The sequence below is a fragment of the Xiphophorus maculatus genome, chromosome 19, assembly GCF_002775205.1.
Source record: "Xiphophorus maculatus strain JP 163 A chromosome 19, X_maculatus-5.0-male, whole genome shotgun sequence".
Taxonomy (NCBI): domain Eukaryota; kingdom Metazoa; phylum Chordata; class Actinopteri; order Cyprinodontiformes; family Poeciliidae; genus Xiphophorus; species Xiphophorus maculatus.
The window spans coordinates 13,663,070-13,933,374 of record NC_036461.1 but is presented as its reverse complement, the minus strand read 5'-3'; the positions used below and the strand labels follow the sequence as shown (position 1 = coordinate 13,933,374).

General features: G+C 37.7%; 8 protein-coding genes across 18 annotated transcripts; 6 read left to right on the top strand and 2 right to left on the bottom strand.

The window, feature by feature from the left end:
* Window positions 1-4,676: 4,676 nt before the first annotated feature.
* On the bottom strand, window positions 4,677-20,910 carry nol10 (nucleolar protein 10). 2 transcript variants are annotated; one of them, XM_023352206.1, is made up of 21 exons: window positions 20,793-20,910; window positions 20,269-20,314; window positions 20,074-20,172; window positions 19,907-19,984; window positions 19,784-19,821; window positions 19,029-19,165; window positions 18,878-18,943; window positions 18,729-18,789; window positions 16,972-17,057; window positions 16,632-16,710; window positions 15,748-15,897; window positions 15,540-15,606; window positions 14,584-14,636; window positions 10,923-11,049; window positions 9,751-9,830; window positions 9,521-9,619; window positions 9,113-9,205; window positions 7,784-7,960; window positions 6,032-6,333; window positions 5,845-5,947; window positions 4,677-5,245 (listed from the first exon to the last, which is right to left on the bottom strand). In XM_023352206.1, exons 1-21 carry the CDS (start codon window positions 20,856-20,858, stop codon window positions 5,102-5,104), a joined length of 2,151 nt encoding a protein of 716 aa, XP_023207974.1. In that variant the 5' UTR covers window positions 20,859-20,910; the 3' UTR covers window positions 4,677-5,101. The 2 variants fall into 2 exon arrangements, with proteins under 2 accessions (XP_023207974.1, XP_023207973.1); XM_023352205.1 differs by having other exon boundaries at window positions 19,784-19,984; window positions 20,793-20,901.
* A 1,445-nt stretch (window positions 20,911-22,355) lies between these two features.
* On the top strand, window positions 22,356-30,086 carry LOC102232436 (V-type proton ATPase subunit C 1-B). Its single transcript, XM_014468809.2, has 13 exons — window positions 22,356-22,484; window positions 24,336-24,403; window positions 25,095-25,180; window positions 25,327-25,392; window positions 25,523-25,617; window positions 27,223-27,314; window positions 27,386-27,481; window positions 27,571-27,639; window positions 28,319-28,411; window positions 28,506-28,593; window positions 28,674-28,771; window positions 28,861-28,984; window positions 29,728-30,086. Exons 1-13 carry the CDS (start codon window positions 22,356-22,358, stop codon window positions 29,830-29,832), a joined length of 1,209 nt encoding a protein of 402 aa, XP_014324295.1. The 3' UTR covers window positions 29,833-30,086.
* A 1,146-nt stretch (window positions 30,087-31,232) lies between these two features.
* kcnf1 (potassium voltage-gated channel modifier subfamily F member 1) lies at window positions 31,233-32,974 on the top strand. The gene has a single exon (XM_005799119.3). It carries the CDS (start codon window positions 31,408-31,410, stop codon window positions 32,725-32,727), a length of 1,320 nt encoding a protein of 439 aa, XP_005799176.1. The 5' UTR covers window positions 31,233-31,407; the 3' UTR covers window positions 32,728-32,974.
* A 22,568-nt stretch (window positions 32,975-55,542) lies between these two features.
* mocs1 (molybdenum cofactor synthesis 1) lies at window positions 55,543-65,360 on the top strand. Of its 3 annotated transcripts, none has more exons than XM_023353059.1 (11): window positions 55,543-55,808; window positions 56,654-56,765; window positions 57,736-57,903; window positions 59,606-59,770; window positions 60,907-60,968; window positions 61,679-61,790; window positions 61,890-62,002; window positions 62,504-62,614; window positions 62,754-62,874; window positions 62,958-63,005; window positions 63,117-65,360. In XM_023353059.1, the coding sequence occupies exons 1-11, from the start codon at window positions 55,635-55,637 to the stop codon at window positions 64,106-64,108; spliced, it is 2,178 nt and encodes a 725-aa protein (XP_023208827.1). In that variant the 5' UTR covers window positions 55,543-55,634; the 3' UTR covers window positions 64,109-65,360. The 3 variants fall into 3 exon arrangements, with proteins under 3 accessions (XP_023208827.1, XP_023208829.1, XP_023208828.1); XM_023353061.1 differs by having other exon boundaries at window positions 62,958-63,020; window positions 63,117-63,208; XM_023353060.1 differs by lacking the exons at window positions 55,543-55,808; window positions 56,654-56,765 and adding an exon at window positions 58,705-58,732 and having other exon boundaries at window positions 57,788-57,903.
* Window positions 65,361-70,759: 5,399 nt separating this feature from the next.
* On the bottom strand, window positions 70,760-175,521 carry daam2 (dishevelled associated activator of morphogenesis 2). 8 transcript variants are annotated; one of them, XM_023352580.1, is made up of 27 exons: window positions 175,349-175,520; window positions 138,038-138,323; window positions 127,042-127,131; window positions 116,573-116,647; window positions 110,256-110,350; window positions 97,422-97,755; window positions 96,029-96,139; window positions 95,644-95,747; window positions 95,491-95,557; window positions 95,286-95,403; window positions 95,038-95,176; window positions 92,882-92,905; window positions 92,383-92,441; window positions 92,111-92,295; window positions 91,171-91,476; window positions 90,431-90,538; window positions 89,066-89,095; window positions 86,996-87,102; window positions 85,556-85,640; window positions 84,802-84,908; window positions 84,311-84,399; window positions 82,032-82,200; window positions 78,807-78,914; window positions 78,627-78,687; window positions 78,259-78,390; window positions 74,714-74,884; window positions 70,760-74,631 (listed from the first exon to the last, which is right to left on the bottom strand). In XM_023352580.1, the coding sequence occupies exons 2-27, from the start codon at window positions 138,203-138,205 to the stop codon at window positions 74,419-74,421; spliced, it is 3,255 nt and encodes a 1,084-aa protein (XP_023208348.1). In that variant the 5' UTR covers window positions 138,206-138,323; window positions 175,349-175,520; the 3' UTR covers window positions 70,760-74,418. The 8 variants fall into 8 exon arrangements, with proteins under 8 accessions (XP_023208348.1, XP_023208350.1, XP_023208349.1 ...); XM_023352582.1 differs by having other exon boundaries at window positions 91,171-91,473; XM_023352581.1 differs by lacking the exon at window positions 175,349-175,520 and adding an exon at window positions 151,083-151,322.
* Window positions 175,522-193,475: 17,954 nt separating this feature from the next.
* kif6 (kinesin family member 6) lies at window positions 193,476-248,719 on the top strand. Its single transcript, XM_023352259.1, has 23 exons — window positions 193,476-193,541; window positions 195,591-195,700; window positions 197,452-197,526; window positions 201,967-202,114; window positions 203,033-203,142; window positions 204,705-204,834; window positions 208,306-208,512; window positions 208,970-209,113; window positions 209,629-209,715; window positions 214,159-214,262; window positions 215,832-215,937; window positions 218,481-218,637; window positions 225,005-225,649; window positions 233,092-233,194; window positions 233,415-233,470; window positions 240,074-240,124; window positions 241,776-241,863; window positions 242,000-242,135; window positions 243,681-243,769; window positions 246,270-246,359; window positions 246,487-246,573; window positions 247,282-247,397; window positions 248,642-248,719. The coding sequence occupies exons 1-23, from the start codon at window positions 193,482-193,484 to the stop codon at window positions 248,665-248,667; spliced, it is 2,925 nt and encodes a 974-aa protein (XP_023208027.1). The 5' UTR covers window positions 193,476-193,481; the 3' UTR covers window positions 248,668-248,719.
* A 4,423-nt stretch (window positions 248,720-253,142) lies between these two features.
* Window positions 253,143-256,067, top strand: LOC102232964 (potassium channel subfamily K member 16-like). Its single transcript, XM_005799168.2, has 5 exons — window positions 253,143-253,355; window positions 254,311-254,425; window positions 254,506-254,672; window positions 254,765-254,933; window positions 255,114-256,067. The coding sequence occupies exons 1-5, from the start codon at window positions 253,143-253,145 to the stop codon at window positions 255,323-255,325; spliced, it is 876 nt and encodes a 291-aa protein (XP_005799225.1). The 3' UTR covers window positions 255,326-256,067.
* A 555-nt stretch (window positions 256,068-256,622) lies between these two features.
* LOC102233227 (potassium channel subfamily K member 17-like) lies at window positions 256,623-264,092 on the top strand. The gene is made up of 5 exons (XM_005799169.2): window positions 256,623-256,864; window positions 259,807-259,921; window positions 261,523-261,689; window positions 261,792-261,960; window positions 262,055-264,092. The coding sequence occupies exons 1-5, from the start codon at window positions 256,649-256,651 to the stop codon at window positions 262,303-262,305; spliced, it is 918 nt and encodes a 305-aa protein (XP_005799226.1). The 5' UTR covers window positions 256,623-256,648; the 3' UTR covers window positions 262,306-264,092.
* The last annotated feature ends 6,213 nt before the right edge of the window (window positions 264,093-270,305 follow it).

Below are 270,305 nucleotides of genomic sequence, written 5' to 3'. Positions count from 1 at the left end.
ATAATTTCATGCAGAGCTTTGCACAAAGGTTTTTACTTGCTTCCAGATTTCTTCTCCGTGTTTTTTTTTTTTGACACATTTACATGTTTCACAAAAAAAAAAATCACTTCACAAGAAACTGAGAACAACCACACATCGTATAAGATCAATCAATCAAATCAAGAACAGATTAAATAGCCACTGACTTCATTATTACAGTCATATCTAATTGACTGTGAGAACCCACAGTTGAAATACACATAGAACAGTGTTGAAGGTTCCCAGGAAGGACCACCAAAATTACTCCAAGATCTCATTAAGGACTCAGTCAAGAGGCTGCAAAATAGTCCAGAACAACATCTGAAACTCAGTAGGCCTCATTCAGTTAAGATTAGTGTTTATTATTCAATTGTAAGAAAGACACTGGACAAAAATGCATCTATAGGAGTGAAAACCATAGCCGAACAAAAAGAAAACAAGTCCCTGAATCACATTTCCAAAATATATTCACAAGAAAATATGTGAAGAATATTTTGTTTGTGGAACTTTTTTGAAGTCAACATGCTATTATCTAGCCTAAAATTAACATAGCGGTGGTAATGTCCGGTGCTGTTTAACTGCTTAACAACCTCAAGGACTTACTGTAATTGATGAAAGTGTGAGTTCCGCTCTCTACTGTAGGAGAAAGTAATCAATTCTTAAACTCAAATCTACTATTAATTAAGCTCAGATCAAGCTTGCTTGAGTCAAGCAGCAGGACAGTGATCTAAAGCAAGTCTACTCCTGAATGTCTTTGGAGTGGCACACTCAATATCTGGACTTAAATCTGATAAACATGCTATGGCATGATCGCATTTAGTCAGATTGTTACGTCTGACGAAAGAAACAAAAAAAGTTATACAAGGCGTAAACACTCTTTCACAACATTGTACCTAAATTCACATATTAGAATATATTGTTGCTGTTCTTCTCTTCTTGCTTCAAGAAAAAAAAAAGAAAAAAAAGTGAGCTGTAACAATGAGATATTCCAGGGAAACACAATGTTCCACATTTTCACTGAATCTGAAGACAGTCACTTGCAATTTAGGTTTGGCTGTGAAGTCAGGCATGTTACCACAATACCCTTATTAAAAAGACTCAGTTAAAAGGTTCGTTTTTGTAGTTGACTCATCCAAGGCTGGTTTCTTCACCAGGCTGATGCCGTCAGACTGTTACTAATTACTTATGTAATTTTCCGTCCTCACAAGTTGCAGAACAAACTCATGTTTGTCCTGCAGATATATATGTTATATATGTTATAACTTAACATTTGCAATTTTTCACCCGTGAAATGTTGAAGGTACAACAAAAACTATTTAGTTTTTTAAATTCATTTTTAAGGAACACAACAAAAGCTTGTGAAATTTCAACAAATTATATTGTGATTTTCTGTGACAGACAAACACAAATTTGTGCAGGAATACAAAGTAGGAAGTATTCCAAACACCAAAATGTTATGATGATAAAGAAGTTCTGTATCATGTGTCTAATAAAAATATTACCAATAATCAGTCAGAAGGTTAAATGTAGCCCGAGGTTCATTCCTGCAACTTTCAGCTCATTTCTGCCCCCATTGTTTAATCTGACTCTGCTGACTCATCATATCCTTCTTTCAGCACAGATTCCAACACATTACGCTCCGGGCTGTGTGGAGATGAGGACAAAAGTGACCACATTTTCACTGGAATATCTTTTGTGAGTCTGGGTGTTGGCCTGAAGCTCAGTGAAAAGGCTGCATCAGCATATTTTACTCCTTTGATCCCCATGCAGGAAAAAGACACAGACAGAAGGACAAACTCACAGGTTTACGCGTTCAAGTGTCGGAGGTCTGCTATCCACATACAAAGTTGCAGCAGGTCGACGTGTAAAACACTGAAATATTTGAGAACACAATGTGAGCCCTGCCAAGCAAACAGACACTTTATGCTTGTTTCAAGGCTGCGTTGGTTTCCAAGTTGACATTGCTGCCAGCTAATATTATTAGTGTTCACACTGAACCAAAAGTGTGATGTATTGTCTATGCTTTAAAACCTGAAAATAGCTTTAAAATTTTGGTTCTTAAGTTTTGCCATAAAAGTGAGCACATTTTACATGCTAGGGCTGTTTTTATTTATTTATTCTTTTCAAAATGTCACCAGCCTTTTCAACTTCTATAGAAAATGTTGGTGTCCCCTGATTATAACAGTTCTGGCTGTATGTTTAGGATCGTTATTGGGAGGTGAAACTCTGTGCCAGACTTAAGACTTTTTCACCTGTTAACTGGTTTTCTTAAAGTATTGCACTCTATATAGGTCAATCCATCTTCCACTAAATTCTGACCAGCTTCAGTCTAACTTCTGTAGAGAAGAACCCTGTGACATGAAGCTGCGACCGTCGTGCTTCGCCACGAGAATGACCTTCAGAGTGAGTTTTCCTCCAAACATAGCATTTTGTATGCTGGGCTTAGTTTTTGTCTCTGACCAGACCACCTTCTTCCATACGTTTTTAGTGTCAAATACATGGGTAGTAGCCACCTCTATACAGGACATCTTTCTCAATGACTATATATACAGTTCAGACCAAAGGTTTGGACACACCTTCTCATTGAATTCAATGAGAAAGTGTGTCCAAACCTTTGGTCTGTACTGTATATATTTTTTTCTGACCACTCCTCCAAACAGGTCAGATTTGTGGAGGGTGATTGCAAGTGGGGGAATCTGTTGACAATTGTCCTGTAAGTTTTAGTGCACATTTCATTTGCATGCAAACATTTTTAGAAATAAAAAACCTGTCTCTCAGTCACAATAAGCAGGTACAGACATCATCTATAACGTTATCTGGAAGCTATGTTTATAAGAAATAGGAAAAAGAGCCAGCAATGACCTGAAACAAGACCTATGATGCATCATCCTTAGGTTGATGTGATATTTTTGAAAGAGATGCAGCCTCAGTGGCCCTAAATGGTACATTGTGTTATTTTGTTCAGATCCTGTTTTATTTTAGCTTTTAAGTGACCTACTTCTTCTCTCCTATTTGTTGGTTGCCATGGTGAAGCCGTAACTTTGAGAAAGAAAAAGGAGACAAGATGCTTGCAAGGACAATGATGTTGATGTGTTACACAGGGAAACAACGTGACTGATGTGCCAACACAAAGGAGGAAACGAGGCTGCAGGTTAGTCATCAAGCCCCATTTACACTCTGTGCCGATGACAAAAACACGATTTATACTCAACCTCTCTCTTTCTCTATTTACAAAGCAGGTGATTGAATGGCTGTGTCCTTAAACTAGAGGGAAGGGAAGGATTAAAGGTAGGAAATGTCACATTTAGAAAAAATACCCCCCATCAACATGGTCATCAAATTACAATAAATTAAAAATACTTTGATATTCAAAGATTTGCTAAAATGTTACATTGCTGAAAGTCTAGGTTTAATTAAAAATAAATAATAGGCAAATAAAAACATTTTTACACACAAAATCTGACAAATGAATCACACACTAGAATCAAATGCATTTTAATGAGTCCAAAGGCCTTTAGCTTCCTAATATTTGAAATGTGTCAAGCTTTTACTTCTAATTGAAATAAATTATGTATTTGTTATTTATATAAAAAGAAAGATCATCTTTCTCTGTGAATCCTAATCTGGTGGAAATAAAACCCCAGAACAGAGCTGGGACTGAACGTTTTGGTAGGAGAAAATATATTGCTCACATTGGTGTCAATTGTGGATTTATGTTTAGTTTGGAGAGGATTGGCAATTTTTTTTTTAAAGTTTGTTTGTGAATGCATCAAAATTAAAAGTTAAGTCTTTAGCTTCCTCTAGCATATTTGAATTTATGTTAATGTTGCTTATACGTTTGGCAGATGCTTTTATCCAAACTGACAAGTTGATAATATTGTACCACTTCAGAAGGAAAATTAGATGTAGAACTCAAACTATCAGAGTTTATTCAGAGTTGTAGGACATTGTTACAGCTGTGGGGAGGAGGGATTTCCTGTAGGAGTCAGGAGATCTGAAAAAGCATCTGGCTGAAGACACTTTTGTTGTGATCAATACGTTTTCCATTTTCTGAAAAGTATCTCTTCTGCAGTTTGTCACAGAATAAGTTAGGCTGGACTGTGTTAAATGCACAGGAAAAGCAGATGCATGATGTCGTCCGTAGCTTCAACTCTACAATGATCAGCAAACATTACCTTAATCTGAAAAGAGGACTTCGGATGACAGTCCAGGCTTTTATTTCCCTTTCCCAGTGGTTCTAGAACACAACAGCTGAAGTTTGTGTTCTGGGTACATCTCTATGTGTTGGCTTTCAAAAACAACATTTTTCCTTCCACTAAACCTTTCATTAATATCCTTAGATACAAGTTTCACACTTTTTTTTGGGATGTTTCCATTGTGCACAAAATGCAATGACTGCAAGCACATTCAGCCCTCTCACCTAGGAGCTTTTTCATAGCTTCAGCCATGCTTATAATACAACTATGAGGGTAGATGACAAGTTTGTTAAGAAATATAGAAAAGATACATTTTTGTTATAAGGTAATAAAGCTTTCGTGAAGAACTAAAATGTATCCGATAATTCTGCAAAATAATCTAACAACAATGTGAATGGACACCACAAAAACCATGGTCAAAAGATTTCTAAAATCATTAAATTTAGATGATGAATGAAGGAAGAGCTTTCTACAAATATATTGCAAAATTTAATTTATACATTAACAAAATTATGGGTCAGCAATAGAAAATATCAAAACATTGTTAAAATAACACATTTGTTCCTCTCCCGGTTTGAAACTAGCCTTTTGAGGAGTTTCCTGAAATCTCAACCAGCCAGCGATCTATTCGCAGACAGGACTCTGACATGTCATCTTGTTTTACCATTAACACAGACACTGACAGCGGCAGTCTGTTTTTAATATCCATGGAGTTCACAGACAGGGGGCTCAGACCACCCAGGAGTTGAACAAACTTCCCACTAAATCGGATTGACACTTATTTTCTGGTCTTGCAGTCTGATTTAATCTCTCCGACCACAGGCAGGAGGAGACTAGGTGGAAAAAAAAGTCAAAGACACATTTGATCTCAGTTGTGCTGTCTTTCTTCAGAAGCGGCCTCTTCCTCTTCCTCTTCCTCTCCCCCGTCCTCTCCCACGAGCGCTGCTCAGGTGCCCGGCAGAGCGTCTCAGCTTTTTCCTCTCCTCGTGGTGTTCTCTCTCCGCCTGCTGCTGCTTCCTCTGCTGCTCCGACTGCACACAGGACATCAATAAGGATGTTCAACTTTTTCCATATGTGGATGTAAGGTCACAGCCTGGCTGTCACTATTTTCCATATTCTGTATTACAACAGTATATCTTTGACTGGGAAATAGCTATTATGAAAGACGATTTAGCAGAAAAACTTCCTGGAGGCATGCCAGAGAGACGCCTTTTCTGTCCTTCCCTCATAAATGTGAAGCATTTGCTAAACATGAATAGGATTTTCAGTGACAGTGTTTGGTCTCTTCAGATGAGATTGAGCTTTACAGCAACAATCTGGACAGAAACAAAGGTTGAAAAAGTGGGAAAGCAGCTCATGCCAATTGCTGTACACAGTAGAAGATCTGTGATGCTCTGGGCCTGTTTGTTTTTACTACGGTGAAAAATTGTAAGCATTTCTTTCTCTCACTGCACTTATTATCTTTCTGTAGATGAACACAAAGACCTTCCCAGCTCGCTCCCCTTCACCTTAAGCTGCTTCATTTACAGCTAACACCATGTTTTATTGTTGCGTGCCGTTCTCCTGAAGCGAAACGATGTGAAACATTTACAGGAGCAACAGTAACTCTGGATTATTTGCACCCGTGTACCTTTTTGAGAGTGAAGGTCAGCTGTTTGCTGCCCACCGCCGTGTCCGCTGTGCTGCTGATTCCTGAGCTTTCCTCCAACTTTAGCCTCTCCTCCAGAGAAGCCCTGAAAACAAACAAACATTTAGCAAACAGAGCGATGAGGACGGGACGGATCAGAACAGAACTATTCTCTGTAAACCCGACGTACTTCTGCAGTTTCTGCTTGTGGGCCATGTCGCCAAAACTCCTGAACTCCTCTCCGGCTTTGAGCTGATAAAACTGCAGCTGACTTGTCTTCTTGCTCTCGGTCTCGTCTCCTCTGCCCTGTTTCCGCTCCAGCAGGACGGTGTTGCGGTCAGCATCCCTCCTCTCCTGCCGCCGTCGGTCTCTGTCCTCCTGCCACAGTAGCCGCCGCTGCTCCCTCACCTCCTCCACCCAGCTCTTGTCGTCGTCAGAGCTCTCTTCCTCAGAGCTGGCTCGCCCTTCTGGCTCCTCTTCTTCATCTGCCGCCTAACCAGAGAAAATTGTTCTTGTGATTATGACATAAAGATGGTGTTTAAATGTCCCTTTTTAAACACAGTCTTCCTCCTCATAAACACCTAACTACTGTAGTCATGTAGCAACGGTAAAGCCCAACATACTAAACACAAAGATTTCAGATTATGTTTAAGGTTCCAAAATAACCTAATGAAACGTTTGTCTTAAATTCCAACTTTCCAATTTTAACTGAGAAACTTTATGTATACTTTTAGCTTTCCTTGACTCATAAACATTCTTATACAAAGTCTGGCTGGAACCTTCTGGACCAAATTGTATGGAAAAGATAAATAACAATGAAAGCACCTTACTATTACATAATTATGAAAAAAACTTCATTTTTCACAAGCATCAGCATTATTGGTAGAAATGTGCAAAAAGTTCTTGATGATCAGCAAGCCTAGATTCAACAATGAAGAGCTATTTACACAGTTTTTGTGACATCTTCACAAAAATAAATACTGTCCATTTCAAAATCTAACTCATGAACTTGTACAGAATAAAGCAGTTGTAAGTGTGGAATCTTGAGTTCCTCCTGAGAATATCACCTAAATACCACAAATAGCAAGCAAGTGCATTTCGTCAACAGAATACATAAACATAAATGTATGTTTTTCAAAATTTATCTTGATTTGGGAAATGATAAAAGCAAACTCCATGCTATTCTAGAGTTTTCAAGACTGCGTAAGAATCTTGTAAGTGGGACGGAAAGGCCCATTTCTATTAACCACTCTTCAAAAATTATAAAACATACCATCCAAATAAGGAAAATGTGTGTTAATCTTCCCAAGTCAGGTATTGATGCATATTGTCATATTTTTTCCACATACACCAGGAAAAAGCTTTCTATTTCTCATTCTGCCACTGTGTGATTTTTGTCAGAAGTGACTAAGAGTGAGATTTTGTCAGGAAACCCTCTGGGGCAGATACATGTAAAACAGATGATGAATATGTAAATAAAAAAAACAACAACATTTGATTCCCGCTGTAAAGTACGGAGGGGGATGTGTAATAGTGTGGGCCTGGTTTTATTTTTGAAGGACCCTGGAACCTTGTTTGAGTTTTAAACATTACAAACACAAATACGAGGACACTTTAGCTCAATAAAACTGCCAAAAATTGAAAATGGGCCACGATTTGTTCTTTCAGACAGGATAACAATCCAAAACATATAACCCTATAAACACCAGATGCCTTCTGGATATCTGATTGCACGTTCAACACTTAAATCTCAGAGAAAAATAATCGGATCTGAATTTTTTTTGTGTGGACTTTTGCACGTCTTTACCAGGGAAAATAGCTATTTCTCCAAATTATGTTCTTTTCATACTTATTTTCCCCACCATATATCAAAATCAACAAACTCTAACCTCCTGGTAGAAGTAATAAAAAGTCAACATCATACCACACAATTAAATGTTACCTGCTGGACGTTGGCCTCCTGCTGAGCCAGCAGCCGCAGCTTCTTCTTCCTCTTCTGTCCCACCTTGGAGACGATGGGGTTGAGCAGCCGGAACTCCTCGCTCTGCTCGTCCACCTGGTAGTCCGGGTTCTCGAACATCACCTTGAAGCGGTCGTCTCCCAGGATGGTGGGGAGAGCCTGCAGATGTCGCGTGCAAAGGTTAAACGGTCAATAAGTCATAAGTATTTCATCACTTGATCTCTTAACTGAGCCGTTGTCTGTTGGAGTAGACTGTAAAATGTGTTGGGATACAATGACAAAGTTAGTTTGGAACATTTTCTTAGTTTCAATAATGAAACAAAAATTATGTTGCAAGTTTATCATGAACCAAAACCTACGGTGGCCCTGAGGTGCAAACCACTTCAGCAAATTGAAAGCACAATTACAAATTACAAAAGCACTACAACATTAACGAAAGCACTACAACATTAACAAAACAGAAAGGGTATGTCCCAGTTGGAGATCTGAGAGATCGCTGATTGTGACAGTGCTTTTGAACCGGAAGTTATCGCTTGAGCGGGTCGGTCAGTTGTTGCGATACGTTATAGCGTCCGCAATATTGAAAGTGGCTTATCTACCATCAAGCTAATACAAGTAAATGGACCGAACTTCGTAAAGTGCCGTTCTGCAAAGTATTTCAAGTTAATGAATGCCACTGACACAACCTCTCACACATTATTATATATAGGAATGAAAAAAACAAAAAAAACAAAACAAAGGACAACGTTTTGAACTTTTTGATGTGATTATTTAATTGTTTTGGGGCACAATAATTGCATTTGATACAGCTGATTCTGATAAATCGTTTTTATTGATGAACACACACACATACCTTTACAGTGATGTATTCATGAACATATTAACACAATTCCATAATTCAATGTGCATTTGCTATTTCAAGATATGAATTAAAAAATGTAAAGTAAAGGCAGTGGGTCCACTTTGTGCAGTAAAACCGTTGAAACTAGTCCACGCAGCATGTTTTCTCCACTGCCACTGTCAAGATGGCGGTGACGTAATAGGACTCTGCGTATACATATTCATGCCTATTGCCCAATCAGCGATTTCTTAGGTCTCCAACTGGGACAAACCCTTTCCGTTTTGTTAATGTTGTAGTGCTTTCGTTAATGTAGTGTTTTCGTTAATGTTGTAGTGCTTTCGTAATTTGTAATTGTGCTTTCAATTTGCTGAAGTGGTTTGCACCTCAGGGCCACCATAAAAACCAGTTATTATTTCTGAGAAGTGACAAGGTGTGACCGCTCCAACTGGTGTGCCGTCATATTTTCCTACCTTGCCCTTCTTCTTCCTGGAAGCCAGCTCTGCCTCTTCATCTCCCTCCTCCATCAGCTTGAGAGCCAGCTCCTTGTTCACCTTCGGCAGCTTCTGTCTCATCACAACAAAATGTACTTTCGATACAAACAAACACAAAGTCTGATGACACAGACTGCTGTTCACATCCTCAAATTACACTTCCAAGTCTAGCGTTCTTAGAGCTCATAATGTTTTTTCCACATTTGGAGCCAGTTCGGACAGGATGAGAGGACACAAATATTTTGATGTGTTGCAACAGCTCAGCTGGTTGAAACCTGGGGAATCTTGTCTGCAATGAGCAGCTATTGAATAAGACTAATGTAAGAAAAGGTTGCACCACAAAACAGTACTTATGGGAAAGTTTGTCATCTTTCCAGCACTCCTCACCTGAACCTGGACTCTCTGCGTTCTGGATTCATCGATCTTCTGCCGGATCTTGTCCTTGCGGTATTCCTCATACGCAAAAGGATTTGCCATGGTTTTCACCTGAAGCCGAGTCAAATGTTACAATTGTGATATTTGACCTTTTGGCAACATTCGGATGCCACATGATCTCCGTAATGGTTCCAATAAATATTTCAGAGTGAAACAACCCGACACAGTAGCAGACATCCCACCTTGTGATACAGCCTTATGTCCATGAAAAAGCCGTGCATGTAGGCTCTCAGGAGAGACGACCCAATCAGGTGAGACAAACCTGGAGAAAAAACATCAAAACTGAATTCACACGAAAGAAATACATTCATGGTTCCTTAAAAGATGAATCCGGCTGATTTTATCTTTGATTTTTTGGGGGGCCAAACTATGATCCTATTTGAACAGCTTCTACACATTTGTCCTGTTAAGATAAAAAAAAAAAAAACGGTCACTAACCACTACAAATACTGGGCTTCCACTGTATTATTAAAATATTACAACCATTAAACAGAAGATTTGGGTGAGAACTGTGAGTTGATCTTTTCACCATTTTCTCTGCCACTGTATTTGGTGCATACGTTAAACTGACAATGAGTCACTGAATATTTTTCTGCCATTACAATAATTAGTGGGATCTGCTTTTGCAGGTCGAGGAACACGTACTTTGGAACTGGAATTTACACCTTTATATGTTCCTATATCACCTCACCTGTGGCTAAAATTATTGGGAGCATTTATAAATGTGAGATTGGCCAGAAACACACAAAAGTCAGATAATAAAGATGGAAAAATATTAAACTCAAAAATATATTTTCATGTATATTGAGAAAGTTACTAAACGTGAGCAATTTCTTCTATATTGGTTACTTATGCTTTTTTTATGCAGAAGAAAAAAAAGTGTATAAAACTCATCATCAGAACCTGATGAAGCATCTCTTCAGTTCATTAGTGGGTGAGGTGTGAGTGGTAGCAGATGTACGCTGGACGAGTTCAAGCCTGCAACAGCAGGAACTCCCAGAAAGTGGAGCAACCTGCTTTTCCTGGGAATGTCAATCCGTAAACTCGGTAGACCCCTGCATGGTTATGTAAGAGCCACGGATCCTGTAAATCAACACCGCTGTCCCTCAGGACCAACCCCCCAGCCCATCTCCCTTTATTCCACACCAACCAACCCGCTTCCTCCTCTGCTGTAATCTGATCTCGCTACTGCTGAGGCTGCATTCCAGTGTTCATTCAACCCCTCCAGGGTTCTCTGCCTGCATACCTAGAGTCTCTCAATCAATCCCCCAGGCCTCTGCTCAGCACAGAGGCTCTCAGTTCCTGGGAACTGAGAGTCTCATCATTAGAGCATTTCACTGCGGCGATGTCTCACCCAGATTCTCCAGGTCCTTGCGAGTGACAAACTTGTAGTCGTCGTAGACCGTGCTCTCCGGGCTCTCCTCCAGCTCCTCCGTCAGGCTGTCCAGGAACGAGCACCAGCGAGGAGCCGGGCCCAAAGCCTGAAACACAGGAGCGGCACGCTTCAAACACGACTCATATTTAGACTCTCAGAGAAATCTGGCGTGTATTTGTTGAAGCAAAAATAGCCTGGCTGCTCCCAAACATTTCCATTACAGTCAGAAGTGAACGGTGCGTCTTTGTAGGACACAAGGCGAAGTTTTCACTTAAAACGTTGTGATGGACTGAAATGATCTTACATATAAAAAGCAAGTTTGCAAACATTTACAACTCCTGTGAGTGTGATATTTTCACACTCCTGTTTGGAATCGTTTTCAGTGACAGAGTTTCTGCTCAGATGTAAACAGCTGACTGGAAACCAACTAAAACAAGATTTTATCTGCTTATTGCTTTTCTCAAACTGATCTTTTATTAAAAATTCTCCACAGGAGGTTTTCTAAGAATTTCTGACAAAATTTTGCACGTATCTTGGGCTTTAAATATTAAAAATGCAAAAGCAGAATGTAAGAAGGAACGAGAGTGGAATGGATGGATGAACAGACAGATGATTAAATGAATGGATAATGGAGCAGATGGATAATGTACAATCTAACATAAAACCTGTAAATATACTCAAATTAAAATTCCACACTTTTAAAAATCATGAAAGTTGGGCGTGCCGTGGTGGCGTAGGGGTTAGGGCGACCCATATTTGGAGGCCTTGAGTCCTCGATGCGGCCGTCGCGGGTTCGACTCCCGGACCCGGCGACATTTGCCGCATGTCTTCCCTCCTCTCCTACCCCATTCCTGTCAGCCTACTTTCGTAAAAGGGACACTAGAGCCCACAAAAAGACCCCCTGGAGGGGTAAAAAAAAAAAAAAAAAAAAAAAAAAAAAAAAAAAAAAAATCATGAAAGTTAATATTTTTCCTTGTTTTCTCTATTTCCTTACCAGCAAGTTTATTTCCAGTGTTTAAAACTCAAGGTTTTCCCCAAAAAACTTGCTAAGCCTGGTGGTTTGGTGCTTGGACACTCATTCATCCAGCAGCCCACCGTGTTTTTGAGTAAAAAATGTTTAAAGCTGAAAGGAAATTTTAAAATATCACTTGATATGTGTTATTGAAAGATTGGAAGATTAATACCTGAACACCAACTATAAAATTGTAAAAAATGCAAACATTTTAAAAAGACTTAAATAAAAAAGTAATGCTTAGAAAAGCCTGGTGGCCCGCCAGGCTTACAATACACCAGAGGAATACACACTGAAAACCTTTAAATGAATTAAAGGACAAAAATGAGAGATGCTTCTAAATATTTGTGATTACCCAATTTGGGATTTATTCTTTAATCTTGTGGGTTATTTCTATGCCATGTAAGCTGTGTTGGAAATAAATATGCAATATTTTAATCACAATGGAAGCTTACGGTTTTAATGTAAAAGTTAATGTAATTTGCTTTAGAACTAAATAGTATGGGCAAAAAAAAGTAAGTAAATGTTTAACAGTCAAAAAAACTGTTACTTAAAGTTTAAACTCTTACTGAACTGGATCATGGGTTGTGGTTAGATGGGGAAGAATCAAGTACAAATTGTTATTTATTGAAAATTGCATCAGCTCAGAACTTTGCTCCCTCTTTAATAATGGTGGCATGTTGATGTCTTCGTTTGCTGATATGAGCAGCGATGGCTTTCAGTGTAATCTTTGCTTAAGGGTTATGCAATCATGGTGGGAAATGTTATGCATTTTCGCTTGATATCTAACCCGCTCAGCCAACATGAAAAAGACTATTTTACTGTAGGTTGACTCTGGACAAAATGTCATGTCGCCAATTTAAACCCAATCCAGCGTCCAATCGTTCTTCAGTTCCATCACAGCACATGAAGCTGATCAAGTCTCTTCTGAAGGAAACATCTCAAAAACATCAACGGGCTGCATTTACAAGTCCCAGCGTATTTTAGGCACTTCATTGACTCTGACTCAGTAAAGACTCAGGACTAGAAGCGATAAAAACAAGTCAAGACTGATCTCAGATCAGAACTGCACTTCTCAGAAAAATGCATCACTCTTTGAATTAACGTTGAGAAAGAACACCAGGTGCGCAAGTGGCTCAACAGGTTCTAACCCAGAGACCCATTAAGTTGAAGCAATCAATTTATCACAGCTGAAATACAACAAGTGTGCCTCCAATGTAAATAAGATTCTTCCATCTTCTTTCGTCAAGTATTTCACTGAAATACTGGCCTGTTTTTTTAGATGTTGAACAACTTTAAAGCATATTCTGTTTGGGAGACTGATGAAATTTGTTTTCTTTATGAATTGTAAAGAGTTTTCTGTGTTTTCATGTTTAACACTGCTATAAACACACTTTAGCTAAAACCATTTATCTTTAATCCAGCTCCAACAGCACAACCACAAACCTACGTGTAGTTGTGCTGAATAAATTTTGTGGACAAAATAATTTGTTTTTATTTTCATAGTAAAAAGTCCCTTTTTATGGTCCAATTTAGAGTTTTACGAGTTAATCAAAGATGGTCCTAGTCTGGTTTACTAAGTGGCATTTTTTGAATGCACAGAGTGTGACTATGCTGCATTGTTCAGCCGTCTGAGTGTATCTGACTGGATTAAAACCTGAATTTGACTCCACTGTTCTGAGATATACAAGAATCAGTACACAACTAAATACTACATGTTTAGTAAACTTCAAAAAGTTGTTATAAAAATGTCATGAAATAAGTTTTCTGGGAATCTGGCAAAGATTACTTTGTCACCTTGTCATTGTATCTAGGATGAAAGGTTTATCCAACCAGGAATGTCCTCATTTACACAAAGCAGAGCAGAGTTTACAGTACACACGCACACACACACACGCTATTCTGATCTGTTCTCTTTCTAAACAAACTGACTTCTCTTCTTTTGTTGTCTGCTTCTACAGAGTTACTCAGAAGTTTAAATAGAGTCACCTTATGCATAAGGTTGAGGTTGGGCCATTCCAACCTCAACCTTTGCTTAATGTGGTGTGGAGTATTTTATTCACTCCACAACCAGCAAGCATCATCTTTACTACTTCATACCACTCATCTCTGTGACCAAACAGCTCAATCTCTGTCCCGTCTTTCCTCCAGGAGTCATATGGTTCTACCATGTGGACAGCTGCCAATTCTGAGCGTCAATTCACAACAACAGTCCCTGTTGATGTGAACTGGCTTCTACCATCCTTGATTTTACAGCATTTTCTAGCTTATGATGGGCTTCTTAGTTCTGAAGAAGCCTTGGTTTTATTGGGGAGAGGAAAATTTGGGCAAATGAGTGAAACGTTCACAAAACTGGGTTTTCTAGCAGAAAACTCATTTTCAAAAGGACAAAGCTTACAATAAGGGTCCTGAATGACCTTGGAGTGCTTCCTGTTAGGAATGGTGGACCATATTTAAAAGTCAAGAAACCAACCACTTTAAAAAGGATGAGTGGATGTAAAATCCTGAATGGCACTGTTAACATCTCATTAATTCATGACTGGGTCCATGTCTGTCTGTCTGCTTCTATCACACAGTGAGGCAGTGTTGCACATGAACATGTAGTGATCATGGCGTCTCCGTACTCACCGGGATGTAGAACGTGTTCATTTTGGGGTCTTCATTGGCCGTGAAAAGCATTCCTGTTCATGACATACAACACAGTGAGGAACGTAAGACAAAGACAGTAAACAATAACTCTGATCAGAAAGCTCTGCTGTAGAATGAAGGTAAGTTTAATTTAAAAAAATAATATTAGTAATAATAATATTATTAGTATGAATAATAAGTTCAGAAATATTTTTTTCTCATTTCAATGGCAAACTGACAATTGAAGAGAGCTTGTAAAGAAATGGGCCGCTGGAAAATTTTACAAAATGGCGCCCCCTAGAGGTCAATCATTTACAAAAACAAAACAAAAAACCTGGCTCCCTGGATGAGCCTTATTCTAATTCAGAAAAAAATTATATTGAGATTATTAAAACTACAATATATATTAACCTTGAAAATCATTTAGTAGGAAGATTATTTCATTTATTAATTTCTATAATTTAATTTCTATCATTTTCTATTTTTCTAGACAACTCTTATTCTACTTATAACAGCAAAGTGAGCACAAGTATTTTTTCTTGAATATATTTTTTATTGCTTACAAGATTTGGTATTCATGGTGGTTCTGGTGTTAATTAAAGAGGTAAAACAGGGAAAAAAAATTCTGTTATTTCTGATGTTGACATTTGATTTGACGTTTGAAATATGTAAAATTACAGGCATCTTCCTAATCATGACATGTTCAACAGCTAGAGTAACAACAAAATAAATCCATGAATTCAACTGTTTTTGTTGACTTAAATAAAACAGTTAAACTAAATCTTGAGCTTTGAACAACACAAAATTTCTCCTTCGACATAATACTTCCACCTAAAATACTGGTTCTTATTGCCAAGATACCATTAATGTTTCAGTCACAACAAAAAGAAGTGACGACTGTCTACTTTCTCACAGTTTCAAGAATGTGCAGCAATCATAAAAAGTAATGTTCGTACCTGAATTGGGGTACATGCAGACATCATTGAGGTCGCTCTGTGGCTGTATGGAGGAGAACAGCTTCCCCTGCAGAGCAGAGTAGAAAAGACAAATGCAATTTATAGACATCACAACACATCTTCAACTGTATATTGTTTTTTTTTTCTCTCTGACTCATTTAATAAATACTGGCAGACAGCAGAATATTGACTCGCTGTTCTTCCTTACCGAGTCTTTGTTCCAGATCTTTATGATCTTGGAATCAGCCGACACAATGAGGTCCAGCTGGTCGTGGAAGTTCAAAGATTTGATTGGCAAGTTGTAGAAGTGATCTTTGACCAGCAGCGGTTGGCTGGAACGCAGGTCATACAGCAGCACCTGGGAGAAAAAGACAAAGTGGAGAGAGGGAATCAGTAACAATCACAAGAGAACACATAAAATACCTATTTTCTTTACTTTTTTTCCTGTTCTGATATAAAATGTAGCTTTCACAGGTAGGGTATGTCCATTTTTCCATTTAAAATGTCCCACTGCGTCACAGATCCCCTGCTTTCCTTAATAGTGGGCATAAAGTGCTTTTTCACCTTATTGCTCTGTGTTTTGCACCAAATCCTTTTGGAGTTTTTGTAGCTGGAAAGCTCAATTTTAGTCTCATCAGATACAGACCGCTTTATGTTTTTGATGGTAGGACAGATGGGTTTCTATAGGCATGCCAGCCAAGCAACCAGTTGGCAATTAGAAAGCATCTAATGGTTGCTAAGGGAACGGGGTTTTATTACTGCAAATAGTAGGCGCCACAATAATTGTGGTTTGTGATTTTGAAAAAAAAAATAAAAAACATAAAATAATAAAGTGCAATTTTAAAAAAATCCTAAAATGTCCTAATCCCAACTAATACTGACAGGCTTTTTCAGTATGATATTATGTTTCTGCAATAAAACATCTTGCTTGCTAATAGATATGAAAGGGGTTTATTTTCATAAATATATGGTGCAGTATAATAGCCAAAATTTACACTAAAAGGAGATTTTGTGTAAATAAAACTCTATGTTGTAGTTTTTTTTAATTTAAATAGTCACAAAATGAAGTTGAGGCTTTTCTGTTGAACTCACCTGTCCAGTGCTGGTGCCTACTGCCATGGTGAGGGAACCATTAAACTTCAGCGCACTGATGGACGGTAAACCCTGAACCCTGTCAGCAATCAGAAAGTCACAGCAATCACCACAAAGAGCAAACGTAAAACTCAAAGACAGATATGATGTCTGACACAGACTGGAGCTGGAAACTTGCTCTGACTCAAAGAAAAGTCTGATATTTCAACATGCAGCCTTCATTTTCACAGCTTGCTGCCTGTTTTTCAGGGAGAAAAGCACCATGTGGCTACATATGCATCGGCACGCTGAGATCATCCGAGAGGACGCGACAATCTGAGCGTGGCAACTCGGTGCTTACTCTGTTCCTTCAGTCAGGCTGCTCAGGGCGCAGTCCAGAACGCCCACTCGGTTCCGGATGCGAGGGTCCCAACATTCGACCCTTCCCTGGTGAACAGACAGAGCAGATCACAGCCAGTCAGAAAATCACAGTTTAGAGTTTTAACAGAGAAGTAGCATGCATTTTCAGTGATTAAATTACTCTTCGAATAGATGCTGCAGCATAAAGACTAGAGTGTTTTCTTCACACTGCTGGCCTAAAGTGTTTGGCTCCATCATGTTGGCTCGGGGAGCGGCTTCCTAATTCAAATGTTAAGATTCCTTCAACTTAAAACTCAACTTTAATCAACAGCTTCTCAGAAATCACCAAAAAATAAAATAACAGATTATATCACACCTTTAAAAAGTAGCCGAAAAATGTTAAGTGTTGATTTAGTGTTGACTCATGAACAACAGTTCTGCTTTTACTGAATGAAAATGATTAAAAAGATATATTATTCAGCTCTTGGGTAAACCACAAAAACAATTAATCCAACAATTTGTGGTCCTAAAATCCTCCAATGCAAAAAAATTATTAAAAGACTTCTTCAACCACATTAAACATCCAAACTAAAATAAAGGGTAAAAATAAAGCCTACCTTCTTTTAACTCGATTGTCTAATTGTAAGGATAAAAATGATCTAGTTTATAAACAGGTTTTTAAATTGTTAAAATTCGAACTTAAGTGAATAAAGAGAAATTGTGACTTATTCTTCTTTAAGCTGTGTTGGTTTATTGATGATTTAATTTGATATGGTTCTGGTGTAATGTTTCTTGACTGGATGTGTGTTACATTCCAAAAAATGGAATGAATGTTTTAATTCGTCTAAGCATAATTTTTATGTTTTTTTTATGATAAGAGTATTTCCTGTGCAATGAACAACCATGTTTGTTTATCAAATGTAGGCTTGGAACGCTCAAGTTTAACAACTGAGCTCTGTTCCATCTGAGAGCTTTTCATTAAAACTAAACGTCTGTTGCTGAAACAACAAAAGAAGTGTTCGTTTCGGGAGCACTAATGCTTGAACAGCATAGGACATTGTTGTGAGGTGTTGAGAGGTGTCACTGAGCGTGGGATTTGGTGTTGTAAGCGTGGGAGGTCACAACAGAAAACAGCAGACACACCTCATTTGAGTTTCTTATGCACATGCAAATGAGGTAAGTTGTATGTTTACAGCAAGCAGGACAGCTTTTCTTAAAGATTTTACTTTCATTTCAGCAAACAAGATAGCTCAGAATGAAAGCAGCAAAAATTATAATCTCAGTTTGTGTGTCCTGTGGAAGTAGCCAACATTGGAAATGCACAAGATAGCTGCTACCTATATTGGAGTGTGTGCTTTCTTGCTTATATTTACACTGCTTGCAAAGTGTTTGCAATAATACGTCAACTAACTGCCTGGAGGACCCGCAGACCAGAGTGACAACTAGACGCTGCAAGAGTAAATTTAGTTTCTGAGTTGTTGCAAACTGTGGCAACCAGAGACAAGGAGACGAGCATTTTTAAGTCAGTTTAGAAACTGATGTGTAAACAGCGTATGTATACAGACTGTCATCAAAACCCCACATGCTGCAGACAAGACAATATAACATGTTGAATATGACTGATTTAGATCAGATTAAAATGGTCTTCAAACAATATTATCATTTATTGCAATAATTTTTTTTAAAACAATTAATCGCTCAGCAAAATTTGTTATCGTGACAGGCCACAACATGGGCATCAAAAAACGCAGCGCTCACCTCAGAGGTTCCAGTTGCGAATAAATGATGAACAGGGTTGATGTCACAAACATTGTTCTCCCTGGGTGATGACAAAACAAAAATCCATCATGAACAAAGACGACAAATCATGCAAGCCTCGAGATAAGCAAGCATCTCTCAGTACGTACACGCCGTCTGTCTGAAGGGAGTTGAGGAAGCGCCCCTGCTCCAGGTTCAGTCTGTACACCTCGGAACTGTGAGTGAAAACAAGCATTAGGGAAACTTTTGTGAGGGAAACAAAAGTTGCCCTCACCAGCTAACACTGCTTTCCAGTCTCACCTCATCCCCACAAAGTAGAGGTCGCAGGAGGGATAGTGGTAGGAAAAGTCCCGTCCGAACTTTGGGATCCGAGTCTTGTAGTAGTGGCCTTGTTGGGCGTGGAACTCCACATGGCGGTCGCACTGCAAAAGAACCAGCTGCAAGAGAACACAGAGATTATCGGCACGCTGAAACCTAAGAGCAGTTAAAAATGTTTGGGTGAGCTCAAGTTCCAATCTTGTTACTGCAGCAACAATTTTAGCAGTTATTAGAAAATAGGACAATGAGCTGAAAACACCACATGTTCTGCTTCATCACCACAGTGAATATACTTTGATAACAAGAAGATATTTTTTTATCATTTATGGCAACTTTTGACCACACAGAAAACCTTGTTTTGCCAAAGATCTTCCATGCAGCAACATTTTACTAGATTCATGGAAGCAAATAGGTGAAGAGGGCAGATTTCTTCTAACTTTAACCTCTGTTTCAACTCACAGAGCTTTTGTTTTATGGAGAGAAACAGTTCAATCCAATTCAGATCATGGCAAAGCATGACGTTTGTCAGGTAAGAAAGTTTGATGTGTTACCTGGGTTTTTCTCTATGTCTGCAGTTAAAGCAAAACCCTGTTAGGATCAATAGACCTGTTTATCAAAAAATAAATAAATAAATAAAACAATTATGGCTCTGAACAATATTCCATCTGCCATTGACGGACGTGACTGTGTAGCGAAAAACAAACTGGAAATCAATAATTAAGAACAAAATCTCTCACCTTTGAGTAATCATCTGACAGGATGTCAAAAGCCACAACTGTAAGAAGAAGAAGAAGAAAAAAGAAAACAGTAAAACCCAATGTTCCAGAAGGGGCTAGAAAAGATACACGAGAAAAACCTACCATCTGAATCCAAACATCGTTCAAATTTAAGGGACAGCTGATATGTGTCATAGCAGCGAACTCTGGGTTTGTATGTTCCTGAGGGGAAAATACAGTCAATGAGCGTTTTCATCTTTCTGCAGTGATAAATTACAGAAGGGTTTTCTGAAGCCAAAAGATGGTCTTACCTGCTGCCAGGATGAACTGACCGTCTCGGGACGCTTTGATAGAGGTGCACACTGTGGGCATCTCGAAGTCCTGAATGAGTTCAATCCGCCGCTGGATGTCTGAAAAACAAAAATAAAAAGGAAGGGGAAAGCAATGCTTAAAACTTTGAACAAATTAACTTGTCTGCAGTGCTGACAATGAAGCGACCCACTCACCAACATCTTTTTTCTGAAGCTGTCTTTTCTTTCGATCTGACAACCACTGCAACAAGTAGAAAGAAGTGAGGATATTTCAACAGATAAAAAAAACAGGAGAATTTTGAATTCTATAATCCCCACACTTATTTAAGCCAGCACAGTCGTGTTATAGAAAACAGTAAAGGACTGATTACACACCGTTGAGGTGCTCTTGTGCTACTTTTGAATCACCGGTGTGTTTTGTCTTTCAGCATTATTATACAGAAAAATAAAAAGGGCAATACAACACCTCGGAATTAATCAATCAATGCAATAAATTAAAGCCGAATGTTGCTACCTTACATAATCAATTGGCTAATAAGGAAAAGGCACACGACACACGAGAATATTATGGTTCATCAATGCATTTCTATTTATGCTGCTTTTTGGCGAGTAGCATGTAAAGTCTACTTTGGTGGTAATAGCCACTGTAGTAAATAGCATCTGAGATAGCAATATCAATTAAACCGCTACAGTAACTTTGATCGCATGGAGTATTATACCTCAGGGAGGGACTTTCCATAACTTAGATTGTAAATCTTCACATCGTTCACGTTTGAAATCTGCATTTCTAGGGGTTCGTCGATTCCTCATACACGTTGTTGTACCCCGGCAACCTGTGAGTCTCTATAAAGTGTCCGGCTAGAAACAACATCCGCTTAGCATTCTGGTCATTTTAAAAACTTAGAAATTTTTGTATAATTTTATTTTATTTTATTTTTTACTTTTCAAACTTAGAAATGTACGAGTTTTTTCAAGAATATTTCTGAGATTAATTTCAAATTTTCGGGGTTTTTCTTTTGCTGCGGAAATGTATTCCTTATTTTAGAGTACGGAGTCCCCTAGGGGACATGAAGATTTTTTTTCTCTTGGATTTCCTCTCAATAAGTAATAGAGTACGTACTGACTCCTCTAGGGGACACTGAGGTTTTTTTTTCTTTTGCGTTACCTCACAAAAGTATTGCATTCCTTTGCAATAGATTTTGCGTTCTAGAAGACTCATTAACAGCGGCAAAAAAAAGTCGCGAATACCTTGAAGAAGAATTTTCGGCTGCTCTTCATCACTTTTCTGCATATACATGCATCTGTACATCCACCCATCCATCTATTAACCCATCCATTAATTCATACAGTTTTTTTCCCACAGTTCAAAAACATGAGGTTAGATCGATAGACTACACTGGGATTAAAATTGAGACTGTTGAGCGCCCAGCGATGAGCATGTCTATCGAACCTGCGTAGGTTCGTAGGTGTGCATCACCTACGAACCTCAATGATGCACACAGTTTTTTTCGAAGCTCTGTATCAATAATCATTGAAATTTTTTTAATCTCATGATTGTATTAGGAGTTAGGTTTTTAGAAGTTACTCTGGATTAAAAAGGCAATTGAAAGAAATGGTGACTTTAAATTAATTTGAAAAAAGCAATCATGAACTGGACAGTGATACAAAATATTGTTTAAATATTATTTACCTGAGTTAGGCTACCTCACACTTTGGTTGTCTTTCCAGTTTTACTTCACTTCTTTGTACACATTGTTCAGTCATGGATAATGCATTATTTTGCTTAGAGTTTTGTATTTGTAAAAATAAGCCTTTAAAAAAACAAGATTTAATATTTCATGGTGTTTATTAATAACAGTGACCTTTATTTTCGGTTAATGTTTATTTGCTCAGGTCACCTGAGAGATGAGAGCTTCCTGTAACAGGACAGAGTCGGATGGCTGTCAGACGGCGCTCCTCAGACATCAGTCCGTCTCAGGTGAAGCTGCTGTTCAGACTCAAACACTCACAGAGGTATCATCACTGGAGAATCATGAAGGTAACCTGGAGGTATTTGGCTGCTTTAAAAGCTAATTCTGGGCTTTTTTCTAATTTTATTAAGGAATATATTGAGAATATATACATGCATAGTGATTATAGTGACTAAAACAGACACTATCAGTTTGAGATATCTAATATGTGTATGTGTTTCCAGGAAAAAATCTGATCTGTTTTATGTCAAACTGGTTCTGGTGTGCTGGATTTATGACTGATGGCCTCTATGTGAAGCACGAGGAGTCATCATGACAGACTTTTGGTTGATTTCTGTCCCACTGGACAAGACCAGCTTAACCAGCGTGGAGAAACTGAAGCGCACCATTACTAAAACCCACCTGGGCTCATGCTGGAGGTTCTCCATCCCAGATCTGAAGGTGAGGGTGAGAGTAAGACATGCACAACAGAGGAGGCAAAGTTTCACTGAACACAAGACAAAGAGGCTTGTTGTTTTTATTTTTTTTTTGTTTGAAGTGGTACAGTAGAGTATGAGCGAGGACACTGATGGTGTTTGGTGTCCTTCTCTGGTGAAGGGTTTGAGGCTCAGGTTGCTCTCTACAGTTTGAGGCAACATTTCCATCTGACCCGTTTCACTCAGCATGATCAGTGTCCTGCTTGCTATCGAGGAAGGTGCTCTTTCACCACATATATTGTTTTTAACCTTCCAAAGCTTTAAACTCTCATACAGAACCAGATATTACACTAGAATCTAAAAGTCAGGTCTTTTTTATGCATTATGAGCTTTTATACATAGCAATTGATCTAAAACATGAGTACTCAAAGTAAACCACAAAAGGCCGAGTTTCTCTCTCAGATCCCTGATAGATCAGTTGGTCTTCAACAGAAAGTATTATGTATTCTCATACAGAGATTACCCAAAATAGCATTGGGTGTAGAAATTGATACTCAAGAATTAAAAATAGATTTAAGCGTGAATAAATGTGCAGATTAAAAGAAAACAGACATTTTGTATCATCTGTGTTGAACAGAGTAAAAAGCTTTCCATTGAAAGTCATTTCAAAATCCAATAAACAAAAGGAAGGCATATAGGAAGCTATAATTTTTTATATTTTAATTAACAAAAAACACTCATTGTTGATTCAAAGACCGAAATCCTGGACACAAGTGGCTGAAATAAGTGTCCTTCATTGTGTGACTGGATTCAGCATTAGAGCTGAATTGGGCTCAGAGTAGAGCTGCTACTCATCCGGAAAAGGAGCCAGCTGAGGTGGTTCTGGTGTCACATCACAATACTTCCAGGATGTTTTCCTTTAGATGTTTTCTGAGATCCTGGAGCTGACTCAACACATATCCTGGACAGACCGGGGAACCCCTTAGAATCTTCTAGATCAAGTTGTGTCTCTAGAGAAAGCATTGCCTGGTTTTCCTGAATGGACATGAATACCTCGGTTTCCCAATCTGGGATAGGTGGAAGACGCTGATTTAAATTATTGTTCACTTTTCAAGTTGGAAATGGTCTGACCCTATCTTATTAATGAGATTTCCTAATTGTCCATTTCTTTTCTGTTTCTTTATTTTAGTCGGCTTTTTAGAACTTTACAACGCAACACAACTCAGACAACAACAAAACAGCTCAAACCCAGTGTGCCACACAAAACACAGGAGAATGAAGGGGAAATAATTTTTGCCTGAAATTGCAGAGTACACAAACAAATGAGTGATATAAATAATACAACTGATAAAAGTACACTACAAGTTGATTGTTTTCTTAAGGTGTTGCAAATGACTATTAAACCACTCAAATTCAACTTGAACAACATAGAAATGGCAGAAAACAAAGATGTGATCAGATGCTAATAACATTTTATGAGCACATGTAACTTTAGCTAGGTCATGATTTAAAGATAGACTATTGCCATGGCATGTTGCCATAATCTGGCAACTTGATGATGTTGATGAAGCATAACAGTAATAATAGAGACCTTTTTGTTGTTTATCATAGGTTGTTGGTGTGTTTTGACCTCATAGTGTATTTATTATCTGACCAGTGATCATGTTTACATGAATGTAACTCGCTCTGGGAGGTGATTGCACATGCAAGAGCCACTTTGGGCATTGACTCACTTTAAGGCCTTATCAGTCCCATTATAAATAAACCAACAAACAAATAAAAACAAGAAAAAAGATGCTTATTGTGACATGGGATGAAAACTATAAAAGTTACAAGGTTCTAAACTTTATCACTTGTGTTTCTGCTGAGGCTGCAGGTGGGAATTCTGGACAGTCTGGTCAGAGTGTCAGATGATCTGTCAAAACTCGACACGCTGACTGAAAGGTAAAACAAACATACAAATCAACAAGAGATGAATGCATTCTGTTGATATAGCCTACCATGTAGCTTTGTCTCCCCTTGAAACCAGGAGCTCTGAACATGTGCTTAGTCTGCATCATGAATGATTAATGGTCAGGGACAGGTGACGTTTAGTTTTCCCTCCTGATTTTAAATTCATTGTTGGTCTATCTGAGCTGGTGCTGCGTAACAGATGAAGTCAGCAGCTACACACAGTTCCAGGAAGAAGAAGACACTCAGCATGAAGATAATGTTTACTCCAACATTATCATCTTAGAACAAATGTCTTAATAGGACAGAGAGAGGTTGGGTTGTGGTATGCCTTGCGGAAGCATGATCTTTGAACTTTTTCACATTTTTGGTACATACTGTCACAAACTATGATATGATAGCATCATGCCGCAAGGATGCTTTTCTTCAGCAAAGACAAAGATGCAAGTTCTACATAAAAGGCAAAAATTAGAGTCTCTAGATGCAGGGAAGAGCTGTAATTGCTCAGTTGAATGCAGGGGAAGGCCACAGTTTTTTATGGATTTATTTGTAAAAACTGTTGGATAGTGTTGAAATATCAGATATACTGTACATCTTTAACAGAAATGTAAAAAGAAAAAAAAAACAGATGTGAAATCAGTGAGTTAAATATGCTTATTCAATATTATTCTTATTGCCTAATTAGTTTGATCAAAAAAACCTGCCAGTGCTTGAAGGAGGTGATGGAGCCAACAGGGGACAAAGTTCAGGAACACGACTTAACCAACGGAGGTAATTCACACACCAAAACAATCTGAGGGTGTTGGATCCAGCTAATAAAACATTAAATATGCTTGTGTGTAAAAGCTACATCCACACTACATCTCACCCTGCTATCTTTCAAAACAAACCAGACTAACCTGAATCTGCTTTGTTAGACCACAGGATGAATCAAAAGAGTGCAGCTCTGTCACCACTAAAAACTTACCTCGCATCTCTGAGAGGTATCACATTACATCTGCTGAGAAATTTCTCTTTGATTTTTCATCTCAGTTTATGATGTTGCTGTTTGCAGAGCTGTTGTCCTATTTTCAGTCTGATGCTTGTTTTTTTTATTATTTTCTTTTTTTTCAGTGGACCTGATGAACCGGGTCACCAAATTTCAGTGGGACAAAGCCAAGTATCCCACAGCTCTGCCGCTCTCCACCCTGACAGATATCATCAACAAGGTACAAAGTTTTGAAGATGCAAGTTGTGTTCTTCTGAGAATCTGAACATTCTTGTAATTTTTAAAGTGGTCTTAATCAGGAGTATTGAAGTTTCTGATTAGACTGCTTTTTGTTCATTTTCACCCATTTCTTTAGTTTAAACTGCTTGATTCTGAATTATGAATTATCAGTGTGATTCAAAGTGGGTATACAATTGATGAGTTACGGAGTACGTAGCAGAGAAGGACCAAGATTAAATGGGCCCTGAGTGGAAGATTTGGGAATCTAATTTCACATTTTTTTATTAAATACAAAAAGACAAAACAGTACAAATTTCTTGCTTTTGCTATAAAATACTTAAATCTTTTAGATCAGGGGTCAGTCATCAAGGGCTGGCATCCTGCAAGTTTTAGTTCTTTCCCTGGTGGTAGTAACAACCTTTTCAGCATGTCAATGTTCTTCTTAGGCCTTCTAATGAGGCATCATTTGATCCAGGTGGTTCTTCTTCTTCTTCTTTTTTTATGGCGGTTGGCAAGCAACTTACTGATGTACATTACCACCATCTACTGGAATGAAGTGTGTATTGGGACTCTACATATACATGTACTGTATATTCTCCCACCCAAAAAAAAAATAAATAAATAAATAAATAAATAAAAAAAACGTATATCCTTTCTATCAATTTCGATCCAGGTGGATTAAACCAGGGAGAGAACTAAAACATGCAGGACGCCGGCCCTCGAGGACCGACTTGGGCACCTCTGTTTTAGATAATCTAACAAGTAACATTTTAGACATTTAGTCAATGATGACTTCATTTACTGAGGAAAATAGGTATAAACCAAACATTATGAATAAAACACTGTTAGTGGCAACAACTGCCATAAAATGTTAGCAATAGCAAAAACTTGTTGACATTATTGTGAATGAATTTTGACCAACCCTCACCAAACCAATGCTTTTGTTTAGACATGTTTAGAAAATATGAGATTTTTTGTCACATGTAAACCATCAGTGTTTAGCAGATTTTCCTGCAGCTTCCTTTGTGTTACATTTAGCCTGCGGGCACCCACTAAAAGTAGTTTCTGCCATCATTGCTGTCTCATATTTTTTCAAATTATTGGAGTCAGCCTGTATAATAGCATGTACTTTTTGGGTTTTTTTCCCTCCTGATTTTTACCTTTGTGCAATGAGGTCCTATTGATCATTTGCAAACTATGAGTTTGACTAAAGGATGTAAAGAAGGTTAGATGAGTCCTTCTTGGATAGTGGAACTGCATTTCTTGTTAATTTGTGTGTTCTCCTTGACATCATAAAAACAAAGGATCTTCATAGAGGCGTGCATGATGCATTTTAAAGCATCATGCACGCCACAGACAGACTAACCACTGTCTGTGGTTAGTTATTTGTTTTTTAATCTAAAGTTTCTATGATCCCGAAATGTGGAGGTTTTATTACCTTCAAGCATCAATTAAAGGAGTTGAATCAAAATTTGAGCAGTAAGGGCAGTTTTTACCTTCATTGCTTGTGTTAGGCCCTTTGTCTCTCTAACTCAGACGAAGAAATCACAAGTTGCTTTGCCTCTAATGTTGATAGTTACATGAACAATTACTGAATATTCTGCAGGAAATATCACAGGTGGAGACTGAGCTCAGATCCCGAGCGACAGCCTACAACAGCCTAAAAGCCTCCTTGCAAAGCCTTGAACTCAATCTAAAGTGAGTGGGATGCATATTATGTACCTAAATGAGCAGTATAAGGTGCTGAAGTAAATTTTGGGTGTTTTCAGTGGAAATTTACAAACTCGCAGTCTGAATGATGTTTTGAGGAAAGACGACCTGGTTGTCTCTGAGTATCTAACAACTCTGTTGGTGGTGGTGAGCAGGTTGGTATGCTAACAACTTTTTCTGTTTGTATTCATCCTGGGATTTTCTGCAAATGTTGAACAGTTTCTTCCTGTTTCATCCATCTCAGAGAAAAATATCTGCAGTGGGAGAAAAGCTATGAATCCCTGTCAGAGTTTGTGGTTCCGCGGTCGAGCAGGTGAGTTTCAGTGCAAGTGCAACAACAAGCTTTAAAACTCCTGCTGTCAGCCTCCAGGAGGTCAAAATGGGATCAGTTGTTAAAGTACCTGCAGAAAGTCTGCTTGGATCAGCAGCAGGGAGGGAATATCTGTATTCCAAGCACTGAATGGCGCCAGATGAAGGTCTTGATAATTAAAAACGTTCTATCAATTCAAAACACAAAGCATCAGCAGAGTCTCCAGTTCAAACAAATTGAACAAGAAGTATCTAGAATCTCATTATCTCATTTTAATCGGTCAGTGGTGTCAGAAAGAGGTGCTTTCCCAACATGGCATTCATGCAAGAACCGCTGCTGCTCCCAGAGCTCCTCTCATAAAAAGTTTTATCATTAATTTTGTAAGTTGGCCTTACATTTCTCCAACAGTTTGCTAATATTTAACCAGCTACACTACTTTGCAAAAGTTTACAGTTTTTAAAAACAGGTCTGGACTTTGACTAAGCCAATCTAATTCTTAGCCTCAAGTCTTTTGAAGTCTATGTCCTGGAAAATGTTTCTGGGATATAAATCCTTTTGCAATGCATAACAGGATAGTTTAAAGCTTTTCATCAACAATAATATAAGCAAATATCTTAAGATACAGTTCCCCCCATGTTGTCCTTTACTACTGCATTTCTGCATGTTTCCTTCTGACACTCAGGAAGATTTTTGAGGACGGAGACGGGGGAATCTTTACGGTGACGCTTTTCAAGCGAGCTGTGTGTAAATTCAAAGCCAAAGCTCAGGAGAGCAAGTAAGCAGGAGTAATTTCCAGAGAACTCCCCCATTGGGAGACTCATCCATGATAGCTGTGTCGATTACCATAATGTAGTCTGTGATTCATGCAGGTTCATTGTGCGGGACTACAGCTTTGATGTGGAGGAGAGGAAGCAACAGGAGATCATGAAGCTCACTGTTCATAAAAAGGATCAGTATGTGAGTCAGGTGTGGGGCTTTACCTCAAGATTTCTGAGATGATGTTGTGTGTTTCAACACACTCCCCACTTTCTCCACAGGGGATCTTTGTGCGTTGGCTGAAGGTGAATTTCACTCAGGTGTTCATTGCCTGGATTCACTTAAAAGCATTGAGAGTTTTTGTGGAATCAGTACTCAGGTGAGTCTGAATACTGGCAACCCTTTTCTCTCTTTACTAATGAACAGCTGATGTATTTTAATGGGCTTTCTGGTGATGTCTTTGGACAGGTATGGACTACCTGTGAACTATCAGGCTTTACTCCTGGAAACGGACAGGAAGCGTTCAAAGAAGCTGAAGGAGGAACTTTCCTCACTGTTTGTACATTTGGACCCCACTGCCAGCATGAAGGAGGTCAGAAAGCTGACTCTTACGTTAAATATTTCATCTTTCTTTTTTATCATAAATACAGTTTACTATATTTTATTTTAAAAATGAGATGTCAAAAATTATTTATATTATTCTCAATAATCAATGGACAATTTTTATTAGCTTGGCAGAAATCAAATGGTTAAATGGGTGACCTACTTTTTGTTATTTTGATGAGTTATCTTTGATGATTAGCTCTATGTCTTGGAGTCTGATAGAAAGTTTTTGTTAGCATCAAGTCAAAAATATGTTGGTAAAACTGCTAAAAAGACAATTTTATTCCTTAATTTGATAGATGGATGAAAAATGTGATGGACTTAGATTCAGCACTGTAATTATTATAATTGTATGTTTATTATTATAATTGCAAATTAATTCAAGCTAATTTTTAGTCATTTGTAAAGATAGAGTTGAGGCCCAGGATATAAAATAACATGTAACAAGATACACATCACAAGCTAGAATTGGAAAAAGGTTGATTTTGTTGTCAGAAACTCAAGTTGATAAACTCCAGATAAATACTCCAAACGAAAATTCCAGTTCAGGTGAAGAAGCAGCAGAAACTGTTTGAAGTTGCCCTCTTTATGGCTCATTGCATCCAATTATTAAATCATAATTTCAACAGTAAATTCAAATTTGCATGTTGTATAAGCTCTCTGGTGGTGCAAAGATCAATTTCATGCTTGAGCCTTTGACTCTGTGATAGTTTTCTGTTATCTCCCAAACAGGTGAGCTGTGACATCCCAGGGCTCTGCCAGCAGGAGTACTCCTCCTACATCTGCTTCCACATCGGCACCAACATGCTGGAGATTAGCAAGCCGTCAACAACATGACCCGACAGACAAGCAGCACTTTATCAACCTCAGGCAGTCAGGGCCTGAAAGGCAGCATTATTATTAAAAGCTACCTGTCTCAGAACAACATCTTGCACATAATAATGAGCTGTGTACATAAAAACCTCATCTTTTTTGGAGGAAAGAAGTGTAAATATTATCTTCAGGGAATGGATGTCACATTCTTGTCACAAGAATTCTTAACTTTGTAAATAACTGAATGTTTTCTAGGAATCTGAAGCTTCCAATTGGCACCTCGGGCAAAGTTGTTTAAAAAGTCTTGAAATGAAATTAAGCTTTTTATTGCAGTTGCATATACTTACACTGAAAAATAAAAATAAAAAATACTTCACACTTTAATTTGAGTATAATTTTGTTCACTGGGTTCAAAAAGTTCCTTGTTAAATCTTGTTTTTTATACACCATTGGTTCCACTATTACTGTCACCCTGCTCCTCATGCTTTGAACAACCCCATTTTACCAATAGCACAGCCCTTAGGATTGGCCCTCAGTATCACAACCCTCCACTGTACTTAACAGTGAACATGAGATTCTTTCCCACACATTCAACTTTTGTTTTAAGCCACATCCTAGTGTCATTTTTGTTCTCACTCAGCCTTAGTCTCATCTGGCCAAAGCTTGTTGTTCCATCTAGACCTCTTATGGGTGCATCAAACTGCCCTCCATTATGTTTGTGATGGTAGAGAAAAGCCTTGTTACTATAGCATCAAAACCTAACAACTGGCTGACATTGTAGCTGTGAAAGACACTGATCATTACATTCAATTCAGTATGTTACTTTTAGATTTAAATTATCAAAGAGATTTGAAAATCACGTGTCACTTTCCTTCCTCTTCACTATTATGCACAGCTTTGGGTTTATCAATCACATAAAACCCAAGTGAGGAGGTTGTGATATAACATGTTGATACGGTCCAAGGGATTTTAACATTTTTGCAAGACGCAATAAAGTTATAGACCTAAAATGTATTAAAATAAATTTGTTTAGAAATGATTGCTGTACAGTTCCCAGTCACCAGAGAGCAGTCTCTCTGTTGTAAAGCAACCAGTTTCTCTAATATCTGGTCCATCTCTGTGTTAAAACGCAAACTATAATCCCTGATAAAAAAAAAAAAACTAACAAAAAAACCGTTTTGACTTATTCTTCCTTCCTGTTGAGGAGAATATGGCATATTTTTTCCTGAGAGACTTAAAGATGCACAGCATGGCTCCGATCACAACATGGCTCTGATGACCCAGTGCATAAAATATGCAACAGTTTAATGCGTTTTAAAATGTGGCTGGAAGTGGATATTGTGATTGTTACCTTCTGGTATCAGCGTGCGCGTGCTTGTGCACGTGGGTCTGTTTAATATGAGACAGTGTGAGAGAGAGAGGAAGGGAGAGACAGAGAGAGAGTGCTAAGAAGACCTCGCCACTAAAGCTGTGCCATTCAGGCAACAGTCTGAAAGACATCAACTTTACGCGTCGAGCGTCTAGAATATGGGCATCAGTTGTAGTTAGTCTGCTGTTCCTGTGCATTTTGTATTTTCAACACTTAATCTCTTCATTAAAATGTGGACAGTTCCGAAACCAAAATATAGAAATGCTTTGAGCGAGGAAGGGGACATCACAGTGAACATCGGTGGAGTGAGAGTGGTGCTGTTCGGGGACGATCTGAAGCGCTACCCGGAGAGCAGGCTGGCGGAGCTGTCCAACTGCTCAGCCCACAACCCAGAACTTATCTCCACCCTCTGTGATGACTTCGATCCGGGCAGAAACGAGTTTTACTTTGATCGGGATCCCGATTCCTTCAAGTGCATCATAGATGTGTATTACTTCGACGAAATCCACATAAAAAACGGGATTTGCCCCATATGCTTTATCAAGGAGATGGAGTTCTGGAAAATAGACCAGAGTGTTTTGGATGAGTGTTGCAAAAGTTACCTGAGTGAGAAGGAGGAAGAGCTGAAAGAAATTGCAAACAAAGTGAAAGTGATTTTAGAGGATCTGGATGTGGATCAGTGCATCACCCGCACGCAGAGGTGCCAGAGGTATCTGTGGAGACTGATGGAGAAGCCGGATTCCTCCCTGGCGGCGCGCATCATCGCCATCGCTTCATTTCTCTCCATCCTAGTGTCAGCCGTGGTGATGTGTGTGAGCACCATCCCGGAGCTGCAGGTGACAAATGCGGAGGGGAAGCTGGTGGAACACCCGACCATGGAGGCGATCGAGACTGTATGCATGCTGTGGTTCACGACTGAGTTCGTGCTGCGCCTCTCCTCGTCTCCGAACAAAGTGCACTTTGCGCTCTCCATCATGAACATCATAGACTTCATGGCTATCATGCCTTTCTACGTGGTCCTGTCCCTCACTTTGCTCGGTACCACGTCCATGATGGAGCTGGTGAACGTCCAGCAGGCTGTCCAGGCGCTGCGCATCATGCGCATCGCGCGTATTTTCAAGCTGGCGCGCCACTCCTCCGGCCTGCAGACCCTGACCTACGCGCTGAAGCGGAGCCTCAAGGAACTGGGGCTGCTCCTTATGTACATGGGCGTGGGGATCTTCGTGTTCTCCGCGCTGGCCTACACTATGGAGCAAAGCCACCCGGAGACGCTCTTCAGGAGCATCCCGCAGTCTTTCTGGTGGGCCATCATCACCATGACCACGGTGGGCTACGGCGACATCTACCCCAAAACTACCCTGGGCAAGTGCAACGCGGCGGTCAGCTTTCTGTGCGGGGTGATCGCCATCGCTCTGCCCATCCACCCGATCATCAATAACTTTGTTGTGTTCTACAACAAGCAGAAAGTGCTGGAGACCGCGGCGAAGCACGAAGTGGAGCTGATGGAGCTAAAGTCCGGCGGCCAGGCGCGCAAAAAAAGTCAAGAATGAAAACAATCAGAACCAGCTGGAAAAAATGTGTCAACTGACATCAGAGGGGTAAACTGACTATGGAAAGGGTTTAAAAAATAAAAGACTTTTAAGTACCTGATGACTTTGGGAAACCTGTACATAGAGCTGTCATTGTGGCCTTTCCCCCGCATGTGTTGTTTCTATGGGCGACATGTGATGTGTTGCTTTTGTAGAGTGTGAAGGCATAAATAAAAAGATTTCATAATTGCATTTAAATGCAAAATAAAGACACAAATCTCTCCAGTTCATGTTTTGAGAGTTTCTAATGAATGAGTAAATATATATATATATTTACATTTTATGGACCCAAACACTATCAAAACCATACAAAGAGGTGAGTTTAATCACCTTTTCCTACCCATTCAATATGTCTCAATTAATAGTTTTTCAAACAGATCGCTCCAATTACAGATACATATTTGGTTCAGACAAAGTTACGGAAAGTTGAGTCATTGATCCCATAGCGTGGTGATGTTTTTGTCTATGATGAGTTGATTTCACAGGGTCGCAAAGTGAAAGTGCAAGCCATTGTTCAACAATGTTCTGTAGTAACTAAGTCATCAAACTGTCACAGAATATATTTAGTTAACTTATTATACAATTACTACTGTTATAAATTGGGTAGTTTAAAATTACTTCAGTATACAAAGTGCAACACGAGCGTAAATAATCACCTTGATTCTACACAACAAATATGTAAAAATGATTGTTAAAGCAAGAGAGATTTGCTTTACATAACTTAAGACAAAGCAGAATAAAATAAAAGATTTTACAGTAGTTGGAGCTCAATATTTGGGGTTAAAGCAGAGAAAATACAGCATTTTGTAACATTTTCTCTCCTTTTGAACTGTTAATTTAAATTTACATCAGGGACAACTAATTGGGCATCATCATCTGTAGAGCAATAATATTTTTCACTTAAATATAAATAAATAAATAAATAAATAAATAAATAAATAAATAAATAAATAAATAAATAAATAAGCACAGGGGCACTATAATTTCTTGCAGAAAGAGATCCTCTAGTTTAATTGGTGACTTTAAATTACCCTGAACATACAGTATATGTGTGTGGGTGCATGTGTGTGTGCTCATGGTTGTTTTTGTGTCTCTGTGCTGCCCTGTGATGTGCTAGTGACACTTCCTTGATGGTTTCTAAGTAAATAAATGAAATCAGAATGGCGGAAAAAATAACAGTAGCAGAGAGACTGCAGGGGGGGAAAAGCTTTTAATAAAATTGTGCTAATGTGTAAAAAAAAAAAGAAAAAAGAAAATGACTGCAGCATTCAAATTAAATACAGGTTATTTTCATGCACTCAAACTAACAGGGATTCTGTTAGTTTTTTAATCTGCAACATGGGATTCCTACTCATTTACCTTGTCAATTCTATGCTTTTCGTTTTTTGATTTTTCAGAGCTCTCTGCTCTTTACAGCTCCTTTCAAAAGAATTAACATAAAAGTTCATATGTGATTTTGTCAGGATCTGTGCTTTCTGTGTTCATTTAGAGTTTTTTGTGTCCTTGAGTCTCTTCGTTGTCCTGTCCTCCCCTTGATTGTTCCCAGGTGTGTCTCGTTCTGTCATTACCCTCCCATGTATTTAACTCCACCTGTGTTCCTTGTTCCTTGTTGGGTCCTCCTCAATGTCTAGTCTATTCGTCGTCGGTGTGTCCATGTGCCTGCTGCTTGTTGTTTGGACTGTGCTTCCGTCATTAAAATCATCATTTTCATTTCTACCTGGGTCTCAAGCGTCTGCCTCCTCACCGTACCACTTCATGACAGATTTTTGGATGGAGGGTTGGATTTCATTTATTTTTTATTTTTTACACTTGACCAGACCCAGTAAAAATAGCATCAAAATAACAACTCAAACCACACACACTCAGAAGAGGAAAGAATTTTGGCATCTTTGTATTTCAATTTTTTGTGTGAAACTTATTAATATTATTCAGATTAATTTGACCATATAAACATGCCAATTACAGATTTGGCTGCAAATAATTAATTTGGAGAAACGTTTCCTTCCTTCCATGAAGGATATTCAAAGAGAAACGATGATACCAAAACAAATTTTTATAATAATTTACATAAATACCAGGGAATGATGTTCCCACTGTTAAACTTTATGGACTACAGATTATAAGCAACAATCACACATCAATAAGTTGAGATTAAAGGCTATTCAGTTAAAACAGTCCAGAGGAGGTTCAGTGCAGGAAGTGGTTTGAAAGTTTTCATGGACTCAGCTAGAGAGATTGCTGCTGGAAACATGGTTCTTACACCGACCATGGAGAAAGAAGGATGCAGAAAATGAAAGAATAAAATAAGAAATAAAGAACCGACTGGATCAGGATGAAGGAGGGAAATGTCAAAAAGAGGGTGTGAACTTGGCACAAATGTTGGAGCTGTTGGGTGCTTGAGAAGTAAACCCAATAAATTGATACAGTTACACAATAAGAAACCACAGTCAAGATGTGAATGCGCAACAGTGCTTCTCTATCCACCAAGCACCCTGGACAGATATAATGACTTGCAAACATATTTATACTTTTGGTCTTTTCCACATAGAGTCACAACCATAAACTACAATATTTTAATTCATTGGGATTGTATGAGTTAGACCAGCAAAAGTAGTACGTAGAGTATTGTGAGATGGAAGGAAAAATATATATGTTTTTTAATTGTTTCATAAATAAATATCTGAAAAGTGTTTATTCAAACATACTGAATCGACACTACTACTAGCACGACAATTACATCTGCAAATTTTTTTGAGGTATGCACATACCAGCTTCTATCAACCTACTGGATGAGAAAAAAAGACAGCTTTAGCTCAGTCAGATTGGAAAAAGAGGATCTGTGAACTATTGTTTACATATCGGAATTGGACATGGGTCTTGATTTTGATTGGGCCTTTCTTACCATCCGACTGTGGCTCTGGTTGCATGTTTGGAGTCTTTGTGCTGCTTTGTGAATTGTTTTGTGTGTTTTAAAGTTTCTAACAAGTTTTCCTCCAGGATCGATATTTACCTCCATCCATATTCTGATTTACTCGTCTTGTTACTACTCTTTTTCACAAAAAACATCCCAATATCATATTACCAAAACCATGTGGCACTGAGGGGGTGTTTTGTTCAGGGGTGTGTGAAGATTTAGTTTCTTGCCATAGTGGTTTGTATGAACACAACAGTTATGTTCTCATAGGTTTATTCTTATATTTTATATTCTAACACTGTCATTATAATATCAAAACCTACCTTTGAAATACATACATCTACAAAGGATGTATGTATTTCTCTTACATGCATCCTTTGTAGTGGCACTGTGTACTTTTTGAAGCTGTTGTGAAGTTCAGGTAAAAATTATTTTTATCTGCTGTCTAGTTTAACACATTTCTCACACTCACCTTGCGAGTGGGACACAAACAGAGAACAATAAGGCTCAACGTTCTAAAGGAGTTAAATAATCACGCTGTTTCGTAATGTGAAGTAAAGGTTAAACACACAATTTTGAAAACATTCTTCCTTTTTTCCGACATTTATTTATTAAACGTATCAACAACTTCTCAAGCTGTGTGCATATTCAACAGTGGGTCATTATTTTTACTCTGTGGATATGTTTTTAGCTCAGGAGGGCTGGTAATGAAAACCTGATTGGTCAGATGGTGAGTCATGCACAGACAAGGGTCAGCTTTTCCTTGATGAATGGTAGGTTGTTTGATGCATCCATATCTTTTCTCTCACCGTCTCTGTTTTTCTGTGTGTTTCTCTGCTTTTCTCTGAATCTATCTCGATTCTAGGCAGGGGTCTGTGAGAAACTGCCGTCCCCAGCAGGAAAACACTTCAAAGTAAGGCTACGTACGCCCACGCACACTCTGAAGCCTGGAAAACACACCACTCCACCCACTGCTTCTCTCCTTATCACTCCTTCGTCCAGCCTCCACCTCCTCATCCTCCGTCTCAGATGATGATCTGTCAGCCCTGCTGGCTGAGAGAGACAGATCAGACGCTGCGATATGTAAAGTGTTCGTGCTGTCATATTTTCAGGGAGCCCAGCTTCAGCTCCAAAAATCAGAAAAATGTGTTTTGCGCTCTGAAGGTCAAAATAGAAGGAGTGAATGGTTGGCTGCCTATCGACATCCGGGTGTGAAACATTTGGTGAAGTTTGAAGGGAAACTGAGACAATTTGGATGATGCTGACTTCAGCCAAATATAGCAGTTCATATGTTATGCATCAGTAATCAATCCAGGTATGACTCAGCGTTTGTGCAGCTAGATGATCACGCAGGTGGAGATTAGAAATGGCTTATCAGACTCCATAATGATCCTTGAGAATGATCCTTCTCAATAATGAGAATCCATAATGATTATAATGAACAGATCTCAACAGCTGGTGGGAAACTCGGATCGAAGTAAACCTGTAAGAAAACAAAACAAAGGCACACAAAGTCCATTGTGTCTACTGGCAGGGTTTACACGAGCAAGAACATAGAAACATAAGGTTAGGAATTGAGATAAGGAGGCTACTCAGTTAGATTTAAGTCCAGACTTTGAGTAGGCCACTCTGCAACTTTTGCATTTGTTTCGTTTTTTTGACAGGTGGACTTGCTGCTGAACTTTGAATATGTCTTGCTAAGTAACTGAAGTGTGCTCCTTGAGCATAAGATTAAAATATAATGGGTGGACATTTAGCTCCAGGGTTTTCTGTTGAGAGCATATTTTATATTTTCATCAATCATAGCATGTCAACAATGTCCTGAAATGGCAAAACAACCCCGGATCATAATGCTGCCATATTTAATTAGGTATAATGTATTTATTCTTCAGTAAAAAAAAACAAGATTGTTACCTTTTTGTTACCATAGAAATGCTTCTGTTTTTAGGTTTTGAATGAAGAGAAAATTAAGTCTACCTTGTCTGGAAAACCAACTAACCAGCTAACAAAAATTATTTAGTAAAACAAAAAGTACAGTGAGATTTGAGACACCAGTGTGTTCTTTAATGCAAGATACAAAGCAAGCAGGCGGTAAACAAAGTAAAAGTGAGAAAATGCGTCTTAAGTTAATTAATCATTTGTAAGGATATTTGGATTCTGCTTTAGGTAGCTGTACTCACTGAGGTGATAATTGGTTAGTTGTGGTTGTCAGGGAAACCGCCTTCTCAGATTAGATTTAAAAAGTTTATTGTTTCTTCAGAAACATTTTATTCCCTAACCACAAACCAGTTCACAATGTTTCCTTGAACATTCCAGAGGAAAGAAAATGCAGTTGAAAATTAGTTAGTATTTAACAAATTTATTTGATGACAGAAAATTTAAAAATATTGCAATGTAACTTAAGCAATAAAACAACTTTTAGTAATTACTCTACACTTCACCAGGACAAACAAACAGATTCTAATCATGAAAAAAATGTAAGAATTATGTAAGTTCTGCAGCCCTTAATTAAACAGCTTATTTATTGAAGCAGTATGTTGTAACTTTCTTTCTTTTTTTTTTTTTTTTTTGCTTGTTGTAGCAGACACGAAACAAATTTTAGAAGAGGAAAAATGCCACTGAACAGAGAGAATCCACACCTGACAGATGGAGAAGTAGAGCAGAATAAGCAACTCAGGAATTCAAAGATCAGCAATGTGGTGAAAGTTTTGTGCTGAAACTCATTTAATAATTCACAACATGCAGGATATTGAAACATCTTTGCATAGTGCACAAAGACCCAACATATATTAGATACTTAACAAGTTGTTTCTGTCTGAACATAACAAAGTGTTTTGTTTCCTGGGTATTAATGTTTCTTCCCATAAAACAGTCTTGTTTCTACTTTATTCTCTGCCTTTATGGTTTTTATGATTTGCAGTTCTGTTAGTTGATAATGTAGATTGTAACTCTTTTTTCTTTCATACTTTTAGTGTGATCCTTGATTTGTTTTAGTCTTATTTTCTGCCCCCCATCACTTCTAACCCTGGGTTCTGGTCATCCCGCCTGAATTTTGTCAGTTATCGTTCTCTGTTTTTATGCTATATTCTCCCTGTTACAGCCTTTTGTATTGTTTTCTCACTAGTCTTTCCCTGATTCTTACTTGTTATAACAATATGAGTCTTGCATGGTAAGAACAAGTGTGGCTAGAGATAAATACCTGTGATCAGATCTAGTGGGTGCCTGTTATTGTCAAATATGAAAATGCACATTATCTCACATTACAAACACAAACCTCAATGCAGTCAACTGTGTTTTTATGTGATAGAGCAATACAAAGTAGAGTATAATAATGAGGAGGAAACAAATGATACTTTTTTTGACCACAAAAACCAAAAATATGCTGTGAAATTGTTTTAAACCTCTTTACACTGACACTCATAAATAAATTCAACCGATTACCTGTTAGACATTAGAGAACATTAGTGGGCAAATCCCTTCATGAAGACCAAGTACGACAGCAGACAGGTCAGGGATAAAGTTGGTGAGAAGTTTAAAGCAGGGTTAGATTGTAAAACAACAACCCAATTTTTTTTTTTTTTACATTTTATAGAGTTTTGGTCAATCCATCACCTGAAAATTCAAATACATTTGTAGCTTCATAATGTTGATGATCTGATAAATGGAAAAAAAAAAAATAGCTTTCCATCACTGAGCTTGTAAATATGCCTTCCACCAGGCTTCTCAGTTGATCTTTAATAACACATTCCTGCAATGCAGCAACCTTTGCAGTTGTGCAAATAAGGTAGATTTATACATAAATTATGAAAAAATATCAGCCTGTATTTCCTCCAAATCTTCACCAGTCAGGTTCGCAGTATTTGTTCTGATCACAGCAAGACCCTTGAGTGGCTGTCATATGAAACATTATAACTACAGATCCGTTCCCCCCTGCAAAAAGCACACCTAATTTCCTTCTCCGGTGGTGGTCTTCTGTTGTCATGGCTTCCTTGTAGGCTCTAAATAACAGTCTGGCACTCATTATTCTGCCTGAACGAAGCCCCTCCGCTTTTAGTCTGGACTCCTACATTGAAAACACTCTGCAGCTCATTGTAACTGATTTATTAGAACAACACGGTGGTGTTTTTTTCAGGAGAGTGAGTCATTATAGATATTTTGAGGGTTTGCTAAGTTAGACATGAAAATAAGTAGGGGCTTGGATCGCTTGAGACATGAAATATAAGCTCACTTGTATCTCAGATGGGAACAGTGTGCTTATTTACATTTTAATTCCCTTATTTTAGTTTGGTGGATGATTTTATTGCCTGTTTGATTCATAAGATAAGTATAAGAAAATGCAATGTAGTCGGTTGGCAGATTTGTTTTCTTCTGATTTACAGCATATTAACTTGTATGCATTTGAAAGGTTGACAGATTTATATGTCTGGTAAAAGACTACTTCATTCAAATAAAGACATTACACAGATATTGATGAAGCCAGATATTTCAATATCCTGTATAAAACACTCAGAACCATTTATTCTCAATATTTGACAATAAATCAGGGTTAGCTTTTCAAAATTTAGGCCAGTTATGTTACATCTGTTTGATAAACGGGAAAATGTAATCAATTTATTTAAAAATGAAGTAATACGATTCCCTTTCGGCAATCTGTTTTTCACTACTTATAAGTGTAATGGAGGCACTAATTTGAATATATCTTATATATCAATATTTCAACCACATGACTTCCTTTTGTAAGATTATACAAAAATAGCTGACTGAGGGTTGAAAGCTATAAACTCAAAATTGTTCCTTCCTTTCTTTACAATTCTTGCTACTGATTGTACTGACTCATGCCGGGTCTTGTGGCTCTTGTTCACCTTCACTCCTCTCAGCTCTGTCAGCTTGTGTTGGGTGAAAGGCTCTTCCAGGGTGACCTTCAATGCTGTTGAAAAACACTCGTTCTTAATAGAGGAGAACTTAAAGGCAGACTGAAGAACTTTGAGATTTTTCCAGCAGCTGCATCACTGATGTTTAAAATTAGTCTGTAGAAGCAGCGGGATGATAACCTTATCCAATTTTTCAGGTGTATGAGCTTTCAAGCCTTGCCCACTCAATAAATGCTTTGTGAGTCTGGTCGCCCCCCATCCATTCTCACAGCTGGTCATCCACTTTTTAGGGCAGCTCTGCTCTTTCACAGAATCCATCTACAAGTCTGGACCCCGGAGACCCTTTTATGCCTCTCATTTTTAGTTTTTGCAAAGAGTTTCTCAGTCAATAGCAGCAGCTCTCTGTGAAAGGCTACCACTGACGGGGGGTGGAGAGGTTTAATGTTTAAATGTGTTAGAGTGAGCTGACCTATGCAGGACGATTCTAGTCTGGGAGCCACCAAAGGTGCTTTTTAAAACAAAGCTTTGGTCTGCTCTCTTAGTGTTGTGGAGGTAAAATGCAACACAAATGGATGTAACTTTAACTGATTATAATTTAATTGAATAGACTAAAATCATCTTTGTTATACTTTTAAATGCAGATGTGCACCTTTTGTGAATGCTGCCTAATGACCAATACACTGGGTAATGATGAAATATTTTGTCTGAGGTTTTTCCATGCACTCACTAAAAATGTTCACACCCTTAACTTTTTCACCATTACTTTAAAATATATCTAAGTATTCTTTTCTCACAGATCCCCCACACGTGGCATCTTATGACGCTATAGGTTTTTAGAAACTTGTGGAAATTTTTATAACACCTAAAGCCTGCTTATTAAATGTTTTTTAAACTCATGGCACAATATTTGGTTGAGGCGCTATTGGCAGCACGGTTTCAGTACTCTTGGCTATATCTGTACACCACATTTTTTTATATTTTCTTCCGTTATTCTCTGCTGACTCTCTCAAGCCTAGTCTGGTTGGATGAGAATTGATACAGCTTTTCCTCTCAAGACTGATTTAGAGGCCACATTATAAGGTCTTGTCGTTATCTCTGTAAAAACATTCTGAAATCATCTACATGAAACATGAAATCAAAATGAAACCAAAACAAATGCCGTGGAGTATTTAACAAATGATTAGAAAGGTTTCCACTGAGCAATACTCTCACTATAGTTTGTATTGCAAATTATGTTTTAGTAGTTTTCTGTTTTAAAAAACACACGAGAACAATGATCTGTTTTTATTCTTCCCACACAGCAGCTCTAACTTAATGTTTCCCCACTTTTGTTTCTTTTCTTATGAATATTTCTGTGATTGATAATCCTCAGGTAAATAAAGCTGCTGAGAGGCCCTGGATCTCTCATCACGTTTTGGTAATATAAAATTAGCATTCCCTCCGCCATGACAAACACCACTTCTTAAGCTTACCCCACAGAAGCTTAAGACGTTTTATAGCTCAACTGTTATTGGGTGTGCTCTTTGTGAAATATCATCAAGGACATGAGGGAAACTCAATCACATGGTTGAGCTGGCATCTTACGCCCATCCATTTCTGACATATTGCTCCCTAAAATGTCACAGCAGCAGATCCGCTCCGAGAATGTAAAAATCTTTCCTTCGGGGAGAAATGGGAATATTTTAGTCCGTGGTGTGCTTTCAGGTAAATGTACAAAGCTGCATTTCCAGCACTCAGAATGCCTGGGGGACGCACAAAAGTAAAACTGGTTCAGAGGAAACTTGGTCTTTACCTCGAGGTAGAGGGAGTTTTCATTTTTTATATGAGAAATAACAGCTCTTTGGGCACATTCTATATTTTCTTATACCAATGTGCATTATGGAGAATTATCTGAAACAGAATGAGAATAGGGAGTGCCTTTCTGATATGTTCTTTGAATCATGTACTGTAATTCTCTTCTTGTTATGTTGGGTTGAGAGGATGTTTTGTTTCTGGAGGCTCAAAGCCTGAGCTAGAATTTTCTTCATTTAAGCAGGAACATTTTATTTACTGAGGAAAACAACTTACTCAAGAAAAAATGTTTCTAGTTCAATGGTCTATGTTAATACTTAATATAAATGTGCAGCTGATATAACAGATGTGTCAACACTGATATAATTTTTCCATAGTTTTACTGCATTATTATAAAAGCATTCAAACATTGATTTTTGTCAGAAATGCAGTGTGTACTTGTAGATGGTGGTCAGTTTTCTTTTCACATGCATTAAAAACACTTGATAACTCACTACGGCAAAGCTCTGATATAATATGTGACAGCATGCCCACAGGACAAAAGTGACTACTGATAAAAAATAAAAAATAAAAACGAAGCTGTCCAGATGTACGTATGTATTTGAGACTTTGCAGTGTAACTCAAATGTCAGTGTAGATGAGCTGAGGGCATTTTGAACCCAGTACTCCCACTTATTGTGATAAAAAAAATCATTTATTTTATTCACATTTACATTTAAGCTATAAACCACCAGTCATAATACACAAACCACAAAATGAATAAATAAATAAACATTTGTAATTAAGCTCAGACAAAACTATGATTTTCTCGAGGAGGTGTACCCTTGTTGTTTACTACCTTTTACACAACTCTTAAAGATCAAAGTACAATAGCAATTTCAAACAGAACTATCAAAGTACAGGGCAGTTCTATTCTCTAAATTTGCTGCAGATGATCAACTAAAAATCTCATAATTCTTTCTGTGCAGATGCCAGACGTTCACTTTAAAGAAGTGGAGCAGATTTTTTTCCTGCATCTCCAACAAGGTGTTTTGATTTGAAATGCAGCGGCTTTATATGAAGAAGTATATGTGGAAGAATACAGCCCAGGGCGTGATGCATAATCTTCATATAAGAAGAACTCACCCCAGCAGAACAAGAAGCTTTATGTGTCCAAAAAAAAAATTACCTCATCATCACAAAGACCAGGACAGGCTAGCAGTACAAAATCTATTTTAGAAAATTCATCCTAGAGATGATGAATTCAGAGGACTTCAAAGATACAAACATGGTTGGTAAAGCTTGAAAAGAGTTCAAGAGCCAGAAGAGAATGAATCAAATGTGGGACTCTATTGAAAGCTATTGTCAGGGCTTTACAGGTCAGTAGATGGCTTTCACAACTACTTTTTCACATTCTGCTGCAAGTATTGTCTCTCAAGAAGAAACATTGCACAGCCTAGTTGAAATACTACATGAAATAATAATAGTTATATTTTAGTAAAGGGCTGGTGTTGCCCTGTGGTAGATTGGGACTGTTGGTTCCCTGCCTCTCACCTATTGACAGCTAGAAATACATGAAATAAAAATAAGTGCCAGCTATATAGAATGATTCAAAAAACAAACAGAACTCTGGTTATGTCTGTTTATGTTTCACTGTTTGTTTGTAGATGTTGTCAACATTATGTTGTGCTATTTTAAATGATTATCACTTCAATTTTTAGAGGTACTTTTTAAAAGCCCATCTAGGGACAAGTGCTGCGAATTAGCTGTTACTATTGCACTATGACGCAAACATGGGACTGCTGTTTTGTTCAGTTTGTCTATGTCGATGTGTGTCTGTCCCTACCAAATAAACTTCTTAAACTTCTTACTTCTTAATAAATAAATAAATAAATTGCATTCTATATTGACATTCAATGTGACATTCAAATTATAAATGAGAAAATCTTACTTTCTGATGAATGACTGATTGTTTCGTAATGCAAAAATAAATTTGGCATCTAATAAAATGACTTTTCTCTCAGATTTTGATTGTCTTCTAATAATGCAGGGAATGACTTGAAGTTTCTTTCTCAGTGCAGCTTGGGCTGCAATGCCTTGTTTTGGTCTTGTAAAGACACCTTTTAAAATCTCCTTCAGACACACAACCAGGCAAACTCCAAAACTGTAAACTTTTGGGTCAAACAATAATCAGCTCCTTCAGCCTAGCCAGGTAATAATTAACTAGGCAGGCTGGATTGAAATGACAACTTAGTGACTTATATTCTTGTGAGTGCATTTATTCTTATGATTTATTCCTAACCAAACAGTCAGAAAATGAAGGAAATGAAGCCTTGTTAAAGGCTGAACACAAACTATGACTTACTAAGTGGAGTAGAAGTGTTCATGTGTTCATTATTTGAAGATAACCTCTACAGGAAAATCTGAAAAACAAAGTAATTAAAAAAACAAATAACTATATATATATACATATAGTTTCCATGGTAAAAAAAAATACTGATGTCTTGTGATTCTAAGATCAGTAGTGTTTTATAACAGTTGGTGACGGTCAAAATCTTGCCAAGACACGAATTTGTTCAGATGGTTTAACTATGTGATTTTCATACATCTTTCTTTGATATAAATAACTGTTAAGTTTTTAGGATTACCTCCTGATGAAATAATGAAGACACATGCAGGCTCACGTTACTAAAATGTTGCAGCTTGAAACCCAAAACACAGCTGACTTTCAAATTTCTTTGATCATAACTTTTATTGCAGAGCAGCATATTTTAGATAAAGATATCTATTTAAAGACTACTGACATAAATGCAGTCAAAGCAGTTCTGAAGTTATTTCAACTTAGTGTTCAAAGCACAACTTCAGGAAACCAACATTAAAAGGTGCTTCTCTCATCAACCACAAGCAGAAGCTGGACTGCAAGTTTTGCACTCTTCTGTGTGATTTACATTTAAGAAATTTAAGAAATTATTTCTTCCCTCATTCGACATTTAGAAAAGGTAAACATCGGTAGATTCACAATGAAATAAAAACATGTTTTTATTTAATCTAGGAGAGACGGGCACTGCAGGACAAGTGGGTTTGTGTCCAAAGGGAGATGAATAAGGAGGACAAACCTAAATTATTCACATGCTGACTACCTTTTCATTAATCCTGGAGAACCAGAAAGTGGTTCTGCCTCTGCAGAAGTTAATAATAGCTCCAGCAAAAAACAGATTAAATATGGGAGATGGTTCAAACTGCTCTGTGACAGACTGGCAACCTGTCCAGGATGTACCCAGCCTCTCACCCGGAACGTTAGCTGAAGATAGGCACCAGCACCTCTCCCAACCCCTTTAAGGGACAAGGGTGTTACAAAATGGATGGATGGATGGATGGATGGATGGATGGATGGATGGATGGATGGATGGGTTCAAACTGCTGAGGCACAAAGGACACTCTAATCTTAGAATATAGACTATGGACTCTGTGTTTCTACAAACTATTGCTGTGTGGATCAGATGTATTAAACAGTGGAGATTAGTAAACATACTAGTTGACTACAATATCAACTAGTATGTTGATATTTTAGGCTTATGAATTATTTTCTATATTTGCAGCATATCTGAGTGAAATCAGTATTATCTTTATGAATTTAGTTTGAACTTGTTTTCTATGTATTAGTTTTGATGTTTGAAAAATATTAGTCACATAATAAATTGTCTTTACATTCATTTCCATTGGAGGTCATTTGCTTAAAGCCATAAGGTATGATCCTTACAACTATTATTGTTTTTATTAGATGGCCTTTTTAAATAAAAATAAATCCAAGAAAATAATGTTAGCAGCTCATGTTCTGCTCTTGCATTTTTAAGGCTGCACACCAACAAAAACTAAATAAAAAGGCTAAATCATAAAATTGTAAAAAGTGCTGGAGGAACTTTGGGAGGAAAAAATGAAATCCAACTTTAATGACCATGAAACTTAGATGTATAATGGCATTTGTTCTGTGCTGCATGGGAAAGTTGGGGCTTTGATTATAAAATCAATGGATGCAATCAATTTGCATAATTAGGAAAATCCGGTTTCCCGAACCACTCTTATCTTGGAGTTGTTTTGCTGTTCTCTTCCTCTCGTTTCTGAACATTTTTATGTCCCAGTTTCTCTTGTGGCTAACACCCACTCTAGGAGAGAACTGATAAAATGCCTCGAGGATTAACTACAGAGAAACACTCACTGTGCTGAGAATCTGTGTCTGCGTCTGGAAGTTAAAGAGTGAAGTCAACAAAGAATTGCAAGTTAAAATTGAAGAAAACCAGCAGTGTAAGGTATTGATTATCATTAGTTTATCACTCATTGGATTTACACTTGGTGAACTATGAAGCTGTTAATCCTCTTGAAAAACTGATTTATGAAATCTCACCATGTCGTGTTTGGTGGGTGTTTTTGTTCTCACATTTTTATGTATTGATTTTTGTCATTGATGGTGTTCCATACAGGTTAATTCCTTGCTATTGAAATTCTTTGTTTTTTCACACATTCTGTTCTTTGTGTTTTGCTTTAAATTCCCATTTTATTATTAGCCTTTATTTTTAATAACCAAGATCATACATCCCTCCCAAGTTTGCTTGTTCTCTGCTGTATGTATCCTCCATGTTTAAAAGCATGACTCCTAGAAACAAACCTGTCATTGCAACAAAAATACCTTAACCTTTGTCTTGTCTGACTAAAAGTTTATTTCAGAAGTTTACTTTGGTTTGTCCAATTGGGCAGCTAAAAATTTCTGTTGAGTTGTTAGGTGATGTTTTAATTAAGGAACATGCACCTCTTGTTTGGCCAGTACCTTTTTAATACATATTAATGTTAATCTATCTTCAGTGTCTTCACTGTTGACAATGACACTGTTATTTCTTTAGCCTTCAGATTATTAAAGACTTGAGACTTGGTTGGTTTTTGAGTTTGGTTATTGTAATTTTTTAACAATCTTTAGTAAAGATTGTTAAAATTATATAACAGCTGGGTCCAAAACACACATCAAAACTGGTTTTGGAGTGGATAAATCAGGCTAACATTAAATATTTTTAACATCGCCTTCCACAGAATACCAAAAGTCAGAGACATTAGTTAGTGTGAAATTTATTTAAGGAATAGTTGAAAATCAAATGTAACTCTCATAAGTTAATATGATGCTCATTCCTATGATGATTATATTTTCGGACTAAAACTGTAACATTCAATCCCTAAAGCTAGTTGATAAAGTATTCCAACAAATATGACTAATCTTCAGGTCAACTTATTACAATGAGAGTTCAAACTTTGCAATAACTCACATCCTGATTCATATATTTAGTATTGGTTTTATTCACACAAAATTATGCTTTTGTAATAATTACAGTACATTATTTTCACAATCAGTGCTGTTAACGATCTATTAGCTTGACTGTGACAGTCAACTGTTTCCGTCATAAGATCAATTTGTTTTCTATACCTCTGATTTTTTTTTACCACATCAGAAACAATGTCAAATATCACTTGACTCCATACAAAAACAACTTGTAACACATGATTTTTTACTCTTAAGCCCACACACAAACACTGTAATATTTCTACTCTTTTAAATTATGCACACGTAGACTAAACTTAACTTTCTCCTTATTTATGGTAAGAGTTCAAAAACAACCATTTCAATAATTTAGGAAACTCAGTGGGCATGTAAAGGGTGTTGATTTGACAGTGACATGGTGCTATTAGTCAGCCAAGCAGATGCAATGTCAAAAACATCAGATTGTCTTATTCATCATCCATCTTGACATCTTGGTTGTCATGTTTTTGTCCCTTGTTCTCTGCGTATGACAGTCAAAAAGGCTAAAACTTTGACGGTTCAACAATTGGCTTCCAAAGAATAATTTTCCTCATTAAAACGATCGAGATCATCTCATAGGGTGCCAGTGTGTTCTTTCTGTAGTCCTTGGACAAAGTTCATCAAGTTTGATTGTAAAGAGAGATATGAATAGGTCTCATTGCTCTCATGTATTTTTGAACTGCACAGAAAGGAATATGAAAATATAAGCTTGCCAGGAGAGTCTAAAAGCACATTTAATTGCTGTGCTGCTCTTTACACCCGACTGGATGGAGCTGGTTGGACCTGACTCAGTAAAAGAGCTTTTTACCTCCTTTAAAAGGCCAGAAACAAAGCTGTTTTCAGAGCCATTATGCTTCTTGATTATGATTGAAAGAACAAGCATATTCCCCTCGTTTTTCATCAAGTTTCTCCTTCTGAATGGGTTAAATAACTCCTTCTCCACCGATTCAGAGTGATGCATGCATTAATCTTGCAGTGCTGCCAAGACCTGATTGGTGGCAAACAGAACAGGAGGCACTGAACTTTATCCACTGTAAAGGCAGAAAATGTGGAGGCTCCTTGCATCCCAAATGGCTCAACAAATGCTGATGACTAACGGCTGATCAGCCTCATAGACCTGCACCACCTGCTTACTGGGCCAGGCGCACTGAAGCCTTGACGAGTGCCTTGCTTGAGGGTGGAAATGATTTAACTGGCTCCCTGAGGCTAATCAGGAGAGTTCCACCTCATATGCAGATAAAGAGCATCATCTGTGGATTTCAGCTCATTAAAAAGAAACAGCTTCATCAGCAACAAAAATAACGAAACGTGTATATAGAGCATTCTCTCTCACATATGTTGTGTTTGACTTTTTGTACAGAAGAACAGTTTTTGGGTGTTTCCCTTGAAAATGTCCTCTTTTCCCCTCAGGTAGTTATCTGGTTACCTAGTTTCCAAAACATAATTGGTTTTATGACCTCAACAGCTGTTCTGGTCAGACACAGTTGTTTTTAAGTCCCTGTGAGGTGTTTTTATCTTAAATTTAGTGTCATGTGATTTAGCTAATTTAGAAATCCTCCTTCGCTATGAGGAGCAGTTTTTGATATAGATTAAAAGACTGATCTGCTCTTGAAGGTTGTAAGGCTGATTAGTTTGCAAATATAAATTACAAATAGGACATTTTACCCTCAGTGGTTTCAATGGTAATTACTTTTTTAATTTGAATCTTGTACATTTTAAAGATTTCAGGCTGCATGTGGTATTAAACATTTTTAGCAGCAAAGGGAACTTGTTACTAGCAAAAGAACTGTAAAGACATTTTGTTTTCTTTTCAACAAAATTTAATATTTAAAACTGGATTTGATTGTTGTTAGGGGCTACAGAGAACTAATAATTGTGTTTGTTGTGTAATTAGAGAAACAGACGTAAACAGGATTTAAAAGCAAAAGGCAAGATATTTCCCACAGGGGTTAGTGGAGAGGAAATATCACACATTTAGTTACTTCAGAATGTATTCAGTGCTTTATGCTTCATGCTTTTTGCACATTACATTCCAGTCAGAGCACGATCAATACTAAGAAAGTAAAAATGACTCATTCACTATTTGTTTACTGCCAACAGTGATCTCGTGTCTTGTGCAATTTCAGACAAAAACTGTGTTCGTCTTGTCCTTTTAGCTATCCTTGTTATATTTTGAGTGCAGAGGTCTACATTTTCATTTATTATTCACTGGGAAGGGAATAAAACAGTACCAATATACAGAAGTACCAATAAAATTAAAGAGTCTAAACTATTTATTTAAGAAAATGATTTTAGCAGAATTAATTCATACACAGAGTAGATGTAGAGTAGGCACCCCGTATTCACAGGATATAAGGTAGTCCTCAACATGGTCTTTCTGGTGCCTTCTATTCCCAACCATGACCATGAACATATACACGCTTTGCAGAGCCATGGAGCCATTTCTGATCACCCTGATAGGCTCAAAACACATCGGATCTGTTTGCATCTGATCCGATGGACAGTTAGGTGATGCATGCAACAGTTTGAACACGCCAAACTGAGAGGCATTGTTCTCATTGACTGCAGTGAGGGTGTATTTACTGAAGAGTCCGCTCCATGGCGGGGTAGAGACACAAGCTATGGGTGACCTTTGCTGCATGTCTTCCACCCCCTTTTTTCTTTGCCCATTTCATGTTTAACTGTCAATAAAGGTCAGTTGAGCCAAAAAACAGACTGATTTCATTTTATCTTTATTAGCAGCTTCCAGCTCTAACAGGATGTGGTTGTTTCTATGGACCACTTTTTCCATCATTCCTTTACGTTCACATCTGCAATTCACTCCTAATTCACCTCACTAGTTTATCTCATCAGTTCATGTGTTCAACTGTCTTTGAATTATCTCCATGGAGACAAAAACATAAAGATATGAAGCAGTCTGACTGACTGGGTAACAATCTTCTTTAGCCCTGCGTCAGACTGATGCCAGTTGAATTATTAATGTAGCATTTGGATGGGATGTTTTGGACATTTGATGAACAGGACATTTAGGCTAAATTTAATATATCTAAAGCAATAAAGTTCCAGTCCATGGAGATAGAAGCTTCAAAGTTTAAATCCATCAATACTTGGTACTCTGTCTCTAAAGGGAGACTCTTAGATAAACATTAATGATGCAGTAGCATTGCTCTCCTGAAGATTATTCCCTTGGTTGATATAGAGAAAGGTGTTTCCATATACATGTATAAATTCATTTTTTGGTAAGCAATATGCCAATATTGATTATGTGAATATTACAAAAAGTGTCTGAGCTCAAGGATGCAACTCTCATTTTTATCTTACAGCTGAAGGCATAATGGACATTAAAATAATAGAGTTATAACAAAATCTGGTAATACAAGTAAGGTTCCATATTCTTAGTCTTTCTGGCATTTTTATTGTACAAGTTTAACATGTGTTTAAAGACACATTAAATTACAAGGTTTTAAATCCCTCTGTTGTCTTCTGTCTTTACGCAACTGAATGTAGACATTAATGTTTTTAATCCTTCGGTTACACCGCCCTGAACATAACAGCCCTTAGAAATTAGCTGCAAGAGTGTGACACCACATGGTGCTGGCCATATGCAAATTTATGTTCCCTCTTTTGCAATAGTAAATGACTCCCACACAGAGCAGGAGAGAGTGTGCTGCAGGGACGAGAGTAGGAAGCAAGCCTGTGATTTAAGGAATCACTTCTACGAGCTGCGCTAGTTTTAAATACCCCTGCTTAATTGCTGTGTCATGACAGGATAATTACCACCGCTGGTACAACCACAGAGGGTGGTACCAGCAGGCGGGCATGCAGAAATCCACCAGGAGCTGGGGAGTGGAGCGAAAAGTGGAGACGTGGAGGTCTTTCATTGAGGCTTTGATTGGCACCTGCTCTCCTGGATTCAACAAGATCTGCGTGCTTCATATTCAGGCTGGATTTGGGTGCATTCAGACTGCAACACTCCTGTAGATGTGAAAATGAGACATTTGGTATTAAAAACTGACTGCATGATTGTTAAAGAATTATAATTATTGATATTATTTAGATTTATGCTGTCTCTAATACATGCACTGATGTAGTTGTCACAAGGCTTTGTGTCCAACCTCCACCGCATTAATTAATGCACTGTGTTAAACCTGCATCTTAAAAATGAACGCAGAGATTTTGCATTAGAAGCTGTAAGCATCTCGTTTCTGTTCACATGAAGCTGGCAGTTCTCATCTAAATCTTTAATCCTTCAGTTTAGAAGGATTAAAAGAATAAATCTGGAAAAAAAAACACAATAAACATAAAGAATGAAGAATCAGTTTTACACACTGAAGGAGCCCACAAAGCTGGATACAGAAAGGAGGAGTGATGAAAGTGAAGAAAAGCAAAAAAAAGAAAAGCATGATTGAAAACACGAAGAGTCAAAATGTTTGGGAAGTATGTATTTAGTAACATTTATCTCACCAAGACACGAGTTAAAGACAGATCAAATTAAAGTAATTGAATCCCAATGGGGCAAAGGTCAAAAGAAGAGCAAACAATAAAAGAAAAAGAAAAACTTGGTGATTTGTAGTTTTGTGGAACAAAAAAGTCAAATTCCCACAACTTAATATTAGACCTAAATGTAATTAGCTGCTTTTAACCACCAGGGACTATTCCAGCCTAAGTCATAACTTAATTATAAAGAGCAACACAGATTAGAAGAATTGTGGATTTATTTAATTAAAGGTTACCAAAGTTAAAATGAACAACTTTCACAAGAGAGAAAGAAAGAATGAACATGGCAGCTGGAGCAGAGAAAGTCATGTGTGAACCTCGGCAGACACCCACCTCAGGCAAATGACAAAGCAATCAAACTAAACCAGCAACAATTTCTGGACTTCCACAGCTAGACTGTATAAATGAAATATTTTTAACACAAAAATCCTTGAGTCAAACACACAAAACAAGGTACATGAACTTAATCCAATAAGAAACTCCAAGCCTGTCCAACAAATTTTGTGAATAGCAGCAGATGTTGCAAATAAATCTCCGGAGCATATTACAGCAAATAAAACAGTGATGAACAGTAAAACACAAAATTAAATATTTTGTGCTTGCTAGAAAACGCATGAGTGGAAACATTTCTCAAAGAACAGATGAAAATCTTTGGTTATCAATGCTGAGGGAGTTAGACGAGTGACCAGAAGGCAGGTAGCTGGAGTCTGCCAGGCTAAAGGAAACAAACCGAAGACAAAAACATAAATGACCCTAACTATGCTTAATTTACACCAGCTGGTGGTGAAGCAGATCATCCTGCATCATCCCACACAAAAACTGTTTCAGCCCATACCAGCTTCAGACAGGAGGAGGAGCAGTAAAGCCAGAACAAGCCAGACTTTACCAATAAATGGATGTAGTTATGGATCTTGCTGAGTACTTTACTTAAACTTAAACTTCAGCTTTGGGGACTGGATTGTATAATGAAATGCAATGAAGGATTTCAATCTGTGAGCTCTGGGGAGCTCACAAAGCTCAAATCTTTGAACAAACTCCTAAAAGAAAAAAAAAATCAGGGAAAGTATCTATGTAGTGCTGAGGATTGACCTGCAAATTCCAGGAAAGTATCCTCTGTTATAAGCATTGTTGTTGACTTTTTCCATCTCTGCAACCTGCAGTTCCTCTCTGTCTTATTGCCACCAAATTTGTACTGAACAAGCAAGTCCTGTGACCATCTTTTAAATGTTTCCTTTCACTCCTCTATGTCTCCTTCTTTCACAAATCCCCCCTAACTCTCACCCATTGCACCACCCTGTTGACATCTCGTCTTCACCTCTTCTGTGTTCTGCCTATTGCTTTTAGATGGTTGAGACCAGGACCTCAAACTCATTCAAATTCAGTTTCTCTTCTCTTAGATATAGTTTCTCCATATATAAGTGTTTTATAAGTTGTCTTTATTTCACAGGCTTATGCTACATATGGGCTACTCAACCAAAGTACAAAGTTTTTTATTAAATGATTGGCTCTACCTTTAACATCTTTCAAGTCATATTTTGACCTTTCCTTCAGTGTAATTTTCCCAATCTGCAGGAGTCAAAAGAACAATAAAATTAAACTTCAAATGATCAAACAGTAAAGCTGTATCTATCTTTGCTTCAAAAAACGCAGAGGATCTTTCTCACATTATGTTTTTTCTGCATATAAAATCACAGTTCAACTTCAGTTATATTATTTGCAGGACTTAATGCAGAATGGAACAAGTTTTAAATGGGACTCATTAAATCTGCTTTTTTCCATGTTCAACATATTTCATGAATTCATAATAAAGAGGGTGTTGCAAAATGGCTTTAAGCAAAATGCATGAAAAAAATCCAAGATCATATTTTGGTTTAGTGTGCTACAACCTGTGAAGCTAAATCACAATCATAGCGACAGATTGCTGAAACAGGATGAATAATGACATTCAATTCATATTAAAATGACAGGAATTTATCTTTTAAATAAACTCTGACTCAGATTCTGATCATCTGTTCAAGGTTGTTTATTCTGTAGATTTTCTTTCACCCAGACCACAGCATATTTCAGACTTTTTGCAGATTTTTGACTGTGTGAGAAGAGCAGATGTCTGAAATACACAATATTTTCTCTTCTTGGTGGGGTTTGCTTATGTAAATAGTTCTCATTAACAACACAAATATTATAGAGACAGGTAACCAATGAGCTTGCAGGTTTGACATTAGCAGTTATTCAGAGAGATATATACTAAAAACGAACATTGCTCATTACAAAAAAGGGGTCTTGAATACAATACACCTAATCAGAAACCACCAGAAGTCTGCAGTTGTTTTTTTGATTATAGCCTTTGGAGGTGGTCATTATTTGTTATGTCGAGAATTGTGTGTGTGTGTGTGTGTGTGCGTGTGTGTGTGTGTGTGTAGGTGTGTGTGTGTGTGTGTGTGTGTGTTTTCAGGATAAAAGCTGATAAAAATAACATTTCTGCAATTACATTTGCAAATGAGATTCTGTTTTTGTTATTTTGTAGCCCGTAAATGTACCGTCCTTCTTATTTCCACTGTTTTTCATCTGTATTTTTTTCCTTTAATCTTATTTATAAAGGTGTCTTGGCCAAGATGGCATATATTTCAAGACAATGCTAAAACATAATATCCACAACGAAAGAACAAAACAAATGTAGCCTACTCATAAAAAAAATCAAAGAATATCAAAATACAAGCAAAACTACAACAGATCCCATAAATGTAAACATCTGTGAATGCATTTTAAGTTTAATTTCATTTACTTGATGTAATTGAATTTGAAAATGTGAAGTCCAATATAGAGAGGAACAAATATTTTAAATTGCACTACCCTCTAGTGGCTAAAAGACGAATTGGTCCACAAAGTTTTTATGGATTTTTATGCGACTTTTACATCATGGTGTAAAAGTCATCAAAAGGTACAGTTCTGGTTAGAGGTTTACTTGGTTATCAATGTTTTATTCATTTTAATTTAATGCAACAATTTAAGTGATTTGAATAAAACAAACTGAATTTATTGCTGATTTTCTTTTATACTAACACTGGACGAAGAAAAAAAAAACACAAATACTTTTTGTCCAATAGACACAATTCTAATGCATTTTTAATAAGATCCCACACCGTTTATAACAAGCACAATAATACACTTTTTACCAATAACTCATTTTTTTTCTTTTAATTACTTTTTTGCTTCGTTCACATGGTTCAAATATGCGGTCTGTTTTTAAGTAAAGCTACTAATGTGCCTACATACAAATACCACCACCATCTGATCGCCGTAATCCAATCTAACTGAGCGTTTTAAACTACATTACCCAGCATGTAGCGGGAATGACGTCTGTTCACATGATTGGTTGATGAGTTTCCGCCCCTGACAGTCCCCCGGTATTCTTAGGGTGAACTGATATGTTTGTAAAAAAGCTCACTACCGCTGGGTGTCAGAAACCAAGGCTAACATGGCTGCTGGAACACGTATCTGCTACAGTTTGAGAAATGCCAGAATATTCTTCGCTCGGTGCCACAACAGAAGCGACCAGCGGCTGTTTTCCAGCGCTACGCACCAGGAGAATGAGCTTGAACTCCGAGATACCTCAGTGACTGCTGCAAACTTCCAGACCAGACCCAGATTGGTAAGACTGGTGCTGGAATACGGGCTGCAGGTTAAAACTGGGGATCTGGGTTCAGGGTTTCAGGGTTCCTGGAGTTTTTCCGGTTCGGATAATGAGGTGTGGTGGCAAAGTTGTTGTTAAGGAACTGCAGTCTGAGTTCACGTTGAGGCCTGAATCAGACCATCTTTCCGGGTTGATTATTAACCAACACCATGCTGACTAGCAATACATGTGATTTAATATTACAAATAACCAAGATCTGCATTCTAAATGACCAAGATGTGCAAAAATAAACATGATTTTGTTTGTTTTACTTTTCATGACTTGGATTCCCTTTTTGTGAAAAGTTCTCTATTTCTGCAGCAAAATCCATGTTATGACATAATCAATGACTCTGAATTTAATACATTAGCTTAAACAAAGTCTATCTTAGAGTAACATGAACATGCTAACCTGACAGCTTAATACTGTTTCTTCCACCCTCTAATGCTAGTGAAAACATTGTACTAAAATATAGGACTGGATTATTTTGATAATCATTTCAGTTTAGGAAATCAAAAGATTATTTTTAGTGGGATTTTTGTTAAGCTTTGCATTTAACACTGCTTCTCTGCTGCAACGCCACACGAGTACAGATTCAGATGAGATCTGTGTTCCATCTGATGGGGTTACACATTCCTGCCTTTGGCCTGTAACTTTCTGGCATCTATAGGTCACAGATCATTTTGAAAAAAAATGTTTCCTCTAGCTTTTTAGAAGCAAATAATATTGTTTATTTCTATTAATTGAACAAGTGTGTCTGACAACACTGTTTCAAAGACACATTTTTTTTTATTAGTATTTATTTTTCTGGTTTTCTCTTCCAGGAGAGATTAACAGATGAGAAGGTCCTACCGTTTTCAGCTTTCTTGACTGACAGCTTTGGCCGCAGACATAACTACCTACGCATCTCTCTGACTGAGAAATGCAACCTCCGCTGTGAGTAAACTAGGGCTGGGATGAGACCCGCTGTACAATAAACCTGAGTAAATGTACCACAACACACAAGGTAATGTGTGTAAAACATATAGATTGCATTTGTTGTGTTATTTATAACTCTAAATTATAATGTCTTATTGTGGTGAGTCTGATGAACTTTTCTCCTAGCTGCAGAAGCAACAAAGCTCAGAAGAACTTTCACAACCATCGTTGTTAAAAGTTTTTTCCATTTCACTTATCATTGCTTGCAAAAATTTAAGCCTACATGTTGGCATTCTTTAAGTTTCATTGTAGCTTTCAGATGTTTGTTGCACAGAATATAATAAACCTTTCACTAATTTTTCATAATCAAAGGATGTAACTTTCATGGTTTCTGTTTTGTTCCTTCTAAGACCTCCAAGTATTAAATGGATCTTAGTGTTTTTTTTTTCATTAAGTATTTAGGTCCACTGTGCTTGGAACAAAATATGTCAATAATGTTTTGGTTCTATCTTAAAAGAAATATATTCCTAACTATTGCTTTAAATGAAAGCAACAAACTGAAATAGTCAGTTTGCTAAACAAACCTATTTAGATAAAATCTGTTTTACTCAACAAAAAGCGTGTATTAGATGGATGAATAAGCAAATCTTTGTAGTACAAGAATGGGTTATCAGAAAAGTCGTGAGCAAGTTATATTTTTTTGTAGGACTACATTTAAAGGGTTAAAATTTTTCTCACACTGTTTGCTTTCAAATAGTGAAATTATTTTGATTATGGAGTTTGCGCAAATTTAGATTTTTGACTAATCTTAGCATTAAAATGGTCTGTCTAATAAATGATGTTCATTTTACAAAACTTTGACTTTTAAGCTCATCCTAGTACTTCACGACACCCATTACTGTATTGTTTTTTTTATCCTCCTTCATGTTTTGTGTCTATAATGACGTGTTTTTATTTAGCTTGCATGTTGGATGTTCCTGTCGCTCAGGTCAGTATTGCATGCCAGAGGAGGGAGTGAAGCTCACGCCGCGGGGCCAGCTGCTCTCCACCTCAGAGGTGCTAACCCTCGCTCAGCTCTTTGTCCGAGAGGGAGTGGATAAAATCCGACTCACTGGCGGGGAGCCTCTCATCAGACCCGATGTTCTGGATATCATTGGTAAGAAACACTTATGGACCTTGAACATGTTCACACTTTGTTGTCGTTACAGTCACAAATGTAATAGTGTTTTATTTAGATTTTTATGTGCTAAACTAACAACTTACTGCATAATTGTGAAGTGAAAAAAACTGATAGGATAAAAATACACACCACATTTTAAGTAGATGAATGTAACATTTTCCTACCTACTTAACATTAAAGCACTAAGTTTGGTTGGTTTGTCAGATAAAATCCCAATGAAATTCAATGAAACATTTGAATGTAATATGTCAAAATGAGCACAATACAAAGATGGGGCCTTAGGATGCCAGACGCTATAAGCAAGAATGAACAGAAGACTTCTCTTTGTGACTCCTTTGTGCTCATATTTATTAATTATAAACAATATTTATGAAACCATGATCGTTGTCAGATCAAAAGAATGAACAATAGACAACACACTCATAAATGTTCCTCCTACCGAGATAACAAGCTCAAGGCTTAGCAGCAGGAAGATTAAAGTACAAGATGCCCTTCTTCTCCAAAATGCCCCGAAACTATGCTTAGATTTGTTTTTACAGTTAAACTTATTTTAGTGATCTGAATGAATTATTTCTCAAGTAGTACACTCATTCCTTTGAAGAGACCTTTTTTGTTTCTCTCACTGATAACTCTGAAAGCTTCTGCTGAACACAGGCTTGTTTATATAGCTTCCTGAATGATCAGATGGATGTTGTAACCGTCCTCTCAGACGGTGGCTCATGTGCCAGCACAGCTGACTGCACCAGAACTAAACAGATTTTTGCTGCATTCCTTCAGGTTGAAGCAAAAGTTTGTGGAAGTGAAGGTAATTGTCACATTGCAACTGTTGGTTCAGTTTAATGACCGATTATCTTTGCTTTAATTTTACAGCCTCATTTGGAAATGAACCTTTTCAACCTCTGCTCTGTGAGCCGCCTTTATACTGTTAACAACACAATCACATAAAGAGGACTAAGGGCTGCAGCATAAAGATAAACTTACTGCAGTGTCATGGGTCACATGACCAGTGGAATGTCAGGTGACTCTTTTTAAGCTCTAATCCAGTGGAAAATTAAAATTAACCTTTTAGTCCACTGTTTTTCTGTAGAACATTATATTTTTGCCTTTAATTGTGTTTTTTTTAACAGATACTTAGTTAAAAATTATAAGCACAGATTATAAAATATGAAAGAAAGAGCCAGGAGTCTCAAAAACAATCAGTTTGAGACTCTTCAGAGAGACTTATATCATCAATCTATGCAAGGTTTTTGCTGCTTTTGAATTAAATTTAATGGTTGATGTATTTAAGTTAGAACCACAGGCCATTCTACTGTCAGTGTCATCCAAAGCTGTCTTGTCGCAAAGCAGAAACCTAAGTGTAAAACAAGTAGATGTCATTACTTTATTACAATTTCTCAAAATCATTATTTCAATTGCAACAGTAATAAGTTATGAATATTTTGTGAGCTCTGTAGTGTTTTGTAGAATGAAGTCCTACAAAATGCTGAGTAATGCTGAGTAATGTGTTTTGGAGAGCAGTTTAAATTTAAATCCTATGCTTTTTTTCAAGAGGCATTAAAGATATGACAATTATTTGTGGTTTGAGATTAAACCACAAAGATTTGTTTTTTTGGTTTGGTTTATAGAATACATTTTTCTTCACTCTTTCATCTTTCTCTTTTGCTTTTTTATTCTGCAGCTGAACTGAAAAAGCTAGTGGGTCTGAAAACTGTTGCAGTTACAACCAATGGCATTAACTTATCCCGACTTTTGCCAAAGCTGAAAGATGCTGGACTGGACCTGATAAACATCAGCCTCGACTCTTTGGTTCCAGCAAAATTTGAGTTCGTAGTCAGGCGAAAAGGTGAGGATAAAGATTTAACCTGTAATGACTGTTGAAGTGCACCCAGAGACCCTTAGCAAACACATGGTAAAATAAACTGTTGTTTATTTGCAGAATTTTCTTTTCCATTATTATTGGCATCAGTGCTATTAATACTTCGTTCATCTCTCTTTTACTCATAGAACAGCTCTTACTTCTCTCCTGTGAAACTTAACACGGTTGGTGTAAACAGAGAAAGGGATATTTTAAATAAAACCTGAGGTAGAGAATCAGGCCCACAGCATCACAGATCCTCCACCATACTTGGCATTTGGGATGAGGAACTTTTCCACAGATTCATATTCATCCTACATGCCAGATCCACATGCCAGAAACCTTCAATCTTGGTCTCATCTAATAAAAGAGATTTTTGGGAGTGATATTGACTAGAGACAACTGGTTGTTATGGAGACTGATGCCGCTCTTTGTTTTTATGTCCTTAACCAGCCGACTCTCTGTGTCTGATGACAAAGTACATTTGGGGATTCATTCAGGCAGATCCTTTTCTATCCTGAGTTACAAAACTGCTAAAAGACAGAATCAGTGTGTTTTGTTGATAAACCCCAGCAGGTTCCAGGACGAGTCCGTAAGCCCCAGGCAGTCAGCCTAGAGGTAGCAGCAGGCCAGAGCTTTGACTGGTTGGCTTCAGAAAGGCAGGGACAGATGGACCGAATGAGATTAGGAAATGAAACGGGAGAAAAAAAACAGAACATGGAGACAGTGTTGTTTGTTTATTTTGAGATTAGTTGCTGAAAATTGCAAACTGAAAATAATCTTAAAGTTTGAGATTAGTAGAACAATAAATGTGATATTTAATTTCCATTGTTGTAGATCAATTAATCCACCTCCCACAGAGAAGATTACCTGCAGCTCCCTGGATTTGTCTTATTTTCATAGAAACAAATGATCCTATTCTCTATAGTTGACTGTCACAAAGCTCTGACTACTGCAGAGGGATTGGATGCTGATGTCTTTACAGTTTAAGTTATGAACAAAGAAAGCCTTTAAAGCTGAAGTAGAATACATTGTAGGAAGTATTACTTATTATTTATTTTTGTGTTGATTTCAGTAACGTCTTTATTCACAATGCCCTTAACTGGCTTCTTCTTTTTCCTCAGGTTTTCATAAAGTCATGGAGAGCATTGACAAAGCGGTTGAATTAGGCTACAATCCAGTCAAGGTATGTCTCAAACTTAAGGAATAATCATACATGTCACACTTCTTGTAAATATGTATAAAAAGCTTCAGAAAATTCCACTTTTACCAAAGAAACATATAATAATACTGAAAAGTGGGTTTTTTTTTAGTTAAGTTATCTCGCAGTTAGAAATAATTGTGAGAACATAACTGGTGCCATAATTATTTGTACTGATGACAATTTATATAAAATAAAACTGAAGCATTTTTATCATTTTTACTTCATCGGGGGATCTAGGAACATTCAGCTTCCTACGACTTTGTTTCACTGGATTATAAATATTGCGTGACACAGTGACCCACTTCTTATAGCCATTCATTAAAGTGTGAAAAGCAAGTGAATTTTGAATTTTGCACTTGGCAGATGTGTATTGATCATCATATATCAGTTACTGGCCTAAACGTAACTAGTCTACAGACAGATGAGTAATTAAAATGCTTAAACCAAACTGGGTAGCTTTCAAGACTTTAGTCATCTTAAAAACTTAATTAGAGTGACATCTACTGCCTGATCAGAGAACTGCAGTTAGACTAAATCCTCCCAATCTATTGTCAACATGTCAAACAGTTGATTACAGACCTTTCATCCTCTTTTTACCGTGCTGAAAAAATGTCCTCCCACTTTGAGGCCTTGTATTTAACATTTTTATGGTTATATAACCTTGGTCTATTGTTATGTGCTGCCATCTACAGATCAACTGTGTGGTGATGAGAGGCCTGAATGAGGATGAGCTCTTAGATTTTGTGCAACTCACAGAGAAGAAGCCTCTGGAGGTTCGCTTCATTGAGTACATGCCATTCGATGGTGAGTATTTTCTTCTCACAAAATGACTTTTGTTGTAGATATTTTTTTAAGCACAAACCCATTGAACAAATTCAGCATGACTTCCTCTGGTCTCTGCAGGAAACAAGTGGAACTTTAAGAAGATGGTGAGTTACCAGGAGATGCTGGACCAGATCAGACAGCAGTGGCCCAATCTGGAAAGGCTTCAGTCTGGACCTGCTGACACTGCCAAGGTCAGGTTCTCCACTTCTGATGGAACATAATTTTTATATACTACAAAGGTTTTCACACTTCTTAAACGTTTTTAAATTGTGTGATGATACAACAACAAACTTTAATGTATATTATTGAGATTTTATATATAGTTCCATTTAACAATTATACACAAAATAGTCTATAAGGGAAATGATACAAAAATTTAATACTAATGATAGCCTATAGATTGGGACTATAGGCTATCAACTCTCTTTCCAACCCAACTGAAAGAAAACTGCTGTTTTCATTTTGTTTTGCTTGTGTAAATTAAACCTAAGGGGTTTACAATTTATGCTACTGATCAGTCTTACAGACTTAAGAGTCCTTTGAGTACTCTCATTGGATTCTTAAGTCTGTAATGTTCAGGAGCAGAGCTGAGGAAAAAGTACACAAACTGTCCATTTGAACTATGACAGTTTTATTACATAATCACTAAATTTTTTCCCTAAATTCTTTTCAACACTTCTTTCTGCTTTCAGACTTTTAAAGTTCCTGGTTTCAAAGGTCAACTGGGCTTCATTACTTCCATGTCAGACAATTTCTGTGGCTCCTGTAACCGTTTGCGCATCACTGCAGATGGAAACCTCAAGGTAAAAGTTGACTTCATCAAATTTTCTCAGACATTATAACATGTCTTTCATAAAATGCATAAACTAAAAGCCAGAAGTCATGGCTAAGATTAAGACTATATGTTCTTGTTTTTGATTTGCTCTCCTGTTTGATTCTCAGGTGTGTTTGTTCGGTAACTCTGAAGTTTCCCTCAGAGATATTCTCCGTTCTGGAGCGTCTGATGAGGAGCTGCTGCGAATTATCGGGGCTGCTGTGGGCAGGAAGAAAAAGCAACATGCAGGTCAACACCCAGTCAGCGTTGTGTGGTAGTTACCAGTTAATACATTTATCTAGGAAGTAATAGATTTGTTTTTTTTTCTTCAGGCATGTTCACTATCTCTCAGATGAAGAACAGACCTATGGTCCTCATTGGTGGGTGACTCAGCTGTACGTAATCAGTTTTTGTGTTCTTTCGCTTTTTTGCTCATGAATTATTCTGTTTAAAACTTGTCTTTCATATGTTTTCTGTTTTTGGTGTGACAGATTTCTCTGAGATGTTTCTCACAAGGCCAGAAAACCGACAAAGGGCTTCATTCATCTTTATTGAGCTAAAACTTGGCCCGTTCTTTTATTTGACTGCGTCTTCTGATGAGTCTTGTAAGGAGTTTCTGTGCCTTCCTGGATGCACTGCTTCAACACAGACAGCCTTTAGTTGCTGCTTTAAGACCTCAGTGAGTGGCGGTTCACTCATTAAGACCCATATTAGCAAAGAGAAGTGCCACGATGTGACGCCGCTTCACTCCTCAGACTATGATTACGATCTCATTTTCACCAGCCGTCACACTAAGAAACGCACAAATGTGAGCTTCATTAATGAAGACCCCCTCAGGTACGCACAATCCAGTGTTCCTAACAACCCAAGGAGTCAGTCCCTTTCTGCTTTTTGCACACTGAACGCCAAAATGAATCAGAAAAATCTAAGCTTCAGGTTGTTTCATAGTCAAAGTTCTGGTGAAGACCACACGCATAAGACCCCATCAGCCTTAGACAGTCCCAGTAGCGCTAAACCCCAGCTGACGCACACAGACGCCCAGGGCCGAGCAACAATGGTGGACGTTGGGGGGAAGCTTGCCACGCATCGAACAGCCACAGCCGGTGCCACCGTCATCCTGGGCGCCGTCGCTTTCCGCCTCCTCCGGGATAACCAGCTGGCCAAAGGTGATGCTTTAACTGTGGCTCAGCTGGCCGGCATCATGGCATCAAAACAGACCTCTACCCTCATCCCTCTTTGCCACCCGCTCCCACTGGATCACGCCTCCATTTCATTTCAACTGGATGAGCTGCACTGCTCTGTTATTATCACTGCAACCTGTCACACCACGGGCAGGACGGGGGTGGAGATGGAGGCGCTGACGGCTGCCTCTGTGGCAGCGCTTACGGTCTACGATATGTGTAAGGCTGTGAGCCACGACATTGTCATCATGGATGTGAAACTGCTCAGCAAGACGGGCGGGAAGAGAGACTTTCACCATTAATGGACACAGGAAAACTGAACTGCAAGATGAAGAAAGTCCTTCTCTGCAAACCCAAATGTGTACCAATAACTCAGGCTCCTATACAATCACAAAATTCCATATTTATCCAAAAACAATTAGTGTTTTTTCTGGACATTTGAGAACAATTTTTTAACTCTGAACCTGCCTGAGAAGTAGTCAGGTCTTAAAATCTGTAGGATCTAACAGAGAAAATAGCTTTCTGGCATTTGTACTTAGATCAATTCCATTTCAAAATCAGTAGCTCTTTTCGTAACCCTCCTGTGGTCTTGGCAGGATGCTCAGGAGGAGTGCAGCAGATGTCACAGTTTGACAGCAGGGAAGTGTGAGTGGAACGGGGGGCTTGGAGGAGTATTCAGTTAATACGCCAGTTCCCGAAACCATGTGTTGTGAATCTTGGCATTTTTGTTAAATTTCTAAAAGAAAAAAAAAGTTCTGCATTTTAGATCAAGCTTAAAAACCACAAGTACAATTTAACCTGAACTTAGAACCTTTTTGCTATTTGGATCAAGAACGTTTTTTTAATTCTATTCATGAGTGGAAAAACCAAGAGGTGTTGTGACAAGTGGAGGCAGCAGCTTTTACTATCTGATACAGATTAACATAAAATCACATCACTTTATAATCATTATTAGGCTTATGTCCTTGGAATATATCAAAAGGACATTCCACTGTTTTCCAGACTTTTTCAAACAGTCTCTCTTTAAAAGCTGCTTCAATTACATAATAAAATCTGATTTGTCATTTCAACTGACGTTTACATTACTTGGAAGATTAATTTGTCTTTACCTCTAATTATTTTAGCAAAACAGTGTTTATTCTTTGTCTAATTTCTGTTTAGTAAAAACTATCAGTGTCATACATGAGCTTATTTTTTCCTCTTTCGGTCTACAGACGCTACAAACCTAAATGTGTGTTTCTCAATTAACTAACTGAACATTAATGATGTTTACATTCTGAATGTCTTTAATTATCTGTAGTTATATTTCACACCATATCTGATTTGCGTTATTGCAGCTAACAATACCATGAATGTTTTTTTAACAGTTTATTATGTTTGTTTAACGCAGCCTAACGTTTCATTATCTTACTTTATAAAATTTATTGTTGCATTTTTGTACTTAACATGAGTTCTTTAGTCCACTTTGTAGATTATATGGGTTTCACAGTGGTGATCCTTACTATGGTCTGAGCATTAGTTTCTTTTGTCATAATAAAAAGTTGTATTCACTGACCTCAAATGTCCTTATAGTTTTTAAAGTTTTTACAAAAATATGCAGACAATTTTCCCATAGTTTCCAGAAACTATGGGAAACTACATGGTTACAGTTTGAATCTAGAACATGACTTAATATGAAGTAACAAGTAAACAAACTGGACACCCATTGAGTTTTATTTCAGTTAAAATATAAGCAGTTTTTTTAATCCAAAAACTTGACAGATATTGTATGAAACAATCATGACCTGGACTAATGATGGTGCTAACATGTTGAACTAATTTAATAAAACATGATTCTGATTCATAAATATTTGTGTCATACTGGATGATATCAAACAAAGTTGCTTGTGTAGCACTATTTGATGTTTATAATGTAGCAGTACTTAATGCACTGAAGGACTAGATAGCTTCTGACATCAGAAAACTAAATTCGTCTGCTGGAGCTGTCGTCAGAAATCAATAAAACAATACAAGAGAGTAACTGTTTTCAATACTATGTATTTTTTTTAAAGAAGAAAATTAAATAAACAATACAAAACACAAAACATACATGGAAACCAAAATACAATAAATATATACACAATACTGCAGTTGATGTTCTAATGTGCACAGAGTCCTTCACTTTTCCCCGCTTGGTCAACACAGTGTCTGACCGACACACATTTAAAAGTCCATAGTTTGTTTATCCAGAAACTTTAAGGGAAAATGTCCAAGCGCAATTCAGCTCTGATGGAAAGGGTGAATAATGGGTAGTGTGTCTGTGTAATGAGAAGGAGGGGAAAGTTCATGGACCATCAAACCAGACCAGTATGGAGTGAAATTCGGTTCTCCTGGCTCCAGCCAGATCTTAGAAGCTCGCCATCCTTTAACCCCAAAAAGGGGAAATCACCTGGCCAATTCCTTTTAAAGATCAGTGCATGGCAGCTTCATGGATATTCAGATCTTTGTCTCCAGCTCTCCCTCTCACAGCTGATTGGGAAAGCTGGAGCAGGCCTGAAAAACCTACTTCAGGTGCAGTGATTGGCTGATTGCACTGTGTGACTGACTGTCACTCTAACCAATGAGGTAGCAAAGGTGGGACTAAGGCAGTTTTTACCCTGGGTTACACTTGCCAATTTTCTGTCAGCTGTTTTTCTTTTTATATTAAAGCCTTAAAATGAATCCTATCATTCTACACATCTCTACAGGCATGTCCTTTACTCTTGATTTAATGTAATTGTAGAAATAAGCCACTCAGCCATTCATTCAAGCCAAACCAAATTAAGATTGAGCTTATTTTAAATGACTTTTTTTTTCAATTTTTGCATGCTGACATAAATTCCAGGCATAAAATAGAAAAATGAAAATGAGACCCATTTCTATTTAGTCAAAAAGAGAAGTGAATTCCCTAAAACAAAGTCTGGTTCTCAGCAGTTGGTGTCCCACCTGTTGCAGATATTTCCCTGTGTTCTTGAACACTATATTATTTCTAACCATCCCTAAGTTTTGTTTATGTTAACCTTTGATTGAAACAAAAAGAAAACCTGGGTATCCCATTATTTTATCGTACTAATAAATACGATATAGTAAAGAACGATGTAGTAAAGAACAGGCTACATGGAACATAAAAAGAAACTGATTTGATCACAAATGCTTGCATAATGTGTCCATAACATTTTAAGAATTTGTTGATGTCATTCTGCTTCATGACTAATCATTTCCAAAGCAAAACACATGCGTCACTAGATGTCATCTTGATTTTTAGCTTCTCCTCAGCTGACCATTTTGGTTTAATTCAAGAATAAAATGTCTCTTTAATGGCTAACTTGACTTATTTTTATGTTAAAGCCTGAGATTACCGACTGGCATTTAAATAATTCCCTTTTAAATTAAGCTGAATAATTGGTCAGAGAGATATCATTCATAAAACAGAAATTGTTTTGCATAAAAAAAGCCTTGTTCAAAAATCTTTTCTATATAAGAAGACCAAGCTTTTTATATAAGCCACATTGGTTCTTTGAAGAAACAAAGAACAGAAATACCTGACATCGCTGCAGCTATTAGTCACCAGACAGTTTGTGTTGACAAACCACATTCAGCTGTGATTTAAAAGATAAAAACAGACAGATTACAGTTGTCCATGTTTTATATTTTTAGTCTCAAGTCAGACTAAACGTTGCTACTTACAGGATGGAGGTGGCTGCTGGTCAACAAACAGTGTGAATCTAAACAGGAAAAAAAGAGACAATCGGCGCCGTTGATCACTGTTTTGAAACACCTTTTGCATCTTTAATCAGGTATGTAAATATAATTTTAATAAATGTTTCATTGTTATTGGGATTCCGCAACTGATTGATTGTACACATCATTCTATAAGAAATGTGATTTTATTTTGTCACTCATTTCAGAAAGTGAAAGTAATATATAGATCAATTACACAAAGAGTGAAGTATTTGTAGCCTCTTGAAAATTTTATGATTATGGCTTCCAGCTAATGAAATTTGATGTCTGCTAATTAGAATATTAAAGGAAAGAGGAATTGACTGTAGAATTCAGAAAATGCAGTGACCTAACTCCATCAGATGAAATGGCACTTCAAAATATTCTCTAATTGTGAAAACTTCACACCGGTCTTTAATCAACATTGATTTTGTGACTCTCTACTCTCCCTCTGGACTCTTGGACATTGATTTCCAAATGAAATGCAATAGATGCTTCTGACTTGTTCAGCTCTCCCAAATTCTTTAATGGATTTTTATTGTCTCAAGGCTAGTCAATCCCTGTCACAACGGAGAAATGAGTTTCATTTTCTGAAGTGAGGAAAAATACAGAATTTTTTCACAATATTCAAATTGCTGACCTGTACTGTAGTTTGCCTGAAGTGAGACCCATATTTAACTCCAAACACCATTATTACCCTTATTTTCTCAGACAACCTTTGTTCTAATGTTTATCTTGTTTTCGATAAAAAGGGATTCATTCATATGTTTTCAAGAAATATTAAACTGCTTTGCACAAGGTATGGACAAAAGAACAAAATCTGCAGAACAATTTAAAGAGCAAAGATACCTAAGGCAGATAAACAGCCTGATGTGCATCAAACATATCTTCTGATATTTTCTTCATATCATGTTTAGGGCTGATTGGATACCAGGAACAATCCTGCTACTCCAAATGAGAAGAAACTGAGGCAGTTTTGGTGAGTCCATTACAGAACTGACAAAAGACACACAAAACTATTAACCTTCACACATATTTATCCCTCAAGTAAATTTAAAATGTTAGCAGCTTCTTAATTGACATTCTACAGTGCCACCTATGGCATAAAAATATACAGTGAAGGGAAAAATGTAGTTAATGCCATATTTCAATACATTGAAGTACCCATTTTAGAAGCAATAACTTAAATTTGTAAATTTTTTAAGGGAATGTGCCTCATATTACTGCATTTATTCACCTTAATGAGATGTTTAGATATTTATGCACATCTGTACTTGGGTAACCACAATTATTTATATCAGCCATTCTGTTGCAGGTCATTGTTCTATTGATAGTTATCAATAGAACTATTAGTTATCAATAGAACTATTGATAACTATCAATAGTTATCAATAGTTAACTATCAATAGATTGTTATTGATAACTATCAATAACTACCTATTGATAGTTATCAATAGAACAATTGATGACTAAACATCAATTGCTTAGTCATCCAACATATATATTTGGGTTATATATTTTGGTAACTTACCTTAGTCTGGAAAAAAATAGATTTAGTGAAAAATAAATAATTTTCTCCATATTAAACATTCTCATAGATAAAGTCTAGCAATTACTATGTTTTTTCTCTCAACATCAGGTCTTAGAAACTCTCCAAAAGCTTTCTTGTTGTCCACCTTCAGCCACCTCCTGCATGATTTGTTTACCTTGCTCCAGATTCCAGAGGAAAATTCTGCAGGACACAAACAGAAAACCTTACATCTGACATCAACATAAAAATGCCATTTGAGGTCCACATTACTTGTGCAGTTTTATCTTCAACGCTAACTCTCATACTAGGTTCATGGATTTCTTTTCTGGTTGATCTAGTTTTGATATCTTTAGTTAGTTTTCTCCTCAATACCATGTCTTCCAGCAGCACAAGTTTGGTCTTCAGTCCACTGTTTGGAGCACTCATCCTTAGGGTGGCGGGCCAACTTGCAGTAATGTTTGCATTATTGGCTGCAGAAGTTGTGTTTAATTTTATTCCAATACTTGAAATAGTAAAAATCCCTGCAGAAGTCTTCTTTTCTTTTACAACCACCTTTGTCACTCTGAGTGTATCTGATTACCTTGCTTAAGGTGAATGGAAGGTTTTGAAGAAATTGGAAAATCACAGAAGTACTGATCCTGGAGGACTTTCTATGTTAAAGAAAATTCTGAAACATGTTAAACATGATGTTTAATATAATAGCAAAACTACTAAATCAAATGATTTTTTTTTTATTGTGAAAAGGTCTTTTTCTTTTTATATAAATTCAATAGACACATTTGAAAAGATCTAATTAATTGAGATGGAAGTGGGGTTTTTTTGTCATCTCTTTATGTAAAAAAATAAAAATAAATAAAAAACTGGATAATCAAGATCTGGTTACTGTCTTCAGCAAAATAAGATTTTGTTTAAATGTAGAAATGTTTGATGTTTTTTCTTTCATATACATTTCAATTAAACCATAAATGTTCAAGAATTCGTTCTCTATTTATGTTATTTGTTTATCTATGTAAATGGCTTTGCATACCATCACTCCACAAACAACAGAGATGGAAGAGAAGCAGCTTAAGAGTGAGGCAACTCTAGGTCAACGTGCGTAAAGTTTTAGAGATCTAGAAATGTTTTTTTTATGAAAAAATAAATAAATTTAAAAAAAATCAATGATTACAGCTTGTTGACCTATGAAAATGTGTGCATATTGCCCTCTTGTGGCATTTATGAAGAATTATATCACAGATTAAATTATTTGATGTCATTGCATTTTAGTAAAAAATATGCAAAAGTACCACTGTGTGTGATTACTTGTCCATCCATTGTGTTCCACTTATCAAAGATTGTGATAAGTAGAACATCACAAATGAGATGTGTTCCACTGTCTCATTTGCAAAAGGACAACTCATCCAAACACATCTGGAGACCTACTTGAAGATTAAAGAGTTTGTTATTGTGAAAGATTAGTTAATAAGTCCACACAAGTGCAGAAAAATAGTTCTGAAAATTTGTGAATCATCACAACATACCAATTGACACAGGGCTTTTGACAATCCTGTGGAATCATAACTGGGAACAGTATGGTTTTGAATAACTTGGCACCCAAACGATTCCCATTAAATGCGTTTCAAACGTTGCTCACCACATTACCTCAAAATTTGTTTCAAGACCAAATGCAGTTGCAGAGACAATCAGTTTTTAGGGACATCAGTTTATTTTAACCCTACAAAAGACATGGGGTGAGAAAATAAAATACAAAAATGAAGTTATAGAAACCAAAACAAAATGGGTTCATTCTTGTACAAGTCTCAGAATTATCCAAACATGGACCACAGTTCAATTATTCATATTTTTAATATAACATTTTGCTGTAATGCTGTGTGTACATACAAAATATACCAAACTAAATAAGGCAAATAAATAGAGGTACAATGTACAGGAACAATGGAACATTCCTCAATGATTTCATCTTTTTTTTTTTTTTATCTTACCTCAAACATCAACAAAGGTGTACAAAATGCTTTTCTGTTTTCCAACTGTACATCATTCAGTGGAGCATGTTTTTTTTAAATGTCCAACTGTAAAAAATACTGACTTCTCACAATTATACAAACTCAAAGAATGGGTGCGACTTTTCTCAGGCAGTACAAACTGTGGTGTAACAGGTGGGTTGCATTCTACAAGCAATGCTCTTTTAAATGATCAATAAATCATACATTGTGCAACCTTCTGTAGGCATGCAGATCAACTTCATGTGCATGTAACAACAAATACGGTGGAGACAGAACCCACCCAAAACCCCTAGAAGTTTTCTTTTTTTTTTTTAAATGATTTTCCACATCCCATCCCTGCCACTCACACTGACTGTCAACTTGTTTGACGGCGGTCCAGCCAGCATCCTTGTCCTCACTTTCCATTCTTCTCCCTACGCGCCTTACTTTTAGCAACACTAATTTGCTGCACAACTATCGTCTTCAGAAGGAGCCAAGTCCCTGAAACTGGTGCTGCAAATGGAAATGTCCCATCATCATTATAAAAAGTGCATTGAACAAGCTACGAATTTCTTTCCTCTGATTTCCATCTTTACACTTCAAAACAGCCAGTCAATGGCCAAATAAGCATCCAAACATGTAACAACACAAACATGTATTAATACTGACAACTTTTCAAATATCCCTCAGTGAATACTCTGCACTAAATGGGTTAAAGCTCTAAATGAGGAATTTAAAAATGGTCTGCTGAAGTCTGGTATAGTGACTGATTAGCTGCAAGAGGAAGGAGAGCAGAGGTTAAAAAGAAGAGCTCAAAAATAGATTAAAATGCTGGTTTAAGAAGAGATGTTTCCTCTTTTTAATTTAAAGTGTCTAAATAATTTGGTGTAAGGGCTAATCTCTAGAGACTGCAGCTCTCTGCGCCATCTCAACTTCACATCTGGGTCTTTTTAGTCTGATGAAAACGTAAATCATATGAGGCGTCACAGTGAAAAAAAAAAGAAGGATAAATTAAAGCTACGGGGGATTATCTGCACACTACACAATCAATCACAGCCCCCCAAAAAAGAAGTTGTTTTGAGGCGATTTCTGTAGTACCTGGAGCTTAGATTGACTTGAAAATCAATTATACCATCTTTGACCACAAGATGGCGCCAGTTACTGCAAACCAACTATAATTTAATGACCATATAAAACAGATTTCTGCAAAGCCACAAGCACTAAAACAAAGGAATGATTTGTGTGAAAAAAAAAACAGGATCTGAGGCACTTAACGGTGAATATTTACAAACATTTAGCAGATAAGATGTAGAAATATGGGTCAAATGGAGAGGCCTTTGTTTAGTCCTTTTTGTAGTTGAGCACATGGATGTATACGGTTTTCCTTATATATAAAGTCGGGATATTTCTTACCTAATATAAATAACATTGTAAACAAGTGGGTTTGGTTTATTTTAACTGTTGCTATGGAAACAACTACTTCTGTTTTCCAGCAAACTGAATAAGCGTCTGTTTTGCAACGTCTTTAGCCTGTCTGAACAAAGTCAAGGAGTTCAAACATCTTATTCCCACAGACTGATTGCAGTCTTGGACGCCTCACAAACTGGTCCTTGCTAGTTATTCAAACCTAGAATGAATGAAACTAGGAAATGTTATGGTCTTTGAACTGGTTTAGATCTCATGACTTAGATCTGGTTACTCTCTCCTTTAGAAATGGATCTACATATTGCAAACAATTCAACCCATTGTTGCAACTTGCATCATTCCTGCTGCTGAAGTTTTGGAAAAGCATGTGCAAATAATAATAACCCCCTCCACCTCCCAACTAAAACTGAAAAATCTTATGAAAACAAATAAAACTGGCTTCTATGTTTTTTTTGGCAACCAGTAGCCCAAAATAAGTAAGCATGGAGGCTTTGTGTCCGGTTGGTATCCAGTCAGTTTAGTCTAATTTTAAGTGCCTTGTTATACCCCAGCGTTACAAGAAAAAAAAAAAAACTGCCTCCTTACAAGGTGAGGTCTGAGACAAATGGGGGATTCAATAATGAAACTGATGAAGTATACTACAGGCAGATTTGAGAATAAGTAGCTACAAATAGCGACAATATTGTAAACTGATTAAAGAGGAATTCTCCATTAATTTTGTTTATGGCATTCCCTTCATCCGTTTTTTGTTGGCTAGAGTTTAAATTTGAATGCTTGTCAAAAAAAACAAAACGAAACAAAAAAACTACAGTGCAAACAAGACATGAAGGAGTGAAAAAGGATGAGCAGTTACCTCTCATTTGTCAAGCACAAAATATTTAGTAAGTGAACTTCAACAGCAATGTGAACCTGCAACACCATAAAAGAATGCATTGTGCACAAAATCCCAAAATGCTGAAACATAAAAAAACCCAAACTTCTACATCTTTTGCAATTAGCTTGTCTGCATCTAAATATAAATATATATCAACGCCTAATTGCAGAATATTTAGTGTAAATACATTTACATTGGTTTTTCTTATCTGCTTTGGCACTACTTGATGCCAGAAAGACTTTCAAACCATTTACACATGTTGAGGCTTAATTCTTGTGGCACAATCATTGTTTTAGTTTTGTATGTGAGGAGTTGTTTTTTTGTTGTTGTTTTTTTTCCCTAGAAAATTTGTGGTTGGTATCTTCTTGGGGATGCAGTGTGCCATCAGAAGCCACTGGTAAGGATTCACTATTGTGAAGCAACAGGAGATTTCTGGACTCTATACCCGTTGTTTTAGTGTCAGACGTTTGCGATCGTAGATCCATTAACCGGCAAAATCTTCTTTTTCTCAGGGAAAAAGCACCATAACTGTGGACGTAATGGCTTAGATACCCCCTCATCTATCTTTTGTGTTTATATTTAACCTGCCAAGCTTCACAAGATACCATACTTTCCATTTGGTGTCTATATACAACGTGACTGACTAATCCCAGAGTTCTGATCCCGATAACCAAACTTCAGCACCAAAGAGCTCTCAGAAGAACAGAGAAGGTTTCTGAGGAAGAGCAGGAGTGATCAACAAGGAGAACCTGAAGAACAGTGTTCAATAGATACAGTCAGATGACGTGGGACAATGTGTCACAGTGGTCTCTCCATCCTTCCATCCCATCTATGGAGATAAACAGGTCGGAAACAGCTTTAGAAGACCAATCCAAGGGGAGTGTTGCATCTTTTGAGGCAGCGTAGCTGTCCATGGATATCTCTACACGTCCAGTCCAGCTGTTGCTAACATCTGCTCCAAAGGAAGTCGTGACTGATCAAAAGCTCTGGGATACAGTTGATCTACGCCACGGCAAATTTTAGATCTCTAAAGTTTTGCTTTTCTACTTCCTCTTTCCAACTTTAGTAGTTCACCTTGGTGACGGCTCTCTCTCGGCCGCCACCTTCCACTAGCTGGTTGACGGAGCGCTTCCGGTTTCGCTTGAATTTGTTAAGGTCCTTGTCGAAGACCTCGCCAGAGCGTAGTGCAGAGACGAGGTCGTCAAACTCCCCGCCGACCTCCTCTGTGGCCCCGCCCTTCTTAGCCCGCCGCTCACGCTCCCTCTGCTCCTTCAGCTGAATAAGGATTAAAGAAACTGTTATTATGAAGAAGATGAGAGTACATTTAGTCAGACGTAGCCTCTCAGGAGTGTCTCACCATGGCCTCCATCCGTGCCCTCCGCTCTTCCTCCTCCTTGCGCCGCTGCATGTTTTCCAGGTCCTGCCGAGCTTCGCTGAACGACTGCAAGAAGGTGTCGAAGATGCCGAAGAAGTCGTCAGGCTGCATCCTCCCTTCTTCTTCTCCAAAGTGCTTCAGAGATTTGGCAAACTACAAAGAGAGATGTTAGATTTTAAGATAAAAATGAATGCACAAACTGAATCTTGCGAAATTATCCATATTACCAAGAATAAACCAAATGGTCATACAATGCCCATGCCCTACAAAATAAACTCTGGTATGTGAAATTCATTTTCTTAAATGCTGCAGGAACACACACATCGTAGCAAGGCTGCTTGATTTGACCACCGTATGTCCACACAGTCCTGTTCAAGCTGTTCAGTGCTTGGCGCCAGAACGCTGCCTGGAGCCAAACGTTCCGACACAGTCGGCTCTGTTCTGCAGTACAGATACATCTTCAAATAGAAATAACTTCAGTCCACTTTTCTTCAGTCGAGTTTTTAAGTCTTAATATGTTAACAAAAATGAAAAATAATATTTTTTTTCATTGGTTACTAGTTTGTTGGCTAATACAGAAACTAGTGAGTGTCCATGCAGACTATTTTACCTCAGAAATAAAGATGCGTGCAACTATAATTTCATAAAGTTTTTTTTTATGTTTTAAAATTACTTTTACTTCTTTCCTTTGTTTTATTTCCCCCCATCTTACAATTGAAAGTATGTGAATACCAACAGTTTTACCAGTTGGTGGAGAGTTGTGTGTTTGATTAGCTTTTAAAGGTAACAGAACAGGAGTGGATCCCACAGCGGACAATGGCCCCAGTAATGAGCTTAATAGCTAAGCACTGGTAAGTATTGGTTAATTTAATTTAATTGCCATGTATGAGTTTTCACCTACTCTGTGGTGAGACTTAGATCATTTTCAATGCCACTCACTCATTTTACAACTTGGGACTTATTCAAAAGGTATTAACAAATGAAAGAAATACAGATGTTAAATATAAATCTATACTAATCAGAAGAAAGACTTCCTTCATCCAAAATGTTAGAGGAAATTGAGTGACTACAGCTAAGCAGTAAAACAATCAAGTAGAAAGCAAAGAAATGCAGCATGCCTTTTCCACTTCTATGTGGGTGTCGAGTGACAGAACATCTTAAAATCCCTCTTGTTTATAACCGTCTAGTTTTCTGTATGTGGTCTCAGCGCTGTGATGAAAAACACAGTTGCTCTTTTCTGAGGAAGCAAAACCATCCTGTCATTATGGGCCCAGTGTCCATGACAACAACCCCACCATCATCCCTCCCCTCTGCTTGTAATTATGTATCTGGTCAGAAGTGTTTCCTCTGGTCTCCCTCGGGATCTGAGCTAAATGGGTAAACAAAAACACTCAATGAACGAAGGAATATGATTTTCATTGTGTCAGGCAAAACAAAGCAAAGCAAAGGAGTGTCCTCCTCTGAAAGCACTTAGCATTTCTCCACTTAGTTTAGCTAGTTTAGTGACTAGTCACTAGCTTAGCTAGTTTAGTGACTAGCTAATGTGCTCACTAAACATTTGAGAAAATTTAAGCTTGAAAATACAAATACACTTGGTATAATAAATAACAAAAGTGCATAAAAATTCCAGGCAATGTTAAATGCAACATGAAAAATGCTTGAACTGTACGAACTTATAAAATTTCACCCGAACTTTCAAAAAGTATTTAATTCTGGTGAAAGTTCAGAATTAAACATTCTGAACTTTAGAAGTTTAAGGTGCGTGAAATGAACATTGTAGGAAACGCAATAAGTCAAATTTGTCTTCAACATGCATGTATATTTAATTAATACTGTGTTTGCATGTAATTTTCAAAAAAGAACTTTGTGAAAATAATTTTTGTTGTATTTTTTTTTTTTAACCAAATGGCATCACACTCATTTTAGCTGGTAGTCATTGAAATATGAGCATGATTCATTTTTGCCTCCATTCACCTTTTTTAGTAAATAAAACAAACCTGAATAAGCAGACGGAGGATATGCTTTGGTGACTGCTCACAGATCTATAAATTATTTGAAGAAATTATTGTTAGCATGTTCTTACAAGATTACTTAAAGCTTACCAAAGATCTACAAGTGCCAGTTTTAAAAGTTCAGTCCTTGCAGTACAAAATACTGGATTAAACTTGCATTGGTGCCAAAACATGGATATTTACAGCCCACTAGAGCTCATAATTTTTGTTTTTAATCTAATTTTGTGTATCCTTCTTGGTCAGAAATAGAGACATGGAAGGTTTTATAGTTTAATGAAATACTTTGCTTTTTTTTTTTTAAACCTCTAAGTGATTCCATGACCTTTGCAACAGTAACCCTTTGTACTGTGCATAACAATGCCCTGTTTCTGTAGCAGCCACACACATCTGTAGCCATGGAGCATTATTAGTCTTTGTGGGCTGACCTGTTTGGTCATCCTTCACCTTCTTAAAGAAGAAACACAGATCCCAACTTCCATATTTGTATTACACTGAAAGCCCACCAGGCCATCAGAGGACCTTGACAAACACCCACTTACCAACCACACAGACATACACAGCTGTGTGTTTGGAGTCTGGGCCGGAGAACACAGGTTCTTTTGTTTTACTGCACTGACTGTAGTGCAGTCAGTGCAGTCTGTTACCTGTTCTGTGCCCTATTCTTCCAAGTTTGTCTCCCATGACGTCCAAACTATGTTCCCTCCAATATTCGCCCCTCCTTGAGCAAATAATTAACCAAAAGGGAGGCTCTGCATGAAACTCATCAACCTGGTTTCATGTCTTTTTCTTCAGTCTGTCTTGAAACCCATTGATTCTTCTGAGAAATACAGCTGTTCAGCACTTCAACACTGTCGTTAATTAGAGAGGATAGATTGTGCAGTACAATGTAAAATCTGTGCTGAAGTACCACTCTGAGATTTAGAAGCATTCAGAGAGCTAAATGCGAACTGGAGCACCGACAGCCAGCAAATTAAACATATTCCCATAAATCTTTTCAACACCGACTTACTCCAACATTCTCTCCATCCCACTGACGTCTTCAGCTGACACACTTCCTACCATACATCAGTACTTGAGCCAGCAAAGTTCAAAAGGCCAGTTGTTCCACTTGTAAATGGAAAGAGAGGGGATTTAAAACACTAACTTCAAGAGACAAAGAGAAGACGTGGGAGGGGGCATTCCCGAGTAATCTTTCAATTCTGGGTTTCTCAGCGCAGCTGAAATCGCCCCGCAGGACTCAGAGGGATGTCCACAGGCTTCACGCTTCTCGGATTCCGCCTTTTCTACTTTATTCCTCAGTCCTCTTGACATACAGGCTTGTCAACGAGGATGACTGGCTTCGGATCCACTACAGCCACCCACGTGGACATATGAGCTTTCGCTCTGATGGTCTCTTAAATTCACCCAGTCTTTCATGTCAACATAACGTTGTAATTCTGAAGCTAAGGTATAAAACAGTAAGAACAGATTGGAAAACTGATGACCTCAGTTTGCTCCAGAAAGTTATTGAGTTACCTTTTCCTTGGCTTCACTCAGCTGGTCCTCCAGTTCAGAGAAGCTAAACCCGGCCACAGTGATGAAGTCACCGATCACAGCCACAAACTTATCCCCACGTTCCCTCATCCTGCTCTGCTGGTAGTGCAGCTCCTGGTGAGAAGCGACAGGGACACAAAAGCTGGTCACTGAGAGTTTACCAAACGCCTAAATGAATTATAATTGCTTCTGTCTTTTGTGTGTGGCACAGCCATGCTGCAGAGCGCCAACCGTTAAAAGCATTTAAACACCTCAGCATGCCGTACATCACTGTTTCTGCTCAAAAGCATAATTACAGGCGGCAGAAGAACCAGCGGGAGGGAGAAGGAAACTAATTCAGCCCAACTCACCGCCTCGAGAGCCTTCAGCCCACTTTTGATGTTGTGCACTTCTTTTTCCAACTCTGACAAACTGAGGAGAAAGAAGATCAACAAAAGTTTGCAGTTATCAGTCATACTTTAATAGATTGCACCTTATATTATAAACTACATGAAGTTGATGCTGAAGCTTGGGGGTAGAAATATTCTTACTTGACTTTGGCGGCTTCAGGCACACTCCTGAGGTCTTCCTGGATGTACAGCGCGTCTGGGTAGTTCTTCTCAAAGATCATGATCAAGTAGTGCAACATGGTGATGTTCCTGTTAAATTAAAAGCAATGTTTAATTTGATTAAAATAAACGTCTGCTCCACATAGAAAAAAAAAAAAAAGTTTTCCTCTGAATGTTAGTAAAAATCCCAGTTATCAAAGATTCACAGACTGGAAACAGAACAACCAGGTGTGAACAATAACACTGTCTACCTTTAGTAAGCTGTCTAAACTTTGACCCTAATAGTTTTCTCCCCTGCAAAATTTCATTTTATTCTTCCCATATTCTGTATTTATTATGTGACGAAAAAGTACCTAATCAGCAACATTTCTTGAGATTTCGGGGCTTTCCAAATTAGCTAATTCAGAAAGCTTATTCAGTAATTTTGTTATAAAAAAGTTGAGCAGCAGCTGAATGTGAAAAGTGTAAAACCGCCTGAGGACTGGGTACAGATTAACTTAGCATTTGGTCCGGATCTAGATTGGCTTTCAGACTCAGGAAATCCTCTAAATAGAATTTAGTTTTTATTGGAAAACTACTGGTTGTTATTTAATTTAATGGTGTGGAGTAAACTATCCAGAAATCTCCACTTTTGGTCTCACAAACATTATCACTTTATTTTAAAACAATTGTACCAGAACATAAGCTCATGTTATTGTGGATTTTTACGACTTTTATTTTTCTGAGTCCAGCTGAACTGTTGACATGCTAACACGCTGCTCAATCCAATAATCATATCCAATGAACAAGATTATGCTTTTATAAATCTTTTTTTCTTGGCAATAATAACTAATGTTTCGGCTTTAAATATATCCTGCACAATAACAAGCATGAGGTCCATCTTAAATGACGTTTTAGAGTTAATCTGAACAACAAGTATTGGTATGTTTCACCATTTTAAAAAATGCAACACAGTTGTGACCCACATTCTAAAAATCTCTTCAATAAGATTCAACATTTGCTATGAATTTTTTAAGAGTACTTGTTTCTTGGCACATTTGTCTGTGTAGAGATTGTTGATTAGTTACCGTGGTAACACACCTCTAAATAGCAGCAAGGCCCTGAGGAAGCGATGCGATAATTACAAATATGACATTCCTCTGAAAATATCAATGCTTCCACTTATTCCCTCAAATGTACTGTGTTCGGAGAGAGTTGGATAGTATAAAGTTTCATGTGCTGGATCCAAACACCAGAGTGCACAGAAGAAAATTAGGTCATGGAGCCAGTGGAGTAAGAGTGCTGTGCTTCAATTCATCTCCCTGTTTACATTAAGATGCATCTGAGTCGCTGGAAATTATGCCAGTAGTGCCTGTTTCCGTGGCAACACCGATGGCTCGGACAACATTTCATTATTGTAAAGAGAAAAGAACTCCCACATGCTGTTTGTTCGAGCGAGTCTATCTTCTCTGCAGCACGCTGAAGTAGTTTCATATTTTTCTGTCAATTTCTTTCAAAACTCTGAGTTAACTTTTGTAGAAACCAGCGGATGGTGAAGAAACACTGAGCAGAGGGACTCTGTTCATTCTTTTAAGAAGTTTTCCAGCTCTAGTTGCCTTTATTTGCTAGCAAAATGACAGGAAAGTGGGTTGTGAGAGAGGGGGAAGACATCCAACAAATGCCAACGGGCCGGGACTCAAACCCAAAACGCGGCTGGTTCATGTCCTCCATACATGGGTGGCGAGTTTTACCGCAGGGCCTCCTCTGATCATTCTTTTATTTTCTCATAATTGGCTTAATATTTAAATGCTAATGAGATGAGATTTGCTTTTATGACAGGCTCGAGATTTTATTGTTTTCCAATTTTAAGTCTCTAATGACTGAAAGTGACATTTTCATGTTGGATTCTGGCCATCTACTCTCCCCATAACATTGAATTGTGGTAGATTATTGGTTATATTGCTGTATCAGCTTACTGCTACCTTAAAGAATTGCCAGAATAAAGGGTTTCTAATCAAAACAAGTTTTATTTTCACTTGGTTAGAATATCTTAATGGTGTCTGTAGCGGTTTCTGTTAAAATAATAAAAGAAAAAAGCTCAATCAGGCAGCTGCATGTGATCCAAAAGACACGGTTCTGCCAAACACCAGTCCTTAAATCACTGCTCTGACTACTTGTTTGTAAAAAGAAACTTAAGATATTTATAAGACACTCAATGGTCTTGGACCTAGACAAATTCCAGAGTTGCTGCTCAAACCATACAGACCTCTCAGGTCGTCAGAGACGTCTTCACTCTGTTTCCCCAGGACCAGAATAAGAAAGATGAGGTACAACGTAATCTCTACACTAATTAGTTCTGACACAAACTTCCTGAAAACCTGAGATACTATTGGTTCCTTTAAATCAGGACTTAAAATATTACAGTTTATTGCAGCTTAAAAATTATTAAGTTGAATATTACTTTACAAGTTCAATTCCATCGAATCTTAGTTTTTTTTGTTTGTTTAAATTTGCAGTTTAGATTTCATACTCATATTATATACTGTACATATACATGATATACATATTAATCTATATCATGTTTTTTATGTGTGATGTTTTGATGTGTTTCAATTGGTTTCATCTCTTTTCCTTTGTTTTCCTATGAAGCACTTTAAATTAATGTGTGTACAAGTAGTGCAAAAAAAAGCAAATTCATTAAATTATTTACCTAATTTGAAGTACAAATGCCATATATATTCAAAGAAAATAGTCGAAATGGTGGAACACCAGCTTATGTCAAATTTTCAAATGAATGAAACAGGAAATAGAAGTCAGATGCAATAAAGTGTTTACATATAAACCTTCCAATATATGTTACAAAATTACAGAATAAGGAGCTAGGCGTACGCAATCTACTGGTGAAAAAGATTACCTGATGTTTGAATGATTTGAATAAGACTTTCAATATTCTGAAAAGCCAGAAATATCTGATTGCGATGATTCTAGATTATCAGCAGTTGAGATGTAGAAGGACAGTTACATTTATTTTGTACCTGAAACCATTGTTTAAAGACCACAGCTGTGGTCTGCTGCAGTTTTTCACTGCTTTAGTTCATGAGACCTATGTCAGAAGTTTTAAGTGTTTGAATCCCAGTCAAGCCTTAGATTATTTTGTTTTGCAAAACAAAGTCTTAGACTCCAGTCATGACTGCTGCAACAAGGCTCAAGTCCCCCTCTGTTGCCCACCTGTCTATGCTCGACTTGGTGTCGACGATCTTGTTCAGGCTGGAAACCTTGAATCCAAAGGCGTTCCCCCGCTGGCCCTTGTTCATGAAGTTTCCAAAGGCCAGCACCACCTCCAGGACCTGAGTCAGACGCTTGCTCCGGACCACCTCCACGGAGGCGTTCAGGATGGCTGCAGAAAAACGGAGAGAGGAAAAACAGCTGCTGAGATCATGAGTTAAACTTGTTCAACTTTGTATATTGCATAACAAACTGGGCATAAATTATTCCTTCCACTCTGTTACTCCACTCAAACACCACAGAGGTGCAGGAGCTCCAAATTTGACTCCGTGTTCCCCCAGAATTTCCTTTATTTTTAACAGCATTCACAATGAGTGATCTGCATTCTCCATAACAACTGGGCAGCTTGGTGGGAAAAGTATCCTGTCCTTCCATCAGTAAAACAGCAAGAGGGGAAAGGAATACACTGAAAATGAGCCAACTCTGTCTGTTTCATTTCTCCTGAGAAATACCATCTGGCAAAGTACAGGTGGTTCCCCGTCTCCACAAAGGAAACCATCAGTGTAACTGTGAAGATCATTAACAAACATCATATTGTTATTGTTACACTTCTTTGTGTTGTGATGAAGCATGGGAACTGTTCTCCTGGCTCTGGGTGATGGAGCAGTCTTCTAAAAAAGGCTCCCATTGAACAGGCTGGGTGGTCTGCAGACTTACAGTCTAATCTGCAGTATGTGACAAAATTACATGAATAATAAAACAAAATGAGATTTTTTTTAATTTTTTTTTACTGTGAACATCGATGAACAGTGTGGTCAGGGGACTTTTGGATCCAACAACAGCAATTGTGAAGGTTTCTCTTCCCAGGCCAGCTGAAAGCGAAATGTGTGTCAGAATATATTACCCTGACCTCAGACCAGAAGGAATTGAGTTTCTCAGAAGAAATTATGCAGCACAAACAGAATCGAACTGTCAGTGCGAATAAAAACGCCGACAATAACAGTGTGATGTTCTCACCAAAGCAACCCTGGCTCTAAAAGCTACAGCGACAACTCGGTCATGGATATTCGTGCATGCACACAAACTGGAAAGCTTTTCCCTGACATCTTTGAAGTGAGATTCAGGTTCACAGCAGATGCTGTCCTCTCTCAACGTGAGCCAGCTTTCCAAAACAGCTTCCATGGTAACACGGATGCTGTGTGGAAGAGGGAAAAACTGCATAAAACCAAAACATAGCTGACCAGCATGCGCACACACATGCATATAACCATGCAATTTCATTTAAAAGCATGTTCCTTAATAATTTATGTCCAGCTTCAAAATATATTTTTACATATTCACATTCGTCTGCTCACAAGTTGCTGTTGGACAGCTGCGTCATAAATAAAATCAAAGCTGCATCATTTAATTTCATTTATACAGCCTGTCTGAAATCACATTTGATTAGCAAATTAATGCCTTGGAATGGTCTACGACCTGAATAAAACAAATAATTTATTTTATATATAGCGCTTAAAAAATACTGATAATATGGTTATTAACAGGTTATCAAGTCTGCACAAATTTCAGCAAAATTCAAGAAGTAGTACACAGATGATACAGTTCTCCAACTGTATTTGGATCAAATGACTTGTTAAATGGTACCAGACTTCAGCTATTTTAACATCTTTCCACTATGTTCTTCATCCCTTTTCCTGCAAAGGCTTGAGATGAACTAAATCTGCAAACATAAATCACTGATAATCGCTTTGCTGGTTAGATTTGTATCCAAGTCGATCCTCCGACTTGCACATCGACAAAGAATAACCTCAAGCAGTTTTTAGGCAGCTGTAGTTTGCAGGTCCAGATGCTGCAGGAGTTCTAAAATAACTGCACAGCCTTGAGAAACGATGGGAAAGATCTGGCTTCAATCTGAACCCACTGGTGAAGATGTCGACTCAGCAGCTGTATATTTAATAGAATCTTAATTTGATTAGATCAAATTTTCTCAACATATCCAAAGAGAAATACTGTACTTTGCACCTTCTGCCTTGAGAACTGCTAACGGTTCATCTGTTCTGAATATTTAAAAATGTTTTTCAAACAAAGACATTGTTGAGCCGCAAAATGAGTCAAGATGAACTGCAGTGTTTATGGTTATGAGTTTATAAAACTTCTTTGTGCAATAATGATTGATTCCTTGTTTAAATGATAAAACTATAAAACCTGAATATGATCCCTTTTATAAGGTGACCGCAGAGGCATGAATTCACGAACCACTGAACTATCGTGTTTGTCCTTACCTTCAACCTTAGGCTTGGTTTCAGCTAAACGCTCTGCAAACTTCTTCTTAAAGAACAGAGCCTGTAGTCTCTGCTGGTAGTGGTCAATTCTGACGAGAAGAACAAAGAAATGAGAGGAGGAGAGATTAGTAGGGGTCAGTTACATTTGTCTTTAGGGGGAGTGAAACTTCAAAAGTCAGAAGTCAGTGAATTGTGCAAAATCCCCTTTCTCACTTTACACTCTTTTCTAAAGCATCCAGAGGGCTCTTGTCAAAGAACGAGATGACAAATGGGGATGTAAAACTCGACTAAAGGTTCACCAAAGCAAGGAGGGAGCATTTCAAAGAGAGACAAGACATATTAAATGCCTGACAGGAGATGAAGTCAAGGAGAGAGCATTTAGGACTTCTGCTACATAATGAATCAAGCTAAAGCTTGATACATTTTCTTGATGAAACTGGCTTAAAACAGAGATCAAAACCACCCTCTCACACAAAGAGCATCACATTTACCTGCTCATCTCAAAGAGGAAGCGGTCAGCTCGGGCCATCCTCTCCAACTCATGTTTATGTTCTTCTAAAAGATCTATGTCACTTTTCTCAGGGACAAATTTAAGCAGCTGGAAAAGATGCAGAAGCAATGTTTATTAGAACCGCAACAGCTGTAGTATGAGCTGCGACCAGTTAAAGTTTATCAACAGTAGTTTTTCTTAAAGAAATAGTAAACATATGCATGTGAGACTCTAAAACCACAATCAGCTTCAGTATTTCTTTTTTCCCCCAGTAGGGTTCAAATTGTGTCTATGACCCATTACATGTTTTTTTAATTAAATGGTAATTAAATTGTACTTTACTGCCATTTAATTAATGGTAATTAATATAAATACCATTAATTAATACTTAATTAATTGTATTTTATCTAATAAGTATTTTGTTTGCATTTATTTTGCTGATAAATCTGTTTGTGTTTTAAAATTGACAGTATCAGAGCCAGGTTTCCATCATCTAATCAAACAATACTTAATATTTGCATATCAATTTGAGTGTGTACATGCATAAATACTTTATAAAACTCACATATAAAAGCACTGGGGAATCTTTAAATTATCAAAATTTAATTAAATTAAAAATTGAATTGGGGAGAATTCAGGTCCCTGAAAGCTTTCTGTTAATTTTGAACATCTGCAAACCATTTTCCTACTAATTTCTGAATAACCAATAAAATCTAGCCTTGTAAAGATGCATATCATTTTGAAGGGATTCATACCTGCTCCAACATGTCTTTGGCTAGCTCCTCTCTCTCATCCATCTCTAGTATCGCCCTTTTGATTTCTTCATTTGTCATTTTCAACCTGCAGGGAAGCAAAACACACTTTAATGACATCAAATACTAAATACAAACACATTTGTTTGTCTAGATACTGACGATCTGAGCACCAGTCTGGTCAATTCCCTCTCATCCCCTGAGAGCACTGCCAGCTGTTTTCAGACGTACGTGTGCTGAGCTTCGATCAATAACAGCATTGTCAGTACGCGCATCAAAGCTGTATTGACCATCTGCTAACCCCATCTGGGTCAGTCTGCAGCTTTGGGGTCATTTGTTATTGACACGAAAGAGAGTGCAGGGAGCGTGCCGCTGTTTTGTCAGATGCACAAAGGACTCAGGAAGCCCGTTTATTGATCTGTAGAGTGGGGTCAGCATTTAAACCCTCCAAGGGGACCCAGGACCACTGCTGTTTGGAGATTTAAATGGGGAACATATTGTCAAGTGGATCTTGAAAGACAGCAATGGATTCAACTTCAGATGTAGTGTGACCCCTTTGGGAGAAGGGTCAATTAATGCATCTTTGATGCGCGTTAACGTCGACACTGATAGCACTTGAATGTTTAATTATAGACTGAATTTCATATCATGCACTGCTTCCGGATAAAGTCTCTCTTGGCTAAAGCAGCCAACACATTTTGTGGCTTAAACAGCTGCTTATATGAATAGCCTATTATGAAGAAGCACAACAGAAAGCCTACAGAAGGCTGCAGGGTCTTCCTTAACGTGAGTCAAAAAACTCAGGCTCAGATTATGTCAAGTAAGGATTATTTTGGTTTTTAATTACTGGAAGCAACACAAACCAAACCTATTTGTTTTTATAGGTGGACAACTGAATTTAAAGCTGCAACACACTCCAAAAAAGTGCTGGAAAAAACATTTCAATTTAGTAGACTTTAGTTCAATATATGACTCATATAAAGAAGAATTAGAACTCGTAATGTTTATTATCCAAGTTTCTTCCAGGAGTGATTATAGATGGTTATAAACATGGGCAAGGAGATTTCCTGTAGCAGTTTGTGTTGCAGCACGGTTTTTTTTTTTTGTCCTGAAGCATTCATATTACTGGAAATTCCTTGAACCATTTAATGAAGGATTCTGTACATCTCTTTTCATTCCTTTTTTAATACAATTATTTTAGTAGATTTTGCTCATCACAAATGTGTAGTGATACTAAAGACCCATTGTTTATCTCTGATCTAACATTCAGCTCAACAATAAACTGGATTTGATGCTCTGACTAATAAAATGTTTTTAGGGTTTGAAAATGTGGGAGTTGATTAAAAAAAGATCAATTAGGTCAAGAAAACAAAACATTAAGTCACTTTAACATGGTCATAATTTTAAAAGTGTAAGAGCAGCTCTTCAATTTGGATTGCTTACTTTGAAAGCAAGATGACACAGTTCTGAGCACGTCTGCCATCGATGACCGACAGCTCTTTGACCTTCCGTGTGCTGACGTAGATGTCATCCATAGAGCCAGTCTCTTTCTGTAAAAAAATAAAAATAAAAAAAGATAAAAGGGATTTAATTTGTAGCTCAGATTAATGAGCATTCACATAAAATCCAAAGCATACACGTTAACATCTCCTCCTCACTTCTTTGCGATATCTTTAACTGACCAAGGAAAGCTTTTCTGGGATTTAACAAGGTGTTAATGAAGAGACATGACTCAAAACAGAGGAGGGAAACTAAAAGGATTGCACTTGCTTCAGATCAAGTTACCTTTAGATACAGAGAGAGCTTACACAACGAACAAGGAGCAGAAGCAGGTCTTCACAATACAACACTTTATCAGAAACTTCTCAGAGGAAGAGCAGAAATGTTGATCCAAACAAAGCCTGTTAGATATGTTGGTTAACCTCACATAAATGTAGTATAAAAATCCCTGAAGCAAAGAATAAATTCTGAGAGAGCTGTTTGGGGCCTGCATGTTAAACACATTCTATTTATGGTCCAGGCTGGTTTCCTGCTCGCCAGAAAAATCTCTGTTTTTGAGGTTGCTGGGCATGACATATTTAAAACAGATGTGGATTTTGAAGAAAGTGTCGTTTTTCTGCGTCCATGCTGACCTGGGGTGTTTGGCAGCTGAACAGGGTTGGCAACAGGTTAGGGGGACAACTCCCATCCACTGAAACCATTCAAAGGTCTTTCTCGTGGCTCACAGACGAGCGCCAACTCTGCCAGACTGTTCGCCTCATCGGCGCTGAAACGACTGACTAAAATGTTGAACTTTTCAATTGGTCACAAAGTGACATCAGCTGAAATACGAGGTATTGTGCTTTGAACTTTCGAGCAGAACCCTTAATAGTGTACTTGTCTGAATGCAGTTTTGCTTTTAGTGGTAAACTGCGAATCACAAGATTGCTAATTAAAAAATATGTGAATAAACTGCATCCTACATAACAGCAAGGTTATTACCCATCAGGAAACAGATCTAGTCTTCACCAGATTCTATATTTATTGGATCTAAACACAAAGGCTACAAACGTAGCTAGGCTACTCCAGGCTAAAGTGTAGTTTATAAAACCACCTTTAATAGCTTTTTGCCATTCTTCTGCATGAATTTCGCAGATTTTCACATTTTTGTAGAAGAACTTAGACCTGTTTCCTTTCTACACCATTCCTTCACTGATTACATCATCCAGTTTGCATTCCAGACATATGACTTCACATCTGATTCTAGATTATTTTGGTGTTTGTGGTCAAGTTCACGAATGAAAGATGCCCAGGCCCTGTTGCTGCAAAGGAAGTCAAAATTATAACCCCTCCAACAACGTGCTTTACAGTTGCGCTGAAGTGTTTGTGCTGATTAGCTACATTTGGTTTTCTCTAAACGGTGTTTTGCATTATGGCCAAAATTTTCCAGTTTGGTCCTAAGGATCAGTCCAAAGAGACTCTGACTTCAGAAACCTGACTCTACGAAGTCAGACTTTATTGCTTAAACTGAATTTGCTGGGGTTTTCTACTTCTGGGAGATGCTTTAAATATTTTCACTTATGAATATTTTCTCTGCTCAATTACAGATTTCAAATTGTTTAAAAATGGCCTTGTGAACTTTCCCGAATTAAAGGGTTCCAAGAATATTTTGTCTTGGGTTGTTGCTGGAGTATTTCCACTTCGACACTGTGGTCGCAAACAGCTATGTTTGGGACCACAATTTTGGTAGTTTGCAAACTACCAAAACGTTGACTTTTAGAGGTGACTGATAATGATGATCAATAATTCGTGTAGATTTTATTAGCAAAAGATGATTAGCAACTTCAGTAAGACACTTGGTTTAAAATTAAAGTGGAGACTTAAAGTGGAAAAAAATAACATCACAGAAAATAACTAATTCAATATGCAAAGCTGATTGCTTTGCCATAGCACTGCGAGGCAGAAGGCAAGGTGATGAAAGCAGTAAAAGTGGATAACCATTGTGGCCAAGAAGCTCAAAGATGTTTGACTCACCTGTTTGAAGGATTGGTTAGTTAGCAGGTCCTGCCCAGGCAGCCGGAGAGAGCAGGGACAAAAAAATTGAGAACACATGCAAAGATTAGCACTGAAGGCCGGAAAGGCAAAAGCAAAGAACTACTAATACTATATGCAAACTACAAGCTGAAGCTGGAAAGCTTTTGTGAGCGTAACAATGCTAAGTACTTCAAGTTGTCTAGGGTTCAAAAGATCTACATAAAAGGCTGAAAGATTAACACAAATTGTTTTCTAGTTCAGATTTTGTCTTCTTAAACTGGCCATGGATACCTTAGTGGTTTTAATTTTGACTGCATCTACATCAGTCTGACATGGAAAAACAGGACGATGAAATACGACTGTGGCAGACAATTCTACAGAGTGCAAGTGTAAATAAAATACCATTTTGACAGAAAGAGCAATGAAAAGCTCTAAAACAAAAGTATGTCATGTATAAACATGGCATTACTGCGCAGTGAAATTTAAATTAAATTTGGGTCTTTCCAAACGGGAACTAGGCTGTCAAAGACAGGAAGATGTTGGGTTTTTATGCGACTGCATCCACTGGGATCAGCATTTAGGCAATGGCCAGTGCCAATAAAAACCTGCTCTGCACAAATAAATACCTGCAGTATATCACTGTCAGCAACAACCCCAAATGACCCATTCCTCTTTAATAAAAGCTTGCAAGGAGACACTGTGATTGTAACTGTCCGGCTGCTGTAAAATGCATTAACTCAACAATGGTGATGCCTCAGTGGAGATGATTTAGTGCTCCTTAATGGAATCTTAAAGACCTCACTTTAAACTGTGATTACTAGAAACCAATTAGAGCAAATTAATCCTCCACTTAAACCCATTTAAGTGGAGAATATATCTGTGATATAAAGTGCAGTTTGTGCAACTGTGCATTATATTATGGAATGAAAAGAGTACAACTAATTCCCAGAGAGGAGAATGATTGCTATGCATGGTTTGATGTATGCCCAAGAGATATACCAATTATGCTTTCAGTTTGTCTGTTTGAGGATGATTTACTCAATAAATTTGTTTATTTTCACTACATCTCAGAAAAAAAGCTTTGTGTTTTCTTGTATTGTGACTCCTTGTGGGTTCAGTATTGACCTTGATTCAAGACCTGCCGTTGGTTCTCACACCAAAGTTTTGTAGGCACCAGCAGAAGCTACAATGAGCCATTCAGCAGCCAACAGCTGCTCCGCTAAGCCTGAAGCTGGACCGTTTACACTATAAAAGAGTCACTCTGAAACATCCGCATGCTCACCCCTACCAACACATACTCAGCATTCAACACACTCACAAGCATAAGTGTAATCAGGTATTTATTACCCACAAACAAATTCAAACCTGCTGTCTCTGATACGCTGAGAACATCTTCTCTATGTCCTTCAGGTCCAGAATCTTGAACGCCCTCAGGTCATCAATTTCATTCCAGATGGTGCCGTTGATCATATTCTGGAAAAACACAGGAGGGGGTTATTGCTTTCACTCCAATTACAAAGCAAACCATTACTTTATTTCAAGGACGGAGGAGATGAACGCACCAGATCTTTGTAATTTTGTGTGCAAACCCCCCATTTGTCAAAACATCAGTCTATTTATCATTGCAGTTAAGTATTTTCATAAATTATGGAGATAAGCATGTGTAATAATATCTATAGCTAATCAATTCATGAACACAAATATACATTATTATAGGACGACTTTGCATTATGCTCCTTTCTGTTTATTTTGTTTCTGATCCAAGTTCAGGCCTCTTAAATCTTATGAAATATAAAAGACCCCTGATGAACCAAAATTCCTCTAGCCAGAATCAGGCATACAATATCATTTGCTTACTGTAGACCATGAACAGAACAAAATGTAACATTTTCAGTGGTCAAAGTGGGTATAAATTGTCCAACTGATGCATTGGGCACCACCACACCTCCAACAGTAGAAAGCACAAATTCACAACTTAAAAGTTGGTTGCGAAATGAGCAAATTTGAAAATTTGAGATGTCTTTATCAATGGTGATAGCCTTTTTAAATCATACATGTCAGTGTTTGCACATTACTACAGAACGTGTAAGGAAGTCTCGTCTCACCTCTCCTAATTTGCTCCAGTTGAAGGACTTTAGTGGATGAGAAGGCTGAGGAATGGACTTTGACCGCATCATGTTCATGGAGTTGAATGAAGAGGGGATGGGAGGCGGCGGTGCTCCAAAAAGAGGAGGAGCTCCAGGTGGAGGAGGAGGTGCCCCTGGCGGAGGAGGTGGTGGGGGTGGCGGCGGGCAGCTGAATGGCAGTGGAGGTGGTGGTGGAGGAAAGCTGCCTGACATAGGTAGAGGAGGTGGAGGCACTGGTGCACCAGGAGGCGGAGGGGGAGGCAGCATGGAAACACTGCTGCCCTGCTGAAAGATAAATGGACAGAAGTTAAATATTTTGAATAAAACTATAATTTCTTCCAGGCAGAAATGGAATTAAAACTTTTTTTTAAAGTAAAAATATTCTAATTATCAAACACAAAAGTTAAATCTTAACTTACAGTAATACTACCGTTATGAAGGACTTATAAAATAGTTAACAAGCCAGTTCTGTAATGCTTCATGAATAGTCAAAGCATAACTGTATATTAAGTGCTTACAGAGCAAATAACTGTTTATTTACCATTTTTAAGGGGGAGTATTTCTGTAATGTTTCTAAACTTATATCCAATTTCAAGATTAGAAGGGAATCGATTCGTAGTCCAGAGACTGGTATGAGCAGTATTTTTATTTATTTACTTTAATTGTCGGTTGGCAAGGCATAAACTAAAACAAATTACATTTGCATATTTTTACATTCAGTGAAATGATTGTAATAACATTGTCTTACCATTTTCAGCCTATAAAAGTAGTAGCACCATTTACTTTGAGACATTTTAAGTGAAAATCAAACATACATGCATGGCAAACATAGAGACAACATCCCAATTCCTTTGCCGAGACATTCAGGAAAAGCCTGATCAGTGCAGCTGTCAAGAACCAATAAAACACAAGTTCTTACTGCAAAGTCACTGATGCGCGACGACAAGTCAAGCACTTGCTCTCTGGCCGAACGCAGTTCCACGCCCTCACGTTGCAGCTTGTCCTTCATCTTGTTCAGAGTCTTCATCATCTCCTCCTTCTCCTGGGTCTTTGTCTCACACTCCCTCTCTTTCCTCTCCAGCTTAGCCATTAGCTCTGCATGGTCTGCAGTTTAACAAGAAGGGATAAAGGTGTTCACTTGATGCAGATTTTGTTCAGAAAAACCATGCAGGCTGGTAGCAAGCTCCTCACCTTTCCTGAACTTCTCGGCCTGTTCTCGCCACAATTTTACCTCATTTTCATTGACCAGCCTGTGAAGCAGACAAACACAAATAAGCACAGGCTTGCAGAAGAGTGCTCACACATGGGGTCAACTGCATTTCAACTGAGTCAAGCCGGGATGGTCCAAGGGGATTTAATCCTTGGATTTAAAACCTATTGATCAGTGACACTAATCCTTGACTTCCCTATTAATGACGGCATTTGACCAGCATTGACTGAGTTGAAGCAGTTTGAAGCTTGCAAGGAAAACATTAGTGCTGGGATAAACCCTTCAGGGCTGAAAGTGGTTATGTTTTTTTTTTTTTTCAGGGATTATCTCTGGGACTTGGCTGCGCTTGGCAATAGGTCATATTATGTAAGATATCAGAGTTGAAAGTGGCGATAATGATATGAGACATATAAACTTAAAGATTAGCAACAGGACATTTTAAGAAGTTATTAAGGATGATGAAAGATTGGAAAGTGAAACCTTGAGGAGTGGTGGTAGCCTTGGCTAGAGATGAGAGAATAAACATGTTTCAGCAGCAATAATCAGTCATTGCAAATTATACTTCAAAATAACAAGAGAAATAACCACTGAGATTGATATTGAAACAAGTTAACAGTGCCCTACATATACGTCAATGACCCTTAACCTTTTTCATTTATTCTCCCATAACAACTACAGTACATAACTCAGTGTAATTGATTGGTATTTTATGTCATTGACCAACACACAATGGACTAGTTTCTGTTGTTTTATCATGTTTAACGCTATCAAAACATGAAATTTGAGTTTATGAGAAAACAGGAAAAAGTTAGGGGGATATTTCACTGTAATTCACTGTAACTACTTTAGGAAATCAATTCACACTTAACTGCTTTTACTAAGCAATTTAGAAACAAAATGTTCATTAATAAAATTATGGTCTTTCTTAGCATGATCGCGAAATCATTTCTTCTTTAATTACACCAGGAATGAATAAAACAAATCTTCTCTTCTTCATCAGCAGGTCAAACCTGCAGACCTTTACATTGCTGTGGAAAACTCTGATTTCTACAATGCTTTAATTTTATGCCCTGCACGCGTGTCCTTCTCCGTCATCACACTGACCGCAGATGATGAATGACTTCTCCTGACAGTTGTTTTAACAGTTGCTCCAACAAGCCTCCCTTATCCCTCCGGGTTTTCACGGCACGAGCCTTACATTTTCACCCATTCACTGTCAAGTCGACGCAATGTGGAACGAATCGTTTACGTTCCCTTTTTTCCAGGCGCAAATTACTCTCCAAGAGTTTATGGAAACACACAATAAGACTTTGGCCGAGGCGTAAAGTGAGTGGGTAGAGTTTGACCAATGTGGTGGATCAGTGATGGGCAGGAATGAAGGTTTCTGTGCGCTCCTGGAAAGGATTGCACTCAAGTGATTGCAAAAACAATGGTGGTTGAATTAGTGAACAAAGCAGGAGCTGTCAGGGGCCAAAAGTGAACCACGCTACATGCTTTATGGTGCTTTCACCACAGAGACTAAACACATTAATCACCGATCAGGAGCTCAGTTTAAACATAACAAAAGTAAGGAGAAGACAGATGGTGAAAACAGGAATGGAAGCCTGTCAGAAGAAGAAACTGAGGTGTTGTGGTGTATAGAACAAGGGCCTAAAAATCATCATCTAACACTGCCAACAAAATGTATGAAATCAGCTGAAAACAACATCAGGTCAGTCTCTGAAATCAATTAAACCTCCACCGCAGACATCAGGAAATGTTAACGATCTTTTGGAAAGCATTCTTGTTGAGCAACAGCCACAACGACACATCCAAACCACCAATTTATAATTCTTGCTTCTCCTGAATAAAATTATGCCGCCTCCTTGTTGCTTCCCTGACTACTGAAGAGTGCTTGTTTCACTGCATCTCAACATGACTGACTTAGACAGACTATTAATGCGATTAGAGCATGTTTCCTTTGATCTACGGCTTTTGCTTTCATGCCCAACTCGCACTCTGAGTCAACCGTCCTCAGAGTCGGCCACCGGCCCCCTGCTGCTGCCTTCAAATTGCCTCATCTTCTCTGAGAAGACCAAAGCTCCCAACACAAGCACCACAACAGAGAGCCAGATTTAGTCAACCCTGGAAGGACTGGAGTATTCTTATTAAAGTTGATTTTATTCTAGAGTTTCTTTTTGTTGCGTTATGGTGTTTTTATCAGGTTTTGATCTTAGTGCTGATGATTTAATCAGGAATAGGAGCAGGTTCAGACTGAACTAAAGTTTTGAAAATGGTGTGACAAAACCATTATTTAAACACCATTGGTACAGAAATGTTATGCTGTTGCCTACTTAAAAATAGGAAAACAGTTGACTTGAAATAAGTAGTTTTTTTTTTATTATTATTGTAGTTTAATAAGATACATGTGCAAATAACAGCAGAAAACAATCTGAAAACATTTTTCATGATAAAGATATAATTTTGCTATAGGACTTGATCAAGTTTAGTCTATTGGCCTTATTTGAAGTTGATGGATCAAAAACAACTGCAAACGTTAAGTTGGTGTCAAAGTGGAATACTCTTGCTAACAGATTATCGTTGAGCAGTAATGTAACGTTCCAATGAACAGTAGTATGAGGAATGGCTTCACTTACATGCGAATAATGTTCTTAACACTGAAGTTGTCAAGTGGGGAGACATCTGGGTCCTCTCCCTTTTCATCCTGTAGGACAATCTGCTGCAGGATCCTGTCTAAAAGCTGCCAGTGCTGCAAGCTGCAACCTCCACGTTTATCTGAATACAAAGAAAAACCCTTGTTTGTACATTTGTGAGTCCAAATGAACCCAGAGTGAACCTGTTAATCTGTACTGAAGATATTTTGGCCCGTTTCTCTTTGACTCACACGGCATCTGCAGGCAGTGCTGAAGGATCGAGAGAAGATGTGGGTAGGAATCTGTGTGGCTCAGTTTTTTCTTGATCAGTTCAAACATGGCACCAGCGCTCTTTGTGTCCACATGGGACTAACAAAGAAAAAAAGAAGATGTTTTATTTCTAACGCAGACCTAAATTTAGAATAAAATGTTTTAATGTAAAAAAGAGAAACTCACTATATCAAATCTTTTGGCTAGCTCAGAGTCATCCTCATTTCTCACCATCTCAAAGAAGTCCAAATGTCTGGGAAAAGAGGCAAAACATTGTCACATTTACACATTTTAGAAACGCAAGCAGCACTAACAGCACAACAGCAGATGATCACTTACCTGTCCAGAGTCGCGTTATCGTGCTCTCGGAGTTTATCAATAACCGGCTGAATGCCCAACATCAGGAACTCGTACCTCAAGTGGAGACGAAACTCAAGGTTGTCCTGAAAGCAACAAGCAGTACAACAATATTCAAAATACCTGCAACTGCATAGTTGGAAATTATCTGGCAATATTTAATGTAAAAAATGTTAAAACGATTTAATAAACAGGATGTCAGGAATTGTAAAATGTTCCAGAGAACCATGTGTGAATTTATTGATTGGTAAGAAGCTTATTACTAGTGGATGTAGAAACAGTGTCTAACAGCAGATTCAAGCTTATCTTATCTTTTGAAAGAAACTACTTAAATAAAACACAAAAACATTGGTTAACACATGCAGACCTCTCCAGCTCCAGCATTGAGCACTGCGTTGATGAAGGACATGATTGCCGTCTTCAAGTTGACTTCGTCCCTGTAGCGGCCAGTGCTTCTGTCCAGCTCATTGAGGAGTGTCTGGATATAAATGCATAAATGCAGATTAGAGCTCAAAGAGTCAGATTGAAACTGTGATAAGTGGTAATAAAGGCATGCTAAGGAACCCATATTATGCTGACAATATCAAAGAAAAGAAGGCGACACAGGGTCACTGCTCTCAGTTCTTTAACTTACCCCAACATACTTCAGAAGTTTAATCACAGCTCAAACTGACATTTAAAGGCCTCCAATGCTCGCAATGATTCTGATCCCAGGGTGTTAGTTTAGTCTGTCGTGGTACAATTTATTGCAGACCCCCGCGGGGGACGTGTAAGATGTGGTTGTTGACTCAGTCCTACCACTTACTAAAGCACTCAACACCCTGAGACCTTGACAAGTTTTAAATCCAATGGCTTGTGTGCCTAACCCAAGACCTACCAGTTGAGTTACACAAGTAGCTAAATTTAAAATGACCACAGTGATGTAGGCAGGCATCTTGAGAAATTTGCTTGTACCACAGTCATGTGCTAGAGGTTTGAGCCATCACTTGTTTCTTTCTATTTTAATTCCAAGGTGGAAGACTCGGTTTTAATTTGTCTGAAGCAAATTTTGTTTTGGTTTTTCAAAGGTTTTTGTGAGTTGAAAAGACTAGACTAAAATACACAAAAGAAACTGACCTTTGGTTGCTGAAAATGTAACTATTCAGAAAAATTGCAGCAATGTTTTGCGAAACCACCAAGCTAGAGTGTTAGGAACTAACAGGTGTCCAGAATTAATATCTAGACAGATATTAAATTTTGGCATAGCTAAGTTGTCTCAAAAGAATAAAAAGACTCAAACTTAGCAAGCTTAACAGAAATATGTAAGACTCAAACTGATGTCATTATCAACTGTAAAGAGAAAAAAAGTATTTACTGTGAAAGCATGAAGACTTTACTAATTGCTATAGACTGTGACAGAGTGAGAGAGCAAAACCTTTACCAGATAACAGAAAGGTTAAATGAAGTACTGTTTGCTCCAAATAAAAAATATAAAAACTGCTCACAATTGGAAGCCAGAAGTATTTTAAATACTGTTCTTCTGTCATATGCTATGGTCCGTATAGAAAATCAACAATAGAAATGAGAAGGTCAACGTGTTAAAAAAAACATAGATTTTCTCTTAAGAAAAAAACAAAGACTTAATAACCATATCAACTTTAAAAGATTCCAGAAAAATTCTGGCTGAAGGAAAGTAAAACGTAAAGAAATTAGGAATATTTAAATCCTACTGCACATTATCCACAATAAGAGCAATATTATTTCAGCTCAGTTTTACTCACCTGGAATCGGGTCCTCTCTGCAGCGTATTTTTGGTAATGCGCCATGGCCTGCAGCACCTTCTTGTGTCCATCGGGCACCAAGCAAACGGCTCCGAGAATCTCCAGAACCGCCACTTTAGTTTTAATGTTCTCCGTCCGCAGGCTCTGAGAGATGGTGTTGATACTTTGCGGATGGGCCAAGACATGCGCGCGTCCCTGCGAGTTGTTCATCAGGGCCTTGATGCAGCCGATGACGGAAGTGTGGATGCGGCTCTCTGACGTCTCGTAGTCCATGCTGCGCAGGAAATTGAGTAGGCAGGTGAGACCGTCGAGTTCAATGAATCGTGTGACGAACCTAAAGAAGCAGAAGAATAAAGATGGAGAAAATTAAGTTATGGACCATATAAATTGCTCTTTATTAGTAGATGTTGGTCTCTGAGGTCCTCTGTCCAGTACTCATGACTCAAATTTAGATCAAAGATATTTTTTTTTAATAATAGGTAATAATTTCTATTTGATAAGGCTCTTTACCTAGAATGCTAGTCTATCAGGGATTGTTCAACAACTCAATAATATCATGTGTGACCTTTTCTCTATGGTCATGTCAAACCAATAAAGAAGGAATAACAATGTTACATACAGTTTAAGCACTGTAAGACAATATGACTGTATGTTTTTTTTACTTAAAAAAACAAACAAAAAAACACCAGAATATATGGTTGTTCACTGCTAAAATCACCTGACTCCCATGTTCCTGTTCAGCATTAAATTAAAAGCCTATCTCACTTTAAAAAAAAATCTACAATTTTTGATTTTGATTTAATTGTCTTTAAATGTGAGCAGTTGTGTGGACAGAATTGCTGTGTTGATGTCAGATGTAAGAGGAGAAAAACATGTTGGTTGGAGACGATAGAAAGGTACCAACTTCTTCAACTAAGGAAAGATTAGCTCAGACTCACCAAGAATAGATAATGAACGATTGGAAATGCATTTTCTGATCTGTAGAGTCTGGACTTCCCATGACAGTCAGATTATTCATTTGCTTTTCTCTTTGCCGCTGAGACATTTCAGTCATTCTAAGGATCATTCTCTTCTATTCCACTCATTCGAAAAGCTTGCTTCAAGCAAGAACTGTCACTGCTTACAATGTCTTGGTTTATTCCTTCAGTGTGACAGAATTCATTTTGCTTCAGTAAAGTTGAGGAATCACAATGGATCTTCTTCATTGCATCCGAACACACCCACATCTTTCATTCATTCTACTTGAACACATTTCTCTGCACCCGGGACCCACACCAAAAAGACAGCCAAAGCAAAAACCAAAGTCTTCCTAAAACTTTACAACCTCAAGATTAGCCACTTCTCCGCTTCAAAGCTGCTGTTAGCTAAACTAATTAGAAATCAGTGAGTCAATGACCTCTACAGGAGTGAAGTGACTAGCAGGAGATGTAAACACTGATCGATGTCACGTCCAGTGAGCACAATGTGGGCTGCTTTGTAAATGAGCATCCCACTCAGTAAGATTCCTGATAGACCTCATAAATTATTTCAGACAAATGAGGGTTTGTGAGAGGGAGACACAGAGGACAGACGTGACATGGAGGGGGAGAGTGAAAGCGACACTGAAAGTTATGATTTATTGCAACTTCTTAGACATTGTTTATAATTACGTGCTCAACGCCAATTCCTCACCTCCTGCTGTTTTGGCAGAAACATGTAAAAAAAAAAAAGAACACAGTTTATATAGCATTTAATTTGAGGCAAGGGCTCCTCCTTTGCTCACCACAGATGAATAAGAGACCTCAAGCAGATGTCTAGATAGCAGCAAAACACACTGTTTACAAATCACAATATTTGTGATTTCCTCCTGATTGAGAACACCTATATGTATACATGCAATCAGCCACTCTTAAGGCACTGAAGTCTTGAAGTTCCCACAGAAACACCCGGCATACAGTGCACTTTTTGTCTGAGCACAAGAGCAGCAGCCCTTGTCCTGCACCAAGGTGGCGACAGATAAATCCCATGCATTAAATATGACCTGATTTAAATTCAAAGCAGGCACTGGGAGCTAGATCAAGGCACAACTGGTCCAACTATGAGAGTTGCACATTTGATATCTGTGAGGAGTGTTTGGATAGCATGCTGGAATAGTCCTTCGCCTGCTCATGAACCAAGGGCTCTCTCTGGAAGAGCTTTCATAGTTGATGAGAAATTAGGCTGAACATCCCTGTGATTAATGTATGGAAAGCGGAGGGTGAGAGCTGTTGTTCTTGGAGTCTCAAATCAAAAGCATGGATGAGATTCAAGGCTCTGCATGCTGGCTGCTTCAAATAGCTCTGCCGAATTGTCGACCATTTGCCAGAAAATACACACAAAATCCAAACTATGAACCATATGTGTGTGATCTATGCATGCAAGAAATTAGCATAAATGTGCATGCAGGATTTCAACGGGAGGTTCATTTGTGTCTAATCTTCTGCTGTCTCCTTTTAACTCCAGTGAGCTCTTAAATAAATGAATCTCCTCCTGCGTCCTATAACTGACATTCACACTCAGCTGATTGGCATAAAGATCTTATTGCATTTCTTTTCAATTGGAACAAGTGCTGCATACTTTAAGCCTCACCTGGGATCAGCTAATGCTGCATATGAGCTGAATTGGACAGCTGAATGGCACTTAAAGTAATTCAACCGCACACATTTTTCAGAAAAAAATTAAAAACAAGCATTAGTTAAATCTAGGCTCAGCTTATTCAAGTAAAACAATGGCTTTCAAAATATAGAAAATAGAAAATAGTGTGTTTTATTGTGTAATGAAATGATTGCCATTGTTGTAAATTCTGGACTTCTATCCAAACTGAATGACAATCTGAAAATTATCCAACATCTTAATTTGAATAATTTCATCTCTATGGAAAACATGGATTAAATATTGGAATTAGGGATATATATGTAGTACAATTTGGTAATTTTTGATTTGAACTCAATGGCCAGGGGTTTTTCAATAAGCTAGGTGTGAGTGTTGTGTTCACATCAATGTTTCAAATTAAAGAACAACAAAACAACAGAACATTTCTGGCCATTTTGGACAGGAAAAACTGAACAAAAATTCCATAGTGCCCTTGGTATGGGCAGCAAGTGAAGGAAAAGAGTGCTGTCTTTAACACAAAGTTGCTATATATTCCTACTCTTATTTGATTTTTTTTTTTTTGTCATTTGGATGTTACAACATGATAAAGAAAGGTATAGTTGACAAGGCATGAAAAATAATTAAGTGATTCAAGTTTTGGTTAAATTTTCTTAAAAAATTATATTACTTGTAACAATTTATTGACAACTTAGCAACTTAGTGTCACAAACAAACATTTCCAGGCATAAAATTATTTTTTATTCTTTAATTTGTTAGCAAAATTAATAAAAATGATTTGCTCATCAGTGATCTTCCAGACTTTTAACCTTATCTTGAAATCTCATACACTTAATAAACAGAATGAAGTGGAAAGTAATCCAGAAGCACAAATTTAAATTCAGAACTTGAGTCCAGCTAAAAGTACTGTTTGAGGTTTCAGCTTCAGTACCAAAACTGTTTCCCTGTTTGAACCAAGAATGACCCCAGAGTGGCAGACAGTCTGCCTCGAAGCACAGCCACACACACTTATCCAAGTCCAGCCCTCCCAAATGCACAAACTCAAGTGATCATGTGCTCCCCGGAGCCATTCTGCTGCCCTTCGTATTCCCACCATATTCACACACACCTAAAAGTCTCTCTCAAACACCCACGCGCTTCCATCCAGGGACACTCAGTCACACACAGGACTGATTTGATTAGAAAGGAAGAATGTGAATAAGAGGCCAAGAAAGGTTGTCAGAGGTGCCAATTACAACACCCGGACTGGAGGTTTTTGTATATCGCCTAATATCAGCATAGCTCTCATTTAAATACTTTTCTCTTGTGAGGCCTGGTGTTTAACTGAGGTAACATGAAGGCTGAACAAAGGACAATGCACATAAAACTGACATTAAGAGAATACGACTAAAGGCTCAGCCAAAGGGCACATCTGTAGTAAATGTATGCAAAATATATCAAGCCATGGACAGAGGAGTTATTCTGGACTAAGTTTATAGGGATATCAACAGGGAGCAGTTTATATGTGGGGTCAACCAATCTCAGGTGGGCCAGGGGATCATAATGTCTCCTGTCAGTGGTCAATAAAGTCAACAGGACAAACAGCAGTGCACTTCCATAGGACTCAAGTAAAAAAAAAAAAAAGATATTTTATTTTAAGATGAGATTATATTTTAAAAACATAATTCTCCCATGGTATTAGGAATGACTTGAAGCTACCTTAAAGAGATTAGGAAATTTTTTTCTGAGGCTATAAATTAAGTAAAAATTAGACTCTCTGTGCACTCCGACCACAGGAATCACTCCCTGATGTCTGTTAAAAAGAGCAAACCCTCAGTCTCCTGCATTTGCCCTAATTCACTGGTTTTCCGTCATATCATTTATTTCCGTCCAATCAATGACAAATTTCCCACAAATATCAGCAACATCATGTAAAAAATGTGCTGAGTGAGAACAAAAATAAATTACATTGCATGATGAGGAGTGGAGATATATTTGTCATATAGTTCTTATGATGACTTTTAATTGTCCAAAAATAATAATAAACAATAAAAGATGTATGTGTCTATTAAACAGCTTTGCACTTAAAAATTTTACCACTGTTTTAAAACAAATGAAACATGATAACCGAGGTGATATTTTAGACTATCCTCACAATATTATTTTATTAAAAACTGTTAAGAACAATGTTTATGGATAAAGAAAGTTGACCATTACCATTACTGGGAGATTTCCAAATAACGCTCAACATCGGCTAAATCAACATGTTCTATGACAGAGAGGCTGAAAGCTCTGAAAGATAAAACCGAAAATGTTCTGCAACAAATTCAGCCTTCTGAAAGCAAAGCCTCCTTGATTTCTTCTTTAATGCTGACGTATCAGCCTGAATGTCTAGTTTCTATAAAGAAATTGTTCAACTTTTAAAAGTTGTATTTTTGCGTCTTGTGTCCTTCACTTTACACAACTTACTGATACTAATAACTAAATGTGCTTCACTCAGGAAGAGCTTCTTTTCTGCAGAGTTATTATGGCCACGAGCGGTTAGAGATTAATTCATTTAATGCAAAAAGAGCTAATTTGTAGTTTCTGACAAAATCACCAATCAGGGCCAGTCACATTTTATTTTTACTTACTCAGTTATCTCAATAAATGCACCAAAAAAGTGACAACAATCAAAAGTGTATATCATCCATTTCTTAGTTCATACGTTTGTTAGAAGGCTCAAAACAGATCTTCGTTGTAAGTCACACAATTTTCCTTGCAGCCATTAACTCAAATGAAAACCGTGAGGAAGACAATTGATAGTCTCAGTATCTAATGAGGTATGTTAGTTGGATAATAATCCACAAAATCTGTTTCTTCTTTCCTGATGTTTCAACTTTTGGCTAAATAGACAAAAAAAAAAAAACAAAAAAAAAAAAACGAGTTCAGCAAGTACGAAATTTAAATGCATAACTCAAGATGCTTACTACTTTTTCACATTAAAAACTTTAAAGAAGTTATTGTATTTCACAAGTCAGACCAGGGAGTTTACGAGAAAAACACTTTATCTTTCCCTAACAACTAAAACATAAATTTACTAGAGGTATAAACAAAGATCATATTGGGTATTTTTACACATTTGCAATTATGGAGAGTGGTGTTTGATGAAACGGTCTATTTCAGCAAAACAGTTTTTGTTCTCCTTGTCAGCTCTGTTACAATACAAATGTTTTGTGGTGTAAATAGCCATCTGGTGCTGAGGTGATGAGGTGCAAAAAGCTTCAACAGAGAGTCTGCTGGAACCGCTATGAAATAGTTGAGGTTTGAACTGTTATAGACGGACAACACACACACACACACACACACACACACACACACACACTCTTTAACACATAATAAATACTCTATGATTCTTCAGACACAAAGAGTGTGGATCACTTTCTACCTAATACAGAACTCTACATGCACAACGCTTTTATACACTTCACACAGACCCACTGAGTGCAAAGAAGCCATTTTTGGAAACCAGTACTCTAGTAGCAGAGGGCATATTGTCATATCTGACCAGTTAAGATTCAACATTAAGACAACTATTTTTACCTTATTTTGACTCTGTTTTTGAGAAACAAAGTGTGACAATTAGTGATATCTAACAGTTACTGTGCAGACTGACAGCAACTCTTATTTTTTTCCCCAAATCTGGCAGCTGAGGGGAGAGGGGCGTGAACCACCTTTTCTTTAGTTGGCATTTTCACTTCAATGGAGGATTAATGAGACAGACCTACACAAAGCAATGCATAATGTAAAAAGAAAGGAGATGTAGTTTTATACTCTCTGTACAAATAAAAACCTGAAATGTGTGAAACCCTGCATCATTTTTCTTTCACTTCAGAATTATGTGCAACTTTTGGCCTTTCATAACCCCCCCCCCAAAAAAAACATTGAAACAAACTCCACTGCATATTTGTTAATATACCAAGCTAAAGGTCACACAGGAAGTTTAAAAGTTAGTGATTTGTGTGATTACATAACACATCAATCATCAGTAATAGATCCTAGTACAAGCTATTTGTTTATTGTCTAATCTGTACATATTTAGTAGCAGCTCAAGCTTATCTACCTAAAAAATTTGACTGTAGCACTTCACTCGGCTTTTTGCTTAAACTCCCTTTTCACTACTTGGTATTAGTAGGGAATACTGACTTTCACTTCTTTTCAGTAGAAGTGAAAAGAAGTGTCGGAAAGAAGCAAACACATCTGTCTCCCGAACACTCTTTAAAGATGTAATGCTTTGCTCTCCCACTGATACATATTGCGTAATATATGAAAACAGAGGTTTCCCTCCCAGTTAAGAGATCTGACTGTTCTGAATAATAATTTCTGCTTGTGTTGGTAGCAGACCTTCCAAAGGGTTATTGACTCAGGAGCAGGAGAAGAGACTGCACTAGGTCTCAAGTCAATATTCCTGCTGGAAGAGATTTGCAAAAGCAATGTCCAGACAGCTGTCATGGGAAGCACTAAGATGCTCTGCTTGGATTGGAGCGCATTATGGGTTACAACGGCCTCACTGACCTGAAAGAAAAAAAAAAAACTTTGCTTTTCTATCCTCCTGCAATAATGTTTGAACTAAATGGCAGCAGTTGTGGGGTTTCGTGTCTAAGATGCAAGAATGCCCACACAGATGCTCTGAGTAGAACCACAAATATCAGCACAGATGTGGATTTAACTCAAGAGGCTAACAGTTATGCAACAGTGCTGACACAATTACATGCAACAAATATTGAAATATTTAGAAGATAAATTAAAGTGGAACACAGACTGCATCTACTACACGGCTGCATGGTTTGTATATGTCCATCAGCCCTGACATGCCTGTTTGAGTTTAGATTTAGCTTTTTGTGGGTAAATACACAGGCCCCGCTCCATTTGATGGATGATAAACAATACAGATCTTACAGAAGGAGAACATTTTCAGTGTGCCTATATTTGTCTGTTCAGAAAGGGTAAAACATTTGATGAATTACTTGAAGTATTAACTGCAGCATTGGAATAAACCCTCCCCGTGTCTTTTCTTTACTTTGGCTTGTCAAGGTCCACTTGTATTTCTGCAAAGTGGCATCTTTATGTTTTATTTGTTGAGATCCAATTTTCTTAATGTCGACTAAAAAGAAAAATCTGAGTTACGGTCTAATGAGGGAGCACAATGTGGCTTCTTCTATCCTTATTTAGGATTGTTATTAAATGTCCCTGCGACCTGCCAGAAAGGGTAACCAGCTGAGTCAAATAAAGAGGCTGAAAGCTCACAAGTTTTATGAGAATCAAGTTGTCTCATAAAGTCCACCAAACATAAACAAAAGTAATGAGGTAATTTTATCTAAAAAAGGAGAAACATCTGAGAATGAATCCTGAGAGCAATGTATGAAGGGTCATAATTTAACCTTAAACTACATTGGCTAAAACACAAAATATCCAGTAAAGTACAAAAAAAGTTCTTTTGAAAACAGAGGACTTGTCACTCATTTAAGTCAAATTCAGTTCAAAAATACTTTATTGATCCCAAAGGGAAATTAAATGTTATTATAACTCATGTTAATTCAAATTCTTCAAAGAGTTATTGTAGCTGGGGGTGGCTGTTGGCAGGAAAGATTTCCTGTAGCGGTCCATACTACAGTGAAATGGAAGAAGCCTCTGAATGAAGACACTGTTTATCCCAAGAAGAAGAAGAGATTTTTTAAGTATTCTCTGACATTCAGCTGTATAGAAGGTATTTCAAGGCCAAATCCATTCGCCTTTCGCTCAAGCAAGAGTCAAAGCACCACGTAAGTTCTTTTGCCCAAAGAGTTTGTGAGGAATTTAAAAATCCCCACCTGTAAACAACTGTTCTTGGGGTTGATATGTTGAGATAAAGAAATGTTAGAGCAAAGCGTGAGCAGGCTTTAACTGATTTCCAGTTTTCTCTTGATGTTCTGATTCTGAATTTGTTCTTGAGAATGTCAAAACAAGCAAATCCACATGTTCATCAACCGATATTACTGAACTCAAGACATCGACAAAATAAGTAAAAATCACTTATTGATATGCTGATAAACCAAAAATAGTGGGGGTTTTCGACACTGATGCATTTAATGGAGTAAAAATATAATTAACATCTGACTACTTTTCATTTGACCTACTGATCGCTCATCAGAGCTAATCAAGTGAAAACTGGCTCACTTAGACCAGTCCATGATTGATTGGTGCATACCTGGCAGGCAGTCAAACCGAACAAAAAGCACTGATGAGGTGATTTTCTTTCCCAATATTTCACTGAAGCCAAGCTGAAAATCTGACCATAATCATTCACAGGCCAAATCCATTTGCCTGTTGGCCTGTGGAAAGATAAAATTATTTATGAATAATATGCACCTTTAACTTATATCTAAGTTAAAGGTGCATATTAGACAATCTTAAAGTGTCTTCTCAAAGTTCACGTTTCAGATAACCTGTTTTAATTTTAGGCTCTGCAAATAAAAGAATAAAAAATAGGAGGCATTTGTACATTAAGGAGCTACAAATTAAAGCTGGGACAATGAAACAAATACACATAATGCAAAAAAAATTGAGATACAAGTCACTTTGCTATACAAATTATCATCCTGCGTGAGAGTGTGACAGCAACGGATGGATCATTGACAATGTGCTCTTGTTGTGCCCTCTGCCTGGCACATTGCATACCCAGCATGTGTTTATCTGCTGTAGCCCTGCAAAACAAGCTGAGGACAACAAGACGCCCTCTTCACAGCCAGGCCCAGCTGCCTCTGAGAAGACGCCAGGAGAAAAAGAGAGGGAGGCCACTTCAGGCAGGCATGAATCAAGGCCGAATACGGACAGAAACAACCGTGTCCCACAAAAGCTGGCCATAAAAACAGCATGACGACTCACCGAGGGCACAGAGAAACGATCCATAAAGTTGGTGACTAGCTCAGATTTCTCGCTGACCTTTAAGCTCTGAACCATTTTTTTCCCCCTTAGATGTTCATGTGTCTCAAATTTGACCAAGGCTGGATATTAACTCATTGCCCACAAATTCCCCAGGCATTCATATTCTGTGGGAGGCACCTGGAACCCACATCAGGTTTACAGTAGTGAGAAACATGTGCGGGTTAATGGGCCATAACTCATCCTGAGAAGAACAGCACTGGTGCAGGTGCATCACTAAAGAGTGCTCATTGAGCCGTTACAGTTTGATGAAGTAAATTGTCTGAATTAAACACAAACAAACACTTGAAGGAGAAGTAGGAACAAGAGAAAAGATATTGGGAAAACAAAACGAAAAACGGATTAGCGTCACATGGAGATTATCCAATATCAGTCAATGCTCTGCTCTGCTTGTAATGTAGTCTTAAAAATACATTTCTTGTCCAAAAAACTGCAAAGTTAATAAAATTACTGTCATCGCAAAACCCACAACTGTTTTAGTCCAGCTGCAGTGATCTGCATCTCAATGACTTTATTGTTAGATCAGAGGTCAGAGTAAGCAAGGACAGGGTAGCTGATCAATTTGGAATCAATTGAAACAACAGAGAGGTTGCAAACAGTGAGAGTTTAAAATATTTGTGCTAATAAGTGATAAGAAATTATAAACTCAAAGGACAAGCTGCCATCAATGCTATGAAAGAAAAACAATTCACAGACTATTGTCGCTAGCAAGATTGAGGTCAAATCACCTTGTTATAAAATAAATAAATAAATAAATAAATAAATAAATAAATAAATAAATAAATAAATAAATAAATAAATAAATAAATAAAATTGCAGGAGATTTTAAATTTCTGTGAAGAAAGCTTCAGAGGACATTTGAAAGTCTAAGAAGTGGTAGGGCAATTTCCTTTCAACTAATGGACTGAGCTGCCATTAGGACAATTCTGCTCAGGAATGACAGCTGGGAGGTGTGAGTGTTTCTGCTCACACATTGAGGCTCAGGCCTCTCAATGCTGGTCTACTATTAAAATTAGAGAACAGCAAATAAATCACTCCTCTCCTAGAAAACCATCAAAGATAGACTGATATACCGTGAGATTGGCTGTGGTAGGGGTATTTTCCCCATTGAGGTGTCCCTTTAGACTATTTGATACGAAAGGGGTACCTGGAGAAGCAAATGTGTCGATTACCCCGTGGTTTGCCAGCAGAGGTGCACTCTGGGAGCATTATACGTGGGTCCCAGTCACTATTTTGCCTAAAACTAATATAGATAACAGCTTATGAACAAACCATCATCCAACAAGCAAGACTGTCTTCAGTACTCTAGAAGAAACCTGAGGATAAACAAACTTACTTCTGTTAAAAATTTAAGTTTTGCTAGTTGCAAAAATTCTGGCCACAACTGAATAGTTTACTTACTTTTAAAAATATATTTGCATAAATCTGGTTTTGGAGGCATCCATGTCAAAGGGACTAGGACATTCTTGCAAAAGAAGATGACATGTCTTAATGTGATCTTTCCAGGTGGACAGACATAGCACATTACATTTGGCTGAAATTGTATGTGGAGATGAAGGGATAAAATGGAAACTAAGGATTTCCAGTTACAAAATTCCAACTGAATTTAGGTTTGAATAGCGTTGCTACATAATATTTTTGCCTTGATGTATTTGATTTCAAAGGGTCATTTGTAATTTGTCAACTGGCAAATTTCCTCTTTGTTAGCTCTGAACAAATAAATTAAAATGTAAATTTTCTTGCTCATTATTTTAATCAAAATGGAAGTCTACCACTATTTTGGCTACGTAGCATCTCCAAACAGTACGTTGTGGAGAGTGTAGTAAAGGAAAAGTTTAGATAATCTAGTTTTCTTATTTTCTGTTGGATTCCAAACTATCTCCAATAAAGAACTTGCAAACGATTTTACTTTTACCACAATGCTAAGCTTAATTGTTCAAATAAGTGCAATTTGCACAAATGAGCATGAATGTATAGCCTTAAAACAAAATGGACCATTCTGACTTCCAAACCTCAATCGGTCCATCTTTAAGCTTCATCAACAGAGCGAAACACAAAATGGTCAAAGACAGACTGACTGCTTAGATCACAAACAAGCCAACTTAATGACATTTTGAGATAAAAGACGGCTGATGATTTCCCAGCATCTGTCGCCGGTTATTTCATTAGGCTGGTAAACAAACAACGCATGCGGACACATGTGCAGAGCAGACAGCCTCATCAGCATAGCTGCTTTCCATTACCTGCACATAGCTGAGAGAAGTGGAAATAACTGCAAAGATGACAGAAAAGAAGAAAGGAGGTCCAAGAAGCTGAGACAAAGAATGACAAAAATGATTGAGAAGTGATGTGAAAATAACAACCAAATGTAGGGAATGACCAGCAGGGTCAGTGTCCTTCAACTTTTAGATTTATCTCTGTCTCAGCATACATTTATCAAATAAACAAGATTCTGTAGAACTTGTTTCTGTACTTAGGTCATTTTTCGCATCTGAGTCAGGTGTAGACAAGGTACCCATTCAAGAGCTGAGAACTCTGGCCTTGGAGGGCTGGAGTTTGTCGCCACTGATATACAAGGTACCATTTTAGATCAAAATTTATCTCAAGGCCTGAAACAAAAAAAGCAAATGGGTCCATGTGCATTTGGAACACACACCCAACAACGTTTATGTTCACTTGGCCTATAAACACAAAACCCAGACGTGACCCAGACTTCAAAGCTGCCCTGAGTTTTTGTCACTCTGTAGATGTAGACTGTGACTTTATATATCCCCATGGCATAAAAATAAAATAAAATCAACAGGCCCACTTTGGTTCAGACCAAAGTCTGAACCAAAAGTAAGCCACATCTTACGAATGGCTGATGTACGGATGTAAGGGTGTCGCTGACTGCAAGAGGAGAGCAGTTTGCCCTCCTCTTTGAGGACGCCTGATGTCCTCAAATGGCTCTTTGTGTTGATGTGTGGGGCCTAAGAGCTGCCGATGACCATGTCGGGGAAGAAAAAAGTTAAACTGCGGTGCTAAAAATACCTCTAATTGGTTGCATTTCAGTTGGAAGTAATTAAGTGGGATAATTCCAAATGACAAGAGGCACTATTATTGTAAAGCAAATCTTTCCAGTAGTATGTTACATTATTAGTCGTAATTAGTTTGTGGAATATTACCTCGACAAGTCAAATGGCAGGAATGCGTGACTTGACTGAGAGCCATGCATTGCAGAGCTCTGGACCTTCTGCAGCCCAAGAAAACACCACATGATGGACATACCTCATTGGCTGGGTTCGGAGTGCTGTCTTCAGATCTTCCACCACCTTGTTCCGCATTTCCATTTCTTCCTCATCAAAGGCAAACAATGTCTGCATCTGCAAGTATAACAAGGAATTCAGATCATTGTGGATCTAAATTGTGGATCCAGTACAAAATTGCTGGTGATATCTCTGTTCATCCTTTCATCATTTTATTCATTTTGTAGTTGTTGTCATCTCATACCTGTCTATTTTGGATACCAAATAGTGCCAAAATGGGACGTTTTACATGGATTATGCATTATTTCCTACTGACCAGAAGGACATTTCTTAAAATCTTTGACAATAATTTAGCCCAGAATTCTTTTTGGTTTAGTCAGAGATCCTCATATCTTAGAGGTTTTTATGTTATTGCACCCTTTTGATCGTTTCCAGATAAACACCAAAGGGAGAGTTAAAAAAATAATTTAAAAAATTTCAAATTTCGAAACACTTTTTTCAAATTGGTAGGTTTTTTCCCACCAAAATTACATCAGGATGGGAGGTGGAAACACAGAAAGAAAAACCTGTTTTGCAAAAAATGTGACCAGGTCCTGGAGATTTCATAAATCACAAACTGTTTCAAAGAATTCCTGTTGAGTGTTGAGGTGTCAAGTTCAGATTTGATCAGTCCAAGTAACAAAGACTTTGAACCAGAGATGATCAAATGCAGTCCAGAGAAAATCAAGTATACTTTTAGTTATGAAGCTGCAAAGTAAATGCTAACATTACCACTGTAGCATCTAATGGTTTGCCAACTGCAACATTCTCACAGTGCTTTTAAATGATTCATATCTTATTTGCCACAATTTCCATTGTGTCCAGAACCCTACCACAGAGAGCGTAACAGACAACACTCTTTTATGCTTTTGTAACAGAGTGTTGTCAGCCAGATTGATGAGCAGTCTTTATTGCTCTTTATGTAGTTTTACTACATAAAGAGAAACCTATAAAATCTTTTTACTTTTTTACTTTTCATTTAAAATCTTGTACACTGATACAGTTTGTCATGTTTCACCTTCATATCCATAGCCCATAACAACAACTTAGACTTGCGTCATAAGAAACAGTATCAAGTTAATATCTTGTCACCCACAATCACTTAAAAAACGTTGTATGTTCCCTTCTTTCAGTGACTTTTCTTTCAAGAGAAACCAAACACCATGTCAACAGAAGTTATGCGGACAACTGGCTCTAATCAAACTTACGGCAAACAGGGCAAATAATAAAAAACACTCAAACCAGTGTTAGTGTTAATGCATCTCTGCATCACTTAAAAGGTTTCGTCAGTAACATCAAAGAGCAGCCATGCTCCCATTAGTCACGGCTTCTGTTTAGCCTCTCCAGGCGTTTTCCACGGCTGCTCACTGCCAAAGTGGTCAACCTGAGTTTATTTCAGCACTTGACTCAGATCTCCCAACTCTGAAAAGATGTCTTCTTTTCTGGTCCTTCAACAGGGTATCTAAGTTGAAGTTGGCTTTGCAAATCCTACAGCATGTAACTCTTATAGTCAACTAAGGCTTGATAAAGCCTTAGTTTTATTAAGCCTTTATTTATTAAGCCTAATTAAGCAGTCAAACTTAATTGTAAGTTTGACTGCTCGGCAACTGTGTACAGCAGAGTTTGTGCTTAATCGAAAAATGTTACAGTCAAAACATTTATCAAGTTGACTTAGTCTCAACTGCAGACAGTCCAGAAACCCTGAAGAGGCAGTTCTCTTAGCCAGCTATCCATGTCAGAGTCTAGCCAACAACTTCTTCCTTACATCTGTTATTTGTAAGCTCATTCATACCTGTGGCCAACATCCACACAAGGATACCATTACAGCCTGTTGGTAAACCAGCAAATGGTATTTTCCTGAGTCTTTATTATAGGAAATGCAGCCCAGAGCCAGAACATTGCCTTAAAGCTGATCATCAGTGCATTGTTACCAGCCAGATTGGTGCTGCTGCTCTAAAGACTAATGTAAACCAGATGGGTCGCTGGCATGCCAATTAAAAATATGGTTTTAATACTAAGAGGGAAAAAAAGAGGACATTAATGTGTTTAAATAAAAATGAAACAATAGACAAAGTAAAAATTATTTCTCAGGTGCTAAAAAAAAAAAAGAATTTAGCTCCAACATCTTTTTTTACTTTATGTTGTTGATTTGTTGTTTGAGAATGTTGAGAATTATGCAACGTAATCATAGAAACCTAAAAGATTTCACGCTATATTAAGATTTGCGAGTGATAGTTTGATGTCAGAATTCATATATTTGGTTTTAATGATCACTTCATATTTAAAGTAATCTGCTGGTATAGAAATCACACAACAGCCATTAAAATAAGTTTTTCCAGAGTAATCATAATCCTGTCATAGATTTAGGGAATTCAGGTGTTTGCAAATCATAAATTGTGCCAGTAGAAGTCACTATAGTCACAAGTTGAATACATTTAAAATACTTCTGTTAGTTTACAAGTCACTCGACTTGTACAAGATTTTGTTGTTTCACCCTTTAATCACGTCTTATGGTTCAAGACTATTCTACATTCCCAGAGTCAGAACTAAACATTTGGGTTTGAGTTTATTAAGTTGCTGCCATGTCATGGCTGAGTGACTTGCCTAATCCCAGGTTAGAAGTTTTGAATCTTTTTTTTTCCTCTTCGGAAAAAGCTTATGCCATCATCAGGTTAGCAACGTCAGGACAGCAAGCACATAGTTTGCTATGGCCAGCAAACAACCTTTGAGCTCTGACGTGAGTTTATGAATGAATGTCAAGATGTAGGTCATGAGGCAGTCTCTCAGGCCGACAGAGCCAAAGTGAGATCATCCAATAACTCAGCTACTGTAGAAGGTCTGTCCCCGGTGAGCTCAATTACTTGCCAAGACATGAAGTCATGGATCTGCAGTGTGGATGCACTCAGGAGCTCCGGTGTCGAGAACAAGGAGGGTTGCAAATAAGGATGAAAAACTGTTTGGAAAATGGAAAGATGAATATTGGAGCCAAAAGGAGGGAGTTGAACAAAAGAGAGTTTGTCCAATTTTAAAAATACCTGAATAGAATCATTGTATTGGAATCTCCCTAATACAAGCTAATTTATGTCTGAGAATTTTATAACTGGTTGTTTCCAATGTCTAAATCCTCCCCCTGATATTAGAATAATTACTTAAACTGACACTGTTACAACCAAGCCCGTGGGGCGTTACAATAACCGGGACCTCGTCCAGGATCCATTGACCATTTTATGGCACGGATTGTACTTTGACTGTCTTTAAGTGAGGTCACTGAAGATTGATTTAAATCGATTCGAGAGTCAAGTCATCAGAGGTTTTATTGATTGTTTTCTCTCCATATTTTTATGGCGGAAAATCTAGACTCAATTTAGGAGTTTGCATCACTAGAACAATTAGAGACAAACAAGTAGCAGAAAGTGGATATATTGGCTTAAAGAGTTCCACGTATATTGAAGCAGGCTTTGCACGAATGATTTGCACAAATTGGTATGTAGCAAATGTACAAAAAAGGAAAGGCTGAAACATCGCTGACAGGGAGTTTGATGACAGTGTGTCTGACACCTAACAGCACAGAAGGTGCTGCTGCAGTGCTGGTGGATTTTTCGGCTCTTGGCAGCTGACAAATCAGAGTTTTCTTTGAGCTCAGCTTACAGTGTGATGCTGTTTGTGAAAGGCTGGGTGCTGCCTGAACCCGACAGTAAAAACTGTTCACCCAGATTTTGAGACTGAAGTAGTGGAAATATAAAATCTCGTTTTGCATGTGAAGGGAGAATATCTTAAATGCTCTCAAAACTCAAAACAACACATAAGCTGTTATTGCTTGTTAGCATGAGAAAAATGCATTGCCCAAAAAAGCTGTCCACTTACAGATGTGTGTTTTTGCTTTTGTTTCACTGTTTCATGTTTCTGATCACATACATTTTAATGTCGGACTATAATAATCTGATGATAATTTGAACTTTTCTTAGAAGCAGCTGAAGACCCATTTATTCAGGATGACTTAACTACTTTTGGGATTGTATCATTTGTCTTCATTTTTTAACTGCTGTTTTATTTTTTTCTTTTACCCCCTTTGTTTTGATGTTTTTGTTTGTTTTAATGTACTGTATATGTAGTCATTTTTATATTGCATTGTGGTTTTTGACCTGTGCAAGGTGTATACATTAATCTGCTTACATACTAATGGTCTTTTTAGAGCTATTCTGAGGTGGATGTGCTTGTCTGCTTTGGATCAGTGTCCTCCTACATGAGGCAAGTCTGCTTGAGCTTCAATTGTGTTTTGTCACTCCACAGAATGTTTTGGAGTCATTAAGATGTTTTATGGAAAATCTGGGACAGGTCTTTGTGTTGGTTAGTAGTGGTTTCCACTGTGGTACTCTCCACTTAGGCTCATTTTACCTGGTTTCTTTCTTCTTTTTTAAATTCTTTCTTCATTTATACTCTATCAAATATGAATGAAGCACTATATACTTCATTCAGTCATTTCACCAATTCACACATTCACACGCTGATGTTGGTAAGCAACACTGTCTATGCTGCCCACTGTTTCGTATTTTATTCATTTGTGAATAATGTCTCTTACTGTGATTAGATGGAAACCCAGAGTACTAGAAATAGATTTGTAACCCCTCCCAGACAGATGTCAAAGACAGTTCTTATGTTGCTTTTTGAGAACTTTCAGCCTACTTCATGTTGTCAGACAGGTTCTATTTAAGTGATTTCTGAATTTGTAATCAAACTTTGGTGTGGCAAGTAAAATTGAAAACTTTCTAAAAGTGAAATTGTTAATTCCTGATTTCATTAAGGGGGACTACAGTAATTGTTTTTCACATAGGGTCAGGTTGGTTTGGCTTTTTTTCACCAATTTACATAACGAACTATTACCATTTGAAAAAACAGTTTTTTTAAATTTACACAGGTTATTTTTGTCTAACCTAAAATAACATTTGGTGGCCTAAAATAATTGTGAGAAAAACAAAAGAAATATATAAGGATGCAAACAGAACTTTATGACAATCAACATTATTTCATTATGTTTTGTCTGATTGCTCATACTGATTTGTATGTATCATATCATACAGTCGTCTGATCTACAACTTGGAAAGACTCGCAAGAATAAAGAAACAAACCTCAAGTTTAGTAGAATGTGGAAAAATTGCGATCAACATTGCTCATCTATAAAGTTCCTGCTTACATGTCAGCTTACTAAAATATCATGTTTTATGACCCAAACATTTTTGGAGCCAACATGTCGTCCACATAAGGACTCTGGGGGAGAGGTCAACGGCACAAACTAGCCACACGTTAAATGACAATGAACTCGCTGCAGAAGAGAAGTTTGTTATGGTGTCAAGCTGTTTTCACTGGCTGCTACACTGGCTGGAAAATAGCATATACTGTCATCTTGACTCTGGGTCGCTGACAGTTATTCCCACTTACTGAACTGCTGAGTGTCTAAATGGCCTGTTTGTCATCATGTTGTGCATGGGGGTGGGGGTGTGCGTGCGTGTGTGAATGCGGGGGTCAAAGAGAAGGAATGCGGTCATGTGAGTGCAATCAGCGGTCAGCAGGGACACGATAAAAAAATCACCCTGAGAGATGTCTGAGAAAGAATGGCTGAGAGAGCAGTGACCTCTTGAGAGGAGAGCGTTTAAATTAAGTGAGGTATTTTAAAAAGAATGTAATGTTAGGGTATAAAGAAAGTACACCCTAAAATATACTATACTAGAATAGTATATATAGTGGCAACATTTTTGGTCCACTTCTTCCCAATGGTTATTCAGCTCATTTAGACCTTTGTTGAGGTCTGGACTTTGACTGGGCCACTGCAACCCCTTGATTCCGTTCTCTCACAGCTATTCAAATTTCACTCCTGAATAGTTAGCTCTGCAAAGAAGTTCAGGATTAACTAAATTGGGAACCTCAAGGTGACCATATCATATGACAACAAAATAGGCCTACAGTCATCCGACCTTCACCACCGTGCTTGACATGATTGTGTCAATATTTGCTATTTAATATTCAATAAATTTTATAGTCTGAGATGAAGCTTGGTTGGGGGATGAAGAAGGGTGGAATGTAATTTAACTGAGCAGGAACTGTGAAGACTAGAAACGGTTTTCAATGTCCCTGTTGCAAATTACATTGTTTTACAAGGAGATCAACTCGTTATGTTCTGATACACAAAACCTAACATTTGAAAGCAGATTTATTTTGTTTTGAACAGGATTGTATGTGCAAATTTAAATAGGAAAAAAAACACAAACAACTGAAACAAAAAGGACAGAAACAAGTGCAACTTACAGCGGCCATGGAGTTGATGCGGTCTATGTAGTAGTCAGGCCAGCTGGTAGCCAGCTTGTTGGGGTCTTCTTGCTCCTAAACACAAAGAAACAGAATTAAGCTTCTTTTTTTTTTACAGTGCAGTCATGATGAAATAACAGGAAAATAAACTGATCATGTTAAAACATTTGTTGTCTCAGCACAGATCACAACCAGAAGTTTCTATCACAATCAGTACAATGCATACAGTAAGCCATTGTTTGTATGCTCAAGGATCAACTCATAAGCCAGCTTGTCTTACACACGAAAGTAACGAGCCTTGACAGCTATTAAGAGAGGTTTATAAAAAGATGAAAATGAGTAACAGGAAAAGTAAGTTATTTTCATTTGTATTTGCTAGTCCATGTTGGTAATTTTATTCTTTAAAGTGGCGCTGCTTTTCTTCAGCTATATTTAAAGAAATCTTGAGCAATAAACGAAAAGAAGCTATTGATACAAATGATTATCTTTTGTATCACTTGTACATAAGATTTTCTGTCTAAATACAAAGAGCTTCCTAATGGAAATTAAACAATAGCTCTTTCATCTAGTGATGAATTTGCTCTGTCTAACTTAGGTATGTTTGATGCTAAAAGCAATCACGACCATATTCCACAGTCTAATCTGACCCTGTCCTTTAAGCTGCAACGTTGGACAAATATTATTCCAAAAACTGGAAATAGTCACATTAATTCAAGCTAAAGAAAAAGTAATTATTTTTACTACTTGAAATGTTCCTCTTTTTTCCATATTTAAAGCATTTTTCTTTTTTTATATGATAGAGGAAAATAGCGCTAAATGTTGATATAAAATTGTCCTTTTTTATAAATAATACATTTACAACAATTGTGTCCTGCATATGCATTCAGTCTCTTTTAATCTACTACTCCTGAATGAAATCCAGGGACACCAAATATCTTTATAAGTTAAGCAGAGTTCACCTTTGCTGTTTTGCAAAGACCTCAGAAAACTGTTAGAGAAGATTACAGAACAAGAAGCCACATGAGGACAAAGGGGCATTAAGACAGAACAAGAGCAGGGATAAAGCAAAGCTATGAAGAATACTATTCACATGACTGAATCCAAGTAAAATACATTGAACTTTATGAGACAAAATGTAAAAACGTTCAAGCAGTATTATTACTCTTACAAAGCATTCAACACCATAGATTATATTCCTAATAGGGACATTGAGACTTTGCAAACAAATCTGTGCTTTCTTTAGATGCAGAGAGAAAACTAGAACTGTGACTGATTCCAGCTTTCTAACAAGCTTATTTTGTCATTTACTGAGTGCTAATACTCTTTTACAGACCACTTGATAAGCTCACATTCCCTTCACACAAAACTATCCAAGTTTCAGCTTCCAGCCATCTCTTGATATTTTCAGTAAAAACAGACCAGTAACCCTTCTAGGGAGACCTGGGTAAAAATTAGAAAAAGTTTAATCGGTGGGCTGTCCATTTAATCATTTCTACTTTAACAATTTTATTTACTCTGAAAGCATGTTTATGCTGTAGCAAGAATCCATTTACTCTGTAATCAAAATTAATGACATGCTGCTTCGATATTTGCAACGTAGCACCACACAGTTAAAGCAAATTAGCCTTTCTGCTGATCAAGTCGGTCAAAGTCCAAAATGAAATTCCACTTAATTGATTTTCCCTCAGACATAACATCCTTTAATTGTCTACATTAAAACGGGAGATTTAAGTTCGGCCGTATAATGAGCAACAGAATCAGCAAATCCTCTGATTGTGGAAAAAGGCTCCAGCTTTCCTGGACTCTGTACAAGTTTAGTCAATGTACATTTCAGTCCCTGTAATGACCATTGTTTCTGAGGTCCAGCACTCGGTGCCAGAAAGCTGGTTCAACCCTGAAGGGCTGAAAGGAAACAAAAACAATAAAACTCACTGTGCGGCTAAGCCTGTGTTTTTAAAGCTGGGCCATCTTTCCCAATGCTGACACGCTGAGGACACGATGCCAGACAGATTCTGATGCTTAGATTAACAATCTAACTACTGCCCCTCCATGACCCTTTGGCCAAATTACAGCCACCCAAAAACATTTATTTTGGCAACTACATGTACAGTATAATTGTCACCACGTTTCAAAACAAATTAAAAAGGATAACAAGGTTTGTTTGAGAGGGTCCTAGTCATATCAGTCGACACATTTCCTTAATTTAGGTCCTTATAATGGAATATTTAGGTGGTGAAATGATGCAGAGTCAGTTCTTGTGTGTTGCTGGCTCAATCAAACCACTCTGGAAAGTAATAACAGTTGATGACAGGTATTAAAGTTGTGTGATAAGACCTGAATGGTGTTTGGAACAAATGAAACACACCAACTTCAGCCTTAGAAGAGTAGATACATGAATGTGCTCATTATACAACAGACTTTTTCTTTTTTTTGTTTCTTTTGGGGAATTGGCTTCTTCCTCACTCTGCAGCCTTTTATCCCATGTTTGTACAAGACTTGTTTCAGTGTGGATGACACTTTATTACCAGCATAAATCAATACCTTCATGAGGTATTTTGTTGTGTGACATATTTTTGTGTCTCTTGGACACAGAACTCAACTTATTACCCCACAGAGTTTATACTTGTGTATGACTGCTTGAAACGCCATCTGGAAATGACATTTGGATGAACCAAACTTGTGTCGACAAAATTTTCTTCTTGATGTTTTCGTTATTTAATTTAATTTAATTTTTTAAGGTGTATTAGCACCAGAAAAGTCCTGATCTGCTTGTTTAGTTCAGACCAAAAGCAGACTTTTTTTTGCTTGGTGTGGCAACAATCATTGCTCCCATTCAACAAAAATGATGGGAGTGGAACAGAGCACAGACCTGGAAAAAACAAACTTCAAGGTTGAGATAAGTTAAATTTCTGTTGTGCACATTTAAGCTGTTATTACAACAGAAATAACATTCTGAATGTCAAGAGCAGCTCATGAAACACTGGTTTCACAATGGAATATTTCTAATTTTGCAGTGACCTCAGAAAATGAGAGCTGCAAGATGAATGAGACAAGATGCTCTGGGAGCCACAGCATGCCGGCAACAGTAAGCAGAAAACTGTAGATGATCAGGTATGACTTCAGTTCAACCAGATCATGCAGTATCATGCAGTAGCTTTAGTAAGACTGAAGGCCTCATTTTTACCCAGCAATGATGGCTCGTAAAATCCAAAATATATTTTCTGTAGTATGTCTGCTTTCATATCGGAAGCTAATCATACCACAGTTGGTGGAAGTGGACTGAGACCATCTGAAAAAGTGGGTCTTAGTCCGGTTGTTTGATCTACAGCAAAATTCGCTTGAGTGTATACTGAGTGTAAGTTCTGGACCAATGGGGGGAAAGAACTGTTTAAAGTGGTCTAAATGTTAAAATAAGTTTGCCTGTATTTTATTCAAATGTTAGAAATTAATTAATTAATTAATTAATTACTAAGAAGCTCATGAAGCCGCAACATCCTCTATGCTATCAAAAATGTTTTTTTTTCCAAATTAATTGAAGGCACTACAATCCAAAAAACTTCAGAATTTTAACTTTTAAAGAAGTTTTTCTCAACATTCTAAAACTAGCTTAATCCCAAGTGACTGAAAACAAAGCAAGCTTCATCTGGTTTAATGGCAAACGGTGTCTGTAAAAACCTGCTTTCAGCTGCTTCCAGAAACAGCTGAAGCTGAAAAGTGAAGTGCAGATGATGGTCCTCCACAAGCAGAAAGTGTTTTTGGTCATGCGTTAGGCTGCAGCAGTTTAGGGTCGACCCCGTCACTCTGCTGCAACAATTACACACTATGACCACACATTCCTTATGTCGGCTGACATTAAATGTGATTTACAGCGTGCGACACAGCAAAGAAAGACAGGAATCCCCAACAGCATATCAAGTATATATATCTGCAAGGTGTTTTACTTATTGCAACCATCTGGTGAGGAAAATATTGCACCCCCGAAGACCCAAATACCTGGCTAACACCAACATCCAGGCATATTTCTTTGTCTGTTTGGCAGACTATTGTGTTTGCAAAGGCACCTGTTGAAAGAAAAGATGAAATTACATACTCCAGCTTCCCCGCTGTCATGTAACAAGTTGTCTTAAACATTCTGAACCCCCTCAGAGGTTTCGCTGACAAATAATTGAGCTCACAGCCTGGAAGAATCTGGTGCACATATAGCTTTCAAGTCACAACTTCAGGAGCAACAGGAGGTGAAATTCCAACTACTCAGCTGGTAGCACTGAATGAAAAGTACTTTGAAATGTGGAAAGATTTTACAGTTTGACTCACTGTAGGAAATAGTCTCGCTTTTAGATGATGACCAGCAAGTGAGGAAATTACAAAGAAATAATATAATGCCCCAGACACCTCTAAAGAAGCACATACTCAAACAAATGTTTCTTTACAACTGTTAAGATTTCCAGCTTTGGAAGCCAACCACGCGCAATCGTTCGTTCAGTTGTATAAAGAAACAGAAACTCCACATTAACTCTGAGAGACGCACTAACATGTCCCAAGAGTGCTCTGGTTTTGCCATGGGATTGGACGGATTGCTTTAGATTCTGATCCAATGTTCTCAGAGAGGCCCAGAGGGGATTTCAAAGGTAAAGTGGGGTCCTTCAGGAAGAGTCTTAAAGTTCTCTTTCAGAATGAAAGAGGAAAAACAAAGAAAGAAATCAAATGGATATTGTTTTATTAAGAATAAGCAAAGCCTTTTCTGACAATGATGCCATCTAAAGGCTCAGAGTAGTCCAAACACTGCACACTAAAGACTGCAGCTAACTCTAAAACCCTCAATAGAGCTCCTTCATATTAATAATAATAAGACACAAGCAAGAAGCAACATGCACCAAGCAAATCTCCATTAATTAAAAACTTGATGCACCAGTCAGATTTTTCCTGGAGGAAACAAAACAAATCTGAGCTGATTTTAATTTTCTTTTTGACAAATCATCATGCATTCAAAGTTGCTTGTGCTGTGGTTGTCTTGACCCAAATTAAAGATGTGTGATATCAGTAAAAACCTATAGTTTCAATGTTACTGCTCAATAATGAAATAACAAAAACAGTCAAACATAATTTCCCTCACTCTTTACTTTCTTTATCATCATATGATGTCTCCACCATTCTCTGTGAGCATTAGCATCTTGGTCACTGAAATCAATATCTGGTGTGGGAGGCAAGGCCAAGCAGAGAGCCAAATGGCCAAAGGTAAGTGGGAATACAGAATTTGAAGATACATATTACACTCTACCAAATATTGCATCCAAGCAGTCCTCATATTGCATGCACTCATATTAAAGTCTAATCTAAACACAGGACATAGAAAAGTAAACAGCTTAAAGTCTACATTGGGTACAGATTATATAATATGAAACTGTTAAAAATGTCAAAGCCCTGTATTTTTAATCTACATTAGAAAAGATGAGATGAACAAAAGAACTGATCGTAAAATAAATAGTATGGCTCACTAGTATTGTCATTCTCCGACTAAGAAGCATAAAAGAATCTCTATAGTCAAAAGACACTTTTAAGGAAAATGAAAGAAAAGGACAGCAATCATTTTAATAAAATAGGTTATTACTTGTCTTTATATAAAAAATAAACTATACTTAGTTTTGCTATGATATTCAGTTATATATAATATTAACTCATCATATTGATTACAAAACAAAGCCAAATGCCTTCCATTCCTAATTAAAGTGAAAGGTAAATATTTTTCTAAATTCTTAGCACAAAATGTCACCATAATCACAATATGATCCTGTCATATATGGAATGACGAGGACCACCAACTTTCCAAGGTGTTATTTGTCCACCAAAACCTAGAGGAGCTAAGAGCTGGGAAATGGACAGGATATTGAATCTTTAAATATTTTGTTAAGTCTAACACTTTTTATTTTCCTTTTTGTTTTTACATTTAGAAAAGGTTAATGCTTTTTTGCAAGCTGATTGTTTTTCCACAAATCACAGTGAGTGACAAGATAAAGTCCACATGCTCAATATTTAGACCTTATCAGCAACAATTTTCAGTGATTTTCCAGTTTCGGTCCATGCTGTAATAACAGTCAGATTGTGTTATGTAATGCCATTCCTGATCGGTATTTGAGATGTGGGATAAAGTGAGGTATGGTTCAGGGCCGTATACAGGAAATTGAAAGGAAATTGAGAACATTTTTTAGAACATCTGTCTCTATAACTTGCAAAAAAAAAAAAAAAAAAAGTAATCACTTTAAACAAAATAAATATTGTGTTTGCAAGTGTATTACAACCGCATTTATCCAAAAACATTATGTGCTTGTGCTGCATGACAAAATATGAGTTCAAATTACACATTAGATTTGAAAGTGATGACCCAATACACACTGGGTGTGAGAGTGCCTCTTGTTGGTCTGGATAGAATCAGCAATTCAGTGCAGAAACCATTTTATTCTCTTAGATTAGAAGTGACCATAAAGCTATACTTCAAAGCCTGCCAAGTCTAGCAAACTGAAAGATTCAACATACATATGGTTGGAAATGGATTTATTGTGGATGAAAAGACCTCAGCCTGAGACTCGTCACTCAGCCTATCCATGGAGCAGTAAATTTGTAATCTGTGTGATGGGAAGCAGTTTGACACAGTGTGATGAAAAGACTTAGATATCAAGATGTAAGGGTGTCATTAGCATCTGGTGAATAACATGATCATTCTACAAGGGTGTGGACTATTTTAGCAACCCTAAACCTTACCAGTATAAGTGCACTCATAAAAACACTAGTTCCAACCTTGGTCCAATGCAACATGCATATGTTTCACATTTCTGACAGTAGCATGAAGAGACTTTTTTTTTTCAAGCAAACCCACATCTCATCACCTACCTAACTCTATGAAGTTACTGTATCTGCAAGTGGTCGACTGCGTCTGATGACCCTTTCTAATTATTTCTACTAAATATCAGATTGTACAGGAATTGCCTGTAGCAATATCATGCCAGTCATCATGGCACCATTTTGATTAAAGGATTAAAACCATTTATAGCCTCATTACATGGGCTTGGTTTAAAATATTTGGAAGAGCAGATAATGAAATTAATTAAATCTTTACAATTAGAAAGTTAGTTTTTAAATTTTGGGAAACATTTAAGTTTGTCTCTTATGCAATATTTTATACTATGTTTCTGGCATCATACAGAAAATGTAATTTTTTACATATCAAAAAAATAGCTTCATATTATGAGCTGATTTTCATTGGATTATTTAAGGTTTTAAATAACCTAAAACCCTTAAGGTTTTAGAATTGGGGTTGTAGCTTGGTCAGGGACTCGCTCTGTGATCGTGGCCTGAAAACACAAGTGTGTGTTTGTGTGTCAGTGCAGCGCGACTAATGAAAATCAGGAGACCCTGTTTGGCTTCCAGCACTGGACAATTATAAGGAGCTATTAGATGTTACATCGTGTTCTCTACCTGCAGGCGACTTAATGCAAGTCATGCAAAAACAAGTACACACCCTCACAGGCATGAATGGGATACTCTCATATAAAAGCTAAACTGATGCCATTTCTGTATTAACACGAGACAGGTGTGCAACCATTATTTTCAGCCAAACCCTCTGGCTGTGGCAGACATGAGATGGTGTATTGGCTTTGGCAAGACAAATGGTTAACTAACTAAGGTTAATACTGCTGTTTACTGTAAATCTTCATTATTTACACGTTTATATTTAACATTTGAAGTTTTCCAGTCTCATTCAGATCACGATTTGTCACTATTGCTGTAATTGCTAAAAACTTTTAGTGGTTTAGCCATACGGCAACTTGATTTAGATCAATTAAGCTTTCTAAACGCTAAAGCAAATGACTCATTCACTCAAAAAGTTTATGGACCTAAATTGGGTTCGTGTGATTGTGCTCACAAGTTAGAATTACTACGCAACTAATTTATGGTTTAGCTGTTTGCAACCATGTTACAAACTAAACAAACCTTCCCTGTCACAAGATGCTGGAGGAAGTGTGGTTTGGAAACACTTCCCATGAATGGATATATGCTCATAAAATCAGCATTGAATAGCTTGGCCAAACTAACTGACTGGTGTTTGAGACAAAGGAAGAATTAGCAAAGTACTGAAAAATCTTCAGGTGGTGAGAATCAGTCAATTTTCAGCTTGATCCATTTCAATGCCATCCACAACAACAATATACAGTGTGAAAGTTGTTTACTGAGTAAAGATGACTCACAGGTAGCTAATACAGAATAAATAGAATGAATAAAATTTACAGGAAGCACAGAGGTGTAAGAAGCTAGGTTTTACAATGTGTTGAGACATGTCTATAGCTCACTCAGGCCGCAGAAAAGTGTAAAAAAACAAAAAAGCAAAAAACAAAACAAAAAACCCCCCAAGATGACAGGAAGGCTGAATGAAGCACAGCAAAGTCACCTTGTTCCTTCTGAGCTTTCAGTCGTCTATTTCAATTCCTCACTCTAATTTTGGACTAAAGTTAAACTAAAACGCTTGATTTGAATTAACAGAAGTTTAGAAAACATTGCTGCATTGCCACTGGCTAAGTGGATAACTAACACAATAAGCAAGTGCACAAACATTTCTAATCAAGAGATCTGTTGGAATATCTTTGCAGCTCCACATATCAAAACGCATGTGGTTTGCAAGGCAAGGGTTTCTTAAGACAAATATTTTGATATTGCAAATTAAATTCCTATTTGTGGAGTCCACGAGAATATGCTGAAAGGAAACTAAAATGTGTTAATAGTTTTACAGTAAATGTGTTGTGCAGTTTGCTTGGCAGCGGGATAATGATAGATTTTCTTTGTTCCTACCTCAAAGAATAGTTTAACCACAACAACTGGAGCCGTCGCTTCACTGAGGCACACAAGACAACCAGTGTTCATTTTTAGCAGGACGGTTCAAGGAAAACGTTGGTCCCCATTCAAATTGCTGTCATGTGTTCACTCTGTGAAACATAAAGCTCTACTGTGTGGTGCCCTTATGTGTTGTTTCTGCATAACCTGCAACGCTTAATTTTCCTTTCTTGTATGTGCATTTTTATTTTTCATGCCTGTCTGAGGCTGTGCATGTGAGGGCAACTTTCATTTCACCCTGGCTGCACAAACATACACAAAGCAGATTATTATCTGATATTGCATCCAGTTTTTTTTTGTTTTGTTTTGTATCTCTCCCTCTCATTCTTCAGTGCAACGACTCTCTCCATGAATGAGGGATTTGTTTGGATTTTCCTCCGGCTTTCCGCTGTTCACTGTTACCCTGGTTTAGCTCTTCGTTTTCTGGCCTAGACACAAAACTTTGCAGAGGAAATGATTTCTGACTGGGAGAGATGGAGGTGGAATGACAAACTAATATATCCTAGCTATGAACCCGGCTTAGACTCACACAGATCCAAAGTGCCCAGGCTGCTGCCAAAACTTTATTTCCACTACCTTGTGCTACAGCCCAGACAGTCCTCATAAAAGTCTGTGGTTGCCTTAGTGAGTTACTCAATAACTGATACAGAAGTTTTATTGAACTGTACTGTGGGTTTGCAACTGCAAATTCGGCCAAGAATCCAATCCTCTTTGATGAAGCACAGAGCATCCAAAGGCACAGCAGCTTATCATAATGCAATAAAAGTTAGGCTGTATTTTTCTTGTGTATTTCTCCTGCTCATACTCCTTCCAGTTTCCATCTTCGCCTTGACATCCCTCTAAACATCCCACAACCTTTCTGCTCCCTTTTGGTTAATATAGTGAAACCCTGTCCAGGTCAGTACACATGCAGGTGCTCACAAACGTGTGCCAACGCAAGAAAAAAAAAAAAAACAATGTATTGGTTTACTTATTACGAAAGGTTGTCAGAACATATCCCACCAACCCAAGCTAAGCTTTGGAAAGTAGAAACTTTCCAACAGCAAATAAGCAGAAAGACACAATAGACATTTACTCATGAGTGAGAAGGCTGATAAAGAATTGTCATCATATTTCAAGCATAATGCTTTGGATGTTCAACCACAAACTTGGACCAGAGGTCTTGTGGAAAAACAGATCGAAGACAATTAGGATGTTTCCTGCTAGAAGGAGGGCTGAAGAGAGGGCGAAAGAAAACATTCTCCAGTTCTGATGGTATGATCACAATTCTTTAGCAGTTTCAGTAAAATGCTTGCTCAACAATGAGAGGAGAGCTTGCAGCACAAATGGACTTTTCAGTCCTGCCACAATCCCACCGCAGTTTTTAAAAACAATCGCACCCTATAACAATACTGCAATACGTGCACATGTTTACGTCAAAGAAGAAATTAGAAGCAGAAATGTGGGCCGTGAGGGGATGCTTTTTTCCCCCCCTTCACTGAAGGTTGACGTTTGGTTCTAAACTGTGGCTTCAGGCAGCCAGTCAACAGAAGGCCAGCCAGAGGATCAGAGCTGATGTATGATAAAGTACAAATCACAGGCTAACTCACCTTCTTCTTGCTGCAGTAGATCTGCCATTTCTTCTCATCGGGCAGTGCAAACATGGCCTCTCTATTCTTGTCAGTCAAGTCCAGTTCATCCTGCAAAAACAATGAAAAAAGTTTAACCCTAACAGCTTGCACAAAGAAATGTGCAGAAAACAATAATTGAGAAAGCTGTGACACAGAAAAAGGACACATTGTAATGTATACATGGATTAGTCAATTCTGGGTTATAGTCGTTTTACTGCTTTGGCACTTTTTTACTTTTACAATTTTCATCGTTCCATACCTGACTTTTTATTAGGTATAAAAAGGGGTTTGGTCTAATCCTGGACACTTTGGATTACAATGCATCTGTTTGTGTCTGCCAGGAGAATGCTTTGTACCCATTTTTACAGCTGGCAATATAAAGTAATTTTCTGTTCTGTACTTGTAGTCTACTTTTAGGTAAAAACGTTTAAATGGCACCAGTAAAAATTGGCTACCAGCACAAGGTCAGTTGTATAGATCCATCCATTCATTGAGTATGTCTGAGGCTATTGGCCCAAATGGCTCACTAGCTATTTTATTAGGTTCAGTTGCTTGTTAATGCTAACTGTCAATTAGCCAATAGGCATATAGATGTGGTGAAGAGAACTTCCTAAAGTTAAAGGTGACCCAAATGGAAGTGAATAACTTTGAACATGCCATGGTATTGTTGATATGCTGGGATTCTTACATGCACAATCTATTGATCTTACAGAGAATGGTGAGAAAAATCCCAATAAAATCCAGTGTCTTGGCAGTTTAGTGGACAGAAATGCCATGTCAATGTTAGTGTGTAATGAGCAGACTGGTTTGAGAAGATGGAAAGTCAACAGTAGCTCAAATAACCATTTACAACAAACCAAAGGATGCAGAATGTTATCTTGCAAAACATGTAGTTGAAACTCATTCCATTTAAAAATAGGAAATTATAATTTCCATACCAACACTGAAAAATAACACAATAGAAAAGGGCATCAATTCAGATGGTAAGGTTTACAGGCATGACATGAAAAAAATGATGCCTAGCATTGCCAGTATATAGATATGAAACAGGGACAGAAATTGGCAAGAGTGAAGTGACCCGGAGCCATTTGGTTTACACTGTGAGCTTTATGGTCTGGCTGAGAACACGCTCCGCTCACTACAGAAGAGCATTTTAAAATTCACGCTGCCGCTCGTCTCAATTCTTCGTGTTGGTACAAGGAGCCCCTGCACCTTTTGAAATGCATATGAACCTTGGAAATGAGTCCCTGCATGCCAGAGAGGAAAAACAAAGTTTAAAAAACAAAGATGAACAAATCAGACAAGAGAGGAGTCAAATAACAGACAAACAGAGAATTGTATTAAAGAACAGTAACCTGTGGATGTGGAAACTGATGGGACAAGAAAAAAGTAATAGAGAAAAAGCTCTGCCAATGAGGATTTGCGCTTAACTCAAGCTAATCTCCTCATAATGGTTTTGCTACCATGACATCAGGCACGGGCAGCGGGCCCCCAAGGAAGCCCAGGATGAAGATGGCCACTGGTGACAGAGGTGGGCCCCCTTTATTCCACCCAGAGTTTGTTTTCAACAACTCTGCTGGCAGTGAACGCTGAGGGTGACCAAATTCCAAGAATTTGACACTATAAAGAATGACATCATCCCTGGCCCATTTCTTTCAATGGGATAACCAGCAGAAGCATTGCTGTGGCTTTTGGTAGAGAGGGAAAATATCTGAGGGGTGTGAATTTAAAATGGGGTATAACACAGACAGAAACCACAAAGAAGCTGTAGAATCTTAGACTGTTTTTCATTTTAACAGCAGGACTTCAGAGACTCCCACCAAGTTTAAAACAATGCAAGATCAAGGGCAAAACTTGCCATTATGTGGCAGCTGAATATTAAATCTCTGTCTCAGTGTCCCTTAGTGTCAACAGATTTCGTTCGCAAGCACAGGCCTCTCTCCCCATACTCAGCTCTTCTCTGGCCCGTTGCCTGGTCGCAGGGTCAAAGTCCCGCTGTCAGATCTGCTGCTCTTTGGAAGAGCTAAATTCTTTGAGCCGGTGAGAATCTGTGAGAATGAGACCCCTGGATGTGGACCAGATGGTGGTTAAGCCAGCATCTTATCCCTATGCAGCTTGTGTTCTCCTTCCTGCTACTACTAAGGCTTCTCCATTCTGAGGTTTTTACATGGTGGGACCAATGTGAGAGATGAATACTGAGGAACTTAAACTGCAAGAACGTTTCAACCTTCTGCATCAAAGACATCCCAGAGAACCTGAAAAATTTCAATGGAATTTAAAACAAGGGATCATCTGCATATACAGTAATTTCCAAACTTTTAGATTAAACACTGCTGAGATATTGAAAACAACAGTGCTGCACTTCTCCAAATCCGTCACACATCTGTCATTGTTATTGTTCATTAAATGTTACCTATATTTTAAATGTTCACTGGCTTAAATGTAATTATAATTTCCTTAATACTTTTAATACCCCATAAATACAGGCTTCTGCTCTATGTTTAAATCTTTCCTTTAAAAAGAAGCTCAGACAGAGAAACTTCACTCCAAACTTGGTTTTAATTAAATTTTAATGTAGTTTTAGATGGTAAAAAACATCAAATTTCATTCAAGGATGTTTTTTCTGTTTTAAATGAATTGGTGATTGCCTGCTTTTCAAATAACAGTAGGCCAGGTCAATCACATTTCAACTCTCTAACTCTTGTGAACATATTCATTGAAGAGAAAAAAGTATCCAAGTTTCTTTAGTTTCCGTCTGTTTTAATGGTTCAACTCAACAATGTACTTCTATAGAAAATATTAACTCCCAGATAAAATGTCTTTTGAGAAATGTAAAAAAAAATGTTGGTCACAATAAAATTCTGAACTTTTTCCACCTGTTGTGTTTTTTTTTCTGTGCAATTTGATTTCAACAATGTATGAGACAGAACACCCTTAAACTATCACTTTGTTGAAACACTTATTTTTAGCAATAGTCTTGTTTGACAGAAGTTAATCCAAATAACACATCTTGACTTGGCCTAACTTCTCAGAAGTTCTCCAAATCTGTCAAGATTATTAGGGAATCACTTTTCCACAGTCTCTCCAGGTACTTCACAGAGGGAAATGAGGCAATGCCCTCATTTTTTCCACAACATTTATTTTAGAACTCTGGCTAGACACCGAGCTTCAATTTTATTCTGGTGATGCCATGATTTGTGAAAGCCTCTTTTTCCTGAAAAATACCATTGTACAAAAAGAGCCCTCTGGTGCAAAGGAAAATCCAAGTAGGATAAGTGAACATCACTATAACCAACAGTAGGTGGGAACTCCAGAAGGCTGAATGGTAAAACTAAAGCAAAAAGAGTTTCAAATAAGTATAATATTAAGTGTGTGCTTCTGCAATCCACTACTTACCTCCACTAAATTTATTTATTTTTCAGCTGAAACAGGCAGGATAAATGTCTCATTATGTCTCATTTCATTGATGAAATGATTTATCAATATTGCATTTGTCTTGCATTCTACCAGGAGTGAGTATACTTTTCAGATCTGCCCCATTAATAACTTGCGGTGTACTGCATTAAATGTTTTAGGCGAATTGCATACGACAAGGAAATCTAAAGTTACATAGGTATGTAGAAGGTATCAAGAGAAAAAAAAAAAACAACGACAGCAAGATAATGGGAAAAAAGAATTAGGCAAGGCACTATTGAGATACACAAAATTTGTAATTTACTTATTGTTAGATTGAAACATTCCAAGTCAGCATTCACAACAGAAAAATAAGAAAACATTAAGTTATGGATGAGGACTTGGAGATAATGTTCTCATCATTGCAGCTGGAGTACTTATTTTTTTCCAGTTATGTAACATTGCTCAGTTTTCCTCCACTTCCATCTTGCCTCCCACCTTTCAAACAGTTTCCAATATCACATCTACATCACATGGAGCGCCTCATGACCCTTGCAGCACCCAGAAAACAGGTAATTCCTTCACTCTTCCAAAACAAAACCCAAGACTTTTCTCTTTGTAGCAGCATACCTCCCTCAATGTGCCTCCTTCCTACACCAGCACGTTTCATTTGGGAAATCACATAAAGCAAAGCTAATATTGTTACACCTGCTGCTTGAGAAGGGGAAAGGTACATACCTCCAAATCCTTTCATATTTCATGAAGAGCTGCCAGCTGAATAATGTTACTCTATTTTTAAAGGTTATCAAAGTGAGATCTGATCGTCATGTTCGCTGTAGATAAATCTCTTCTGTCACTTAATTTCCTGCTTCTAAATGCTTGTGGGCTTCTCAGTTTAGCCAATTTAATTCAAAATATATGACAGAGTTACAATGCAGCAAGTTTCAAAATCTAAACAGCATTAGACAAATTTAGTCTTTGGTACACTTACAAAGGCAAAAGAAAGCTGTAGCATTGCTCCAAAATAGGAGAAAAACCAGCAATACTGCTCTTGCTTATTGTAATAATTGTAGGATTTGTGATGGAAAAGATTCATTTGAGTTGGTAAATCTGTCTTTTGGAATGTAAAAATAGAATAAGGTCAGCACCGTCACCATTTCACTATGTTATATGCCGCAGCTAAGCTAATCCCGATTTGAGAAGCCAAATAAGCATATCCTCCCTGATGCTGCACTCTTTAAGAGAAATTGACCTATGGTGAATCAATACAGGATGAATTGATTGAAGAATGGTTCTTGTCCAAAAAAAGACTGGTTATAGACATAGTCTTAAACCAGTCTTTAATCAGTGACTGGTGGGGCCTTAGAACCATGGTTAGGAACGTCTATATTAAAACTTCCGGAAGTTTTAACTGAAAATCTGGTAGATTTTATTATTAAATTGAAATCTGTCATCATTGGGCCTTTCAGTAAGACAATAATAGACAATATATGACCAAATCCATCACTTCTTTTAATCACCATCTCAGTCTGCAGACCTAAATCCTACATTACACCTGTGGGGTGAGTTGAAGAACAGAAAGTATTAAAAAAAAGACCGGGACTCTTGTCTATCTATGACCTCATATTAAATCATCAAATAATCCCTCTCTTAAATTTTTGAGGATTTTCTTCTCCACATTAAAACAGAAGTTGCATTTTCTACATTTAATAAAGAATTTCAACATGTTTTTTACACGTCGTTGCTAGGGGTGCAAGGTTTTGTTTGAAGAGAAGCAGAATGACGTGAACCATAAGGTAAAAAGTCATAGTTAGTGGAAAAACATTTGCAAACTATCTTAATTATACAGTGAATTCACAGGAGAACATACTTGGATACAACAACACACTTAGATAGGACAGAAAGGTGATTAAAAATTTTAACACATTTGATAAAAGAGAGGTTTGCATGTAAAACATTGGAAGTTGCATGTAGGCTTAAGATGGAAGCTGATATCTTGACACAGATCCTGAGGAATGAAGAATCAGAGCGAGAGTTGGTGTGAGACTTTGCAGTGGGAGTGCCTTTGTGGACTGGAAATACTTGTGGCTTCACATACATGGGAAATGTGACATCTTCTCTCATGCATTCATGTCTGTGAAGTGGCATTTCCAGGGTGGACCCAAATGTCTTTTCCTCTTGTTAAGTCTAGCAACATAAGCTGGGAGAACAGACTCATGAGCTGTACAGGTTATCCTGCATGAGTGAGGCAGGGGAAAGCAGGCAGGAAGTCATATTAGACCCCCAGGGAGACTACAGGAAGTCGGAGCGGTCATTATTGACCCAAACAAGATATAGTGAGTTTGCTCACATGTTTCATTTACTAGACCTTGTCTAACATCACCTTTATTTATTTATTTTTTTTAAAAAGATCACAATGACAATCAAAAAAGCTCAAAGATTAACTTCAAGTGAATAGAGAAAATCAAAATCACCATACTACCACTGGTCTTTTGACTCTGTTAATAAAGGCTCAGTCACATTTTGTTCTGAAGCATTTATATGAGTCATAACCACTCCGATGATTCAGACAGTAGCAACTTCTAGCAGACAGCTCTCTTCTAAACAAGCTTTGGCCACATTCATGATGGGGCTGACTCAGGACAGTGAGGGCTGGCTTTGCAGCAGTTTAGGAAGAGAACGTTAAAAAATTAGATTCGCAAGAGAAGGAAGGGAGGGAAATGGAAAGGAACGATGGGTGCATCCCTGGGTGTGTACAGGGAAGGAAACTCACTCCCATTGCCCAGAGGGAGGGAAACGTTTCCATTCCCTGCCGTTATGCAACGGATTTGATTTGATTTGTGTCCGGCTCAAAAGTCACACAGCATGGAACACTGGGAATAGATTTATGTTTCAAAACGTTTCAAACATTTTCTTGGCATTTCAGATCAGAAATGGTAATTCTACCATCACTACCGTCAGGAATACATTTTCCATTTTTCTTATGAGAAAACACAGAGAGTGGACACTGCCGAAGGTCACTGCTCAACGATACAGTAAATGATTACGCATCTGGACCACAGCTGGACCACTACAGAACAGTTGGATTAAAGTTGTCCTAAATTATGACAGAGAGTAAAGGGAAGACAAAAACAGACGGAGAGAAAAAGAGGGCAGAGAGCAAAGCAGAGCAAACATTAATCTCGTGTCTGTGAGTATTGTACAATCCAGATGTTGGCCTAGTAGAGCTGATTCAATTTGGCAGATACACTGTGCGCTACATCTTCGCAACAAATCATCACAGGTGGACAGAACGCATGTTCGTTCTTTCCTATATTTTAAAAATGTTGGACATAATATATGAGCATTATACCTTAAAAAAATGATAGAAATGGGAAATTCATCCTTTACATCTTTATAAACAACTCAACAGATTGCTCCCATATGCCAATTTTCCCCACAGTAAACATTCATTTTTATCAGCTTCGGCACGTAAATGCCAGCGTAGTTGTCCCTGAACAACCTCACACTTGGCTTCTCTTTGTAGAAACAAAAGGTTCATTTTGGTTTACTCAGCTGCCACCAATGAGAAATGAACCAAAGGACTGGACCTATTCAGGCAAACCCACTTTAAATTAAGAAACCACGAGAGCAATTGCTCATTTGATGATAAAAGGTATTAGGAGGGAATGGTCCTGACAAACAAAAATAAAGCTGTTGATGTTTCTTGGTGTGGCGCCAGACTTCACACATGGCCAAAATAGCAACTATGCATGCAAGCCTAGAAGTTCTTGGGGGGGGCTTAAAAGTGCGCTGTGATCCAAAAAGCAGACCTACAACACAGGCAGCTGCTGCCAGATGCAAAATGTATAGTTTAACTGAAGTGATGCTTACACTGTGACGATCAGCAGCGATTGTTTCCAGGTTCGCACTGGGCTTTTATTTGGGTTTATGACAAACTCAGAGGCAGGTTTATTATTAACACTTTCTCCAGGCTGAACTCTGCATCTGACAGAACACACTTCAGTGTTTACACAAGAGAACCAAGAATGGAAACCACACATGCTTTTCTTGTTACGGTAGTTTCTTGATGTACAGGCCGAGGACTATATGTCATGTCAATTTTGCCTCACTGCCGGCCCCACAGGTCATACAGGTGCATTTTGCAAAACGCAAAAGAGACATGTTTGCTTAAAGCAATGGTTTGAGATCTATGCAGGACAGTGAGGATCTTAGCACTCTGAGTCATTCCTCTGTAGATAACCTCACTTAAAAAAAGCAATCAAAGAAAAAAAAGATGCTACTGGACAATATGGTGGAATTCCTGGCAACACATAAACCAAAGGTTTTGAGTCACTACCCTTTACACACATGAACGTTAATTAAATTTAATAATCTGATGCAATTCTTTGGAGCTATAATAGCTTCAACTCTCTTGCTAAGGTGGTTCACAAGTTTGTGAGAACAGCTACAAGGTGACCTGAATCAGTCTCCCCTATAACTCATCCTGGTGGATCTCCACACAAAACTCATTTATGCATGCCCTTACGGATTTTGCTTTATGGCTTGAATTTTTAAAACAAGCCATTCCAGGGCAAATGTTTGCAGAGGCAGCATGTATGCCAAGGTGCTTGACTTTATTCCCCTGTGGCAAATAAACTGACTGGACTATATACTGAACAGAATAATGTAAATGTGGCGAACGTTATGCAGTTAAACATGGTCTCTATTCCCCAATAAGTAAAAGGCATTTACCTTTGGTTTAAGAATAAACAAAAAAGGCATAAAAAGTTACAGATTTAAATTTTATTTTATAAACCCCTCTCCCTCCCCCTCCCTGTCCCCACTCCACAAATAAAGTGGTTGCTGACTGTGCAGCGTGTCACCTTCGGACACAGTATAAAGAGACCCCATTATGCATATGAGACATGTAGGTGGTTTATTTTTTTCACTTGGCCCAGATCTGTCAATCCCATTTCAAAAAGTCCACAGAGTCTTGTTCCCCTAGTCAGGAAACACTTTCAAAATAATAATCCCCATCTCCCGTTTCCATGGAAACTCACTATGTTATGTATTATTTCTCTGTCCTTCCTGCCCTTCTCTTCCCAACATCCGCTCTCTGCTTAAGTTACAAACAGAGAACCCAGGATAGCTGTCTCTAAGAGGTCTGGTTAAACCAGTGTTTGGATGACTTGTCAAAACTGTGTCATGTTGTCTGCTGCCTCATCGGTGAAACAGACATCGAGAAGCCGGGTGCCCTTGGTTTCATAAAATATGTTCATGCAGAGGTCATGGAAAAAGAAGACATGAATTAAGTTGACAGGCACTGGGCGATCAACCTACCGGAAATTCCTTTTATCTTTTCAAACTTTATAGCAAGAGAGGATCGTAACCTACAAGTATGGAAAGCTGTTTCTTTTTTTTTTCTCCAAAAAAGCAGATGTTTTCTATGTTTCAAAACCTTCTTGTTTTTCTTAGTTAGGAAAGAAAAATTCAGGAGTTTTATAAATTGGTGGCAAATGATTTTGGCTGTCTTCCGCCTCACTTAGGCATCTGTCTTGCTTTCATATTAATTTTACCCCAGAAGAAGCCACGGGTCGTTCAGTCCTCTTAACCACGAGGATTGCTCCTGTGATTTGGCTAAATGCTCCCATATGATGAGCAGGCAGGAAAAACTCAAAACAGTCTCTGATTGTTTTATTATATTTTTTTTATTGCAGTCAAAGCAGAATTGATGCAAAAATATATCTGCAAAGCCTTGACTTGTATCACACATGTGAACTCGCAAATTGTTGTTTTACATATTCAGCAAGGCCAGACGGTATTCCACTTTATGTAAAAGAAAAAAAAATCCACTGAGGCAAATGATGGTATAACTGTTGCAACCTCCTTACTACATCTTTTTCAATCTTGACAGTAAATATCTTCAGATACTGTTTTTTAATGGTTTATATGTTCTACAACATATAAAGGCCTACAATGCAAACCTGTTGTCTGTCTTGTCAGTTAGCTAAAAAGAAATCTACTTTTTTCAATATTTCCTGAATTTAAATCAACAGTGAAGGAGCACTTCCTGCAAACAGACTTTTAGTTTTCTCTGAGAAGTTAGACATGCCATAGGCTGCCCTGCAGGCACACCATTAGACATAATGTTGGGAGGGATAGCATAAACCAGGAAATCCGAGGCCAAAGGGAAGCAAGGAGAGTGCTACAATGAAATCAGACAAGACTGACAGAGACCATGAGACAGGAAGTGAGCAAACGGACAAACACAACACAGCCCTGTTCTTGCATGGCAGCTGAAACTCACTTCAGAGCTCTCCATTCTGACAGCTGTGCCCTGATCTCTCTCCACTGCCTGGGCACATGTCGGCACAACGATCCCCATCTGGCACTGGTGCAAACGCTAAGCTTCTGCCAGTAAGTGTGATCTGTGCACGAGATGTGCACTGTGTTCGTATCAGTTTGAGGATGGGGGTTGGGGCATGGCCTCAGCCAACCATCAAGAAAACTTCCGCAAGACCCAAGCATTTTAATTCTTGCCTCTAATCCTATTTGTTCAGGATAATGAGCAACACGCAAACTATCGGGCTGCCAGCCAAGAAGGAAAACAGTAAGAAATTCTGCTTTTAGTGAAAGAGCATGTCGCACATTATTCTTCTATGCAGGTTAATTTGTTTTGATGATTCAATTCAAAACGTTAAATTCATAATGACATGAAGTCATTACACACAGTTATGTATTCCGGGTGTTTATTTCTGTTAATTATGATAGAGTTGTCTGAATGCTGAAAGATTACACACGACCACTACAAGTGTGCTGTAGTATGCAACAGTTATGTAATTTCAATATTATGAACATCAAAATTATGGGTAAAGCTGCAGACTTAACAGTTGCCCAGCAAAACGTCACTGTCAACGTAGACCTTAAGAAAAGATTGAAGCTAAGGAAGGTGGCTGTTCATCATGGTACTATATTTAGGTATATTAATGGAAAGTTAGGGGAAGAAAAAAGTTGCACACGCAACCGTATTAACTCCTTAACTTAACTCTTTATTTAACCTTTGTTTTAGCAGGATAAAAACAAACTTGAGATTAAAAGTCTGACCTCCAAGAGCCACCACACAGAGACATATCCAGGATATGGGCTCCAATTTTCACATTCCTTGTATTAATCATCTCCTTAACCAGAGACTCCATTAAAATAATTTTATCTGGGCTAAGGTGAAAAACTAGTGGACTGTTGTTCAATAACAGTCCACATATAATATATACATACATTATATATATTTGGGATTTCATAATCCTTCAATTTAACACAAATGAACACTTAAACCACAAAGTTCTGTGTGCAATGAATGTATATTTAGTTGCTGTTATGAGTAGAGATTTTGATGTGATGCAAATGAACATTCAACCTAATAAAATTAGTTCAGAAAAAAATCCAAACTAAAAGCTGTCGGCTGTCTTAAAGGAGCAGAATTTTGTATAAATCTGTAAATGAGCTGTGCAAAAAGAATTAGTGTAAATTAAAGTAAAATATGTCTGGTGCCAAACATAAAAGCTCTTTTTCATCAGAGACAAATGTTTTCATTTTTACTCACCACCAGTTCAGAAAAGCGTGCATGCAGCTCCTCTGCAGGTGGCATGGGGGAGCTGAACTCCAGCAGCTGCAGCGGCACGGTGTCCTTAAGGTTGATCTCCAGTGGCTCGCTGCTTCCAAAGCAGCACAGGAAGCCCAAGCCCGCCCGTGTCCTCTTCCTGGGAGGCATACTGGCTATGGTGGTGAAACTGGAGGTGGTGCTGAACCAGGAAGGTAAAGGACGGGGCCAAGGGACAAGGGAGGGGGGAGTGGAAAGGATGACGAGACTGCTATCTGGGGGGCATGATCTGGAAAAGAACGAAGAGAAAAACGGAGAGGATTAGAGATACTGACATTCCCAGATGGCCAATGTCATCTGTATTTACTGAATACATTCTTGGTTAATGACGATTTAAGGTGGTTGGTCTGTGTTTTTTCTCTGGGGAATCTTTATTTATTTATTTTTTTTTGTATTTCAGAGACTGAGAGGTGATCCCCATTTCCAGCAGCCTGGTATTGTTTGGAAAAACACACGAGCAACCTACACCACATCCAAACAAACATCACTAAGCCACCTGCAGAAACTGCGTCAAGGGAAAAATCCAAGCAAGAATGGCTTTTACAAGCCAGGGTGGGGATTTTGTTGCTGGCTAACCAAAAAAGGCACTTTGAAATGCAGGAATCGGCACAACAGCATCATTTTGTCAGTGGTTGCAACTTTACCACAGCAAAGAAATCTCTTCTTTAAGAGGTACAATGTTGGATCTGCAGCATATACACGACTCTACTGCATGAGCAAAAATGTGGCACGGTGCTTTGAAAAGAGCATTGGTGGTTCCTGCTTAATAAATTCTCGTCTTTTCAGTATAGAAAAGCAAAAATGTTGCAACCAGTCTCAGCTGAGGAGTTTCCTCAGCTCTTCTTTATGCTTCGGTTTACCACATTTGTGAATGAATAGACCACACTTATGTTATGCAAATACCTCAAGCGTGCAAATCCAGTACAAGTACTTGACCGAGAAATCAATTTCGAAGCAACAGAATGTTAATGGAATTTCAAAGCTTGCACCACATTTAAAATAAAAAATGTCTATAAATGTTATGCACTCTCTCTTAATATTTTTACATAACCTTAGAGGAACTAAGTACATCCTAAAACTCATATTTAATGAGGCAGTCAAATTTTATAACTTCAGTATCCACAAAAAGCTAGCCCAATATACGTACTGTATCCTGACTGAGCATGAATCTCCACCATCTCTTGTTCAGTGTAGAGCTTTTTACTGAGCTGTCTAAAATTAGCAGCATGGTAAATTCTTTATGAACGTTCTAGGCCCTCAACAGGAACATGCGAAGAAAGAGAAAAAGGGAGATGAAACCCCACCACATTTCCATTTTGCCTTTTTACCGCTGCTTGTTTTGACCAACTCTTTCAATCTCCAGTCTGGAGCTGTGAACCCACATTCAGCTTTCATCTTGTTGCCTTTTCTGTGACATGCTTATCATTGTTATAAACCCACTCAAAGACCAAGCTGACAGTAAAAATGGTTCTGCCATAAATAAAATGTTTAATTCACTTACAATAATATATAGTCTATAGAAAACATTGAAGCAACCATGGCAACATTATTCTTTAGTTCATGAAAGTGACCAGTTTTAATTCTTGAAAATTACACATAAAATACATACAATTCTGAATAACATATATCATATTTTGACAAATTATAAAAGCAAAAAAAAAAAAAAAAAAAAATCAGATGATAGTTTAGAAAATAACATATTTTGTTATTGAAATTGGTAGAGTGAAAAGTGTGGAAGATGTGCAACAAATTCCCAAAGTCAGGAATGAAAGCGTGGACTGCTATGTTTAGGACCAATAGCTTCTGTGAATGTGATGCCAGTCTCACCTTCACACCACAAGCCATATGTATTTTGAGATTTTGTGTCTTGCTTTTGAACTTTAAAGTACTTCAGCTAACTGAGCAAACCTTTTAAGATATCAGCAATCATCAGTGACTCCAGTCTTTTCATATTTTTTCTATTTTTTTACAATTTTCCTAAACAGTACCAAAAGAAATGTGTAACTTATTTAATTAAAAATATGAATGCAGTTTGGGAAGCAGTACAAAAGCATCAAAATAAGATCCACATCACTCCTAAATAGATTCTTAAAGCAGAACAGCCAAATGTAAAACGGGGTTTAAATATTTTACATTTTCATTATTATGCTTACAATTATTGTTTATAATGTTCAATATCAATGTAAATAATTAACTTGAATTATTTTTTATTTAGTAGCATTTTAATGAATTTTTATGTTTCACCATTGTCAATGTTTTTATTCCTGTTCTTCGAAGTGTTTATTTTTTATTTCCATTTGCAGGTGTGAATCCATAGTAATCCACAACAGCCTCACTCTACCCTCCTCTTTTCCATCATCACAATGGCCCCACCTCTCCCTGAGAGCATTAGCATGTGGCTCATTAAAGTTAATATTGTGTGGGCATCAAGGCCAGTGAGATTCCCTCCAGCTGGAAACATTATATTTGGCATGAGAAGTTTGACTGGATGTCACTTTATATCTACAGTAGCAGCCAACCAAATATTCCTTCAGAGCAGTCCTTTTCATTTCCATGATTGCAAACAACAATCTCATGATGCTGATTGTGATTTCATATATTGTGCAGCTCCACACAGTGGAGGTTTATTTAAATTAATCATTTAATTCTGACATCTCAAAATATCAAGGCTGTTTTCTGGATGCTTTTTTTGTATTTTTTTACAATTTCTTCTCCAATATATTAACGCAGTTGAATATGTGGTAAACTTAACCTTGTAGCCTATTGCCAGTTTTCACAAGCACCTGAGATTTCAAAGGTAGCTGTTGATTTAAGACAGTGGAGTTGCTCTTTGAAATCCTGCAATCTATAAACCAGCATAGCAACTACTTCAATGAAAAAGCCCTGTTTATCTGTTGTGCAAGGTCTTAACTATGATACCTTCACTGCTCCTGAAGAAATAGTTGCTAAAACATGACAAATGAAAAAAATCTGAAAATAAAAGCTCATAATGCAAGTATCCAAACAACTAATTAGGTAACATTAATTATGTTAATTAACTAAAATGATTTCAGAAAGGCAAGGTGTATACCTACTTCAACCCCTAACAGGAATAGAAGCTGAATTATGCATTACATAATATCTACAGAGATAGACATTGTGGTCAAATAAAATAACTGTTGGTTTGATAACTTTGACTTAAGAGCAATACGTTTTTATAGTGGCAAACAATGTTTTGCTACTGTAAACAGTCAGTGGAGATTATTAAAATCCCTTCAGCATAACACACAGCCTAACCCTCCTGGTCTGTGTCTCTTAGTGTCTGTTTTTATCTTCTCTCTCCCACCAGAATCCACGTGCAGGCAGTCCTCACTCAGCACCAGTTCAATTGGCCTGATTCCAGCTCAGAGGAAGCAGGCCAGGGACTCCAAACACACAGAGCATACATTATATAGAGTCAGAATTATATACAGTTAGAAATTTAAGAACCGGCTGCTTATGTAACCTTTATCTACATGCAATGTCACTCCAGATTGACCGTGTCCACTGCCATCTGACCATCTCTGGGTTTTTAATTGCCCCCCTCTCTGTCTTCTTCCATTATTTCTCTGTTTTAGGCTAAATCAGAGTGACAGTTCCCTGCAACAACCCTCACGCTGATGGTAACATCTGTCATTTTTCCTTGCCACTGCTTACCATCCACTTACCCCATCTTTAATCCTCCTCCTTCTGTTTCCTGTCTGTTACTGAATCCTCAGCTAAGGGCTACTGTGTTTTATTCTGGAAGTGGTTTTGTACAAATACACTTACTGTTATTCTGTGGGACTGATATGCTGATATGTCCTATTTATGGGCATAGTTTGCTTACTTTCATACATTTAATATATCCACTCTAAAAAGGAAAAAAAAAAATGTTCACTTTTGCTTTTAAGGACACCAAGTCCATCAATTTGAGGTTTTTATAAGGTACAGACAAAGCCAAATGTTAAATAAATTACACAACCAAGTGTTTTCACAAAGTGATCCATTCATACATCACCTCCACTACTTAAACAATTTAAGGTTTGACACTACAATATATCGGCTCATACTGGATTCCATACTCTTGTTTGAGTTTTCCATAAACCTTTAACCAATTCCTAAAATTATATCAAAAACTCCAAGTATGTTTAGTTTTACATCTGCAATAATTTGTACGACATTTATCCATATACAATCTTCTACCTAAACAGCTGTAACAAAGCCTTGCACTGCAAAGAGGAAAACTTTCCTAACTTTAACTACACCAACTTTCAGCTAGGTTTTGCACTAATTAAATATTAATTTTAATTTGGCACACATTTGTTTTTCGTATTTCCCTTCAGTACCTGTCTGAGATCCTATGCATTTAATTGACTTTACACGAAAACACACACTGATTAGAACACCCCAGTCAAGTGGGAGAATTTTATCTCCATGCAATTTTTTACGTAAAAATCAATTCTACATCTAGTGTTGGCAAGCACAATGCAAACACAGTATACTGTATCAAAACATCTTAATAAAAGCATGTCAACTTAGAACCCAAATATATGGATATACACTTTAGATGTTTTAGTAAAGAAGTATGAAAAGCCCTGAAGCAACGCCAGTATTGTTGCACCTGTTTTAATTCAAGAGGGTTTGAGGAACAGCTAAGCAAGAAGACAGAAGCAAATGATGGTCCTAAAGGGAGATGCTGCTGCCACTTTGTATTCGGACCTCTACTTCATCTTCTCCTTCCAGCCGTCGGGAAGTAGGTCAGTGGAAGAGAAGGAGGAAGGTGCAGCAAAGAATGGGCTGCAGCTCCTGCTTCAACGTTCATTGTATAGAAATAGACGTGTTCGAAAAGCATTTGTGCCAATTTTAACTCTCTCATTGCCATCTTACACAAACACATGTACAATGTTTGCAGGAGAAAAAAAAAAGACCAAAATCAAGCCACCTTTTCAAGCTATCTAAAAAATTTAGCTCAAAGCAAGCAACAGTTTGCGCATACATTTGGATTTCATAAAAGAAAGCACATAATTTAGTTAGAATAATTTGTTAAATGACAGATGCTTTAAAACTTTCATTCTTATATGTCCACACTCTTCCTGAAACAATCTTAAACCAATAGCCATTGAGCCTAAGAGGTTTTCCGACAATATTCTAAGTCGGAGGAAAGTAGAAAGAATGGGAGGAAGAACAAGCAGCAACAATAAAATTGAAAGCAGAAAAATATCAAAAACAACAAGACTGAATGACTGCATTTTTAAGGGTCACTGAATAAAAGATCACAGTTGAGGTTGCGGTTCAAACTTTTTTTTCTTTTTTTTGGCACACAATTGTTTCTGGGTTTGGTTCCACAAATGAGAATCATTCCTGCATGGTGCTAGGCCATGAAAGGAGGAAGAGGAGGAGCAGCAGTCTGGTTTATGTAAGCAGCTGATACCAGGGATGGGGGAGAAGGCCACGCTGGCACAAACATTCAAAATGTAAAGCAGATTAGCAGATTTTATGTGTTATCTGGCAACATGGGGATAGAGATTTTATTATATTCAAATATATGATAACATGGCAGTTTTATCCATTTTCTTTATAAATTAAATGGGAGTGCTAGAACAGGAAAGTTTAACTGTAGGAAAGTGGATTACGTTTGATGGAAAAATTTGAAGAGATAAAAATCAAAAGTGAAACCTGACTATTAAACTTGAATTCAAGTCTAAGTCACCTAGAGTAAAGAGAGACCTTAGATTTGAACAATACATGGGAGAAAAAATAGATGAAAACTGACCTTTAATGTCAGTTGAAATTAGGTCTGGTCTTTAACTGGGCCAATATAACACAAGGATATGCTTTGATCTAAGCAGGCATTCTTTCAACAACTGCTTTCTTCTTGTCATTTTCCATACAGGCAAAATTAGGGGAATACAGACCCAACAGCCTGTACTGTTCGTGTCATTTTCTTATAAGCTTACAGTAATTAATTTAATTTCACCCACTTGAAATATACTGAAGACACTACTTCACATAAAAGTTTGTGGTGGTATCATAACAAAATACAAAAAGGTTCAAAGGGATAAGCAGAGGTTAGAAAGTATCTTTGTGTTATCATAATGTGACACTGCTGTGTGAAAGTTGCATGTGTCCTTTGACATGAAAGTGAACTAGTCACTCATTAATTGAACATAAATCAGCTATTCAGTCGTGCCTTTGAGCTCAGTGGAGCCATGGCACTTTCTGACTGTTGCTGCCCCAGACTTGCCCCCTCCAAAAAAGCCCTCCTGCTCTCCGTCCGACTGTCTGTCTGTTCAAAGAATGATGGAACAATCACTCAATTACCCCCAGGAAAAAGAAACGCTGCAAGACAAATCAACTTGTACACTGAAAGCACAATCCCTCATGGAACCCATCAAATCTGTGGCCCACCCACAGGCCAATTTCTGAATTGTGTAGTTCATGCACACAACATACATCTTAGCCGGTTATAGCCCAGCATTAATCAGTTACATTAGAGCAACATATGTGTAAGCACTCCACCACTCCACCACAACACAGTTGCACATACAGTATGCAAACATACAAATATGCTGTCTGTGCTATCTCACAAAAAAAACTAAAGTCAACTAGTTCATGTGTAACTTCCTCATTTACTTCAGCTTGGGTGGGCAGATTAATCGAGAGAAACAACAACATGTGATTGATCTGAAGCAACTGGCATTACTAATGACAAGATACACTGACAGTCTGAACAACAACAACCATATACATGCACTAGAGACAAGCAGCACTAAATCTAAATGATTTCAACCACTGCTTCTAGTGAAGAGTCTCAGTAGTTAGCAATGAGCTTCAGCCTACACTAACGAATGACTCAAGCTGACAGCAGTGGAAGAAGAGCCATTATTTCACGATGCATTTGCAAGCGCTGCATTCCTGTGCTCACTTTGAAAGCACGCATTCTGATACCATAGTCTAGATCCCTTTGGCAGACAAACCAACAGAAGTTTTTAATTAAATTTCTGCTTCCTACAAAGCAAACATGGGTATACCAGCATTACACTACTGAAATTCTGCTTTCCAAACCAAATATAAAAATGGTCTCACATGATTTATTACACATTTGAAAATGATAGATAAGAAAAGGCTGTCAGAGCAAAATCAAAGCCACTGCATATTAAATATCACTGTAGTGACCCACTAATGACATCATATGTCGCACTGAACTATGCTGTCTGCACTGAGAAGAATTCACTCCCCTCAGCATGCTAGATGCTTTAAAATGAATGCAAAACAGAACTTTTGATTAATTCAGCAAACCTGATCTTGGACTTGTCGGGAGCACTCAGTATTGATATTTTAGTCTTAGGTGCCCCGTTTATTCTTAACTATTAAAAAAGTAATGAATTTATATCAAAAGTTCCACACCCCATCTTTCACAAAAGAACTATGTTTATCCCACACCCTTTATCTCAGTACATATGTATTATTTAGAAGACCACATCCATAGCGCATGCATGGACAAAAAATGTGATTAGACTTAATATTCCACATAACCTTCTTTTCCTCTGGGTTAGAGCCACGTGATCCATGCTTTCTATACACCAGCATAAATGGTAAAATAAGAAACAGCCTGACAGCATATTTAGTCTAACACACAGGTGCTTTCCAAGGATTTTGGAGGTAGTTGATGGGTATGCTCTCTGCTCTTATGCCTATGCATCTTCCAAGAATTAGAAAAAGATCAGACCCTTCTATTCTTTTCACTCTCCTCTTTAATTATGCCTGAAAACATTGTTTCATTCAGTGCTTGCATTTTCATTCTACAATTTCTTTTCTGAACTTCAGTCAGTCAAAGAATTTTGCAAGGCAAAGAAAGCTGAGAATCTGTTCAACTTTTGAACTGAGAAAGACACCTTTAGACGGTGCCAACAGTGCGTAGTCAGGGGCAAGGCTGTCTGGGTCGGAGGCAAAACATGCATCAGGAAATCTCCTGGTGGAATGCTCCTTCTGAAACAACATGACCCTGAGGGACAAAGTTTCACATGCTCCAGCCTTTCTTCATCTACCGAGTCGTCTACCAAGGCTAAACAATAGCTGGAGAACAATGTGACATTATAATTATTTTAATAGCTTCAATTGTTAGCATAACCTAATCATTTCCATAATTGTTCGAAGGCAAATGTAGTTTTACTAGATTTTTGATCCATTTTGTTCCATTAACAAACAGCCAATGAAAGCCATATGAGAATTGTCAGACATTTGTACAATTCTCATTTAAAGAGCGCAAAGGAAGAATCTCACAAATGTGGAGAATCCAGACAGATAATGTGGTAACCCTTTCTTTTCTGTAGTGCAAAATTTAAAACTGTAAACTATATAATCAAAGATGTTACAATTAATGTTGTGGTAGTCCACGGCACCCCAGAAAGAAATCCAGGAAGGAAAAAGATCCAGTTCCAGTGTGTTGCTTCAATAGAGTCTTTATGTGAGCTGGATGAATCTCAACAAGTATGCAACCTTCACAATAAATGTCTTGTAGAGTCAGCTGGAGTAAATAAATCTCTGATACTGCCGAAAAGTAAAAGTGCAACTGCAGACATTACAAAAAAGCCATTCCTATTTAGAATTTTAAAAGCAGCTCCAAACTACAGCCATATTACTGCACTCCTTTACAACAACAAAATCTGGTTTTGATACTGATACTAACTGTACCACAGATCGGATCCTACCGATACAAGTTTTAGGTAAATAGAAAAGGAATGGGATTCAGAAAAAGAGAGAGTGACTTAAGTTTTCTTTACCTGTATGTAGCTTTGAGTAGAGCAAAACACTGCTTCCCCCCACTTGTTGCTGAACTGTGCCATCAGCTTTCTAAAAGAAGGCTACAGCACTTTTCACTCACTTACAACTAAAATACATTCAGCTGTTTGGAAATATTTTTGGGCAGTGAGACATATTAAAAGTACCATTTTAAATCAATGGGCAACATATCACCAGTGCAATCCAAGCACATAACTGGATTACATAAACACCTTGTTATTTTTGAGTAACTATAAAAAGTGAAAGAACAAAATATATTTATTTTAAGAACTTGAAAACTAATAATGTTTACACAAAATGAAATGTGTTTCATTTTTGTTTAAGTAAATGTATAGAACTATATGATAAAGGAAGTATATCACAAAATTTTATCAGCAGGGGAATAACTGAATAACTTTTCTGTTATGAATAAAAGCAACAACATTACTGGGGAAATCTCACACAGCCTTATGTTTAGTTGCTGAAAGCTGCAGACAGATGACACTACCATATGCATGGATGGTTATCCAAATGTAACATCTTACAAAGTTCTTACAGTGCAAGATACACAGCAAGATAATATAAATGTATTCCAAAATTAAATTAAATGTCTGAACATTGTTGTCACCAAATTATTACATGAACATTTTTTCTTCATCAATCTAACAACATGCAAATGAAGATGACCCAAACTTCTACATGGATGTATTTTAAAATTATGTACTGTGTTCTTAGTGCACAGTCTTCTACATTACAAAGTCTTCTACAACTGTCACTTGAGTATCCTCAGAGGTCTTATTGGCTGCAACATCACCAAAAACACAAGACTGAGAGGCACGGTAATCCAGCTCACCCATTAAACGGAAATGCTTCAACTAAAACCTCTGGAAAAAGAGTGGAGCACATTTTCTTCAATCCTCCAGGGGTGTCATTAAAAGCTATTTCATTTAGTTTGATTCATCAAAAAAGAAAAAAAGTCATTTCCTGCTGGAGGGAACATTCATTGTTGGAATAGACCACATGAAACAGCAACCAGGGAAGTTGATACAGTGCTTCTGCTGATTTTGATGCTTTAACCAAAACAAAATCTTGAAGTTTGAAACAACAGCTGCCCTGCCACACTCAGGCGAATATTGTAAACATACTGGGTGCCTTGATTCAAGCCAAGAACCAGGCGAGACACAAGATCTTTAAAGGAAGCAAAGTCAAGCAAGGAAATTGGTAGTGGTTTTCTGAAAAGGTAGTTTTTGCTTTTCCTTAAGAAACATCTTTAAAGACCTTTACTAGCTGCTGCGGCTTCTTAAACGTGACCTACAAAAGAAGGATTATGTCATCCAAATACAGAATGTGACTCTAGCAACAACAATGTTAAACTTGGTCCTGGGTGAAGATTGAACACTGCTGACCCAGTTCTCCACAGGGCATCAATGGATCTCTGCCCATCAAACGGACTGGAGCACTTGCTATTAATATTGGGACTGAGAGGAAAGTGGACCACACCACATTCCAAAGGCTCCCCAACATTCCCACATATTAACAGGGCTCGGAATGAAATCCAATACTTGGCATCCGTATCCCTCAAACCCCAAAGCACAATCCTGCCGTGTTAAATTGCCATCTTATTTCATCTTGGAGGAACGCGCCACAGTCACGAGGCCCAACTAAAGATATGTTATTATTTGTGGGGGAAAAACCTGGCAGGAATACAGCTTCGGAGCTGGTTACCATGACTCTCAGGAGAAAAAGGATGCCGAACTTCCCAGAGACTCCATGTCCTTCTAACACTCGAGGGTCCTTTCATTTTGAAAAAAACTCATTCAAATTACATAGATGCTTCTAACTTATGAAAAAATACTTTTGAACTACAAAATAAAAATATGTATATATTTGCACATGCTTTTTTCCTGTGTTCTCACAGCAGTTTCCTGTGGATTCACTACCTTGCCATTGTTTGACTTTGAATTCTTTGCACCACGGTCCAAATAGCAACCAATATTCCCTGGGTAAAAGGTCAACAGCTGCAGCATTGAGGACTGAAGGCCTCTGGTTAATGTCTGGAATGCTCCTCTGGGATACATATAGCCAGTCAAAAAGGGACTTATCCCTGAAGTGAGCAGAACATGCTTTTTCCTAAATAGCCTCCAGTAATGCTGTGCTGAATTGAGGCACTGTAGGGAGGAGATATGCTTACACATCACAAGCTGCAGAAAGTGTGTCACTGGCACAAATACAATAGTGTCTTTTGCATTGAAGTGGATGACCTTCTAGAGAGGGAAAGATACAGTACATGCTACCGTTTTTAAGAAGTCACAGACTATTCCTGGTCATTCATTCTAACTGCTTTGCTGCAAACACAGCATAAAAATGATCCTTTAGATCAGATTAAAGCCGTTTTACCAAACATCATCCTGTCGTCTTCATCATCGAGTTGCCAGTTGGTTGCAAGAGGTTACCATTTGTTCACTCTAATCCCGACAGATCAGAAGTACGTGATAAATTATGAAATATCCCAATGAGTGCTGACGGTGCAGTGACGGCACTGGTTTTTATGATATCTAAGCAAAACTTTCAGCTGAATCTTTTAACATTGTCAAAGTGAATGTAGAGGGAGATAAACCCTTAATGTGGTGGAAATGGGGAAAAATGTTGTGCTCGCATTGCAAACATACCCCAAAACACTGGTGCAGGGTTCTTTCAGTGTTCTAATTAGCACTTGGTGTGGGGTCTCAAACTCCACCTCTGGTATCATGCACTCTTTAAATGTAACCCTGGTTCAACGGACCTAAGTTAAAACTGTTTAATTTCTTCTTCAGTGCGACAGCATCTTGCTAAGAACCCAACTATTTGAAGCAGGCATGTACTGTACATGCACAAGATGCAGGACAATTCCCCCAGGGGACTGGACTATGAGATCATTGATTTAAGGTGAATGTAAATCAGGAGCACCATGTTGTCATGTCAATTGGAGTACATTAACTGGCATCTTTAATCACACATTGGGAAGATCAAGCCGACGCCGGAGAGTTTAATCAGAAGCTGATGAATGATGATCGTAGGTTTTGCGCCATAGCGCCAACCAAATTTTGCCAATGTGGGCAGATGAAAAATAAATTACAGGGTTGCATTGACTGCACATAAATATCCAACTTATATCAGCTCATAACTTATGGTACGCTATAAAAAGGGGGAAAACAGAACATTTACTTGCTTAAACCTTAACTCAATTTTGTGTACGTTTTGCTCAAATCTATGGATCAGATGAACATAACAATGTTAACCAATACAATATCTTAAACCAGTTGGAATACTTGTGTCTTCTGTTTTAATTTTTTGTTTTAGGTCTTTGTGTAGACACCAAAAGATAGAAGTGTTCTATCTATGAAAAGGTTTCAATGTATAGTGTGTAAATCCCATACTGACCTATGCTTTGTACAGACTATGATGCAAATATGTTCAGTCCTTTCAGGATATATGGAATGTCTGACTGCCAGGCTGAATGCTGAGCTGACAACCAGCACCAAAGGCTTTGACCATGTGATTGATGTGCAATGAGATACAGATGGATGCCTGAAATAGGCCTTCCCCATTACACGACACATCTCATTCTCTGTTGGTTTTTGACATGCTGAACAATTCGCAGATCTTTTGAATGCAAAAAAACAATTTTAGCATCAATCTGTTTCAACTCCTTATGAGATTAACATTGAAAGAAAAAACAAGCAGATTACTGAACATTTGCAAAATTCAGAGAAAATTACTTTCCCTGGAGCAAAACTTCTAGGAAGTATTTCTAAAAATAAACCCCAGTGCATCACCAGTCTGCACCAGTAGATTTGGGGGTCCGACAGGAAGTGCTGTCAACACTGCTGAATAAAGAGCTCAAACATTAAAACCACACACACTTCACATCCATGCCTTCATTGTTGTTTTTGACCTAAAGCGTGCCCACAAGTTACAACAACGTAAAACGTAGAACGTTTATCATGGAGGAACAGAAGCCCTTTGTTACCCTGCTCCTACAGTTCTGCAGACCATCTAACTGTTTATTTTATAGTCAGCAGCAGTTCGGTTTTCCCTGGTGGGACTGAGCAAAAGGACAAAATGCACGAACGAACCGCATTAAACATCTTGTATGCAAGAGAGAACAAAGCTTTCCTCTACAGCCAGGAAAAGTTATAGGCATCAAAATCAAATAAGTCCTACTTACTCAGTTCGCAGATGGTGCAATAAGGGATGACTTTTCTTTTCTTCCCTTTACTACAACTCAAGAAAGAGAACCACTCCGCAAAGTGAGTTTACAAAACAGATTCAAAGCACTCCTGCATCTTCTGGATTCAGATCATTTCTTTCAGATTCCATGTCTGGACTTTGTATTAAAGGGGTTCTTGTGTTTCATTCACTTGCGTTCCGAGCGTCTGAGTCGAGCCATGGATTTCAGCTGACTGAGCTCAAAGCAAAGCGAAGCTGTTGACACTGTCCTCTCCAACTCTCCCCCACCCTCTCCCTCTTTTGATTGCTCATCCCTCCTGCCCTCCCTTTCTGGATTCCAGCCCTAGCATATGACAGCATCCATGTGGATTTCAGTACCAAGGTGATAGATTTTCTGTGGCAATACATGCATGGAAGTACAGTATAGATGTGAGGCCAGGGGAGAAAGTAAGATGAGAGGAAATGACCCTCCGTGGCTTGCATTTCCCACAATGCATGCAATCGCAACTCCACCCGAAAAATTCTTTCTCTGAGGGAACAAAAAGGCAAGACCAAGACATACCACAAGAGTTGCCCAAAGGAAAGCCACCTTCCTGTTGTTGGAATCTTGTTGTTAGCGCAACAGCACAAAACATATCAACATGGCATTTTTAATTAGAAATAACAGCTATGATGCAACCAGGAAACAAATTTTCCTGAGATCCAATCAGTGTTCATTGAGAAGGAAAGACGGCGAGATGGCATGCTAGATAATGATAATAATAATAAAAAAATTCAGCTGGCTTTGTCAAGTTCAAAGCATTAACTCAGTCTAATGTTATGCATGGAATTGCAGGGGGGAGGGTCATGTCATAGACACGTCTGAGAAGCAGAGGTCAAGCCAGGATAAAAGTGAGAGGTTAGTGGGAGCAAAGATCAACACCAAAAATTCCCAACTGCACTAGTTAGGACTGACAGCATACAGCTCATTGCCCCCGAAAAACCTAGAGCCATCCAGCTTTAAAAGACCATGTAAACAGGACTCGAAAACAAAGCATTATGAACGTTTTGAACTAAATATAAAATCTGGGAACCATGCCAAGAAGAAGCATTTATTCTCTTACATGCTTTTATTTATTTATTTATGTTTTTGGACACATGTTTCAGGTCATCAAAGAAATGTCAAAATCAGATATAACCTCAGTAAATACAAGTGATGATTTCCTCGAGTAAGAAAAGTACAGATAAATATCATGTCTACTGGAGAGTAAAGGGAGACATTTTGTAAGGTGCACATTTGTTACATCTGGTTTAAAGTTCCAAAATAAAAAGAATGTAATCTCTAAAGTCAAACAATGTTCTATAATGTGCAATATCCAGTGTGATAATCTGGATATTGGATGACTTGTCAGAATTGGTGGAACAATGAATTCTGCTCTGTGCCAGAAAATCCTGTAAGAAATTGTACAGTGCATAGCATTTGTTTTGTGATATTAAGCACAAGGGCACTAGGTCTTTGCAAAAAGGCAATGATCCAAATCACACCTTAGTGGCTAAAATATAAGAACTTGAAATGGTCTAGTCAAAGTCTGCACATAAATTGAATTCAAATGCTGTGGCATGACCTCAAACAGCCTGGTTATGTTAAAAAAAACAACTTCAAATGGAGCTGAACTAATGCTACAAAAATACCTCCACAGTGAGTACAAGGCTGATTACCAGTTATTTCAAATGCTAAATGGCAGCTATTGCTGCCAAGTATGACACAACCAGTTATTAGGTTTATGGGCCAATTACTTTTCACATAGGGTCAAGTTGGTTTGGATAGTATCATTTCCATAGTAAATAAAATCGTCACTTGAAAACAGTTTTGTATTCATTTTCCTCGGGTTATCTTTTCTGATGCAAAAAAGAGAATAATTTATTGAGGATGTACATTTCCTTTCAGGTTATAAATGAGAAAATATTTGTAAGCTGAACTTCAGAAAAAAAAGAACCACCTGCTTTTTACACTGCCCTATCCCTTCAGTGATTAACAAACATTTTACTATTAGGCTTAAGCGAAATACAATTAGATTAAATACTCAAATGTGATTAGAGTCAGATATTATGCTTTAATCTCTATGTGTAGCTTTTCTTTTCAGGTTACATATCATATTTTATGAGGAAAATGCATCGTAAGCTACCCCAGCATGTGGCATGAGATAGAACTGAATACTTACAAAAGGTAATTATTTACAGTTATGCTTTCATCTCGTTTTTGTTTGCTTAATTCTCTGCTAATCTAAAAGTACCAGTTTGCAAAAAAGCAGTTTTCTTTCTACAATCTTCCTTCTGTCTTTCTACCTTTTCTGACTTCATTTGAAACATCACAGCGGTACTGAAAAAAAGCATTTATCACATTCAGTGCTTTGCAACAACGTCCGTACAGAAGAGTGGTATGTTAGCAAGTAGGTATGATCCATTTGTTTATTGAAAATAAATAAATAAAGCATGCAATTTTTAGTTTTCAGCTAACCACAACCAATCAATATTTGCCCATTTGGCAACCAATAATTGAGCACATAAAAACTCCAGCTCTAGTCACCAGTCAATTTATCAGTGGATCTCTATTGATTACTTTGGCTTTTCAAAAACAACACTGCAAATATATTGCTTGAAAGATGCTGTGTAACAGAATCTATCGCTAAAATAACAACAGATATCAGTTCTGTTTGGCACAAAGATGTATTGTCACAAACAAAGTGGAGACATTTATAAGCAAAGGGAATATGGAGAAAAAATAGGTGATTATAATGCTATTATTCTTTTTTTTTTCTCAGGGGACACAAGATAGATGACACCAAGTCACAAGCAGTAAAATCTGAGTCCATTCCTAAGCAAGCCCTTGGGATGTATCCATTAACCCAGCAAGGAGAAGCAGGCTTATCTCCAAGACGTCCACTTCCGCTCCTGTCATTTCCCTCTCTCTTTCACAGCAGCATCACTTCCACTTTCTCTCCAGGGTTACCTCACTATTCCCAAACCTCCGAAGGATACTCCTAGGAAGCCCCCCAAGGAATAGGCTAAGCTCCAGCTCCAGTCTGGCTAAGTGCACTTGGACTACTCCTGTATCATCCATCAAAACCTGGTAATTGAGGCAAATGGAGCCAGTTTCACATGCTTGAGATAAGTATCATACCCCCATCCCACTATATTATAAGGCCATCTGCTCTATTATTTTTTTGAGGACATGCTTGGGTTTAATTTTCCTACTCAGCGATCATCTATATTTCTATATTGTCACTTGTAGTCAAGTGGAGAAAACAGAATATGACTTCATTCAAAAATATGACAGTCATGACCGATTCAAAAACAGGTTTTCTGGTAAAGACTGGCATGGCCTATTACTTTAAGCGACTCAATCATCTGCATTAGAGTGATCAAACTTGATAGTCTGCATAGTCTGCAAAGAAACAGCCGTTAAGTTCCAGAGACGTTGGCATTTCTTTCAAGCTACTCATTGAAGAAAAGCTTCAAATTCTCCTCCAACCCAGCCTCTCTTAGAGCTAACATGGCATGCAGTCATGTTTCACAACATGCCATTCCTTACAGTATTATTTAGGGTTCTTCTGGGCCAGACAGCTCTTATTTAAGTTTGTTTTGTTTAAGCCAGGAATTCCTCACGGCAGCATTCTGAACACAATCAACCCTTTCAGGCCCGCGCAGAGATAAATTGCCACCGAGAAAAGTACCGCTGCTGTCACAAAGCCTGAACTCTTGACAGTGTAAATGTGAGGGCACATCCTGTGTACATGGTCTAATTGTATGCTAGCTATAAATCACAATTGCTGGGAGCTCTATTTCATCCATCTTTATAAAGTAATCATAGCAAGACAGCAAACAATAAATCCAAATGTAATGACCGTATCCTTATGGTGACTCTTCGCACTCCGCAGGCACTTACTCTTATTTTCTACTTTTGTCTTCAGTCTCTCTTAACTTTCTATATAGAATTGTAAAAACAAGGAAACCTACATCTAACTTCAAGCCCAAGATTACTCATCATAAACGCATTTTCTTTTTTTTCTAAAAGTAATGGGCATCTGAAGGGTTCCTTTGTCGAGGAGGCAGACTGAGTCAGGTCAAAGGTCATCCAACCGCCAGCTCCCACAGTACGTCTTGTGTCTGTGTGGATATGTGCCAGCTAAATGCTGTTATGTTTGGATAATTGTTCAGCTTTCCGCTGACTGATTCATGATGGCCTCATCATGTTAACCGATGATGTAATACTTTGATCGCTGGGCATCAAGGGCATCAGTATTAGTCTTTGATTGACCGTGCAATGATTTCATTCAGTTTAGCAGTGATAATAAAAAGGCTGTATTCAGATTTCTGGTTTTCCCCTTTCCAGTGTGATAGATCAGTTTTTAAGCAACCGTGAAGGGTAATTGCTCTCACACAAAGAGTGCAGCAGCTGAATAATACCAATGCTTTGTTGGTAGACTAAGGGTTTATTTATTTCAAATGCCCTTTCATTTTTTTTTTTTTAAATTACCGTTGTGTGCTTTTGCCAAAGAATAAGCAAGCAAACCTCACTGGTGCTGCAGCAAAAACCAAAACTGGACGTTTCAGGCATGTTTGCAACACAAAAATGTTCACTATATATTTTAAGGCAAAGTATTGGTTGTGAAAAAGGTAAAAGCAGTTAAAATCCAATAATACTAGCGTGGTCTGCAGCACGTTCAAGCTTTTGTGAGATGGATGGATAGAAAATATTCCAAACTCCATTTTATTTTTGCACCGCTTGTGCAGTCTTGGAAAATATCTAGTGACTCCATACATATCCAGACCTACCTAGGTTGCATATGGAACACTGTTAACAGACTTTTTATTTTCATTTTTTGTAGCCAAATGAATTAAACAGCTGATGAGTCAGAACATTTTAAGACAGAAGTCTAAATGAGACAGGAACTGTAAGAGGGTTTTGAGATATAAAACAATCAAGCTGTTAAGCAATGCACATTAAAAGTATAACAATGTTAATATTCAGGCTTGGAAGCCATCTGTTGGAGTTTTCACATGTAATAGTGAACTTTAAATATAGAATGGAACCTTCAAAAGTGGATACAGTTTCTTCATAATAGGCAACACCTTTAGGAGTTCGAAATATGAGTTGTTAGGTACAAAGGGTCCACATGAAAACCATAACTCCCATACAACGACTCTTATTTCATAGCTCCCCTTTGGCCACTATAACCCAGGTGTGTTCACTATGAAGAGAAGAACAGTGACTGACAGTGTAGTAATGTAGAAAAAAACTGAAGACTTTGCTCTTTTTCCAGATGCTTTCATTTTTAAAAAAGTCATTTTTAATTTGGCAGCATGGGATCTTCCATATATTAGGGAACCAATTTCAGCTGTGCAACTGACACTGTAATTTCTAACATTTACTTATATGACTGTCCAAATCCCGTCACCAGTCTGATCCCAAAGTTTAAATCTACCTTCCAAGTGCAATAATAATTTCTGTTCTTAGAACCAATCCAAAGCTTCATAAATCAAGGCATCATCACAGGTTTAAGTGTGGTGAAGAATGTCTGGGAAGGGTGACAAAAATGTTTAGATCTGTTTTCAACACTGGAGATAAAATATCTGCCCACGACTCTGTGTGAGACCAACACTCTGGGTCAAGACTGTCACAGAATCTCAATAAAACGAGGAGTCATGCCCTATGAACAGGTGGGTCTGGATTCATGGCCTTTCCACCCTTTTTCCCTGACACCTGTGCTCTAGTTATTGGAATGAAACTCTGAAAAGGCCAGCAACTTCAGTGGTGGACCAAACAGCCAAGCTCAATTTTCTTTAAATTCCAACAGCAGCATTATAATTGTTGATTTAAAGAAGAAGAGTAAGACGAAGCACACAACACAAATCAAAAATCTGAGAATGTATTACTAATCTCAAAAAGGCATTCTGAAAAAAAGAATTTGACAGTTGTCACCAAAAGAAAAGTTTTCAGACCAATACAGGGAACTTTCAACTGGATCAGTGAACAAATAAGCATGTACTAAAGTAACAGAGGCTGGCATGCAAAGATCACAATAACATGAACACTTCAAATTTCTAGCATCTGCAGTTTTTACCATGATGTAATGGTACTTTTTGCATTTCAGAGTCAAAACAACTTTAAGCTTCCTTTCCGTATTGAACTAAACCGTGCAAGAACATTTAGAGAATCTTAGTACCCTGTAATAATATTTCTGGATTTTGTTCAGTAGATATGTGTGCAAAATTGACATTAGTAGTCTTAATTTTAAGTTACTTGTTCTAAAGTTTAATTGCACTATATGCAACACTGACTACTTAACTAAGATTAATAGCTAGGACAAACATTTGCAGAAACAAAGCATGCTTTTCAAAAATGACATTCTTGTTCTGAATAACCAACAGGTCCTATCAACCCATGGAAACTTGTGATGAAAATAAGCATAAAGTTAACTTATTTTTCTATTGTGCACTTCTTTTTTGTGTCTTTTTGTGTGTTGTAATGCTAGGAATTATAGATGGGTGTTGCACTTTGCTGGAGTGAATCTTTTGAGCTCTCTTGGGATGTCAGAAGAATAACAAACACTTCCTGTTTATCTCTGCACTTGGTTGGAACAGTCTGTTCTGATCTACTGCTCATTCCAACCATGATTCTGTAGTTATTACTTCTGGGTGTAAAGAAAAGCATGATAATATGTAATCTGAGAAGGGCACAAAGAGCAAATTTAAGAACTGATTAAGGAATGCCCATTGTCTGCATCCTAAAGCACCAGTAATTTTGTTTTGCAAAATGAGCTACATACTCATAAATAAAATGGATTTTAACTGTTGATAAGCACATGTTACCACATTTCAGCTGACCTTTGTCTTGACAACATCACTCAAAAACAATGAGTTCATCTGCAAAGCTGCCTCATAAACAGAGGGAAAGGTCAGACATCAAATGCTAAATTTAGCTGAGGGGCTCCCTGAATATCATCTACCAGCTTATTATGTATGTATCAAGCTGTTGTCTGCTGAGTCAACATATCCTCCAGTGGTTACATATAGAGACAAAGAGGTTTGCGAGATGCTTAAGTTTCAGGACTAGGTCAGAACTACTCCAGTGCCTTAAGCTGATAAGCAAAGTCAGCCCTGCCTGCAGGAAGCTATCAGACCTGTATGTACACAGACGGAATGAGTGTTGATTACACCCAACTTGAACTGATAAGAGCTGCAATCTTAATTAGTGACTCCATTCTTTTCCATATGTGTCACGGGATATGGACACTACAAATTTTCTCAGCCTTTAAAATTGCTACTGGGCTGCAGAGCTGCAGCATTTAGAGAGATTTCAGAGTTAATGTTGTTGATCTACAACCAAAATTCATGCAATGAAGATGTAGTCAAGAAATGGATGATGAATCTATAAACAAATTCATAAATAGAGGTTTGTGGTACAAAACATGGCTTATAGTCAGTTTTTTTTATTTGCTAAGTCGTACCCTGACCCTATGATTGGCCCAAGCTACAGTGCTTTATAAGCATTTTCATACCCACTGAACATCATAATTTTGTGAGAACAGAATCACAATCTTTGAAGTTTTTTTATTGCAATTTCTCACAAAAGAGCAAAATAAATCTGCCTGCAATCGTAACATAGAAGTAATACATGGTTCACAAAATATTTAACCAATTAAAATCTGTCAATGCTGTCTAGAACCAACATTCTCTTAAAGTCTTTTAGGGAATGTTTCTAACAGTATAGCATATCTAGGTACTGGAATACTGCCCAATCCTTCTTCGTAAAATAGCCAAATCTGAGTTCGACTGGATGGAGAACACCAATTTCCAAGTTTTCCACAGATTCTTAATTGAGTGTATTTGTATTGTGATGGCTTGAGGGCCTTAGGTTTGGCATATTTGTTCATCACTATAATGTGGTGATTGGGTTAACTCATTTTAGGTGCAGTTGCACCTGAGAGGTGGGTTTGGCAGATATAAAGGTAGCTTCCATACGGTGCTTTAGGACTCTCTCATCTTTTTCTCTCTCTCTGAGAGGCTGGCTTTCCAAACGGGTAATGTTTCTAGTTACACCTCTTTTTGTATTTCTGTCATTCAATCTTATCAGCAAGTCAGACAGAATGTTTTTTCTATTATTGACATAATCACCTTTTCTTTTCCCAATGAACAGTTTTTTGACAATAAATTTGCGCAAGTTAAGCTTTGTCTCCTATTTTGTTGCCAACTGTGAGCCAAGTTGGTAACAATATAGGTTATAATCATGTTGGAATCTAGGCTGTAACCTTTTGCAATAAAGTCTTCTAGTTCCATCCATCTACCCATGAAATTTGACCCATTTTCTGTCCCTGTCGATGAAAGAATCTTCACCAGCATTTTCTATGCAGCTGAAAAAAATAGATATTGATCTTAACAGATCAGACCAATTCTTCTCCTAGGTGTTTGAAGTATCCCCTACATGGGTTGTCTGGCTACTGGCTTTGTTTTAACATTTCTGCCTTTTTGCCATTCTACCATAGAGATCAGAGTTGCGAGTGCACGACTAGTTGTCTTGTCAACAGATTCTTCCACCTACACTGTGGATCACAGCTCTTCCAAGCATATTGTGGCTTTACACAGTTTTTAAATTTAATATTTCCTAGCTCAAAGTCTCATTTTGTCCAGTTGACTTTAATAAAATATGACAGGATATGGCCCCTGATCACACTAAAATAACTTTGAGCAGCCTCCTGCAAGTACAAATCAACCATAGGCCTCGCATAACCACAACTGCTAGCAGACTATTAGTGGATTGTTGAAAATTTCTTGAAATCATTGGTTGCCAAAGCAAGTACCAAATAAACATTGGAATATGAAAAGCCTGGTGGTTAGTGGCTCCTTTTGGACCTGACATTTTTGGTAGGAAACAACCCAAAATACAAATGTACAAAATGTTCCAAGAAAGTAACATAACCAGCACCTGAGAACCTCACATTTACTTTCACCCTTAAATAAAATTATGCTCTAATTTTCTTTGGTTATAAACAGCAATTAGGACATAACTCTTAAAAAGCTACAAAATAAACATAGGAATCACAGTAATCCTATAGGTATGCATGTTTATGTGAACTAGAATGACTAAATAAACAGATGGAAGTGTGGGAGCACACATTCAGCCTTCTCACTGTTGTGTGCTTAAGAGAGACAATATAAATATATTCAGTATCACTCCATGCTGTGTGGAGTGTTGCTAGAGAGCAGAGGTGGAAGGGGAGGTGTCGCTTACGGATTCATCAAGCACCACTCACCCACGCGAGTGGTAAACGATTGCGTTGATTAAAGCCAGCTGAGCTCCAAGTGGGCTCCTTAGACTGGAAACCAGTGGCACGTGGCTTGGAAATCCATCTGCTTTCTTAATGACACACACTGACATGCCCATACAAAGTTGTTTGTTCATTTTCCGTTGCTAAAAGTGTATATATAAGAAAAAACAAAAAACACCCAAACACCCACAACGCTTGTGAAATCAAGCTAGCAAACAAGACTCTCCATCACAAGGGTGATGGCTGGTGGAGTTCAAATGAAACCACTGTGGCATAACAAACACATCCACAAATCAGGATTTTCCACAGACGGGCTGCAGAAACAGATCTCATATACACACTGAATACTGCAAAACATGAAGATTAAACTCAGACAGCGATGCTGTCTAAAATTGTGCAGGCCTTCAATAATTTGAAATACAACAGATTGTCAGCACAGCAAGAGCACAATGACAAGAGGTTTAGTTAAAAGAAGAGAGGGGAAAAAAAGAGAGCTCTGACCAGTGCTAGACCTGTCACAATAAACAATAAATCAATTAATCGCACGATAAATTAAAACTATCGACCTCATTTTAATTATCGGCTTTATCGTTTCTTCCGGCCTTTTTCTCTTTCTGTTGATGACACTGAATGAAAAAAGGCTCAACTCCTGTGCTCTCCACTGACCCTCCCTTCCTCATTTCCTTTGTGTAAAGCCCAGCGCACACGACACGATCGTAAGAGTTGTCGGCCCATTTTCAAAACTTGAGAGACCACACATTAGCCGACAGAAATCCTCTGTATAGGATCAGGTTCAATCGTGCCTTGTGGTGTCCAACAATGGGCACCAAATAATGGCTACAAGTCCAGTTAACACATTTTTAAGCCAGGCATTAATCAATGCTTTACTACAATCTACCTGCAATGCATGTGGCTAATGTAAGCAAGTCCTGACTGAATAAAAATTATTATAATCTATTTTTGTCATGTTAACGAAGAATAGCTGAAAAGTTATGGGGTTTATCAACTGCAATTTCGCTCCAACTTCTCCCCTTGTCATTTCTATATTCTTTGCACGAAATGTTGAAAAAAAACATTAATGTTGTTTCCACATATCATCTCCAATGTCGGCTGGACTTCGGGTTGCGCCGTGTTAGCTGTTTGGGATTCCCCTCCGTAATTTCCCCTCAGAAAGCACTGAGGAGAATCCGCGCTTTCTGATTGGTTACCTGTCACATTCAACAGGCTGCGTTAATAGCTCCCAATCGGGGAAAACCCCTGATTTGGATCGGAGCGCCACGATGATCTACCTGAACACACCACACACATTGAACGGCCATCGTTCTAAGATTGTCATAAGGGGAAAATCGGGGCAAAAAATCGTGTAGTGTGAACTATTGCATCAGGTAGTCGGATGTGCCCATCTTCTCTATTTAACTCTAATGAAGGGTAATATAGTATACAAACTTCAGAATCTGTACTCTTTTGGTTGAATGCAGTATTAATTTCCACTTTGGCTTTATGTTGTTTAGGTTTTAATTCAAGTACATTTTTTGTTAATGAGACTGAGAATCCATTTTATTATTGTTTTTGGTTGTTTTGTTTATTTTGTTTATCAGTTCCAGTGTTTAGTGTTCTTTTGAAAATAAAGTGCATCTATCTTTGGCAGAAGATCGCATGCATTATTACGTCATTTCCATTAAATCAGTGTAAAACGGTCATCAAACAATATTATCATTTATTGCAATAATTTTTTAGACAATTAATCGCTCAGCAAAATTTGTTATATTGACAGGCATAACCAGTGCACGCATTTTTATCTCAAAAATATTTTTAAGTATGTGAGATATTTAAAATTTTGGCAATATCTTGCGAAAACTGCGTTGCCTTGTATTTTTTTGTTGGTTTTCACACCTTTAAAATGTGACCCTATTCATGCAAAATGTAAAGGGCTGAAGAGAGTTGTGTGGTAAAACTTTCCAGACTAATTCTTTAAACAGAATTCCATTGCTTTTGTAGGAATGACATCAATGATTCCATGTCTTTCTTTCATGTTATTAGATAAAACAGTGAAATTGTAGTACAATCTCAAGACCAAGCAAAAGGTTTTACTCAGTCACACACAGAGTATAGACGTAAAAATGTTTTCATGTCCAGTGTCTGGACAAGAACAGGTTACAAGCCAAGAATGTTTCTAACAATATGAGCAGCTGTCTTTTTTTAAAAAACTTCATCAGAATGACAACCTGCTCAAAAACCTTGGCCTTGTACTCCAAATCTGAGTTAATCACATCTCCTCTGGCAGAGACCTGTCAACACACATTGTCCCGATTACATGCCGTTTAAGCTAAATGGCCAGGTCCTAAAGCTGTGTCCCGGTAGAAACTGAAACAGAAATGTGGGTCAGCAATTTTTCCCCCCCACTGCTCTTCCTCTCTCTGCATCTTGGTTTCCTTCCCAGAACAATGAGTCTGACTTTTCTCTTTTCCTCCCACAGCAGCAGGATTGTAGTGGGAAGGGGAATTATTAGGAACACAAAGTAACTGTGGCGCATACAATTCCCCTCCGGAATGCTTTGGAGGATGTAATATAAGACCTCAGTGACCTTCTGACACATTTCAAAGCAGCCTTTTCAAAAAGCACCAGCATCGATTTCTGACATTTGGATGGTGGAGCAATGGGGGCGGGAGGATGCTAGTGCTCCTCACCTGTCACCATGTTTCATTTGGAGATGATCTGAAATGCTGTGCTCATCTCTGCATACGTGTTCTCGTTATGGGAATAAAGAAGAAATAAAATCTTAGTAAACCGGAAACTGCGCATTACTGGCTTGTAAGCAGTTTTTTTTTCCTCCCTTCATTCTTCATCAAAGATAAAATCACGCAGAACACAAATCAGGAGCTACATCTCCACTTTCAACAGATCTTGGATGAAATCTAACAAAAGTAAAGCCAGGATGGTAAGAATGTGTTTTTCATTTTCATATGTGAATGTCTGAATTAAGTAGACACAAAATATGATGGATTGTTGAAAATTTCCTACATTTCAACAACATAACCACCTCTTATTTCAACTCTGTCTCCACAAGCCTCTTTCATCCTTTCCCAAACACTTATAAAATCAGTATGAGTGGCTCAGACCTCAAAGATTTCATTTCTCAGCCTTGTTGGGGAAAAAAAAAAAAAAAAAAAAAGAAAAGGGTAAAATCAAAGCAAAATTAAACGAGGCTTCAGTTTGCTGATGTGTTCCTTGCGGCGAGTGAGAGATAAGGAATGCACAAAACTTCCTGCACTGGGTTCGCCAGACCTCGGACGGTTTATGTACCGCGGCCGGTCGCCATGACAACCTGGCAGCGAATTGGAGCTGTGCAAGGGAGTTGTAATGATGCAAGGAAAGGACAGACAGAAAGGAACAGGGTAAAAGGTTTTAAACACGGAACAGTCCTTCTGAAAAAACAAGGTTGCCATCAAAGTATGTATTGCCTAAACTTCTGGATCTGCATGCTGAATTTACCAAAATAAAACTGCAATTTTATTATTGAAATTATGACTGCATTTCCCTTAATAAATAATAATAATAATAAATAAGAATTTATGTTATTTTTATGTGGCAGCTGATCTCCATCCTCGGTCGGTCTGCTATTTAACTGCCTATTGTAAGGATTCTGCTTGTCAGCATAATAGAGGAGGTGGAAAGGCACTGAGTGGGCAGGAGTAGACATGTTAGTGGATGGATGCAGCAGTATTTGCACAGTGTCTGAACCTAGGGTCTAGTTTGTCTGCCTAATACCTTTAATCCACCCCCACTGCCACCATAAATCCCAGCGGATGACGTTGAGGAAAGCCAGGCGGCATCACTACCCTGACCTTCTGTCACCCCTATTTGCCCCTCCGATGACCACAATATCGTTTGGTCTGAAATATCTCTGACTTCTGGACAATGGGACGTTAGTGGGATGAAAACTGAGATGATGGAGGGAGTGTGGACATCAAATGGTTTTTAAACAATGGATCACTGCCTGAAGGAGCACACCGGCCTGGACACTGAAAAAAAAAAGAGCTATTAAATGTAGAAAAATATATCAACCTCCTGCACTGCTAATCCAGAACAGTGCATTTAATGCATGTCTGCTGGTTTGGCACACACACAGGAGCTTTACTGCTCATCTCACCATCACTCCCACATTCAACCATTCCCCACCCAAGTGTGCACAGACAGCAATCTGTCTGACTGCCAATCTTTTTTTTTTAATACTTAATACTAAAAACAAGACCTTTTACAATTGTGAATAACTGTCTGCTCTCTGAAGCTCCTTCAAAAACATTTTTGAGGAATTTCGCAGCATTTTCAACACATTTTCTAAACAATTCCTGTTCATTTTGTTTGTTGAGTAGTCTATTTCTGACTGGTGAAAACATAGCATACATCCACACCTAAGACACTATTTTCTTCTACTTTTTATTGACTAGAATTTCATAGAAATACCAACAAAGAGGTGAACCATTTATGAACATCCTTGCATACAGCAGGTAAACAAGTGAAGGATGATGGATCTCTTAGGAGCTGAGTAAGCTCTCTAATTTCTCAGTGCAAAATGCCAAAACTGTCTATGGTCAAACATCAGAAATGGACAACATGAGTAAAAAAAAAAAAAAACTGTGAAAGTTAGAGTTATAAGAATGTTTCATTTGTACAACCATCATTGAGGGACACAGGGACATGGATAAAGAAACTGGAATCTAAAAATATCCTCATCTCCACAGTTACTTGGACATGATCAGGTCATTTGAGTTTGTCCAACAGTCTCCTGTCATCTGTTTACAGAAGGATTTCCTTAACGCTGATGGCTTATAGTTTAAACAAGGAGACGTAGAAGAAAAACATCATTCTGCCCAGAGAACTTGCTGACCAGTGCAAGGGAGGAAGAGCAGGAGGCTGATGGAAGGTGGTGGTGGGGGGTGAACATGAATTTTGAAATTGGAACCAGAACCAACATGAGCACCTGTGTTTTTTATCAACATTGATTATTTATGTCACACAGAGTCTCAGGAAACACCAAAGGGCACGTAGAGAGGGACAAATGAGGTCAAAGTTGCAGGTGAATGTCAGAATTACTGAAGCGAAGGGAAATAAGACAGCCTGTTAGTGTTTCCAGATGATGGAGAACACACCAATGAAGTTAGATCTGGAGAAGTGGTGCCGTTTATAAAAACGGCACAAATAAACACCTCGCCTTTCAACAGTCCATTTAGGCCTGCTGGAGATCAATCTGCTCTCCTGAGGGACGAAAGCAGAAGACCCCCTTTCTCAGGAAGTCTCTCTAGAGACAGAACCGTATTCATTTCTCTCCTGAATGCTGTAATCGTGCCAACCGAGCAGTTTGTCATTCTGAATAAAGAAGTTTCTGCCATGAAGGACATGGCTCAGGTCCACTGTTTGGATTGCTTTTTTTTTTTTTTTAGTTACACCACAGCAAAAAAAAAGAAGAAAAAAATTACAACACTGTTCCAGGATCTTTAACTGCTAAATCCATCTCAATGCTCAGACTGAAAGCAATGGCAGTGAGCTCAGAAGATGCATTAGGGTCTGCGAGAAGCCTGAAGCCCACAGTAAAAATGCCCATCAATGCTTTCTATTCTACTTAAGAAGCTTTGAAGTACAACACAAAGTTATTACACGATTAAAAAGAAATGCATGGGAAGAATGTAGAAGCCAAATTTAGTCATCTAAAACTCTGTGGAAGAGTTATGATGGTGTTTATCTTTTAAAATGTTTTACTCCTTAGGAGTTTGGTTTTGAATCAACGTGAGATCTCTGGAGTGATCCCGGCCCAATACAGTGTGCTCGTTCTTCCAGTCTTTTCGTTTATGTTAGTTTGAGTTTCCAGCCCCTGAAGATGGAATCCGGATAAGAATATTATGATGGATTAGTGAAAATACAGTAAGTGAATGGGATCCATCTGCATCCTAAATCTTGTTAAATTGAGGTGCTCCTGCATTAGATAACTTCAGTAAAACACATTAGCCATGCCAGTAAAGTGAATTACTCAAATTGAATTGAAGATTGAGAAGGACGGCTATGCTATTTGGAGAACTGGCCAATTCTTGGTGAAATTTACAGATAAATGGGATTTTTAAAGTAAAGTCACATTCCTGTGGTTCTGTCCATTCTTTGTGAAAAATGTCCAACTTTTCCAAACACTTAGTTCAAACACTCTTTGTCATCCTCACCCATTTTAATATATAAACACAAAAATATTATAAAACATTATCATTTCAAGAACTGAAGACTAGTCTTTGGCATACCTTAAGCTTTCATCCATGAAAAGCTAGACAACGGAGGAAAGATGAAAGGGCACAAGAAAAAAAGGAATATACAGAAACACGGCTGAAACAAAAAGAGGAAGGAAAAAATGGAAATATTTTCACACGGTAAAAAAAAAAAGTGAGGAAGAAAGCAAGGACACAAGAATGAAGGAAAGGTAAGAGAAAAGGGAAGCATGCAAGGATTTAAGAAAGGAAGGAGAAAAGGGATGTGAAGAAGGAAGCAAGCAAAGAAGAAAGAGATACTCATTGTACTTCTTGACTGTTGAGCTGTTGCAACATAGCCTCTATTTCAGGGGAGTCCCACAAAGATCTTAAAATAAAAGGCAGTATAAACATTCAAATACAAATTTGCTAAAAGCAACACAATACAGAAAATTTTAAACTAAAAGCGGAAAAGCTTTAAAAGGCATCCTAATGATGGCAAGAGTCAAATGGCAGGTCTGATTAACAAAACTGCTTGTCGTACGATAAAAACTTCACACATCAAGGTCAATAACAAGATCGGCACTCTGCATACACGGCCAAAGTAAACCTTCAACAGCTTGGGCCCTTCTCAAATCTGTGACCCATCAAGAGTCGACTTAATCTCATTCCAGCATCTAAAGTGATTTATTGGTAAGGAGTACTTTATGCCAGTCTTCCTTATGACTATGCTGAAAGCCCTAAAGCCTCCCTACTGGAACCTGAAAAGAAAAATTGTGCTGTCGAGCCTGACAATAAAAATGAGGGTTCAGGTCAAACAAATACCTTACAAATGCTGTTTGAGAGAGCCTAAAGGAGACGGCAAATGAATTCTGCTTCTTACCACAAGTGGTTGCTGAGACAACAAGGGCCCCCGAGCCCAGCAGTGGTGGGGCCCAGCATATCAGAGTACGGAGGACACCCAAGGGAAAAGCCGGTCCAGAGAGCGGTGGACTCTCACGGACAGTGGAGACATTTTCCCACAATCAAACAAAAACAGAGCTGCACAGAGCAGCAAAAAAGAAACAGGAGATGGAGGGAGAGAGGTTAGAAGTGAAGAGTTGGAAGAACATGTCTGGAAGAATGCATGACTATAAAACTATTTAAGCATTTACTAAAAGGATGCTTAGTAATCCAAACACAAACTCAACATTCTTCCCAACTTGTTTAACCTTCAAGTCACCTTAAGTTTCAGAGGCCAGAGGGTTGTGTGGGCCTCCAATAGGTAATTTAGCCAAATCCGCACAGTTCACTGGTAAACGACCTCATTAAGGTAATATGTTTAACTCATCTGTTGCAAATTAAATAAGGTGTCAGGCCACAGAGGACATCTGGACCATTAACATAGAAGCTTTAGTGCTAATTGAGGGAGGACGCGATCCCAAGAATCAACAAGAAAAAAAAAACACAAGGCCAAGGCTTCCCCTCAGGAGAAGGTGGGTGAAAGAAACAATCAGATACGCTCTGGCATTGGTTTGAGGACGACCGATTCAAAGGTTCATTTTCCAGAGCTTAATGTAATTAACTCTTATTGGGTTTTAAGAGCAGACATGATAAGAAAGACGACAATTTGATCAAAGGTACACAAGGTATTTATCCCAAGAAGAGCTGGTCATTTCACCCCTTCTCAACTGTATACCATTTTAGTCATTTTATAGTGACTAGACATCAGCTTTTCCCTGCAAGTTTGACAATTCATGCGCCATTGGGCAGCCAATGATTTAAAGCCGTTGTCTGTTTTCTAGTCATGTTTTACAGTAGGAAAATACAGTTATTGGAGTCACATTGCCAATATCTAAAAGCAGGAGTTAATAGAGTTATTTATGTTTGAGCAGGAGTACTACTATTATATTTCATCAGACAAAAGTGGATTAAAGTTTTCAGAACATAGCATATAAACTGAATTATAGCTAAGATTTGAGTACACACCTCTATATTTATTGCCATAATTTCTCTCTCAGTTTAGAAAAATAAACTGATATGTAATGGCTTAAGAGCAAGTAAAACAGTAAATAAATTGGTAGACAGTTGAGTTTACTGAGGCTTTTTCAAGACATTTGAGCAAACCTAAAAAGCTTTGTTTTCTTCAGCAACTGATGGAAAAATGACTTCTAATTTGAAATCTAAAGATTACATCTTCATGAAAATGCAGCAAGAAAGCCTTCTTTTTCAAGAAGGTCTGCAAAAGTTTTCAAACTTCCTTTTATAGAAGTAGCCCCCAGTGCCGGAGATCATGGCCATTATAAATAAGAAGCTGGAATGCAAAGGAGGGGGGCGGTGGAAAATAAACATCCATGCTGCTCCGTTATCTGCACCCAGCTGTGCAGTTTAGAGGCCAGTCACTGCATATGATGTCACTTTGGCATAGTGTTACTATTGGAGCAGCGGATCGACATGGTTACATTTAATTTTTTCATTTATGAATTGATTTTTTTATTCAACAGGAAAGCGGCACCTCAAATAAATTCAACTTTTATGGGAATATCTTAAAGAGAAACAGTGACTTCAAAAATAAAAGAAAATCATTCCAGCGAGAAATACATCGAAAAGAATTTAAAATAGGCTTGCATCAGTATCAGGAGAAGCAGTTGTGCAGCACATCCAGCCATCACCTTCCACTGTAAATTTAGAAGCAAAGTAAATTTGAGATGTAAAGGTGAGTGGAAACCTGCAGCCAGGAGAATAAGGACTAGGTTGACACATTGCAGGTTTTATAAATGATCCCATATGTGCTCCAGATCCCAAGTGAAAGAGCTGCTTTGTGTTCGATGACGTAGCACGTGCTCGGGTGGACTCCCCTTCCACTTCCCTCCACTGACAAAACCCTTTCTCGGTAGCTCAGGGTAACGCCAGTCGCGGGGCAGAAACATGGTGTTTGGATGCCCAAGTCTCTACCCGCCTTCCTGCTTCCTATTTTGACGGGAGCCAATTACCTGTGACTACTTGGAGACTGAAACAACCAGCGCATTGATGTTTGATGGGAGAAGAGGGACGGAGGGTAAAGACGACTGACCAAAGAGGGGGAGATGGCTGTCACAGAGGAAAGAAATATTAGTACATTCTCAACCTCTATTACCCGTGAGCTAAATGGCTCCCATTCATGGGGAAATAATTGTCAGAGGCAATCTTACGTGCCCATCTGCTCCCTGGACTCTGCTGCGATTCACAAACTAATCATCTGACAATCATGCAGTTTTACAGTGGGATTAGAAAAGAACAGTGCAGTCAACCCAAGCCTCAAAATACCTTCAATTTATATGTGAGGCATTTATAGCAGCAGTGGAAACATGCACATTTAATCAAGTAGTCAAGGAAGCAAACTACTGTTTGCAAAAACACCACAGTAGCTCAGAAAAGCCCCACAACCTCTGCACTGATCAGGATTTGGGGCGTGTCTTTCATATTTCAGGGGAAAGCTTTTAATTAACAGCAGCAGTATTGTGCTACTTCTCATGTTTAAATCTGGAGCTTCTGGGTTTGTGGAAAATAAAATCAGATGAAATCAATTAAATAAAGAAGCAAGGGAGTAGCAAAATATGTCTTGCACTGTTTCTGCAGTATCCCTCGAGACAAAGTCAAAGCATCATATAGAAGGAATAACAACTTGAGCCAAGTGACATATCTCAATACAGCTGAATTCAAATGATAACATTGTAACTTTAACAGTTGTTGTGATGTCTCAAGTTTCAGAGCTCTTCAAAGAACCAAGACTTATTTGAAGTGGTTTAGAGTTGAGATCAAGAATCTCTCCGTTCCTCCGTTCTGTAAAGTCTTTCCTCTTTCCTAGCCACAAATAGATTTTTGACTGGCATCATTCTAATTCCATAAACACGTTTGTAAATAATTGTGATACAAGTAATAGCAATCTTTGACTCCACTAAAGTATCTGCAAATCATCACAAGACCCCCCACTCAGTGCTTCATGACGCAAAGTAAGGGCCCCGACACCAATTTTGGATCTAACGAACAGAAAGGATGAGAGACACTGGTAGATGTGCATTAAGATTATATCACAGCGCTTCACACTTGAGTAAACTTTAGGTTGATCTGACGCCAAGGATCTCTGGCACACCAGGAGAATTCCTGTTGTGTTCAATTGGAGGTTCTGTACAACAGAGAACAGCCCCAACTACTGTGTTGACGAAATGGACCAGATCACACTGCTGATTGTCCCATTATACACTGAATTATCCTGAAATTTCAGTCCACCGAGAGAAACCAGGTGCTTATATATTAAAATTAAACATCTGGAGAAGTTTGACAGTCAACTTAAAAATATTTGTTTCTCCTTTCAGAATTTAGGTTTACGGTTTTACCGTCAAAAGGCAGCCTAATTCAAACAAAAAACACTTAAGCATTGATGAAATCATATTGATGCTCTTAATTTAGCAAGCACATCATCTCATAATGTAATTGACTGAAAGACAGAGATAGAGATCAGAAATTTGTGCTCGGAAATTTAAGTTGATATCTCTGTAACAACTACAGGTCGACATATCACTGGGCTTTCCCTGACTTGATTTTTAGACACTTCACTGAATGTGTTTTTTTATTTGGTAACCACGTCCACAACAAATATTTTTATCATCATCTCAGCCTGATCCTGCTTATGTATGTTGCATTCAAATGATCGTATTTTTTATTTTTTTTTAAATGCAATCGTTTCATTTTTGACCAGTGAATTATCCTCATCATTCAACTTTTGGGCAGAGTAAGTAATCCAAATTTGGCCTTTTCTTCAACAAAGCTACTTTAAAAAGGAAATCCTATGCCTTTTTTCATATGAAAGTACAATCACAAGGAAAGGTGGTGGGATGCGGACAATACTTTGTCTGGTTTTTCCTCAAACCATCACGGCTAATTACTCCCAGACGTCCTTTTGGGCTGAGCCAGAAACTCTGCAGAGATACAGTGGACTGGTGTGCCGCCACACGAAGAGAAGCAGAGATTGGCTCAAAGCCACATTGTGGTCACTCAGTGGAGATGTTATGGTGCTTGCTACAAACATGACAATGCTGCATTGAGTCCAAATAAGAATATGTTCACTTTAGTCATAGAATCAGTAGGTAACCTGAAGATGATTCAGTCAAACATCAGTAGCTTACAGTAGCTTATTTTGCATCAACAATGTTCTCGCTCATTAACAATGCTTAAAAGTGACTCCTTTGCCTCTAATCAAACGTTTGATCCCTTCTTTTAATGGGCAAATGCATTTGTCAAAGCTTGTCATTATTTCAGACTTTACATTAGGTGCAGTTTTAAGTTATATGGGTGACATAGTCACACATCTAAATTTGTAGTGCACCTTATGAAATTGATTAAAATTGTATTTTAAACTACAAATATGCTTTGATAAGGAAAGCAGGCCTTGCAAGAATACAGAAAGAAATACGAATTGAGCAGCATGGCACACCTCTGTTCCAGCTCAACAGTCTTAGATCCGCAACAAAAGACATTCACCTTGGAGACTCAAAGGTCAAGATAACCTGTCAATCAAAACACCAGGCACTATAAGATCTGACTGAAATTCCCCCTCAGCCACATACCACGAAACAGTGGTCCTGTCTTCCCACTCCTCTGTATGGCATGGTGGTTTAGACTTTAAGAATCAGAACCCTTGTGTGTCAGTTCCCAGCCACGCTGTGCTGATCAAGGCTTCCACTCATCCTTCCTGCCACAGAAACACACTCACACGCACGTGTTTTACCCTCTGCTCAGTCAGCAGTGCTGCAGCCAAAAGCAGAACACCTCAGCCCAGTGGCTCAGTTACTCTTGGATGTCAGACATATTTTCTTTCCCCCGGCCCCCGTCCTCTGAAAACACACAGGTAGCTGAAAAAGGATTCTGCTCTTTAGTCAAAACACTAGACCTAAAAAAAAAAAAAAACTCTGTAGGATCAAGCTTTCCCAGCCTGACTTGGGAACAATCAGACAGAGATTTCTGTTTTGCATGTGAAATCTAACTTGAAGCTGAACCTGTGGAACAGCTTAAAGCGTATTAAAAGCTCAGTGGATTGCAGCTCTGCTCGGACAGCGGCGGCCTGCTAAAGAGCAGGGCTTTTCAATAAATCCATCCATCACCGATAGCCATTAACACAGTCTGGTGGGGTTGAAGTGAGCAGCCTGTTGATGCCTGCGCCATGTGGATCAAAAATTGTAGAAAATAACGAGCAGAGTTGAATGGATAAATCCTGCAATCACTCACTTATGTGTGAGGCCGGCAAGATAAAAATGTCATTTCTATGTCATAATCTATTCCAATCCTCAAACCCATAATGCTCTTTTTAAAAGTGCTTTTGTTTTCAGTTGAGAGTTTACCAGATTTTCCCAAAGCACCCAAAGTGTTCACATCAATATATGCTTTCATAATTTCAAGTATAATAAATACAAAATTATATGCATTTATTGGGGCTATATGTGATAAACCAGCATAAAGTATGGCATAATGGAAAGGTAAGGAGTGCTGAATGCATTTTTAATGAAAATTTAATATGCATGCCATGAGTCAATACTTTGTAGTTCTGCACCTCTAGAAGCAGACATATTTGCCCATTTTTCTTTGCAAAACATCTCAAGCTCAACAAGTTGGATGGACAGCATTTGAAACAAACACAAGTCTTGCTTTAAGCTCCAAATTTATTTCCACACTTTGACTAGGCCATTGCCTAGAATTTGAGTTGTGTTGTTGTCCTGCTAGAAGGTTTAATCTCTACCCCACTCTCAACTCTTTTGCACCATCTAGACATTTCTTCCAGTATTATTCTGCATTTAACTTCGTCCTCTTAGCAGTCCTCATTAGTTTCCCTGTTGAAAAATATAATCTCCACTGACATGTGTGTCCCCATGGAGATGGTGATATACAGTATTAATTTCCTTAGATCTTTGGACCTCCAAAGGTTTTATTTTCTTTTTATCTGACCAGAGTATTTTTGGCTTGTAGGAAGCATTAACAGAACTTCTTGGGTGTTTTATTTTAAAACAACCCCTTTTGTCTTGTCACTCAACCACAAAAAAATTGTGGTATCTGTGAATTGTGTCACTAATTATTATTGTGCTCATTTGATCTATGGATGTTTACAGCTTCTCCAGAGATGATTATGGAAAACAATGAATTTTTTTTCTTCATTACGCTTCATAATTACACATTCCTTTGTGCTGGTCTATTCCATAAGTCAAAAACGGTCATGCTCATGGTTGCAGCGTGGAAAAAATGTGGAAAAGTGAGTGTAAACTTTTGCAAAGCACTGCAGCCCCGATCCACTGAAAAAGAATGTTGCATGTGCCAATAACTCCTCAATAAAAGCTTTGTGGGTGATCATTTTGTGCTTAGGATGCTGCTATGCTTATAAAGCCTCAGCAACCGGCCAAGAAGACCCATCGCTGCATTACTACCAGATGTTCAGTCAGATTAAACAGCTCTGAGTGCACTCCCCAATCTTATAAACCCACATGGGATGCATGGGACATAAGAGTGGAAGATGCCCTCAAGACCCAAACCATTTGGCTTAACTCTCCATTATTGTATTTAAATAATAGTTTCACAACGCACCTATCTACCTTGATTAATAGGTACCCTTTCCCTCATTTCGGATATTTAGACAGCCAAACTCCTGGTTTGTGTTAGAGAAAGAAATATTTTGACGTGACAATGTTTGGATGGGAAACAGAACCTGAAAAACTCCTGCAGCCAAGTTTGATTCAGGAGAGAGGCAAACTGCTGCTTTACCACAAGCTTGAAGGATTTGTCACATCTAGTATAGTTCTGAGATTCTCATGCAAACGAATCTAAATACATGCCTTCAAAAAGGGATTATTGTATTTAATTAATTCATTCTAATTAACTTTCCTTTAAAGTAAAGTGCTGTTATATAGATGAACAAAAAACAGCATTCTCAGTCAATAGCTGGGAATTTGAGAACTTCCAGCAATTGACAGCAAAATTAACGTAATTGAAGAATAAGATAGCTCTTCTAACTAATTTGAAATGGTCTTAGAGATCTGAACCATCACTGCACGTCATGTATTAAAACGAGGGTCTTAACTGAAGCAGAATGAGGATGACACAGCAGCTGAGGGGGCACAGCGCCCTCTATGGACACCCACCAGAATTAACATGTGGCCGATTAGCCCAGTGAACGCACGACACCGGGATAAAATCGAGGTCAAATGCGTGTGAATGCACACTGCTGCCCGTCTTTATGTCATATCTGCTTACCAGTTGCTGATATAAAAAGGTACTGAGAGGAAATAAAGAGGACATAAAACTGTCATGCGCAGAAGTGCTTATAAATTAACCAATAAGCCTATGATGGCGGCCTATAAGGTTTTTTCATAACTGATGGGATAGGGTGTATTGTAACAATTATTCATCACCAGTCTCTAAAATTATATCAAAAACGCATTACACAAAGATTGAAATCCAGTATTAGACCTTAACAGGCACGCTCAGCTGCAAAGCAAAGATTCATTTCCTATCCTGTGAGACCCATTTCAATGTTACAAATTAAAAACTGGGAATTTGTCAAAAGGAGCAATACCGCACAGTTTCACACCAAAATCTAAAGTCTAAACATTTTCCAACCGATTGCAGCCTGCGCGTCAGTCCGCCCCTGCCGATCCGAGTTGCGGGGTAGAGCCAGCACGGCACGCCGCTGCCTTCACCATCCATACCCGGAGAGATCATGGACTCACCTTCCAGATTCTGTGCGAGGAAACTGTCACCGCTCGGTAATAATAATCCTGGGAGGCTGTCAGAGGGCAGACAGGGGCAGAAGATGTGGGTTCGGAGCGAGGACCAGATCTCCCCGTGTTGAGTGTACGAGGCTGTTCATTCAGCTGAGGGTGTAGTGAGGAGAGACGGCTCTGACAAGTCGGTCAAAACAGCAGCACCACGCCTCCCTCCTTAAAGCCGCCGCGCTCTGGATGGCTGTCAACATGTCAGAATCCAAAATCACACATCACATTTTTATACAATTAAACTTTAACCAACCTCCAACCGACCCCCCACCCCCCAAAAAAAATAAAATAAAAACAACAACTCAGAGATAAATTACAGATTATAGACCTTATTTATTGTATTTTATTATTTGCAAGGTAAAGGGATAATCAGTTTTGAGGGGGGAAAATTCTGTTTTTAATTTCTCTTATCTATTTTGTCTTTGGTGACAACCTCCAAATCTGTGAGGCTGGCAGGCCTCCTTGCTATTACCTTAATATTTTGAACACTACAAAGTACTAGACTCAAGTCAGGGCTATGGCTGTGCCATTCCAAATGGTTAACATGACTTTCAGTCAAAAGAAACAAATGACAGGATTACTTTAAACCTTAATCTGCTTGGAGTTTGACTAATTTTGAGGTTAACATATTAATGTCCCTTTCCTTACTGTAAATAGAATAGAATAGAATAGAATAGAATAGAATAGAATAGAAGTACTTTATTCATCCCAGCAGGGAAATTACTTCGCAGTTACAGCATAGAGACAAGACACAATAACAACTACCACTGAGTAGTAGTTGTAGATAAAATAAAAAATAAAAATAAAATGTAAAATGCTATGAATTGTAAAAATATAAAATGCAGTTAATATAAAAAGCAACTTAGAGCAGTCCTTGCAAAGATTTTTAAAAATGCAGATATGTATATGTAAATATATGTACAGCAGTGTGCCACAGTGCAGTTGTGCAAAATTGGACTGATTAGTGCAGAACAATGATTTAGCTTTTATTGTACAGTGAGATGGCATGTTACAGGAAGGATTTCCTGTATCTGTCCCTATGGCAGCGGAGCTGGAGAAGTCTATGTGAGAAGGTGCTCCGCTGTCTGTAAAGCAGATGATAACAGTGACTGGAAAGATTCACTAACCAGTGGGTGCCGGATCATGTCTTTTGTGGTTCTGGGCTGTGCTACAGAGCAGATTGCCTCTATATGTTAGGCAGTCTCCCTCACAGTCTTCTTTTAAATCCATTTTCAGGACTCATCTATTTTTTCCTGGGGCTCAACACGTCATGAGTTGTTTGTTCTTTTGTCATTTTGGATTAAATTGAATTGGCTTAATGGACACAGGAACTGAAACAGATGTGCATATTGGCACAAAGACTGTAATTCTACGACTAAAAATGGATATTGCCATCCAGAGGAGCGCGGGATTTTGCTCCTTTTCTTAGAAGTACTCTCAAAAGTGCTAAAATTGTAGTAATCTGTTTAACTCTGTTAAACAGTGTATTTTTCTAAAACAAAATTAAAATCATTAAACAAAAAGATAATGTAATCCTAATTTCTATTGTAATCAACTGCAAACAATGCATTTTTGACAGCTATCTCTACATGGATTTGAACATCATTTATATGTGGCTTACTTATGTTGCTGTCTGTGATCACTTTGTGAAACTTTGGATCAGGAACATATCAAGTGTGCAAACTAAAATTCCAGAGAAAAACATTAAGCATGTTTTCTGTTTGTAATTCAAATAAAGTCCAGAGTTTCCGTGATGTAGAGTAAATGGCCTGCTGTCCCAGTTGACAAGAATCTAATCCTCTGAAATTAAGAAAAAACTTTGACCTGGCCGTGTTTTGATCTTTTCACAGCTTGTAATCTGTCATTAATTGCTAATATTCCGGCCGTAACTGCTCTAACATGGACATCAGCGGTAAGATGCATAAGTGATTGAAAATGAAAGTAAACCCTGGCATTATGTCTCTGCAGATTGAGTGAGATAATTCCTCCTGAAGGTCAGAAAACAGGCTTAAAAGTGGATTAGTTGGTCTGAACTAAACTCAAGGAAATCCATAGTTTTTGTCCCTGTGGCGTTTTAGATCATTCAGACTGTCTGAATGAATGACCTGAAGGCTGAGCCCTGACTTATATCTGTCAAAGGAAACGTGTTAAGGTCATGCTTAGAGTCTGCCAGTTCAGCAAGGTCTGTTTTCTGTCAACACAGAAGACTATAATTCAACAACAGCCTCACTGTCGACAGCTCTAGACGTACAGTACACCCTCAGCACCATTGGGAAACATTTTCTAAACTCTATCAAATGTTTTCTGTAAGAAACGACACAATGACCCTTTAGGGTTTTTCTCTCTAGTTACAGAAATCTATGGTGGTTTATCTGGCTTAAAAATCATATATTTTTTTATTGAAAAGAGCTTTAATTAAAGTTTCTCTTGATTATTAAGAAACACAATTAGGCCCAAGCAAAGAAAGCATTGTGAAGCCCTGGTGTATCTGTAGCATTTGTTATTCTTCAAAAGTGAATGAGCTTTTTGGAGGCCTAAACATGTACAAAACTCACTGAACTTTGCACACACGTCAGTCGTGCACAAAATTTACATATTTGCCTTTGCCCTTCATAGAGCAACTAGATTCATACTGAGATCAACTTGCACACAGGAGAACTTTGTTTATTAATTAAGGGACTTTTGAAGATAACTGGTTGGACTGGATTTTAGTTAGGGGTTGAGAGTTAAAGGGTTAGGGTGCACATTCTTATTCTATTCATACCCATGTCTACATTTGTCACTATTTCTATAAAATGTAAGTAAAACTAAAACAAATGAACTTGCATACATGGCAGACTATTCTAATAATGTGGGCATCAACAAACTCAAAATGAAACGAAACACCCGGCAGCTACCTGCATTGTTCCCCATTTTTCAAATGCCTTTATGCTATTAGACAACAGCAAAGCACACAGCTCTTTGTTTTATTCAACTCAACCACACAGAGCAGTGTGGTACTCAGTGTCGCTGAGGTCAGTGCATTCCCTCGTCACAAAAATAAAAATGTGAAGAAAACTGTTGCCCTTAAATGTGTCCCTAATGAGTGTCCGGGTTGATTTCCAGAATTAATGTCATGTACGAGTCTCAGTAACAGTCCTAATTTTGAGGCGGTGGGTATCTGTCTCTCAGGGGTAGAAAGACACAGTGGAGCTGTCCAGCAGCTCAGCGGTTTGGCCTGTCAAAGCTGTGATGACATTATCCAGTGGAAGCAAATGATTCAACTCAGGAGGGAAAAAAAAGCAAGCAACAGGCCTCAATTAATCTCCTCATCTTGGCAAAACTGGAGCAGAGGGAGTCAAATCTATAATCCAGATTGGATTGTATAACATACAGGAGGCAAGATTCATGTCAGATAATAGCAGTAACCTGAAGCTTTTAGTGAGACCCCCAAAGTTAAGGAATTCATGCACACATGATTTGCTTCATATGATACCATAAGTCAGATCAGTCCTAAGAATTGTTTGCACATACATATATGACATGAAATATTGGACAATTAACTAACCATGTCATAGAAATTCTTCAGTGACGCCACCACAAATTAAGTAGTTTTCCAGTAAAACCCTGTGTGTAAGGATCCAGGGCTCAGAAGTACTTGTTCCAGGTTTTAAACTGACCTCAGAAAGAACAGTGGAGAACAGGATCCAAGAGCAGTCTTTGTTAAAGCACGCTCCACATACTTTTAAGTATACGTTTAGAAGACCTGAAAACCACCACGTCTCAGTTCTGGAGGTAAAAGAGCCCAGCAGACGAATCAAGCTCAACCCAAATCATTGTAATAAGGTGAAACTGCCCTGCATGTGACGCAGAAGGCCAAAGCCAACAGATTTAGTTACTGGGGGACCCTCTAAGCGCCTGTCAGACGGGAGTCGGACTGTTTGGAGACTCTTTTGATACGACAGAGCCGCAGTCATCAGAAGAAAATAAAAGGTCTAGTCAACACCTCCAGATCTCAGGGGTGTCTGGCAGAGCAGCATGCTGTTAAGTGAATTCACATATGGCATGTTCATACAATTAAAGCCCATCTGACTGAAGTTATCCCCATCTTGCCTAAAATATAAAATAATTGTTTGAAACACTGGTCCCACTTGGTGATTTGTGCTGCATTTTTTAACTCTAGCTTTTAATTGAGATCTACACTTATAAAATAATTATCACACTCTATGAATGCCTGTGTTTTTCTAACATATTTGAACATGTAGATATTTGAATCCTTTTAAGTAAATCTGAAGAAAATACCTTTACAGTAGTTTTAAGTTTGTTTTTAAGGAATACATTTTTTCTGTTGAATAAATCAGGATACACCCTACAGTTATTCTTACTTCAAATAACTAAAATTATAAACAGGCATTAAATGCACACAATTAGAAAATTACTCAAACAGTACACATGTTTCTTTAGTTTTTGGGTGGTTTTATGTGTAATTGACTTTTGACATGGTAAAAAGTTAATTTTGTAATGCATTTCATGTATTTTATGGGGTGTCTTAATTTATTTAAATTGAATATTACTCCTTATAGCTCACAAACACCATCTGATTACTTTTAATCTTTAGCATTTTTAAAATGCAGAACACATTTTACTCAGTTAGATAAGAAAATTTGACATTTTAAACAGTCCTTTTCAGGCCTGGAGTTTTAGCAGGGGTGTCAAAACCTTTGACATAGTTACGGTATGTTATTTTGGAGCATAACATCTGTTTCTGGGCTTCATTCATTGTGGTTAACAAAAATCCCAAATATCTGTGTCTGCCACATTTCTTCAATCACTCTCCCTTTTAGATATATTCAAAAAAGTTCAGGGCAAACAATCAAACAACAAAAACATGGATTTTGAAAACTTTGACAAGAAAACTTCAATTTATCGATTTTGAGGTGTATTACACATCATGTCTCTAAGGAGAAACAATATTTTATTCCGTATTTTACAGGTTTTAACTTGATCTGAAGATTTATTGAGCAAAGTACGTAGTAAAAAATTGTAATAAGTTTAACAGTTATCTATAACCCTAAGTTGATATTAACCATGCAGACCAATTTCACATTGAGAGCGTAATTCCATGTCCTGAAATACAAAAAACTACTTTAAACACATTTTAATAAACAACAGTACATTAGCTCAGCTCAGTAATTTACTATCTTTCTTCTGTAAGTGGTGAAAACACTCTAAAATCTGAGTGATTAGAATAAATTTACTAATAAAAGAGTCACTTTCTGCATTATGGATGACAGATCAGTGTCCTTCCATTAACCATTTTAAACCTATCGTATCAGTCCACACGGTAGTATTTATGTCAAGTTTTTACCATAATGAAACAAGGAAGATAAACATGTTGGGAAGATCTCTGGAGTGATGGATGGTGTGTGTTTAAATGCCACATGTTGTGTTTCTGTGCCAAGTAACAAACAAGCCAGTCATGAACTTATTTTGTCTGAATTTCTATTTGGAATGAATCACTTTGTAATTCTCATCAGATGGTATTGCGATTGAAACCAGAGGCTGCTTGCTTTGTTTTCAGAAACAAAAGACAGAATTTCAGTAACAACACAAGACACTGTTTCACGTTACACTGAGACATCTTAGACTGAAACAAAAACTATTATTTCTTCACTGGAGAAGTAGTGTAGATCAGAAAATCTTACTGTGGCCCAAGTAACATTCTTCTGTTTGACCATTGTTGAAGTACAACTGGACAGAAAGTCCTTAAAGTGTTTATTGGAACCTAAACTACGTCATTCACATCAAAGCAAGCTACATAGAAGTAGAAATGGCAACTTTGAAGATAAAAAGTAGTTTTGTGTTTTCTGTGATGCCTTAAGTTGTTTATTTTGTCTTTCTGGATTTGATCTTGTCATGGTGTATGCTGGATGTGGAGGACCCAAATGCAGCAGGCAAAGGCGTTGAGTAGATTATGAAGATTTAATGAAAAATGAAAAAAAAAAAACTTACAACAAAAAAAAAAAATGGAAAGAGAGAGAGAGTGACCCGGGGGAGTGGGGCTTACGCAGAGGAACAAGGAATAAATCTAACACTAAAGAATAATTAGACATCAAGTACACAGTAAAACTAAAGTAAGACACAAAAACCAGACAAGAGAAATAATTAAACATTATTTTCTAATGAAAGAAAGAGATTAAGGAACACAGAATAACAATGAAACCAGAATAAATTAATCAAACTCGAAAACAACCAAGGACTTCATAAAGTTTGGGAGATGACCTTGGACAGTTGACCCTTTGTGGTATTTCCCATGTAATAGGAACATGTATGTGTAGTTATGGTCACTGCTGTACATACACAAAGTGGCATCACTTACCTGGTAGTACTGGTTCACTTAAACACAGTTATAAAGTTAGAAGACATTGAGAGGATGTTGCTGGTAATGTAACTCACTGCAAGGGTCAATAGTGTTAAACAACGAGCTAAAATGTGCATTCACTCTCTTGTTTCTCACCAACTGACATGACTTGGTTGAACTCTGTAACATAACACAAATCTTGCTCTTCCACAGGAGAGCATGGCCTGTTTGTTTCTGTCTGTTGACACTTCATACCCTATGAATTTAGCTAACCTTCATTGACAGCCTGACCTCTGAAAGACAGGAGGTGATGAAATGCTGCTCAGTTCGCATTCCACTTTGAAATAATTCAAAGTCATCTATACTTGTTCTGTTCCTTCCCTGTACTTTCTGTTCTCATGTCTCCTCCTTTTATTGCATACAAAACCTGAGAATCAATACGATACCACACTGTTCTATTTTTGCCTGCTGGGATGCCTTCCCTTTCATTTCCTGCCCGTCATCAAAGTCTTCCTACATCTGTCGCGCTCTCTCTGTCTTGTCTGCAGAGCAGTCGGTCTATTATCTCCTCCACTTTATAGTGTAGCAGATGTGTGGGGCCTTAAAAAGCAGAATCTCTGGAAAGTCATTATGTGAGCAGTAAATCTGGCAGAAATGTCAATTCTTGGCAACAGCTTGTGAAAGAAAAGGCCCTCTGGGTGAGTGAAAGGAAAAACAAAGTAATGTCCTCACTCACTCTCATCTGGTCCCTGTTGTCTGATTGATAATGACAGCTTGCTGCTAATCAATACACCCACCCACTGTTCCAGTGGGCACATCCTCAATAAACTGTCCTCATGCGTATCTGCCACAGATGGTAAACCTTTTTTGAACAATCTGAATCTGCAGGCTTTTATGATTATATGTAACTGATGGCTACAGCATTAACACTAATATCTGAAGTGCACCGTGTTTAGTATCACACTGAGATTTTCCTTCTGCATCCAAACTGTCTTTAGAGCAGTTCAGGATTCCAGTAGCAGCTCAGGATACAAGCCTGGCTTGGCTCCCGCATCATGGGGTTGGACGGGTGTAAAAAGTGACATAACACGGTTTATTGTGCGAGGAATGGAATGCAACAACAGCAGAGGTCTTCAATAGGACTTCAAAGCCAGACGATTTCAGCTCGGTTAGGTATTTTCATTGTAGCTCTTTGACGACAGAAATTTAAACCCCAGAAACTTACAGCTGGAAGAGCCGGTACATATTTATTACATAACACTGCAAGCATGCAGATACTTCACCTGAACTCAATTTGCACCAGGAAATGGATTTGGACTGAACGCTTCTGGCTGGGTTAAATAACATGAGTGGATTTACTGTTGATGGTTTCCAATATTTTACTGCGCTCTTATGACAACAATCCTCTTTCCAGCTTCAAATGTTACTTTAGTCCCCTGTTCCTGTTGACATCATCCTCTACTCCAGCATAGCTACAATATATTTTTTTATTGTTGCTGCAAACCAGACAAGTATAATATTATGACTGCTGACAGTGAAGAGTGTCGTACTGGTGAAAAAGCATCTAGAGTCATGGTCATGTAAGGCTCATTATTGTGGCTAGCTCAGTTAAAATTGCTAGTGCAAAAAGGGAACAAACACATTACTAGGCAGATCATTATAATGCTATACCTGGTTGGTCTATAAATTTGGAACTCCAAACTATGATTAGTTCTAAAGAAGACTTTTGGATGATAGCTAAAACACCTTCAAGAAAGAAGAAAATAGGTCCAGGGTCCTCCAGTCTTTAGACAAAATTAGCAGACCCCAGTGGTTATTTGAAATGCAACTGGAACATTTCCCAGAAGAAAGTTCCAACCTTTGATGGAAATGTATCACAACAAACCTGTGGGAAAGGACTACAGCAGACATTAGGTATCATATCCCTGTTAAAAACTATTCAGTCTAATGTACAGTAGAGAACTGTTACAAGCCTTCTACCGTCCTGGAAAATGTATAGATTGGGATGTCTCAATTGGGACATTTCGTTAAAATGTTTGAACTCAGAACAACTCAGAAAACCTGTGTGCAAAATACTGCATGTGTTTTACTGGCTACAATGTAGGAGCTTGAATAAACAAGCAGATACAAGTTTTATACATTAGGAAAAAAATCTCTAAGCGGTGCCTAAACTCTGCGTGCTGCTCATTGTTGCAAAAAAGGGAATGGGGTCAGCAACTTTAAATTACATTTCATTGGCTCCATAAAGGAGCCAATGAAGGTTGGTCTCCTTCTGGTTAGCCTTTAGGCCACCCTTTTTTGTGTCTCATCAAGTCTTTGGGCTGCCCACCTGAACTTTTTACTTATTCTGTTTGAACTCCTTGGATCAAGCTCCTGGCCAGTGGAGCACAGAGTTTAAGAACTGTGCACCGTTATATCTGACAACCTGTCTGAGGTGTTGCTTTTGTTCCTTCAACTCCTGATGGGAGTCTAGGTGTTACTCTTGTGAGGAACTATTTGTCAGTTTCTCCTATTCTGCACCCTGTTTCATTCTTGATTTTTGCTTCACTCCATAAACTATCAAAACAAGTTTTGGATGTTCCTGGGGTTTCCTCCCAGAGGAACATGTCTAGAAAACCTCCAAAGGGAGGCGGACAGGGGTTCATTCTGATCAGATCCCCAAACCATCTCAAGTGACTCCTCCTTTTGATGAGACTCTACTTGGAGGTCACCCTGACTGATGGAACTTCGTATTCTACTTATTATGTATTAAATGCTTATTACGTATTTAATACATATTATGTATTAAAACAATCCTATTTTGCCATTTTTTGCATACCACATTGAGTCCTTTGTCACTCACAGCAAAAAGCCTGACTGTGTCACACACATACTGTAGTTAAAGTGGTTAGCAAGTGACCAGAGAGATCATACTTTTTGGGAGGGAGAGATTAAAATCCACCCTCTATTTCTCACTGCCATGCACTTGGTGGCCAGCAGACCGCCCAGCCCTGTGCCTTTCCACTCTTTAAGTTTCTGACCACATGCAGCTAGGGTGGAGAGATGGTGTGGGTTGAAGTAATGGACAGAAAAAGACGAGACACTGGACAAGCATGACGCATTTGAAAACTACGCAAGCAGCAAATTTTAGGTGCTCATTTCTATATTGTTCAATGATTTTTTTTCTCCTTATGAGAATAATACTGGGAAATATATTTTCCTAAAGTTAATTAAAGAAATGGTGGGAGTTCAGTAAAATCAACTGACTTTTTAAATAATTCTAAACATGATATTTTCACAGATGTCTAAAGAAAACTGGGAGAAAAACAAGTTGCACTGAGTTAAAACTGGTGTCACATAGTGTATTATGCAATGATGGCCTAAAGATTTTAGTCTTGCAAAAAATTACAAAGTGCTAGAGCTTCTATAAAAGGAAAAGGTATGTGTTGTACTTTCCAGGCGAACGGATTATCTGTGCTTGTCAGAAATTGCTTAAGTACCTTGAAAAGTGTTTATTAAGCTGCGATCTGGAGGCCATCAAAGAGAGATCAGTCACAGCAAAAATATTTACTGACAGGAGGAACTGTTTTCTGAGATAATCTTCACAAGGGGAAGATTATGTTGAACAACAAAGATATGAATCGAGGTGCTGGGGAGAAGCTGTGATGTCAGTGAAATCTGAACAAAAGTTAAATATTTTTAGTTAAAGATTTGTTGATAAGATTAGGACTTGAGAATTTTTTTTGCTACATTTTGTACTTCATGCTCACTACGCGTCATGGAAAAAAATAATTAGAATCTGCCTGACGTGCAAGAGAGCTCATTTAGTGAGCAGAGCCAAACATTCACAAACAAGTCCTTCAAAAGCATATTCTTCTTCTGCTTCACATTTCTTTACCTGCTGACATGAAAACAAAAATACACTGATGGATCAGAGAGCGACTAAATGTCACCCTGTCCCTGACTTTTTGTTCATCCCAACAACCATCCCACAATACTGCTGGTCCTTTTGTCTTGAGTCCTCATATACAGTATTTGAGGAATGCAGACTGAAGTTTGATATCCCGGGGCTTAGCGAGCATAACAGAGGGCAGAAGCCTCAGAGAATAACACATAACCAAAGCCCTAAAGAATTCCCTTGGAAACAGCCAGCAACCAGAAAACCATGCACTGGGAGGGAGGGCAGGAGAGCTACTGAAACCCCAAACTTAAATAGCACGGACTCCGCTGCTGGAGACTGCCTGAGATAGATACTCTGCATTTTGGTTTCTGCTGTTTCTTGCTTTAGCTAAAACTAGACAAAAATACAATGCATTTTTGCTAAATTGTTTATTTAAACATTTGTGCGATACATACAGCACCTTGCTGTGTGTTCACACTTCTTGAACTTTTTCACATTTTGTCAGCTTAAAGTAGGTAATGTGCTACAGAGCACTATTTACCCCATCACATGCTACAACAAACCTAGCAAGATATGTCTGGTACCTCGAGGAGTTGCTGAGATCTGGAGCCTGGATGGTGGAATGGAATGGATAGGATAAAGAAAAAATTGTATATATATTGTATGTATATATTAGTTGTGCACTCAGAAAAATTTGACCTTTTTCAAAGAATGTTAAGAAGACAGTTATTGGATCAGGAAGTTCATTTTAGCATAAGTAATGTAGACTCAAGTATTTTGCAGCCTCTAACTGGTTTTACCTTCAGAATTTGCCAGTATTGAAGGTTTTTTGTCCCTGATGTATAGAAAGCCTGCACACAGCATGTCGCTGCCACCACCATGGGTTAATCTAAGGGCAAAGTGCCTTTAGATATCACTTGACATTAGAGTATGAAAGAGGCGATGTTGCGGGCCTTCAGCAGGAGACGAACGTCTCGGTTCATCCAGGGCTTCTGGTTGGGGTACATGGTAATGCGTTTGCAGGTGGTGACACGTTCTATGGTGGTGGAAATATGGTTCAGTACAGATGAGGCGTACTGATCCAAGTCTGTATGGTGGAAAATAGTCCAATCTGTATTCCTGAACCGGTCCGGAGCACAGCGTCTGAGCCCTCTGGCCACACCTTTACTGTCCTCACGGTAGGTTTCACACGTTGGATGAGTAGTAAGTACCGAGGTGTGAGGAACAGGGAGAGATGGTCTGATTTTCCGATGTTGGGGAGGGGTGTCACATTGTAGGCTCCAGCCAGATTGGAGTAGACGTGGTCCAGGGTCTTGTCTCCTCTGGTGTGGCAGGAGACATGTTGGTGGAATCTGGGAAGAACTGTCTTCAAGTTGGAGTGATTGAAATCACCTGCAACAATAAAAGCAGCCTCGGGGTATTTAGTTTGGTGTTTGCTAATAGCCGCATAGAGTTCGTTCATGGCTAGCGTGGCATTAGCATGCGGGGGGTGGGGAGGTGTACACGGCAGTGAGGATGATCGAGGTGAATTCCCTTGGGAGGTAATAAGGTCTGCATTTGACCATTAAAAACTCCACATTGTGTGAGCAGTGACTCTCGGTAGTAGCAGAGTCTGTGCACCAAGCTGTGTTAATATAAATGCACAAACCTCCGCCTCTGGTCTTGCCGGAGTCATCTGCTGTCCTGTCGGCTCGGTGTGTGTGGCGTCCACTTAGCTGGATAGCATTGTCCAGGCAGCTGTTGTTTAGCCATGTTTCGGTGAAAAACATGACATTTGAGTCCATAATCCGTCTGTCACTCGTGATGGATAGTTGTAACTCATCCATTTTATTAGCCAGAGAACGGACATTGGCGAGGAAAATGCTGGGTAAAGGGAGCCGATGTGGTGTTAGCTTTAGCCTAGCTCGCACCCCTCCACGCTTACCCCGCCTTTGTTTACGTTCTCGTCGCGGCCTGCGTACCCTTCCACCCGGCCGGGAGAAGTGAGCAGCCTCCGGTGTTCTGGAGATCTCTGGGATGAGTCGGAGATCGGCGATCATAGAGTCAAATTTGTAGCTCCAAATGTCCAGAAGTTCATGTCTGCTGTAGCGCAGCAACGCTGTGCAATTCGGGAAAAAAAGTCCAGTAATGAATAGATAAAAAACCACTAAAGAGCAGATTCTGGAGAGACGCTGAGCCTCGCGTTGTTCACGCGCCGCCATCTTGGTCATATCATAATACCACTATCAAGATTTTCCATGTTGCTGCTTGAGTAGTACGTTTTTTTCATTGTTTTCTTATTTATTTTGCCTTTATTTTTATAGAAAGTTACCAGTGAGACACAGCACCATGTCTTCTGGGGATTCCAGTTCAAGATTGAACACTCCTAGATGTGTGAATAGACAGCAGCATTTGACGTATTTTGAAGCTTCTAGCCACTTTACTTTGTGATCTCTTTGCAATAGATGCAAATAGTGACCATACAATTTAACATATATCTGCATTAGAAAGCTTTTTATTACTTCGCAACTGCATAAGATTAATCAGTAATTGTGTTCAAATCTTTTGTCAAAACCCACATGTTGGTCACATGTGTGGATACATAAAGTTATTGCTTCCAGCTTGTTGACATTTTTTTTAGCAGCAGCAAAAATAGGATATACATGCACTGCGGACTTACATGTGCAGGTCCTGGTATGCTCTGACCCATGTCACCACAACAATTACAGCCACCGCTGTTCCCCCTCTAACTTGAGAGTTCACTGTCTTTAAATAAAATGCACTGATGTTGAATAAAATCAATCATTCCCCGGTCAGCTTGATGTAGCCAAGCAGATGTTGTGTCTACAGATGTTCACATGTTTGATGCCATTTCACTTGGTTCCCAGGCTTTAATGGTGTGACTTTCTATCGTTCAATGTCTATGTGGAAATAGTTTAGTGTGCTGCAGTACACAATGCTGGACTTTCTCACAATTTGTTACATTGCAACCACAAACCTCCAAGAATTTTACATTGTGGATCGACACAAAGTTGCCTATATGTTGTAATTAGTAGATTGAGTACATGTGACCTTGTAATCTAAACCCAGACAAATCCAGCTGTTCTGTGGAAACAGAGGCTTTTAGAGAACATCGTTGCTTCAGCAGCATCCTGCAGACCCAGGAACACAACATGGATCAGGGCTAAAGCTGTAATAAAAGCAGTGTTAAACTTAAGATTAAACTTTGAGCATCTCACAAAGCACTCCCTCATCAGACAATGAAGACATTAGAGAACAACTGCAAAGCCATCAAAACATCATCGTCTACTTTTACTGACAGACGTTATTCATTGAAACAGAATCCTTGGGATTAAACATGATGGTAGCGTCTTCATGGTGGAGTATACTTTTTTTTCCATCAAGAACTGTGAGGCCTTTCAGAATTGATGGGGAGGCTATCTGACATAAAGACTGAGGTTCATCTTCCACCATGGCAATAGCTAAAGAAAAAATTGGAGTGATTTAAAGCAAATTTAAACCAAATGGACATTTTGACTTGGGTATTTGAAAGTTGATCATAGATTCCCAGGATTGCTGAATATAAATTCTTCTACTTTACAATTATGTGCTACATTGTGTTGGTCTAACACATAAAACCAGTGTAAAATACAATACATTTTTGAGGTTATTACATAGAAAACGGGAAAAAATAAAGAGGGTGTGAATTCTTTTGCTAGGGCCTGTATTAAATCTACAACGGTAGACCATCAAGGCAGCATGTGCTTGTCTTTAATCGTCTCTTTGATCAAAGGAGCATCTTGGGACTCCACCACTAAGCCCCTGTGGCCCATGTCAGGCAGAAAAGAGCCAGCACACTTACCCAAATGCACATATCTCATCCAGTGGAATCCATCCAGCTTCACCCACTAAGCCACAGAGAGGCAACCACTTAACAGAAGCATCATCCTCTTGTATAGTCTGTAATAATGGCATGGAGAAATCCAACCACACGCAAAGAAGATTCTGTCTTAACCAGAAGCTGTGGAAGGTGTGTTGTTTACAGTCCCTCATGTACCGATGTACCGACATTAGACAGCACATGTATACACAGAGAGATGCAGAGAAGCATGAATACTCCCACTAAGTGCTCTGCTGGTGCTTGGTTGTCAGGCTACAGTTAGAGTAAGCAAGCAGTGGCAAGTATGCCCAATGTCTGATACACTTCTGTGCATTTAATGAATGAGGTTGCATTTTATGAAAAGGAGCTGGCAAAGGAAGGAGGGGAAAAAAGCTGTATTTCTCGGCATAGAGGTGATGCCATTATGATGTTTGTTTTGTTTCTTCATACTGCATTTGATTGTGTTGTGAAAACACAGGTTAGGCTTTTTGTTTTCACAGGTCATCCTGCAGGGAAAATCCCAACCACAAGCTAAGCTGTTTGTCCGGAGAGAGCTGCCATCTCTCTTAACAGACTGAGCACACCTTTTTGATCAGCTGCCAGAAGGGTGCTTCAAGACAAAAGGTGTCATATGTTGGCAAAGATCACTGAAAAAACAGGTTTTTTTCTTTACACGCTTTTGCCTCAAAGCTCCACCAAGTTTTCAAGTGTGCTCCGCCAAAGAAAGTGGCTTCATTTGTGTCAAAATAAGACTCTTACAGTTCCTCTATCCTTTCAAAGCAGATGATGCATGCATTTCAGTGGATGTGCTTGCAGATTCACCAGGCACTGCAACAATCGCCTTGTGACAACTTTCTATGTCTCACTGCCATTTGATCTCCTTGTGAACCCACAACAGGAAGTGGAAAATAAGAACGCAAAGATAAGCACATGAACTGTGGGAATTTATCGCTAAAAAGGCGAGAAAAATATTCTCAAGTGTTTTCCCCCTGCTACTAGAAAGAATTTACCGTGCATGCATGCAAACTGAGTTTTTTTAGACAGACAGACAGAGAAAAAGAGAAAGAAAGTTTCAGTTGTCTGGGTGTAAAAGAAAAGACAGTCAAACTCAAACCGTGGTTGTTCTTTTGGGGAGAAACCACAGCTATGTCAGCTTAAGCTCAAGATAACACATAGACCAAAACAGGATATTAAAAACGGAGTTCGCAGCTCCCAAAAAGGCCCATTCCAGCTTTGGTTGGTGTTTACTGCATGCAACGTTTGATCCAGGAATCACATTTAGCTCTATGCAAGATCTACTTTAAAACAAGTGGTTGCACCCTGTGCCCAGACAGATGGTAATGTCTAGGTTTCAAAAGCTCTTCAATCATATATGTATCGGTTTTCACCTTCACTGTAAAGTAACATAATGGGTTCTTGCCCAGACTTTGAGTCAGAAGTCATGAAAATACTTTGACATATTTACAATGGTGCCACTAATGGTTTAGATTTTACTACCTTGCACAGTGGAATATATATTAGCAGCCCATTTCCTGACCCAAGATCTGTACAAATCCTGGATGGAGGGATATTCCCTCTCAGAGATCTTCTCTGCAGACCTAATTGTTTGTTGCAGTCTGTCCCTTTTCTGCTTTGTAGATGAACCAATCAACACAGTGACAGATGCATATGAGACAGACTAAATATTGATTGTGAAGAAGATTAACAACAGCTCCTGTGGTAGGTTGCACTTTTTGAATTGGTTACAAGAAATGTAACCTGCACAGAGGCCTCTTCCAAGCAACGTTTATTATGCGTGAGGACCGTAAGACGGTCCTCACGTCAGAATGGGTGATGTCAGGGAACTGGAAGTGGTCCACAGTGGCCACAGTCATATCATTAATATCAACAAATTTGGAACAAACCTCCAGAAAACTGTAAAACAGCTGAAACACTGACTTCTTTTAAATCTCAACTAAAAACCCACCTGTTTAGAATTGGATTTGAAATGTAATCAATTACAAATTTATTGATGGAACTTGACTTAATGCTGTGTTTTGATTGTTGATTCTATCTTGCATTGTGTTTCTGTGTTTGTAATGATGTAAAACACTTTGAAATGCCTTGTTGCTGAAATGTGCTACACAAATAAAATTTGATTGATTGATCATCTATGAACTTCAGGAATTCCACAGATGGGTACACTGACTAAGTAGAGTCATTACCAAAGGAGGGACATACGTCAAGTTTTTCCTAGTCATTTTGAATAAAATAGCTTACAACTAATCAAAACCCAAAATTCAGTTAGTTTGACAAAATTAATACATGGGACCAATTTAAAAAGCTACTTTGTCAGAGTTTTTTAAACATAATTTTTCCTTCCAATTAAATTTTCAATAGTATGCTTGAATACAGCACCCTATTAGCGGATGTGTTCTTTAGCAATGCTCTTTGGGACATGCCTTAAATATTGGGTTTTCATGATCTATAGTCATGAAAATTAATAAAATTCGACAGAAAAAACATATCACTATGTGGAAAATTAATCCATGTTTCAAAAAAGTTTCACTGTCTGATTTGGAAGTGTGTCTGCAAATGAAATTCTACTTGGGGCTTCTGCAACCTTGAACAAGCTCTTTGGTCTGCAACATCCTGTAATGTGTATACCGTATTCCTAAAAAGTAACAGCTGCTGCTATATTTAGGGCTGTAAGTTGAGTTGTCTCCATTGAAGCTAGCACGTTTCAAGCCTCTGCAAACACAGTTGTTTTTTTTTTGCACTTTCATGCCTGGCTCAAGAGCACTGTCTCGATGACCGTCAGAGCCTGTCAAGCTGGTGTGCTCTGTGAAGCGCTTTCAGGTGGACTACATGCAATGGTTCTCTGAAAATCTACAGTCAACTTTTGTGCACCACAAAACATTGTAAAACACACATTAATGTTTAAGGAATATTCCTTCTCTGAGATAAAGTCACAAGTTTATTCCTTGTTCTGTTCCAGGTTGAAATGATCTGTTTTATTCATTTTTCATTGAACAATTTGTCTTTAAAGAGCTTTGCCCCCATATCTCATTTCTCAACATTATCTTGTCTCTAGATCACCGAATTACCACATGTTACTCATCACTCATCTGTGTCTGCTCCTGCAGTCACGCCTTCTTTTCAGAGTTTCTATCTGTTTATGCCCCGGTAGGAGCATAGACATGCCAGTAAATGGGAGTTTTTTTTCTCTACTCTGCTGGATTACTTTCTGTTAAGCTTGATCATGAACAAAATCTCCTACAGCATTATTTTTAGTTGAGTGTTTTTTTTTTTCTTTTTATAGTGGAATCTGCGTGCATGTACTGCTCTAATATTTTCATTTGGGATATTCTGTAACCATAGATTATGGTAAAACAGTGGCTTTGTCACATTTTTACAAAAAAGTTGCTCACACAGATTAAAAAAAAATAAAAAATCAACAATTTGTATATTTTGTGTCCCGGATATTAAAATATATTAGCAAACAAATTAGTTTCCAAAATCTAAGTACTTAGTAGATACAGAAGTCACAGAAGAAGGTGCAAATCCTTTTTCCAGAACTTTTGAGATGTTTCATAGATTTCAAAAATCTATTTGAATTTTGAACCGGATACATATTATTTGCCAGATTAGTTTTCTCAAATACTAGCCTTTCTTAATCAGGCAGGTGTGGCAGGAACTCATTTAGTTCTAAGAAACCTTTAATATACAGGGTGTGCCTGCAGCACTGACAATACTTTTGTCAATAATTCCTCGGAATGAGTCACTGAACCTATGGTGACCTTTTCTTAAACATACAATCCCGAGTTTTATACCTGTTGTTCTTTTGGATGTTTTGTAACACATTTTATGTCACGGTGAATCATCTCGTCGTTGATAGACGATCTTTGAGGTGGCCACCGTCACCTAGCAACCAGATACACCATAGCCGTACCAGCTTAGCGCTGGTTGTGAAGGTTAGCTTCTAGGCTAAGTTGAGGCTAGCCTAAAAAGTTTTGTTTTATAGTAGAAAATGTTTAAACAAACGATACAGATATTCGGTCGAATTAAGCCCACGAATAAAACTGCGGCGGTAAGAGCACAATTCTCGGCATTCAGATGTATGTCAGATGTATGGAAAATAGAAGTTATTTGGTGTTAAGATTAGATAAAGTAGAGGGCTTATTGCCCGTGGCGTTTGGCAAATACATACAGTCTAGTCTTTATTCAGAGAAGCTAGACTGTGCATACAAAAACACCAGCTGTCAAAATATGCAAATGTTTGCATGTATGTTTAATTTTCTTCCTAACAACGACATTTTTTTGCCACTGAAGATTTTGTTACCTTGATTTGTCAGTTATAACTTTAATGACGATGGCTCCTTTCCATAAGGTGTCCTAATAAATTATTCGGATGAACAGGAATCCACAAAAGAGTCTCGGAGCCTTTCAAGCTCTGGCACACCTGGAAGGAATGCAGTTGTTTCAGATTGTTTTCAGTGACACATTTCATGTCCGCTTCTTGCTATAACTTGCATGTTATAAAAACAGTTCAGGCTATAAAGTCAACATTTTCTTGACTTTTTTGCTATCTAAAACACAATTGTGGTTGACATGTTCTATGTAGTTATCAAATTTGAATGTTGTTTTTATTTTATTGACTACATATACAATGCAATACAGGTCCTCAATCCGATACAGGTTCTCTCCTGGCTTTTTTTGTTGCCTTACCTTGTTGGGACAGGTTTGTACTACAAATGAAAGAAAATGGCTTATTCTCCTTAATGCAAACTTGACTTAATTATATGAATAACTCTTTACATTGCCTCTGACATATTCCTATTTTTGACAAGTATGTACATTGTCAACCAAAACATTTTAACTGCTTTTCTTTTAGATGTGTTATGCCCACAGTTATATATTTGAGCTGTGTACTTCTGCTGATTTTGATTATTACAGTCTACAGCAAAATAAAACAAAATTATTTGTATCAGAAACTATTTATCTAGTCAAATGATTTTTTTTGCTTTGGCAATGTTAAAGTTTACATATGTAAACATCATGTTGAGCTTCTGTTTTCTCCACTTTCAGGGTGCCACTTTCAGTCCACTTTCAGGGTGGACTGAAAGTGGACCCTGAAAGTTTCAGCCATCAAAAAAGCTGTATCCAAGAAAAAAGTTTAAATATTTTCGCAAAGTGACCAAGATCACTTTACAGTAAATTTTGTAAGAAGCTTTGGCTCCTGTGAGAACATTTGCTCCACATTTTACATGTAAACAGGTTCTCATAGGATGCAGAGCTAAAACTGTATTTTCGTCTTATTGAAGCACTTTTCTGAACAGAGCCCCTGTTTGAAAAAAATAAAAAATCTGACGTAGTTTTGTAGTGCTTTACTGCTACCTGACAATATCCACCAAAATGAAAGAGCACAGCTCCCCCCTAGGGGCTTTTTCAGGGTTTGGCACACATCTCTGGAAAAAACAGCGTTGATGAGGAGGGCAAAGCAACAAACAGGGTGACAGTGGAAAACCAATCTAATCACTGGGACCATATCTTTTTTTTTTATTCCTCCAGCCCTGGAAAATGCTAATTACATCAGTGTCCATTGGAAACATATGCCAGAGGCTCAAAAACAGAGAACATGGGTGTTCAGAGCACCCCAGCCAAGCCCACGTAAATGGCCTCCAGTGCTGGAGCTCAGTCGATATTGGTTTAATGTTCTACAATTTTCTTTGTCTCCCTTGGGGCCTGGCTTTGGCTTGAATCTGCAGAGCCTGCATTCTCAGTGCACTGATCCTGATTGCCTCTTTAGTTCTGTTGCTTTCCACAGGATACTTGCACCATAAACTGCCATCTTTTAATTTCTGGGCTTTTTCAATGCTCAAACCACAAATGTCCAAACCTATATGTCTAACTAAAGATGATGCATAGACTTTATGTTGAAGTTTGACTGCGCAAGTATGACTCCACATACAATTACGGTAAAAAAAATCTGTAAAATATATAGCATACCAGTACATGAATGTTTATTTGACTGCTCTTAAATGCTTCCTAAAATGTCATTTTATGGTACATTTTCTGCCTATAGTTGCCACTTTTAGAACGTATGTGCCTGTGTTTATGTTGCCTCTGGCTCCCTCAGGTGTACTCTGTGAACCACAAGGAGGAAACTGGTGCCTCTCTCGAGTTTTTGGTGCCCAGGGACCTGGCTGATGGCATTATTAATCACAAGAGGGAAAACTACAAGTTCAGGTACATTCATTTACATAAGTGTTTGTTGCAAAGAATAAATAAAAATACCTATTTGCTTGTGTTTGTCATTGATACTTGGGAAGGCAAAGCATGTTTGTTTATATAGCACCATTTATACACAAGCTAATGCAAGGTTTTTTACCGAAAAATAAAAGAACAGAGACAATGGCATCAAAAATAATGAAGACAAAAAAAGAGAACTGTTAAAAAATGTATGCATGACATTTAAAGAAAAACTCTAAAATCCAAATTTTAGACATAATGAAAGTGAACTGATGAATTAATCTTTAATCTTTATTGAAAGGCTGCTCTAAATAACAATATTTAAAATAACTTGCTATTAGATAAAGAATGTGCACCACATTTCTGGTGTCCTGTACAGGAAAGCATTTTCTCTCTCAATGTTATTGCTGTTGTTGTTATTGATTAACTGAGTACAGACATACACTCATTCACTCTTTTCAATTTTAAAATCACTCAATGAATGTAAGGAACTGCAATTTGTGACACATCAATGTAAAGTTGTGTATTGTCAGCATGTATGTGCAAGAAGACGTACTAATTCTCTAGCTATCTGAGATAAAAGTAGAATAAAGGACCTGAATTAAAGTCACCTGAGGAAGGAACCTTGGGGAACTCCACCTGTGATCTTGTATTTTATAGTTTTTATAGTCCTGTGGTGTGATAAAACACTTCCCTGGAATGGAAATTATGAAAGACATTGCTGGTTTGCTATGTAGAAAACTGAACGCAGCTTGTAATAAATTTATTTTTTCCATAATTATTACAAAAAAAGACAACAACATGGGGCATGCAATTAAATATTATTGAGCTATGCAGGTTAAGCCTACAAAAGAATTATCTACCTGCAATATTTCAGGTGCTAAAAACTATTTTTCTTGAATACTTGTGGGCACCAAGTGGAAGATTTAAAGTTATCACAGTTTCTCTCAGAGACACACAATTCAATGATTGGAAATAATCAAGATTCAGTAATAATGCTGGAATCATCAAGGATGTAAGCAGATTACCGGAGATGGAACTACATTCTGTTTGTGTTATCCTGCACAATGATATTAGAATAAAGTATTTTTTTTAATTAGGCTAACAGTGATTTAAATTAAGATTAATCTGTGACCAGCAAAAAAAAACCCAAACAAAACATGACTAATTTTATATATGAGGAACAAATATGCCAAATGATCTAAGTGTAAAAAGCTACAATAAGGAAAACCAGCACAGACCTGGCTCATGTGGCTGCATTTGAACTTTTTCCCCATGAATAATTCATCCACAAGTCCTGTCAGTGAAGAGCCAGAACATCTGTTTAATGCTCAGCTGCAGCCTCATATACCCTCTGTGCAGGGCCCATGCCACGCTTCCAAACCTTAAATTCACAGTTAGAAAGTCAGACAGCAGTGGACACTCAGAGCCTCTGAAAACCACATGGTCTTATAATAGCGTGCAGAGGTTCCCCTGTGCCCTTATAGCAATAAAGTTTCCACTTTTAACAACCTTCCTTGGGTGGATTCTGTTCACATTTCTCCTCATCTTTCTGTGGGCTTAAACACGATGCAGCTTTGTTTGTTTTACAGAGCAGAACCACTTAGATAATCCTCGTCTATTTAAGACCTTAAATATTTAACAATCAGCTGTGGATATTCCAAATGAACTAAATTTTTTGGACTATTCTTAGCCTGCTTCATTAAATGTGTCATGGCAATACAGTGTTGTTTCCCATTTCTCTCCAGGTTCCGAAAAGTGTTTGAACAGCACATTAAACAAGATGTGATCTTTGACGAAATTGCCAAACCAGTTGCAGAAAGGTAAGACAAAAAAAAAATCTTTGATGTTTGCCTAAATGCTTAGCTTTTTTGAAACTTTATATGACACGAATGATGGAAAAGATCTTATCTGTGCATTGTACACCCTCAGACTAATGTGAGGCCACACAGATTCAGCCAAACCTTGTTGACAGGAAGTTAGTAAAGCTCAGTTTTCTTTAAGATGGAAATGGAGGGTGTCTGTGATGTTTGGCACGTTTTAAGCACTTAAACCACTAAGTGGACAGAGCTGGCAGGCAAGATGGCACACTGTGCCATCATGAGAGTGAAAGCGTTTTCAAGCCACAAAGCTGTAGTCTGTATTTAACACATAGGCTTACAGTAAATGTACACGTGAGATGAATATACTTCTTTGATGCTGTATTATTTTCTAATCCTCCATCATAGTTTTTATTTTAGAAAAGGGAAGTGATGGGATAAACACAGTTTTGTTTGCCGTCTACTGATATGGTCTGTTGGTTGTTTTATTTAGAGCTTGGTTTTATTTCCTGGTTCTTTATTTTTAGTCGGCTCCAGTTTTGGTTTCCTTATTGATCTTTTGTAACAGTCTTGTTTTATCTTCTGCAATGTTCAAAAATTTGTCAGTTGTTTTAGCACCTAGATTTAATGTGTTATTATTTTTGCATAGTGCCTTATCATTATTCATGGCTCAATATAAGCTGCAATCTGCTATCCCATGGGGCCAAATTGATATCATTAGATGTGTTCCCTCCATGATAGTCCTGTTGGTGCCTATGTTTGTCCATTTTATTTACTTTAACATATTGTTTTTGTTATCCAGTTGGATTTTATCTTTCAGCAGCACTTTCAATTTTACTGTTTGTGGTCAGTTAACTTAGCTTATATGTTATCTTAGTGTGCGTTTCCATCACCATTTGTATTGTACATAACTTTGTCCCTAAATCTGATTTAAAAACACACAGACACACGGACATTCATAGACATTGTTATAATACATGTGTAAAAAGTCTACCAAATAATGATCTTTTCATTAATGTAATCTCATACTAAACATGTTGAAACTACTAAACAACTGAGGTTGCAGTCGTTTAGTAGAACCCGCTCCCTCTTCTTCATCAGTCTATCTAGCTTCTTCATCCCAAGCTACAAATAAATTGCTGATAAATTTTTGCTGAAATCGCTCACAATTTCCTCCACTTTTGTGTACTCAGCCTTACTTGTTTATAGTTTGACTTACCTTGAATACATCATAAGATGACGCTGGCGTTTGACCCAGTTACTGCAGGCGAAAACAGAATAATGGTATTCTGTGACAATTATTTATTATTAAATGTTTTTGTGTACACAGAATGAAAGCACAGTAGTTCATCTTTTTAAATCTTTTAAGTGGTTATATTGTGTCAGTGACACTTTAAGTTTTACTTTTGAAATAAGACACAACAATCAGGAAAAGAATTGGAGTTTCCTGAAATCAAATGTTGTTTTTTTTGTCGAGGTTATTCCTTTCTTTGTCCCCAGCAAACCTTGTCTATACCTCAGATTTGCTCCACCATCTTCTCCACATTCCACCCAACCGTCATTATTACACTGGGACCTATTTGTGGAATCCCACAAGTACTTTGGATTTTCTCAGCTATTTGGAGACATATAAACAATGGTTGACTAATTAGTCTGATGTGTCTGACCTTTAAGGTATAATATTTCCATCCAAAGCTAGCAGTTTTAATGCTTCTCGTTTTGGTGTGGCAGCTGGTATACATCAGAATAAAAATCAGTAGTCACCAGCAGGCAGCATCTTTCCACATTAATTAAAAACTTGTCATGTTCAAGTCTTTGAAATGAGCCTTCTGTCTGTAGTTTAATCACCCGGTCGAGGCATGACCAGCCTGTTTCCCTAATCAGACATATCTTAGTCTATCGTTAGCTCCTTGTATCCTCAAGAGAGATCCACCTTACAAACTCTGAAAATGCCATGGCCATAGAAGCTGGTTGTTCAGAGAATGATGTGTCCTAGAATATTCATAGAAAGTTGAGAGAAAGGAAAAAGTGTGGTAGAAATTGCGGTTAGCAACTGGACTAACCGCTGACCTCGAGAGGATCATCAAGCAAAATTCATAAAGGATTTTGGGGAGTTTCATAATAGTTAAATCAGTCCATCTAGTGCCAGTATGCAGAGATGAATCCCACACATAGGCTACAAGCATCTTATCTGGGCTAAGGATAACAAGAAGTGGACTGTTGCTCAGTGGTCCAAAGGCCTGTTTACAGAAAAGTAAAGCTTGCATTTTATTTCTAAATTAAGATCTCAGAGTCTGGAGGAAGAGTAGAGAGGGACAGAATCCATGATGCTTGGACGTCCAGTGTGAAGTTTCCACGGTTATTCATGATTTTAGTGTCAAGTCATCTTCTTGTCATGAGCCTTGCTTGTCTAGAGACTAAAAAGTTGAATGTCAACAGTTTTCTTTTTTTGTTCTAGGGTTGCCCTGTATTTACCTCCATCCATATTCAACTCAAACCAGCTCATTGTCCTTGTTGGAAAAAAAGCATTTACACAGGATGACACTTTTGACACCATCTTGTTTGGTGTGGGTGTTGTGCTCATGGTCATGTGTTGTTTTAGTTTTCTGCTGCACTTTGCCCTTGGCTTGAGCTACAAATGTATTTGGGTCTTATCTGACAAATTACATGAAAGGTTAGTTTCTTCCATATGAGTCTATATCAGAAGTGAGTATAATGGACAGTAGTTAAATGTAAAATTCAAAAGAAGAAATGCAAGACATTGCACCTGAAGTAATATATTATTGTAGCCCATGTGTGGGATTCATCTAAGCAGTACCTATGATATGTATCTGATCGTTTGGGGTTGGTATTTTGCACACATAGATATTTTGGTTAGATATATTACGCAGCTTTACATAACCCCCTTTAAACTTCTTTATCTCTAATCTGTTTGCTTTGTTCCTTGGTTTTCATCATGCTATTTTTTCCTGTAATGTTCCCTAACAAACCTCTTAGTCCTTCACAGGAGAAATGATTTTGTGCTTAATTGTCTCTGTAGTAAGTTATTTCTTAAGTCAACTGGATTTTATTTTGGGGTATTAAAAAGTTAAGAGGACTGAATACTGTTTTAATTATTTAAATTTGTAGGAAATTAGGAAAGCCATATATTTTCTTTCCTCTCCACAAATATGCTTCACTTCTGTCTTGCTGTGGTGTAACATAAACCACCCTGTTCATGTCTCATGAAGTAATTTAAAAAAATACAGCCTCAGTTGTTGGTGAAGAGGAGCCAGTTTGATGATATTGGGCTGACAGCACAGACCAACTGTCTGTATTGTGTGATCACATTTCACAAGGCAGTGAGACCTGCAGCTGAAGTTCAGACATTTCTGTTCAGTAGCCAGGAAAGCTGAGGTGTAAACAGGAACAAGAGCTGGGAGACGCCCAAACCTCAGTGGCACGGCCCAGCCCGCATCATTAGTTCTGACATTAAGCTAAACACTGAGCTTGCGTCTTTTCTCTCCGCTGCCAATCACCACCATGACTCAGACTCGATTGTACTGATGCCCAATGGCCATCCAAGTCAGTCTAGCTCTAGTGGGATATCATTTATTTGAGTGGACAGATGCTCTATTATAGCTGCCTGTTTTCCTGCTGCTTATGTTTCATGTAAGATATATATATATATATATATATATATATATATATATATATATATATATATATATATATATATATATATATATATATATATATACTGTATATAGTTTTGACCACTTTTAATCTCACATCTCACAATAGTTTGATCATTTAAGAGAAAAACTGGTTTCAATCATTCTGTGCACATGTAGAAGATCAGCTCCATGCCAAACCCAAATACAGCAGATCCAGCCTAGTCGTGAGGGTTTGGGCTCCTACTGTCAGTCATGCTCCAAAGCATTCCACCCTCACCATCAGATGTCTGCCGCCATTGCAGCTCTGAATTCACTGGCATGCTTTAATGTGGATTTTACGTGTCAGGTTTTATTCACAAAGACCCTTATTGGCTTTATAATAGTTTCAGAAATTAAAACAGAGGTTGCTTACAGGGACTAACTTGCTAGTGAGCAAACTCTTCTGAAAATTATTGAGATAAAAGAAGGGATTCTATAGCAGCCGATTCTATAGTTCAGCTCAAGTAAATCTTGTTACTTGTATGATTTTTCTTGTCTTCGAACGTTTCTTGTGTTAGATTAATGAAATATAACTTGCATACTTGAAGATGTATTCATGTATTTAGGATCAAATGATTTAGTGATCAATAAAACCTCAGAAGTATTCATTTAAGCACAACTTTTTATTTGAAAAATTTGTTCTCCAACAGTTTTGTACATTTGGTCATATTCAAACTGTGAATGTAATATATCTGCAGAAAAATATTGCTTTGAGGCCTTCTTGTTGCTCATGTTCTGTTCTGTGCAGTGTACTGGCTGGCTACAATGGCACCATATTTGCTTATGGTCAGACGGGAAGTGGGAAAACATTCACCATCACTGGCGGAGCTGAGCACTATGCAGATCGTGGTATTATACCTCGCATTCTGTCCTACCTGTACGAACGCTTCAACCAGGTCAGAGCAGGCACCTCTAACTTTCTTGTACAGATTCCCTAAATAATTTGTAAAGATGCATGGATAGATTATTGTTAAGATGAATGTTTATAATGTTGTGTGATATGTGTTGTTTTTCTGAAAGGTGTCTCACAGATTATGTAAACCAAATTTCCATTTCTATAAACAATAAAGTTTTTATCTTATAAAACAAATATAACTTAATTGGTTGTTTTGTTAGCAGTATATGATAAAACCTGTGCCGTTCCTGTTATTATTTTGGCTACTTTAGCAGAACTTGAAGGCATATTTTACAGTGAACTTATAAGTAATTCAAACTAAACTTGAAGTGTAGTTTCCAGAAAAAGTACACAGGTGGCTTTCTCAAACTTGCAGGTTGGTGTAATTAACTTGCAAGAAACGCATTGGAATTTTTAGGGTACTTTCTAGAACTGATATGGTTCATTTTGGAACATACAGAATAATCTCTGGTTCTTGCAAGTTGATTTTTGAAATGTACACACTGCTTTCCAGAACATATGTTGCTTTCTATATTTTAGAGGCTACTTTCTGTAATTTGTTTCATAGAATGCTTTATGATATCTTTCTGAAATTTTCATGGAATTTTCTGGAACTGATATGCAACTTCATGGAACTTACCTTTTGGAACTTACAGGTTACTTTCTGGAACTTTCACAGAAATTACAGGTTACTTTGAACCTAAATGTTACTTTTTGGAAGTTAAGGAAAGTACCCTATGAGTTCTAGCAGAATGTAAGTTTGAGGAAAGTATTGATTGATGTATGTACCGTATGTATGAATACTTTTTTTTTCTTGCTAAATGTAACATAGATTACAATCCACTAATAAATAAATTGTAATAAAATCTGATGGCTTGTACTACTATCCTGTCTCAATTTATATAATTTTGCTTCACAGGAGAGCAGTGTGATGTACACCATGCACATCTCCTACCTGGAGATTTACAACGAGGTGGGATATGACCTTCTGGATTCCCGATGTGAGGCGTCGCGACTGGAGGACCTACCGTCAGTTTTTCTGTCAAACGTTTTTTGTTTGCCTTTGTAGATATACATTCTTAGAGAAAAATAAGCCATATGAGTCAGACTTTTAGATTTTACATTAACTGACACATGAGTTTCAGTGTGGTAGTATGTATTTTTCATGTACCACTTCATTTTAAGTCACTTCTGGACTAGAAGTCAAAGTTTTAGGTACCCACAAATCACAGTCTTCTGGAAATAACCAGTGCCCGTTGTGAACCATGCTGTGGCCATACTTGCTGAATCATGAAGAGGCAGTGGCAGTGACATTTGCTCCATTTTACGTCTGTCTCCATCTTTCCTCCACTCCCAATAATGAATGGTCTCCTTTCTTTCTGAAATTTCTTGCACTATTTGATATTGCTTTACATTTGACTTTCCATCTGTTTTCATTACGCACTCATCTTTCCATCATCTGGATTCTTAAAAGTCGGCAAATTACCCTCATTCATTCCATCATTTTTTCGCAGAAGCCCAATAATCAAATTATATCTAAGGTTGGCTTGGTCGTTGCGGAAAATTAATCTGCCAGGACGCAGCTTTGAATGACAATAAGATTAGTATTGTTTTATCAGACCACTTGAATTACCTACACATGTTAACATAATTATCTGCATGTGTTCTCCAATCATTCCTCCTGTTTGACAAGTCAGTCAAGTAGTTGCACTCTCACATCACCGGTGGCTGGATGGAAATTATGTGGTAGGATCACGGGAGTAATTTAGTCCCATCTGTGTTTCAAATCGCCTGATGTGGGCGAGAAACAATCACCTGTTTGTTTTTAAGATCTGGCCCTGTCTGTTATCAAGTTATGAACACCCAGATAGATAAATCACATGTGAGACAAGTCTGCAGCGCAGACTGTTTGGATTCAGTGCTGAGTGACGCCAAGGCCATGGGAGGTAAATGGATGACATAACTGGCACATTTAATGCTGTGCTTTTAGTTCTGTGTTAAATTTTGAAGTGTGAAGTCTTTCAATAAATGTGTGCAGCTCTGACATTTTTATTTAATATGCCAGGTTTTCAAAAATCTGGGAATGAATCCTACTTTTCTCCCAAAAATGAAGAATAAAGATTTTTGTCATTATATACAATGCCTTTCAAAAGTATTCATACTTCCTGAACTGTAATTTTTTCACATAGAAACTTCAATGTAATATTAGGATTTTATGTGGTAGTCAAAAACAAAGTAGAGCATAATTTTAAAATGGCATAAAATTCACACGTGATTTCCAAAATGTTTGTTGTAGATTCAGCTGCAAAGCTTTTGAGTAGAGTAAATTCAATTTTTGCCCATTTCTTTTTCTAAAATATCTTTAAAAACAGATTGTCGTTTGGATTTGGGTGTGATCTTTGACTAGGACACTTACCTCCATCCATCTCACTAACTTTGGCCATTTTCCCTGTCTCTGCTAAGAAATCATCACCAGCTTTTTCACATTACAACATTTTATTCATGACTTTAGATTTTAATGTTGCACGATGTAATCTATAATTGTCTTTTTAAAGTCTTTTAAAAAAAACCTTTTGCTATTTTTTTGGCAGGAAAGTGATGATTATGGAAGATACAGAACAGAACATCCATCTCAAGAATTTGTCAATGCAGCAGTCTGGTAACGTAGAGGAGGCTCTCAATCTGCTCTTCCTGGGTGACACCAATCGCATGATTGCTGAAGTAAGAAAAAGGGAGACATAGATACACACACACCCGCACGCACACCCGCACACACAATTTATGCAGTGATCCTAGTCAAGACTGTAAACCGTAAGCAAAAATTACACTGGCCACTTCCAGGGTAAGTGGCATAAGGAGTCATTGTTGTTGTTTCTAAAATGCAATATACATACTAAAAACTACCTTAGTACCCTTCTAAAACATAATTTTAGTCCACAGAGGGCCTTTTTATCAGTTCCTTTGCCCAGTAAAACCCAGTTTTCTCTCTGTAATTTATGTTTATTATGTGGTGCCTTTTCTTCACTCGCCCAAGCTCCCCTCACTGATGACAAGATGTGTGGTGGCTCAGCCTTAGTTTTTCAACATGACATTCATGAGGTTTTGGAGGAAAAAAGCCGATTTCACCTTGTTTACTCTTGTCACTGGTTTGCTGATAAATAAATGACAGTAAAAGTGACCCAGATGATAAGGTTTCAGTCACAAACTGGTTGACATTGACGTCAATTTCAGATGTGGTTGGGATTCTTCCATGAAACAAAAGCACTACTCAGAAATATGATAGAACTTTAGTTCTTTATTAAGGGGAAATGTAAACTGAGGGGCACGTGCTGTACTTAATGTAATCCATTTGTTCCGTTCCACCCAGATGACACCCTTCTGGGTTCAATTCTGTAAAACTAGAAGGGGTATTTTATTGGAAACAGCTTAAAAAATGGAAATGAGCTTTGCTTTGGGGAGACCCCACAATCGTCCACCCACATAGAGACATTTACTTGCTTGTCTTCTCTGGAATTCCATCTCTAGAAGTCCCCCAGAGTGAATCAAACAAAGAACCCTTAATATTGTTCATTTATCTCTGGCAGAATCCCCCAAGACGTTTGTTCTCCACAATGAGTTTCCATAAAGTTAACAGCAATGCCTTCTTTCTTCTCATGATCCCATCCATGTGGATAAAAGATGACACATCCATTCATGCAAAACTCAAGAGGACCATTAGCTCACTCAGTTTGAGAATTTTATTGGACTTAAAAAAAACACGTTTTAAACTCCTCACCCTTCTGTCAATGTTTTTGGGGATTTTTTTTCTCCCATCTGGTCTTTTCTGATTCACTTTGTTGTCCAAATGTGTTCAAAGCTGGTTTTCTCCCTGCAGTGAACTCTAACTTCTGTTGAACCTGTAGGAATGGGTACATTGCAGCTTGGCTAAATCAGAACTGCATACTTGTGTAACCTTTTTATGCATTTCACTTTTAGTCACCAGAATGTCCTTTTGTGATGTTCCCTTTCAGCACTCTGTGTGGTCAGAACAGCCGGTGGTGCAAACAGAGCAGTATGACTGCAATGCAGGGTGCATTTATGTTTGTAGTTTATAGCTTGTAAAATTATAGTTGTATGACACCTTCAGGATCATCTTAGGTTTTATGATCTGCTACACTTGCATAGCCTCCTTATGCTAGAACCCTATCATCTCCAGTAATATGAAAATTAGACTAATGTAGTGCACACTCTCATCCATTATGGACAATGCAATCCCATTGATAGTGTCTTGTTATTAACCACCATTATCTTGGTGAAAAGTTATCTGCAGGAAACAGCTGGTAGATGTGAGACTATTAACTGTCGAATGCAAAAAGACATAACATTTTATCTACTTAATTTAGCTTGGTTACACATTTAAACAATTAAAGATCATATGCTATTCACTCTTCTAACCCTTGCTAAAAATACCAGAATAATTTTTTTTGTTTCTGTGTTTAATAAAATGTAGATTATATATTTTTTAAATCATTTGAATTACTTTCAAAATATGGTGAACAATTCAGACCTACAACTTTAACATAATCTACATTAAAGTGTAGATTATGCTGTGACGCACAGCAGAGGGAAAAAATAATATTGCTGTAATTTAAAAAACGTGAATAAATGACAAAAACTGGACTAACTTCCTCTGTTTGTAATAAAATGATCAAAATAGGATGAAATATTTCACAAAGTACAGGAGCCATAGATAGTTAAATTTTAATAAACTAATTTTAACTGTTGCAATTATGTAAAATTCAATTATTGGCCAATATAAAAAAGAAATTAGTTTAGTTCTCTCTTTCATCTTGACAGAACTGACAGAAACCAAACTGTTTATAGATTTATATCTAAGGAGAATACATATTTTACATATCAAAACAACAGCAATTTTCTCTGCTTTGATTTAAACCATATTTTATAGAAATTGGGTAAGAAATAAGGGCGCTACTGCTATTTTTGTGACAGATTCCTGCTCATCCAACATTAGAACAGTATGGCTTTGTGTTCATGACTCAATGTATTGATGCACAGGAGCACACCACTAGCTGCAACGGTTAATAGGCGATGTCCAAACCAATAATATATATCAGTGGAGAAATCCTACAAGCGCTACAATCTGACTCTACTCCCTTTTTGTTTACATTTTGTGGTCTTCTTCCGAGGTTTAGTGTTGTTTCCTTCAGTAGTTCTTGGTGCAGCTCCACCACAGGCAAAAGGGGGCACAGGTTTCTCAATTAGTTTGGATCGTTGAACACAGTGCAATGTGAATGTTAATAGGTATCTTCATATAGGAATATATTTATCTTTCAGTTTTACAACACATTTTTACATGGATTTAGATGGAAGTCAACATGGCCTTTTAGTGCTATTTAACAGGATTTTTATTTACGGCTCAAATCATGTTAATCCACAGAGCTCTAGTGGTACACAAACTAAAATTCTTTCCTGAGAATTTCTCTCTGTCCCTGTTCATGACCTTAAAGTACAGTCATGCCTTTTAAACACAAAAAAGGATCCTTTTCTAAACTCCAAAGGCTGTCTCACATTTCTCTAGGGATACCCTCTGGACAAGTGCAGAGTGAAGGGAATTTGGTCTGAGGAAAGGGAGGACATCTGCAGGTTAAGATAGAGAAATGTCTGTCATGACCTGCAGTGACCCTAACAAGCAGGTGTTGGCACATTTACGTCAACTACTTAAGGCTAAGAGAAACACTTTTTCCAAATTAGGGGACCTGAGATGTCATGTGTGAATTTATCAGATTATTTTTAACAGAGAAAGAAAAAAAATATTCTTCTGCAAGGTCTTTCTTAATCACAACATCATAATAACATAAATCTAGAGGCATGTGCTTTTCCATTTGAGTTGTTGAAGTGGCTCAGGATAAGAAAATACAATGTAGTGTGATTCCATCTGTTTTTCTTCTTAGCGTGGGTCTCAGGAGTCACCCATCCTCTTTTGGTTAAAGATGTTTTCATGTAGAAAGTGAGTCATACTCTATTTCTGTCTCTCTCCTAAGACCATCCATAAGCCACCATTATCTGTGTACGTTGTGTTGGTCCACATGTGTGAGGCTTTTCTATCGGCTAAGAGAGACAAACAAGATCTATCAAAACTAACCTAAATGCCCTCTAACGTATCTTTTTGTTCTTGGTTCTTGTCTTTCTCAGACCCCTATGAACCAGGCCTCCACTCGTTCGCACTGTGTTTTCACCATACATCTGTGCAGGCGTGAACCTGGCTCAGCTACCCTGCGCCGGTCCAAACTGCACTTGGTGGACCTGGCTGGGTCAGATCGAGTCAGTAAGACGGGCCTGGATGGGCAGCTACTCACTGAGGCCAAGTACATCAACCTGTCACTCCACTATCTAGAGCAGGTATACTCATCTTTATTTAAAGATCCTCCTGATTTTTAACCATTTTTTTATCTCTTCAGAAAATAGTTTGTTAGTGATAAAGAGCAACAACGATAAATTATGAAAAAAGGTCTTAAGTTGTATTTACAGAATAAAAAGGGGCAAAATATGACCTAAAACATTGCATCATAATGTCAAAATGTCCTGATAACACTATTCCTCTCACTCAACCACTTATTCCATCTGGTGCTCATTTTGGAAATCATCTACATATTTATAATTGTTCAACCAAATTACTGTATGTTGTTGGATTGTGTTGCAAACTGAAATAATTTATGTGTGTTTCTGCAAAGAAGCATTTGAAAGGGAAAGTAAGAACCATTTCTGTTTTCAGATTGTCTAACCCTTTTCTGATTGACTGATTGTAAACACTCCTGTGTATCATAGAAGTGGTTCATTTTCTGGTTCTTGTCCTCAGGTGATAATAGCATTGTCAGAGAAGAATCGTTCCCATATTCCATACAGAAACTCCATGTTAACATCAGTGCTGAGGGACAGCCTTGGGGGCAACTGCATGACCACCATGATCGCCACCATGGCAGTCGACAAACGGAATCTAGATGTAAGTTTCGGCATTCATAACCCTGTTTGGATACCATATTCTGTTAAACCATTAGAAAATTTAAAAAAAATGCTAAGGGATAAAAAGAAATAGAAAGAAAAATAAGAAATCAATATATTTTCTGATGTCAAAGTTCATTTTGAAATGTCAGAATGCTCATGTGCCTCCAGTCACACCAAATCTTTTAAGTTCATCACAGGTATTTAAAAAACGTTTGGTATATGTAGAAAAAAAATTCAACAGCACATTGCAAGTACTTTTGGTTTTTAACACCTTACATAGCCTATGCTTTAGGCTCTTTTTTAAAGAAAAAAAACAAAAAAAAATCAAACTTAGGTAAGAGATGTGTGCAAAAGAATATCTACATCAAGTTTTTATGCCAGGCAGTTCACCATGGAAGGCTGAGCTTATTTTGAAAAAGTGATTATTATCAAATCATTACATGAGTGTTTTTATTTTCTCCCTTATTGTCCCCCAGAGAAACAGCGACTGATTTTTAAAATTGTTTTTACCAGGAGTCAATCTCTACTTGCCGCTTTGCTCAGCGTGTGGCGCTCATCAAGAACGTGGCCATATTGAATGAAGAATTGGATCCTACACTGGTGAGACTGTCAGAATCATGTTGCACTTTGTTTAAAACAACACTTTAGCTAGCCCACGAACTACACAATCTTGACCATTCTAAAGTGGGTCGTCAAAACTTTGATATTGACTCTAAGTGTTACAAAACCTAAATGTTGTTTGATTTTGGAATTAAATTATATTTCCAGTGTTAGTCACTCTCACTGCAGGAATTTTCACATCTTAGACAGCATGAATATCTATCTATCTTATGGTATTTAGACAGCTCACGTGTCCTGTATGCATTTTCTATCCATCTTGCTTACTTTTAACAAATTGTTATTTAGTATATTTTACACAAATACATCACATTTTTTAGAGGAAACATTTCAGTAGGAAAATATGCATATATTTATCTGCCAAATTTTATGGAAAAGATCATAGACTGGATTTAAGGGACTTTAACCAGCCCCTTTAAAGTTCAATGACAATGTCACAGTTTTAGCTTTTCTTTGCAGTTGTTCATTTATTTAATGTTATATACCTATAACTTTGCATCCTTAAGCCCTTTGTATTTAACTTTATCAGGTTTCTTTACTCCCTCTTGAAGGCTTTGAAAAATAATTAACTTGATTTTGGTCTTTCCTAGTTCTGAATAAATATGAGAAAAACAAAGTAGAGCATGAAAAGTCTTCCTGTCCTTCTGTCAACATGATAAACAACATATTATATTAAAAAAAATTGTTATACCAACCCAAATTATGCTCATTTTTAAATAAGACACACATAGAAATGATCTATCAATTCACCTGGCCTCTTTCCCTGTAGAACATCTCATATGTAACGCCTAAGTATTGTGGGATAATCTAAAATTCATACTTAGACTTTGTATTTATACTTAAGCAAAGTCTTATGAAGTTAGGAACTTTGAGTTTGGAGATGTAAAAAACTGGGTTCTGCACCAGGCGGCTACGGAGCAACAAGTTGCTTTTTCAAGCTTTCACAATAGTAACTTTGGCTAGTAATAATAAAGAACCAGGTAATGTAGTGAGACATAGAAATACTACCTTTTTTTAATAGCTACAATAATTTTTAAATATTTTCATTAAATTCCAACAATAGAACAATACTAATAGTACCAGTAATATTTCTTGAGATGATAAAAACAGCTGGGTTTTAAAGGGTTGTAAAGGTGTGATGTTTTTCTTAACTTTCTTCATCTAAAACTAGAATATTTTTTTCACAAAAGATAGCAACAAATTTCCTATGTTGTATCAAAAATGTACAACATTTGCAGCTATAATTGAGTAACTGTAGCTGGACTGTTCACAAAAATGACTCCTGTGAGTGCAAAGTTGTAGACCTTTAATTTAAATGTGAAATATGAAAAAATTAGAAAAAAAGATCCTGTTTTGTACAAAACTGTTTTTGACATGCTGAGTATAATTTACAGTCTTTACCTTGTGAACATGTATCATAAATATTATGGTACGGGAGTGTAGCTGAAAGTCAACATAGTGTTGAAATGTCTTGCTGAGGGGATGAGTTATGGGTCTTCACAGCTGTGTCCATGTCCTATGCTTCCATCCAGATCTTCCTCAGAACCAACTGCTACTGTAATCCTGCTGCTAAGATTTGACTGTCCACTTGCAAACTCTTGAGAGGTATTTTTATAAGAGTCTGCGGCTGGCCCCAGTAATTGTGACAGCGTCTGGCTGTTCCCATTTGGGTCTGACAGAGTTACAGCTTCAGGCAAACTCAACCTCCTTCCTCTGTTTATAGGTTTTATCTTGTCTTTTGCATTTTCTCCCCTGTTGCTGCCTGCTTACCATCTCTACATGAAAAAGTGTGAGTTGGAATAAAGCAAAGCCTGGAGTGTAATTTATAAAAATGTCATTTGTTGAGGTTCGGGATGTCACTTTACCCCATTAGATTGACAACTCCCTGTTGGACTTGCTCATTGCGGTAACTGATTTGAAAGCTGCAGTTTTCAACAACACTATTATATTTGCCACATTGCCTAAGTAGTCCTATGCTGCAGCCAGGATACTAAATGGATTTCTGAACAGCAGGAAACCGACCAGACCAGACAAAATATTTAGCAAGTCTTTCATGGAAATGGGAAAGAATGAGGTGTTGAAAGTGACCTGTGCTTATAATGAAGTCTGCTTCTGTGACCTGACCATATTAGGGTGTTATTTTCTCTAAGGGCACAAAGGTCAGTTGTAGACCAAAAGCTGGTTTATGTTTGCCAGTGGAGATTTTCTGCAGTCATTAGCTCTTCTAAGATGCCTCCACAACTTATTGTTGCATTTCTTTTGTGTACCTTAGACAAAGATGATGCCAATTAGTAGATACCTGTGACTCAAACAGAAACTTCCTCTCACTAACCGACACGAGAGTTTCAGAAAGTGGGTGCAACATCTCCTCATGTGTTTGGAGAAAGTTCAGTCAAGTGTTTCTGCTGTTAGATGCAATGAGTGCAGCCCTTGTTTACTTATTTTTGGGGAGGATAAAACTTGTCCACGTGTAGATGGTAGTGGGAAATTGTGCCTCCTTTCCCCTCATAAAAAGAGGCCCCTGTAATAGCAACATTTTTGGGAGTGGGATGCTGTATACATGCATTTAAAGTGAAACCTGTGGTTATACTGCAATGCTTACAGTTTATTGTGGGTGGTTTGCATGTACAAGAGGAGGAGGTATAATCTAAAGTAAGCACTGTGTTAATGTTTTACATTTAATTGGGTAACCAGATAGTTAGAATTTAGGTGATGGCAGAGCTGTTTCAAAACTACACTTTTACAGTACCTAGCAACTGCAATAACACTCTTTGCACTTTTCCACATCTTTTCTAGATTTTATGAACCACAAGTTTTTATTTTTTAGATTTTATGCAAATGTTCAACACAAGGTGCGGCATAAATTTGAAGAATATATTTAAAAAAAGCATACACTCTTTCTAAACTCAAAACGTGTGGCATGTATTTGACTTTTTTTTTTGACAGTTCGGATGAATAATTTTGTCTTGGTGAATTGTGCCTTACTACTTCAACTTGCATACCAATAATTGAACAGGCCTGACAGAGATGTTCAATGCCTGGGCTAAGGCGACTTTATTTACTAATTACTTGACCTATGAAAGTAATTGCTTAAACTGGACTAAAAAGGTTTAGTCCATTTTTTTTCCCAAAGGCCTTTGTGCATTTAGAATACATTATTTTACATGTTCCAGACCTAGACTAAAAAGGATTGAAGAAAATGCTTGCCACACAGTGACAGTTTTTTTTGACAAGACAAAATGTGAAAAAGTTATGGAGCCTACTTTTGCAAGGCTCTGTACATCTTCTGATATCATCATTACAGTGTGCTGCATTGGTGCCCTAACAAGAGTTTGTACAAGAAAAACCCAAAACTACCTCATCATTTTTATGGCTTAAGTAATTTTTTAGCCTTAGAATATGTAAGTCTGCCATGGTACTGTGGTGCCCGTGTGGGATTTTTTGCTCTGAAATAGACTGCACCATCCCGCTGACCAACAGCCGGCGGTCAGATTTTTAAGGATGCAGCTGGGAGAATTACCATCAGAGCAGTGGTTCTAACAAAAAGAGTCAGGGAGCGGCTCTGGTGAAGGAACGGTCAAGCCATGATATTCAGTGTTGAAACATACGATATGGGGTGGATTAGAGGCATAATCATCGTTGAGCGAAGTGGCACCCATTCAAAAACCGCACCATAGCTGTGTTTTCATTCTGTAGCATCCTGAATCAACTGCATCTGGGCATTTTGCTAGTTTTAGTGGTAATTTTAGGTTTAAAATGACCACTGTTTAGTTTCTGTTAGATCACTTAGTCTGACCTTTGACCTTGTATTAACTATTACTGAAACTAGCCTAATTAGAATTTTTGTGTGAGGAACACTGTCGAGTTAGTGGTACACAGTTGGTATCTTGTGTTAAAGATACCAACTGTCCACAGGAAGAGAACGGTTGATGGTAAAAGAGGACTGACATTAACCAAAATGTTTCTTCTGACTTGAAGAATTATTGGAATTTTGAAGTAGTCCAGCTAGCGTCCTAGCTGATAGCTGCAAGCCTAGATATTTTTCATGTATAAAAAACTCAAAACCTTTCCTTCCACTTTTTATTTATGCATTACTTTTTCTATCACATAAAAATAATACTAAAAACGGAATTAGAATTGTATTTGCAGTGTGACCAAAATATTCAAACAGAACTAGAAAAGTCTAGCATTTCTCTGGCTGTGTTGTGTTACTTTTTGCCCTGAGGACATCTGATGTGAAGCCTCCCACTAATGCTGTGACTTCTGTTGACACTGTATAAAGGACCATGAACTCTATGTTGTATTCTTTGGATTATAATAAACGGCTAAATATACAGTACAGAAACTCTTCATTTGTGGACTTAGGTATTCCTCTCTTATTGTGTGTCATTTATGACCTCCCACTGTACCTTTTGCATCTTTCAGCTTATTGCACGTTTGAGAAGAGAGATCCAGTTCCTGAATGAAGAGCTGGCAATGGTGACAGGAGAGCAGAGACAGGAACAGCTAACTGCAGAGGAGATACAAAAGTATGCCTTCTGTGATTTTCAAAAATGTCATTGTTGTTTTTCTTTTCCAAAAAGCACGAGAAATACAACAAAACAAGCATTAAAATAAAGCAAACCAACCATAGGGTTGTCTGTGAAACAAAAAAACATGAAATTACCTATTCTGGTTAATATCATAAAAACTGAATGTCCAAACATTAACTCTGCATTTTTAGTTTACTTTTATTTAGATATGAAAAGGCCTCAGGTGTTCCGCTAAACAATCAGGACATCTTAGTCCTAAATGTCTGGAATTTTCTATTTCAAAATTTGGGAATTGCAAATACCTGAACAGCCAAACATAGGATTTATAAGAATTTATAATGTTCCTAATAGGTGGCTATTACTTTTACTGACGGATATTCATCAGGACTTAATTTAGATTTCATCAACTTAAACATATTTGGTTGTCTTGGGCGAGACCACCGGTTTCAGTAAAGATTTGGAAAATGTCCCCTTCAGTATGGAAGTGTTTCCTGTAGCTATTTTTGATTTCATCTTTAATTGGGTGACATATATCCTATTTGCACCCATTAGGGATTCACTTCACAGTGGCAACTTGTAATGACTGTTGTAGCCACATTTAGCAGCAATGATGAATTATTTGTTTCTGTTGCATTCTTATGTTATGACCTGCATTGGTCGACATGTTAATTGAGAGCAAATTGATGAGAGCCAAAAGTGCCACAATGTTAGGAATAAAAAATAAATAAATGAATAAAAAAACTGTATAACTGCAGAGGAGATATGATAGTTTATCATAATTAAAAAATTGTTTTTTGAATGTCGTTCTTGTTATTGTGGCTCTAATATCTGTGGCCAGCCTCTTCTACAAAATAGAGGAGATTAGATTGAAGTTAATTTACATTTTTGATAGACCTAGTGCATATTTGTGAAGTGAAAGGAAAAGGATACATGATTCTTCAAAGTTTTGCAGATAAATCTTATGGGCTTGCATTTGTAAGCAGCCCATAAGTAAAACCCAGTGCAACCAAATGTCCACATTGTTAATCACTTAAATAATTTACACACTTAAATTGTTTGTAATGTAAAACTTAATTATATTAGGAATATTTTTTTTATTTGTGGTTCTTTAAAATAATTGTGCATGGCATCAAGGGACTTTCAGGAAACCAAAATCATAAACTCTTGAAGGGACCAGCGTGTTTGTGTTAAGCCCTCCATCATATAAACTTGGCCTCTTTCTAAGCTGGACATGTAACAGAAAATCAAGAACCGCACATTGTCATCCCTGCATTTGATTCGTCTGGATGGATGCTTTCTGGTCTTTTCCAGTGGCTTCATCCGCATGTCGGGATGCAGTGTTTGGACTATCATTTAGTGATAGTTTATCAACAGGTCGCTCCAGTGGAGCTGAAACTCACGTTGATGTAAATAGTTTTGTTTGACGAGACCCACATTTTAAACTGCTCGGATGAAGCCATTAACCATTTGGGTGCCTGTAAAGGGAATGTGATGGAAGATTATAACATGAATTTTTGGCATTGCTAAAAGTAAGTCTGTGTTTATTTTTGTGTCTTGGCTTTTTAGGTTGGATGAGTTAGTCAAAGCCTTTCTGAATGATAAAGATCCAGATGCGACTCTCTCCCTGGGACCTGACATGAGAAAGATACAGCACTGTTTCTTCCTGATGAAGGTAAAATAGTCAGCGCTGCCTCTGTTTGTGAAGTGACTGCAGAAATGTGTTTTGTATAACCTGCCTCTTGCTTCTGGTATGTTTATCTGTGAAATGTTCCCTCCTTTTTTTAGTTTTCTGTCTTGTCACTGTCGCACACGATTCACATCCTATGACAATTTCAGCTAGTTCATTCGTTTAACTTTTCATATTTCTATAAGAAAGTTATTGCCAATAATATTCCAAGAGCTCTTAACAGAACTCTTACAGTTAGATAAAAAAAACACAATGGATCTGATCATCTTGTCTTACTATTATCCAAATACGGATCTATGAAACAGTGTTAAAAATAACTAAAGTTTCATTTTCTTTTACATTTTTCACAAGTATTACAGTGTTGCATAGTTTTGTTGGTGAATTGTTATTTGAAGTCATCTAAGAAATAAATCAGTAAATATAAACTCAAGTTCAAAAACAAGTAAATTATCAGTTATTTAGAAGAACATACATGTCATGAATTCTGGTGTGTAAAGTGATATGCATTATCCATGATGGTTTTTACACCAAACAGTAAAATTGATATGTTTCATGAACCTATTTTCTTTGTTATAGTGTCTGGACAAAATGATTGAGTGCAAATGTCAGGGTTTTTTTTATTTTTCTGGACACTGTTTTACAAACAGAAAGTGTGTTCTTGCTGCTGCTTCTACTGCTGCTCCGGGTGGCCAAGAAAAAAAACCTCTGCAATGCTCACTCTAGTTTGGTTGGAGCTGAAGCATCCACCAGATGCAGTAGATGTCTGTTTATATTCCCTACAGCTTGTTATGATGCACAAACTCTATCTCCTGTTCAGTTTACGTTCCTGCAAGTAACACCTCAGTTCGGTTCCAGCAAACCTGTTAAATGTGTCTGGTTTAAATTCCATTTTCTTCTTCTTTGGTCCTGACGTTCCATATAACACAGTAGGAGTGTAACCGGTAAACCTTTTATGGATGCAAAAGCAAGAACCCCCCACTTGGTGACTTTGTGTTTCTGTGTTTGATATGATGTAAAGCACTTTGAAATGCCTTGCTGCTGAAATGTGCTATACAAATAAAATTTGATTTGATTTTGATTTGATGTAGGATTCCAATTCTCAACTTGTCCTTGTTTCAGGGTGAGCTCTGATGTGCAGTTTGTTTTCTTTTTCATGATTGTTTGTGTTGACAATCACAGTGAGCTATAGTTCCATAAATTTGATAATCCAGCTGAGCTTCATGAGGTCTAATGAGCCTTGCAAAAGTATTCATTCCCCAAAAAACATTTCACATTTTGTCACGTTAAAGACGCAAGCTTTAGTATAGTTTATTGGGATTTTATATAACTGAACATAAAGTACAACATAAAGTGGAAGAAAAAGGGCTTTTTTTCCTATTAAAATTCTGAACTTCCCAGACTCTTGCACTCCACAAATCTTGTTGAAATTGTTGAAAAACCTAGTGAATTCAATCATACATGGAGTGCTCCCAGCAAATATCTGAAAGAAAATCAAAAAATCAAATCAAATCAAATTTTATTTGTATAGCACATTTCAGCAGCAAGGCATTTCAAAGTGCTTTACATCATATCAAACACAAAAACACAATGCAAAATAGAATCAACAATCAAAACACAACATTAAGTCAGGTTCCATCAATAAATTTGTAATTGATTACGTTTCAAATACAATCCTAAACAGGTGGGTTTTTAGTCAAGAAAATACTCTAGTAACTCATATGAGGCAAATAGGAAAGGAAACTGGCACCTGGTGGTGGCAGCATCATCCTTTTGAGGATGCTTGACAAAGTCAGCTAGTACAGAGAGGTTTCAAAAGAAGATTTCATCAATTCTAGAAGAAAATCTGTTTGAGGCTACAAGACTTCAGAGTTTGGTGGAAGTTCACTTTACAGTGGGGAAAAAATCCCTAAACATCCTACCAGAGCTACAATAAAATGATTTATGTCAAAGCATATGCATATGTTTGAAATTCATTTGGGAATATATGGTGCTGAGTGCTAACGGTTTCTACCTTTCTCTGCATTTTAACCTCACACTTTTCGGTAACAAATTAGCACACGTACCTATTTTACACAAGCACACATTCACACTCAGACAACTTGATAAATAACCAAAAAGGCTTAAGATCAAACAAATACATGTTCTTATTTCAATATTTGTGACCTGTCTTTTTTGTTTCCAGATGCAGCTATGATTTAATAAAGTCCGTAATACAGTTAGGATCTTCTTTGTTGCGCAAAGCTGTCCTGTCACATGAAAGCAACCTGCTTCTGTATATGACATACATGAAATGTATACTTCACTAGTGTCTCCTTCTGGAGTTTGAGATATTTCCACATCCAAGATTTAAAAATATAGCAATACTTTTTCAATACACTATAATTTCAAAAGAAAGCATATTTAGGTGTTTGAAAATTTTTGAGAACCCACTGCCACATTACTAATATTTAGTTTCTTGAGCAGATGGACTGTTCGAAAACTGCATTTATCACACCTGGGTAATCTTTCTTCTTTTCTTTTTTTTACAGTCAATGATTTTGGACAAAAAAGGTGCCAAAACTGGACGCAGTGATCAACAACTGTTACCAACAGGAAGTAGAGAGTATTCCCAAATCAGCAATTCCAGTTCAGCAGCAGAACTGACTAAACTGAATGAAATACTTAAACAACGTGACGATGAGATCAGTATCCTTTGACATTGTGATCCAGCTGCAGTAATCTCTAGTTTCTGACTATCTATTTCTGACAATGGTTTTACGATGAAACATAAAGTTGATCGATAAGCTATCATTTTTCAGAACCATATAAAGTTAACGGCTCTTGACAATTTTTTTAGGTGGTCCAAGAGTGAAATTGGCTCTCTGGATTGTTAAGGTTGCTGACCTCTGATCTGTGCAACTGAGATTAGTTTTAAAGCTGTTTGGTTCAAACTTGATTCCATGGATGATGTAAGAAAGAAAATTGCTCTGTTGTGTTGACAGAATCAACTAAGCAAGATTTGTTACTAGCTCTTGCTTACAAAAGCATGGAAGAATCCCCCATTTTTTTGTAAGTGCTTTGAACTCTGTGACTAGTAACATGGTTACTAGTTTGAATCATTATGATGTGTATTTTTTCTGTCTTGACTGCATTTGATCATCGCTAGTTCAAAATCTGAAACACCTGGACTGATTAAGCCTACCCTGTATCATTCTACACTGAGCATAGATTATTAAAAGTGTTAAAATAATTCAAAAGTCTTTATTTTGGCTTTAGAACAACTTCAGGATTAAAAGAGCAAAATAAAGGAAACACTGTTTATAGACAAGTCAAACACGGACTGGATTATTCTACACTTAGAGTGTCGTACAAGCCAACAAAGTTTGCAATGTGTGAAAGTTTTACTGTATTTGGACAACAAACAGAAAATGATTCTGTTTCCACAAAAAATAACTAAACCCTTGTCTGCTTTTATTCTCATGGAGATGGACATGTCAAGTTGAATGTCTCGTTACACTTCTAAGCTTAGGTTCTGTTACATAGAATTACTCATACACTCATCAAACTCAATTGTTCCACAAGAACAAGAGATTGAAATATTTTTTAACTGTGTCACTTTTTGAACTGTGGCAGCACTTTCTACCAAACTGGAAATATCTAATTCATTCCATTTCTTTCTTCTTTCATTACTGACACAAGAATTTAGGAAAATTATAGACAATTTAGAAAGTATAGGAATTACTGACTAATTCCACTAATAGGGTAATTTGCTGTTTTCCTCACTTTTATCAGGGAAGTCTTCCTTGCAGAACTTTGGTTTATTATTATTGCAAAAATATTTGTTTAAATAATACACTTCTTTGCACACACATAATGTACTTTTAATATTACTACATTCTTGCCAAGTGCTCCACAAATCCAAAAATATCTTGAAGTATTTGCTCAGATATGTTTTCATGTCATGGCTTCTGTTAATGATAAACACTATTGATCATAATTATAGTTCTTAGGTTTGAATATAATATTTCTGAAGACTTTAAGGGTTTATTCTCCACTCTACCCCTCTCGTTGTGGTTTCTCAATAAATCCCAGCACATATGTAGGAAAACTTGAGATATCTGCTTGATTATTTAACCCGTCAAACCTCAGCTCACTAAAATAAACTACAATATTATCATGCAGATATTTTAGCACAGTGTTTCTTGGACCAAATGTGTGTAATGTGATTTCCTCACTTTGTATATTTTCCCCTCTCAAACTGTCACTCCCTGGTTTTCATGGGATGCAAATGTGGTCCACTTCAGTGCCCCTATGCGTGTCAGAAAGCATATATTTCAGGTGATAATTCTCCCACGCTACTGACAAAGTATGTTGTCTTTATTTTCTTTCATTGAGGAGTTTGTATATTTAAGTGCAGCAGCCTAAACTGTGAGTCTGTCAGTCATGGTGGTCTGTCTGCAGTACGTAACATTATAGGCTGACCATGCTTATAGGCGTGTCATCGCTTCCAGCCACTTGTATTTACCAGCTCATCCCCCTGGTGTCCATACCTCTAAGCGTTTCACACCTTTAACTTTAATGTGCCAAAGGTGTTTGCAGCAGCCACCAATGCTTGTGCTGTGGGCTCACACTTCCCACACTGACAAACAGTCTTTATAGGGTTAATTGCAGGAATGTTGCCTGTAAAAGTGTATAACTATCCACTACCCACTGTAAGGGAGTTGAGCACCTGGTAATGCTTAGCTGGCTCTGCTGGTGGGATGAGGCATACGCTAATACATGATGATGGAACAACAAAGGGAACCAAAAAACATTGGGGTGACATTGCATTCTCGTGACTAACCTTAGTTGTTGTGGTATCTGGTATGAAAAGTCAACAAACGCACAACAAACTGTTTAGGATTTGATTTATTTGTGATGCTATAAACAATCTTGTCTTGGCAGTGTTATGACTTATGGGTCAAACCAAATGGGGCTAATGCTTACAGCATTCTAGCGCAGTTAGATCTACTTTACACGATATAACACATGGGCCTCTAACTCCAGTCTTTGAGAGCATACCAACACTATGACATTATGCAGATTAGTAAACTTGAACGGATTAAAACAGAGTCTGTTTTAAATGAATTTGCTTATTCGTAAAGCACTTGTTATGCTAGTATTACCTGAGAACATAAAGCAACAATTAACCTCTTTATATGTTTTCTTTTGTTTCATCCCATTGCAACAAGCCAAACTGTACATTTGACACATTCTACCCTTTTATCCATTGACAGAATTTAGTGTAGTTCCAGAGATCATACAAAGCCTGGGAGGTGTACTTGTATTCACTCTTAGCTGGATTCCTATGATTTGTGCAGTATAACACTGGATTTATATTCTACTTATGGACTTTTTAGAGTTTTCAGCAGAAGAGCCAAACTATTCATCAGCCATATTTTGCAGCTGTGGTGGAAACTGAGGATAAAGGATTGAACAAGAGCTCTCTCTCTGGGCTATAAAGTGGAACAACTCAGCCTTCTTGTAGAAAAGAAGGACAGATAACTCAATTAGATTTTTCGTGGTGCACTTCTGTTGACTGTATCCCAAAAAGATTTGGTTTATGCAATGGAGGGGGACATGTCTTATGCCGTCTTTTGGATAACTCCAAACCTTTTAGCAGGTCAAAAGGTTACATAAATTCAGGAACATATTGTTCCTGAATTTTGTTTGCTCCGTTTGTCTAAAGAAGTAGTTAATCTGCAGGTATTTGAGCAGAAGACTATCTAATAATTAAAACCAGCATAACTGTGAACCCGTCATTATTGAACATTGGGTTTAACAGCTCTGAAGAAAATCTCCTGGATTTATTAACATGTTAGAAATATATTATTTAATTTCAGATGGGCCTCTCTTAGCAGTATCCCAACAGTCTTTATAGTTATCATCACTAGACCTTTTATTGAGTTTATGAATATGCTTACACACCTTATATTCAGGCATTCAAATCAGACCTTACAAGGTCTATGTTGTTTGCTGCTTAGCTTTAATTTTATTAGTATTGTTACCAAATGAGTGAAGATACGGTTTGAATTCTGAATGCAGGCAGGAGTTTTTATAGACAACCACGTGTTTTTTTGTTGTTTTTTTTTTTCAGACAATCAGTGCTGATTGCATAAGATTATCTAAATTGTAGCTTTTGCACACAGGAACTGTTAATTATACTGATTATGTGTAAACATTTAATTGCTTGCAGAGAGTGTTGTGTTAACAGAAGAACTGGCATTGGCTTGCCAGCCATGTCTCCTAGCCTTATTCTGGCTTTTGTAGATCTGTCCTATCCTCTGCTTCAAATCTATTCTCTGATATACTTTGTATTCAAAATACATGTAGATATTTAATATTGTTAACATTGTATAACCTAAAGGTACAGAGGTGCAGTTCCTTGTATAAGTATTCACACCTCAGAGCCACAAACACCGATTTATTTTATTGGAATTTTTTGCTTTTCAAATCTTGTTGGATATTACGTATTAGTTTTTGTTTCTTTGAAAACATAAAACATTTTGGTTTATTAAAAATTACTTATAGAGAACCAAGATGATCAAATTGAGATTTAGACACTAACAGCGCAAATAGATAGTTAGAATTTTTTTGACTTTGTCAGTCTGAGAAACAGAAGGTATGCTATAATTGTAATTTAGACAATGATGTTGACCAGGATTTTTAAAAAGCTTCACCAGAAGCTAGTTTGAAACAGTAGTACATTAGTCATTTTAATTGGACTTATAATCAAATGAATATGAATGCAAGCTATTAATTTAAGTTTTCATCAGTAATAAAATACTTATAGCATACACTGAAATTGTAGCAGTTTGTGGTAAATTTGTCAGCAGTTACTTTCAAAGTACTTTTATTTTCTGTGATGTCATTGGATAGTTTAAGGAGGAGAGTTGAGACAGATGAGGAGAGCGCTTTGGGACTGAGTTTGACCACAAAATGTTGAGTAAATGACATGCGAAGCGGTTCACAGATCTTACGTGAAACCTCACTGAAGTTTTCAACAGTCACTTGAGTTTTGTGGTCAACTTTACCATGATGGGATCTTGGTATTAAAAAAGCTGCAATCCAAGGTGATAGCCTGTATGAATTGAAGATTATTTCTGTTATTAGCTAGCTAACTAAATAAGCGAAATTAATATAAGTGTGGTTTTAGATTAGATTAAACACAGGATGTATTCAAATATGCTCAACAGATTGACATATTGGTGTGTGATCTAAAAGAAGAATGGAATAGTCTCTTGAATTTAACCAATAATCAATTATTTTTTATTGTTATTTTTTTTTCTATGAATAGTCTGAAACCCAAATAGAAAAACACCTGGAACAAATAAATTTTACATTAATACATAACAATTTCTTATTTTACAAAGAAATTGAATTTTTGAAATATACTTGTAGAATAAAGATAGTTAGAAGTAGTTTTTAAGTAATGGCTGGTCTATTGCAATTTTTAATAGAGGGCAGACTGTGTATTATCAACCAGTAAAATTATTGAAGTTCTCAGAAAAGTTGGATTTTCCTGTAAAACTTGGCCTTTGTATGTTATTTGATATGTTGGAATTGGCAGTGTTGGCAATGGTTGGTTTTGGCTGGAAAAATTTTGTTACCACTGACACCCCTTTTGTGTTGACTGACAAGGACATACAATAACTTCTCCAGCTCCTTTAGAAAATTATCTACTCATCATCCAAAAAAATACTCCAATTTGAACATCCCAAAATATCTGGTAACCACGATAGTTACAGTCTTCCCACAAAGATGTCTGTTATTCTCACTGTAAGAAAACTGAATAGCTTACTAATGTGCAGTGTGACTTTAAATTATGGGTTTGGATTATGGCATCAAACACGCTTCCATTGACATTGTTGTAGGAGTTGCATTAATTCTCAACTGTTTGATTGTTCATTCATGTACAGATATGTGTAAAAAGACCAAACTGGTTCCCAAACATGTCATTCATCCTCTCATTTTCACCAATCAGTTTCAGTTTGGAGACAAGTTTGATCTCTTGCTTTCTGTTTGCTGTTGCAAGTACAGTAGTTCTTATCACTTATCAGTCAGTATGTTGTGTTTTTCTTTACTCAGGTTATTTCTCATTACTCTGACTATAAACAGAAATATGACAAGAGTTTAAAAAGTCTAAGAACTTACAGTTCTACCTCTCATTCTTCATTTTTAAACTAAACAAACAAGAAAGCTTACTGTCACACAGGGAGAGTTTCTTACCAGATGGTACCCTGTCTTATAAAATTTGAGCCCTTTAGTCTCAAGCATTCCAAAGCAGCTTCTCTTTTCCATGTTTCATTGTAGAGATGATGATTTTATTGTGATATGCTGTGTTAGTTTTCAGTTACAGTTTAACTGGATGGGTATTTCTTTGTAGCTATTGCCATCCATGTTCTATTAGGAGTCTTCCTAACGCTCCATGAGATTTTGAAGTTGAGATGTTTTCTAATCTAACTTTGCTTTAAGCTTCTTTTAAAACTTTATGATCACACCTATCTGATATGTTCCTTGGTTGCTGTGATGCTGTTTGTTCAATAATGTTCTCTGACAAACCCCTGAGGCCTTAACAGAACAACTGGATTCACAGATTAAATTACACACAGGTTTCTGAAGACAATTCCTTTCACTGGATTTGATATAGCAGTATTAGAGTAAGAAAAACTAAAAAATAGTAAAGGATATTGTAATATTTGGACCAGAAGGTCCTTCTGGATCTTCTGGTCTCCACGAATACATTCCAAACCATGACACCATTCCAAGCCTCTAAGACCAGATAGGACATGTCAGCACCCTATGATATCATTATGGAAATGTATGATCAACTGGAAAAAGGTCACTTGTGAGTTGAATTTTACAAAAAAGAGCATAAACTCTAAAATTAGCTGTTAGGGTATCCTAAATATCTGTCCAGAGATGTTTATTTTAAGCTTTTTATTTTTGTTCTTTGTGCATTCCAATGCATTCGCTATTAAGTTAAATATGTTCTCCTTGCTGCGTTTGCTGAGTCCTTAACCAGTTGCTGCAGGTATCCTTGTGAAAACACTGAAGAAAGAAAAGGAAAGAGCAGATGATGCCATCGCACGGCTTGCTTACATTACTGATGTCAACGTGCTGCCCTCGTTGAAATTATCGAGCACACAGCCTGTTTCACAGCCTAAAGAAACAAAGATGGAGACATTTTTCAAAAACTGTGGAAGACAAGGATTCACAAGGCTTCACTTGAGGAGAGGAAATAAAACTTCAACAAGAGACCATAGTGAAAGAATGTTTACAATGCCACAGTTTAGAGTAAGAAAGGCTGACAACTCTGCCACAGACCATGCATGTGAACCATATCCAGTGCTTCAGAATAATGAAGGAAATAATGAAACCTTTACAGAGGATGATAGCACAGAGGTTTCCACAGCGCCGCAGTTGGAAGAGCAAAATGTGGACACCTTACCAACAAACCACAGAGAAGAAGTGTGCACAGGCCGTTGGTTTAGTGAAGGAAACCCGAACAGCTTTGGAGTGGACCGGGAAGGCCAAGCATCAACAGCAGTTCAGTTAAAAATGGAAAACATGGTAAATCTGCCGGCAGAGGACCAAAAAGTGTCCACAGTGCCACAGTTTAGAGAAGAAAATATGGAAACGGTTCCGGTGGGACGAGCTGGGCAGTATATGAAAATAGGTATTTACACATTTTGTTCTTTCTCTATTTTCAGAAACACAATTTTAGTAATAATATATTCTTGTTTATGACACTTCAATTTTAGCAGAGTAGTTCCTCAGTTAAAAACTAAAATAATTTTATGATATTACACAAAAGTGGCCACTTTATTACTTGCACTTTGCTGGATTGATTTTAGAATTATCTTAATTCTTTCTGGGGTTCTTTTGTGCAGAAAAATCTAGAACAGGTACGCCCAAAAGGCAGAATAATAAGGACTCCTAAACCTACAATTGTGGCAAGCAGCCAATCAGATTGAGCTGGAAGTTTCCAAAATTGTAGCTGTTCACTGCCACCAGGCAGCAGTAAATACAGCTAAAAGACTTTCAGAAAAATTTCAACATGACATTCAACCTTCCAGATCTGGATCAAGAGATAAGTTTGTGATAAATTGGGTACTGAGTCTTCAAGCAGGTGATCTCTCTCAGCTGGAATGTAGACAGCTTTATGCAGTCATATAGACTGTGGCTGTCTATTGTGAGCTGTGGGCCGTGACCAGGATCTTGGATTCCGGATCTGACTTCACACGTCTTTAATTTCTGTAGAATGCAAACTGTGGGATTGTGGGATAATTAAAAGATTTCTTTTTCAAACTGTTGCCTCAGCAGCACAGCTGTAGACAGCACAATATATTAGACATGTAATTTGTTGCTTGTAAAAACTTGATGAGTTTGAAAATTGTAATTCTCAGTGGATCATGACGGGTGTAGCAGAGACCAAGAGAACTTTGCAATATTTATCCAAACACAGTTCAGACAGTATGTCACTGTAATAGAACCTCTATTCAACTCAGTTTGCAGTTTGTAAATCCACAATAATTACTTAAAAACACTTATTTGCTTTGTTTTCCTTCTGGTCACTGTGTGCTGGAAACAATTTTGAATATGAACTAATGAACCAGACTGCTGGTCACTTTTGTCTTAAATTGATTTCCTGACATCAATTTAAGATCTCAAGCTTAAATTGATTAGTTACCCTTCCTGTTTTTTCTCTGGGACACAGATTACAATCTAAACCTTTGAAGATAATAACAATGTTCAATTGCAACACTTAACACAGCAGATGTTTGTACATTGTCAGTATTGTTTTTCTAGCTGTTTAAAGTGAAACAAGAACGCAGAGGTTGCTGACATTTAAGACAGTTGAGCTTTTATGTTTCAAGCCAGAGGCAACAATTATTGAGCTTTTCCTGGTGAATTTTGCTTCAGTGGAGCCTTAAGTGTGACGATAAACTCAACCCCTTTAAAAAGTTTGGTCATAGCCATCGAGCATTGATGTGTGAGCCAGAAACTCGTGAAGCTGTGCTGTTGTCTGTCCGAACCACAGCTCCCTCATATACTTTGACATTTTTCTGCAACAGTGCCCAGTTTTGGAAATAGAGCGAACAATATGGGGTCCCTGCTGAAAAACAAGCACATGTTTTAACTCAGACAGAATTAATGATCAGTCATATAGAGGGGCAGGACAGAAGGAAGAGCTTTGAGGTATGCCTGCAAACCAGCAGTTTATAAAATCACTGATAGATTATGTGCAACCTTCATTAATCACTTTGTCATGTCATGCCATAAAGGCTAAACTTTGTCATCCAAGTGGTCCTCGCAGAGAAATGAAAGTTTTTGCTAACTTTAATTAGCAAAACTTTAATTGGACAATTCTTTCTCCAATTATGACTCACCATTAATAAATCACTCTCCCTATTTGATGGGGTAAAAAAACTAATGAGCTCAGTATTTTTATTGATCATCCATTGTCCTGTTGCCATTGATGAGCTCCTAACACAATGTTACAGTCAGAAGTTATGATTCCATATATCATATTAGTCCAGTCTGGAATTGTTTTCCTGATTCACTTCTAGTCGTATCAATTTTGACATTTTCTCTTTTCAAGACTCTAATTCTCTGACATTCTAATTCCATAAACCTCACTAAAAATCTCAGAGAATGGTGCTAAACCAACTATAAAAAGTGTAAAGTTAAACAAGCAGAAGTCATCTTCAGAGCACAAAAAAAGTGGCAGCATACTCCCGGAGCAAAGCAGTGGCTAGTCAGTTTGCAGTGAAGTTGTTCCCAGTTGTCTATATATAATTATATAGTAGCACAAATGCAAATATCTAAACCAACATCACAGAGATCTGCAACAGTCTTAACAGTGCTGATGTTACATACAGGGTAAACTCAAGAATCACATAAGAGACACTAAAGACAAAAGTAATGATAACAATGAATCATGCTCAAGAAGTAGTTCATAAGGCTATATTTTTCTGGCGAGGAAGTCATGAGAAATGTTTTAAGAACAGTACTTTGGATACCTGACAGACTGGTACTCGACCCAGAGATTTAAAAGCAATATATGGGGAGCCAAATGTGCTTGTAATTCACTACAGTGGTACATAATACCTTGCAACAAATCTGTAATGGGGAATTTTATTTTACCTGCATTGTTACTTTAATGTCCCACTGAAAGCCGGGGTGTTCTGTGGGATCAAAAAGTGTGTTTTACTCACCCAGAGTGTAATAGCATGGTTTTAATGCAACAGTCAAAACCTTATTTCAAAGACACCGTTTGCCAGTAAGCTCTCTAAACCCGTCTACAGTTAGATTTATTAGAAATATGTGCCTTGGTTTTAGTTAGACTTCTGACCCAAATGCAAGATACTCTCAGGAGACAAAGATGAAATGGTTCAAAAAATTATTATTAACAAGGAATATACAATGGTAGAGTACAGGGTGTTAGTATGCATGGTGAAAGGTAGGGTGGTGCTGGAGCTGAGGTAGGAGTGGACTGGGTTTGCAGGTGGAAGCTAAGAGCTTGTTCGAAGCCAGACAGGTGGGTTTGATGAAGAGATGAAGAGAAATCTTAAGGTTGTTGGTCATAGGAGAATGATGCAAAAGTAGTAAGTGAATAACTTAGAGATTATGTTCCAGGAGCACACAAAGAGGTAGCCTTCAGAAAGAGAGAACAGGGAAGGTATTATCATAAAGATCAAATGCATAAAGTAACAAATAGGGAACCCAACGGCAAGCTGATGTTAACACTCAGGCATTGTAGCCACTTCCTCTTACTCAGCCATTAATGAGGCTTGATGCAGTGCAGGTGTGTGGGAGCACCCAGCTCAGCCCCACCCTCCAGGGAAAACCTGCAGCTCTAGCGCAGAAGAAATACATGACATCATGTATTGTATCTAAAATCTTAGATAATCCTACCCTGTTTGTGGGTCGAAGGGAAGTTAAATACTGATAAAGAATCAGACCGCAGCTGCAGTTAAGTGCTCTTGTTCCGTTGACTCATACTCAGAACAAATGATTCTGGATCACAGTTGATTCTCTTAACTAACCTTCCATTAAACGAGGAATGTTTAATGGGGCATGGCTCCTAAGGGTCATGTGTTAAAAAATGTGTTTATTTTTACATAAATTTCAAAAAATTGATAGGATAATTAAGATTAATTTATACTTCATTCTTTAAAGGTTTTGATGTTTTCTGTTGTTTTTGTAGTTTCCACAGAAAGATCACACCTTTGACGTTGCTAATTAATATCTTAATGAGACCTTTTGAAATGTGCATGTTTTTCCAGTGGGAATCATGAATGGAAAGAAATGTGTTTAATTAGAAAAAATCTGTTCCTTTATTGTTTGGAAATGATAATCAGAGAGATTGTTCTCTGGAAGAGATTAAGCTTAATTACCTACTTCCTTAATTAGCTGATTTTTAAAAACATCATTGCAGTTCCAAGTTTTCTTCATTTCTTTTCCAGCAATCTAAAATTTCTCTCGTCCTATTGCAAAGCAAATAAATCAATCTCTCACCTTGGTCATTGTAAGTGAATAGTTTCTCTTTTCCCATTTGTTTCTTAGAGTATCTCACGGAAGCTGGAAAGCTTCAGTAATAAAGTTAATATTTGTGACAGCAAGAAAGTAATTGTTCTGATTTTTAGTAACAGTTGATGTTACTGTTGGGAACATTTTTTCCAACATTAAATTGATATCCTGAACTAAAATGAGATAGGACTGTATTCATAAACTAAATTGTACATTAGCCATGTTAGGTATTTTATCCATGAATATTGATCCCATTTATTCACGCTAGGAAAAACAGAATTCCTAGGTCTTGCAAACCCTTGCTAGCAATGATGTCTCTGGCTTGGAATGCTTCTCCCATTTCATCACACTTCATGCTGAATCTTCTTCTCTGCTTTGTTTGCTCTTACAGTTTGAGCAGAACACACTTTAAGCTCTATCAGCTGTTAAGCAGCAGGGAAAAGTTGGTGCTGTACCGAGGAGCTTTGCAATTTGGGAAATAAAAAATCTATTTAAGAGTCCATTAAACTGTTACAGGAGGATTACTGAAGAAATTTTATTTGCCTGTAGTGAGACTGACTATCACTGTGCAGAAATCCGGAGTTAATTCAGCATCATAAAACTGATGACTATTGACTAACTTGTGGCCAAAGAAACCAGTGCATTATGTTTGCTGGAAATTTAAATATATTTAGTTGTTTTTCTACTCATTTGTCAGTGTTTTAGTCATTAGGACACTTTTTATACATCTGGTTTGGAAAGAAATGTTTCTTATGTTTGTTTTTTTCTTTGAAGAACCATTTAAAATTTACAAAAACATCTGTAGTGTGTTACTGTTTTTGCAACTCTTTTTATGATTGAAAATATTTTGAATTTTTTTAGATTTCTTTGTGACCTTTGATATGATCTTTTCTTAAAATAACACTATTTAAAAGAATAGTTGTTAATATATCAGCTTTATTGATCACATTACTTTAAAATAGACAGAATGTCCAGTATATTCCAGGAATTGAATTTTAATGTACTGCAACATCTATCATTCCTGGGCATCTGGAAATACCAAACTATGTGCACATTACATCATTCTTCATTGCTCTGTTTTAATCCAAAACAAATGTGCTGCAAAGGTCTTTGTATATTGCTCAATAGGTCACTAAATGTTTATATGTTGGAGTTTAACATTTATCCAACACTTCATGTTCTGCAGTCAGCAACCGTTCTGGTTTCTGTGAGGCAAATTCTGCTGTGCTTGTGTATTATCGCCAAATAGCTTAACCTGTCATCTTTCCAAAGAACATTGTTGCCGCAGCATTGTGGTTCTTCAGGCGCAAATTTGTAAACTCAATTTGTGTTGCTATTTATTTTAGAGGTAGGAAATATTTTTCTTTCATGTTCCAAGCAAGATACATAGTCCTTTTCTGATTATGCTGTCATAAACCTTTATGTTTGCCGTGCTAACTGAGGTCTCTAGCTTCTGAAAAGTACTTTGCAGTTCCTCTAAACACTGCATGCTCTAAACTTGGTGAATTTGATCAAAACTTTGCTTGATGTTCAATGTGAGTAACATTAGCAACTTTTTTTTAAATGGTTTCCATTCATGAAGACTCTTTTTTTTTACTGTAAAGTAGTGATTCCTAAATTGTTTGGCTTGGAAACCCACATTGATAGTCAGCAACAGTTGCTTCCCTGAGGTCACTGCTGATGTCCTCCTATCTTGGCATTGTGTTAACTCTACTAGTTTGCTTCAGAGCAGCAAACCGCAAAAAAAATCTGTTTTTACAGAGCTGACCATATTAAGTTAAACAAATTTGTATGATGTTTAAATAATAAAAGCAGTACTTCCCCTCTTGCCCCCTTCACTGCTTTCCATTTTTTAGGATTTATTAAACAGTGTCTGTCTGGAATGAAATTGAGAGTTTCAATATACTTGAGATTAGATGAAAAAAAATATATATGTTTTAGGACCCATTATATCTACGCTCATTTTATTTGATGCTTTTATTAGGTAATGTTTCCCCATTGCATAATTTAAATCCACAAAGCACACAGATTAAATTAGGTTATCCACATAAACATCAAAAGAAAAACATTGGTGAGTCAAATTCTCCAAATTTGAGGATTAGTGCCATCTTATCTGTTTTAAGCTGGTTGCGGTTTCTCAACACTTGAAGCAAAGAGAAGGAGAAAAAAAAAGAGACAGGGTCCTTGTATCCGTGTAGTTTTAATAGTTCTCTAGCTACAGTATGTTAGTGTATGAAATGATGTGATGTTTCTCTGAGATATTCCTGGTATGTTGATGTTCATGCAAGCCAAACGGTTCCCCTGTGAAAGCCCAACAGTGAATTGTTGAGATTGGCTCCAACAATGTATGTCTGTATGTTGGCTGCTGGTTTTAGTCAAGACTTTCCAAAAATGAAGAAACACAAATCATTTACTAAACAGCTATAATTCTCAAACAAGTCAGAACCCTGTGTATGTCCCTTTGCAAACGTCACAAAAGTAACAATAGTGGAAATATTGGAAACTGATGTCAAGTTTGGGGTTTTCCAAGTTTGAGCATTTACTTAAGTTTGCTTCTTGTGCAAAATAGGATATTTTTCCATCTTCATAACACTTTTGTTAAATCAAACAGTGTTGGATCACAAAAAAACACACAAAAATCTAAAATGACCATCTATGATATGATGTTCCAAATGAAAAACTATATTTAAAGCACATGTATAGATCTTAAGGAAAAATCCCTATTAAAATCATTACGAGCATATAAAGCAGTGAGGATGTGGGGTTCAAAATAATTTTATGTCCTAATTTGTAGAAGTTTATGTTGGAGGGGGTGGGCTGTAGTAGGTGTTGCTGACATGCTGTTTATCTTTGTGTTTATATCCCTCCTAACCCTGAACAACAGTCTAATTGTTCTTGTGGTTTGTCCTTGGTAAAAGGTGGAAGGTTGGGGGGTTCAGCCCACATCTGGCTGCCAGATCGGAGTCAAAGGATGTGGGAGAGACCACAGTTCTGTCTAATTTTCCCATAGTTATTAGATTTGTTTTAGGGGAATATGACAAACACAGACATTGTAAATAAGGTAATTTGAATGATGGGTTTAGTTAAGCAAATATTTTAGAGATTAGAGTCCCATACTATGTTGTCCAGTGAGTAACAGCCATGATTCAGGACTGATGAATCAGTCATGAATCCAGTAAGCTGTTTGCTGGAGGCAGTTTAGAGATACAGATCTCAAGCTCTAACCCAGCATGTGCAATTATAATTGTTTTTCATTTGTCCAAAGCTAAGCGTCTCTTTGTCACTAGCTAAAGATGAAACACAAGAAAAGAAACCAATAAAAAAAATCTGATGTTATACCTAAGTAGTTTCAAATTTGATTTACTGGTTTTAAAAAGATTATATGTGACTTTAAAATATTAATATATATTTCCTGTGGAAAAATATATTAATATTTTCATGGAACAATATGTTATAGTTTATACGTTGAGGTCTGTGGTTGCAAACCACAAACCTCAACATGGTGTACTATTAAAGTAGTATTAATACTTTTGAATGGTGCTTTATGAGTATTTTGTGTTTCAGTACAGATTTTTATTTCCTCAGGTTCAAAGTTGTCAATGGGAAAACAGGAAGCATTTGAGATATTCATAAGAGATCACGAGGAACATCAAACCATTGAAGAGAATACGAATATATTCAAAGAAAGGTGAGTGACAAAAGGAACAAGATATTCTTCACACAGTGTTATATGGCTTCTGCTTGCATTTAAGATTCCTTCTGATACAGTAAAGTTGCTAACACATTTTTATTTTATCTTTTTCATAATTGTCGCACCTCAAAGCACACACTTTGGTTATTTCCTTAATTGCAGTTTTCCATTCATTAAATTTAGTGTAAAAAAATATTTGGCTTCTTCTTTTGACCAGATCAGATGAGGCCAGAAGACTTGGAGAACAACTAAAGGAAGGCAGAAATAGAATCAGTGAGTTCTCTCAACATTTGCAAGTTCTTCTGTAGATATTTCATTACATTTTTTAGCTGTGAACATCTTTCACATCTACAGTTTGCTCTCGGTGTTATTCCTGCGGTACCCAACCAAAAAACATCAACACCAGATCACTGTCAGGGTGTTGAGTCCCTCGAGCGTCAGAATATCTTTCACAACATTCCTAAGCTTTCCCAGAACTGGGAGGCATTCAAATTTCCATCCACTTATAGTGGGCTTCCAACCTGTGCTTTTTACGAGACGATCTCAGGCTGTTTTATGACGATTCTGTTAGAGCTCCCCTGAGGTCTTCCTGATAGTCACTAACTTAACTAAGCCAAAATGAGTCCTGGCTTTAATTTGCAATGCAATGTGAATGAATCCAAAGATGTTCACAGTCTCTCTGCTGCAATTTAACACGTGTACTTCTTGTAAAACTATGTGTAATGGTAGTACAATGGCCTAATTTTACAGGTCTTTGTCTAAATACTAGGTAAATATAAAATTTAACAGCTTTTGGATGCAGTTTCTAATTCTTAGTACTAAACATGTAAATGCAAAATAATTTAGTAAAAAAATTCAAATTGCTTCTTTAAAAAAAAAAAAAGATGACAAATACAATTTTTCCTTATCAGATGGACTTGATGTAGTGTTCATTATCTTTGTGAGCGCCTCTGTAAAAGCAGAAGTTTTGGTAGTTGTTTAATGTGGAGCAGTTGGGTTTGTGTGATATCAATAGGTAAGTCCAAATAGGTAAGACCTCAACAATGATCACAAAGAAGCAGTAGTTCCTATCCATCAGTCTGGGAGGGGTTAAAACATGAATTATTATTATACAATGCAGAACAAAACAAATTTTCAAATCAAATTTTCAGGGTTTGATGCCTCAGTATGCTTTACCCCAGGATTAACCCATTTAATGCTCAGAGAAAAGATGAAAGCCCCTAAAGCTACATGCGATTCTCTAGAGGCCTCCAGGCAGTTATCCCTAACATTACAGTTAGAAAAAGACTGAATAAGAACAGCTTGTTTAGAAGCATTAATAAGGTTCTTCTTTCTAAGAGGAAAATGGCATAAGTCATAGCATTAACACATTTTTTTTTTTTCTCCGAAGAGTTTTTGCGGCGCGAGTGGCTCGTATTTTTTCGACAGTAGGCAGACAGGAAGGAGGGTGAGGAGAGGGGGGAAGACATGCGGCAAAGGACGTCGCGGGAGTCGAACCCGCGACGTCCGCGTCGAGGACTAAGGCCTCCAAACGTGGGGCGTGCTGACCCCCGTGCGCCACCACAGCACGCCCCAGCAAACAAATTTTAACAAACCATACCCAGCATGTCATGGCGCCATCAGATTTCTTATGATTTATGCAGCACAGTTCTATTACTGATGATTAGACAGACATCTTCTGCAGCTCAAAGAAAACCCCTGCGCATGTCTTGGAGCGGTGCGTGCGAGTGAAAGGTGGGGAGGGAGAGGGGGGAGTAACAGAAACACATAATTGGTAAGTCACGTTATTGCTTGGATTTTAATCGGTGCGTTTTGCATCCAGTGAAAACAAACATGTTAACAAATAAACTCGACAGTATGCTATAAGTTTAGTGATATTTCCACAGTTGCAGTCTTGACTGGTCTTGAAATAAAATCCCAAGTCCTCAGCGCCCGAGACCGAGACAAGACCGAGACCAAATGGGGTCGAGTCCGAGACGAGACCATCAAAAACTGGTCTCAAGACCAAGACCGGTCTCGAGTACTACAGCACTGGCACCCACTATTGTGGGTTTATGGCTCACTTCACACACCAATAAGATAGATATGTTTACAGCATGACCATGCCTCATCCCTACCTTGGATCACTCTCAGTGGTTTGGCAGTTTGTGCCCGTTACCCTCATATATGCCACCATGTATTTATCACCCCTACAATCTATTGTTTTCCTCCTTTCACCCCAAGAAGTGCTGACATGGCCATGTTTGTTTTGCATCACAAAGAAATCAAGCATGACAGCATTTAGTAACCCTTGTTGCTCCGTTTGACCCACACACAATAAAGTAAAATGAGGATAAACATTTCTATGATGTTCTCAGCTGAAATGTAAAAAAAAAAGACACTGTTTTTAATCAAAAACAGTGTTGCTTCTTCTGGCTGGTAACTCAAAGCTTCTTTGTCGTTTTGGAAGCCCTTCTTGGACACTGTTAGCCACCTATGTCTTATGGGTAATGTACACCGCAGAAAGATTAGATGTAATATCGTGAATTTCTTTTGCTGTTGGATATACCCAGCTTGGAGGGCTGGTAGCAGGGGATAAAAAGAGAGATGGAAGCACGAGGAAACATCAGTGTCTAAACATTACTCTATTGTACTTGGCCACGGCACGTAGGTCTGGAATCCAGTCCCACTGGAAGAGGATACATTTTGAGCCTTTCAGTTCAGAGAGTGCATGCATGTGTATGTATTTGCTCAGAAAGATCAGTGATTCGCGTCCTCTGCAGTATAAAAATTGGAAGGCAGCTGGAAGCAAGCAGCATCTCCTGATTATTTGGCCAGATGTTGGAGGATTTATGCAGCGCAGTCTTAGGTAAAGCATCTGGTATCTCTTAGGTAATACACTCTGCTCACCTTTAAATAAATGACCTTTAAGCCCAAGATGTTTCAAAAAATATATCATTATCAAAAAATATATAATGTAAAAGCCTCCTCTTTTTTTTCCTTCCAGTGTGCTAGACGTGTCTGTTTTACATGGTCTCGATCAATAGTTTTTTATTCCTTCTAAACATTTCACTCTGGCTCTTGGCTTTTTCATGGATTAATTGTGCAGTTAAAGATATTTTTTACAGGGCCTTGAAAAAACATTGACACTATTTAATCAACCTCACAATTTGTCAAGTTACATTCAGAAACTTCATGGTAGTATATTTGAATTTTATTTGACAGGTCAACATACAGTAATGCATAATTGAGAGGTGGAAAATGATGTATGATTTTCAAAATACATAACCATTACATGACTACTCCACAAATCTGATCTTAATGGAAAAAATAAATAAATCAGTGTTGAAGAGTTATTAGCCCAATTTGCATGGCAAAGAACATTCAAACATGGTCAGATGACTGATCACAACAGTTGGGCCTACATTCAAAAGACTATGTGTGATGTGTAAAGCTATCGCTGTACATGACCCTGAACAGGCAGGGGTCAGAGTTGAATACAAGATGGAAGGAGCTAAGAGCTAAGTGAAGGATAGTCAGGAAAGAAAATTTGCTAGAGGTCGCAAAAGACTTGGGACTAGAGTGGCGGTTTCACCTTCCAGCAGGAGAAGATGCAGCCAGAACTACAATGAAATGGCTTAGATCAAAGCAGATGCATTTGTCAGGATAGTCCAGTCAAAGTCCAGCTCTGAATTGAATTGAGAATTTGTGGCAAGACTTGAAAATCAATGTTCATAGATGGCCTCTATCCAATTTCAGTAAGTGGGAGCTATTTTAGAATGAATGGGGAAGCTCTAGCTTATGTGTGAAGCTGATGGAGAAATGATATGATTACAATAAAAGATGTTTGTTTTTACGGGGCGTCAGAGGGAACATAGGATGAGCATGCTAATACTAAATACATCAAACTTTTCAGAGTTTTTCTTTTTTTTTAAGCCTTTCCACTCACAATTATGCATCACTTTATGTTGGAATGTCATATAAAATCCCATTAAACTATATAGGATGTTGTGGTCGTAAATTAGGTCTTTGGGGATTTTGCTACCACAACCTTTCACTTTATTCTCCATGAACTGATGAAAAACATCAAAAAGACACTTTGAGAGATGATGATGTTAGAACGGAAAAAATAACAAAATCATGAAAAGTTACAAAGTATTTAGCCACACTGTGACTATTTCAGCTGTCATGCGTCACAGTTTGACATAATAAACTAGATTTCACATGAGTGTTATGATTTATGCACTACTCATGTTGCAAATACAATTGTTTTGCATAAAGTTTTCATGTACAGCTGTTATAAACACAGCTATTCAACAGAAAACAAAGACTGTTTAAAAAAGTTTTGGTTTAGTATAAACAACATTTTATGTTTCCTCTCTTTTGACATGTGATATTTGTTGTAGTCAAGATACACTGGTAAACTTTTCCTGTAGGTTTTTCTTACTATGTTGATCTTTTGAGGTATTGTTTCTTGGTGTAAACAATATATCCTTCTGTTTACATCAGAAGCTGATCTAGATCCTTGATTCATGGTATACTTTAAATCCCATTCAAGCATCATGCCACCAAAATGTGGGTATTTATTGAAACTTATAGCTTAAAGCTTGTCTTCAAAGAGGATAACTCTTACCGTATGCTATGCATGTAAGTTCAGTTGCAGTGTGTCGCAAATAAAAGGGACATTGTGAGGAAAAGGTTTCTCCCCAGTTCTGTATGTGCTGAGTGGACACTCACGCTGCTTGTTCTTTATCAACAGGTGATTTGTTGAATTGTTGCTCGCTCAGTTTAGATTTTTTCCAGGATGGGGAAAGTGTAAAACTATTTATATTATTCATGCGATTCTCATCAACTCTTTCACTTTGTTGCAGATGCAGTGCATTTCTTTGCCATATAAAGTGGCGGCTATAGAAGGAGTTTATTGCCAGGATTTCAGTTGCATTTAAAATTGAATCTGTGGTGCTTTGTCTGGCGACTGCTTTTTACTGCTCCACAAAGCCAGCACGCAGGACTTGTCAGATATTACAGATTTGTGGCTACAACTACTACGCTACGTAATAGTAGATCACAGGAATTTCCTACTGTGGTTTCTTTGTTTTGATCTTAGTGTTGGGGATTCTGAAATGCTTATGTACATGCTATGATGGATTTGAACAATACAGACAGTGCGCTCATCATGTCTTTATAAACTCCCTTTTAGAGTGATGGTTTAAACATCCCTTAATCCTTTAATGTTCCTTTGAAGACATAGACTCGACATCAGTAGGCGTGTTTTAGAGTGTCGTGTTTGTTAGAGAAGACCTAGGCTACCCACCTAACCACAAAATGAAGCCACAGGGCGTCTCAGATCATTTACATTCTCAGCTACCCAAGTACATGGCTTCATGAGAGGATCCCAAACTCTGCTTCATACCTCATAACCATTTGGAAAAACAGTCTTGTCACGGGCACCATATGACTCTGTGTGTCCTGTATAATGTTTCACTTCATCTGTTCAAGTCTCTGCTGTCTACAGAAACCCCTAAAGTGGTTGACTTTGAACAAAAGTGCTTGTGATGCGCTTGGAAAGATAAACTGGTTGCACTGGCATTTTGCAAACAATTTTAAAGCTTTCTGAAAGAAAGTGCTGACTAATTGAAAAAATCTTGTGGGTTTAGAATCACTTCAATCCACCTATTATAGGACAGCATGGGTGGCATTTAGTGTAAAGGTACTTTTATAAGAGAGGACTTCATCTGGATTTCTCATCTATGGAGCTTAAACCTCTGATTTTAGATTGGACATAGCATCACTTTGCAGGGCTCAGTTACTGAGCAGTTTTTATGTATGAGACCTAAGGGATTGTTAAAGAAAATCACAGACACTACCATTCTGCTACCCTCCATGTCTGTTTGTTTGTGACCCAAAAATCCCAAACATCTCCTTCATGCTTATTCCTGGCATTGTTTGCACAAACAGCTGCAGACACTCTCAACCTAGCAACTCATCTAAACGTGGTGAAGGCAATTTGCCAAAGTTCAAACTGAGCATCAGAATTGGGAAGCACTGGGGTTGTAAGTGAGTTTGAACAGGCCATGGCTGTTGGGCCTTTACAGACCAGTCTAAGTGTTTCTGAAACTGCTGATCTACCCAGATGATCACACAACCATCTCACAAGCATACAGAGAACGGTCCAGAAATTATTTCCAGTGAGTGGAAATTATGTTGGTGTCAGGGTCTGACTTGTTTGAGGTGATAGAAAGGCAACAATAACACAGATAATGGTTGTTGCTACTGACATATAGAGAATGTCTTTGAAGATTCTCTGCACATGTTGAACCTTGAAGCAGATAGACTCCATCAGCTAAGGATCACACTCACGGAAACAAGAAACAAAAGTTAATTTATATCATTATATAAGGACTGGTTAATTGTCCTAATCTTCATGACTAAGAGTCTACACCAATCGTTTTTCTACTGTCTATAACTAATAAAGAATGAAATAGTTTTCCATAATTTAAGTTCGCCCTATTGGACTTCTCAAAAATTTTACCCAAAATTTTAGTTCTAAAACTAAATATTGTTTTCCTAAAAAAAAATTATTTTTTTTAGAAAATATTTTTGGTTTCTGAACCAAAATGCTCTTCAGACGAACGCTGAAATATTAAAAATAGAACGATGTCATGAAAAATGATGGCAGTTTTTAAAGTTTTTTTATCTGTTAAAATCACAAACTGAGGAAAGTGCAGAATGCTCTTGAAGAGGCTACGGGTTTGTTACCACAAACCTATTTTGTTTTCAGCTTCCCGTTTAGCATTTCTTACAGATTGCTGAAAGATTATTTGAAAGCACATTTATTGTTGAAAATTGTTTAAAAAAAAACATCATGTTTTTGTCTTCATTCTTCTTTGTCTTCAGCTGAATTGAAGAAGCAGTTACAGACACGGAGGAGACAAAGAGCAGCTCATGGTATGAAGATAAAAACGTACATCCATTTTCTGTACACCCTTGTCCCTAGTGGGGTCGGGAGAGGTGCTGGTGCCTATCTCCAGCGAACGTATCGGGCGAAAGGTGGGGTACACCCTGGACAGAACGCCAGTCTGTCGCAGGGCAACACAGACACAGACAGGACATCAACAAAAACAGCCCAGGACAAGCAACCATGCACACACACATACACTCACACCTAGGGAGAATTTAGAAAGACCAATTAATCTAACAGTCATGTTTTTGGACTGTGGGAGGAAGCAACATGCAAACTCCATGCAGAAAGACCCCAGGCCGGGAATCGAACCCAGGTCCTTCTTGCTGCAAGGCAGCAGTGCTACCTACTGCGCCACTGTGCAGTGAAAACTTACATGATTGTTAACGAGATAACTTGCGTGTATGTTATACCTGCACAATATACCTGTACACTTTCTTTAGAGCTTGCTAAGACAGTTCCACCGGCAGTAAGCTCTATGTACAGTTATGTAGTGGGGAAGGAAATTCCACAGTAGGAAAAAGGGAATTTTAATGGTATTGCAAGGAACAAACCTATTACCACTGTAGACATCTATTGTGTAAATATAAAAGCATTTTTTATGTTGATTTGAACATTAGTCAAAATTAACTAACAAGAGGTAATTCTAATTTGTATTTTGAAATCAGTGATCTCTTTTATTTCTGGGCTATACATATGATTTAAAATAGAAGCAAATTCATTCTAACCATCCTTCAAAGTTAAAAAGAATATTCGATGCATGTGAAGCAGATGTAAGGTCAGGCAAATATATTATTTTATAAACTTTCCTATTCCTACATTTAGAGCAAAAAAAATACAAGTTATAAAATACTTTAACTGTGACAAACAAGGATAAGAAAGATTAATAAATTATGTTTGGGAGAAGGCCACAAGAAAGCCTGTTGTCACAAATGTAGTTGTGGAGGTTTTCTAAACTGGACCTTTAAGTGAAGCATGTCCTTCCAGCACAGAAAGATTAAACTTTTTTTGCTACAACCTCTCCAGATGTGTATGATGTGAAACACAGAATGAAGAAACAGAAAATCATCACACGCCTACTGTTATGTATGGTGGAGGATCTGGCATGGGACGGAGGAGCTGTTTCACGATCGTATGAGTTTGATTTCAGCTTTTTCCTGACCATGTGTTGAAGTGCCTTTGAACATTTATACACTGATGTCATATCAGTGTATAAATTATGACAAATGGGACATCATTTTATCGTTTTTCTAAACTTGTCACTCCTGAAAGGATGGGAAACACTGAACTTTCTGGCTGCTTTTGTCTTGTGTGCATCAGTGGCCACTTCAAAGCTTTTACAGAAGGCCTCAGTGACTGCAAGCTTAAATACCAAAACTGCACTCTGTTAGCTTCTCTTCTGATGGTTTTGATCTGTTAACATGCATGCTTTGATGAGAAAATTTGGTCATAAAGCTAACATTTTCCCCTGGTTCTGACGTCAAAGGGCTTTTCTTGTTAGTTTGAATCTCATCCTCAGGGAAGAGTTCATAGCAGCCATGTTTTTATTGTACATGACCAAAATAACATTTTACTTACATTTTACTTTTGGATGCAAATTTCTAAATATCTGCTTGTTTAACTTGAATTACTTTATAGCTGCGACAGGAAATGATACACAGGACAAGGAGGAGAACGACCCCCTGGAAGAAAGCCTCTGCAACCAAGTTAAGCAAGAGAAAGTGATGTGAGTTGTCTCAAATAACTTACCAAATGTTATTCCAGTTTTCCCCCCCAAGACCCTGCTTGGTCTGATTGAACACAGCAGGTGCTGTGTAAAGCCAACTAAAGATAAATTTTGCACTGCTGATATCCCTTGTCAGCTACAACAACAACCTTGGCCACCTACAGGCTCTGAGGACAGAGACTGAGCATCTGCAGCTGTTAATAGACAGGGTGAAGGTCAAGATTCGGAAGGATTTCCAGACGTGGTGGAGTCAGGAGGCTTTGAATCTACAGGTGACTGGCCTCTTTTCTATCCTTGTGACAATGCACCTTACAGTGCCTTTTGCAATTCATACCCTTGGACTTTTCATGTTTTGTCATAATAACACCAGAAACGTCAGTATATTTTACTAAAAAAAAACAACACAATCTAGGATATAACTGTAGTGGCTGAAAAAAACTCTAATACAGAGTTTTCAAAACTTTTCACAACTAGGAACTTGGAAATATAAATGCATTGGTATTCACCCCATGTTTAATTTCACACTTCTAAATATAAATCCACTGCAGCTCTGTTGCAATAAGCGTCAAATGGAAGACAGACGACTATAGTGTCATATTTAACTACCAAGTTCAGACACACACAAACAAAAAACAATTTCTTAATACATGATTATATCTGTCCCTCAGGTCAGGGCAAGGGTCCGGCAAAAATGACAAATGAAAAAACTTGTTTTAGACTAGCAGGTAAACCAGCATGCGCTTAGATGTTGAGCTTGGTGCAGAGCCGGCGGTCCCATTGAGACTTTATGCTGATGCCCATCATTAAACAGTTCCAAGCATCTTAAATATGCATACACACAATGAACTAAAATAACAGTGGCAGCAATATTATGCTTGCTAAAATTAATGAAGAACATTGCATCCAAATGGAAGGACATTTATACTTTGAGACAAAGTGTGAAAAAGTTCAAGGTTTATGAAAAACAATTGTCAGAAGCTGTAAATCTACTCTGATTAGATTGAAACAACAAAAAATGTGATTCTGATGCTTGGTTTGTATCAATGTTTTTCTCTTTATAAACTGTGTTTCTTACCATACTGGTGTTTTGAGCATTGCTGACATTTAGCATGTATACTACCTGACAAATGTGTCGATTGCTGCCTCTGTTTGTTACAAAGCTAAATGGGACTTAGTGGGAGGGAGAGTAGGAGGCAAACAGAGAGGCATTTATTTTTTCCTCAATTCTTTGTGACTCAAACATTAACAGAGTGGATAATAACATGAGTCAGAGTCTATTTTAGTCTAATATACAAAAGATTGCAGAGAGGACGGCTGGCAAAGGATTCAATTGTAACACTGACTCAGTGAGGAGTCAGATAACTCACGCTTTGCTCAGCCTGGACACCTATTGAGCACATTTCAGGCAACCAGCCAACACGAAGATGTAAAGCAAGAACATCTGAGGAGCAAATTACGCTGACCTTAGGATTGGAGATGAGTGTCTCTCTCTTTTATCTCGGCAACATTTGGATATGAATTTCTGAATGACAGACGATGAGGAAGTGTAAGAGACTTCACACATGCAGCTTTGCCTGACAAAGCTGAGTATTTTTCTTACCAGCTTATGCCCAAAAGCGCTGATCCAGTAGTAGATGCACACACGCACTTACTTAAACTTTGCATTTGCTAAATAACGAACCAGAACAGTAAAGCATCAGAGGTGCTTTCTTTAATCTGTCAGGTGTATGTAGCATGCTCACGTTATTCTGTTGGGCTGTTTTTGTTGATAGTTGTTGTAGAAATGTTTCAGTAATTTTTTTTACATTTTTTATTAGGAATCTGAGTCGGAGCCTGAAGCCAGTTATAGCTCTGCATCTCAAAATGAAACCTTGCAACCATCTTCACCTGGCACTCCAGGATTTTGGTAAGAGCTTTTCTGCTATATTTTTATATGTTGCACTTTTGCTTTTCTGCCAATTAGGAGTATTGTGAATTATTTTACAGGTCTCAAAAGCCTCTTTTACAACAAAATCAGTTTTTTTTTTTACATTTTTGAAATTCCGGATGAAAAATTGGTGATGCGGTTTTGTCAAACAACAACAGATTACACAACTAAAGTCTTCCTTTATCTCTGGTCTATTCATTGTTTTCTTTGCAGCTGATTTTCGGCACATAGCAAGACAATTATTCCCTCCTCTTTTTTTTATTCAGTGTTTGTTTTTAAACCTTGAGGAAATGCTTGGACAAATAAACAGCTGCAATCCACAACTCCTTTAAATTCAAGGATACTAACATAAGAAAGCTGGCTAGCATTTTTTCCGAATTGAAGAAGTGACAAACTTTTTTTCTTAAATTCTAAAATGATGTTTTTTGCCCCTTTAGGCCCAAAATTGGAAGAATGTGTTGTTTTTTCAAAGAATTTAAAAAAACTGAGAACAACCAAATATATGTTACTCCATGAACTGCACTGAGATGTGAATTTCCCTCTGGAATTAATAAAGTATTTTCATTCATTCACTCATTCATTCATTCATTCATTCTGCTAAACACCTTCAAAATATACACCTTCTGATTACATTTAAATTGAGATGAATTGTTTTTAAGTCACAAGTTGCATGAAAAAACAGTTGTCGTCAATTACTTATTTCTACAAAATACATGAATGTTTACCATTTCATAATTAGTTGATTACTCAACAACGTGCTTCTGATTGCTGGCTTCCACGGAACAGACATTGAATATTTGTCATCACTTACAGGCGTTTGTGTGCATTTTCTTCACCATCTGTGACGCCATCAGCCAGAGGACACTCACAACATAATCACAGCCCGTATTTATCGTCTTAAATCTGCAGTAACTCTGATGACAGTTATTAATGCACACACAGTGAGGAAATGAGCCCAGAGTTTGTCAATGTTTTCCTCAGATACTGATCACAGAAACTGCCCTTGAAATGATCCCTCTCATGTCTGCTGTTATCGAGTGTTTACTACCATATGGCCATTTTACAATATGCTACTTTATTTGCTGACATAATGCAACCAGGAAGATTTTGTCTATTTTGTTGAGTTTTATTTGCTCCCATTTCTTTCTGTGAGCTGTTGCATTTTCACTTTGAAATAAGAAAAACTAGAAAGAAAGAGCAAAGAAATTGCAGAATCCATATCAAGTGTAAATTCCTTATGCAAACTGCACTTATACATGTCATAGTTTGAAGCTTGCTCAGAACTGAACAGAGGAATCAAATCATTCTCACCACAATTTTGAAACAACGTTTTCCACTTTTCCATTTTCCAACCACAAGCTTCAGCGTATGTTCACAATGTGTGTGAAGTGAACAGAAAAGCATACATCACTTTCGAAGGGAAGCTTTAATCAGAGAAGCAGTCAAGAGGGCTTTTGTAGCTCTGCAGAAGCTGCATCTGTTGCCAGGCTGGTGCACCCCGCAATTCTGACTTCTATAAAGGAGCTGGAAGGAGAAAGCCATAAGAAATCCTGTAAAATCTCCCACAAGCCATGTAGGGTACACTGCAAACATGTGGATGAATGGGCTCTGGTCAGAAAACCCAAAGCTGGACTTTTTGGCCGACATGCAAAACATTTTGTGGCAGAAAACTAACAATGATCATCACCCTTAACACAAAATCCCCACTACTAAACATGATGGAGGCACCATCCTGCTGTGGGAATATTTCTCTTCTACATGGCCAAAGAGGACTGAGTTGAATGCAAGACAGGCCTGGAAGAAACTTGCGAGAGGGCCCAAAATAATCAAGACTAATTGTTCAAAAAGCCAAGCCTAAAAATCCAGCCAGATCTAATTTCTACATTCTAATTTCTGCAACAAGAACATCAGAGGAGAAATTTTGGTTCGGGTATTGCATTAGAAGCGTGATTACAACAGATAATGTCAGCCACTCACTAGAATCAATGTTTTCTCCACAACTAAGTTGCATCTACACAAAAGTTGGACAAAAATACCATTAAACTTTGGTATCCCCTCTCTTCAAGTAACCTGTGTACAAGAAAGTTGTTAGTGACAAGGAATTATTTTTGGATTATTTTGCAAATCTAAAATGCAGCAGCAGGTTTGTCTTGAGTTATGAAATAAAAATGATAAAACACAAATTGTTTACACAATACATTGGATTAAAAGTCAGACATGTCATATGTTGTTGAAACAGAAAGAAGTTCAAAAAGCATGTATTTGGTCTTCTGGCACACTTTTCTCAGTGTTTTAAAAAGAAACCTTGTGTTTAATTTTGATGAACCTGCAGAAGAAAAATTCTGGCTGCTTTATGCTGTAGCTCCATCTGGTGGTATAAAGTAGGGGACACAGATAACTTCCATGTTTAAAACACCGACCTGTGGTATTACTTTGACATTATCTCTGTCTTTATGAAAGGCTCTGCTTTCTTCCACAGTGCTCCTGATCTAAACAGCACAATGAAGGAGTCTCCATCAAAGCAGGACACAAATCTGGACAATTCAGTCTCTTCCGCTCCTGATCTGAGGTCATTCACTTTTTAATTCTCTCTTCTTTTATTTTAGGAAAGTATGTCTAGATTGTACTACATTGCAGTTTGTGAATTGGAAAAAAAATGCCGAGAGTGGAAATAACTAAATTTGTCTTACTTTCAGCTGTCTTGCACCCATAGACAAACTTCCAGCACCAGTTTGGTCAGCCTGGAACAAGTCCCAAGAGGAGAGTAAGAATTCATACTGGAGGTACATTATCCAGAGGGTAATCACAGACCCAAAAAGCAACCAGAATATGTAAATTAAACCAATTGTTCCTTCCACTGAAAAGCTAATTAGAAGACTGAAATAGTTTAACTTGGGGAAATTTGTTATTTTTCTGGTATGTATTAAATGAGCTGTGACTCCTGCTAACTGAAATTAAGCCTAATTTTTTTGCCTAATTTTTCAATTAATACTTTCATACACAGCCACACACACAATAGTATGTGTGGCTGTATGTAGCCGAAATCCATACATACAGCCCAGACCTGCAGATTTTATAGCTGTTCTGTGTTTTTTCTTCACTTACGAGAGCCGTCATAAATTTTAATGTCTTTGTGAAGTAATGTCTGCGAGTAATGTTCACAAATCAAAAAAGTCTCGCTTTAACCCAGATGCTGAAAGCTCCTTTTTACAGCCACTGTTAAACACTCGCTGTAATATGTATATGCTTCCTCTTAAACAAGCACTCGCAGCACAGACCCACTTTTGTTCTGTAGTGAGGCTCTGAAACACAAGGAGCTGTTCTCTGTCAAAGTTTCTGCTTTAAATTTTGCTCCACAAACAGTTTACATGTTTCATACAGGGGTCATATGAAGACTTTTTTTGTGCCTGCTTCAAAACAAACATGACCACTTTTTTTAAAAGACAAATTTCAACCCTTGGCATGTTAGAGTAACCACAAGTACGTTTCAGGAACCTTTCCACAACAACCCTCACGTCTTCTTCCATTCCACTGACTGGAGATCAGGAAGTTGATTCTAACATCCTGGCCTTTGTTATGGCCCGGAAAAATCTCCTCAGCAGGATAGGTAACACACACACACACACACACACACACACACCCTCTCTCATGTAGTGTCTTTCTGTCTTCTCAAGGACTTTGCATTGACTTCCATTCATTTTTTCCTCTATTTCAATAGCCTACACCTGACCCTTACCCCTAACCCTAACCCCATGCCTAACCCTAAACTCAATTCACACCTTAGTCCTAAGCCTAACCCCTAACCCAAAAGCAGCACTTTTTCTCATTGAGACTTAAAATGTACCAAATACAAGGTCATATACACAGGCACGCACTAATACAGTTTGCACACAGAAATTGGTGCAAACTGTACTTATAGGTGCTCAACGCTGCACTCTAGTGGTGTGATGAATTACAATGCATCAGAAAGTTTTGTTAGCATTAAAGAGCTTGAGTTCATCAGACAATACAGTGCCTCAAAAAAACTAGAGTTTTTCCAAGTTTTGCCCCACTGGATTTCAGCGTGGCCATTCTGACACATGCATGCACTTTGATCTAAACCATAGCTGTCAAACCCCAGGCCTTCTGCAACTTTTAGATGCATCTCTGGTCCCACACACCACAACCACAGGACTCTGTAGAGCTTGAGGGGATGAGGAGGTGATTCAATCCTTACATTCAGGTGTGTTGGACTTGAGACACATCAAAAAGTTGCAGGACAGCAGCCCTCAAAAACTAGAGTTTGACACCCTGATCTAAGTAATTTAATTATTCTCTAACTATGTTTTGAGACTTCACCTGCAGTGTCACCATTGGCCTATTGGCTGATTTTGAGATTAAATGTCTCACGGCCTGTTAGTTTTGGTGCAAATCCGAAACCTAAATCTACCTTGTCTTGCCAGGTGTTCAGTTCTACTATTCATTTTCCATTTTCTGATATTACGGTTGTAACGGTGTTTCTGTAGAATATTACATAAAGAACAGTTTGGCATATTTGCTCAGAGAAATACCATCTCTATAGATTTGTCGGTTCTCCCATTATAACTTTTGTGTAGATGTTTGCTTTGCCAACAGCAGATTTGCCTGTGTTGTATTTTGTCATCAGATATTCAGAGAAGCTGAGGTTATAGGCTACTTTAGCTGTTAGACTACTTTTTTTACAACACGGAAAAAAACAGTCTAAATGAGTTGAGTTTAGTTTTTACTAACTGAGGAAACGAAAAGTGCACCAAGTGTTGCTATCTGTCAAATGTGTGCTGTGTAAGACATAATAGCTACTAATCAAGTAGGTTTGTGCTTTGTGTATTTTAGGCCCCCATAAAGATGTGAAGTTCTAACGAGGAGCCATATCATCACTTCCAGGCAAACGAATGGTCTGGGAATTTGTATTGCCGCAGACCACTCATGCTTTCTTATTCTGGACAGCAGCATAAACCACAGACTATGTCTAACGTTTGATGTAAACCCTTTTACTAGTAAAACAACAGAGAAAAGACATAATAATAACCAGAAAAGAGCCGCAGTATTTATTGAAATCTTGTGAAACTTTTTAATTGGTGACATGTCTCAACATTTAGAAAGAAGTGCTTTTTATATTTCCAGCTGAGTTTGCTCTATTAATTTTTATGTAAATTAATATAAAACTATGGGACGTAGTGTGAATAATAAAGCTCTTTATTGCTTTGCCCAAACAATTAAGGCAAAATGCAACTGTGAGATCCTGATATGCTTGAGCCATCACTTCCATTGTGCTGTTGTTCTGCACTTTAGGAAACAATTCGCTGCCGGGGTACAAAGTTTTTATTTTTTGTAGTTTCGTCCTCAAAGAAAAATACTTTTACGATGCTACAAATGGCACCTGTGCTATGTGTTGACTTTTTAAATCCTATTTTCTTGTTGAGCTCATCAGGACAGTTACCTAGCAAAATTTTCTCTGTCAATCTCAAATGGGATCTTCTGAGTAAGAGCAAGTAAAGAAACATAAAGAAAACATAAAGAAAAGTAAAGAAAATTCAGGAAGACAGTCCATTACTAGGTAAATTTATTCTTAAATTCTGGGAAAAGCTTGAGGCCATTGTACAAAAACAAGCAATCGGTTCTGTCCTTCTGACCTTTGCAGCTGTTCTGCTAAAAGCCATAGGGAAGAAGATCCAACCAGCCACTGTGGAACCACCTATGCCTTTCAAACAACTTGTCAACATTTTGCATTGCTTTGCATTAATTTGTTTGATGGATGACAAGAAGTTGCACACTTTGCATTCAGTTCTGGGCTCTGTCGTTGCCTTGGATATTTCTCCAGACAACTCACCCTTTAAAGTCATATCTGTTACATCTCATTGCCATGACGTTAACTCCATTTCCACAACTGCATGAAATGTTTTAAGATCTGTTTAAAGGTAATATGGAATAGTAGAAATCCATTCATCCATTAGCTAGAGGCTAGAAGGCGGGGTACAAAATTCAGTTTCTGGACAGAAACAGAGTTTTATTTAGTTCACATTACAGTAGAGGGGATCTAATTCTGTTACAGAATTTGTTCAATTCATATATTTAAAATATAAACCATTATGTATATATACAACCAATCACATCCATGCATACTGACCAGCCATAGCAGCAGTTTCATTTTCATCTTAATTATTAGATGTCGACTCACAGTCCTTATTGCAATGAGAATGTGTGCAATATCGCAATCATAAATTACCTAACGGATTGAATATTTATTGGGCTATAAGAGTTAAGGCACCATGCATTAAAATTTTGCCTGATGATAATATATTTAACCATTTGCATTTCTTTTTACTTTTAATGCCTATAACTAATATAGATATTTGTTACTGTTATCAGAAAGCTTATGGATAGTGATATATGCATTGTGATGATGGAAAATAAAAAGAATTGTGAGATAAATGTGCTTTTATCACAACCAGTATTGTCACAATATTTGGAAATAATATTGCAATATCATTCTTTAACGGTATGCATTCCCGATAATTTTGATGCCATCCATGCTGATTCAGTTGATTTTTTTTTCTCCATGTCAGACAAGGAAACAATGCATTTGATGTGTGGCCCCACCAGTACATCTGCATGTGGGGCCACAACCTAACTGAAATGTTGTGAATTAGAAGCTGACAAATCCATCATCCTAAACACTTAAACACCTCTGCTCTTTCTCATAGAAATCATTTGAAGAAAGTAATAAACGAATTGTGTCACTATCCTAGCGTCTAACTAACAATACCCAGGTCTTTTGACCTAACTCATACAGTTTAAAACCAAATCTACAAAATACTAAGAAATCATATGTAAACTTGGTTTGTGGTGGAGAGTTGTGGCAGCAAAAGCAGCAGAAGAAGCAAATCCAAGACATGAGGCCCATCTACACTGCCATGACTTAGCAGTGACCATAGTGGCCTTGTGTCGAGGTGATTTATCTCCTTTATGTACCAGTGTAGCTGCATCCCAGTGCTGTCTCATAGAGTTGTTTAAGGCTGCAGCTGTGGGTGTGGTGTAGTCTTTGATAAACTGGGTAGAATCGTCATAGTAAAATACTAGTTGTAAACAGAGAGTGGTGAGAGCACAGGAAGGCATCTTAAGGTTAAGGAAAATAGGAGGCACACTTTAGCAGTGTCAAATTTACCTTCTCTCTAAAAAAGGTTTTCCAAATTTTCTGCAATCCAGCTAAGATTATTATTCAAATTAAAGAAGGCTTAAAAACATTCTGAAATGAAAACCTATCATCTGCTTTACACAGTTGGTCCTTAAGAAAAAGGAAACAATTTTCACTTTAAAAGGATCTTAATTCTTTTGGATAATTTGGAACGTCTCTAAGCAGTAACCAGGTGGTACAAAAACTGCAGCTCCAGCGTTAATATCTATTCAGCCACATTTCAACATAATGCCAGGATTAACAATAATGCTAAAGATCTTCATTATAAAAAGGTTTTTGAAGTGTTTAGTTTCTGGTTTATATTCAAGAAATGTTTTGAACTCGTCCCGTGACTATAAACAGCTCTGGTTCCAGATGTGATGGAAAACGTGCAGAAATTGTTCCAGCTGACTTGTAAAAAGACTGAGCATTTATACTGGTAAGACTTTAAAGTTAATTTGTAAAGAAACTGAATTAGCCGAACTAGACAGAATACCACATGTATCCTGGCTTGCATCTGAGACTAAAAGTGAAAAACTGTAAAAACAAAACCTTTGGCCTCAGATGCAAGCTCTGATCCATGGGATTTTGTCTAGTTGAAATCACAACCTTCAGATTGTTTTTTTTGTGTTTTATGTGACAGACCGTCAAAAATAGTGCATATTCATAAAGTGAAAGGCACAAAGTTTTAAATTTGTATTCATGTAGATTTTATTTTTAAAATGCCTTGCATTTATATTTAGCTCAGCTCTGCTAATGCTTTTCAGAGCCTCGTATCACTGCACTTAAACCTGCAAACCTGCAACTGGCATGTCCTTACCAGTTTTGAACAAGTAGAGACAGTTGTTGTTTTTTTTGCCACTTATTTGACAGAGAGAGTCAATGCAGAGCAGTTTTTAAGTGTTGCCACAGATTCGTAATGGAATTTTGATCTGGACTTTGACTGGCCTATTTCAAAACAAGCACATGCTCTAATATATTCTAGTGTAGCTCTGTCTGTATGTTTATGGTTGTTTCCTTGCATTTCCCTCACTCTCAAGTCTTTTTCAGCCTAATAGGTTTTCTTCTAAACCTAGCCTTTTTGGAGCTAAATCCTTCTTTCATTGATCATCTTCCCCATCCCTACTCAAGAAACGCATCTCCGGAGCATAACACTGTCACCAACATGTTTCACTGTGGTTGATATGCTAAGGTACTGAGAAAAGTTGTGATTTTTTGTTTTGTTTTATTTGATCAGAAAATTCTTCCACTTGTTTGCTGTGTCCTTATATAGCTTATGGCATTGCTTGTAGAGTTCACAGCTAGTAGTTGACCCGTCAATTAATGATGGAGTTTGACATCCTAACCCCGCATTAAACTTCTGCACAACTTTATTCCTGACCTCTCTGCTGTTTTCCTTGCTCTTCATGTTGCTGCTCACCAATGTTCTCTAACAGTCCTTAGCAGCCCTAGCTTCTGACCATTGACGGTTGGACTGTATGTTATTTAGGCGTCAAATGAAATGCTTTAAAATTCTTGGATGTAACGACAGATGACAGTGATCAGATCAAAGGATATAAATACTGCTCTAGATTTATTTTCTACTCCATACGTCAAGGGTTGCAATAACTTCCAGAGCAGCTCCACTAACATATTGACAGATTTCACATAAAATTAAAGCACCACCAACCTCCAGATCCCAAAGTAGGAGACCGACATCTGAGGGTGTCAAATGGAAAGCAGGTAAAACATTAACTTTTGTTCTGCTGACAAGATACTGCCACTGCTTCCTTATTAGTGGAAACAGGGGAAAGCTTGGGACCAGATGTCGCTCGCTAATTGAGGAAAAGAGTTCGGCCGTTACCTCGGTAACCCAGAAATCAGCACCCGTGCTCCTCTGACCAATCAGACTGAAGACATTGCCGTTCAGAGAGAGATACAACATCAGCCTGAGCAGCTGTGATGTTAAGCAGGACTGCTTTTTTCAAAATACCTTCTTTTTCTTTTAAGAAGAATGCATTTTTCTAAAGTGACAGGACATCTATTTGGAGAACTTCACAAGAACTACTTAACATAGAAATTCAATCTTCCTCTTTTTTTTTAAAGTACTTTTATGTTTTTTCTGAGCTTGAGCACCAGCATTTTTGTCTTTTTCTGGTGCGGTGGTGGGGAGGGGGGTTAATGGCGTGCTTTCATCTGGCTCGGGTCAAAGTGAACTGGACAGCACTTTTAATTTTGGCCCACTTCACATACCTGCTGATCGGGGCCATCATCTTCCAGATTCTGGAAAGAGAAGCCGAGAGCAACAACAGAAACCACTTCCAGCTAGAGAAACTACATTTTCTGGCTAATTACACCTGCTTGGATGGTCCTGCCTTGGAGAAGTTTGTCCAGGTTTCTATTTTTTTTTTCTTATTAATCTGAAATATTTCTTTAGACTAGGAGAGGTTAAAATGCATGGTTTTAGAGTTATTTTCCACTTTGTGGTTGACAAAAGCTTCAGTCTTATACAAATAAAACTAATTCATTATGTCAATATTTGGTGCATTTGGTTTGTAAAGCTGAAAAATCAATTTTATTATTAGGTCAGGCTTACCGCAATAAATGGTTTTACAGTAACTGGTTTGAAAGATCAATAAATGTGTCGTAATTTATAACATTTGACAAAATCATTACCCTGGTGACCTTAAAAAGTTTTCTTAAAGTGATTTAATTCAAGGATTTAAATGGGGTTGTCCTCATAAAAAGATCTGTTAAAATTAATTTTAAAAATGATTACAGTAAAATATGTTCATTTCCAATCTATTGGCTTATCTTTATTAATCTTGATAATGATGGCAATGATGTAGTTTTTTTTATTATTATTGTGATTGTTTTACCTTTTTTTACCTGTTTAGTTTTATTTAGATTTTTTTGGTTTTATATAATCTGTTTTTAATATTACTAGTCATTGGTTACCTTTTAAAAATGTATTATGAAATTTCTAATTTATTCCCTATAACTTGAATTAAACAAAATATATTTTTTTACCTTTCAGTTGTGTAAGTCTTGCTGATTGAACAATAACATTTCAATACTGCCAAGTCTGATGTAATTTACCCTGACAAATATGGGGTTACCTAACATTAAATCAGAAAAACTGTGAAAATATTTTACCTGATTCAGCTAAATCATTACTTAATTCTAAAAAAAACTTCATGTAAAACTCATTGTAGATTTAAAAAAAAGAAAAATCTGTTTTAGCTGCACAACCTTCCAAACCCAAGTTTGGTTATGCAAGAATATTTCTGTTCAAGCCTATCAATCATTGCTGATTTGTGTCTTAATGTGCATTTTACTCTGTCTGCAGGTGATTTTATATGCCTGGGAAAAGGGAGTGAACCCCTCAGGCAACTCAACCAACCCCAGTAACTGGGATTTCAGCAGCTCCTTCTTTTTTGCAGGCACAGTCGTCACAACCATTGGTAGATTGATGTTTTACCCTTTCAGCTCCAGTTGTTGTAAAATATGATGCTTCATTACATCTTACTTGTCTGGTTCACAGGTTACGGAAACCTCTCCCCGAGCACTGTGTCCGGTCAGGTGTTTTGTGTGTTTTATGCACTCTGTGGTATTCCTCTGAACCTGGCTTTCCTGAAACAAATGGGCAAGTGTCTGACCATTCATCTGGGTCGACTAGAGACAGGAATGGTGGCGGTTGTTCCTCACAAGGTTCTGACATGGTTCTCTTTATTCTGCAATGCAGCGTATAACTGATGGTCGCATATATTGGCTAAATAAAGAGGGTTTTTTTACTGTCCCAGAAAGCCGTGGAAGCCCTGGCAGTCAGTTTGTTCTTCATCACCGGCAGCATGCTGTTTCTCGTCATCCCTCCTCTTCTGTTCAGTTATGTGGAAAGCTGGACGTTTGGAGAGGCCTTCTACTTTGCCTTCATTACCCTCAGCACCATTGGTTTTGGAGATTATGTAGTAGGTGAGTAGAGACCACAATCAAACCACTAATGTGCTAGAAAGGCTGCAACAGTCACTTCTGTCTATCTAAAGCTCCCAGGTCTCATTCTGTTGTATAAGTCAGTGAGGCGTTGGAAGATTAATGTGCGCTCTGAACTCAGATAAACTCATTTAACATGTTCTTACATGTTTCTGCTTAAAGGCACCGACCCAGGGAAGGAGTACATCTCCCTGTACCGCTGCCTTGCAGGCATTTGGATCATCTTCGCGCTTGCTTGGCTCGCGCTTATCCTCAACATGGGAGTGAGGATCATGGAGAACCTGGTTATCCTGACTCACCCAGGTTTTAAGAAGCATGAAGAAGAGGATGAGGACGTTTCCTCCAGTAAATTAGAAGTCACATCAAAGATCTGACAATGGACTTTAAAATTCTTTCAAGTAATATTATTCTGCTGGTTAATACTTTATTTAATCCTTTTTTCTCTCTCTCTCTAATATCTCTCTTAATACAAGACGAGGCAACAACAGTTTTAATACATACATATATTGGGGATATATTGTGTTCTACCTCAGTGTGAAAGCCTGCTTGATCAGGAATCATCTGTTTTTTCCATTCTATGATTGGTGTTTATCTTTTCCTTGTTCTCTTCTGATTCCCACCCGTATGATTAGATGTTCAAACAGGAAGCTCATATCTGGGCTGTTATTTCACGACACCCTGTCACATGGCGTGTGGGGGTGTGCGTGGGGCGGTGTGTGTGCGTGTGTTTTGTGTGTGTTCATTGATGTCAGTCCACATCTGTGCTTGTGTGCTGACGGGAGACTCTAGTGACTTGAGCACGGACGGCTATCTTAAACCAACACATTAATCAAGATGGTGATGCGAGGTGGAAAAAAGAGGATGGCCCTCACCTGACACTGCCTTATGTTTTTCAGAAGACAAAATTAAAAACACCAAATACGCATATCTGACATTCATTCAAGATGCCGTGCAAAGGAGCTCATACATCTGGACTTTTTCCACAATTTGTCACGTTGCAATCACAAATTTTTATGTTTTTGTTCCTATTGTATTTGACCAACATTAAAGTATTGCACAATGATGGAGTGGAAGGAAGAGGATGTAGGGTTTATTAGCAATAAAAATCTTAAATATGTCGCATCCATATGTCTTCATTCCTGATGAATCAATACTTTTCAATACAACCTTTCAATGCATTGCAGCAAACTGGTTTAGGCTTTTAAGGTGCATCGCTATCAGCTTTGCAAAACAAGAGACCGAAATGAACAGCTAGATATATTCCATGATTAAATCACATACTGATAGACTCTGTTTACTTATTCTGGGACTTCCGAAGACAATTGATGGTGCTATTTTTTATTAAGGGGTATCATTTTGAAAGAGATTGTGTTATCACATAAAATCTCAAACTTCCCATTAAAGATTTTAGTTCTAAGCTGACAAAATGTGAGAAACTTTAAAGCGATGTGCATATGTTAGTTTTTCCAAGACATTGTACATTTCTACTTGTGCTGCCTTATCTCCCTTATCTTACTTTGCTCCTCTGGATTTGCATGTCAGGTCAGTGAAGTGATTGAAACAGTAGTGCTCTGGAAAGGTTCATTTGCCTGTGATGTGAGTCCGCCAGGTAAACCCTCTCTACTCTTTGCACCTGACTGCAGAGGCTGAGACTCCGAGCTAAAACTGGACGTCAACGTTCGGACTGCCTGGCCAACATGGGAGTGAAGGAGATGTTAAATCTGGCGCGGGTGCCATCCATTCTCATGCTTGGTGTGATTTATGTGGCCTACGTGCTGATTGGTGGCGTGATTTTCTGGAAACTGGAAGGAGATCTTGGAGGGAAGGATCTCTCCAAGTTGCTCCTTAACAAACAGAGGCTGCTAATGACGTACAGCTGCCTGAACCAAGAAGGTCTAGAGGAAGTGGCTCAGGTAAGGTACTCAGAAGTCTTAATATGATTAAATGGATTAGTTAGAGTAACATAAAGTATAACATAGACGTGTAAACTCCTAATTGATACATACATGGATAAATCAGTCAAGATCACTTGTCCTTTTAGATATCTCTGCACTCATAATGGATCACAACCTAATGTAATTCTATAAAAAGTAATAAACTTTTACACTTTTGTGTCATTTGCTTAGTAGATTTTAAAATGTAGCTAAGTCTGTATGTGATTCTTAAATTTTGATTACATTTAATGCAGAGAAACCCTCACCATGACTTGACAATCATTTTAAAAACTCAAACAGAAAACCAAAATTAAAAAATAAATAATTTTTATATTTTGCCATCACATTTTAATTTTATATAAATTGCATTTGGGTGACCTTTAAACTCTCTGGAAGCCTTCAACAAGAAACCTCCATTCTATCATTAACCATACATGGAATTAAGAGGAGATATTTTTGCTCACAAAAGAATACAACTTATGAATCATAAACACCCTACCATCAAACATGCTATGATGTGCATCAGATGATCAGAAAGACAGCAAAAATGTAAACAATTGGCTCCATGTTTAGATGGTTTTGGGACAGAAGAATCTGGGTAAAACCATCCAGGCTGTTCTTAGTATTTGTGATGATGCTGTGGAGCATCACAGTTTATTAGTAACCTGCAAGTGAGTGAAGGTCCTATTGATGCAAAAGCAAATTGGAATCCACTATGTTCCTGCATATATTGATAGTCTTGGTTACTATACAGTAATGAGGTTATTATAAAGACACATAGAGACACACAGCCGCACAGTAATTCAGCCCTGATCAGGTGTTTTGTGCTTTTACATCCGAGAGCACATTAAAGGTGTGTTTGGGAATGTGGTCATAAAAAAACTGGGGTGTCATGAAATATTATCTCTTCTAAACAAATGTAGCTACTTTACTCGTTAGTCCTGAATCCTAAAATCTTAACTGATGTTCTCTCTGCAGAACTGCTAATCCAATTTTTCTATGATGGTGCTCCAGTTTAGACTTGTCAGCTACATTTATCTTGGTGTCTTGTCTGTGGGTAAAGAGATCAAAACTGAATCTTAGTTTTCAGTAATGATCTAGATTTACTTTGGGTACACGTTCAAAGAACACTTAAAGAATCATCAACTTGGGCTTCATTTTAACGACAAGTGCACCCTTGAACAGCACAATAGATACTGGAGTTTCAGAGACACAAGTGTGTGATTACTGAAACAGACAAAAAGACGACTTACCTAAGCTGCAAACCAGTTACTTCAAATAATACAGCTCATGACTTATGGTTAGCTATTCAAGCAATTTCTGTAACTTCTGTCTTAATCAATCGCTCAGTACCACTATCAGGAGTAAGGTGGTGACACATTCAACCATTAGGCAACTTTTTCACCTTCTGAGCCATGTTTGGTTCAGCAGGATTCTTCTTTTTAACTTAGTTAAGTTACAAACTCTTGACCAGATTCAGCAAAAAGAACTGCTGGTTTTCCTGAAAACCTACAAAAGTTGATATTTTCATTTGGCATGGGGATAGAAGCTAGAACTAACATGTAGAGGGATGCCTAAACTACACTGAAACAAGTGGTTACAGATATTTGGCTTATAACTTATTAAACATCACAATGCAGGTTAAGTAGGACAGTACACCACTAATACATGAAGTAAGAAAGACTTCGCAAAGGAGATAAATCCACATTGCAGAAAAGTGATACTTTAAATACTTAAGCCAGTTTGAAAAAACACAGACACTGAGTTAGGTGTTTATGATCCAGCAGAATGCAAAGCAGGTGTCCAGTCCCTTCATCTAATAAATCATTAAAATACCCATTAGCTTTACTCAATTGAATCCCAATGGGGTGATTCATCCTGTGAAATACAAAATAAACTTAAAGGAACATGACAAAAATATTAGAGAAAAATTTTTTACATCCTATTTCTAAGGTATGAGGATACCACACACATCAGTATTTATGTGGACAGTGGAATAATTTGTTTTAATATAATTCATAACAGAGTTGAATGTTGAATCAATTAAAGGAAATGTCTTCATAGGAAAATTTAGAATTTATTAGTGTCAAAAATAGGTTTTTGTTAAGCTAAAATAAATCTCACATAAAATTTTGAATTTTCCTTTGAGCCTTTTAAAAATTTGGTAAAATGAAGAAGAAATTTGCAATAGAAGTTCGGGAGTGGGCAGGGATTTTTCAAACATGACTGATTTGATATCAAATCTAAGCAACAAAGAAAGGGGAAAAAAAGCATGTAATAACAAGCAGGCAACCCCTTTTTCATGCAAATAGCTTGTGGAAACTTTTAACTCTGCTTTGCTTACATGATTCCAACCTGCAAGATGTTGATTGGCCACAAATGTTCTCAGTGTTCTGTTAAGAGAACCACAGGATTTATTAAAACACCTAAGAAGCACACGTAATATTGACGTCTGTTCAAATTTATGTTAGAACGTGAAACTATTGACCAGGTGAATGTTCTGCCACTCAGTAATAGAACGATTATTTGCATTGTATTAAAGCAAATCCAGCTAAATTTGTAAAGAGAAAGAACAAAAGTCCAAGATTTAAGTTAACTCCCTGCGTATTTACTTGTAAAGCCACTGGTGTGTGAATAAAACAACCTTTACATTGCTTGACAGAAAGTGTTGCAAACTTTGAGCCTGTTATTTGCAGTATTTTTAATATCTCACCTTGGTGCTGAACTCTGAACACAGAGGTGAGAAGATATTCTACTGTGGAATGCTGACTGCAATGATTTATTGACCAGAATAGCTCCAAGGTGTTCTAAAAGTAGAATAGATTACTGTGAACAGGAGTCAAATGTGGTTAATAAAGTCTGTTTATATTGATAAATGTAAACCGTAGAAAAATTCAGCTTTCCCTTTTTTTCTCTTTTAGGTTGTTCGAGATGCATCAAAGACTGGTCTGAGTTTGAAAGGCAACCAAACCGCAGACGGCTTCTGGAAATTCACCAGCTCGGCTGTGTTTGCTGCCACTGTGGTCACAACTATAGGTCAGCGTCACATATTTTTACACACTTCCTGTGAAGTATGACCTGCTGAGAATGATAACCTGTCCAGTTATATATCAACCTAATTTTGAAAATGATATCTAATCTCAAAAGAAGGTAATTATGATAAACAATGTGTCTAGATGATGTTTGGCTCACTCTGTCAAGACTATTAGCTTCCTGAGTACAGCTAGGGTAGTAGTTAAAGGCTAGACCAGCTACGCACTGGTATTCTAACATATTATTTTATTTATTATTTCTACTGTTTACTTCTATTTACTCTCATAGTCAAAATCTCGCAATTTAGTGTCTTAATCTCCTGCTAAAGAGGATTATCCAACAGATGTAGAAAAGGAACTCAAGTCATACTTATAGGTACATTTACAGGAACAGTTTCCATAGGATTTGAATTTATTAAGTTAGCAGCTGTCCAAATGGACTAAAAAACTGATCATCAGTCTGGACATCTCAATAAAACCAGTTTTGGTTTAATTTTCTACTGTAGAACACAAACAAAATGGGTGTCAGCACTGTACCAAGGTGAAAAGACGGCAGTAAAATAATCTTCAAGAATGTGAGAAGCCTGGTGTCTATTTACAACGGTTCTAGGACTTTTTCGAACCAGTTTAGAGTTTGCCATTCAAGATTATTCTCAAGCAGAAAAAAATATCCCAGTCCTTTGAAAAGTATTAACATGGCTTAGCTCAGCAATACCTAAACTGGTCCTAAAATACCCCAAAATGCCCTGCATGTTTAAGATGTGTCTCAGTTCAAGCAGGCCTTGTTCCAATGATTGCATGACCTCCTCTGCAATCACCCATTCATCTAAGTCAGGTGTTTGGAAGAAAGGGGACACCTTTGCCAACCGCCAATAAATTTCAAGAAGAAGAATAAAGGGACACCTAGAACATGCAGGACAGGGATACTTGAGGACCAGGTTTGGGAACAATTTTTGCCATGAATGTCAACACTGGTAAATAAATGGCACCATGCAGACCCAGGAACACAGCAGAGGGGTCAGGGATAATGTTGTGGAGGAGGTTGAAACAGGGCTACATTATAAAACAATATCCCAAACTTTGAACATCTCACAGAGCGCTGTTCAATCCATTATCCAAAAATGGAAGAAGTATGTCATAATTGCAAGCCTTCCAAGAAAATGGCAATCCACTTAAAATTAAAGGCTTTGTGTTGGCCTGTTCCAAAATGTGTCAGTGAAATATATTGTACTTTGTGGTCATAACATGACAAAATAAAAAAGTTCAAGGAACATTTATAGTTTTGTAAAGTATTAAAGGACACTGTCTTCCCAAGAACGAACCACCCAGCAAATTCACTCCAAGGTCAGACTTTGCAAAACTCAGAGTAATGTCTGAAGCCCAGTAGCTCCACCAGCATGTTAAATGAGACCAGATGTCTGGCCATAGTACACACCTAGTGCCATGTACTAAGGACGATGTTGGGGTGCTGGTGGTATGGTCTTGGTACATGATGTCAGTCTGTAGGGTAATGCTATTTTTAATTATTCATATTTACAAAGATAAAGCTAAAGCAGTTCATCTGCCATCAAACAACGAGATATTATAATGCTTTTATTTTAACAGGTTATGGAAACATGAGCCCCAGCTCAACAGCTGGTCAGATCTTCTGCGTCTTCTTTGCACTCTTTGGGATTCCTCTCAACGTAGTGGTGCTCAACAGAGTGGGCAAGTACATGCTCGCATTGGAGAGAAATGTCTCAGACTTCCTAGAAGGCAAATCTGGACGAAAGGTAAGCAAGTGATGAGGACGAAATAAGCATTTTTTTTGTTTTGTTTTGTTCTTTGGAGTGTGACCAACATCACTGTTCTCTCTTTCCCTGGTGAAACTGCAGAGGTGCACACGGTTTTTTGTCCACCTGTTTTGCTTCATCTGTGGCACCGTCCTGTTCTTCATCATGCCCATGCTTGTGTTCCAGCAGCAAGAGGGCTGGACCTACTCCCAGGCCATCTACTACTGCTTCATCACACTCAGCACCATTGGTTTTGGGGATTTTGTAGCAGGTACAGCATAGCCCAAAATCCCAAACATCCACTGACTGTTTTAACTTTTATTCTTGATTGTCACAAAGACACAATTCTTTGGTGTGCTTTCCAGATAGTAATCCAGACAAAGACTACCCTGACTGGTATAGCGTCCTCATGGCCTCGTGGATCTTTTTTGGCCTGGCCTGGCTCGCTCTGCTCATCAACCACTCCATTGACATCCTGGAGCGGCTTAACTCCCTCCTCAAAAAAGGCTGCTGTGGTGAGAAGACTCTGGAAGAGTCTGAGAGTGCAGACAACAACAATCCCGACACTCAAATGGAGGATGATGATGAGATCAAGAAGCCTCCGATAACTGAGTAATCTACAACAACAAGGTGAAGGTTTTAGTGAGTCAATTACACGACCATTAGCCCTGTATTTAGGATGTTTGAACTGGTGACAGGCCGTGAGTACATGTGATATCAGGCTGTAAATGCTGTAAATCTTCATAATCACCAGTTCATTAGCATGTGACTGATCAAAGGTTGTGAAGTTCTGATAAGTGGCCAGCGAGCCGAATAAGAAAGCGACATGTCTCATGTTCCACAGAGGAGATACAGTTTGTGTTTGTAGTTTGCGTAGTACGTGTCACTTTTACAAATTTCCAGAGATGCAGCAAATAGTCATACATGAATCTGTGTAAAAATAATAAGGATCTATATAATTAAAAACCATGTTTCATTAAGAAGTAATCATCCTATTTTGTTATTCTCTTAAACACTTAAGGGAACCACTTTTACTGGTTTTATCAGCAGGAAAATAGCTATATGAATGCAGCGCCAGGCAGGAGGAAGAAAAGTGCAGTCAGTAGCAATTCTTGTATTAATTCTTGTATAAATACTGCAATTAGTTATTCCCTCCTTTGCGCTCACAGGGATGAGAGAAGAGATCTTCAATATATTCTTAAAAAAAGGAAGAATCTAATTCTATTTTTTATAGTTTGCACGAATCCAAACTTTTTATTTTGTTTTTTTCATTCTTTCTTTAGGTTTTTAAGAAAGTGAAAACGTTCATATATACACACAAAAGAGGACAGTGTACAAAAACAAAGAGCAAGCTAGAATTTCTTGAAAATTTAGAGATCACTTTCTTTTTCTTTCAACAGCATCCATTTTTGCACTCAAATTCTCACATTTTTATTATAGGTAAAATATATATATTTTTCAATAAAGTAGATTTCTGATTTTGGTTTTGGGTGGACAGTTTTTAACCAACATTCTTTTGAAGAAATAAATATGTTTTATGTCATTGGTCTTTGGGTTGTTATGGGTTTTAGTGTTACCCTTCTGACTGGGTGTTCCTCGTCTTTTTTAAACATGCCATTGTTGAACGAAAACTTAAATAACCCCAACTTGGATCCAATCTTACATAAAACCTATAGGCCTATTTCCAAACCCCCTTTTATGTCAAAGCTTTTTGAAAAGGCTTTTGCTGCCCAATTTACAGCCTACTGGGAAAAAAATGTCATTTATGGCTGGGTTTCATGGAATTCCTCTGGGCTCCATGTGGGGACCTATTGCTTTTTCATGTCATTAAGCACCTTAGTAATGTTTATTATGTTGTTACACATCTGCATCAGAACTCAAGGAGATTGATCTTTCCAAGCTGGTGTCACCCAGACTGTGGAAATACACTGCCTATGTAGTTTGGACTCTGTTGATACATTTAAAAACCAGCTAAAATATTTTTATTAAAACTTTTAGTGGGTTTTTGTGAAATGTGAAATGCATTTTTGACTGTGTTGTGGGTTTTTTTTGTCAGCATTATACATTGTATGTTCTTGGGCTACTCTTTTTGTAAATCACTTTGTGACATCTGTATGGGAACTCGTGCTATATAAATGAATTTTTATTTACTTTACTCACTTGCTTTTAAAGAAGTACTGGTATTATCCCCAGGTACCAAACAGAGATCCCTGTAGACTGTACAACTTGAGGTGGATTCACAGAGCCTAATAACATCTTTACAAAAAGACTGAAGTTCAGGAAGTTTGGAAAAGAATATGTAAACAGTCTAGGCCATTTTATATTTTACAGTTTTCATGCTTGTCTCAAATCAAGGTTTTTTAGATAGCCTTGATACAAAAACAACATTGTAAATGCTCCTAGTTTGTCATTTCACAAACATAAATAAAAGGTTCCACAAAGATGAAGCTGTGACAAAAGTGATTCTTGTTCAAATAACTTTTTGTCTTAAAAATCCTGTAGAGAAATTATATTGTGCTTCTGTTACAGAAGTAGGTCAAAGCACAGTGGAAACCTCCATTGACTCTGTCTGTAGTTCAAACTCATCAGCTGCCAGCTCCAAGGCACTTGGCAGCTGACAGTCTTTGGCACATTGGGGTTATAAAACAGGCTCATTCAAATTAAACATTCAAATCTAACCTAAAATCTAGAGATTGAAATATGAGATAAATGGTTATGTTGCATAATATGATTAATGACTCTCCGAGAGCAGGTCATGTGTGTAGTTTTGCATTAACAATCTTATATTTGCTTAAAAACATTTGAAATAGATTGTATTGTTTTAAAGACAGGTTGGAGTTAACAATATAAAGAAGACATCTTAAAATAAAAAAATGTGTGTTATCTGCATCTTTATTATTTTATCATATTAACATTATATTAACGCAACAACTTATTTCTCACTTTAGTCTACTGCTGGTGTCAAGTGCAAAATCAAATATTAGAACGCATATGCATACTTGAGAAAAGACCTCATCAGATAACATGGTTTTAAAAAGAAGTCACAACTAAGAAATAACCATTTTTAAAATGTGCAAAATCTGTTTACATTTCTTTTTATGTGTTTCTGTGCAAGGCTTATTGTGCATGACATCTGCATGTTATTTACTTAGAGATTTCTGTCCAATGTGGTTACAGTAGCATATTGTCACCTTCCTAAGATAATGGCCTAAGTCATTGTTTTGCCAAATTATTTATTTATTTATTTATTTATTCATTATTATTATTATTATTATTATTATTAGTGTTATTATTATTATTATTATTATTATTATTATTATTATTATTGCCTACAACAGCTTTTGTAAAGAAAAAAATGACATAGTAGGTCACTATTTTTGGAGGTGACGATTTGTAAGATCAGGTTTGTGCAATACATTTGTGCTGAAGTTGCCTTGGTAACCACGAGATGGCAGTGCAGAGCAAGCATAGTAGAAATACATCAAGGCAACGAAGTAAACACAGAATGTACTTTGAATAACACAAATTTACGCTATTAATAATGTCTCCACAGCCGATATAATTTTACAGCAATAAAATGTATATATTTAGCCAAAATGTGACCTGATGCAAGTTTTTCTGACTATTACGCCATTGGCTCAAAGTCTAGAGAGGAAGAGTGGTGCGACCGCTTGTGCTTTGGCACTCTAGTTAGAAATGCAAACGCGTCTTGAGGCTCATATATCAGAAAGCCAGGCTTCTCTGAGATGGAGTAAATAGCAAAGACAGACGGAAAGCAGCAGGGGCGGAAACTGAGAACGTGTTAGACAGATGGACAGGAAGGAAAGACACATTAAGTTGGTGGAAAAAGTGTGGAAATATCTAAGGGGAAAGTGTAAGATTCCAGACTGCAAAATAAGGCAGTTAAGTTCTTTTTCTATTCCCTGTGGGGGTTGTGAAAATACTGGAGAAGGGGGGGGGGGGGGGGGGGGGGGGGGGGGGGGGGCGGTAGAATGACTGAAAAAAGACTGCCATCCAGCTGAATGCCTTTCTGGACATGGTTCATTAAGAATTGTAAAGTGCAATAGACTTAACTCTGTTGTTTGCATGCATATTAACCACAATTAGAAAAAACCCCACCTAATTTCATTGTCACAGGCAAGCCTTGAATATTCTAAGCTGAATCAATGTGGTAAAGTAATTTCTTTTCTATTAATTAATTTACACAAGATAAGCTCATTACTTTAGTGATTTATTTGGTGTGACGTCACCTTGGAATTGAAGACGTCAGGTTCTCATTTTAGAAGAAAATTTGAGAGATTTTCCAAATCTTCCATGGAGTGGCTGCCATTTATAAAGTCGGGTTCTAGCTTGTTCATGGGAACCTAAGCATCTTCTGAGCACAATTTATAAAGGCAAGTGACGTGACTGCCTAAATTGCAAATGCAGTACCAGGATCTGGTGACGTGTGAATGCAGTAACCAGGTATTTATGGATTACATAGATGATAAGTTGCAGCAACTATCTGCACAAAGTGCTTCTTCTTAAAAAGAAACACATACAAGCACGGGGGGAGAAGAAAGACAGTAATGCCTATGTGTGAGCATTCCCCATGACAGCAAACACCGCATGGTGCATGACCCTTGACTTCCAGAACCCACCCATTAAGTGTCTCGCAAAACCTTTCATATCTCTGGGCTTTCTTACATGACGTCCAGTTATAACCAATAATTTCAGTGTAATTTATTGGTATTTTGTATGTGAGAACAACTCCAAGTAATTCATGGCTGTGAGGTAGAGTAGCTGGGGACTTTAATTTTAAGTTTGTGCACTGTATCACACTAAAAGAACGCTTTATGACTGGGTTGAGTACATAAAGAATATAGAAATGCTCCTAAATGCACAAAGCAATATAAGTTGCTCCTTTTCCAATAACACTCCTTTTCCAATAACATAATCACCTAGAGAGACACAGAAGATGGATTAACCTGCACAGAACAGTTTTCCTTGCACGCATACTGCTGTCAAGTTTCCTCAGCCTCATGTAACATTTCTAAAAAAAATAGGGCAATGGCAAAATACAAGTAGTTGCATGTTATATTCTGCAAGAAAGTTTATGTAAATCATATTAGCTTACACAGCACATTTTGACTAACATGGGGGGGAAATCAGCACATTCTGATGAATTCAAATAAAATTGAGATCAGTAAAACATTCCAGAATGACCACATTTCATATTCAACCCCAAAAACTGCAGAGCATGACATTGCAGAATGTCAGAAATATGACTTTGTGGTTAGTTGTAGTGAAATTTCAAATATTTTGTCTCAGGCCATATCAACGCCTTGTTAGCAGTGGTTGGTTGCATCACAACATGGCTGTGGTTAGCAGTCATTGACAAGTAAGACTCGCTGTTGCTCCAATCGTGGGGCTGAAACAGAACTGTGGACCGTATGCAGCAAAACTGTGACTGTAGTAAAAATAAAATACTGCTGAAGGGAAGTAATGATTTGTAATAGAAAATTTGAAGAATGCTACTTCATAATTTACACACATTTAGAGTGAACATTTTTTTATTTGACTCGTTTTATTCAACTTTAAAACCACCCTTCAGACTTTTCAGTAAAATCACTCAATTGCTATTTTATAAAAGCAAAGTCTGTTCTCCCAGAAACAAGTTGCAAGTCCATAGTGATATCACACAAAGGACCTGGTCAGAGTTGTTTTGCATACATTCATTTTTATTCTTGTTAATTTTGTCTCGTTAGTCACATTCTCATCAAAATTACTGCAAGGCAGATAGATTTATAATGGGCCTGATTTAGCTAGTTAGCCCCACTGGCAGGAGTGTATGAGACATGAAATATGATCAGCCAGTGGCAATTCTTGCATGAACTGACATGAAGCGAGTACAAGAATGAGACGAGAAGAGATTTGGACCATTTATGTTTGTGAAAAGAACCTACCTGTTTTGTTTGCTTGGTCTCACAAGTAGGTGCCACAAATCCCATATGTGGAACAAACTTCCAGAAAACTGCAAAACTGACTTGGCACTGATCAATATAGCCAGTGGCAATTTTAGCATGAACTGACATGAATCAATATATTTGATCAGTGGTGATTTTGATGATGGTACTTAACAAATAGTAATGTTAATTGCTTGTTTCATAATTGGTTATTGTGCTTTGTTTTTTATCATGTAAAGTACTTTGAACTGCCTTGTTGCTGAAATGTGCTATGCAAATAAACTTCACTTGTGCAACTAGTGTAAAAATAAAAATACATATTGTGATTTCATACTTGTGTCAAGCCAAAGGAAAAAAAAAGTGTTCTTTTAGGGGATTTCACAAAAAGAAGAACATTTTCAGAAATCTATAGTCATTCTTCAAGCCTCCGTTCAGTTCTGACTGTTGGTAATTTAGAATTGAAATTAGATCTGATCTAATGCAGATCAGATTTAGTTTAGTAATGAACACAAACTTCAAATTAGTTACCTTATTACCAATCAGTAGTGTATGTTCATATTTTCTTAAAGTACAGTGCTTAGAGTCTCCACAAAACAAAAGAACCTCCCTCATATTTACTGAAGACTCCATTTTTTGTTGTTTGTTTTCTTTGGCAAGAACGTGTGCCTCCCACTCGGGACACCTGTGTCCCATATTACGCATTTAAAAAGTGGCACTGTGCTCACGCATTAAGCAGAGAGAAGTTGTTGTTTTAAGATGCAGTAATGACTTAGACTTGGACAGGAAGCTAAACAGATTTGTGCCAGTTAGAGTTCTGAGGGCAATCATAGTCATCGTTATAGTTTGCAGTAGGTTCACCATCCATGTCAACGCACATCCTGGCTCGTGGGGCGTCAAAGCTGAACTCTGGCTCAAGCATCTAAGTTTAAACCCTGAAGCGGCTTATAAGTTTCAGAATTTATACAGAAATGTGTCAAAGTTTTCTCATTATACTGTACCTGTTGTGACTTAGATTCACTTCAAGAAGAATAAGCAGTTTCTCTTCACCTTCTTACTGATTAATTTTGAATAACTGTGAAAATTCAGACTTATTCAACAAGTTGTACTTGTCTTTAATATTTAATGTTTTTTTGTGTTTCTCACTGTTGCACTTTAAGGATCTTCCTGAACGAACAGAAAGACGACATTCCCATTCTGCCTCCCTAGTGTCCTGCATTCACCTGTTTTGGTGACACATACCTTTCTGCGTCAAACCTCGTCATCCTCCCCCCATTTCTCACCAAACCTCTGTTTGTGTGCATTTTTGAACCTGACAGATTGCCCAAGCTTCTTGTTTACTTTCCCTTGCGAAGCATCAGCTGCAGCTCTCAGCCGAATCCTGGCAATTACTGTAATCAGCAAAGTGACATGCTTGCGTGCAGTTACTACGGTTTGCAAATACTGTGGGAAAATATATTTATATATAAAAGCTTTGCTCTCCTCTGCGGGATCTCTTGAGCAGCCATTGAGATGTTTTTGCCTGAATGTGTTTGTCCTCTGGAGGTGGAAATTGATGAGGGTTGCCTCCTTGTCTGTGCTTTCAACTTTCTCCTTGCGTCAGTATGGGTTTTTGAAGGCATGTAAAATGGGAAAACACGTAAAACCAGGATGTTTGGCTTCAGGAAAAAAAAGAGGGGGGGGATAAGAAACCCAGAAGTGCAAAGGTCATGTTCAAACATTGGAAGCAAAACAGAGCAGACAGATAATAACTCCTGACTGAAGTGACCTGCCCAAAACACAGAAAAAGTTCACCACCCTTCTCCAAGTACTCATTAACAGCGTCAGTAGCAAAACATGTCTGTATCTATGTGTGAGGTGAAAGACTTGCAACCTATGTCAACCTATTCAATGCTTTGCAAATTAATAAACTAGTTTTGAACTGTCTTATTAGTTATATGAAGATGAAAGCCTTCCACGTCCTTGCTCAATGAGACCAGGTGTGATGGGAGCTTCCAAGATATCGATGTGTCAAAATTAAAAGCAGTAATTGGTCAAAGTTCAAAGAAGACTCCCTGCCCTGCTCTGAAAGGAGTAAACGGGAGTGATTTTGATCAGGATTCCTTCTTGTGCATGTCACAGTGGGAGAAGACTAATAACTCTTTTTGTGGATTTACTCATTCCTCTTGAAAATGTTACATTTGGTTATGTTTTAACTGCCTACTCATCACCCTTAACACTAAATTCCCATGGTAACACATGGTGTTGGCAGTGTCATGCTGTGGGGATGTTGTCCTTCAGTATGGACAGGGATGCTAGCCAGATTTGTTGAGAAGATGGATAGAGCCCAGTCCTGGGCGGACCTTAAGAAAACACTGATGTACACCAACACTATTCTACGGAGCTGGAGCTAGTTTGCAAAGAAGAATAGCCAACAGACAGACATCTTAGAAAGCAACAGAACTTGCCAACCAACCGGGTTTCCTTTGCAGTTATTATTCATAATACATTGGATTCAACATTATAAGAGCAATTATTTTTATACGTCTTTTGTTTTAGTTTTTGTTGAGTCAGACTGACTCTGATTCTTTGACTGTGTACATTCAATAAAAATAAATATTTAAAATAAAAAATTTTTAAAGGACCTCCGTGGGACTTGGAAAGCTGACATTCTCCCACTCTTCTTGACAGCAAC

What these genes read in the sequence shown, in the direction of transcription:
- daam2 (XM_023352580.1), bottom strand. Translation starts at nt 138,205, where the DNA reads ATGCCTCCCAGGAAGAGGACACGGGCGGGCTTGGGCTTCCTGTGCTGC. An exon ending in CACGCTTTTCTGAACTGGTG is followed by an intron (nt 127,132 to 138,037) that starts GTGAGTAAAAAT and finishes TTGTTTTTGCAG; the next exon opens with GATGAACTGGACTTGACTGA. An exon ending in CCAAAGACATGTTGGAGCAG is followed by an intron (nt 84,909 to 85,555) that starts GTATGAATCCCT and finishes CATCTTTTCCAG; the next exon opens with CTGCTTAAATTTGTCCCTGA.
- LOC102233227 (XM_005799169.2), top strand. Translation starts at nt 256,649, where the DNA reads ATGGGAGTGAAGGAGATGTTAAATCTGGCGCGGGTGCCATCCATTCTC. An exon ending in GTCTAGAGGAAGTGGCTCAG is followed by an intron (nt 256,865 to 259,806) that starts GTAAGGTACTCA and finishes TTTCTCTTTTAG; the next exon opens with GTTGTTCGAGATGCATCAAA. An exon ending in TTTTGGGGATTTTGTAGCAG is followed by an intron (nt 261,961 to 262,054) that starts GTACAGCATAGC and finishes TGTGCTTTCCAG; the next exon opens with ATAGTAATCCAGACAAAGAC.
- kcnf1 (XM_005799119.3), top strand. Translation starts at nt 31,408, where the DNA reads ATGTGGACAGTTCCGAAACCAAAATATAGAAATGCTTTGAGCGAGGAA.
- LOC102232436 (XM_014468809.2), top strand. Translation starts at nt 22,356, where the DNA reads ATGACAGACTTTTGGTTGATTTCTGTCCCACTGGACAAGACCAGCTTA. An exon ending in GTGGTTCCGCGGTCGAGCAG is followed by an intron (nt 27,640 to 28,318) that starts GTGAGTTTCAGT and finishes TCTGACACTCAG; the next exon opens with GAAGATTTTTGAGGACGGAG. An exon ending in TTCATAAAAAGGATCAGTAT is followed by an intron (nt 28,594 to 28,673) that starts GTGAGTCAGGTG and finishes CTTTCTCCACAG; the next exon opens with GGGATCTTTGTGCGTTGGCT.
- LOC102232964 (XM_005799168.2), top strand. Translation starts at nt 253,143, where the DNA reads ATGGCGTGCTTTCATCTGGCTCGGGTCAAAGTGAACTGGACAGCACTT. An exon ending in CACAGTCGTCACAACCATTG is followed by an intron (nt 254,426 to 254,505) that starts GTAGATTGATGT and finishes TCTGGTTCACAG; the next exon opens with GTTACGGAAACCTCTCCCCG. An exon ending in TTTTGGAGATTATGTAGTAG is followed by an intron (nt 254,934 to 255,113) that starts GTGAGTAGAGAC and finishes TTCTGCTTAAAG; the next exon opens with GCACCGACCCAGGGAAGGAG.
- nol10 (XM_023352205.1), bottom strand. Translation starts at nt 20,812, where the DNA reads ATGGAAAGTCCCTCCCTGAG. An exon ending in TCAGTTCATCCTGGCAGCAG is followed by an intron (nt 19,985 to 20,073) that starts GTAAGACCATCT and finishes TTTTCCCCTCAG; the next exon opens with GAACATACAAACCCAGAGTT. An exon ending in TGTCAGATGATTACTCAAAG is followed by an intron (nt 19,166 to 19,783) that starts GTGAGAGATTTT and finishes GTTCTCTTGCAG; the next exon opens with CTGGTTCTTTTGCAGTGCGA.
- kif6 (XM_023352259.1), top strand. Translation starts at nt 193,482, where the DNA reads ATGTTTAAACAAACGATACAGATATTCGGTCGAATTAAGCCCACGAAT. An exon ending in GGAAGGCAGAAATAGAATCA is followed by an intron (nt 233,471 to 240,073) that starts GTGAGTTCTCTC and finishes CTTTGTCTTCAG; the next exon opens with CTGAATTGAAGAAGCAGTTA. An exon ending in AGGAGGCTTTGAATCTACAG is followed by an intron (nt 242,136 to 243,680) that starts GTGACTGGCCTC and finishes ATTTTTTATTAG; the next exon opens with GAATCTGAGTCGGAGCCTGA.
- mocs1 (XM_023353059.1), top strand. Translation starts at nt 55,635, where the DNA reads ATGGCTGCTGGAACACGTATCTGCTACAGTTTGAGAAATGCCAGAATA. An exon ending in GTTCGTAGTCAGGCGAAAAG is followed by an intron (nt 59,771 to 60,906) that starts GTGAGGATAAAG and finishes CTTTTTCCTCAG; the next exon opens with GTTTTCATAAAGTCATGGAG. An exon ending in TGAGTACATGCCATTCGATG is followed by an intron (nt 61,791 to 61,889) that starts GTGAGTATTTTC and finishes TGGTCTCTGCAG; the next exon opens with GAAACAAGTGGAACTTTAAG.